The sequence below is a fragment of the Homo sapiens genome, chromosome 7, assembly GCF_000001405.40.
Source record: "Homo sapiens chromosome 7, GRCh38.p14 Primary Assembly".
NCBI classification, from domain to species: Eukaryota; Metazoa; Chordata; class Mammalia; order Primates; family Hominidae; genus Homo; species Homo sapiens.
In genome coordinates, this window is record NC_000007.14 from 135,322,917 (window position 1) to 135,542,697 (window position 219,781).

The 219,781-nt window shown below is 39.3% G+C and overlaps 1 protein-coding gene and 1 pseudogene across 16 annotated transcripts, besides 11 other annotated features; one reads left to right on the top strand and one right to left on the bottom strand.

Annotated features, from left to right (window-relative positions):
- Window positions 15,703–16,204: an enhancer, noted in NCBI's record as "H3K4me1 hESC enhancer chr7:135023371-135023872 (GRCh37/hg19 assembly coordinates)". NCBI's record gives its function as "activates a minimal SCP1, AML or CMV promoter by ChIP-STARR-seq in naive H9 embryonic stem cells {active_cell/tissue: H9 hESC(naive)}" and the evidence as "EXISTENCE:reporter gene assay evidence [ECO:0000049][PMID:30033119]".
- Window positions 16,205–16,704: an enhancer, noted in NCBI's record as "H3K4me1 hESC enhancer chr7:135023873-135024372 (GRCh37/hg19 assembly coordinates)". NCBI's record gives its function as "activates a minimal SCP1, AML or CMV promoter by ChIP-STARR-seq in naive H9 embryonic stem cells {active_cell/tissue: H9 hESC(naive)}" and the evidence as "EXISTENCE:reporter gene assay evidence [ECO:0000049][PMID:30033119]".
- Window positions 24,826–25,330: a silencer, noted in NCBI's record as "fragment chr7:135032494-135032998 (GRCh37/hg19 assembly coordinates)". NCBI's record gives its function as "represses an EF-1alpha promoter that drives an FKBP-Casp9 reporter gene in an ReSE screen in both phorbol 12-myristate 13-acetate-treated (for megakaryocytic differentiation) and untreated K562 erythroleukemia cells {active_cell/tissue: K562 | K562(+PMA)}" and the evidence as "EXISTENCE:reporter gene assay evidence [ECO:0000049][PMID:32094911]".
- CNOT4 (CCR4-NOT transcription complex subunit 4) lies at window positions 38,879–187,186 on the bottom strand. 16 transcript variants are annotated; one of them, NM_001393370.1, is made up of 13 exons: window positions 186,973–187,186; window positions 186,155–186,241; window positions 115,242–115,507; window positions 99,240–99,437; window positions 92,260–92,346; window positions 91,415–91,516; window positions 90,572–90,697; window positions 87,599–87,732; window positions 75,253–75,310; window positions 72,718–72,967; window positions 71,002–71,499; window positions 40,938–41,150; window positions 38,879–40,270 (listed from the first exon to the last, which is right to left on the bottom strand). In NM_001393370.1, the coding sequence occupies exons 3-13, from the start codon at window positions 115,413–115,415 to the stop codon at window positions 39,969–39,971; spliced, it is 2,142 nt and encodes a 713-aa protein (NP_001380299.1). In that variant the 5' UTR covers window positions 115,416–115,507; window positions 186,155–186,241; window positions 186,973–187,186; the 3' UTR covers window positions 38,879–39,968. The 16 variants fall into 16 exon arrangements, with proteins under 16 accessions (NP_001380299.1, NP_001380300.1, NP_001177778.1 ...); NM_001393371.1 differs by lacking the exon at window positions 186,155–186,241 and having other exon boundaries at window positions 87,608–87,732; window positions 99,306–99,437; NM_001190849.2 differs by lacking the exon at window positions 186,155–186,241 and having other exon boundaries at window positions 87,608–87,732.
- Window positions 57,400–57,980: an enhancer, noted in NCBI's record as "OCT4-NANOG hESC enhancer chr7:135065068-135065648 (GRCh37/hg19 assembly coordinates)". NCBI's record gives its function as "activates a minimal SCP1, AML or CMV promoter by ChIP-STARR-seq in naive H9 embryonic stem cells {active_cell/tissue: H9 hESC(naive)}" and the evidence as "EXISTENCE:reporter gene assay evidence [ECO:0000049][PMID:30033119]".
- On the top strand, window positions 121,524–122,824 carry SDHDP2 (succinate dehydrogenase complex subunit D pseudogene 2; annotated as a pseudogene).
- Window positions 186,256–187,161: an enhancer, noted in NCBI's record as "H3K27ac hESC enhancer chr7:135193920-135194825 (GRCh37/hg19 assembly coordinates)". NCBI's record gives its function as "activates a minimal SCP1, AML or CMV promoter by ChIP-STARR-seq in primed H9 embryonic stem cells {active_cell/tissue: H9 hESC(primed)}" and the evidence as "EXISTENCE:reporter gene assay evidence [ECO:0000049][PMID:30033119]".
- Window positions 186,932–187,131: an enhancer, noted in NCBI's record as "active region_26715". NCBI's record gives its function as "activates an Ori minimal core promoter by ATAC-STARR-seq in GM12878 lymphoblastoid cells {active_cell/tissue: GM12878}" and the evidence as "EXISTENCE:reporter gene assay evidence [ECO:0000049][PMID:35858748]".
- Window positions 187,132–187,371: a silencer, noted in NCBI's record as "silent region_18679". NCBI's record gives its function as "represses an Ori minimal core promoter by ATAC-STARR-seq in GM12878 lymphoblastoid cells {active_cell/tissue: GM12878}" and the evidence as "EXISTENCE:reporter gene assay evidence [ECO:0000049][PMID:35858748]".
- Window positions 187,132–188,066: a biological region, named in NCBI's record as "H3K27ac hESC enhancer GRCh37_chr7:135194826-135195730".
- Window positions 187,162–188,066: an enhancer, noted in NCBI's record as "H3K27ac hESC enhancer chr7:135194826-135195730 (GRCh37/hg19 assembly coordinates)". NCBI's record gives its function as "activates a minimal SCP1, AML or CMV promoter by ChIP-STARR-seq in naive H9 embryonic stem cells {active_cell/tissue: H9 hESC(naive)}" and the evidence as "EXISTENCE:reporter gene assay evidence [ECO:0000049][PMID:30033119]".
- Window positions 187,442–187,561: an enhancer, noted in NCBI's record as "active region_26716". NCBI's record gives its function as "activates an Ori minimal core promoter by ATAC-STARR-seq in GM12878 lymphoblastoid cells {active_cell/tissue: GM12878}" and the evidence as "EXISTENCE:reporter gene assay evidence [ECO:0000049][PMID:35858748]".
- Window positions 187,712–187,881: an enhancer, noted in NCBI's record as "active region_26717". NCBI's record gives its function as "activates an Ori minimal core promoter by ATAC-STARR-seq in GM12878 lymphoblastoid cells {active_cell/tissue: GM12878}" and the evidence as "EXISTENCE:reporter gene assay evidence [ECO:0000049][PMID:35858748]".

A 219,781-nucleotide genomic window follows, 5' to 3' on the forward strand; every position in this document is an offset into this window, starting at 1 on the left:
TGGTATCCCCAGTGCTGGGGTTGTTATTAATTTATCCTTAAAGGGGCTCTGAGTCTAGTCCCTTTAAGGCTTTCTAAAGTGGTTTGGCCATCAGCCCAAAATTGGAATCCAGATCCTACAGAAACGGGTCATTTCCAGGAATCCATGCAATTGCCTCCTCTTCTCCAGGGCTTTGATGGCTGCTATTGCCTGTTTTCAGTCAGTCATTTGGCTCCTCCTGTCTAGCCTTAACTTGAAGCCATGATAAATGACCTTTTGTTTGCAAATGTGAGCTGTCTGCTAGGATATCTTATATCCACAGGGGATACATTTTACCTACATTGAGCCAGGTGATTTAGGACTAGAATAGGTACTTCTCATAATCAGGGTCATCCACATATTGTAGCAAAACTCCTTCATCTAGTTGCAAGTCTCTAATCTCTTGCCAGTATTTCCCCCAAAACAGTGGGAGAGTTTTTGAACCGCTGAAGCAGTACTATTCAACAATACTGGAAAGTCACTTTGGTCTCCAGGTCTTAACATTTAAAAGTGAATAACTGGTGAGCTGCTTCCTCAATTGGAATACAGAAAAGATCATCTTTAAGGTCCAACACTGAAAACCATCTGTAGTTTCCAACTATAGCAGTTAGTAAAGTAGAAAGGTTACAAACAGTTGGGTGAATATCCTGGTCTATCTCATTAGTTGCTCTTAAGTTCTGGACAAATCAGTTTGCATCACAGTGTGGCCTTTTTACAGGCAGAATGGGGGTATTATATGGGAACCTGCAAGGATGAATTAGCCCATTCCTTAAAAATTTTTGCAAAATTGGTTGTGTTTCTTTTAAGGCCTTCTTTTTTAGTGGGTTTTGTTTTTCTGGGGCACCTTAGCCCCTTTATTTAATTCTAGATGCACTGGCTGTACATTTTTAGCTTTTCCCAGAGTTCTATCTGCCACAACTACTCATTTTTTTTTGTAGATTTGTGGAGGGAAAAGATTTTCTTCCTTTTTTTAGAGGGTAAGCAACATCTATAACGAAAGTGCTTGCTCTGGGGGAACCTGCAAGCATCACTGCTGTTCCTCAGGAAAGAAGGCTACTTGAGCATTTAATTTACATAGTAGGCCTCATCCAAGCAGAGGGATGGGGCATTCTGACATACATATAAATCATGTCTTAGTTCCAGATCCCCCAACTTATATTTCAAAGGTTGAAAAGAGGCTTTTTGCTGGATACTCTCTGCTATTCCTGTCACGGGTGCTGTTATTCTTGTGCTCTGTGCTTCTGGGGTGTTAAGAATTGAGTATGAAACCCCTGTATCAACCAGGAAATTAATAAGTTTGCTTTCCACTGTCAATAATATCCAGAGCCCTTCTGGGGAAGTGTTAATTGGTTTTGTAAGACCTAAGGGAGCCCATGGGCATCCCCATTAATTATCACAGCTCTGTCCCTGCATCTGTTTATGACCTGTCTCCTGGATGGATCCTGATTTTCTTTGGCCCCCTGTCTCTTTTAGTTTTGAACAGCTGGCCTTCCAATGGCCTTCCTCCATGCAGTAAGCACATTTTTTGTGGCTTAGGGGCTCGCCCTGGTTCCTAGGGCATCGAGGAACCCTGCCTGTGCCATATATGCAGTGCCAGGTTGTTGTTCCTTTTCTCCCTTGTGGTCTCTTTGGTTATACACCTGCAAAGCAATATACACCAATTGATCTGGGATCATTTCCAGCACCTTATCATATTTTTCTAATTTCTTCCTTATGTTGGAGGCACTTCTCTGAATAAAAGTCACATTTAGTAGCCTCGAGTTCTCAGACTTCTCAGGGTTTATGCCTGTATTTCTACAAAAAGCCTGGTAGATTTGTTCTATGAATTCAGAAGGATCCTCATTTGCCTTCTGGATGACTGTTTGGACTTTGTTGAGGCAATTTTGCTTGGGTATTCCCTTTCTGAGTCCAACTAGGACACACTTACATTAGTGTTCTAGGCAAGCTATATCATTTGTTTGGTTGGGGTCCCAATGAGGGTTTGTACCTGGAATGTCCATGGCAGGATTGAGAGTATTTTATGGGTTGGTTTTATGGAGGTGCTGCACCTCCTCATTTGCCTCTTTAATTGCTAATATCTTTTTATTTGCCAATAAAAACATATTCAGGAAGGTCTGTACATCTGCCCAGGTGGATTGAGGGGTGGCAAAAATGGATTTTAAAAGGTCTGCCATCCTCTTGGGGTCCTCCCAGTAGGGTGGATTGGAACTTTTCTTTTTTTTTTTTTTTTTTTTTTTTTTTTTTTTTTTTGAGACGGAGTCTCGCTCTGTCGCCCAGGCTGGAGTGCAGTGGCGGGATCTCGGCTCACTGCAAGCTCCGCCTCCCGGGTTCACGCCATTCTCCTGCCTCAGCCTCCCAAGTAGCTGGGACTACAGGCGCCCGCCACTACGCCCAGCTAATTTTTTTGTATTTTTAGTAGAGACGGGGTTTCACCGTTTTAGCCGGGGTGGTCTCGATCTCCTGACCTCGTGATCCGCCCGCCTCGGCCTCCCAAAGTGCTGGGATTACAGGCGTGAGCCACCGCGCCCGGCCGGATTGGAACTTTTCTAATTCAATAAGTCATATGTTAAAAATGAGCTATATGTCTAACAATGTCCTGCAGGTTGTCTATTTTTATCTAAACCTCCTACTGGTAATCTCCTAAGTGGGAGTTGCCCTGCCCCATTCCTACTTTTGCCCTGTCCAAACTGGGTGCCCTGCCAGATCTTTGAGGGGGAAACTATTCCAGCTCCCTCATCATACTCAGAAGGGGCTGTGGCCCCCTCTTTCAAATCTACTTCTTCATAATGTGGGGTGGAAGCAGTTGGCATGGCAGCTAAGAAAGCAGCTGCTGGCCCCATGGGAATGGGCTGTGTTATGGGTGCAGCTACCACAGCATCCCTGGAAGAAGTCTCTGGGTCTGCCTTGGCCAGGGGGAAGGGTGGCTGCTGGCTGAGCCACAGCTGCCTCAATGAGACCTATAGTGGTTGCCAGGTTCAAGGCCTATAAAAGGGCTAAATCTTTCTTGTCCTTTTTTCCTGAGTTTGACTATCTGGGAGTACCTTCTCTGCATCTCCCTGCATGGCTAGTATCCTATGGCCCCCTTCCTGTCCTGAGTCCTGATTCTGCAATAGCATAAAAGAGTGGGTGTGGGGTATTTTGTCCCATTTCCTTACTCTCTGACAAAGGTCCTCTAATTTTATCAAAGTCTAATACTGGGTACTTCCATTCAGGGACCAAAATCTATTATCACCCAGCAGGTACTGAGTCTAGACAGTATTATTACAGTAATAAATCATCTTTTTTCTAGTCATATGTTAATAACTATATTCCTTCCAATTAGCCAGAATATTCCCTAGGGGAATTTCAGAGTAAATAGAGACTTTGTTGCCCATCCTAACTCAGTATCTGCACATAGATCACTCAGCTTCACTAAAGCAGTGATGGTGGTCGTCTTTTAATTTCTTGATTTTATTCCACAAGCTGTCTCCTGCTATCAAGCCTCTAGTAGACAGATGAATTAAACCAATTTAACACAGCCAGTGTACATAAAGCCACACATGAACATTGTCTTACCATTATCGCCCAAAGTCTATAGTTAATATAGTGTTGGTTTTTTTCAAAAAAAGAACAAAAGAAAGAAGAAAAGAAGAAAGAAGAAAGAGAAAGAAAAAAGAAAAGAAAGACTCAATTTTAAGTCTTCAACATATAATTTTTAATCTTTATTATTAACTAATATACAACATAGATATGGTTTAAATAAGCAGAAACAACTAGTATAACTAAATACTTTTTAAAAACTATTTTCTTCTCTTCAACTGATAACAGCTTTGCTTTTCTCTTCTGGGATTAAACATACTACAAGCTTTTATTTGAGTTCAGCCTTGCAGAACACAGACATTACTCTATGGCTGCTTAACAGGAACAGTCATAATGGGCAATTTGCCATTTACAATCTTCCACCTCTGCTCTTGTATAACTAACTGTTTCTGCTAACCCTTCAGCTTGTCTCTGTCTCTCCATTTCCAAGGTCTTTTACTGGACAAGCAGGGCCCAGGTAAGAATATCCAGGTAGGGTCCCTGGAGCCAGGAACAAACACCTGGAGGGGATGGAGCTGGCACATGTGGAACTAAGGTGCAAAGTCAGCTTATGGTGTCAGGTCACACACACTTCCTTAGTATCATTTAGAAAAGGCAGGAACCAGGTGCAAAGGCTCTGGCCAGGGGCAGAAGGCACTAATTGAGAGCAAACAGGCTCAGAAGAGAGATTCAGAAATGGGAGGCAGCAACTTTCCTTGAGGGGCCAGGACACAGAGCCCAGGGCCCAGCCCAAACTTTTCCCATAAATGCAGCCAGATCAGGGCTTATACAGGTTCACTTGGTCGGAAGCATTTCCCAGTCCTGGGTGCATATTGCTTCAGCTCTCAGAGATTCCCACTTAATTGACTCCCCACCACCCCATACACACAGCAACAGCTTTTGATTTTCTTTTAAACCCAGATGATTTGACTGAGTATCTACGGTTGAAAATCACTACTCTGTTATCATCATGCTGATTCCAAACTGGAAAACAGTTTGCCAAAATGTAACTACTGCCCTAAGCTGCTCCTGCTCTGTAGCAGCAGGTCTTGCAGCCAGCTTTGGCATCTTCCTGATTCCAGCTCTTCCTGTATACTCTGCTTGGGTTTCCCCATGCTGGTTCACCAAGGCTCAGAGTGGAAGGTCGGGCTCCCATAAGTCGGACAGAGTAAAGTCCTGTGAAAGTCAGAATGGATTCTCAGAAAGAGATGTGTCTGGAGGGAGAAGTCCTGGACCAATAGACTACTTCACCCTGAAGGTGTCCAGTAGTGTGCCTCCTTGACTGTTCACCCTGGCCGGAGGACCAGTCTGCAGCCTTCCTGTGGCTGCTTGCTACCCACATGCCCAGAGGACAGTATTCTAAAGCCCTTCCTGGCAACCCATGCTTCATCCTGCTACTGCCTGGCCATCAGAGAAATTAGAAACCAGAGGGCACCTGAGAGGTGTAAACCAGCGGATAGAGTTAGGGTTCTTAGTTGCCAGTCATAGAAATTGACTCGACCAACTTAAGCAAGAAACAAATATGCATTTAAAGAACACTGGGTGCTCATCGAATGAGTTCAACAACCAGGCACTGGGAAGGATAGAAATGGTGGCTCCAGAGATCATAGCGGCAGAAATCTGTGGACTTTCTCTTATAGGGTATTACTTTCAGGTGAGATAGCTCCATCCACCCTCTCTTCCTTGTGCCATTACTCAACAGTCAAATTCCAAGGAGACAGGATCTGATTGGCCCAGGCTGGTAATGCGCCCACCCATTCAGGCAGCCAATGGGGGTGGAAGTGGGTTCCTATGAGTGGCAGCTCTCCAGGAAGCACATAGAAAGAGCAAGGGGCAGTTCTTCCAAAGGAAAGGAAAGAATGGCAGGAGGAAGACGCAAAAAGAGGTAGTCACTCCCTAGTTACCATGATGGGGATATCCTGGGTTGGAGGAGTCAGCACATTTCCCTTACTGTGCTATCACACAGTATGAACTATGAATGCACATTTTCTGTGTGGGTATTACCCTCTTTCCTCCCCACCTGTCCTAGAGGACACCACTCCAAGGGAAGCTGGCAGGAATCCTCACTTCAGCAAGTTTTAGAGCAATGAAGAGTAATTTCTTGCACCCCTGATTTCGCAGACTCAGAGTCCTACCCTTCAGTGTGGAGACTCAATCTGGTTGGCCAAGACCCCTCAGGCAGAGCATGTCTGTATCGGGGACTGGTCGCAAACCAAGACAGAGCCATGCCTTCGAGGCAGTGGGGAGCCCAGGCAGAATCGTGTACCTCTAGGTGGCCCGGGTTCAGAGTGCACTCCTTAAGCTGCATGGGAGAGGGTCCGACAGACCACTGTAAATGCCTTCAGCAGATTCAGGGCCATCACCAGGATGAAGAATGGGGGTGATGAAGATGACTAGAGGCAGTGGACCAGATTAATTCCTGATTCCCAGGAAAATATCTAGAAAGAGAAGGGCATGGAGGATGATTTTTTTTTTTTGAGATGGAGTCTTGCTCTGTCGCCCAGGCTGGAGTGAAGTGGCGTGATCTCGGCTCACTGCAAGCTTCGCCTCCCAGGTTCACGCCATTCTCCTGCCTCAGCCTCCCGAGTAGCTGGGACTACAGGGGCCCGCCACCATGCCCGGCTAATTTTTTGTAATTTTTAGTAGAGACGGGGTTTCACCATGTTAGCCAGGATGGTCTCGATCTCCTGACCTCGTGATCCGCCTGCCTCGGCCTCCCAAAGTGCCGGGATTACAGGTGTGAGCCACCGTGCCCGGCCAGAGGATGATTTTTAAGCCCTTTATGACAGACTGAGAATTTCTAAAAGAACTGACCTTCCTCCTGGAGAGAAAGAATTTTCCCTCCGGGGAAGTTCTGAAGCACCTGTCAGGGTCCGCCCTCTGGGGCAAGAGGCTTTCTACCAGAGCCAGCAGCCCTGGCTGGCACTTGGCAGGTGTCACCAGCCATCAGGTGGGGGCACCTCTAACTGAGCAGCCAAGACAAAGGGCCCCAGTACCCAGCAAGAGGTTGGGGGGCCCAGTGCAGAGACTGAGCTAGGGGAGAAACATGAACCCACAGCAAGGCTAGAGGAAGCAAGGGAGAGAATGGGGACAGGCCTCCAGCCAGGAGGAGGGAGGAGAGAATTCTGCCCAGTGTGCAGGCTCCACAGCTGTCCTGAGAGATCCTGGGAAAGTCTCACCCACAGAGCAGGCAGTCTGAGTGGAGCAGCCACTGACCAGGGATATTCAATTTGGGCAGAGCCTAGTTCCCCTCTTCTTTGTGGGGACACAGACTTGTTGGGAAGAAAACTGTGGAAGAACAATGCTTGAAGAATAATAATTTATTTTTTTTTCCTCAAGTATTTTCCTCTTTCATTGCTTCCCTTCATTGTGAGAGGACAGAAAGTAAAATACCTGTATATCTGTCACGTGCTTTTTTTTTTTTTTTTTTTTTTTTTGCTTCTTTGCATCCGAAGGTTTTACCCATGCAGGAGTTAATGCTGGATACCTCAGAGAAAAGAGCACTATTTATAGAGAAAGGCTTTCTCCCTGCAAGTAGTTGGTTGGAGGGTTGGTAGGTGAATCGTGAGACAAGGAACATAAAGACAGCTGGATGTTGGTATGTTCCCAAGAGGTAACTGTGCCCCATTCCTAGGTGAGAGTCCAGAGGGGACAGCAAGAACCCAGAGAGGGGACATCTGTGTGATGGGTCCAGAGAGTCATTGCCACAAACAGCACCCCCACAGGACACAGAAGCAGTCAAATGACTGATTCCTGGGTCCTCAAGCCTGACTCAGAGTTGGTCACGATGGCTGATGCAGCCTTCTCAGTGGGGACATATGTGAACTGAAGAATGTGGACCACACAGATGATAGACACCTCAGGGACACCTGAGGACTGGGACTCAGGGCCAGATGGGACCTTCTTTAACCCCTTGGCACAACAACTGGAGCTCAGCTGCAAACCCCAGAGACAGGGAGGACCCCAAGTGCTGGGATTACAAAGTGCTACCATGCCCAGCCAAGAGTTTTAAAAGGGAACTCGCAAAGCCCCAGCAGAATGGAGGTTCACAATAAAAGTTAATGTTTTTCACCTGTGGCCCATCTGCAGTTTTTTTTTTTTTTTTTTTTTTTTTTGTTTTTTTGTTTTTTTGTTTTTTTGTTTTTTTGTTTTTTTTTGACTCGATGTATACTTGTTATGGGCACCTTAAGGAGAAAGGAGGGCTGAGCCACCAGATCCCAGAACATTTCTGCAGGCTGTGACTGTGGTCATACAGGCCACAGATGAGACAGAATCAGAGTGTTTGTCCTTTCTGCATGCCACCTGCATAAAAATGCTCACACTGAGGATCAGCCCTCAAGGAGGAGGCCCAAGGTCATACCCTTCATTGTACCATCCCTGATGCTGTCCTTACAGTGGTGGTGTGCTGGCACCCAGCTCCATCACTAGACAGAGTTGACTGCAGCTAAGGGATGTGGGAGCCCAGGGCTGAGGAGCACCTGGCTCCTGCATGACTGATATGGTTTGGGTGTGTCCCCACCCAAATCTTATCTTGAATTTTAACTGCCACAATTCTCATCTGTGGTAGGAGGAACCCGTTGGAAGGTGATTGAATTATGTGGGTGGGTCTTTCCTGTGCTGTTCTTGTGATAGTGAATGAGTCTCACGAGATCTGATGGTTTTAAAAAGGGGAGTTTCCCTGCACAAGCTCTCTTCTCTTTGCCTGCTGCCATCCACGTAAGATGTGACTTGCTCCTCCTTGAATTCTGCCATGATTGTGAGGCCTCACCAGCCACATGGAACTGTAAGTCCATTAAACCTCTTTTTCTTTCCCAGTCTTGGGTTTGTCTTTATTAGCAGCGTGAAAATGAACTAATACAATATCCTTCCACTGTAACGTGCAGCACTGGCTCCTCTACGTGAATCAACTGCAGCTGGGAGGTGTGGGGCCCAGGGCCAGAGACTTCTAAGATCTGACGTGTGGAATTCCTACAATTGGCTTTATAAGAAGAGAATGGTGCTTTTGGCTTCAGGCCTTTTTTTTCCCCCTCAATTCTTCTTGATAGGAGTTTGACCTAAATATATCTTGCTCACAGTTCCATCTTCATCTTCTCTTTCATCACTTCTAAGGGAACTGAGTAGCACTGGCTTGGGCTATGAATTGAAGAGCAGGCCGCTGCTTCTCCTGGGAAGCACACAAGGTGGTTCTCATAGTGGTTTCTGCCCCACTCTGACCAAGACCCACCTGTCCTCAGTCCTCTGCTGAAGGCCAGCCTGGCAAGATGTTCAGAGGCTAACAGGTCCTATTGATGTCAACATCCCTTCCCACATTTTGCCTCCACCGTCTTGCAGAGAAATTTTCTGAGAAGTAGAAATCTAGACTATGAAAGGAGGAAGGAACTATGGAAGAAAGTAAAGCCCAGAGAAGGAGGGAAACTACTTGGTCAGTCTCCTTGTCTCAGTTAATCCAACATCCAACAAACCACCCAAGCCACAGCCTGAGCATCAGCCTTGTAAACTGGTCCACCATATGCAACTGTTCCCAAGTTCCACCAAATTCACTTTGTAGATATTTCTCATGTGTGTTCCATTCTCTCTGATGGTAGCAAATATATTAACCTCATCTAAGCCCCTTCATTACTTCTTATTCAATTCTATACTGGCTTCCTTATGTGTCACATCACAGCCTATTTTCTTCCACTAATTGATTTTATGCACAGAAGTCTGGGTAAACTCTTAAAACATAAATCTGGTCATGTCCTTCCCTTTTAAAACTCTTGGCTGGGCATGTAGCACTTTGTAATCCCAACACTTTGGAGGGCCAAGACGAGAGGATTGCTTGAGGCCAAGGGTTTGAGACCAGCCTGGGCAACATAGCGAGACCCCATCTCTACAAAAATAATTACAAAAACTAGCTGGGCATGGTGGCACACACTTGTATTAGCTACTCAGGAGGCTGAGGTGGGAGGACTGCTTGAGCCCATGAGTTGAAGGCTGCAGTGAGACATGATTGCACCACTGCACTCCAGCCTGGGTGACAAAACCAGTCCCTGTCTCTAAAAACATAATTGTAGTAGGCCAAGCACAGTGGCTCATGCCTGTAATCCTGCACTTTGGGAGGCCGAGGCAGGCAGATCACCTGAGGTCAAGAGTTTGAGACCAGCCTGGCCAGCGTGGTGAAAGCCTGTCTCTACTAAAAATACAAAAAATTAGCCAGGCATGGTGGCACGTGCCTGTAATCCCAGCTACCCAGGAGGCCGAGGCAGGAGAATCACTGGAACCCAGGAAGCGTAGGCTGCAGTGAGCCGAGATCATGCCACTGTGCTCCAGCCTGGGCAACAGAGTGAGACCCCATGTCAAAAAAAAAAAAAAAAAAGATTGTAGTAGTCTGTTTTCATGCTGCTGATAAAGACATACCCAAGACTGAGTAATTTATAAGGAATAAGAGGTTTAATGGACTCAGTTCCACATGGCTGGGGAGGCCTCACAATCATGGCGAAAGGTGAAAGGCACGTCTTACATGGCAGCAGGCAAGAGAGAAAATGAGAGCCATGTGAAAGGGGAAACCCCTTATAAAACCATCAGATCTCATGAGACTTCTTCACTACCACGAGAACAGTATGGGGGAAACCACCCCCATGATTCAATGATCTCCCACCAGGTCTGTCCCAAAACACATGGGAACTATGGCAACTACAATTCAAGATGAGAGTTGCATGGGGACACAGCCAAACCATATCAATAATAAATAAATAAAAACAAAGGAAAAATTAAAAACAAAAAAACTCTTCCTGGCTCCCCCATGCCCTGAGGATAAAGTAAATCTAATCCTTAGCACATCCTATGATGTCTTTCATGACCTGATTTGGCTCTGCCAAGCCTCACTGCTCACCACTCCCCTCCCACACAGCACCTCATACACAAGTAGGTACACAGCCAGTAACAACTGGATTGGCTCAGATTATCCAAGTTGACTCAGCATGTATCAGTCACTGAGTAGTGTCTCTGCTCTCTTGGGCCAGTTCTTTGTCCATAAAGAGGTAGGCCTCAGGGCCCTCCTTCCACTGTCCCAGGCTCTGACTATAAAACAACAGGGGATCTCTGAAAGCACAGGCTGTGCTCCGGTCCTCTGTGCCTGCGCTCAGGATGGACAATGTGAGGCTGGCCACTCAGTGGGTAGACCCCCAAAGCAGGAGCTGCTGCTCTCATTGCCCCAGAGGAAGTCACAGGATGGGCTTTTCTTTAAAACTCTAGAAATCTGATTTCCATTTCAGAGGGTGAAACAGTTGCTCAGAAAGGGGCACGGCTTTACCAAGGCCCTTCTTCATCTCCTTTGCTAATTTTAAAATGTACCTGAGATTTTGTTTTTGTTCGGTTATGGTGAGGCTGGCAGATCAGGACATGACAGCCACTGAAAAGATAGTTTATTACAGTTCGTAAGAGGAGGAGGCACACCATGCCATGCAGAGCCACACAGAGAGGCACCAAAGTCATCAGAAGGCAGAAGGACTGGGGAGAAAGTGTAGGCAAAAACCTTGATTGTGATTTTCATGGGGAAGTATGGGTGACCCATGCTAAACAGCTGAGCAGGCTTAGGATTGGCTGGTTTGAATAATTCTGGCAGGCTCTAAGGTACAGGGCTGTCTCTAGTTGTCTTCCACCTGGCCCTAGGGTGTTTATGGCATGAAGACAGTGGCTCAGCCTGATAAAGGAGGTGGTTGAGAGTATGGGCTCTGGATTGGTTAGTTTGCAAATGACAGGCAGTCTTGAAGGGAAGTTATTTGCTACCTCTAAAAACACTCTAAGAATTGCTCTAGAAAGGCAGGCTGTCTCCAGTCAGAGAACCCCAAATCCCAGATCATTAAACATACGAAAAATAAGAAAAGATAGATAATACAATGCTAGATGGGTAGACTTTGGGTTTCTCACCAGTACACTGCTCACCGCAGCAGTCACCCAGTGGCCTTACCTTTGCCACCATCCCCTTTGTTTTTGTTTCTGTTGTTGGGTTTTTCTTTTTTTTTTGTTTTGAGACAGTGTCTCACTCTGTCACCCAGGCTAGAGTGCAGTGGTGCAAACCTGGCTCACTGCAGCCTCAACCTCCTGGGCTCAGGTGATACTCCTGCATTGGCCTCCTGAGTAGCTGAGACCACAGGTGTGCCACCACCATGCCCAGCTAATTTTTAAATTTTTTTGTTGAGATGAGGCCTCTTTTTCTTACCCAGGCTGGTCTTGAATGCCTGGGCTCAAGTGATCCTTCCACCTCAGGCTCCCAAAATGCTGGGATTACAGGCATGAGCCACTGCACCTGGCCCATCCCCTTTGTAATGGCCTCAACAGTCCCTTTCTCCATAAAATGGTCCGTGGAAAAGGGCAAAGGAAGACTTCTGGGAGAGAGAATGGAGAGCGTTAAATAAAACCCTCCCATTCATTCTTCCTGAACAATCTCTGCCACTTGACAGGAAAAATAAACTGACCTTGGAGCTGAGAAGGAAGGGAGAGGGTGCCAAAGATCTCAGAGGGAAGTAGGTGCAAAGTAGCTTAGCGCTGAGGAAAGCTGCTGCAACTTGAACCACCTGCTTCTTGAGGTTCCTTTGGGGGCCAACAGGCAGCACAGCACTGGCCTGTTGCCAGGAGGAGAGTGTTGCTATTCAGAGTCCTGGAGGGTGAGCCCACACCACACCAACACATGGTGAGGTTCTCCCTGGAGGCAGGAGCCATGACAAAAGCTGCCCCTTCACTTTCTCAATCCGTCTTTGTCCCAGTAACCCCTGAGCCCTCCAAGGATGGCTTCTACAGAGCAGTGAGCACCTCTCTCTCATCCTCCCAGCTGGCTCCATCTTCTTCTCCCTGTGCTTCCTCCAGGAGCAGGTGCCACGGGGCAGCTTTGCAGCTGCTCGTTCTGTGTACATGCCCTGGCCTCATGGAAAGCCCCAAGGGCCAGGCACACTGAGCACGCACTGGCCTGTTCTGAGCCTGAGTGGACGGGCCCACAGGGAGGCAGGGGCACCAAGCCCCCCATACCCCTCCACCTTCTCAGGAGTGCTCATGCCACCGCCCCGCTCAGATGTTTGCAGGAGATGACATGGACATGATAGGAAGTCCTGGCTGCAGCAAACAGCTGCACGTTGTTCCATCAGAGAGCTTTCCCCAACCCTAATATTACCACTGGGGTCAAATGGGGCCACTGTGTGGTAAGTAGCATGTGAGAACTAAAACCCATAACTGGGCCCCAAGCCAGCATTCTCTAAGTTGATCCAGGTAATTCCTTCCCCATCCCTTGTTGGAGGAGGGGGAGGGGCGGTCTTTGATTCATCACCTTGCAGCTTGCCAGAGCCTCAGGTGACAGAAAACAAGGGCAGCAGTGACACCCAGTGGAGAAACGTACACCAGCTCCCTTCCACCTAGAGACGGGCACGGGCCTGCCCCCTGCTTCACCAGAATTCCCCACAGACCCCACCTTCCAGGGCTCGGCTTGGGTCTTGTCCATGGTGCTGACATCCTAGGATGGGAGAAATGGCGAGCCAGACTGGATGTCGATGGCAGGGCCTGACTTTGCACGTCTGCTGTCTCAGGGGCTTTAAGGCCACAGCTCACGCAGCCACCAACCACAGGTGACATCCCAAGCCTCTAATGGTGTTTCCCTGAGGCAAGCCTCAAGTCCTGGCCTTTATCAAATTGTCGATTTCTCTTCTCTCCTACAAAAAGAAGGCAAGGAGATAAAAGATAGTATTCCCAACCTACAAAGCCTTTGCAACTAATAACAGAAACCTAACAGAGAATATTAGCTGTGGGGTTTTGTTCGAACATGCCTAGGAAACGGGCATCCCTTCCTTCACTGCATTCTTTCTTCCTTCCAGCCACCCACCCATTCACCACTCAACACATTCTGGAGCACTTACTACCACTTGGTATGATTTGAGCATCGTGCTGGGTGATGGGTATATCACAGCAAGCAAAAGCAGACCCACAGGTCTCTGCCTTCATGAAACTAATTGTCTGGTAGAAGAGATAGGCATTAATCAAATAATACTACAGATCAATCCGTAATTCCAGATGTGATAAGTGCTATGAAGAACAGGCAAATGGTACTGTGAGACTATTATAAGAAGATTTTTTTACCTAGTCAAGGAAGCCAGAAAGAGCTTCCCTGAGAAAATAATGACTGTGCTTTGGTATAGGTAGATGAGTTGAGAGGGTTTGAGGCAGAGGAAGCAGCTTGTGCAAAGGCACAAAAACACTCAAGGAACTAAAAGAAGCCTGGAGTGCAGGGAGTGAGGAGGAGTGGGCTGCAAATTGAGGCTGGAGGAGTGGGCAGGGGCCAGACATGCAAGGCCTTGTTGGCCATGTTAAGAGTTTTGTCTTTTATCTAAAGAGCAATGGAAAGTCATGGATATGCTTTAAATAGGGAGGTGACATGAGCAGGTTTATGTTCCAAAAAGATTGCTCTGGCTGCTGTGTAGAGAACAGACTAGAAAGGGGAAGAATGAATGCAGAAAGGCCAGGGAGGAGGCTAGGGGTCTAGATGATAAAAGGTGGTGGCTCAGACCAAAGTGATGGTGAAGGTGAAGATGGGCAAAACTGAATGGGAAGAAATGTTTAGAAGGTAAAGTCAACAGAACTTGGTGATGAATTGGCCATGGGGTGGAATAAGGGAGAAGGAAGTATTAGAGATGGCATGGGGTTTTGGGGCTTTTTGATGTGATGGAAGGTGGGGATTTGTATTGGGTTAGAGAAAACTGGAAGAGGCCCAGGCTTGGAGTGGATGAACATACATGCAGTTGTTGAGTTCAAGGAGAATTGAGACATCCAAGTGAGAATGTCAAGGAGGCATATGTACATACAAAGGGTCTCCCAGGAGAGAGATGGAGATGTCAACACTGAGAGTCAACTCTGCATACATGGTCACTGACATCATAGGCGTGGATGAGAAGGCCCAGAGAAAGAGGACAGCATGAGGAGTGGACAGGAGGCCACTTGCCTGACAATAACATCTTAAGAATAGCCTCAAGGTACCTGCCTCAAGGGCACACAGGTCAGTCCAGGAACAGCAGCTGGAAGAAGGGGAGAACCACATTGTTAGGGTTCCCGGGCTAAGGTTCCAGTCACTGTGGTCCCACCTGATTCAAGAACTGTTGAGTGAGATCCTTGAGCAGAGAGAGGAAGCCGGGACCAGGCGGAAGGGCACTAAGCAGTGGGAAAGGGGCCCTTGGGGGCCAGGACCAGCCTTCCTTCCATGCCTCCCTTCGGCAGCACAGCCCCTGGCTGGGCTCCCTCCAGACAGGACCACTGGAACCACATAAGCCAGACCAATGCATCAAGACTGGCAGGGCCGATATGTGTCATGTTGGGCCTTGATCTGACCCTGGGGGGAATAGACACAGGAAAGGTGTGTAAACTAAAAATAAAATCCTAAGCCCCCCAACTGGCTGAACGGATCCCCTCTTGGCCAAGGGGTGCCCGGAGAATCTTGAAAAACTAAATTCCTGGCTATCATGGAACTGAGATCAGACACAACTATTACACCTGCCTCCTTTTTGCAGTTTAGACACAATGACTGAGCAGCATTAATGCTACAACAGAGGTCATAAGCCTGACGGAACAGACTGTTTGTGGCAATAAGATACCAAATTATCAACAGGACCTAGGACCATGCCAGAGAAGAGTTAAGTCATGCACCCCCCACACTTAAAGAATAAACTATGTCCAACTGCCACAAGGGTCTTCCTTTTCTCCAGCCACTAAACAAGCAGTGGCCTCAAGATAAGCAATATTGAAACAATTACAACACTTGCAGCTCACAGGCATGGACTAACCTCCTGTTCTACCAGCCATAACCACAGCTTTCATTGGACAAGAGGCTGATTGCAGTAACTCTCCTGAATAAGAAGGCCACTGACCATGGACTGGTTCTGGCCGGTTTACAGAGGCTGCACACTTGAGTGCCTTTGTGTCTCTGCTCAACTTTTGACGTGTAGGGCCTAACTGTAGTGCATTTAAATGTTAAGTCTCCACCCCAAGGTGAACATGGGTCGCATGTTACATGCATGTTTAATCCAGTGCGTCAGGACCACTTTCATGAGTATTCATAGTTCCTTCTGTAACCTGTTGAATACATATGTTTAGCCAACCCATTCCGCATAAAGCCCTGCCCCAGCTCCTCCTCCTCCTAAGGGCCTGTCTCTGGCCTTGGCTGGGGGCTACACTTCCCAGCCTGCGGGATAGGCACTTTGCGGGCTGTAACCCTTTACAAAAAATAAAGTCTCCTTTTCTAAGTGTACAGATCTTGTGATTTTTTTAAGTAAACGGGTGGGGGCTGGGCAACCTCTTCATTCCTCTCCCCACATCTGCCAGCTGGTGGTGAAGAAGGGGTCCCTTCACATGCTGAAGTTCACTCTCAGAGGCTCGGGGGCCCCGAAGCACAGGCTGTGCTGGTGGGAAGCCCACGCAGCCAACGTGGCTCTCAAAGTTTCCCTTCCAGGACCAGGCCTGCCCTCTCTGCCCCCCAGCTACCACCCAGGGAGGCAGCCCCAGCCAAGAGGAAGAGCCTGGCACCTAGAGGTACTTAGGACCCATGGAGAAGGATGTGCAGGGGTCCTGGAGCCACCTCTCTGCCCCCACAGTGCCATTTATTTCTTCACCCTCACTGGCCGATAGCCAGGCTTTCAGCCTGACTCCCAGGGACCCAGAAGCATGAGCAGGTGCGGTGGCAGTATGGGTCGTGCAGAAACTGAGCCCCCAGTTTTGAATGGTGGCTTCAGACCAGAAGCGCACTGAACTGAGAGTGCCGGATGTGGCCCAGACACTGGGTTCAGGACCAGTTTCTTCCAGCCACATTCTTGCCAGCACCCTCCAGGTCTCCATGAAGAGTCTCCCTTCCAGGTGCCAGGGCTCTAATGCACTCCCAGCCTCCCCTGCAGGGTGGGCTTTGCTCCCTGGAGCATCTCCCTGCCTCCCCACTCAGGCCCTGCCTGGGTTTCCTCAATGGCTCCCCTCTCCAGCCAACCTCATGGTGCAGGGGGAGGGTGAACACATCTGGGCCTTGAGCACGTGTCACCAGAAGCAGGTACCACCTACCCCTCTCTTCCTCCCATTTTATGCCCAGGAACTGGTTACCTGGACTTTGCTTGCCTTGAACACACTAAGACAATGCAGACCTCACTCCAATGGCCGGTCAAGGCCTTCAGTTAGATGGTCAGACAGCTTCCTGTTGATGGTGATTGGGAGCAGGAGGAGTGTGGCTGGAAAATGGCTCCGGCAGGGAGCAGGACTCTGCCCTTGTTGGCACTTGTCATCTATACATTGGCGGGAGCAGGAAGAAAGCAGTGGAGGGGCTTGTCACAAGATAAAGTGCCCATCCCCTCAGCCACAGAACACTAGGAGAAGAGACCCAAGCTCTCCTAGGAGTCAGAAGGAGCATCCGTGTCCATGTGAGCCAGGACAACCCCATCCAGCCCAGCCACAGCTCTAACCTGTTCACATCCAGGCTCCCTCTCATTTCCTCCCTTATTCTCTCCTTTTTTGCAGCAGTCTGGGGTAGCCTCCTCACGCCAATGGGCAGGCCAGGGTCACCCCCAAAAGTGCCTGCACCAGGGGCCCTATCAGTAGCTTCGACATGCATCCACCTGCTCCAGAAGCCAAGGATCTGCTTCTGCCGCATTAGCCTCCCCAGACAGCTGCCTGCCACCCACAGAGCTTCCTTGGCACAGCTGGAATCCCTGGAGCTGGGGCAAGATGCCCACATGCCTGGGCTCCTGCTATGGGCCTGTGAGTACAGCAGGGGTGACTTAGGGCACACTGCCCTCCGCAGGAGGCATCCCCTTCAAATTCTGTGGCAAGAGAGAGAAACTGTCACTCATGGCCATCTGTTCTGTCTTCTCCTTCCCGCAAGGCGCCCAATCCCTGCCTTTTCTTGTTTGAGCTGGAAAGTACAAGCCACCTGACTGGGATTCTGACCGCAAGCTCAGCCCCTGTAATGGCCTTCACTCCATTGTCAGAAAAGTCTTCCTAAGTCACGGTATCTGTTTCCTAATGGAGCTGGACTTAAGAGAACCTCATAAGAAGGCTGAGTTCACTGCAAGGGTTAATGAGGAAATCTTTAGAAAGGGGCCAGGCTGCCTGCCATGGAACAGGAGCAATCAGGACTCCTCTGAAGACCCCCACCCATGCTGTTTGCAGGCCTGAGGCACAGATCCAAATGAAGGCTTACGTACTACACACTGTGTGTCTATGGATTGAAAAGTTACAAGGCCAGCTAACTGTGAAATGAATATGCTCCATCGCCCAACCTTGATGAATATACCTTCAAAACCACCTGGTAGCTGACTTGCATTTGGAATGCAGACTCCTTGAATTCTGTGCTCAAATGGGGTGGCACAGGGAGAACAGACCTCAGCTTACAGCCCACCCCCTGCTCCATCCCACACAACAGTCCTTGGGTGTGTGCAAATGGACATCCCTGTCCTAACATCTGAGCTCTTCCATGTTCCCCCTCCCCAGCACCTTCCCTTGGTTACTCTTTTGTGAGGCCTAGGAGTGCACACCTGAGAAAGAGGCTTGCACAGGCTCTGCAAGTGGCAGAATCTTAGAATGAGAGTGTGGTCTATACAGAGGGGTCCAGGTTGGCATGTTCCTTTGGCCCCAGATTCTTTGCCCCATGTAGAGGGCATACCCAGAGGACGGCCAGAGTGGGCCCCTCTAGCAAGGCCTAAGGATGATCCTGGTAGGGCAGCACAGCCGCTCACTCTGCTACTAACAGGTGGCCAGCAGGCGGAACTACAAGCCTCGGAAACAGTGCCTCCCAAGTCCCCTCCCAAGTTGTCCTCTTGCCCCTATTGTGCAACTCTCCGCCACTCAGACTCCCAGCAATCAAATCAGATCATTTACAAAGGTGGAAGTAGAATATGGGAGAACTATATTGGATATCCAGTAACCCAGGGCTAGTAACAGTGAAGGCACTGTTACCACCCTTAGATCCAAGGGCAAAGGAGAGAAAAGGGACTGGTCCCTAGGAGGAGAAAGTCACATTGAGGAAAATAAGTTGAGAATGTGTGACCTTTGGCTGAGGGGTTCCAGTTTTCTCCCGGGTAGGGATCCAAGAGACTAAAGATTATGGCCTCACTCTCCTTCTTTCCTCTAATATTTGACTTGTGTTCCCCATTGGCCAAACTCAACCAAAGCCAGAGAGCACAGGAACCTGTTGGTGTAGCCCAGATAGGTTGGCCTCCAGGGCAGAGCATAGGATGGAGAAGGGTGGAAAATGGGTCCAGAGAAGCAATGGGAAAATATTGGAAGAGCCAGATGCTGTGGCTCATGCCTGTAATCCCAACAAATTGGGAGGCAGAAGTGGAAGGATTGCTTGAGCCCAGGAGTCTGAGGCTTCAGTGAGCTATGATTATGCCACTGCACTCCAGCCTGGAGTGAGACCCCATCTCTAATATATATGTATATTGTGCACAGCTACTAAATTATAATAACCCAGATAAAAGTAATCAGCAGCAAAGATAGAAAAAGGTTTGCATTTGTCAGCTCATGGATGCAAGAGGTACAGAGTGTTTGGCTACAGTGGGCATGTGCTGAAAAAAATTAAAAGTTTAAAAAAACTTTTAAGCTGGGCATTTGTGAACAGAGTTTTCTCTCATGACCAATCAAAACTGAAATCTTGATAACTTTGCATGTGTCCGATATCATGCTCTGAGTTGCTCAGGCAGAATTGCCAGGCAGCTCACACAGGTAATGGTAATGCTCCACCTGTGTTTCCCAACCCAAAAAGGTCTGGAGTCTTCCCAGAAAGGCCCAGCTCAGTGTAAGATGGAGGCTACAGCCCAGGGTCACTCCCTGGCCGTGGCTTGCCCACACCCTTCCACACTTCGCCAGTACTGACAAAGGCAGCCTAGAAACAGGGGTCAGAGAGGCAGAGTGTGTTGGGGGAAATGGAAGGTTTCATGCATACTGGGTGTGAAGGGACGGTGGACATTGAGTGGAAATAGCCAGCCAGCAGCTGGACATGCAGGACTCCAGCCCATAGGGAAAAAGTGGCTGGATGTGGGGGAGGACTACACCTCCTCCAACAGCAGCTGGCCCAGAGACCAGCATTCACATGCAGACCAGGGATCTACAACCCATGGAGGAGCAGGCCCATTTTCCCCCATTTCTTTTTCCTCTTCACTTTTCCCCTTTTCCCAACCACTTGCTCAACTCCCTGACCCCTGCCCTACATGTCCTTCCCTTTCTTCTACCGTCACTGCACTGAGAAGGCGATTGCACTTTCCTTACTTCATCTAAAACCTAACGATGGGCAGTATCCACCTACAAGGACCAGTTTCCAAATGAAACATCATGAAATTTAGATAGGCTACATTAAAAGAAAATCAAAAGGCATGATGCAAACTGGCTGTGATATTGGATACTTAAATGGAAATCCTACACAGTTTTCCATCAAAATGTCATCTGATCTGAGAGCATATGTACCGGCGAGAAGTGAAGTTTTCTGAATATCTGACATGAAACCTTCTCCGGGGAGCTGTTCTCTCAGCCTGACTTAGCTCAGCCTGACAAACAAACACCCGCTCAGTTCATCTTGAGCAGCGCTGATCTGAATGGGCCACATGCCAGGTTTCGCATCGTCCCTGGCAGATCTCTTAATTAACTTGCTGATACTGTCACTGTTTTGGAATGGAGCCCTACCTCTGCTATTTTAAGAGGCTTGTACTAGGAGCCCACTGTCATTCAGCCAGCCTGTCCTCATGCGTGACTTGAATGTGGGCACCATCGTGGCACAGGAAAGGGACGCTGTCTGTGTGAGGCAGCCAGGAGAATCTCATGTCACTTTTTTAGGTCTCTTCGGCCCCACATCTTTCTCCCACCTCCTCCCTGCCAGGGTTTCCAGATCAGCTCCTGCCTTCAACTAATCCATCAACCAACACCATGGCCCTAAGAAGCAAGCCTGGGAGAAGGGCTTCATTGATTGGGATAAGCCTTGAGGCCTTGGAGCCCTCCACCCCCACCCCAGGGAAGAGGACTGAGTAGCACCCTGCACAAGTGAGTTGTAGGTCAAGTCCCAGTATGGACCAGCTAGTTTTGCCACATTCCCAGTCATACACGACAGCTGTGGCCTTGGCCAATCATCTGGCAAATGGATGCCACAGTTGCAAGGTATTGAAGTAAGAATGAACAGGGAAGAATTTTCAAAATTACTTACTGCAAATCCCTCGTTTTATAGATGAGGAAACTGACCCACAAAGCAAAGCAACATAGGTATTCAGTGGTCACACAGGTGGTAGAGGTCCCACAGAAGTGGGGTCCAGGTTTCCTAACATCGAGTGTGTCACATGTCAACCGTGCGTATCCCAACCACTGGTAACGTTTAAGTCCTGACGGCTGGTCAAGAAAACCATCCTCACCTAAGAAGAGGAGGACATCATGGGCATTACTGAGGGGATTCTCTAAGGACATGAAGGGTGCTGCCCACTGAAGAATGAGCTATCTTTACAGGACCATTTGGAATTATAAGAGAATATTCGATTGAGTGGTTTCCTATCTCCTTTAGTTGAAGAGTCTCACATTTAGACCGGAGAAGAGGAATGGAGGGTGTAACAGAGATATGAGGTTTTGCTGAAGATAGTAACAACTAACAGTCAAACAAGTAAGAGTGTACTTTAATGGAAATTAAGAGTGAACACATAAAGAGATGAAGAATGAGAGTTAATAATAAAACTTTTAGTGTTATTTGCAAAGGAGATGAAGAATCGTGTATTTTTTAAAATGTTAGTCTCCACTGACTACCTCCGTTTCTTCACTTCCCATTCACTTTTTTAAAAACATGCAAGGATGTTTAATGCGGCATTATTCATAGTAGCAAAAACAACACAAAAATTATAAAACTGGAAGAAGTAAACGCCTACCAATTGGAAAATGGCTGAATAAACTCTGGTACGCCAACACCATTGAATAAAAGCCAAATAAAAAAACATAACCCAACAAATTGAATGAGGAAGCAGGTATGAGAATTTAGCTATCCTCCACCAAGCCAGACATCAAAGAAACTCACAAAAATGCAAAAACTAGTGCCACCTTCTACTCTGATTCTTGTTCCTGAAAATATAGGTATTCCTCATCAAATACATTAACTGTGCTAACATGTATGGGTTTATTATTGTCACCCTAAATGAATTGATACATAAATATCCCAACAACAGTTCTTGAATGAGGACCACCAGGAAACTACAAATTCAATTTGAAAAAAAAATTAGACAACCCAAGAGAAAAATTGGCCAAGAATCCAAGCAGACCTTATGAAAAGAAAATCCAAATGACTGCCAACTACATTAAAAGGTTCTCAATAATTTTATTACTAAATGTGTGTGTGTGTGCACGTGTGTGTGTGCGCACATGCATGTGTGTGTGTTAGTACTGCACTAATGTTAATTTCCTGGTTTGGGTCACTGTCCTGTAGTTCTGTAACATGTTAGCATTAGGAGAAGTTGAGTGAAGGATATATGGGAATTCTCGGTACTGTTTTGCAACTTTCCAAAATACTAAAACTAGTTCAACATAAAGAGTTAAGAATGTACAGTATTCAAATTTTAACATTAGAGTGTGGAAACTGATTTCTCAGCACTTTTAGATGTTATTTTTTTTCTCTGATCACCATACTACAGAGTTCCAATATGAAATTGATGCTAACCTTGCCAGTGAAGTGTGCTAGCGATAGTGATGTTGCCACCAAGTTATTAAGCTTGCCTTCCTCATTAACAGAAACTGACTAAAGGAAAGGATTTCTTCTTCTTCAGGAGGATTTGGTCAAAGGCGATGATATAATTACATTAAAGCAGCACCACAAACTAAAGCTTTGTTTGCTGCTTGAAAATTTGCTCTCTGAATAGTTTCAGAAGCAGATATAAGACTGTTGACCTGGTTATATTTTGTGTGAAGTATAATCTACATAAAGAAAGATGCACGCATGAAATTTGTTCACACACATATCGTGGATAATTTTAAAGTAAGCACTCTTGTAGTCATATAGGTCAAGAAGTATCAACATACATATTTCAGAATCCCTGTCCCATGGCTTCCCTGATCACAACCCCCACCTTTTCTAGAAGTAAGCAACTTTCTCACTTTTTAATAATCCTGCGCTCACTCTTCTCTTTCATGATATCACTTACGTAGTTTTCTTTTACCGGTTTTTAAGATTAAACGTTTACAGATATGGAATAGACCCTATGTGTTCTTTTGCATCTTGCTTCTTTCTTTTTCCCAACAGTGTGCTGTGAGACTAGTCCATCTTGTTGCATAGCTATCGTTCATTTCTTTTCATTGCTGTATCCCATTCCCTTTTTTAAAAAAATCAATTTTAATTTTTATTTAACAAATAATAATTGTATATATTTATGGAGTACAAATTTATACACTGTGAAATCATTAAATCAAGCTAATTAAATATCCATCACCTCACATACTTATCATTTCTTGGTGTGAGAATGTTTTGAATAGTCCTGCTGTAGCAATTTTGAAATATACATTATTATTAACAATAGTCACCATGCTGTGCAATAGACCACTAAAACATTCCTCCTGTCTAACTGAAACTTTGTCCCCTTTGATCAGCATCTCTCCTGTTCCCATTCACTCCACCTGGCCAGCCTCTGGTAACCACCACTCTACTCTCTACCCCTAAGAGCTCAACATTTTAAGATTCCACATAGAAGTGAGATCATCCATTCATTTTTTGATCCATTATAATCATACTTCTACCTTCCCTCTGGAAAAGGTGATCAGTGACCTCCAAATTTCCAAATCTATGAATTGCTTTCAGTCGTTGTCCCATGTGGCCTCCAGTGCGCTTGACATAGTTGACCATGACATTTCTCTCGAGAGTTTCCATGCAACCATTTTTTTTCCCGGTCCCTCCTTTCCCTCTGTTCCTTCTCAGTCTCACCAGTTCATGTTCTCCAAGATCCCACTTATGGCTCCTTTTTTCCTCCCTAAGTGATCTCAGTTCCATACTAGCCACATATTGACAACTCCTAAATTTTTATCTGTCCTCTTTCCTGAGCTCTAGTTGTGTGTATGTGTGTGTGCGCATGCTTGTGTATACATACATGTATATTTTTCACTGCATATTAGACCACACAAAGTCAAACTCATCGTTCTCTCTCTCTTAAACCAACATGCACGTAGTTGTCCAAGTCAAAGACCTCAGTCATCTCCATCACTTTCTCTTCCTTCACCTTCTCATACAGACATAAGTCCTGCCAATTATGTACCAGAAATATCTCTTAAAATTTAAGTTACTCTTCTTGGGGGAAAAAATTAAAAAAATTAAATTACTCTTTTCCTCTCTGTCCTCATGGTCATAATTCAGATTCAGGTACACTTTCTTACCAGGACTACTGCAGTAGCTTTGTTTTTTATTGTGGTAAAATAGATACAACATAAAATTTACTGTCTGGACCATTTTTGACTGTACAATTCAGTGACGTTGAGTATATTCACATTGTTGCCTGAATATCAGCGCTACCCATCTCCAGAACTTTTCTATCACCCCAAACTGGAACTCTGTACCCACGAAACAGTAACTCCCCTTCCTCCTCCCTCCCGCTCCTGGTAACCACTATTCTTCCTCTAGGAGTTTGACTACTCTAGGTACCTCATATTAGTGGAATCACACAATATTTGTCCTTTTGTGTCTGGCTTTTTCTCAATACCTTTTAAACTGGTTTCATTACTTCCAGTGTGTGTGTGTGTGTGTTTGTGTGTGTTAATATTGCACTAATCAAATACTCTCTCTCTCACACACACACACACGCACACACACTCTATTGTTAATTAGTGGGATTTTTTTCTCCTCCAGTCCTTTTTGCTGTCTTCTCTGTTCCTGTCCACTCCACCTCACCAGCCTTTGGTAACAACGACTCTACTCTCTATGCCTAGGAGCTCAACTTTTTTAGATGCCACATAGAAGTGAGAACATCCATTCATTTCTTGATCTGCTATAATCATACTTCTACCTTCCCCCTGGAAAAGGTGATCAGTGACCTCCAAATTTCCAACTCTATGAACTGTTTTCAGTCTTTGTCTCACTTGGCCTCCATGGCATTTGACGTAATTGACCATGACACTCCTCTCTTAGCTTCCCTGCAACCACGGTACAATCCAAGGTAACTTTCTAAGATACGAGAAGGCCTAGTCTGCCATGTCAAGCACAATATGAAGCCTACATTCCTTAGCATGACAGTCAAGACCTTTAAAAGTCTGGCTTAAACCTGCCTTTTCAGTACCTCTTGCTACTCCTCCAACAATACCCCAATCACACCACTACCTGGTAAGCACTTTCATGTCTTTCTGTCTTTGCACCTGTCACTTCCCTGGCTGGGAATGCCATATCCTCTCCATCCCCTCTGCCACCCCCACCCCAAATCTCTGGGCTTCACCTGCTAAACCCTGCTCATCCTTTATATTCCAGCTTCCATGTTCCTTGCCCTGTGAAGTTGGCCCCGATTCTTCACACTGAACCAATCCCTCCCTCTACATGTCACTACAACATTCTGCACACCTTGGCTTTATGTACTTTTCATTATGTCTTATACTTCACAATTGAAAGCTTTAAGAACTATTCATGTCAGTCTCCCCTTTGAGTCTGTGATTACCTAAGTAGTCAGGAACATGTCTCTTCATTCTTGGCACTCTGGCTGTTGTGTACTCAATAACTGTATGTTTAATAGGTAAAGCAATAAAATATTCATCCATCTATACTGGTTAAAATGCTGCCTTCCCTGGATGCATAAAGACATATTAGTTGTCCCTAAAAGCCTTCTTGAGCACAGGATTCCATTATATTAGGTTGGTGCAAAAGTATTCATGGTACTTGCCATTGAAAGTAAATGGCAAAAATTGCAATTACTTTTGCACCAACCTAATACATTTGGATACTCTGCCAGATACCACAAAGGAGCATCTTCTTCCGAAATGAAAAGCGGGGATAACAGTTGTATCACAACATCTGGTTAAGATTAGTAGCTCTTTAAGTGTCAAAGATAATCAGGGTAATTATTCAAAGTTGTCATCTTGATAGTCTGAGGCAATCAAACTCAAAGCATTGCCTTTCCCCAGGAGGGTTGTTCAGCATAATTCAAACCTGGAAGCCACTTGAACTGAAGGTCTTCTTGATGGGAAATTGTGGGTACTGCTCCCAGGAGGAGGGAAGTCCAGAGTGCAATGTGGCCTGGGGGAGGGTGGGGGATACCTAGATGCACCTCCATTGACACTAAAGAAATCCATGTGGCTAACAGCTTATGCCAAAATCCCCAGCCACCAGTGTAAAGTATGGCAGCAGTATTTCATGAGAAGAAAACATTTTGCAGCAAATTATTACAGCAATCATTCTTTGCATTTGTATTGCACTTCAGTTTTCAGAGCACTTTCATTTGCAATATTTCATTTAAGCCTGCAGCCACATGAGTATAAGGATCTTGCTGCATAGATGAAGAAACAGAGGCCAAAAGCGGTATTATGGTCTTCCCAAGCCCATAAGGTAAGTGGTAAAACTTTTTGCAGTTTCATATTAGGGGTTTCTCAGCTGACGCCTGAGAATCTTGAGGTTATTTAGAGGTCTTCATTGTAAATTGATTACAGCAGGACTTGACATGACTTTATATTCACTTCCAAGATTATCTGGTGCCATTACTGATAAGTGAATTTGGAAGGACTTTTGGATGTCACCTAGTCCAACCTCTCAATAAAAGCAAGGAATTCCCTTTATTGATCCTTGGCTGTGTTGGGTCTTCCTTACCTTGGGTTGCCCTTGCCCTTGAATTTCTCCCCATAACTCTTCATTGTCCTCAATAGGACATGCAAATAATGTATAATTCCTCTTCTCAGCAAAACTTTCAAATATTTGTGAGTGGTCTCCTCTCTTTTCTGGCCCAAATGTTCCAGATCCCTCGAGCCACTGGACAGGAACAATGCTAAGTATTGAATGTGGGTTATTTTATTTAAACCTCACCATACCTCTGAGATAATAGTACACACTTTATTATCCTGATTTGACATACAGGGAAAGGAGGTTGAGGTGTAGAGATTTGTGTAACTTATCCATTGTCACCCAGATGGCAAATGGGAACTCTGGCAATTAAATGCAGGCAGTCTGAGTTCGTAACTCTAAACCATTATACTATAAACCCTTTTCTATTCTTTCTCTACACTATCCCCCTACCTCCAGTTCAAGGAAAAAAAGAAAAAAGAAAAAAAAAAAAGCTTCATGTGCTAAATGGACAGAATGTGGGCTGGTATTTCTAAGAACCAAGTCTTTTTTTTTCTAATGTTTTGTAGAGGTGAGGTCTCACTATGTTGCCCAGGCTACTCTCAAAATCCTGGCCTCAAGCTGGGATTATAGGCGTGAGCCACTGCACTGGCTGCTAAGAACCAAGTCTTAATCCTCATCACCCACTCACTGTGACTGGCAGCAAGTCAAATCACATTATGCTACTTATTTTTCTTAGTGAGTATACTCATTCCATAGAGACACCTCAGTCATTGTCAGGGTATACTTATCACTTTTTAGACTAAATAGAACTCCTCATGACTAGCTACTAAAGCCATGAGGCCTGAGGCCCCTGATCAACTCACATACTTCATCTCATACCATTCTCCTCCTTATTCATTGTGCACCAGGCAACATGGGCTGCCTCCAGCTGGATATGCCCAGGTTCCCGTGGTGGGGTCTCTCCACATGCTCACACACACTGCTCTCCTGCTGGTGGAACTGGCAGGGCTGGTTCCTTGTTCTTCTTCTTTTGATTGGCATGTCACTTTCTCAGTGAGGCTTTCTCATCCATCCATCTGCCCACCCATCCATCTGATGTCTTTGCTGGGTAGACAGGAGTAAACAAGTCAAACGCAGCCAGGCGCAATTGCTCATGCCTATAATCTCAGCATTTTGGGAGGGCAAGGCAGGTGGATCCCTTGAGCCAGGAGTTCGAGACCAGCCTGAGCAACATGGTGAGACCCCATCTATACAAAAAATACAAAAATTAGCTGGGGGTGGTGGTGCACCAGGAGGCTGAGGTAGGAGAATCACCTGAGCCTGGGGAGGTTGAAGCTATAGTAAGCCATAGTCATGCCACTGCACTCCAGCCTGGGTGACAGAGACCCTACCTCAAAAACAAAAACAAAAACAAAGTCAAATATTCTGTTTGTTCTCCAAGTGCGTTTACATTCTGATGCCCTGATGAAAAGCAGTTTCTCCATTGCATACTTATTGCATGTTATACTTTCCTTTCAAAGCACAATTTTTAATTATATGAATGTTTTCATTTTATAATATATTAATACATTATTATGGTTTAAAAAGATCAAACAGTATCAGTCATGCAAGAAATTCTCCTTAATGTCTCCTGGCCAGCCCCAACCCCACATCACTCCTCTTCATAGGGGTAATTGCTATCATCATTTTGGCATGAACTCTTCCAAGTCTTGTCTATGCATTGCCATTTACATAGGCACATACAAATATGTAGTTTTAGTTCTTGTGTGTTTAATGTAGAAAATATCGCAGATATACTTTAGAAGTATATTTAGGCCGGGTGCAGTAGCTCACGCCTATAATCCTAGCACTTTGGGAGGCCAAGGGGGTTGGATTGCCTGAGCTCAGACCACCAGTCTGGGCAACATGGCGAAACCTCGTCTGTACTAAAAATACAAAAAAATTAGCCGGGTGTGGTGGCGCATGCCTGTAATCCCAGCTACTCAGGAGGCTGAGGCAGAATCACTTGAACCCAGGAGGCGGAGGTTGCAGTGAGCCGAGATTGCGCAACTGCACTCCAGCTTGGGTGACAGAGGGAGACTCTGTCTCAAAAACAAACAAACAAACAAAAAACCCGTAGATTTACATATAGTTTTTTCATCGTGTGACTGCACACAGAAATACATGTAATTATTCTTCTCATGGTGTTCTGTAGTATTGCCTACCAATGAACTGTTGAACATTCAGGCTATTTTGTACTTTTCTTCTTATAAACAATGCTATAATGAATGCTTTTATGTATTCCTCTCTGTGTATGAGTACAAGCAGGGAAATTATTGGGTTGAAGTGAACAGGCAATTTCATATTGTCAGTTCATTCCCCATAAAAGGATGTACCAATTTATAATCACAGCAAAAGTACATAAGATATCCATTTTCTTATACCCTTACCAATATTTTTTGTTTTTCTTAATCATAAGAACAAAACATTCTCAGCAATCATTGTCTATTAGTTGTCTTTGGCTTTTTGTATTTTTAAGAAAGACTGATTTGTAGGCATTCTTTATATATTTGGGATATTAATCCTCAGTCTTTTACATGGGTTACAAATATTTTCTCCCAGTCCATTGTTGATGTAATTTTGCTTATGGTGTTTTGTCTTACAGAAGTCTTAAATTCAGGATAAGTTTGTCAATATTTTTTCTTTGGGGTCTTGTATTTTGGATATTGCTTACACATACTTCAAATATATTCTTCTGCATTTTCATATGACTAGTATATTTACTGGATTGTTTAATGATCATCTTCACCACCTAAGTCTGAGCTCTAAGAAAGACAGAGTTATGACTGTTCTATTCCCAAATGCATACCTAACGCATATCACAGTCTAGTACCTCCATGCTCAATAAATGGTTACTGAGCAGATGGGGAAAAAAAGAATGATGTGGGTATTATTAACAAGAAAATACAGGTATCCCTGGAAGAAATTCAATATATGAATTAGGCTATTGTGAGTTTTATAAAATAATTCATTCTGTATACATTCTGTTAAATTTTACACTTACTTTTGAATTCTGGCTATTGGTAATTTATGCAGTAATCCCAAAATTATCATAAAATCTTAAATGTTGAAAGAAACTTTAGGGATCATAGAGGGGTCCAACTGTATGGCTGTGTGCTCTGACAATAGGTTGTGTACTTTCTGTGTGCCCAGCTGTGGGCACCAATCCATTTCCAGATTGAGAGAATGATTGAAGAGCGCTCCCTACTGCTGGCCTTCTATGGGCCATGGTGAGCACTTACCTTCATACTATGGGCCGTGGTGAGCACTCTGATAACTTCGCCCCCTCCCAAAGCCTCAACTCCATGATTTTCCACCATTTCTATCGGTCAGAAGCTCCTGGTAATCTCCATGCCTCCTTTGCTTCTCTCTAAGATTGATGAACAGTCCAGGCCACATCGAATTATTCTGATTGGATCTATACATGCTAACCTCAACTAGGCCCTTGCTGCTTGCTTACTACTCTTTTAACCCATTCTTTTACCTTCCTGTTACATTCCCCAAAGTGTTGCACATTTTCTATATTCTCAAGCTCCAAATTCCTATTCCATCTCCTGCTACCTCACTATGCTAAGCCAAGGGGTTCCCTTAATATTCCTTTCTTTATCTTAAAACCCTCTCTCTTATTTTCTTTGCTGTTATCTTGGAGGGAAGCAACTATGCATGTTCCTGATTCCATTCAACTCAGCTTTCTTGTTCAAATTTACTTTTTCAAATAATTTTGTCTCCTCTAAAAGGCTTATGACTTCCTTTGAGGAAAAAAACCTTCCTTTACTTGAAACTGTGTTATTGTCGTCCCTTTATCAAACTTCTTCAGAGTATACTATCTCCAGTTCTTTAACTCCTAGTCATTCTCCATTCTTCAACATACTGCAATTGGCTTCCAGTACCTCCGCTGGATTAAAACCAGTGCCTTAAAGTTCATGACTGATCTCCTGCCAATAAAACTTAATAGCACCCCACTACCCAAAGCTGCTTTCCTTCCGTCATTCATTCGAACCGAATGTCGGGAACTGTGCTAAGCCCTGTGTATAACAGATGAAAAGAAGTATCCCTTCTTCAAGGAGGTTGCAGTATAATGAAGGCGTATATAAGATACAAAGGCAGGGAGGGCCACCTAAATCTGCCTAGAGGTGTGAGAAAAAGCTGCAATAAGCAGATTGCCAGGGTGAGGATAGGAATAGTATATACACTCAAGGCTGAGAAAACAGATATGCATGGAACAGAGACACAGTCGCATGAAATAAAGAATATCCTCCTGTTAGGGGAGAGGGCACCCGGTCCCACACCAGCAAAACTTCAATTTCATTATGAAGGTATTGGGGGAGAGATGTTTTTGGAAAGTTTTGACAAAGAGGTGACATGACCCTGTGAGATGCTCTAAACCACAGGGGCTAGCTTGTCTGTTGACATCAGCCCCACCCCTGCTACTCTCTCCTGCATCACAGTTCCGATTCCTTCCAACAGGATCCCAGCTTAGACCCTACTAATGGGAGGTACTTAGGGCAATTTGAAAGATAGAAGAGAAAAAGCCATCATTCTACGGGTGTCATCTCTGGGCAGGCAGGTGGCCCCTGGCAAACGGGGAATTGGGTAGCCACTTCCCAGAGTCTTCCTGGGAATTACCGACTTGGTGCTGTAGGCAGCTGAGGGCTTTTTGGTGGAGGCTTTTTCTATGACTCCTGTACTTCTGGAGCTCCTGAAAGCCAGCAGAGGTCTTCCTGACCTTTCTTCTCCTAGCCCTTCCAGTGGTTGTGAAATCCCTGGCTTCCTGATGAAACCCTGACTGACATAGCACAAAATTTCCAGTAATTCTTGCCTAGAAACTGTTCTACACCGACACCATACACTCAGATCTCCTTCATTTTAGACCACTAGCATCTGTTTTTCCCAAGGCTCCCATCTCACCTCTCTCCCTATAAAGATGACTCCAACACTGTATTTCTTCTCTGTATCCCACACAAATTTCCCAGTATTTCTTGGACACCACCGGCTGGATGACCTGCTGGAACCTCAAGTCAACAAATTCATCTTTTTGCAATTGTTCCTTTTCATGAGTCCACATTTATTTTCAACATGATACAATTATTCCAATCATCTGGCTCAAAACATGTAATATTTCAATATGCAGTATTGAAATATGCAAATATTTCAGTAATTCTAGGCAAGAATTACTGAAATATTTATTGAGAGCCTACTATGTGCTAGCTAGGTTCTGAGAATGTAATGTTTAACAAGCTAGCTATGCTGTCTGCTCTCAAAAAGCTTACAGTCTAGTGGAGGATCTAAGAAATCTAAGATGGCTGTGAAATTGTTTTTCTTTCATCCTTTAACTATGGCTAGTAACTTGCAAAAATCTCTAGCCCTTCTGAAATCTCTCTTGAATTCTTTCTTCTTCTTTCCATTTTCAATCCCTTTATCAGCCCAAAACCTTCACCAGAACTATTCTTTTAGCTTACTAGACTTTATTGCATCATGCACATTTTAAAAATAATTTGATAAAACACTAATGCACATACCATTTTTGCATACAATTTCTAGGGTCACTGATAGTCCCTTTGTGGCCAAACCTTAGATTTCTTTGGGTCCTTTCATTCATTTGGGTTCATAGACCCAAAGAACCCTACCTCAGTGGCTCTCTCATCTTCATCATTCCCACTTAGAATTTAAAGCAAAATCCTATCCTACCTTTCTCCTACTTAGAACTTGTCATTTGAAACAAAAGCAGTGCCCAACTCACCTTTCCCGCCTTATTTCTCACAAGTCCCCTACAGGAACCCCAAGTTGCAAGCCCTAAACATGCCCCAGGCAGGCTCATGTTGATGTATTTGTTTGTTCAGGGTTCCCTCCAATCCAAGTCTCAAGTTTGTCCAAAGCTCTTTCTTTGAGCTACCTTGGCACTTTGCACTTCTCACACTCAGTTTCAGTTTTAGAGCTGACTATCCAAACCTTTTCAGTTTGAGAGCAGGGATCATTTTACTTTTGTACCCCCTGAAGCACCTGGCATAATGCTGAGCCTAAAGGTGTTTTTAAAAATTGTTAAAACTAAATTGAACCCAAATCTCTCTTCCGCGTCTTAGTCTAAGCTGCATGCTTCATCCTATTTCTTCTTCTACATAACTGTCTTTCAAACATTGGAAGACAAGTATCTCATCCCTGTTCCTTAGCTACATAAAATCCAGAAGATACTGGCTAACCTGGTAGTTCAACTGAATGTAAATACAACTCAATATGAGCACAAAATAATCAAGACGTCCCTAAGGGACTTCCCAACTAAACTTTGACTCATACCTTATGATCTGGGATGAACAAATACAGAAACTCTTCACACCGTTTCACTCACCACTACTTACCTAATATAAGGGAGGGACAAATAATACCACCCTCATCTTGGTAATTCCATAAACAAGAAAGCTAGAAAAGCACTTGCAACTTTGAAACAGAAAGGAAGGACAACCAAAGTCATGCAAATGTAGGTGAGGATGGGTAACAAGTAGTTCTAGCTCGGCTATAAAACCTGTGACCCAGGACAAACCCTCAACATCTCTGAGCTTGTTTGCCTACTTTTCCCACATGATGGGATCTGATAAGAGTACTGGAATTCATTGTACGAAACCAACAACATTAAAAAGTCCCTCTGGACTTGATGTCATATGCCAGGCATTTTATTAAGAGTACTTTAGCTTTGCAAATACTAAAGCTGAAAATAAGAAAGCCACAGATTATTGTTTCCCTTTAAATGCTCTTGAGTTCTTTATTAGAGTTTTTAAATCATTCAGACCACCAAAAATATCTATTTGGCCTATTCATTTCTATTGATCTTGTACACTTACTTCCTTCACCCATGAAAGGAAGCCATGGAAGGAGGTCCAATGACTACACCTACTAACACCTGCCTAATACCCTCAGTTTCCCACAGAGATGGACTAAACGCAGAATATATTCTTGAGAATGGCCAAGGTGTACCAAGAACATTTGGGCCAAGATGCATGTTCTTTCCCAAATCATCTGGGTTATCACCAATAAAAATAATTATTTTATCCTTAAAGGAATTTATTAAATAATTTACTCATTTTCCTTAAATCAATTTGTTCAGAAACAACTTTTAAAATGTATTTTCAGGCCAGGCATGATGGCTCATGCCTAGCACTTTGGGAGGCTAAGAAGGCGGATCACCTGAGGTCAGGAGTTCGAGACCAACCTGGTCAACATGGTGAAACCCTGTCTGTATCTACGAAAAATACAAAAATCAGCTGGGAGTGGTGGTGCAGGCCTGTAATCCCAGCTACTTGGGAGGCTGAGGCAGGAGAATTGCTTGAACCCAGGAGGCGGAGGTTGCAGTGAGCCAAAACTGTGCCACTGCAGTCCAGCCTGGGCAACAGAGTGAGACTCTGTCTCAAACAAAAAAAAAAAAAAAAAAAAAGAAGTATTTTCAAAGGCAGCTCTTCCTGCTGGAAAACTGCCTGTGACTGTCTGAACTAAATTAACAATTACTGAACAAGCACAAAAAATAGAGTACTGATTTTTGGGACAAGATAAATATTTGATTTCTTCAAATAGTTCATGCTAATGACCTGCAGTCATCTTTCACTTGGATAGATCACTTGGGCAGAAGTAAATACATCTGACAAAGGGCATATCTCAAAATTATGTGTAAGATATGTAAGTTTTCTAACTTTTAAGAGTTTACATACTATAATAATAAGGATCTAAAATTAAATGATGTTGGTCAATATTTAACATAAAACTCAAAAGCTATGTGCAGTATACCTTGCGTCTTCAAGTTTAAGCAAACCTTGTTGGAGAGTGCTAACTGAATTCAGCTCTGTATTATTATATTATAGCATAATCTCTGTAGATATACATTGTTGACAGTTACTATTATGCATCCTTAAAACACAATTCATACACAGCATACATAAGTAAGAGTAGGTTATTTTTTCCCTCTCTGCAATTTCTAGACTTGTTCTAATTCAGCTAAGCCTAGAAAATGACCCACATCCATCTGACTTGCAAATGACCCTAAAACTGCAGTAAAATTTGCCTTTAACATCCAGCCTAAAGTTTAACCATTAAAATCCCGTGTGATTACCCCTTGAAAAACAAACTACTGACTGTAAACCAAAAGAGCTTCATTGGAAAAGGGGATGTTAAAAAGATAAACCACTTCAAGGTAAATGAAACAAACAGGTACTATTCAAACCAAGGGATATACAACATGGTGGCTAGCACTCATTGGCCAATAGCAAAAGATAGTGCTTCCTCTACTTTACTCTACTTCACTGGCAGACAAACTATGCCTACTGGTTTATAAAATCAGAGCACAGATCTGGGCTAAGATGGTAGATGGAACTTACATACCTAATTTTACTTCTTCCTAAAGGTCCATTAAAATTCAAGTAAGAAAAAAAGAAAAACAGGAATAACAAGAGGAAATGACAGCAATAAAATCCAAGGACCTAGAAAGTAGATGGTTGGATGGACTCACCTAGCTCATTTGAGAAAGTCCAACCTTAAGCTAACAGTGGGGAAAACTGAGATCCAATCCAATTTACATCACAAAATCCTCAAGGGCGCAGAAACTGACAGGACCAGATACCACTAAAACCAGAGATAAAGTGTGTGCAGTGGGGCTAAAATAAAGATTACTAAGAAAGTTGTTTTAAGAAGTTAACTCTCTAGATTCATTCCCCAACTCCATGCTATTCTTCTCATAAATGGGCAGATATTTGGAGAGTTAATCTCTGGCGAGGTAAAGACTACGTCAGAGAGATTATATGTAGTATAATATTAAATACATACAGAGACCACCAACACAGCTCTGAAGCCCTGGCAGTCAGACCCTTACCAGCTAGGCCAGTCCTTATAAGACTCTTCTGTATGGAATCTGACCAGCCAAGGCCAACAGACAAGTGCTAAAGACAATAACAACAGAGGTTACCCAGTAGAATAGACCACCCAGATCTTCCAATAGGGGAATTCAAAGTTGGCAAGCCCTACTCATGTTTTCAAAACTCCCCATCAATTTTTCAGTCTCATTCATGAGCAGATAACCAAGGATTACCAAGCATCTAAGGAGTCTCTAATATAATCAGTTCTTGGCCTTTTGGCTAAGATCAAGTGTAGAAGTCTCTAACAAGGAAGACAGAAATTAAAGCAAACAGATAAAAGCAACTTGGAGAAACAGACAACACAAGGAGAAGAAAACTATAAAGTTGAGAAAAAAACTTCCTAGAAAGAAGAGCCAAAGACACAGATAGAAAATTGGAGAAAATATTTTAAAAAGCAGAAGTCCAGAAAGTCTAGTATTTAAATAATAGAATTTTTAGAAAGGGAGAACAGAGAAAGTAAGTGCAAGAAGTTCACTAATAATTCAAGAAAATTTCCGAGAACTGAAGAAAATGAGTCATAAGATTTTAAAAGCATACTGTATGTCCACTGTGTCCACCAAAATGAATTAAAATAGACCCCCACCTGGCTGGGAGCAGTGGCTCACGCCTGTAATCCCAGCACCTTGGGAGGCCGAGGCAGGCAGATCACCTGAGGTCAGGAGTTTGAGACCAGCCTGGTCAACATGGTGAAACCCTGTTTCTACTAAAAATACAAAACTTAGCCAGGCGTGGTGGTGGGCACCTGTAATCCCAGCTACCTGAGAGGCTGAGGCAGAAGGATTACTTGAACCTGAGAGACGGAGGTTGCAGTGAGCCAAGATCGCACCACTGCCCTCCAGCCTGGGCAACAGAGTGAGAATCCGTCTCAAAAAATAAATAAATAAATAATAATAAAAAAAATAATAAATAAATAAATAAATAAAATAAAATAGACCCACACCAAGGGAGATCACTATGGAATTCCAGAACACAGAAGACAAACTTGCTACAAGCTTCCAGAGAGGGAGAAAGATTACATATAGAGGATAACAGCATCTTTGGATTGTTCAACAACAAAACTGGAAGCAAGAAGTTAATAAGCCTTTAAATTTCTGCAGAAAAAAATATCTACAACCTAGAATCCTGTATTTACCAAACTATCAACTGAGAAGTAGAATTAAATATTATTTCAGACAAGCAAATTACTAAAATATTTATCTCCCATGTACCTTTCCTTAAGAAATACTGGAGGATGTCACTCCAGCAAAATGAGATTTAAAAAAATAAATAAATAAAAGACTAGGGTGTGGGATCTAGGAATATAGGAAGATCATCTAAGAAAGGAGAGAGAACAAAGTGAAATACTAGAAATGACTGCTGTGTACCAGATCTGAGTACTGTGATCCATGACAGCTGTCAGTACCAAGATTCCCACTGCTATTATACCAACAGGCCACCTAAGTCAGTTTGGTTCAGGCTCTTTTCTGTACTTTCTGATTTTGACCAAGCCTAATGAAGTTTCTGTTCTCCCCGCCAAGCCCTGGTGAATTAATCAGCTGACACTTGTTTTAAACGCCACCTCTCACCCCAAAGGGTTAAGACACTTAATTCACTAAGTGTCTGTGATCTACTCCAGAGGACTGGAGGGAAGCCATGGTGAGCTTTGACACAGGAAACAGACAGCAAACTGATCCTGTAGACCATATTTCTGCCAGACACCCGGGACTGTGCTTACCTGACAAGACCTACCCCAACTGGCAAGCCCTGTTTTCCAGGACTCACTCATAACCTTGGCCACTGTACTTCTAAGAGGCTTTCATAAATGATCGGAGACGCTAAAGCCAAACTATGCCCCAGAAGCTATTTAGTTTATCTTCTCCTAAAAGTCTTAATCTAATAGTGACAACATCACCCTTTCCTTCTACAGCTAGGCTTGGGTTTATTACTCAGCTTTTTAAAACTAAACAATCTATTCAGGGATAGATACATAGCTGGCAAAACTCTTGAAGATTAACACAGAAATTAAAATAATGGCTATTTGAAACGATAAGGAAAGAAAATGAAGTCTAACTGGAGAGGGGCAAATAGAGGTTTTAAGATACCAGAGGTTCTATTTTTTTTTTTTTTTTTTTGAGACGGAGTCTCACTCTTGTTGCCCAAGCTGGAGTGCAATGGTGTGACCTGGACTCACTGCAACCTCTGCCTCTTGAGTTCAAGAGATTCTCTTGCCTCAGCCTCCCGAATAGCTGGGATTATAGGCACGAGCCACCATGCCCAGCTAATTTTTGTTTTGTAGTTTTAGTAGAAATGGGGTTTCACCATGTTAGCCAGGCTGGTCTCGAACTCCTGACCTACAGTGATCTGCCCGCCTCGGCCTCCCAAAGTGCTGAGCTTACAGGCATGAGCCACCATGCCTGGCCTCTATTTTTAACCTTGGTGGTAGACACACAGGTCATTATTATTTTTATTCTTCATACTTTTTATAAAGTCATGCTTTTTATAAACTCTTCTGTATGACTGATTAAACACACACACAATTACAGCACAGCCTTATAAGGTAGGAGTTCCCTCCTTTTACAAAAAAAGCAACATTTTTATTGATATGCCCATCTCAGGACTTCCCCGCATCCCCGCAAAAAGCCTTGATTACAATTCACTGCCATCTGAATATTATTTGTGCATTGGTCCATCACTTTGCAGTACAATGTGAAGGTTCAGGAGACTGAAGTGAAGTTCAAGGGCAAAGAGAGCCTGTCATTTCTAGTCCTCTCCTCTTATCCAGGGAAATTTTGTTAGTTTTACAAAACAATTTACTATCCACTTGATCACCATCTATTTCTGGTGACATTTATTTGAGAATATCATGTTTAAGTTTCTAAAAATTGTGTTGAAATTTTAACAAATTAAAGTACAGCATAAAGGTAAGGACGAAAAAAACCCACCTGAAAGCACAGAACGTACGATCTAGATCTATTTAGTTGATCCTACATCACATCCCTTAATGGACATGGCTGAAAATATGCCAGTTCCAGCTTTGGGCTTCTGAATGCAGCCCAAGGCAAGACATACAAACCACACAGATCCTGGTGCTCTGTTGGGGAACAGGTAACTTTCATCCTCTACCCTCTTTTGGTCAGTGGTGCGATCGTTGCCCCATCAACAGGTACTTCCTAAAATGGTCAGTCATAAAAGATGTGTCTGTGGATCATCTACATCAGTGTTTCCCGATCTCTTTCCCATCATGGCACTCACAAAGAGATGCCACTTGTGTGACATAGTGACTGCTGCTCCTGCCAGGTCTCCCTAAAGAGAACCAACATCTCAACATGTCAATAACCTCTCCATTACTGGCACATAAGGCTTCTCAGTTGGGAAGGCTTGGCATGCATAATACAATAGCAGAAAGAGGAATCTTCTACTGAAAGGCACTGGAAGAGGGATTCTTGAGGACAAGATGGGCTGAACGTCAAGGATGCCATTGACTGTCAATAAAATGGTTGTTTCTCCTCCACTTTCTTCTTCTAAACCATCCTCCCTCCCCACTGTTGAAGATGTAAAATCAAATGGAAACATCTGATGGCTACTTGTCACAAAACCTTTCAAACTCACATCCAACAAAACAGAAAAACAAAAACAAGGACAACCCAAGTGTCACCATCAAGTTTTCTGTTTTATTTAAGATTTTAGTTTTAATTCTGAAGAAAGAGGTACATTTCCTTGTTTTTAGTTTTAGCGTCAGGTTATAACCAGGTTTCTGTTTTCTTTTCTCCTGTCTTTTCAATACTGCACAAACGTCCAGAAACTACAGGGTTAAGTAAAAGCTGCAGGCAAGGAGGTCAGAGATTTGCTCCCGATGGTGATCAGATGGCCCCAGAGCAGTGCTATCTCAGAGTGCCCTCGTCAGGTGAATTTATGGTAAAACAAAAAAGATTCCGACAGAGGAGAAGGACTGAAGAAATGACTTACATTTCAGCTCTTATATTATTAATAGGTATTAAATCTGTGAATACTTTTTTCTTTAAAACATTTCAATTTACTTTAAATCTAAAGCCAAAAAATTTTTCTCCTTTAAAAAAATTACTTCTCACCTCCTTATGAACTCTTTAGCAATCGGCCAGTTACTACTACAGATGAATTTGTCTTTCCATCAACTTCCAATACATTCTTTTGCTTAATGACACAATCAAGTCCTTGCCATCAACTTGCCAAAAGAATTAAAAATTAATTTAAATTAAAAGCATTTTCCCTGCAATAATGATAAGCTGAATACAAGATGGATGCTAGGACCACTGCTTTCCCCCATGCATTTAGCAATCTCACGTAAATGAACCTGGTTTTCAAACTTCTGCAGTTGATAATGCATTTACTTGAGCTTTCCTATAGATTAATCGTCATTTTCTGCTAAGCAGATTATGTCATTATTATGCGCAACAGACAAACAATAATTTTCTAAGTATTGAGACTGCCCTTTGATTTTTTTTTCTCTCCTTAAAAAGGCATTTTTAGAAACATTCAACAGTGTCACTCAAATGCTGGATCAACAAAAATTTTTACAATTAATAAAGAGATGGTAATGACCCTGTGATCGCATTGCATCTGGGGTTAGGGAGAAAAAAAATTGATCAGGTACTGGATTCTTCAGAACATAAGAGATGAGAAGGGAGCTGTGGGTGGTGGGCTGAGAGGGAGAAAACAGAGTGGGACAAATCCTGCATTTTCTAATGGTTGCTCCTCTTTGCCTAATGGCGGTCCAGTGTTGAACTCTGTAGTAAATCTGTGGGGGTTTTGCTGGGGGGTCTGAAGGCTGTCTGAAAGCCTGGGGGTGGGGAGTGGAAGCTGGAAGGGTTTGAAGGAGGAGGGTAGGGATTCCAACTGGCTCTGTGCAGCGGGATCTGTGTGCTGAAGGGGGCGCTGTGGTGGGTCTGTGATGGAGCAGCGCTGGGGCCGTCCATCTCTGTGAGGGCCTGAAGGGATTTTAGCCAGTGTGGAGGATTGTCATCTTGAAGAGAGTCTAAACTGTTTCCTGAAGACGCTGGAATACCTAAGGAGAGAAAAGAAAAAAGAGGGAAAATGGTGAGTTTGTGTGGAAAGAATAAGGTCGTCAAACAAATTTAGAAAGCAAAACCAAAAGGAAAGACAGAAGAGATTACAATTTTAAACTCCTTCCAAATAAGACCTTTTAAACCAATCCTCCCCCAACAACAAAGAACTTATTGGCACACAAACCCATGCCTCCTCTTGAACTAGACTTAGTCCCCCACTGTCACAGAGGCAGAGCTGCAAAACACCATTCCCCAGAACTGCCTGATGGCATTTCCCAATTGTGCTTTTCCTCCTCTGACAGGGATGCGTAACAAGACAGCCTTATAATAGAGAGCTTTATAACAAAAAGTGGAGTATGTTCCTTATAAGAAGAGTAAGTCAGATCCTTTTGTACTTTGAGGCCTACAAAATACACATGTTGCCAGATGTTAACACCTACTTAAACCAGAAGAAGCAACCTAGGCACCAAATGCCTTCTTATTAATACACAACTAGGCCGACAGGTTAAATGAGACTTGCATGACCCCTGAGAACGAAACAAGCCACTCCACACTTGCGGCTTTGTGAAAAGCAGCTTATGTTGAAGAGATCTCGGTTTTTATTTAATCTGTGCTAAAAACCAAACTGTTGGCAGTCAGTGTAGCTGAAGGGAGTGAGAAAGTTACCTGTGATGATGGCTGGGTCTGTCCAGCTGCCAGGGCTGTCCCAACTCAGGCTGTCGGTGGTGGCAGTGTTGGACGTTGGTGCACTGTGGTTGGCGTTGGAGGGGGAAGAAGAATTGGGCAGTCCACCAAAGTTGATGTTAATGTTGGGTAGAAGTGCCCTTAGCCCGTCCTGCCATTCCTTCATATTTAAACTCTCTACAGAACTGCTGTTGTCTGGGAGATTTACCAACAAAAAAATGAAAGATAAAAAAAAATAAAAAGCTACGTTAGAAACATATGTTGTTCTTTAGTGGTTAAGCGGGAGAAGAATTATTCTTTCTTTATTGAGCATTTAAAATGGGTTGTCCTAGCAAGATAAACTTGGTTAGGATTTTGCTCGTGAGCTCAGAGCCCCTGAAGTGAGGAAAAACTTGCTCAAGGATCAGGAGAGGGAGGTTCTTGTCTCTCTATAGCCTCTTCACCATTATGGGTTTGTAAATCAATAATCCAGTTTAAAGACTCAATGCTCCAGAGCACAATTTAGTTCCAGCTACATTATGAAGTTTCACTTAGTGAGGCATTTAGCCAGCTGAGCTGATTTACGCTATAAAAAAGCCAAGTCTGCAAAGTCCAATATAGGAGCTTATTTCTCAGCCCACAAATGGAAGAAAAGTCATTTTATGAAGAATAAACATAAGCAATAGAAAAAGAAAAATAATTAAGTCCTTCTTCATTATAAAACTGGCAATGTGCTTCAGAAGAGAAAAGCAGTAATGAACAGGCTTTTGAATTTGAAAAGAATGTATTTCCATTTAGTCACTAAGGCCGAGGAGGCAGGAGCTGATACCTTCTAGATGGAATAATTTCCAACACAGTCTGCCTGCTCTACTCCAACAGTTCTACCAATCATTCACAGCCTGAGTCCCGGAGTCCTACAGTTTTCTGGGTCTATTTATGAATAGTATCAAACATGAGAAGACACTAGCAACATAGAAAAGGCTTTTTATAAATTGTGACTAAACTAACTTGATCTACTACCATCCAGAATCCACATAGTATAACTAACTGGTCAGGGGGAAAAGGGTGAAGTATAACAACTACCTAATTGTTTAACAAATACTTAGATAGTTGTTTTATTTTTGAAAATAGCAATGTAAGTCAAATTACAAACTGGAGTTTTTGAAAAAAGCATAGAAAAATATTTCTGATTCTACAGAACTGATTGGCAATCAACGCTGAGAAGGAGGAGGAGGATGTTCTAACAGGCACGATCTATGCTGCTTAGCAAAATCAGAATTTTCTTTTTGAAATTTTGCTTTGCACCAACCACTGATCAATGCCAAATTATATCATGTTTCAACAAGTGAAGCATTTAACTCCATTGACCTTATTTATAAAAAGATAAAATACTACAACTAAACTGAACGAAGGTCATCTCTGAACTTATTAAGATGAAGAAAAAGCACTCTAGGCTACACAAAACAAGACAACAGAAGGGAAAATAAATTCTCCAACCCTACTTTCATTTCATAATTGATGTAATTTACTAAACCTCACATTTCTTATATTTGCATATTATTTTACATTTGTATGTGTTGTATGGTTTACAAGGCACTCTCATAGTCAATTATTTCATGTGATCTTCACAACAGCCCTGAGAGGCAGGCAGACAAGGATAATCTGCATTTACTAGATAAAGAAACAGACTCAGGAATAATTTCCCCAAGTTCACAAAACTTGTTATTGAGAACTTGAACCTGAACCCTGTCCAAAAAAAAGCAAGCAAGCTTACTCTCTCGATCTACTCTGTACAGACTATTAATTTTTTAAAGGGTCAAATATTAAAGGGAAAGCCCAGGGGAAGACCCATGATTGAAAGGAGGCAAAAGAGAAACAGAGAAGCATTATAGTGTGTCCACTGGCCATGATTAGCAGAGAGATATTGTGACTAAAGGAAGAAACTGGACTTTGCGGCCAGGAGAAAAAAATTCTGCTCAAGAATACAATCACTAGTTTCCCCCTGGCTCCCTAACTACATGAGACACAAACAAGATCATAAATATAAGTCCTAGAACACTCTCAATCACAGTAAGGTTTACGGCTATGGTACACTCTAACTTTTAAAGCAGTCCAACTGTCATGCTGAATAACTTAAAATAGCTTCCAATTAGGCAAAAGCCAAACAGGGAAAACTTCCTATAAGAAAAATAAAATCCCCCAGAAATAAAAAGATGATGTATAACTACATGGGAACATTTTCAGGAAGATAAATGATCTTACACCGAGTGGCTAATGTCCCTAAGAAGTCCATGCAAATGATCCTCCCTCTTCTACTGAATAGGGAGAGAGAGAATATCCCATAACTCAGAACAATCTGCTCCTAACTTTTGCTTTACCATTTAGTGAGCAATGAAATTGAGGAACATTTAATTTTGCATTAACAGAATAACACTTGCATTTACATAAATCTTATTTGAAAATTAGTAATAAAGTCAAAAGACAATAAAGGCAGAGGGGTTATATGACAATTCTCCGTACTTCCCACTCAGTTTTGCTGTGAACCTAAAACTACTCTAAAAAAAAGTTTGTTTTAAGGGACATTTGTTCCTGTAATTGTAGACTAATCAAATCAAGCAAGGGTATGTTAGCCAAAGAAATTCACATATGGCGCATGATGCAGAAACAGTGAGAAATTTAGATCCTCCCAGGTGCACTATGATTACAGGATACCTTGGGAAATAAATTAGCTAGTTTATAATGCAACAATCTTGACACCCCTCCTCCCCCCAAAAAATCATGTGCCTTGACATTTTGGGAGCCTGACAGCATGGATGTGGCTTACAGTAAAGCTGCAAGTGTTACAGGGAAGTAGAATGATGCTTTTAGCTCTTGGAATAGGATCATATTCCATCTAGCTTAGAAGAAAAGAAGTTTATTTCACTGTTTTTTCCACTATTGCTATGCCAAGTGCTGGCACAAAGAAAAGGTGAGAGAAAGGAAATCAGCTTAATCCTAATCCCATCAAAATAGCTCATCTCAGTCCGGCCATACCTGAAGTCACCTCCTTGATTCCCTATTCCCTCCCAATGACCCAAATTTGTCTTGGCTGCGAGGGCTTCTGGCAATTCCATTCTTTGAAACACATACAGCAGGGTTTATCAACCTCATCACCACTGACAGTTTGAACTACATAATTCTCTGTTGTGGAGTGCTGTCCTAAGCACTGTGGGAGGTTTAGCAGCATTGCCGGCCTCTACCCACTAGATGCTAGGGGTACCAACTCCCCAGTTTTGACAGCCAAAATTGTCTTTAGACGTTGAAAATGTCTTCTAGGGAAGCAAAATTGTATCCAGTTGAGAACCACTGACACAAAGGAAGTCGATTCCTTTGCTTCCAGGGCTCTTATATGATCTCGCTTGAATGCACATTTTCCTTTCAAATAGTACCAGGACTTTGCCCACTGACTCAACCTGATGCAAGTTCATTTTCTTTTCTTTATACAGGACTTCACACTGGAGTACAATTCAACGTGTATAAGTCAGCAGGTCTCATAGAGAAAACATTGTAGATAGGTTGTATAAGGCATCTCCACAACTGGCTGTCAATATAATTTAGGCATGTACATCCCAGGACACCTAATTCATAACTAAAAATAACACCTGCCTTACTCTCTCATAAGGATAAAAATAAGAGAAGGAAATGCAATTTGGAGCACATTACTTGCTAAATGCCTAATAACAAATGCTCCACTGGTGGTCAATACCGAACGGATAGTAAATTTTCCAAAAAGCTAAGGCAGGGTATTTCTTACTGCCAGGAACTAGCCCTGTGTACTAGTCTCCTTTTAGGAACTTAGGAATAACACTCATCATTCTCAGAGGTACTGTGTAGTCAATCTAATAATGAGTCTTCTTATCACTAAAACATTACAAAGACAAGACATCAGAAAGTACTTTAAACTTACCATAAGATGTGAAAAGAGCAAGCAAAGTATAATAAAAATCAAGTTACCAAACATTTTATATTAAAAACAATACTAATTTTATTTTTAAAGTAATTAGTAATAGTATAATACATCAGGGAATGAGTGTTTATTCTTAAGGAATCGATAATATATTTAGATGTTTTCTGATGTTAAAAAATTTTACTTTATGGAATATAAATATGTACAACAAAACACTATTTTCAGTTCTAAACAATTTGAGGGCAGGAAAGGGGGTCAAGTTGTTGGTAGTAGTTTTATTTTTCAGTGTAGAACTCAAAGGCACACAATTTAAAGTACTTTCAAGATGCGACGTGTCACACTTTCATATTCCACTGTGTAAGAAGTATCAGTATACTTCATTTACCTGCCTCAGAAAATCTCTTATTAAAGAAGAAATTATAGTTAAAATTCTGCTACCTTGCTGGTCAAGGTAGCAGAATCCATAGTAAGCGGATCATGATGCACTAAACAAGCTGACAAATCTAGTTTTCAGCAACAACAACAGTTTAAAAAATCAGTATAAAATGCATATATTAAGACCACCAAGCTAAAAATCAAAGCAACTCTTTACTGAATGCCTACAGTGTACATGAAACACAAAAGCACTTAAACCATGACCTCTGTTTTCAAGGGGCTAAAAGTCTAGACAGTGGGACAATGAAAATAAATGAAAAGTTCAACAACTACATCTGAAAAAGCAACAGAAGAAATGCCAAGGTGGTATATGATTAAAATATGCTACATAAGTTCAGTAAAAAGACAGGCCAGTTGGGACACGTACGGGAACGTGTTGGTGGGTGAAGAACAGTAGCATTCGTGGAGTTGCCATTTTAGTTACTACATAGTTCTCCCCCTCCTCCCACACCAAACCTGAAAATCTCACAACAGGTTGAAACTATCTTTAGTATTTCTGCATAACACTGTACTAGTCCAACTGTTTACTAGGAAGTACACAGAAAGGCATTTAAACAATGACTATATTATAGACTATATTTCAGAATGAATTCTGACATCAGACCTTTCACAGAACACTGCTTGGGCAAGCACACACAGTTAGCATTAATAGCACCTAGTGGGTATCTTTCTGTTCTCCAGGTTAACTGCAATATGTTAATTATTATGAAATGTAAAACTATAAATAGCAAAATGTGGGAAAACCTGCTCCTAACAGTAAGCTGTCACTGGCAACAAGCCAATGGGTTTTTCCAGCTGGCATAAAAGCTTCACCTGAAAGAATGGAGGAAGTTGAGGGCGCAGGGTACCAGGACAAGGCATCCTTCCTTCCCACCTTGATTTCATGTAGTTTATGTATTAGGGTACCATGTGAGATTTAATTTGAAAAATAAGATCTGCTGCTAAAAGGGTAAAGACATAGAAGACCTCTGCATAATGACAACATAGTGAGATAAAACACATGTAAAACAAGCCCCCAAACAAGACAATTCCAGTAGATTTGTTTCCACGAATATATTTTTGTGCCACCAAATCAGGATATTGTGCCGTCTTGGAATTCCTGCCTCTACTTTATTTTTGGTACCCCCTCCTCAAGGTCTTCTCATTAAATAATAAATACACCCTTACCGGGAAGCAGTCACTGAGAGACCCAGTCACAAAATACACCTAAAAGTGTTCATTCTGCACTTCAGTTTTTGAGCCATATTTAATGGTCATTACCAAAAGGCTCAATACAACCTGATTTTGTTTTTCTAAAAAGCTTTTGTCTTCCATCTTCACTCTTGTCCTTTATAGTTCAAAACCACAGGCTCCAGTGGTTAGGTTACTTAAACAAATCTTTCTTGGTGCAAGTGGCTACACATCAGAAACCTGGTTCCTACTATGATTAACTCTTTGCCATTTAGACTTTCAAACCTTTGTGCATTTTTAGAAGGACATAGGGAATAACCTGTCTTAGCTCCTGCCCCCACACCCCTCCCTCTTATAAGTGATCTCCTACCAGTTTTGGGATGGAGTGCATCTTCATTTGAACAAAGTCTTGGTTTGAACAAAGTCTAAACTTCCTCAAACCTCAACAATGAATCTCTAAGTGACTCAAATACAAATGATTTATGCTGAACTAAACTTCAAAGAGCAGACAAAATTTGTCATATTGAAATTTAAAAGAAAGCCTTCATAATATAAGTGTACTGTACATCAGGGCAGTCACAAAAATCATTCCAATTTATTAACTAAAATATGCAGAGAAAATGACTTCTTAGTAAATGAATTGTTACAGACATTATAAAATCAGTTTATGAAAAATGTTATTCTAGTTAAATAGTTTACACTCAAATTTCTACAACTATGTTTATTATAATGCAAGACACACCAATACTCCACTAGGTCACAGACAAAATCTTAAGGGTTTAATAGATCTGAAAGTAGAATTTGGATTAAGTGGAAAATCTTAAGAACCCAAATAAAAAAAGAGTTCTGAGCAGAAACAACCTGAACAAAGTAACAGTCAAAACAACAACAACAAAAAAGGCAATATTTGTTTATACTAGTAGAAATGACATAAACAGAAAAATCCAGACACGCTACATATGACTTGTGCTTTCTAAACTCTATTCCCTCCATTCTCCTTGTCTAGAATGCTTTCTTGTTGTCTTCAAGTAGTTTTTATTCAATCTTCCAAAAGTCGAAGTCTCTTCTCTTCCACCGGCCAGCACTTAGGGTCTGAACCATTCATCTGGCAGCACACCATGCCGTGCCATCGACTGCAGTTACTGTCCACCTTTCCATGTACTCATACTTCACCTCTCACAACTCCGCTGAAAAGCCTGATGGGGACATCCTGTACATTCTTCAGCATGTAGCTCAGTGTCTTAGAAATGTTACATGCATCAAGATATCTGCAGACTTGAGGGTCTGACTTGAGAAGAGCTGGAAAGTGACTTTCCCCAACAAAATCTGTTTAATTCCTATCTGTATAATGCTGTGAACAGATGGTTCTCTCCAAAAAGATGCAAAGCTTTCTGAATGCAGGAGGAGTAAGTTAAGTTTTGGGGTCCAAGAGGCTTCTCTGCATGTAAACTGAAGGAAATGAGCCACTAAGATGATATGTTTTTAATAGCATTTCAGATGCCAAAACACAAGCAAATATACTTTTAAAAAGTCCAACGCATCAAAACTGTTTAAAGAAGGAATGTTTTATTAAAAACAAATACTCCACTATTATGTGTGCAGGATATTAAACAAAAGTCTCTAAGATATATTCTACCCATTTTTCTACTTCAGCCACTATTCCTTCACTCACTATGCACTTTATGTACTCAATTACTTTAGTATCAACAATCCAATGAGGTTAAGTAGTAGGTTCATTTTACAAATGAGGAGGCTGAGTAGGCACTGTAGTTTAAAGAATTTGTCCCAGGTTATGGAGTTAAAGTGTTGCAGTCAGCAATTAAAATCAGTCTGACTCCAAAGCATTTGTTCTTGCCATCAAGCATACTACCAACCAGTCTGTGTCCTGGGCAGGACTCATGGGCTAACAGAAGGGAAGGGTAAATGTGTTTAAATAACTACAACATGGGATAATAAATGCTATTCTAGTATGAGCAAAGACCTGTGGGGCATAAAGAAGGAAGTGAATAATTCTTGCATTCTACATATAGGATAAACGGCAAATAAGAAAACATCAGAGGAAAAGCAGCTGATGTGGAAGAGGGAAAGGGCATCCCATAGAGAACACAGGGACACACAGGCCACAGGCAGCAAATAAAAAAATACAGTGGGAACATTTCAAAATATAAGTAGATGTGTTTGGCATAATGTATATTATTCTCTTCTAGAATGTTCCTATAAGGATCTATAAATCTGTTTTGAAGGAGAATCAGATTAATGAGAACCAGAAGAATCTAGATGGCTGCTTTATGAAGGATCTAAGGAATCAGAATCTAAGAAAAAATAAAAAATACTCATGTGCAAAGTTATATAAAAAAAGAGGAAAAAGTAAACAAATTTGAATATAAAAGATACATACACCCTTAGAAGCATCACAGACTGGATCAGATGAGACCCGAACCACAATATGTAAGCAACGCTAAATGAGGGCAAGGGACAAAAAAGATTCATATAAAAGATCTTTACAATGTCAAAGCAGCAGCCTGGAGGGAAGCATTTAAGTGAGCACAAAACTGAGCAGTGACCATGAACAAAGCCCTGTGAGGAGATCCAAAGATGGTCAAGGGAATGTAAAATAAGGAGACAATACACAGATCACCAGAATATTCACCCAATATGACTTCCCCAAAACAAATGACAAAATTGCAGAGACATGGAAGGTGTCAACCACCCTAACATCTCTGAAGTCTAAATCTGCTAGAAGAAAATAAACCTGATAAAACATTCCTTGCTGACGATCTCTCTTTTCCAAGGTGAAAATAAGGAAGAAAACTTTTATTCTGGACTTAATTCTGACCAACGAAGAACTGGTTGGCTACTGCAAAAATAACAGAAACCCTAGGAGGACGTGACATAATTTTAGGATTTACAAAAGCAGGGAATGGGAATAATTATACTTGAGTTCTTAGATGGCAGGCATCCTCGCTATTTTGCAAATACCACAGTGTATTGCAATCATTTGTTTACATGTTCACTTTTTACAACTAGACTTTGAGCTCCTCTAGGAAAAGGACCTCGATTTAATCATTTCTATGTAGTAGACAATGCCTGAACCTGAACTTCAGTAGGTACTGTATGTTTCCCAAACATATAACCCTGAACGTTTGCTACCATGTTTTTTTTTTTTTTTTTTGGAGACGGAGTCTCGCTGCGTCGCTCAGCCTGGAGGGCAATGGTGCGACCTCGGCTCACTGCAACCTCTGCCTCCCAAGTTCAAGCGATTCTCCTATCTCAGTTTCCCAAATAGCTGGGATTACAGGCACACACCATCACACCCGGCTAATTTTTGTATTTTTAGTAGAGACAGGGTTTTACCATGTTGGTCAGGCTGGTCTTGAATGCCTGACCTCGTGATCCACCAGCCTCAGCCTCCCAAAGTGCTGGGATTACAGGCGTGAGCCACCGCACCCAGCCTGCTTCCAGATTTTTTAAGAAAACAACTATCCAAAAAAAGATCGGGAAAAGGATGGGTGGGAGTGGTCCCATGGTTATAGAGAGCAGTGATTCACAGGCCACAGAAGATGCTAAAACATGACATTTTGACTATGCAATAATAAATAAATCTATAAAGAAAAGAAAATTAGAGGAAATCTAAAGAAGTTGGTTGTTACACAGGGAGAATCTGATGGGACTAGATTTGCAAAGAAAGCTTAGAAAAGATGGGTAGAGGTATATAACCTACTTGTATATAAAAGTATAATTCTTACGGATTAAAGTCAGAATCCATAATGATCTGAGGAAAGTGAAAAATGCTGAAAGCAAGACAAAGCTATGTTTTGAATAAGGGGAATATCAGGAAAAGCCACTGCTCAGCCTGATGCCATATTTGACAGGAGAAAAGGCAGGGCAATGTAGTTCCATGTTCATTTTGCTTCCTTCTATCTTTAGGTAAGAGCATGATCTTCTAACCAAAAGGACAGATTAAGTAATGTGAAGAAGGGAACTATTAAGTCAGGAGAGATGCAGACATCACAAAAGCATCTACTCAATTCAAATGAGTTTAAATCTTTAGACTGAAAATGAGTTTTATCCCAGGCTCTTAATCCTCACAGGTGAGAGCACAAAACCACTGTTAGAAAAATACCAAAAATGGAAGAAATGGCAGACTCTGGAAGCAACATGCTTAGAATTATTATTTTTTTATTTTTATTTTTTGAAACCAAGTCTTGCTCTGTCACCTAGGCTGGAGTGCAATGCTCGATCTCGGCTCACTGCAACCTCCACCTCCCAGGTTCAAGCAATTCTCCCGCCTCAGCCTCCTGAGTAGCTGGGATTACAGGCAAGTGCCACCAAGCCCAGCTAATTTTTTTTTTGTATTTTTAGTAGAGACGGGGTTTCACCTTGTTGACCAGGCTGGTCTCGAACTCCTGACCTCGGATGATCTGCCTGCCTTGCCTCCCAAAGCACTGGGATTACAGGCCTGAGCCACCATGCCCAGTCTAGAATTAGTTCTTGAGAAATTTCTAAAACAGATTTGGGGCTTGATGATTTCTTCAGAAATGAATATGATGGGTTTATCAACCACTGTTCTGTCTGCTTGTGTTTGGGGGTATTTTTCATGGGAAATAATGCGTAGCATTTTGACTAGAACTCAGCTTGATTCCACCTAAAATATACAGGAAGTTTAATTCTGAAATTGAACAAGTAGTCATAGAGGTTCCACTGACAATTGTTTTCCATTGGAAAAGTCCTTATATATCCCACGGCCTACTTCCTTTCCCCTTCTGCTGCCCATCTAAACTCAAAGACTTTGTAGTTAGCTCTGTTCCCATCCCACTGACTCCTCAGTCCTCCCCCAAAATGGAATAAAGTTATCAATGAGAGTCAAAATGAATTTTCATAAAGAACAAATTCTATCAAAGTAATGTATTCTTTGGATAGGCTTCCTAGGATGTCAGAAGTATAATATATATTGAATATATCTTGAATTCAGCAGTTTCTGGTAAAATTTGCTGATGATTCCCTTTTGGGATAACATGGTAAAGTATAGCATGGATAACAGCAGTGTTTAGATGAATCTACACAGAACTTGAGATACTGAGTCAGCCTAAAAGTCTCTGTAATACTCTTGGCTTATATTTGACTCCATGCTTTTTATTATACTTAACAAAAGCCACAAAGTTCATTTAAATATGCAAACGGAAAGCCAATTCTACAGATGACAGAATAGTGGAAACTACAACTATTCTTAAATTAAAACTCTTAACATTCTTTGACAAATGTTATTAATAGTGTTATTAATAACATGCATCTATCACTTTATAATCACATAGTTCTTTCATAAGACAAACTTCTAAGATGGGGATATACAAACAGGATACATTCTAACAATACCAAATCCAAACACATACAATTTAACAGATATACATTAGATTTTTAAAAATGCATTTGGAAAGGGTAGAATGGAAAAGATCTAACCATTAGCGTGTATGGGAAAAGGTCTAGTGGTTTTACTTAAATAGGCTTATGATACTTGGTCTGGCAACTGGGTAATGGAACGCCTAAAAAAGTAACATTAAGACCATATAAATAGATGTGCAATGTCTAAATTAGCAATTGTGTGACCTTAGGCAAATCACGAATGATAACCACTCTGCTTCTCATTTATAAAATGGAGATAACTACCCTACAAGATATTTTTATAAAAGAACTCTATAAACATAAGGGAAAATACAAATATTAGTAACAAGTTTTAATAAAAGACATCTATTATCTGATCATATGTGGATTATTATATTCAAGTGTGAGCTTCATATTTTAAGAAAGGCAACGTCAAGTCAAAATATGTGTAAAGAGAATTAAACTGAGAGAGAACTCAAAATCATGTTAAGTGTGGAATGGTTCAAAGAAGTGAGGATGTTTGATCTACATCCAGAAGTTAACAGACAAGTGGTCTTCATGTGTTTAACAAAATGCACCTAAGAAGTTCAATTGGTAAAAGATTTTGGCTTAACCAAGATAAAAAATTTCTAACAATTTTACCCTAAAGAACTCCCTACCTAGCAAAGTACGAAGCTCCTAAAACACCTCAGGAGTACACACAAAGCATTCTGAAAAAGTAGGTATTAGAGAGACTTTCTGGACTGTGTGTATGTGTTTCACGGAAGATTTACCAATATTTATATATAGATTTATGGGTATCAAAAATGAGGACTCGCCTGGTAAGAAAAATGTGTTAGTTTTTTTAAAAGGCGTGTGTTAGGGCTGGGCGCGGTGGCTCACGCCTGTAATCCCAGCACTTTGGGAGGCCGAGGCGGGAGGATCACGGGGTCAGGGGTTCAAGACCAGCCTGGCCAACATAGAGAAACCCCGTCTCTGCTAAAAAATACAAAAAATTAGCCAGGCATGGTGGTGGGCGCCTGTAATTCCAGCTAGTCAGGAGGCTGAGGCAGGAGAATTGCTTGAACCTGGGAGGCAGAGGTTGCAGTGAGCCGAGATCGTGCCATTGCACTCCAACCCAGGTGACAGTGCGAGACTCCGTCTCAAAAAAATATACAAAAGGGGTGTGTGTGTGTGTGTATGTGTGTACAGGGGGTGTTGGAAAAATAAGGAAAAGCCAAGAGCTGAGGTTTCCCAAGTTCAGAGGAAAAAAAAAAAAGAAAGAAGAAAAATTAATCACATAGTCAGTGGGTGACGTGTAGGGGGGAAAATCTTAACAATGAACACCACAATGCCAGAAAAGAACCAAAAAATGAATTATAACTCATATGCAAATGAATCTGACTAAATGCTTCCAAAAGTCCAGATTAACACAAAACACATCCATGCTTTGCAGGCCTCCGAATTGACACCACTCTCAACCATCAATTTTCCTTCCACAAACATTTATTGCATGTCTACTCTGTACCATTTTCTCTGGAGCTTGATGCTATGACATTCTCTAACAGCCTCCTAAAAACCATGCTGTTCTGCTTTTTTTTAATTTTAATTTTTATTTTTTTAAGGCTAGTCAAGTGAAGTTCTGCTTATTTCTTAGCAGATCACTCGGGACTGGCCATTCCAAATGAAGTCAGTAATAGCTTTTGATTGTTTAGTAGCAATAAAATATTTTTATTGGGGCAGAAGTCTCTCTTCAGGTTTACATTCAGATGAAAGTATTGTGCTTCCTATACAGCAAATCCCTTTATGGTTATATACCTATTGAAATTCCTAAGATTGCTGATGTTCATAATTTTCCAAATTAAAAGACTTCCAAGTTATCTAAAAGTTATTTAAAACATCAAACCCAGTTCTTTACTGCATTTGATTACACAGCACACTTTATTTCAATAGTAAAGATCAGTCAGTCTTATCTTTTTCTAAAAGATGGCTCCTATCAGCATCGAATTGTCTTAAGCATTTAAATCAACATAACAAAAATCCCAAATAAGAATAAAATTCCCACTTTTCTGAAACATCATTTTAATTGACAGATTCTTCATAATCTGGTTATGAGCTTCATTTTTAGAAAGTATTTTTTAGGCATTAAGAGTATTTACTTTCATTTCAGAAGAAAAATTATTTCAGAAAATGATATAACTTCATTATTTTATAAAACTAAATGAAATGGAGATGGATATAGTTATGGTGATAAACATTTCCAATACAACAGACCAAGCATACATCTTTAAGAGTTCTTTCTCATTAAGAGACATTTATTAAGGTTTTCAGATTGTTTTTAAAATAAATGTCTGTTTTTTAAAATAAGCATTGATACTCTGAAACTCAATGATTTTAGCTATGTAAAATGTGTGATTAAAAATTAAGGCTGGGGAAACTTAAACACACATTACTAAGTGGAAGAAGACAATCTGAAAAAGCTACATTAGTTTTAAAACTAATCTGTACTTTCTAAAAATGACCCTGAAACTCCTCTGTGTTCCACCTATTCACCACCCAGATCATCAATTGGCTTCATCCACTGTAACATATGTTCCACCCTGGTTGGGGGTGCTGATAATGGAGAACACTGTGCATGTGATGGGGCAGGGAATATAATGAGAAGTCTTTGTACCTTCCACTCAATTTTGCTGTGAACCTAAAATAGCTCTAAAAATTAAAGTCTATGTTTTAAAAAGACTATTTTGCTTTTTATTCCTCCTTACAGTATATTCACATACTAGGGGAAATACAAACTTTTTTTGTTTTCAATTTGCAAATGGTGTCTCAATCTAAAAAGAATTAAGTCTTAATAGGAACACATCTTTTCCAGACCTATACATACATATGATACTCCAGAGTTTCAAAAGACCCTGAATTCAAAAATTTATATGCTCATCACATTACTAAGGGGCCGTAGTTTAAAAATCATTTAAAATATATAGTTATTTAAGTGTTCATCCTTAGCAATAATTTATAGTTGAATTAGGGACAGATTGCCAGAGACAATCTTGACAGAACCAATTCTCAGTCAATATTGAATCTTATTTCAAAAGAAGGAAGGCAAAAAAGAAGACTAGATGAAAATATTTTCAAATACAAATCAGAAACAGCAATATTCTTACTTCAGATATGCTAGTGCTGTATACTGAACTAGAACTGTTTTACTGAAAAAAATTTATTTAAAAACACATTTGTAAAACTCTGAATTTTAGTCATATTGTTGAGAAGTGTTAAGTGACTTTTTATAGGAGCTAGAATTGCCTTAGAAGTTGGGGGAACTGAGTAATGCCCAAGTTTTACAATGTCAAAAATCTTTATTGATTCAAAATTTTACAGTGCATTAGTCGTTCCCCAATCTGCTCCAAAATCCAGACAATGATTTCTGTTTAAATGTGTTGTTTTGATTTAAAAGAGAGAGAAGGCTGGGCGCAGTGGGTCACGCCTGTAATCCCAGCACTTTGGGAGGCCAAGGCAGGTGGATCATCTGAGGTCAGGAGCTCGAGACCAGCCTGGCCAACAATGTGAAACCCTGTCTGTACTAAAAATACAAAAATTAGCCAGGCATGGTGGCATATGCCTGTAATCCCAGCTATTTGGGAGGCTGAGGCAGGAGACTCACTTGAACCTGGGAGGCAGAGGCTGCAGTGAGCCGACGTCGCACCACTGCCCTCCAGCCTGGGCGAGAGTGTCTCAAACAAAATAAAAATAGAGAGAAGGAAAAAAAAAAAAACAAGAATATACTCGTTTAGGATCAAAGGCAGTTTGGAATAAGCTGACAGGTGAGTAAGAGTAGTTATTGGGCAGATAGAGGGTCTGCTGTCTCTGGTAATTGAGTAAAAAGACTGAGAAAACACTCAGTAGACTGATGGAGAGAGACTTCTCTCCTTTGAAGAGGGAAAATTAGCCGGGCACGGTGGCTCACGCCTGTAATCCCAGCACTTTTGGTGGCCAAGGCACATGGATCACTTGAGATCAGGAGTTTCAGACCAGCCTGGGCAACAAAGCAAAACCCTGTCTCTAGAAGAATACAAAAATTAGCCACGCATGGTGGTGTGTGCATGTAGCCCCAGCTACTTGGAGGGTTGAGGTGGGAGGATCACTTGAGCCAGGGAGGTCGAGGTTGCAGTAAGCCGTGTTTGCGCCACTGCACTCCAATCTGGGCAACACAGTGAAACCCTGTCTCAAAAAAAAAAAAAAAAAGGAAGAAGAAGAAGAAAAGGGAAAATTCAAGCCTGTCAGGAATCCAGTAGGAAAATCATATAGGTAGTGTACATTAAGATTTAGTCATGACTTCCCTGTTAATTGTGGTAAATTACATGGAGAAAGAAACTTCTCCTTTGTCCAAAGAAAAAGAAACTGGTTAGAGGGGTGAACACAAGCTACCGGAAAGAGACTTATAATAGTCAATAGTTAAAACCTGAAAGCGTGTTATAAAACAAAGGTTGCAGGGCTTGTGTATTTGGAGATTATATAAAATCCTTATTTTAATAATATGCTTCGTTTCAATTAAATAGCCATCTACCATTTAAAATGCAGGTGAGGTCTTAGGAGTTTACATCTATCAACACTGGGCAGACTAGAAATCAAGATATGTTACACTTGTCTGGAACCAGGGGAAGACTATGGGTAGATTAATTAGTAAATGTTAACAGTTCAGAAGGAAAAAATTAGTAAATGTTAACAGTTTAGAAGGAAAAGGAAACATATCTGGTAGCAAATCTTACTCTAAATGGGGATTGGGGGGAGTAGGGTATGTGTGTGCCTATATGTGTATATATATATGTGTGTGTGTATATATATATCAGCCATCCATAATCATGAATTTTAATAGAAACTAACATTTTTAACAGAGAAAACCTAAGTGGAACTATGGCTGTAACCAAACATTCAGTTTAAGGCCAATGAAAAAACTTCCTACTTGGCTGATGAAGTCATAACCCAGGCAATCTTTTACCTTTAGCTGGATACTAAACATATAGATGTAATAAAGGAAAAAAATAAAAATATACAGTTGTCAGACTTCTTGCAAATGCCAACATATAACACGACAATGTTTTAGAACACCCCACTAAAGTTCTAGATCACTACTTTCTGTTCCATCAATACATTATTTCAGTATGCAAGTCTGATAACAGAGTGTAAATGCTAAGTGCAGTCCTTGGGCCAAGATCTCACTATATTAAGCAACAGTGCTAGGCTACAAAAGTTGATTGCAGATTTCTTGCATTTCTTCTTGGAGATAGTGATAGCATTATCATCTTTAAATCCTTGTGGAGCTCTCCCTGTTTCCTTATGCTGAAAACAACAACTTCCTTGATTGGGGAAAAAAAAAAAAACAAAAAAACCCAGCAGATATGCTATCATTCTATATGGTGTAACACAGAGTAGCTCTTCTTCAAAGATGAATCGGAGATCACATCTTTAGTGTGTATGTAATACATCTTGGTGCCATTACTATAAGTTTTTTTCCATTTTGTAATATTAGAGATGTCACCAGTCTAGTGGTTATGTGTGTTGTCCCCTAAATTCTCTTTGGTACTGCAGAAAAATCCTGGGTAAATTAAACTCCACCTCTGTTTTACTCTTTTAGTTCTGACACTGGTAATTTTGTAGTTAGCATAAGTTTATTTTAAGAGTACCTGCAAGGTTACAATTTTTTCCCCTGCTAAAGTTACTCCAAGATCACTGGGCCACATTTAACACAGGGCAGCTTTGAAAACCTACAGGATCTGTGACAACAGCTGCCAGCTGGTGGTCATTTTGAAAGCCTTCAAATTCATTGTTTGCAATGAATTCACAGTTGTAAGCCCTTGACTTGAGAGACCTACTGTAATTAAACTGTAAGACACAATAATGTTTAGAGGAGACAGATTCTGAATCTTAAAAGTTTTTTCCTCCACTGAGTTTCAAGCATGAAAGCACATTTACATGGTGAGGGCTAAAGAAACTTCAAATTGTTGTTAGAATGTGACTATAGACAAATCACAATCCTTCGGAGCCTTGTTTATTATCATCATTGTTATTATTCGGTCTTTAAAAGGATTGTTAAAGACTATGTTATATTTATTTATTCATAGCTCTGAAGTGTCATGATTCCAATACAAATCATTTTTAAGTTATCCTTTCCTTGGGTTTTCCCAAAGACTGTGTCATAGATGGGTATCTTAGCAGTGGGACTGGAATTTGATGAGGAAAAGCTATGAAATATTTGTTCAGAAAAAACATGACCAGGGTGAAGTGGGCACCAGTATTACAACCTTATTGCATTTAAATAGGGTCTTTGGTTCCTTCAAAAAAAAATTGGAGAAAGACAATAAAGATACAGCATTTATCCTGAAGATATGAATTGGAACACAGCAGGAATAAATACATGAATAGACATAGGTCAAGGTCACCAAAATGACATGAGACATCTTCCTCTACTACATTCATTAAGTGGAAGATTTAACTGAAAATTGCTTTATATAAAAACACACACACATTCAACCACACATGCATATAGAGGGCTAGGCTTATGGTTTACCTTTGCTAAACAAACTCTTACAGAAGGCTAATTAAATGTCATGAAGACAGTAAGACTATTACTAACATTTCAAAGCTATTTAGAGTTGCTTCAAACATTTTTACCACTCAGAAAAGCAAATCTCCTAAGTGTCTCTTGCCTAGAGCTCCTTGCACTGCCCCCCACTGCCTTTTTAAAAGGGTGTATACAAGTTGCTTGATTCACAAGCTTAAGTTGCAGTAGTACTGCTATGCAGAAATACGGAATATTTAAAGGTTTAACATTTGCCTTTCAGCCTACTGGGTAAAACACAGAGTCTAGAAGCAGCTATTACCACACAGCCCCAACAAGAAACAGACTAAAATTCTTACAGCAGAGTAGGTTACTTATTCTGCTATTTTACCATTGAGATAATTAAAGAATGGTACTGGGTCACTGCATCATACACTTTAAAATAATTAATTGAACGTTATGTGAATTTCACCCGCTATAAAAAAGAAAGAAAGGTAATGGATGCATTAAAGGCTTTATAAATTATATGAGGGGAAAAAGCATTTTGGGATGTTGCTTTGTAACAGCACAATAGTGGGTCTGAGCACCCAACAGGAGCTGGAATAACAAAATTGTTATAAGCACAGTATGTTCCAGGGTCAGCTTGGAGCTTCCAGGAACTCTTAGAATAAAGGTAAAGTGGGCTAAGACAGTGAAGTCAATAGTTGCCTTAGGAAGTGTGGTCAAGAGGAACCTGGAGAAAAGGAAATGGTTCTCAAGGTCAACAACTTCAAGCTGTTTTATGGAACATCTGGGTACTTCAGTCCATTTCTCAAGTAGCTTAGATTACTTAGGCTTGCTCTCAGTTCTAGGTACCTAAACTCGATTTCTCTATAACTCAAACCCAGAGAAGACTCTCTAAAAGACCAAAAAACAGAGTAGAATCTTCTTAATGCATCTCAAATTATCAAGAGTGATTCTTTGGAAATAGCCCCTGACTAAGAAGTGGAAGGCTAGTATGACCAGCAATGTTAGGTGGCTCGATTACAACTCACAGAAGCAAATCACAGGGTGATAAGGAGGTCCAAGGAGCAGTGGCTTCTCAATCCATCAACAAGGTTTCACAAACATAGTATTCTTGAGCAATGATTTGTACTTAGAAGCATTATCCTTTTTAAATGTCACAGTTGATATTTCAGCTGACATATACGGAGTGAGTTTAAAAATACTTTATTAGAAAACTAAGGTTGCTTCCAAACTAGGAATATTTATTATTAACTGACTAGGAGAAAAAAAAAAAACCACACAGTTGACTCCAGGTACCTGGGGTTTTCACATTTGTGGATTCAACCAACATCGAATAGAAAATTTTTTTAAAAAATTGTGTAATTTATTAAGCATGCAGTTTTCGTCAGTCTCTAAACAATATAACAACTATTTACATAGCACTTACATTGTAATAGGTATTAGAAGTAATCTAGAGATTATTTAAAATATACGGCCTCCCATATATGTGCAGGTCATATGCAAATACTACACTGTCTTATATCGAGGACTTGAGAATCCAAGAATTTTGCAATCTGTGGAACCAATCCCCTACAGATACCTAGGGATGACAGTATACGGTATCTTCACCCTGCTCTACTACCTCTTCAGCAATTTTTTCCTAGAGGTCACCTCCTAAGTATACAAAATATAAGAAACAAGGGTAAATTAGCCCAATAATTTGTAGATTTTATTTATTCATAGTACATTCTCTTTGGGGGAAATTATCAAAATATTTTTATAACCTGTTACAATAAAATTCTTACTTTATCTCTACTGTTCACCAGTACCTTAATTCTTATTTGATATATAAATAAAGCAGAATGACCTAATCCAACTATGTAAGAGCAGATGCTTTCCCTTCATAGGTGGAAGCCCATTTTTAAAAAAGCCTTCCAGTTTGCAAGTGAGCTTGGGAGAAGCTATATTACCTGTAATAAGGGCTCCTCAACTACCAAACTCATCATACACCATACCTAATCCCTCTGTCTAAATCTTTCACATCATCAGTAACATTTCTACCAATCCTTCACACTCACTGGGGCTGCTTACTTATAGCTGTCTCATCTCATCCCTGGCTTTTCCTGGTCCTCCCCAGCACTCTGCTTCCATGTCCTCCTACGATGCTTTGAGGAAGGAAGTTTTCCTTTGATCATTTTCAACTCACCGGAAACCTGACCCAGGATTCCCCAGGTGCCCATCTGCGGATGCATGGAATTGCTTCCATGCTTTCTACAATTCTCTCTCACATAGTTTGACTTCCTACACTCATGAAAAGACTGGAGGAGAGAGTATATAGACGGTTACAAAAGACAAGCTTCTTTCCAAACTCCAACCCTCTCCTTTCTCTGGTTCTCAATCATCATTTAGCATTGAGTGGTTATCACAGTGACCACAGTCTCCTAGTTATCATTCCCTTAGCAACACTAACATGTTCTTTGTCATCATCAAAATCTAAAATCATTCAACTCCCTTCCACATCACTCACACCATTTCTTCACAGGAAACTGCCTTAATAGACTCTTCTTGGCACAAGATTATACATTTCAATGTGGTCTTCTTGAATGTCTCTATGTCTTTGTCTTTTTCCCCTTTTAACCAAACACTCAATATTTGCTTTTTCCACTCCTATGCTTTGTGCTAAACCAGAGGAACATACAAAACCACATATATTTCAACTTTAGAGATCTTTAAGCTGACTCTTATCTTTACACAGCAACTAAGCAACTATTTACAATGCATTTCTGGGCTTATTCTCACAAAAGACTTTTTTTTTTAATCTCCTTTAAAAGGCTCCCAATTCCACTCTTTCACCCCCATTTTCAAACAATAATGCATTTTAATAATTACTGATATGAGCCATTTCATCAATTCTCATCTTTCTCTTTCCCCAGGTTCTTCTTGCTCTTACAAATCACAGAGGAAGATACAGCCCACCTCTCTCTCTCTCTTTTTTTTTTTTTTAGACGGAGTCTCGCTCTGTTGCCCAGGCTGGAGCACAGTGGCACCATCTCGGCTCACTGCAAGCTCCACCTCCTGGGTTCGCGCCATTCTCCTGCCTCAGCCTCCCGAGTAGCTGGGGCTACAGGTGCCCGCCACCACGCCCAGCTAATTTTTTTGTATTTTTAGTAGAGACGGGGTTTCACCGTGTTAGCCAGGATGGTCTCGATCTCCTGACCTTGTGATCTGCCTGCCTTGGCCTCCCAAAGTGTTGGGATTACAGGCGTGAGCCACCGCGCCTGGCCACCCACCTCTCTTAAGCTATACCACATGCTCGTCTCAGGAGCTTATCTCTTCCCACCACCCAACGACATCTATTATCCTACTGAATGAGCCTATCTTCTCTTCAGCACTGCCAGTCTCTTCCTCTCAATTGGCTCTGTAAGGTCTGCCTTTAAATATTTAGGTTCTTCTTCTCCCTTATATTAAAGCAATGCCTTCTAAGATCTACCACCCATCTAGTTAGCATCTTGTTTGTCTCTTCAACTTTGTTGTCAAATGTCTTAACACTAAGTAGTCAATGATTGCTGCATACATATTCTTGACATTTCCTCATTAATCCTAAAAAGATGGGCTTCCATTCTGTACTTTTCTATGAAAGTTACATTTTTAAAGATCACCACAGATCTAACCAAATCTGAAGGCCTTTTCTCAGCTCTTACGCTTTCCAATTTCTAATTCATAGTTCTTCTCCATTCCAACCACTACTGTGCTAGTCTAGGCCAACTTATTTGCACTGGCCAGCAATGGCATACTACTGGAATTACTTTCTAACCGGTCCTAATTGCAATCAAATCTATTACCCCATTACTGTTCTTAAAATGCTATGTTCAAACTACATTTTTGCTAAGAACCTATAGTTCTCTACCACTGACCACATTCACATCAAGACTAAACTCTTCTTCTGGTTTTCAAGGCTTTAAACACACTTATCCAAGCTTACCAGTCCCTGAATACCTCAGCTGGATCTCCTTACTGCCCTATCCCAACCCCTATAGGCCACTGTAAGATTTCAAAGCAACTGCAATTTGTTCCTTTCTCTTGTCTTTCTGAGGCAATGCCTCCGTGGGAGTACCTATGGACCTGTGCCAGAGCTCTGGCAGTCTTGACAGTGCTCGGAACACTGTACAAATAGGAGTCATGTCAGTGGAAATGTGCAGAGGTAAAATGCATTAAAGTTGTTTTCTTTAAAGGAACACCTACACAGAAGGCTGTACTTAATTCCCAGGATGCTAAGAGTAAGAGACATGAGCTCACACACACGTAGAATAATGAATGTTTGTCTTTCCTAGTAAGGTTTTTTCACCTCCCTCCAAATTATCATAAATTTTAAAATTTGAAATATAAGTATTCAATACCCTTTGTTGCCACTGTCGGAGCAGTTACTGAGAGATGATAAATAATAAAATGAGTCTGGACTGCTATGGTGGTTCCTGTGATTAAAATATTATCAAGACCTGACAGAAATAATGTGAAATATAATTGTCACTAGAATTATCCTTGATGATAGGGTCTGTATTTTATTCAACCTTGTATCTCTAAAGATCTAGTTCAAGTCACTATACAGAATAGGTACTCAAATATTTAATTAATGCTTTGTTGAAATAAGGGGAGAGTACACAAAAGTAACACATGGAAAACCAAAATTCAATAATAGAATGAAAAGGAAAGCATTATTAGTCAGAAAAAAATATTTTCTAATGCAATCTTAGAGAAAATAAAGAGGCACTTATAATTCATCATACAACTAAAATCATTCAGTACAGGACTCTATTCCCTAAAGTGGCACTAAAAACATTTCAAGGCAGCTGTTCTTTTTTTTTTTTTTTTTGATGGGAGAAGGGGATCACCAAATCCTTCACAAATCTAATAACTATGGATCTTCTCCCTAGAAAAAAATGGACATATGTACATGCACACAAACCCACAATTTTGTGTGTACTCTCAAAAATCTGGGCTCCAGGTTAAAAATTCCTATGTTAAGGGAAAAGCTAGTCACTTTATAAAGGTTAAGGGTGTAAAAGTATATTAAGTTTCCCTTGCACATGATGCATCATGCAGGAATTTAACAACAACAACAAAAAAAACCTGAAGCTTTTAAAGAATTTCTCATTCTTCTGTCATTTTGATTTCAATTTGCTTGCTATGTGAAGTAGTGGCTTCTTTTATGTGTTGTATAATTTCTTCTGTCCTTTAGTGTAAAATTAATTATGACTATGATTTTAAAGCTTCAGGTTTTTTAAAAAACCATGTTTAAATAAAATATTAGGTAAGCAAAAGGTGAAGCTTACAAGGAAGGTGTAGGAATTACAAAGTGAGGCAAAAGATCATGTTTAGCCATTCTATGCAAAAATTTAGAAGATAAAGTCTAATTGCCCAAAAAGCATTTCTTGATTTACGGTGTGCATGTAAGTGGGGGTGGGGAGGAGAAGCAGGCAGGGAGATCGTTTTGCCATTTTATTTAGGGCTCTGGCAAATCTGGGCAAACTACCTGATGATTTTTCCACGCTGGCTATGAATGAGAAAGGAAAGAAGCCTCATTTAACAGGTATATCTCTCAACACCAAGGAGCAAATGGCACTAACCACTTGCTATGGCTTTGTAAGAAGATCCAGGCAATGAAAGGCTAACACTGAATGCTGGAGAAGGCTTTGAGCTAGTAAGCATCATTACAAGGAGCCAGAGTTTGTTATAATAACAAGGCCCAGGAGCCTCAGCTCCACAGGAGACATAAGTGAAGTCTTGGCCTCTTACAGTAAAAATGAAAACCATAATTAAATTAAGCTATAGTAAAAGACTGATAATAAGTCTACAATATTAATAAGTCTACAGTATTTTATTGGCATTTTCCAAATTGGCAATGTTCTTGTAATGTCTTAAAGTCACTTCTAGATAGAAATTAGAGATTGATGTTTATGCTGAATTTTACAAAAATAACTTAAATGGCTAGACAATTCGCTGCTTCTACAGCCTCAGTTAACCAAATCTAAGGATATCTAAGAATAGATTTTTGTTTACCTCACTGTACCTTGGGATAAAGTCATTTAATTTGTCACATTATATCTAACAGAAAATAATCCAATTTTATATAGAGGTAACCTTGAAAACTCCAACTCCAACATGACATTAAGTACCATCTCCTAATAACATGTTCTATTATTATTATTTTCAATCTCTAGGCTTCTTTTTTGTATTCACATTATCCCCTTTCATACTTTTTTTTTTAACAAATTAAAGCATACCTTTTATCATAATGGTTAAAATCTCAAGAGGAGGTGTGACTTTCCCTTTCTTCCCAGATGCTTCATGTAGGCAGAATATGGTCATGTTTTCTGAATCAGCTTTTGTCCACTGCTCCAAACTAAGTACAGTTTCTTTTCCTTTATTATCAGTTTTAAAACTATTTCAAGAAATGTGTTTTCAGAAATATCACTTCACATTATGTCCTAATAAAGTACTCCACTATTCTCTTGATTAAAATTATCTGTTACAATTTAGGTGGCCTAATTTTAGAGGACATCCAATCTCTTCTCTTCTGCCTTAGTCTCATTCTGGTCAGGTACTTATAATATTATCTTATTATCACATTTTAATTATTAAACAATGAAATTTCCAAAACAATATCCCACAGAATTACTGTTTGTTCAGTAACAATGTTACACTACTATGGTTGCTTTTCACATACAATGTTTACTCCGTATTCAAGTTTCAGATAAGTCAACTATAAACTGAAGTTCTGTTTTTGAGGCATTTCCTGGTATACTAGGCAGTGCATTAGAAAAGAGATTATATTGCATTTAGGCTACAATAATTATCTTTTAACCATCTATGCATAATTAACAACCATTCAAAAAGAAAGTGCAAAAGTGCAAAAGAGAGAGAACAAAACAGTTTCTACACATGTAATGCATATTATAGGATATAAATCTAGACAACTAAAAACAATCGCCAACAATATCCTTCTGAGCATTAAATGACACCACCAATTTTGTTTTATATGTATTCTTTCTTCTCAAGTATTCAAAGAATGCAATAGACATTATCTTGTTAATTTGCAAATTTTTCAGGAGATTAGGATATTATTTTTTCACAAACCAGAAAACAAGATACTACCATTACCTTTGTATAATTTTTCAATAATAGAGCCAAAATAACAACAATTCTAGCTAATCTCACCTGGGATCTTAGTACTACAAGTTTATTTTTATGAGTTAGAAATAGTATCACTCATGAGAAACAATGCCAAAATTATTACACTAATAAATTATGTTAAAGGCCTAATGAAGAAATACTTCAACAACTATGAGGTAACACGCTAGCTGTAGGCATGAGGAACGTTTATATTGGCTCTTCTGGGTGTATACATTAAAAGCAAAATCATAAAGGAATCATGCAAAAATCCAGTTGCCCATGCAAGCACCCCAGAGTCTAATCCTCTCCTCTCAGTTCTGTTGTCAGGCCACAGTAGTGTGGAGACTTGTAGGCTGCTGTCCTTGTTGTAATGAATGGGAAGAGGTTGACAGTGGCATGGTCGAAACCTTCACCTCTTCTTCCCCTGTGGAAAAGTCAGTCATGGTCTAGTTATGGGTGACTAGATTTGTTAACAGTCCCTTTAAAAATGATTTCAATATTTGGAATACTGATACATATATAAAATACATGCTTAATGTTTGGAATCCAGGTGTGAAACAAGACATGAATTTTAAAATATAAACTTATCAAGTACTTGGAAAGTAGTTATATTCTAAATATATCCTGAGTAATATTGTTTCAGAGATAAGAACAAATACAATAGATTTAGATTATAAACATACTACCAAAAAAAAAAAAAAAAAAAAAGACCAGGAAAGCCATTCTTTTCCAAGCCAATTGGACCCTTATAGATACTCCTAGTAAATGGTAAATATTAATAGTATTTTGTGAAAAAATTAAACCTTGATTTACAGAAGTGAAAACTGATTTTTAAAAGAGAAAAATTACAAATCCATGTTTTGAAAGCATAAATTATGTACTAGAAAAAAATGAAAGCTATAAATATTAACTAGTAAATTAACATACAGCATCTGAAAATTCAAGTTTACCTTTGAAGTAATTGAAAAATAGTAAAATGTTAACAGTACAATGATCCAATTGACTGAAAATGAGATGACTACTTCTAGGTCAGAGAATTATAGATGAATGAGATCGGTTCTCCTGATTATAACTGAAAATTATTTGACTACAAGTGACTTGTTTCACACATGACTCAAAATTCAATCAAGTCACTGTTAAAACAGTTCATATAGAAACAAAGAAAATTTAAAGAAAAATGCCCTCTCAAAAGTAAAGTTTAAATTAACAAAAACATGAAAAAAAAATCCAATCCTAAACAGTTTCAAATATTTTTTGAGGTATATCTTGAAACAACAATGCTTACTGACTTATGTTTTCCAAATAATTTTTAACATCATGGAATAAAAACAACTTGGCAGAATATTTTTTTAAAACAAATCTGCAAAATTACATGTGGAAGGATAACTGACAAAGCAGAAAAAGAGTCTGTCAATCCATATAACAGGTGATTTTGTAGTTTTTCAGTAAATTGGCAAAGATTCTTATAAACCCCAAGAACATAGCAATGAGGCTCTGTAAAGCAAATTTTAGACTAGAGTTCTTAGCAAGAAAATGATATTAATAAGGACTAAGAAACAGACTGATTTCTATCAAGTCGATACACTTTATTCTATTTTGTAACAATAGGCCATATACCCCTGAGCTGGGCCAATTTGTCTCATGAGTTGATACTGTTGATAAAAAGGGACTTCCAAGTGTGTGAGAGCAAAAACAATTGCCACGGGAAGAAAGCCAAGTTAAAGCACATGCCAGTGATCTTCATTTATGAAGGAGGGCATCGTTGTAGTGCAAAAACATTTCCATTGTTGAATTTGAGATCTAAGTTCTTACCCTAATTCCACTACTAATTGAATATGTGACCTTTAACAAATTATTTAAGCTTTCTGGAACACAGCTTTGCTATTCCTAAAATGAAGGAATTGGACAAAACAAAGTCACGTTTTAGGACAAGGTAAATCACTTTGTAGAAAGAAGGCATATGGTTCCAATAATAATAAAAAAAAAGATCTGAATGAATTTACTGTAACTGCCCACGAATCAAAATTTCCCCCAAGAATATTTATGTCAAAAATATTTCTAAACTTAGTAAACCAAATGCTGCTAAAAAGGTTTCACCTAATTAAGGAAATAACTACTAATTTTAAACACAAAAACAGTTTTCAATTAGATCAAAAAAAAAGGAAGCTGCATTTCTGTCAAACCTCTGGCAACTGTTTTTCCCATGATAGGTTTCAGATATATCAATCTTTAATAATTCACTGAACAAACCAAAAATAAAAATTTAAGTACAAATGTATAGTAAGTAGACATTCTATCTGTATGACATGTAGGTGACTGCCATCTCTGATTTGCTCTTACAGGTCAGAGACCATATTTTGCTCTACATATTTAGAGAATAAATATATATGCCTTTCCAGAGTGTAGAATTAGTTTAAAATATTGTCTAAGTATATCTTAAAGTAGCAGGTCCCACTGAAACAGGTATGTACTCTCTCCATTACTGAAGCATTTAGTGACAGCTGCCCTGTGTAAGGTATCATGATAACTGCTAAAAGATACAAAGTTGAATCCTTGCCAATAGTTCAACTCAGGTGCAAGTGAGTTAGAACAGGTGCAAGTGAGTTACAACAGGTGCAAGTGAGTTACCTAGGTATTAAATTGCTTCAAATTAGACATAGTTAAGATGTATATATAGTTTTCCAGATTTTCACTTTCTGTCATTTCTAATAGTTACTGAAAATCCTAAATCTTCTGGCTACAATTACACAGCTATTCTGCTCTGAGGCTTAGCACATTCAGTTTTCTGGGGCATCTACCAAATATTTATAATCCATGAGAGGATTCTGGTGTGTGAGACTCTTGATAAAAATTTTTAAATTTTGGTACATTAAAACTAAAATTTCTCTAGTCATCAGAGCCTTAAAAATAACCTAATAATAAGCTTAACCATAAGTCACCATTTAAATACCAAGCAAGTCTGCATAGCCTGAAATTGAAAATCCAAAATAAACTCTCCCACCCCCTACCAAATAGTACAACGATTCAGAACCTAAAGTTGGTGACTACATTTTTAGCATCTCTGAAAAAAAAAGGTTTTAATGCTCTATGGTTGAGTATATGGTAAAAGTTTTAAAAATTAAAACAAAATCCCCAAAGATAGGACCATAATTTAATGTCACATTTTTTCCATAAAGCATCTACTTTAGACGAAGATTTTAAATGACTAACACAAGGACAACTAAACTCACTAATCAGCGATTTCTCATTACCAGTGCAGCATTCTGAGAATAACTATTGGTTTGAAATATATGGGTTAAAACTACTCTTCAGTGTTAAGGGATAATATGATGACTATGAAATTGGAAGAAAATCAAAGATCGTCATGTAATAAGTCAAATAAAAGCACAAAAAGAAGACAGCTAATAACTAGAATCCCATAAAGGCATCCTACTTCCTATCATACCAAGTCCATGCCATTTTGCCTCATTGTCAGAGTTTCTCATCTTCTCATCCATTATATCTATACAATTTAAGAAGCACCTCCTGTTATAGGAGGTAGCTGTATTACTTCTCAGTGTAATGACATACTAATTCCTGCCTCTATGCCTTTACTCAGGAGGTTTCCATCAACATAAAAGGCCTTTTCTCTTCCCCTGCTGCTAACCCAAATCTAAGATATGATAGTAGGGATCAATTCCTACTTATTCAATGAAGCCTCCCCAAGAATTACAGGGTACATTGATGTCTCTCAGATTCCAGTATCAGACATATAGTTACCACTTTCACACATTATTTTAGTCTCTTCAACTATACTTTAAGTATGTGGAAATTTTATCCATATCTTAAACTTCTTTAATATGTCCCACATGTCCTAATTCATTGATGGGCAAATAGAAACCCTCATATTCACTGTAATTGGTCTAATCTTTAAATGTTTTGATGATTTGGGAGAACTTAACTTTAACTTTTAATGAATGTTATAATCAATTATGAGATACACTACTAGTAATTAAAATGCCACATTTCTCAATGATTAAAGCAAAGTAAAATCAAAGAAAATTACATTCTAATATGCTATCTTGAATGGAAGGAAATAAAAGGAGTATTTGGAACTGAACACATTGTTTCACAAGTAAGTATCATGTAGAAGAAGAGGACTGAAAAATGTCACTCTGGTTACCTACTAACTACCATAATTAAATGAACAAATAAGAGTCCCAACACTGTGCAAATAACTACATTACGTGCTACCAGGCTTATGTAAATTAACTTCACTGTATCAACGGTAAATTTCACTATGTCAACAGCCACAAACTATATTCTCTTAACCTAGCTACTCGTCTAAAACATGAAATATTGTCGGTCCCAAAGGGAACAGGGATAAAGAACTTTGATAGACCTCTGTAAATTCATCTATCAGCCTTGCTAAAAACAAGAGCGTGAACTTCTGCCTTGCTGCTGATAAAAGTATCCTATTACAATAATACTGTGCCATGCCATATCTAACAAGGGATAACAATAAATTGTATGAATTATGTGAAGAACTATTCTAACAGAGTGAGAAACTATTGTATTCTACTTGAGAGAATCATGATTCTATTTCACTTGAGAGAATCAGGAGAGGAACAAACTTTTTTTAACATCATCTCTAAAGCCAAAGTTAAACGAGAACACTATTAACAAGAATAATTCCCTTGGATATAGAAGATACTTCATCTAAAAAATGTTATATAGAATCTTAAAACCCAAAAGTTCTGAAACCTTCAAGGGTAGCAGTACAAAACCAGAAGTATTTTGGCATCAAACTTACATTACCTTATATATACTTCATATTTTTCCCCAGAAATAAAAACATGGCAGATCAAATGGGAAAGTATCTTTCCTTGAACAATTTCTCTTTCACAAAAGGTGTATGTCTGAGACATATGATATGCTTGTAAAACATTCATAATCAGAGTTCTCAAGTATATTTATAGCTCAGTTTTGATGTGTGTGTATATGTGTATCAGTCAAAACAAGTAACTGCCAAAAGTAGGTAGAGAGTGGCTTTATCCCTCATGCTCTCATTAATTATCATTAAAAAAATTTTTTTTAACCATTTTACTTTAGAATATAAAATCATAATTTTCACCACGGTGTTGGACTTTATAGTACCATAACTTCAGAGACCATTTTCTTCTTTTTCATTTTGCATTTGTATACCATATGAAAGTTTGGTAATTATCCTATTAAGTAAAATGCTTCCAAACAATAACTAAGTATAATACTCCACCATCCTTATAAAGCTCAATATTACAAGGCATCCATCTAATGAAAAATATATTTTAGATTATGATAAAGACTAATCTTTCATAGACATTTCCAAGATATTAGTACTCTGTTATTCAACAGTTACTTCCCTATCCACCCAACAACCTGAAAATATGAGTTATTCAAAAATTCTCAAAGGTTTTAAATGAACCTACCTGCTACAGGGATCCCTCCCAGACCTGTGTTGTGCTGTGGCGGGAGATTCAAGTCCAAGAAATTACTATTTGAGGTGGGGTTTGCTGTGTGGTTCAAGTGCATGATGCTATTGCGTGGAAAGGCCATCCAAGGATAGCGGGCTGCCTGGCCTGGAAAACTGAATGAATTATAAACCGCTCGGTGCTGCTGAAATTGAGGGAACCTCTGGGGCAAGACTGAAAAGGTACTATTGAGAGAATTGGCATTTGTAGCTGCAGCAGGATGCAGGAATCCAGAGCCTGGACCTTTGGCGGTTGTAGTGTGTGAAGAGGAGTTCTGAAGAGATGTGGGCGAAAGGGAAGGTTGGTCTTGAACGGACAGTTCCTTCTCAATCAGGTCTGCTAAGGCTTTTCGAGTGACATCGAAGGGATCAAAACCCAAGTCATCCTCTGGTTGTTTAGAAGAACCAAAGCCAAAAGCTGCTTGCCAGTCTGTAGAGGATGATACTGGGATTGTTTCTGTTGGGAAGAAAAATAGTGATGAATATCAGATACATAGCTCATTTTCATACTTAATAAGTATCCATGCTACTGAAAGTTAAACATGTCATTTTACAAATTAAGTAAGTGCAAAATCTATGTGACTTCTTAGCACATTAAGATCATATAATTACAAAAGGCCTTATGTACTTCTAGCAGTTACTTAACTCTTAAGCTACTAGCTTCAAAAACTGAATGATATAGACTGATTTTGCTAATCAAAGGAAAAAAATGTACTTGACACTCCAATTATACTCTCAACCATTCATAATCAAAACCAACCTAAGTCACTTCCATCAAATAAATATAACAGATTTTAATTAGTAAAGTTGATTTTTAAATGTATTTATCAAAGTACAAATAATTTTGAATACATGCTTTCTATACTAAGAAAAATATAATTTAATTAAAAAGTATTTATATTAATCCTCATAGTTTTTTGGAATTTTCTGCTCCACAGGTGCTGTTGTCAATGTTACTTTTATGCCACCTTTCATAGTAATGAGAGAATTTAGAATGGATAAAAATGGAAATGGCTCAAAAATACCATTTAGTAGTAACATAACTGTTACTACTAAATAACTTGCATCTTTGTCAGCTGGGGGTGGAAAATCTTAAACACAAATCTAATTAAATAAAAATACAAATCTAATTAAAAATCTAAGTCCTTGCCAGGTGCAGTGCTTCATGCCTGTAATCCCAGCACTTTGGAAGGCTTGGGTGGGAGGATCACTTGAGGCCAGGAGTTCAAGACCTGGGCAGTATAGCAAGACCCTGTCTCTACAAAAAATTTAAAAATTAACCAGGAGGCTGAGGTGGGAGGATCACTTGAACCCAGGGTGTGAGGCTGCAGTGAGCTAAGATCACACTACTTGCACTCCAGCCTGGGCGAGAGACCAAGACCCCCACCTCCAAAAAGTAAAAATGAAAAAAAAAATTCCCAATGGAATAAGCTTTTTACTATTGGGAAAACAATATAACCCTTTACTTCTGGAGAAATCTTTTAACACAGTAATTTCTAGGTCACACAACAATGTATTTAACCACCTAATTCCATGTAGTTTAAATATTTGCATTTTTATTAAAAGAGAACAGAGAGGCAAAAGATAAAAATATATCCACTAATGAGTTTCATGTTAGTCTGTCAACAATACGTTAAGAGCATAATTACTAATACTTGGTACTATTGTTATATACCTGATGTGAAGAGGCTCTGTGGTTCTGGTGCTGTAGGCCAGTCACTGGATGTCTGTGGGGAGCTGGGGAAAGGAGGAAGCCCACTTGGGATAGGGTTGGGATGGCGAAAATTGTCTGAGAATAACGACTGTGACTCTGTTACTGCCCCTTCAAAAGGGGACCGTGCACTGTGATTGGATGAACTGATGGGGATGACTGGATTGGATTTTGACAAACCAGGTGGTGGTGAAGGCGTATCACTGTTAGATATCTGAATAAAAAAGGAAAACAAATAATAACTACATGTTTATACATTTTAATAAGCCACAATTAAAAAGTTTGCAACTAAATGTATTAGAATAGTGTTTCACAAACTGGTACTTGAAGATGTTTTAATGAAAGCATGAAGTTTCAGAAAATCAATTAAATCATTAACTTACATATATACTCTTTAAAAAAATATTAATCTGCTTGAAAAGATTAAACTAGTCTCCCTTTTTTTTTTTTTTTTTTTTTTTTTTTTGAGATGGAGTCTCACTCTGTTGCCCAGGCTGGAGTGCAGTGGCTTGATCTCGGCTCACTGCAACCTCGGCCTCCGGGGTTCAAGCAATTCTCCTGCCTCAGCCTCCCAAGTAGCTGGGACTACAGGCGCGTGCCACCACGCCCGGCTAATTTTTTGTATTTTTAGTAGAGACGGGGTTTCACCGCATTATCCAGGATGGTCTCGATCTCCTGACCTCGTGATCCACCCGCCTCGGCCTCCCAAAGTGCTGGAATTACAGGCATGAGCCACCGTGCCCGGCCATCTCCTCTCTTTTTACAACTTTACTTCTCTCACTTTACCAAGAAAATAATATTTCTCATTCTGGGATTTTACTACAGTATTTTGCTCAAGAGTGAAAACTTTCCAGAGGCCAAACACAAATTATTAGAAATACATGGATTGGTGATAAGAGAGAAACTGACTGTAATGGCTAGATTATTAAAGAAAGATCTAATTAAGTTGTTTCCAAACACATCATTAAAAATAATTTTGTATAATAAATCTTTGTATGATTCTTAGGTATTTAATTCAGAAGAAATTGAAAGACTTGAGTGGTACTGATATAATACTCCTCCTTCCATCTACCTATTTATATGAACAAAGTATCTTATCTCAACACTTACATCTTAGAAAAATAAAAAACACGACTAGATTGCTGCTGAAACTTGGCTCTTTTACCAATAGGTAACATTAATCTAGAGATACATACAAACCAATTTTAAAATGGCCCTATTCTTCATTAAGAGATGAATTTTCAATATAATTTTACTATTTATTTTACTATAATTTTACCATTTATTACTATTTGTTTCATGGTTTTTAAAATTAAAATCTACATTTATGTATAGTGTCACCTCAATACTACTAATAAAATTCAGAAGACAAAAATTGGCATTTGAAGTCTGTGACCGCAAAAACATTATTTCAATCCAAAAATTTATATGCCTATTTTTAAGAGAAGTATATGCTTTTCAAGCAAAAACTATATTGCATTAAGATAAAACTCTATAATAACAGAAAGAGAAAAATTAGTTCACAGAGAAAAAAATAATGTAAAACTTCTGATTGTTAAAGGAGAGCATGTGTATTTTTTTAAATGGATGACAGGATAATAAAACAGAATTATGATCAAAACATTATGATGGGATATCAAAACATTAAATTTTTCAGATACCAATATTTCTAATATGCTGGAAATTACATCCTTTGCAACTACTTTTAACCTGTAAAAAATGTTAATGGGCAACTAAAATACACAAGGGGATATACAGATTTCCACATTCTTTTACAAAATGTGTCATTAAAACGTTTAGAAAAGCATTATATTTTAGATCTCTAAGTTTTTCATAAATACTGTGGAGGACTGGCTATTCTTTACGGGAGATACTAAATTACATTTATTTTACCAATGTAAGAAGATGTATAGAAACTCAAGGAGTGAAAAACTAGCCAAAAAAAAAAAAAAGTTCCCTGAGCAATAAGACAAGATGACATAAAGCATGCTCTAACGGTCAGCACTCCACTCAGTTTCATAGTAAATTCAACTTTGAACAGTTTATCTGGCTTATCATTTCAAAGCTGATAGTCATTTGGGGAAAATAAGAAGGGAAACTGTTAGGGACAAATACACTTGACTGAAATAGAAAATTAAAGTAGAGAGCAAGGGGCAAGGGGAGTATGTGGTAGGAATACAATTCTTAAAAGCAAGGAACTCAGAAGGCATGCTAGCCTGGGACCATTTGGCACAGGGTCAAAAAGACCAATAACATTAGCAGACTCTAAAGATAATAGTATCTGGTCATAATGATAATTCTGAGTCATTAAAAAAGGGTTAAACTATGCTCTATATATTCTGGGGGGAAAAGGCTAATTATAATATGATTAATAAAGATGAGCATCAAAAGTGTTTTTAAATTGTGTCAGTAAAGTATTTTTAGAAAATTCACCTGCATGGAATACCTTGCTTTCGGAGTATGGCAAATAAATCAAGTGATACTGTATTCAAATCTTACCTGCTGGGAATTATCACCGTTCCCTATACTGAGAGAATCTGAAGGTTTGTCAATGGGGCTATAAAAAGAAAACAAATTGAATAAAATCAGAATATAGTCATTCTCCTACAATAAAAACAAACTCCTCAAAAGAAAAAAAAAACAGACACTTTACCATCTTAACAAATGTTTATTGAGGTACTGGGAAGTAAAACATTGATTAAATGTTGAGGACACAAAGAAGTACAGGTTGAGCATCCCAAATCAGAAAATCCAATATCTGAACTGCTTCAAAATTTGAAACTTATTGCACGCTGACATGACACTCAAAGAAAATTGGTCACTAGAGCATTTCAGAGTTCAGATTCTCAGATTTGGGGTGTTCGCCCAATAAGTATAATGCAAGTATCCCAAAATCCAAAAGAAAAAAAAATCTGAAATCCAAAACACTTCTGTTCCCAAGAGTTTTCAACTAGGGATACTCAACCTGTATAAAATCTCTACCCTTAAGGAACTTACATTGTAATTAGATTCTCCAAAAATAATGGGTAAAATAATAGCTTATAGGGGGAAAAAAGGCACTGCTTACAATTAATAGATCAAAAGTCTAACCTACCATTTATTTTTGTGCATGTGATAAACATATTCCCCATTTCAGTTTTTGAAATAATACTGACATTTTTCTGGGTGTTTGACAGAGGGCATAAAAGTTATTGAAATATTCTCCATAGGTTTTTAAGAGCAATATATTTCTTTTAATATTTCTATATACTAATCATAACCCTAGAGAAGGCATGAGAAATGAGACAAAAGAAACATTTTTGGGCAAACTACTGATTCAAACAAAAACATTAACATTTTATTTTCACATAGAGAAAATGTAGTACCATGGTAAAGTAAATCACTGACTTCAAATCCATTTTATCTTGACTGACTTAAAGACAAAATAAAATCTCTATAAGCACTGCAACAGTGTACTGATATCATTCCTATAACTAACTTTATTTAACTCAGCACATGAACAAAAATAGTCATGGGTTGCTTAATGATGGGATACATTTTGAGACATGCATTGATAGGTGATTTTGTCATTGTGGAAACATTAAAGTGTGCACTCACATAAACCTAGATGGCATGGTTTACTACACACTGAGGCTATATAGTGCCTAGTGCTCCTACGCTGCAAACCTGTACAGCATGTTACTGTTTTGAATACTGTAGGCAATGTAACATAAGGGTAAGCATTTGTGTATCTAAATATATCTAAAAATAGAAAAGGTACAGTAAAAAAGTTATTTCTAATTATATAGAACCACCATTGTATATGTGGTCCAGCCATTGTTGACCAAAACAAAACATTGATATGTGGTACATGACTATCGTTACTCAAATGTATTGTTCTGATACTGTGTTATAGGAAAAAAATTAAGATTCCAAATTTCTTAAAATTATTTTATTCCCTGAAAATATACACAAAGTCCCCTTTCAAACAGATAACTTACTGATACCATATTTAATTGCTCTAAAAAAAATATCTAACAAGGGTTAGTACCCAATCTGAATCCCAGGTGCATCTTCTGCAGACATTGCCAGATGTTCTTGATTATAAGCAAACAGATTTGAAATTTACTTGAAGAGCATTTTTACTTATTATTCATAAAATAGCAATAAATCAATGAATATTAAGTAATATGGGTAATGCAAACAGTTTAAAGATATAGACCTGAGCCCACTAAGTTTAGAAGTATTTGGGGGAAAGAAGATAAGTGCACAAATAAGGTAAGTACAAACAAACATCAGCCAGTGCTTGCTATCAAATGAATTGTTTAAACAAACAAACAAAAACAATGCCATAAATCTTAAGAAGAAAGCAAAGCTACTACAAGTGGGGCAATTAGGGAAAGTTTCCTAGGGGAGTTCAAATTTAAGTAGGTCCTTAAAAAGATTTACTCAGCAGGAGAAGAAAGGGGGAAAGGGGAAAGAACAGCATTAAAGGTAGGAATACCTCCTGTGTCAAGGGTCAAAATGTCGGAGACAGTGTTGGCAGAGCTAAGTATTTAGTTTAGCTAACAAATGGGATAGCTGGAATAATAATGGAAGGTAAGGACAGAAAGGTAAACACAGGTTAGGCTCCATAGGCCACAGAAATGACCTAAATAAGCAGTGTTTTAGAAAGATTAATTTGGTGGCGGAACATAATAGCGATAATCCGAGATAAACTTGCACTATACTTAATACTATGGTAATAAGGGCTTCAAGCTGAGAGAAAGAGGTGGTAACAGAAACAAAAGGCTAAAAGAAAGATATTACAAAGGACGATTTCTAGTGTCTGGATCTTGGTTCATCTTCCCAGTCACCACCCAATTTAGTGCTTCCATAAGAGCACTAAATAATAATTTTCAATATAAATGAGGTCTTGCTAATGGCCAGGGCAACATATGAAAATATTACATAAAAAACAAATCTTAAGGATGTTTCTGGATTACAACTAATTAGAATAACTTATATCACTTTGTCCACCATCCAACTGCAATTTCCTAAGCACTGATTCATAATACTTTATGCTTTACCTGGGAAGGTTTTATCAAAGATGTTTTAAAATTTGTAGATTGTGTTATCTATCCGATAATAGCTGCTGAAAAATCAGGATTATGGCAAGAGACCAGTAAATGTATGTTCTACTCAGTTTTACTATATTCTTCTCAATTTATTTTAACAATAACAAATTAAAGGAATAATAAATGAAAAGCTTAAAGAATAAAGATATAACTAGAAATTATTTTACTTCCTATGTGGACTATAACAAGTCAATTATAGTTACACCTGATATTATATTAATAATTGGAACTATCAGTGGAAAAGAATAAAAGATAGGAGAATCCCTGAAAATACATGGGTAACCCCAATAGAAAGAAAAACTATATTTACAAATTCCAATAAATGTGAACTCCTTGTTTCTCTAATGGCTGGAGAGAAAAGAGTTATCTTGAGACTACGACCAACAGGTCAGAGTCCTCACAACTCCACTGGCATCAGATGTAGAACTTCCTTCCTCATGAAGGATAAGCACTGAGTCTGCTTAAGGTCTGGTAATATTAATAAATTTCTTTTACTTTCAGCATCCACCCACCCATTATATGCCAAGAGGGTAACTGCTAAGAAAATAAAAACTTTAATAAATACCAGATTTACTCATGAAGAGAGTATTCCATGACATGGACTATTCCCTGGTCAAAAATTGCCAGGTCCCAATGTTATCAGATATAAGAATTTGGATGCACTAAGATAAATTGCACAGGGCTTTTTTTATTTAAAAACAAACAAAAAACCTACAGGTTTTCTTAAATCAACCTCTTTCTACTGCACTAAACAAAATTACTTGCATTTTGAAGCTAAAGTTTTGTTGTTCATTCCATTTTCAATGGGAGAGATTTTTTTTAAAAAAACCATTTGTACAGCAAAAAGCAGTGGGGCAGAAGTTGCCTAGTGAGGGAAAAAGCTAGAAAGGTGTTTGAAAAATTGGAGATACCAATTCTATCCTCAAGGATAGAAACAAAGAAAAGCAGATAATATAAACTGAACTAAAACAAAGAATGAGAGAGGCAAAAACAGAGGTTGACAACCATCTCTGAAAAGGCTAGGAGTTGAGAAGACTGACTACACCTGTACTTCACTCATACAATGAAACTGTCATGATCTGAGAGAAAGAGAAATCAAGATGCTGAAGTCCATAAATACCATGCAGTTCATTGAAAAGTACTGGATTCAAGTGGGACTAAGAAATACTAATAGGTAATCTGGTCTCCTAACACAATCAAGATATTCCCAGAAGGCAATGCTGTATGTATAAATCCCTGTACATAAAAATTCAAAAACATGTATTTTCATACAAACGATCTAATTTTTTCCTTTTTTTTAAAGTTTCAGTCCTAAATTGTTTTAAAAATCCATGGTAAGACTATATCTTTTTTTTTTTTTTTGAGACAGAGTCTTGCTCTGTTGCCCAGGCTGGAGTGCAGTAGCACTATCTTGGCTCACTGCAACCTCCACATCCCAGATGCAAGTGATTCTTGTGCCTCAGCCTCCCGAATAGCTGAGATTACGGATGTATGCCACCATGCCTGGCTAATTTTTGTATTTTTAGTAGAGGTGGGGTTTCGCCATGTTGGCCAGGATGGTCTTAACCTCCTGGCCTCAAGTGATCTGCCAGGCTTGGCCTCCCAAAATGCTGGGATTCAGGCGTGAGCCACGGCACCTGGCTGAGATTACATATTTCTTAGGAGGAAATATTTGTAAATTAACCCAAAAGGGCAACAGAGCTTTTTAAAATACATATATGCACAAAATATATACATATTTATTTATTTAAAGTAAAAAGTATATATCCAGACTCCATCATGAAAATTCTATTCAATTAGTCTAAATTGAGGCATCTGGTATTTGATGATCACTGAAACAAAGAGAAGAGGAACACAATGAAAAGGCATCAAGACTCCTCAAAGTCTCTCAAATTATTAGATTTCACAAGTAGAAGAAATCACTAAAATCAAATTTAATTACTTTGTTTTACAGATAAAGAAATCAAATTCAAAACTGTCTGCAAACAGGTAGTCACTGACACAGCTGGGTCTCAGTTTGGATTTGTAGATGTTCAGCCAAGTTTTGATTTCTTCTAACTTGCTCCAAAGGCAATGCTTGAATTTTACTTTCTTTTACTACTTCCTTAATGGCGATGCCAACCAAATCACTAAATATAGTCTCATGATTACTTTAAAAAAATTTGCAACATAAACCAATTACATAGTAGAAGAATCAAAGAAAAAACATTTTCAAGGATGGGGGTGGACTAAAAAAAAGTTAGAAGGTTTAGTTTTTCTGCTTACCAAATTCAAAAGAAAAATAGTCAAAGTGACTTACTGATTTTTACTTACATTTTAAACAAAATATAAAATTTACTTACATTTTAAACATAAAATTTACATAAGGATAAAAGTCAACATAACAGACATTTCCAAATTTCACTGTCATGTTACCATATATACAAATACATATTCATTTTGCTTCTAAATTAAATACTCCCACATATATTCATTTCAAAGAATCTATCTTAATTTTGCCATTTACCAGAGTCCCTAAGTAATTCTGAGATATTTTTAAACACTTGCTAACACAAAGGATATATTTAAGTTATCAACAGGTAAAACTTGCCTTTACAGAATATACTTTGACACAGGCTTCAAATATACATTAACATGTAAAGTATTACTTTGCTACTAAAACATGGCCACATCTAAGTGGCATAATTAGCTATTAACAGAACAAGAAGCTGGGTGTAGCACTACGTGCCTATAGTCCTAGTTGCTCAGGAGGCTGAGGCAGGAAGATCACTTGAGCTCGGGAATTAGAGGACAGCCTGGGCAACACAGCAAGATCCTCTCTCTTTAGAATAAATTAAAAAATAAAAAAATAAAATAAAAAGGTAAGAAAAATGTGCCTTATTAAACCTAGAACGATTGTAGTTGTGTAAATATGATTTTAATTAGAATTTTCTCATAACCCCATGACCTACTTAACATGAATGAAAATAAATGTTTTGATAACTATTAATAAGTACAAAGAATTAGTTTTTAATAATAAAGTCAAAATATGGACATCTACTAGCCTAAACATATCACAAAATGTGGTAACCTTCAAAAACAGCAAGTCTCCACTTATTCATAAATTCTGTATTTCAGTAATACACTTAATGTTTTTAAAAGATTTATATTTAAGTTAAACCTAAACACACTTCTTATTTGCTTTCATTCTAGTAAACAAGGGCACACACAACCCTATCTTTAACTGCCCCTTAACCCCACACTCATCCCACCCCACCCTCTGGAACAAATACTTTAGACAAGTGGTTCTAACTTCTTTTTTGACCATATTCTACTTAGGTGGGCCAAGATATCCCAGTTCACTTACTAGTTTTTCACTGCATATGCACATGTGCACTAACTCTGTATGTAGCCAAATACGACATAGGAAGAAAACTTTTCAAGAGAAATAAGGAAGATTCTGAGATATAAACTCAGAAAAACCTAGTAATCTGCTGATTTTAATGTAAATATAAAATCTTAGCAAACTTTAACTCACTCACTTAACTTACTAGTCCATTTCTCATGGCACCTGACCATAGTTTGAGAATCACTGCTTTATTCCACTCCTGAATTCACCTCTAATCTATCTAGAAGTATCAGCAGACCAGTGCCCTCTACACCAATATTTAATTGATAACTATTTTTAGGTCAGTTCTCTCTCTCAAAAGAATGTGCACAGATGCAAAATGTTACATAAAATTTCAGTGTTCACAAATATCCTGAGGCCTATTCATAATCTAACAATCTCTGCTTGAGACCTTTTTCTACAAATCTATGAACTATGTCTTTTCTAAATCTCAAGAGTTTTACCAAATAATTATGAGAATGGAATTCATGCAGTGACCATTCCCATTCTGCTGAACTAATAAGGTACTCTGACTATACCTTCAGTCTATCAGAGATTATACTTGATTTTCAGTAAGGATATAGCTGTATTTTTATTTTAAAAGATGTATACTCCTTCTCAAATGTAATAAAAATCGATAAATTCCTATAAAAGTTTCCCTTTCACCATTTCTCTAGCTAATCCATTACTGCCACCAATCTGTGGCTCAGGGAAAGTTTGCTAAAAATAACATCAATTCCTTGGAATTTACAATCCATCCACTACATCTGTCTTCAGATAACAAGCCTCAAGCACCAGATATTTTCAAGATCAAACTACATATAGTTATGGCACAGTTTCATTTAAGCAAATTTGATTTATGTTTTAAAAAGTTTTTCCTAAGAGCTGCTCTTAAGAATTTTACCTCTTCTAGACTGAAGAGTGGGAGAATGAGGGATGAGCTTGGGCTTTAAAGTCACAGAGACTTTGGTCAGAATCTTATCTACTGCTTATTTGTGTGGGATACTGGTAAACTGTTTAAACTCTCTGAGACTTAAGTTTTTTTACCCGTAGTAAGAAAACAATATATACCACACAGGCCTACTGAGGATATTAAATGAACACAGAAGACTCAAAACTTTTATTCCACCCTCGCTCCACCTAAATCTAAAGCCGAACATCTCCATTTCCTCAATGATGGCTTGTTTCAGCCACAATATCAAGTCATAACCATTTACACCGAGTGATCTGCATACCCCACAATTCTTGTAACTAGGCCTGCTCACTGTCTTGGGCACAGCAGCCTACCTAGTTACTATTCCTTTCACAGTTGGTACTTAAATAGCATCTCAATCTAAATGAAGATATTTCAAAGCCCCAAACTTAAAAATAATAAAATAGCCAGTCCTTAAGCATCATTACTGCAAGGCTTCATCACTTCCCACTCTCATTACTTGTATTCATCATTTCAAAGCAACTTATTCATAGCACATATATAGTTCAAAACTCATTAAGACTGATATACTCTCGAATTCATAATAATGAAGGGGAGCAGATGACAAATTCCTTTTTTAGAATTTTCTGCTCACTAGGTGAAATAAGAGTAAAATATATTATAGAAAAATTCACTTACTAACATATATGTGCATCGGGGACCATGTCAGGGTTCAGTGAGGATTAATAGCTATGGTAATCTTAAGATTTGTACTCTGGCTTAATTGAAAATAAGAGAAAATCACATTTTAAGCTTAGAGCCTCAATCTATAAGGTTCCAGGCTTTGCTTTCTTGCAATTCTTTCTGTAAAACTGCTACCCACTATCTAGGAATGCCAAGAAATGTGAAAATGAAACCCTTCTTTGAGTTTCTTTTTTTCCTAGAAAGTTTAAGTCTTAACTTACCTTGAAGATGAAGAAACCTATCTCTTGGGTATGACCTTGGAAAGAGTTACACTGCTCATCACTCTAATTTGGCAAGTCTTTCCTGTGAGAAATCTTATCTACAAATTCATCCCTACTACCTACTGCCTCTGTATGCCTACCCTGGGTGATGGCAATGTGGAAGTGGAAACCAAAGCAGACCTTTCGCTATGACTGACAGTCAGCCAAAGGCTTACTCTCTGTAACTTGGGCCATTAATTGTCACTTAATAAATTTAGGTAACCGCATTAAAACAGAAAACATCCCCACCCCCCACCCTCCCCCCCAAAAAAAGTTTCTATATCATGTACTTATGCAAAGCATGTACACCTATGTCAAAATTTGCTCTGGCCAGGCACAGTGGCTCATACCTATAATCCCAGCTCTTTGGGAGGCCAAGGCAGGCGAATCGCTTGAGCCCAGGAGTTTGAGACCAGCCTGGGCAACATGGTGAAACGCCATCTCTACAAAAAAAAAGAAAAATTAACTGGGTGTGTTGATGTGCACCTGTAGTTTCAGCTATTCAGAAGGCTGAGGTGGGATGATCGTTTGAGCCTGGGAGGTCAAGGCTGCAGTGAGCTACGATTACACCACTGTGCTCCAGCCCAGGTGACAGCAAGACTCTCAAAAATTTTTTTTTATTCTGGTCCCAGCTGAGGTTCTGTAGCACTGGCTTTGGGCAAAATTAGTAAATGAGTTTACTTGTTTTATATTTCCTCTTTTCCTCCTGTTTCCCCCTTTACAACTTGTGGCTCCTAGACATTCTCCTGCTACCAAAACAGTTATGAATGTGCTCTATGGACTACCTGACTATACTTTATAATAAAGGCAAAGTCAATAAAATGTTAGCAAATCTATTAATAACTGATTACAAAAATAAGTAAATAATATAGTTTGAATGTATGTCCCCACCAAATCTCCTGTTGAATTATAATCCCCAGTGTTGAAGGTGGGGCCTGGTGGGAGGCATTTGAATCATGGGGGTGGACGTCTCATGAATGGCTTGGGCCATCCCCTTGGTGATGAGTAAGCTCTTGCTCTGAGTTCACAGGAGATCTGGTCATTTAAAAGTGTGTGGTACCTTCCCCCTCCAACCCCCTCCCTCTTGCTATCGCTGTATATGATGTGCCTGCCTCCCGCTTTGCCCAGAAGCCAAGTGATGTCAGCACCATGCTTGTACAGCCTGCAGAACTGTGAGCCAAATGAATCTCTCTTCTTTATAAATTATCCAGTCTCAAGTATTTCTTTATAGCAATGCAAGAACAGACTAAACACAGTAAAAGCTAACTACTTGTTATAAATGCCAAAGATACTTTTGGTAAATTCCAATATTCATTTCCAATCTAAAGGAAAAAAGTCTCAATAAATGAGGAATAACAAGGTATTTCATATTGTGATTAAAAATACTTATCTCAAGTAAATGATCAAAATCATCCTTAAAGAGTAAATAAAACACTAGAGACATCCCCATGAAAGTAAGTATGAGGTAAAAACACCTGCTAGTGCTACCAGTCTAACACTGTTTTTGCACTGTTTAGCCTAAGCATTTTTCAAATAGAAAGAGGTGGTAGGAGATCCAATACAATAAAACAGGAAAAAGAAAATCTTTCCCGAAAGGCACAAGAGAGATATGCTATGCTAATGGTTGGGAGGAGTCAATGTTTGTTTTTGTTTTTTGTAGAGGCAGGGGTCTTGCTTTGTTGCCCAGGCTGCTCTCGAACTCCTGGCCTGAAGTGATCCGCCTGTCTCAGCCTCATGAAGTTCTGGGATTACAGGCATGTGCCACCAGGCCCGGCCTCAGTGTCACAGAATATAAATTCTTCCAATACTGATTTACAAATTCAATGTATTTTGAAACACAAATAATTGATCAACTGATTGGGGAAGTTCAGATCTCTGTAACTCATATAAAACTTTTAAACACACAAATAAAACATGGGAAACATAAACTCACAGTGCATAAAAAGTTCACTCTGTTAATCAAATACAAGTTAAAATGAGACAGCTTTTTTTGTTTATCAAATTGGCAAGTATGCAGAAGGCAAAAAAAAATACCCAATTCAAGGAAATAGGTACTCTCATATTCTGACTCAGCAGTTCTACTTGTAGGAACAATCAAAGCTATAACCATTTATATGTTACAACCATATAACATTTATATGTAAAGATGTTCATATCACAGTGTTATCAATAATATCAACAAAGTCAACATAACATACAATAGCAGAAGGTTGGCTTAATAAATTTAAAATATGAACATATAGTGAAATACTACATAGCCATAAAAAATTATGTTTTAGTGACATGGGGAAATTATTCATAATAATATGTATTAGGTTTTCAAATGTAACAAACCAAGGTACTCTGTGTATAATGGTTTATAGGCATTCGCAAGAAGAAAAAAGACTAAGAAAATACACAATGCAAGGAATTAGTGTATAAGAAAATACACTAACACTTTACAAATTTACATTTTACAATAATTTGTATTTATTCATGCATTCATCTTCCAACCTACTTACTGGGGTTCAGGGTTGCAGGTGGCCAGAGCTCATCCTAGCAAATCAGAGGGCAAGGCAGGAACCAACCTTGGCAGGGTCCCCTCACACACATAAACACTCACACTCACTCACAATGGGACAATTTGGACATGTCAATTCACTTAACGTGCACAGCTTTGGGATGTGGGAGGAAACCAGAGTGCCCAGAGGAAATCCACGCAGACATGGGGAGAACAGGCAAAGTCCACAGAGGCAGTGGCCCCAACTGGGAATCGATTTTTTTCTCATCAACATTGTAACAAAACAATACTGAATGAAATGATGTTATTGGAGGGCATGCTGTACACAAATCACTTTCAATGAAAAGCTCTGGGTATTAAGATCATATGCAATGTTTATTTTATTCTGTATGCTTTCATAAATTTTTCACATTTCCTTCAATAAAAACATATAGTTTTATATTCAGAAGACAACAAATGTTATCTCAAAGAGATCATCTAAATTTTAAATTTTTGCTCTGAAATCACCAAGGGCTATAAACCCAGAATTTGACTTAAATTAGAATGACAACATTTTTAATGCAAACAATGATGTGCATAAATGTTAAAAGCATCTAAAATAAACCACTGTTTACTACAATAACTTCATTCTTATACCAAGCACTACAGAGGTGGCAACGAATAAGATAAGTAATAGCATATGGTTTGCCATAAAATAACCATACAGGGCTAGAAAAGGGTGGGTACAAAAGATTAAAGGAAAAGATCAAAGCTTGTCAAACCAGAAAGATCTGTTTTGACTTAGCTTTTATTCTTAGCTTTGATATAAACAAATTTTACATAGTTTACTATACAGTAACTTTATGTTTCGCTTTGTGGCCTATTTTATATTTATTTATATTTACATACACATATATATGTGTCTAATTTAGTTTTTAATAATTTAAATAATCTTTACTCTTAAAATGAATAAACACAGACTTCAAAATTTAAAGAATGTGTTTTTGAAGAAATGGACTCAAACAATAATCCATGTAGTTATTATTAGCTATGTTTGAAAATAGTTCTTACATCATTTTAGCACCAAACAGACACTGGGCTATAATATTTAACACCTAGACATTAGGACAACATTCAAACAAATTTAACTTTGGAATTTTAAAAAAAGATCATCAACATAAATTAATTACAACATTTACTTTTAAAATTCATTTGATAAAAGTTAAACTTATCAAATAAAAAAGAACAAAAAACCTAACACATCAAATTTAAAGAAAGTTCAGGATAGAATAAAATTCCCAAATTATATTTATTAATATGATTTTCTGACAGGCCATAACAAAATATAATCTAAGATAAGAAGATCAACATATCAGAATGAGACTCTCTACTGAAGACCATAAATTTATTTAAGCATTGACACAATATAGTTTACCCAAAACCATAATGAGATGGAAGATAGGAGATGACTGGTCTCCTAAGATAAGTAAGATTCTGAATATGGGATACTCCCTGTTCATTTACAGGATTTAAATGACTTTAGTGATTCCTGGAACTAGATATCCTTGAATATCTGTGTCCCCAACACACAAGGCTTCCTTCAGATAACACCCACTTTCCCTTTTATAGTATTTTCCCCCTAATTATATCAAGGGGGACCTCAATTAGGTAATCAGAGCCTTTTAAAACCTAAAATCCCTTAATTTTCTCTTTAATAAGGAAAGTATTCCCTGGGCTCAGAGTAGTCTGCAAATCACCACAAAAGGTGAACCCATCAAAAAGCTAGTCTGAAGTGTTACCAGGGAAAAGTAGGCAGCAAGCATTCAAACCCAGAAATTGTGACTCAACATTTCCCATACAGCTAAACAATTCTGCATAAATGACAGACCTTGTCAACAAGGATTTTGCCTGAAAAAGATCTAAAATGAAAAGAGAAGATCAACTGATAAGAAGGTAAGATGTCTGACTATCAATATCAATACTTACGTATCGTACCTCTGCAGTGGTGTCACTTTGTTCTTATTTTTATCAACTGAACCCGTAGATAGCTGAAGAAAATTGGGATTTAATTTATATAATTCTTGAAGTAGCTTCTGTTCATATTCTTGGTGTTTACCCGCCTAACGAAAGAAGAAATTAAAACTGCAGTGGGATTCACAAAATGGCTGGTATAAAATACTGAATAATCTTCTGAATTATTAAATATATTTTAAATAAAATAAATAATATTTTTAAAAAATAAAATATTAAATAAATTTTAAATAAATTTTTAAATAAAACAAGTAAGAGAAACCTGTGAGGATATCACAAAACTTCTAGATCAATGAAAGTCATTCCAACAAAATTATATGATATATATCTGATAAATTAAATTAAGGCATTTCATCAACCCATTTATTGTACAGAAAAGCATATTAAGGGAAGAACATTTTTGCTAGCTCAAAAAGTGTAAGGTCCACTTTAAACCTACTTCCAAGTCTTTCATGTAAGAATTAAGTCTTGTAACACTGAGTTTTCTGAAAATCAGCCAAAATTCATCAGTCTCCTTTTTAATTTGGAGATTAGCACTTGAAGTAATACATAGATGAACAGTTTTACTATATTCTTCATTATCTTGACACTAAGTAAAACTTCCATGAATTAGTTTTTGCTTTCTCTTTTCTTCTATGGTTATCAAAAGTAAAATAAAAATTAATGTATTTTAAACTCTAGACCCAGGGTCAGCAATTTACAGCCAGTTGCCTGTTTTTATAAATAAAGTTTTACTGGAACATGGTCATGCCCATTCATTTACATATTGTATTTGGCTGCCATTCTGCTACAAAGGCAGGATGTAGTAGTGCAACAGAGGCAGAGTAAAGTAGTTGTGACAGAAGACTACATACATAGCTCAGAAACCCTAAAATATTTACTAACTGGCCTTTACAGAAAAAGTTTGCCAACCTCTGCTCTATACACAAAAGAATGCTATGCTTACTCTAGCTGGGTAGGTGTACATCAAAAGGCAATGTCACAAATATTATGGGAAAAATTAGGCAAAGATTGCCTGTGGAAGCTAATTAGACACAAAAATAAATGATAATGAACTTACTTTGAGTAACATTTTACTATTTGCATGTATATCTAGACTGGAAGAATAGTTTTACTTACCTTCAGGGATGTTAATTTTTTTAAATTATGGTCTAAATAGATGTTATACAACAAAACCAAAACGGAACAAATCAAAACAATAACAAGTGAGGGCAATTGCACTTAACTGAGCATAATTGTGTCATATATACTGCACAATGCATCGTTCCCTGTTCTGAGAGGCCACTTGCTTGTTTCTATTGGACCTATAAATATTTCCTATGGCACTAAATTTTGAGTTACGCAGTAACAAGGAAAGATTTTCTGATTTTTGCCATAAAATTTATTCAAATTTCTTTCCTACATCAAGAAAGTGTTTTAACAACAACAACAAAAAATCCCCTTTTAAAGTAATTTTAAACTCAGCTAAAGAAGAGCAAGATAAATTCAGGACAACATTATGAAATTAGTTTTAAATTATTTTTAAAAATACATTAGATGTGAAATTTACATTTTTAAAACATGAAAAGTCTTGAAAATTATTTCTGGAATCAATACTTCAGGAGATACGGCTTTCACTAATATCTGTGGAAAGCCACAAAGAGCTCAACTTGATATTAAAATGACTCTACAGGGGCAGTTCATAAAGACAGGTTAAATCCCATTACAAACAAGTTCCAAAGGACAGCCCATACATTTTATTTTATTGTTTAATATTACTTTAAATGAGATCAACTGGGTGGGACTTGTAAATTCTGATAGACAGAAATTGATAGGAAATATGAATAAAGTATACCCTCTACTAATTAAAATTTAGTTTGAAATTTTGAAATGGTTCTACCTTAGATTTCATTCAAGAAGGTTTCATCCAAAAAACAAACAAAAAAAGCATTAAGAAATCAGTTAAGTCATCTGTCCTTATTAAATATCAGATAGACCTTATTTTAACATTGTTTTTGAATCATAAAGACCATACTATCAAGAAAACTCTGATGTATTTATTATAATGGGATTTAATCTGTACTAGCTCCAAGTCAAAAAAGGTAATACTCCATTTAACAATCTTTTCTTAAAGGAGCCCCTACCAGACTTTCTCTAGTTTGACCTGGAGAATGAAAGGTAGCAATGAATGCCCCCCACCTTCTAAATGAGAAGTATTCCTGAAAAGTCCACAGCAACAATCTGAAGTCCTCATCTACAATAGGGAAGTGCAGCATTGTGCTTTGGTATAATCCTCATTTAATATGTCGTATGGTCAACATTTTTACTTGTTAAGGCATGTTTATACTACAAATTGAAAGGAGACAGGAGAAGAGGAAATGTAAAAAAGAACATAGGATATTAAGCCTTCAATTCACCCTTTACAGGATACTGACTCAGTGGACACTTGCATGGGGAGAATAATTTTGTAAAAATAATATTAGTTTATCAGCATCATTTGACAGAGTATTATTTTCTAGCAAGCTCTGTAAAGAGTATAGATTGGTTTAACAAATAATTACAATATCCCACTTAGCTTTCATTTTGTTGACATTCCCCTTAAAATAGCATTTCCCAAAGTGTTTTCCTGGTCAACTAAGTTCTGGTTGTAAATTCCCTTCGTGGATCTGTATTAGCATATTAAGGACTCTGAAAAGTCTTAAAGCAAAGAAACCTGTTCATCTTCATTAATCTAGCATTTCAAACTTAGTTGACCACAGACACATTTTTATTGTAACAATATCCTGCAGAACTGACCTTCCATTAAACACTTCATTTGGCAAATGCTACTTTAAAGTAATATCAGTTTTTACAAAATCAAATCCTTAGTTTTTGCTTTTGCAATGTTAACTAATAAAAAAAAAAGTACTCCCTTTTCTGCAAAGTTGATAATTCACATGACTTTACTACCTGCATTTCCTCTTTTGTGAAGCTGGCCGCCTCATCCCCCAATTCATGAAGATACATGCAGTCAGGTTTTGGACACTGCATATTCTTTAAGAAGTAACTGCAGTATTTTGTTGTACCTAGAGATGCCTGCAGGAGGAAGAGGGGTAAAGGAAAAGAAGACTCAATGTGAACTGACAACACAATGAGAATCTCCATGTTTAGTGTTTTCAAGTCACCTAAAATGAGGCACAAACATGACAAAACAAAAAGTATGGCTGCAAATACTAGAGAACTAAACTCTTATTAGCAGGATTTATTATAGATGAGGCTCATTTGGAAGAACTAAAGGAAACATCTGTCTATGGTTTCCAAAACTTGGACACCCAAATCTTCCCTAGATATAAGGAGAGGAGATAGACAAAAAAATCTGTTCCATGTTATGAGTGGTTAGACACATAAGAAGGCAAATTCCTTTTTCTAATTATGCCATCCTCCTTCCACTAACAGTAAAGCTTTGCTTAGTGGGACTCTTCACTGAAACTGGAATCAATGTCCATATATTTAAGGACTACCTATTTCTGAAGAAAATAATGGTACTATTTTCACAAAATAAGATATATGTAAAAATGCGATATTTTAAAAGATTATCCCCGATAATGAATGTGTTTATTCCTATCTGGTAAAAGAGGACCCTACAGAAACCAGCAGTAAACAAATTAGCTATAATAGATGGTATGGACCCTAAGACAGACTCTTCAAATTAACTGTCAAATTTAATATATAAATGCTCAGTTCTCCTCTACTTACTATATTTTATCTCGTCTTCCTTAAAAAAAAAAAAAAGAATCAAGAGGACTATATTACCTTAAGTGTTCTGCCATCTACTACCACATTGTTGACACACTGTATGGCTCTGAGAGCGTCTTCTGACCGGATATAGGTTACATAAGCACTGGCACTTGGACCCTAAAGTGAAAACATCCCATTCCACTGTTATTAGTTAAAAATTAAACAATACTAAAAAAATTCTACTGCAACCTAGGGAATTCTAAAGACCCTGACTACTACTATTACTAATGACAATAATTAGTAGTAGTAGTGGCAGTTTTGATTAAACACTAAACTAGCTCATTTGAAAGTAATAATACTCAATGAATTTTATCTGATTTTAAGAATACTGTAATATATGTGAATAAAATATTACTTTGGCTTGGGATTTATTTTTTTAGACAGTCATTTGACAGGCTCGTCAAGGTTATAAAAAAATTAAAATTTAGATTAAAAAATAAGACTTAAAGACTATGTCAAATTACATTCTCAAAAATAAATGCAATCTGGAAAACTATTCTATCTGATAACAGCAGCATAACAAAGACACTATTAAGTTTTCAATATCTGAAAATATTACAGATTAGAAATCACTATCGAATCCTCATCTATTTATCACATTGCCTGATAACAGACTCACCTCCCCCTCCCTTTCACTCCATCACTAAATGTTTGTTTTACTATTTCCCTCTTAATTGTTAAGTCCTAGAAGGGTCAAATAAGCAGCAAAAAATCCCCCACCCCACCAACAGAGGTCACTACATTGCTTAAGTCCTTGTCCCTCAAGCTTTCTAATCAGAGAGAGCAAAGTTTCCTTTGGAACAGCCCAGGTCAAGCCCAGACCATAGGGAGGAAAAGCAAAAATCCCTAAAATTAGTTACCTGTGAGCCTGCATATGATGTGCTATTATTGATGACAACTTTATGTATTTTACCAAACTTCCCAAAATATTCTGGTCGTTTTAAAACCTATAAAAGAAGAAGAAATAAGGTATAAACTGTCCCCATTTTAAACAACTTTATCCTTATAATGGAGACATTCATCATCCCTCTTCAGCAAAAGGAAAAAGATAATTTTTAAAGTTTTCTAATAAATGTCACTACCTCCTAATTGCAGTTTGTGTAGCTAACCTATAGGAAATCAAAAGAGTTTAAAAGCTATTTTTTTTCTTGACCCACTGAATAGAAACTGAGACTCACTAAATTTGGTATTATCTACTATGTTCTAATAACTGCTCCAATAGTCTATGGGATCTTACCTGTACAGTATTCTTAAACACAAAACAGATCAAAGATCTTAACTACATTGCCATTAAGAGATGATCCTTACACGAAAGCAATTCTTCAAAAACAATGACCAAAATTATGTATTAAAGGTAAAGACAGAATTGAAAGAACAGACATAAAGACAGTCTTTACTCATAAATCTATTGCATATAACACTGTTTATAAATCACAAATTTCAAGTAACAGAGTGCCCACTCAACCCTCTATGCTTTATGATTTATCATTGTGCATACAGTTTCCTATGTCAATCAGTTTTACCATTTCTCATCTGTCTCATGAGGCTTTTTCCCCTACTTTTCCTGGTACGTAACATTTCGGAAACAAATTTACACGTTTCTTTCTTTATTACCTGGTTACTTCTTGGTGGTACCTACGTACCTCATCTCCTTTACTTTGTGAACACTATATGCATTCTTTCAGCTTCTCTTACAAACTTAACCTTGGCTAATTTGACCGGTATGTAACTTGATAAAAAGACATCTCACATAATTTGCAACTACCTCAAAATTCTGTTTTCCTAGAATGTATCTTTAGACCTACTGTTCCTACAATCTCTCCAAATAGCAAGCTCTCTGCAAATGAAAGCTTTCTGCATGTAACTATTCAAGTGTGTGTAAAGTATTTCTTCCCATTCATATTTGATAATATTCTTACAGACTTATAATTTAGCTATTATGTTCTGCATTTGATAGAATCAAAGCTTCATGAATAAATCTACGGCGGGTGTATCATTAATTCTTAGTCTTCTACCTAATTAATAGAAAGTAATTAATCTTATATTTTATTTTAGGTGCTTGTAAGTATAAGGTAACTGTTATGTTTGCTGTAGCCAATTCTAATGGATTAGAAGGTGAGGTAATTACACTGAGTTTCAATCTCTTTTCCACCCAAAACCCCTGAGGGATATGATAGTAACAGTGGCTAACACAATGACCCTTAAGTCATCCGTAGCAAAGTCTCAGGGTTGATAAAGAGAGAAGAGCAGAGTTTGAAAAAGCTTTCTGGCTAGTGGAGTTTGGAACTGCATTCAATATTCCAGCTGGATGCATACCAACTCAGCAACCAGCGTCATAGCTAAGATACCTGCTCCAAAGGGTTCAGTCAGGCCGGTCACAGGTTGTCCTGCATCAGCATCATAGGTTTAAGGCAGTAGTTCTCAATGAGGGAAGCACTCAAGGGGCAGTCTGGAAATTTGTGGAAACTTTTATTGGGAGAGACTGTTAAAGTGACTGGGAGAGTCTACTGGTGTTCAGTGGATGGGGACCAGAGATGTCTTTCAAGGCTCAGGCTAGCCCCGTACAACAAAGAATTGTCCCGCACAATTTCTGAATGCCCTGCAAGACATGCCTGAAGCTGTTTATTGAGCCAGAAACAAATTTCATATTATACGTAATTACAAAGTATTTTCCCAGCTTTGTTTAAAATTTTACTAAGAGTTATCTGAGAAAAATCACATTATTGATGTTTCATGGTACCTGAGTTGCCAATTCATACACCAGTAACAATCTGCATTTGTAGTTGTCACAGTCCATGATTTTACAAATAGGTGCAAGTATCTTACTTCTTTATTACATAGGATAAAATAGTACTTTAGAGCCTCAATATGTAAAGAAATTCTTCAATGATCTAGTTAAAATGCAGATTCAGATCCAGCAGATCTGAGGCAGGGCTGAAGAGTTTGCCTAATAAGCTCTCCAGTGATATTAATGTTATGGGCCCAGAGGCCACACCTTGAATAGCAAGGTTCTAGAGTAGGAATGTACAAGCATTTATATGTACAAATAGTCTTTTTATAATTACTTTCCTTTTATTCCTTGTTTATATATACTTTTTCAAATTATGTGTGTAGACAAATTATATTATCAAGAAGTCATTTCATGAAAGTCAAGGGGTGTTACATTCGTTTTTAAAAAGTGGACACTGAGTCGGATAAGGTTGAAGGCCACTGGTTTATGGAAATGTTTTCTGGCCAACGTTTGGGTGTAACACCTTTATAACAACATGAGATTGGTATGTAATTATGATGACATGTTCACACTGCAGCCAGAATGGTACTGTCAAAGCACAAATCTAACCGTGTCACTCTGTTCTTAAGAACATTCAAAAGTTTTCCACTGCCTTTAGGATAAAGTGCAAACTCCTTAGCGTGGTTAGAAAGCCCTTCATGATCCATTACCACTTACCTTGGCACCTTCTTTCTCACCACTGCAATCTAATCTTCCAGCCAAACAAATCACTTGCAGATTGAGGTCTTTCTCATCCAGAAGCATTTGTATAGTTGCTGTGCCAGAAGCACTTTACCCCAAAGACAGCAGAGGGGTACGTACCTCCCTCCCAAGGTGGAATGCTATCCCTTGTGCCTTTACAGCACACAACACTTCTCATATTGTTACTTTCGTAAAAAGGAAGGTACTACTTATTTATCTACTACTACTTGTTTATCAGTATATGCTCAGTGTCTTAAATAATGCCTGGCATATTGCAGGTACTCAATAAATGCTTACTGAAAAACTGAACTATCTTAGCATTAAACAAAAAGAATTACACGGATTTGTAACAATAGTGGGCCTCAAAGTATTAGCAAATGGCAAGCGGTTGATAAGAAATAGGCTGCCCAGGCAAGGGAAAAACAATGAATTTAAACTTTCCATATTAACTTGAACACTCTAGATTCTGCCTAAACAACTAGCAAAATAGTATTCTAGTGAACTAACAAAGGTTATGGAGAGTAGACAGAGCACCCTGTACATCAGCACATTATCTATATACTCAATATCACGATGTCCTTCACAGTGGGCCAATTTTCCTACTAACATAGAAAATAAGAGGCCATGTGACAGAATTATAAATGTTCAAGGGCATGTCTAGTACCAAAATATCTTGCTATATATTCCTTGGGAAAACAGTCAAGTATTCATAGATACTACAGAGAAAAAACAAAAACTTGGTAATCAGATGGATGAATGAGTGAATAAATGAATGGATGGATGAACAACATGCCAATAATCAACACAGAATACACTGGAATAGGAACTGTAAGACCACGGACAAGTCACTCAACTTCCTTTTGCCTCAGTTTCTTATTTGTAAAATGAAATGTTGTGTCTTTAAAGTCATAGCTCATCAAACAAGCTACTTTCCTGGGTTATCACATATACCCAGGGCACTCTTCTTTATGTGCTACCTAGATAACACCTATTAATTCTTCAAGCTGACCCTAATTATCCTTTCCTCAGAGAAGCTTTTTGTCAATCTCCACACTAGCTAAGTGTTCTAATATATGTTCCCAAAAAGCTGTGTAATTTCCTTTTATAAATACTCAGCACACATTTAAGCACTTAAAATTCTGTCTTCCCTACCAGTCTGTGAGCTTGTGTCTGGCTTGCTAACTACTTCCCCCCTACCCGCCCCCTGGCATCAAAATATCTAGCAAATAGTAGGTATTCAAGAATTAATTTGCAGAATAAATGAATTAGGTCCTCACAAATCTAAAATTTTAGGACTTAGAAGGTGATCATCATTACCTCTATCGTTGGCTCTAATTACCTTGTCTTCTAAGATCTTTTTTTTTCTATCAACCAACAAATGAATACATTTGACAATCAATCTTGGTATGAAGCTTTTTGGTATGCAAAAATTATTTTCAAAATAAGCTTTAATTGTTCCTAAACTCTCCTATTCTGTTAATCAGAATTAGGTCAAATATCAAATTGTTCATCATCCAAAGATAAGTAAATTACAAGGATCCTTCTTTGACTTGAAAGTGACGCTAACAATTTGAACCTTCTTTTGAGTTTTCGAGTGAAGCCAACTTCACTAGAAGTTTTCCAAATACTAAAAAGGTTATAAAGACAAATTAAGAGAATTTTAAAAGATATTATTTAGAAGTGGTACTATTTAATAAAAAACAAAACACTTGTCTCTGGTCTTTCTGGACTTTCAAGAGAAATAAAGGAAAGCACCCATTTATTTTATTTAAGAAAATCCAATGTCCTCTCACCAAGAAAGAATTATTTCAAACATATAAAACTAGTAGAGTATATTTTTAAGTATACTTAGACTCATGATAAAGTACTCTCTTTCAGTAGTCACTACTTAGATTCATTTCCTTCAATATAATAGTTAAGATTAATCTTACTAGAGTTACTTGAAACGGAAATAAGAAATCTCTGTAAGTAAATAAAAAACACGATGGCTCACACCTGTACTCCCAGCACTTTGGGGGGCCGAGGCAGGTGGATCACTTGAGGTCAGGAGTTTGAGACCAGCCTAGTCAACATGGTGAAACCCCATCTCCACTAAAAATCCAAAAAAAAAAAAAAATTAGCTGGGCATGGTGGTGCACACCTGTAATCCCAGTTCCTCAGGTGGTGGAGACAGGAGAATCACTTGAACCCAGGGGGTGGAGGCTGCAGTGAGCTGAGATTGTGCACTGCACTCCAGCCTGGGCAAAAAACAAACAACAACAAAAACCCTCTTATAAATCACATACCCAAAGAGGTAGGAAACTTAGAATCCAAATATCATATTCAGTCTATGCCTTAATTTCATCCAAATTTTGGATGCTATTTCATATGCCTCCAGTACTACAGTTGATCAGATCCAAGATGTATTAATAAAAACAGGTACATCCATATCCAAGAGCTCTCAAATCAAGATAAAAGTTCCATTCATTTACTGGAACTGCACGTCAGAAACGTGAAAGTAGATTCTAGGTTGGGCGCAGTGGCTCATACCTGCAATCCCAGCACTTTGGGAGGCCAAGGCAGGCAGATTGCTTGAGCTCAGGAGTTCAAGACCAGCCTGGGCAATGTGGCAAAACCCCATCTCTGCAAAAAATACAAAAACTAGCCAGGTGTGGTGATATGCACCTGTAGACCCAGTTACCTGGGGGGCTGAGGCACAAGAATCACTTGAGCCCAGGAGGCTGAGGCTGCAGTGAACCATGATCATACCACTACACTCCAGTCTGGGTGACAAAGTGAGACCATGTCTCCAAAAAAAAAAAAAAAAAAAAAAGTAGATTCTAATCAGTAAGATTAGTAGGTGTAAATACTGGCATAAGTGCCCGTTGGTTAGAGGAGTATATAGAAGTGCCCTGTGGTTAGAAAAAAGGTAGCTCACACCTTTTTAACTCTATTTAATAGAGTTAAAAGATGGAGATAAAAGGATTAGTGCAAAGTTGAGATGTTGTTCAAGGAAACGATCAAAGGTGAGGCAGGATTCTCTCTGTCTGGGGAATAACCACTAGCTTAAAAAAAAAAGAGGGAGAACTGGCTACAGAAGGTGAGTCATACACCTAAAATGAGCTCTTTGCTGAACATTTCTTACTAAAGAAGTCTTTTTCTATATCAACTCTAGACCACTCCTTTGGATTTGGAAAGAACTTGATGTCCTGAGTATCATGTAACTAACGACTGCCAGCATCCCTGGACCTAGGTCATAGTAACTCTTGAGTTGCCTCCATGTTTATCATCCATGACAGATCCTTCTTACTAATGTCCCTGACTTTCGCGGGGTCAAAATCATTTCGTATTGATTTTGAAGCCCTGTATAGTTGCAACACATATAAACACATCATCAATAAAGATTAACTATTTTTTAAATTAATTTTTACAAAAACAGACATTAGACTCCTTAAAGATCCTCCTTCTGGGGCCTTTAACACGCTCAGCCAATTCCCAAGGTTCCTATCTCCTTAAGCATGTTCACTACAATCTTTCCTCTGATTGGTACCATGCCAAGTATTACTTTAAATTCTTCTCAAGGATCTTTTGGAAGATCCCCCAAAACCAGCTCTCTCCTACCAAGTAAACACTCTGCCTGTCGATCAGCTTATATTTGCCTTCTCAACAATCTAGTCAGTATCTCATGGTATATCAGAAACTAAAAATTACCAGATGCATATCCAAGGGCCTCAAGGAAAGTATGAGTTCGACATTACTCTAACAAGGCTTTTGGTGGAAGAAGAGAAAAAAGAGGTACTAAGAAACAAGGTTAAGCTCTCTCCTCCCCCGAATGAATGACAAAGAAATTGGGTCCTTTATTTCACATTACCAAATTCTCCCTCTTCCTCCAAACTGGCTTAAAATGAATAAGAATGATGAGACAGTATAGTAATAGTTCTGAAAAATCAAGAATTACTACTTGGGCAGAATTTTTAAAATCTAGGTTACTAAAATCTCTAGTGAGTTCAAACAACTGCACCTCCACTGTTGGTTCTTATACAGACACAGAAAAGAGAAAAGAAACAGAGTATTCATATCACATGTTAGCCTTAACAGCAAAATAGAATCATTATCCAATTTTCACAGATTGTCAGCACGTTAGAAATCTAGTTCAACTCCTTAGTTTTAGAACTGAAGAAATTGAAGCCAAGAAAGATTAAGACACTTGCCTAAGATCACGACTGGTCATTGGTTTCTTAGCAATTATTCAAAAGTAATTTCTTATTTTCTCCTTCAAGATATAATGTGTTCAGAGGAATCACACAATTGAGCAGGGTCAAATATTATTTCCAAGTAAGACAAGGAAACAAAAAATATCAAGATGACAAAGAAAACAAGAGGACTTACCTCTGGGTCTGCTAGGCGCTGAGATAAACCTACAACAAAGACGAGGTTTTTTTGTACGACACGTACACTAGCCAAATGTTTGCGATTTTCTGATATTTTCTGTTTTCTCTCATTTTGTTTCTGTTTTTTCTCATTCTTTATCCTTTGCAGCTCTTCCTGGGAGAGTGGTTTATAAACTGCTGGGTCTTCTGGATATGGCTTTAAGCATGAAACAAACATAGACGTTAGCATTAAATTAATTAAAAAAACTGCGTAAGTAATTATCTGATTCTTGGTGGTGGGTATGTGGTTATCTGTTACATTCTCCCTTTATTAGAATGTTTTAACTGCTTAAAAAATTTTTTTATTTAATAAAAGACAAATGTTAAATAAAATAGTTCTAATAAAAAATTTTTTGGAGCTTAGCACAGACCACTTTTAGTGCTAAAACATCTACGGTTTAAAGGCAAAACAACAACAAACCAATCTTGATATTCCCTGCAGTGTCCAACAGAGTTTATGGGAAGATTAAGCCTCTAAGGTGCTATGTAAGAGGCAAGGAGTGTAAGTTCTTGCATCTAAATGTGGGTTTTACACATTATAATTAACAAATATTTAATGAAAACCTACTATGTGCTAGGAGATTAATGAAGTTACACATTTGTTCTTAAAGCAATTATTACTGTGCCTGGAACATAGTAATCTCTCAGTATAATACTAGCAATCACACTGTTGTGTGATCTTTTCTTTCTTAGCATTTTGATACCATTTTCATTCCTACTACTAATGCCAGGGCTACCAAATGAGGGCTCTGGAGACAGAATGCTGGCACTGCATCCTAGCTCAGCCATTACTATCTAAGTGACTTTGGTAAAGTCATATGACCTTTCTACCTCAGTCGTCTCATCTGTAAAATGGAAACTACAGTACTTTATTTATTCACCTATAAAGTGATTAACACTGTGTCCTACATATAAGTATTCAAAAGTCAATTATTACTACTAAAAACAAATAGTTAATGATAAATGGAAGATGCGGCACATTATTTTTTCTTTTCTTCCCTCCCCCAAGACCCGTGCACACACAACACCAACATAGGGGCACATTAAATGCCATAATATTTTAAACTGGATAGGAAGAGATTCCAGGGATGGAAACTCAACTGGTAGGGAAATTGGCACCTATCAGAATACAAGAGTGGGGAACAACAGAAATAATGCCAAACCAAAAAAAAAAAAAGGTGGAAACAAGGAAGGGTGGAAGAAATAGCTACAGGCCTGAAATTTTGCTATGACTTTAAAGTAAAGTTAACCTCCATCTCTTCATATATAAGCGTTAAAAAAAAAAAAAACCTCTCAAATTTGTGAACATACCCAGAGTAACGCTGACGGCAATTAAGAAAGTGAGATTTCACCTTATATTTCACAACTTTTACTAGTATATACCCTGAGGTCTCCAAGAACCCTATTCTTTCCCTTTTATTCCCACTTTCAATTTTAACTTACTGCTTTTTAAGGAAACTTAATACTCTTCATAGTTTACCTTGTTATCAATGAATTAGAGCTGGTGACCCAAAAAAGATTCAGGCTTAATCCTTAACAGTTTGGTAGGATGTAAACACCCATACCACTTGATTCCCACATTAAGAATCTGGATCTTTGAGTTAGTGGATCCTATTTGGCATACTCCAACTTATTTGTGAGTGGAAGGCATACAAAGCAGCTTGCTTAGTAATTTACCTGATTTTGGTATGATTTTAGGACTTTCTCCAGGATCAAATATAAATTTAGTATGATTTCAGAAGCTCAATAAATATTTGCCAAGCAAACATCAAAAGCTACTCTCCAGAATTGAAAACTCAGCATTTCTGTGTTTTAAAAGCCACCAAAACAAACAAACAAACAAAACACACACACACACACACACACACACACACACACACACACACACACACACATTTTTTATTAAAACATAAATTATTTCTTGCATTTTAATTTAAGGAACCAAACAGTTAAAGATCTATTAAGGTAAGTTCAGTTCCTCAATCAATTACGTAGTCATCCACATTTAAGTTTTTTCTTAATGCCTTCCTCTCAAAACTTCCTTCTCCACTTACTTTTCTGTACCTACATTAATTATCTCCTTCAAATCTTAATCTATCTGCCTGGATGATTTTAATCCCTTGAAGCTATTTGGAGCTCTAAAGGCACAAATGTAAAAAGATATAAAAGTGAACTATATATTAACTAATTAAAACACTTTTCTATAAGATAACTTAAATTTTTCATTTGCACCTAGAAAAGCTGTTTTCTACCCCAGAATTCCTGGGGTAGTTCCTTCTGAAGTGTTTACAATTAAGTTCATTTGAGGCCAGGCGCGGTGGCTCACGCCTGTAATTCCAGCACTTTGGGAGGCTGAGGTGGGTAGATCACTCGAGGTCAGGAGTTCAAGACCAGCCTGGCCAACATGGTAAAACCATGTCTCTACCAAAAATATTTTTAAAAACTAGCCGGGTGTGGTAGCATGAGCCTGTAATCCCAGCTACTTGGGAGGCTGAGGCAGGAGAACTGCTTGAACCTGGGAGGCAGAGGTTGCAGTGAGCTGAGATTGTGCCACTGCACTCCAGCCTGGGCGACAGAGCCAGACTCCTTCTCAAAAACAAACAAACAAACAAACAAACAAAAAAAAACAAACAAGTTCATTTGAAAGCTGTTGCTCTTCACTGACATCTAAAACACCGATGCTCCACTGCCTGAATGGATCAAACACATGGATTGCTCCTAGTTTTGTTTCAAAGTATAGTTGACGCACTGCCTTTTACCAGTCCATAACAAGGAAAGTACAAAAACTGAGATAAGCGTTCAGAAACTCTCAGAGCAACTGACACTACCCCAACATTCAGGTCCATCACCAGTGGACTCTGCAGAATAAGATATTTTTCAATGTAGTCGAACATATGACACAAGCAAAATATTAGCCATGCATAATAGCACTCTATATCAGTCCTCAACAGACAGGGGAAAAGAAAGAAAAGAAAAAATCTGGTTCTTCATCACAGAAGGCGTAAGAAGCAATGATGTAACTTTTCTGGGACTTAGATTTTTCTGAGAACTGGCAGAATGTGACAAACACCCTCAAGCTGTTTCCTTTGTTAGTATTCTATGAGGTTGTATAAAATACTGATTACACATGAGGCAAAGTCATGTAATATTTGAAAATACATGAACACAAAAAAATTGAGGGAGAGTGACAAGTAAGAAAAATCAGGTTGCAATATCAACTCTTATCAAGTATATTACTGATGCACCATCATGTTAAGCATATAACACTGAGTTATATTGTTCTCTTAGTCTTTTTGCTATGTTATTCCAAGTTTTGTTCCTATGGAAATATATTTCCATCAGGCTTCAAAGTCAACGTTGTTGGAACATAACTGCTACATAATACAAAAGATACAAACACAGAAGAACATGAGACAGAGTATTCTACTACAATTTACCCTCCAAATATATCTTATTCCAGTACCTTAAAAGAAGTTATAAATACTAGTTGTTTAATCTTAACACCTGAAAAATATAAAATATGCTAACCACAAATAGCAAATGCATAATCAAAAGGTTTATTAACTTCAACTTGTCCAAAAGTTTTATTAAAACATTGGAAAAGCATGTATTCCAAAAAAGTTCCTCCTCCATTACAATTCCTTCACTACACACACCACCATATATACCTACTGCACAAACCCAAGGTCAGAATATCAATAAACTAATACAATAAAATAAGGATGAGAGGTAGACTATAAAGATGGGAGGGCTGGGTGCGGTGGCTCACACCTGTAATTCCAGCACTTAGGGAGGGTGAGGTAGGAGGATTGCAAGACAGCCTGAGCAACACAGTGAGACCCCCATCTCTACAAAAAATAAAAAAAAATTATCCAGGCATGGTGGTGTGCACCTACAGTCACAGCTACTTGGGAGGCTGAGGCAGGAGGGATGCTTGAGCACAGGAGTTCGAGGCTGCAATGAACTACAATGGCATCACTGTGCTCCAGCTTGGGTGACAAGGCAAGACCCTATTTCAAAAAAGCGGGGGGAAATGAAGAAACCAAACACGAATAACTGCAGACAGTGAGACTCACAAAGCTAATATTACTAGCACTAAAAATGGATATAAAGAAAAATACAAAGGCTGGGCACGGTGGCTCACGCCTGTAATCCCAGCACTTTGGGAGGCCAAGGCGGGCGGACCACAAGGTCAGGAAATCGAGACCATCCTGGCTAACACGGTGAAACCCCATCTCTACTAAAAATAAAAAAAAATTAGCCGGGTGTGGTGGTGGGCACCTGTAGTCCCAGCTACTCAGAAGGCTGGAGCAGGAGAATGGCGTGAACCCAGGAGGCAGAACTTGCAGTGAGCCGAGATCGTGCCACTGCACTCCAGCCTGGGTGACAGAGCAAGACTCCGTCTCAAAAAAAAAAAAAAAAGAAAGAAAGAAAGAAAAATACAGGCTGGGTGCAGTGGCTCATGCCTGTAATCCCAGTACTTTGGGAGGCCGAGACGTGTGGATCACCTGAGGTCAGGAGTTTGAGACCAGCCTGGCCAACATGGTGAAACCCTGTTTCTACTAAAAATACAAAAATGAGCCAGGCGTGATGGCAGGTGCCTGTAATCCCAGCTACTCAGGAGGCTGAGGCAGGAGAATCGCTTGAACCCGGGAGATGGAGGTTGCAGTGAGTGGAGATCACGCCACTGTACTCCAGCCTGGGGAACAAGAATGAAACTCCATCTCAAAAAAAAAAAAAAAGGAAAAATATATCTGATCAACTTTTTGACTAAAACACATGTTAAATTTCTAGGAATATAGCATCAAATGAAAAGTTACAAGCAGAAAATTTCTCTTTAAACATACTATTGTGCATTACATATCAAACTAATGCAAAATAGGTTGCCTATGGAGAAGTATTTAGATATAACACTATTTTTAATAGTTATAAACTGCCAAATTACTAGTTAACATGGTTTGCAGTTTCTAGTGTAATTACTTAATTTCTTCCATATGTGTAGTTATGTTTCCACTTTTATTCCAAATGCTATTTACATGTGTCTTCTCTTTACTTTTTATTAAACTTGCTAAGACTTTAATTATTTTATTGGTCTTTTCAGAGAACCAGCTCTAATCTTTATTGAAAAACTTTTTTTTTTCCTATTTCACAAAATTCTGCTTACTCACTCCCTTCCACTGTCCCAGGGCTTATTCTTTTTCTGATTTCTTTTTCTGATCCCTTCCACTGTCATAGTACTCATTCTTTTTCTAATTTTTGTTGTTTTCTAATAAATGTATTCACAGCTTTAGCTTTTCTGCTGCATACCACTTGGGCCTCATGCCAGATATTCAGAAATCATGTTCCAAGTATTGATTCAGAATAATTTGTAATTTTCTTTTTGATCTCTTTAAACCAAGAGTTATGGAAGACCATAATTTATGTATTACAGGTAAATGAACTTTTAAAAAATCCTTTTGCTGTTAACATCTAATTTGATTATACTATTTTTTTAGGGTTCTAGTTTCCAGTAATGGAGAGCTAATTAACCCTTTTACTAAAAACCATGAAAAATACAACATAAAAATTTTTTTTTTCTTCTTACTAACATCCTAAAAATCTATACTGGAAAAATCCCAAGCCAGTTTTTGGTTGAAAGTAAAAATTCAGAGCCTAAACAGAAAATCTGATTAACAATAAATGGGGTAGGGAGAGAAAGAGCTAAGGAGAAAGAACATTCAAAGCCCAACACCAGCTCATGGTAGTCTTTGGCAAGATAGGTTCCATGATAAGCTGAGATACAGCCCACCTCCAAACGGTGGGCTCAGGATAAGAACAAATTACAAACCAGAGGATAGTCTCAGGGTAAGAACAAACTACAGAAAGGTCAGACTAAGGTAAGAAAAAAGAAAAAGTAGGTAGGGGAAAACCATCCTGGAGAAATTGTTGAAATCAACCCTAGGGAAGAGTTGCAGCATGGAGATATATTGCTTGGCTAGACCAAAAACCTTTAAGCACATGGCAGCCCTAATGCCAATGCTTACAGGACCCAGCAGAAGCCAAATTGAAGCCTCTCTAGAGAGGAGCAAATCCACACTAGTCCTTGGGGAACCTTACAAATAATTTTCTCAATGACAATAACAAGGAAGCAGCCACATTAACCAAACACAAAGAAATACAACAACATGAGCAACAATAAGCAGAAATATAGCCCACAGACTTCAGCCACTGGAATTACTGGACAAAGATGTTTTTAAAAAATAATGCTTATCTGTTTAAAAAATATATAACCTTGAAAATACCTACAGGGTATAATAATCTATTTTAAAATAACAGCAAGAGAAAAAAAAGAGCAAACATTACTTCTAGGTATGGAAAACACAAAACCAATAGTTAAAAACTCAACAGACATATTTAGTGGCAGATTGGATACAAAACAAACTATTCGCACATGAGGACAGGTCAGAATAAATCATTTACTAAGGTATGAAGGAGAAAGAACATACAGAAAAGAGATTAAGAGACATAGAAGACAGTGAAAAAAAATCTGAAAAATATTTAATCAGAGTCACAGAGGAGAAGAAAGAGAAAAAAGGTTGTATCTGAAGAGATAATAGCTTAATTTTTATCTTGAACTAAGGAAATTCACCAGCCCACAGATTTAAAAAGTCTCCCAAGGAGGATAAATTTTTAAAATACACAAGGGAGATTTACTTTTTGGAATTGGCTAATTTTTCCATTGTGGCCTGTTTTTTGACCACTGCTCTTGTATTTAACATTGTGACAAATTTATCTGTACAAAGTTATACACACACACATACACACACACATCTTGCTAATTCTGTTATTCAAATTCCCCATTTTCTTTTCATTGTCTACTTCATCTATTTCTAAAATACAGAAGGGGAAGTCTCTCCATTATAAATACGGATGTCAGTTTCTCCTGGTGTTTATAATGGCTCAATATACTTCAAAGTTGTACTGTTAAGTAAAGATTCATGACTTTGTGGAACTTTTGCCCTTTTAAAATGTGTTTGATCTTGAATTTCATTATGACTAATATCAGTACTATTATATCTTCTTTCCTATGATTTCCATTTGCCCACTGTATCATTTTTCCCTCCTTTCATTGATATTTTTCTTGAATATGCTTCTAGTCAATTGGTTCTACAAGTTTTGTTAGGAAAAAGAGCAGTCCCCCATTTTCCCTCCTCCTCTACAACCAGTTGCCTCTTCCTAGAAATAATCATGTTGACTCTTTTAGATGATTCTTTGTCATTTACTACCATATCTCTAAATAATACATCCATATTGCTACTTCTTGATTTCTCAGTTTTAGATATCATCACATTATGCAACTTGAAGATTTAGCCCTGTCAGTTCCCCTCATCAAACATCCCGAGTCCACTTTCTAATTTCTACCATAACTTTGGTTAGGGCAATATTCAGGATTACATTATTATAAAATGCAAATGTTATTTACACTCTTCCACTTCCAGCCATGAAAGTAACAGACAAGCCCTATCATCATAAACAACTGCAGAACTAGACAAAATACAGGAAATAACTATTTTCAGACACTGAAGAAACAGGCAATGAACAGCAGGACTGTGATCTCTGAGAAAAAAGAAATAAGACCGATGAATACCATAACTACCCCAGCTTTCTGCTCTTCCAGTACTTACCAGATCCTGGTACTGGGTTCAAGAGTCATAATGAATGGAGGGGACAGACAGTGATAAAAATTAGAAGAGGCTGAGACAACTGAAATTTATGGGGGCAAAATACCACAAAGATGGAGTTAGTCCAAAAAGAATCCCAGAGGTCTACATACAGGAATATTGTGATAGCTAGTTTTCATAGGTGTCTTTCCAACGAAGATACCTAGTAGAGTCCATGCCAATCATGAATTTAGAAAAGAAATAAAAAAAGAATACCAATGACACGCAAACTCTTTCAGAAGGCAGAAGATGAGGAAACATTTCCCAACTCATTTTATGTGGACAGTATTCCTTTGATACCAAAACTGAAAACAATATAAAACTACAAAGAAATACCCTTTATGACACAGACAAAAAAATCTTCTGAAAATATTAGCAAACTGAATATAAAAAGGGTAATACATTATAATCAAGTGGGGTTTATCTTTGAGAAGAAAAGGTGATTTAAAAATTAACATAGGCCAGACGTAGTGGTTCGTGCCTATAATCCCAGCACTTTAGGAGGCTGAGGCAGGAGGAACACCTGAGGGCAGTAGTTCAAGACCAACCTGGGCAACATAGCGAGCCCAGTCTCTGCAAAGACAAAAAATTTTTTTTAATTATTCAGGTGTGGTGGTGCACACCTGTAGTCCCAGCTACTTGGTAGGCTGAAGCAGGAGAATTGCTTGAGCCCAGGAGGTTGAAGCTGCAGTGAGCTACAATGAGGCCACTGTACTCCACCCTGGGCGAGAGACCAAGACCCTATCGCTTTAAAAAAAACCAAAAAACATAAATTACTGTTTCAACAGAATAAAAGGAGAAAAAAGTATAACCATCTCAATAGTATCAAAAAAGGTATTTGGCAAAATTCAACACCATTCATGATAAAATCTCTCAGCAAATTAGGAATAAAGGAAAACTTCCTTGACCTGATAAAGACCAGACCAAAAAATGCACACACAGCAACATACTTAATGATGTAATACTTAATGCCTTCCTGCTAAGATTGGGAACAAAGATATCTTTCTTATCACTTCTTTTTAATATTAAACACTAGAGGAGTTACCCAGTAGAATTAAGGCAAGAAAAAGAATTTAAAAACACAGAGCCAGGTGCAGTGACTCATGCCTATAATCCCAGCATTTTGGAGGGGACTGAGGTGGAAGGATGCTTGAGGCCAGGAGTTCAAGACCAGCCTGGGCAACACAGCGAGACCTTTACAAAAAAATTTTTTAAACAATTAGTTGGGCATGGTGGCACATGCCTATAGTCCCACCTATTGGGAAGGCTGAGACAGAAGTACTGCTTGAGCCCAGGAGTTCTAGACTGCAGTGAGCCATATTTGTGCCACTGCACTTCATAGCCTGGGCGAAAGAGCAAGACCTTGTCTCTAAAAAAATTTTAAAAAGCAGAGATTGGAAAGGAAAGAGTAAAACTGTCTTTTTGCATAGAACACATAATCACCTATGTAGAAAATTCTAAGGAACCTATTTAATTAACAAGGCTTCTTGATATAGATGGTCAACATTCAAAAGTGGTACATTAGCAATAAACAACTGGAAAGTGAAATTTCAGAAACAATATCGGGCTGGGTGCGGTGGCTCACGCTTGTAATCCTGACACTTTGGGAGGCCAAGGCGGGTGGATCACGAGGTCAGGAGATTGAGACCATCCTGGCTAACATGGTGAAACCCTGTCTCTACTAAAAATACAAAAAATTAGCCAGGTGTGGTGGCACACGCCTGTAGTCCCAGCTACTCCAGAGGCTGAGGCAGGAGAATCACTTGAACCCGGCAGGTGGAGGATGCAGTGAGCCGAGATCACACCACTGCACTCCAGCCTGGGTGACATGAGTGAAACTCCATCTCAAAAAAAAAAAGAAACATATCATGGGCCATAGCTCAAAAACATAAAATATGGATAATATAACAAACATGCTGTACTATTATGTATACTGAAAACTATAAAACATTGCTAAAGAAATTTTAAAACATGTAAAGATATACCTTATTCATGAACTAAAGGAGTCAACATTTTTAAGATGTCATTTTTCCTCAAAATGATCTAACTGTAGAGTTAAGGTAATCTCCATCAAAATCCCAGTAGGCTTTTTGTTGAAACTCACAAACTGATTCAAAAATTTATGTGCAAATGCTAAATACTTAGAATACCCAAAATAAATTCTAAAAAGAATAACAAAGTTGAAAACCTTGTCACGCCAGGTTTCAAAACTTACAATAATAAAGACAGTATGGTATGAGCATATGGATAGATATAATCATCAATGGACAGAATACAGATGCTAGTATTGGATTTATACATTTATGGGCAATTGACTTTCAGGAAAGATTTCAAAACCAATCAAGAGTGAAAGGACAGTCTTTTCTGCAAACGATGCTGCAACAAGAATATCAGCATAGGAAAAAAAAATATATCATGACCCCTACCTCACATGTGAGCCACTGCAGCATAATATGATTGCTTTTTCATTTCTCTACAACTTTTTGTTTCCCCTAGAGTTAATCTGTTTTGTCTGATTATATTTTTAGGTGTTCATTACTAATTCAACCATCAAATCTCTTCAAACTGGCAAAATGGTCTCACAAGACATTTCTCTTTTAGAACACCAAGTATTCTTTTAATTTTATCTTTTTCTACAAATCCCTCTTGCAGTTCTCTGATGTGTTGCATTTTGGACTGGTTGCCCTCTTTACCTTGGGCACAGCTGTCATCCTTTCCCCAGGGGCTTCTCTCCTGTGTTGGATCTCCTGTTTCCTTTATCCCATGATTCTCTGTTCTTTATTCCTTCATGTTGGTGGGGCACATCCTCCAATAGATTCCTGGGAGAGAATGCATGGAAGGTAAAAAAATTTTGAGGCCTCTCAGGTCTGAAAATGTCTTTTAGTGTACCGTCACACTTAACAGTTGAGCAGATACGGAATCCGAAGATGAAAATTAATTTCCTTCAGAAGTATCTTCTAGCTTGAAGTCTTGCTATTGAGAAATCTGAAACGATTCGGATTCCTTGTCTTTTACATGCGATCTGCTATTTTCCTCTGTGGAAGCTTGTAGAACTTCTTTGTCTTTGGTATTCTGGTATTTCCAAATAAAAAAGTTTGTGCTGGACACTTGATAGGCCCTTTCAATCTGAAAATGTGTTCTTTGGTTCTGGGAAATATTCTTCGATCATATTCTTGGATGATTACTTCCCCTCTGTATCACTGTGATCTCGTCCTAGAGTACTGATCTCTTCCTAGAGCACTTAATTGTTTGGTATTTGACGTCCTTGATTGATCCTCAGATGAACTTAATCTCTTCTCCCAAATATTTCATCTCTTTTGCTTTTTGTTTCACTAAAAGATCTTCTCAACTTCATCTTCCAATGCTTTCCTTCAGTTATTTTTGCTATTATATTTTAATTTTCAATGACAATGGTTACTGTTCACTGAATATTCTTCTTTATATCATCCTGTTCTTTTTTTTTTTTTTTTTTTTTCTTGAGGTAGTATCTTGCTCTATCACCCAGGCTGGAGTGCAGTGGCATGAACATGGCTCACTGTAGCTTCAACCTCCTGGGTTCAAGCGATCCTCCCACCTTAGCCTCCCGAGTAGCTGGGACTACAAGCATGTGCCACCACACTCAGCTAATTTTTCTTATTGTTATTAGAGATGAGGCCTCGCCATGTTACCCAGGCTGGTCTCAAACTCCTAACCTCAAACAATCCTCCCACCTCAGCCTCCCAAAATGTTGGGATTACAAGCATGAGCCACCATGTCCAAACCACCATCCTGTTTTTGTTTCATAGATACATTATCTTCTATTATTTCTGAAATAAAAATAATAATACTTCTGTTGAAGTTCTCATTTCCTTGTATAGTCTCTGGTTTCCATGGGAATCAATACAGAATGCCACATCAGTGCACCACCTATGTTCCCATATCTGCTGTTTCCACTAGTAGCTTTCTCAGAAATGCTGCACTAAAAGGACACATGAAAGCAGTCTAAGAAAAAACCAAGTAGCCTGTGCCTGTGTTTAGCAGCTAGGACCAAACGGGAACACTAAACTCTCTTGGTTTTTAAAATCTGGCTGTCTCTGCTTTTCAAAGATATTAAAGCTAAGAGAAACTTTCTGCAAAACAGGCACGTTTCATATTGTAGACTGAGAACAGGAGCTTGATTCAACTAGCTCCCTACTTGCATCTCCCAAGTTTCTTCAGATCATCTCAATATGCCACCTCACAGCATGGCCTCTGTAGACCCTGTGCCTGCAGGGTTGGGTTACATGTAAATGGCAGCTTCATGACCCTCTCTAGGCCTCTAGCAACATTGTGGTTTTCCTCTGTGTTAACACAACCACTGTAGATGGCCTCCAGAGACCAAAGACTTGCTTGACTCCGACCGACACAGGCAACTTCACAAATATTTATCTTGCGCTGCGCTGAGCAGATTCTCTGGCAAGACTAGGCCAGGATTCAGACTCCAAGACTCTCTGCTGCCTGCACTACAAAGTCTGGTGACCAGGAGACCAAGAAGAGGTTCTAGGAGATGTGATTAAGTCAACAAGAAACCAAAAAATTATTCCTGGCCTAATAACAATAACCACCTCAGCTAAAGATGTAACTTGGAGACCCTAAAGGGAGGTTGTCTTAGACCTCTGTAATCTGGATTTCTTTTTTCTGTAACTGTTGGAAAGTTTTGGTGCTTATCCTTAGACAATCTTTCATCTTTTCAATTCATGATCTTATCCAGTCTCGTGATGTTATAAATAACACACTATATGCTAACTGACACCAAAATCTGTATCTCCATACCAGAACCTCACCTGAAATCCAGACATGAACATTCATTCACCTGTCTACTCAATATCTCCACTTAGATTTCTAATAGGAATCTCATACTTAACATGTCTAAAACTGAGTTTCTGATCTTCTCAAATGTCTATTCCTGGTGCAGTCTTCCCCATTTCAGTTAATGGCCATTCTTTACTTTCAGGTGTTCAGTCAAAACCCTGCAGTCATCCTCAACTCTCTGTTTGTATGGTGGTTCATGAATAATAAAGTTCATGAATCTTTGCATGTGTGAAAATGTTTTATTATGCCTTTACATATTAATAAAATTGAGAGCTCTCCTTTCAAAGTTACGTTCCCTCAAAATTTGGGAAAATAAATTTCTCAGTTTATTTTCTGTAATTGTAAAATGAAAATACCGGTATTAATTTTAGTCTTGTTCTGTTGTATTCTAAATATTTATCTCTCACAAGCTTTTAGAGTTTTCTCTATTCTAGATGTTCTAAAATTTCACAATTATATAAACAAACATTGATCTTTTTCAGTCACCTTGCTTCACACTCACAGGGCCCTTCTAATCTAAGAGGAATTTTCTTCTATTAGTTCTTTGATTATTTCTTCCTATTCATTTTTAGTTCACTCCTCTGAGACTGCTCTCAGCAGAGATTAGAACCTGTGGATCTATGCTGCTTTTCCTTCATGCTTTCTATTTTTTCTCTTGTTGCATTATATTCTTCAATAAAAACCCACTCAGCACAAGCTTCCAATTTATCAATTTGCTCTTATAATGTGTCCATTTTGCTTTTCAGGCCATCTATAAGATTTTTCAAGACCTCTCTAATTTGTTCTTTTTATAAGGAAATATAATCTTTCTACATGAATATGACATTCCCTCTTTCCTTTCCGAAAGGTACCAATGATAGTTTTAAATGTCTTTCTGTTTTGTTTCCTGTGTTAGGATCTTCTATTTACTGAATTTTGTGCTTCTCTTTCATGATGTTGGTTTTCCTGAAATCTGTGTTAATTCTTGTTTTTGCACACCTTTACATGTGAGAATCCTGGTAATCTGCCTATAAATGCTATTTCTGTTTACTGCAAGATTCTCCTTTGTGACTGTAGCAAAGACATATTGCTGGACAGGTAATCTGCTAGGTATAGAAGCTCCTAGTTCCTCCAGAATGTTTCCATTAACCTTAAGGCTCTGATTCAAACTTATAATCACTGTTTTAATTAGAGGGCATCTGTCTCTGCTACATGGCACAAAAAAGGGGGTAGGCCTATAAGGCTGCTCTGACACCATACTTGACCCAACTACACTGATATTTTTCCTAGGATCCTGAAGCACTCCCATTCCTTTTTTTTTTTTAAGCAGTTTTCTCTTGAGCTGATCTAATGCTTCCTCCTTGAAATTGATTCCAATGTCCTTCTTGTCTTTCAGAGATTCCTCACACTTTCTGGTATTCCCAGGACACCCTTTTATTCATATCAAGCTTGCTAAAGTTATACTGTTTTTACCTTTAAAATCTTCTATTTTTTTTTCTTTTTTTACTTTCTAAGGACTTGAAGTAATTTTAGGTAATCTCTTAAGATTGAAATGACTTTCTTTGTAATTTCCCCAAATAACTTATTTTTCTGTAATGACAATTTAATAACTGGTCCTTTTAAGGTGACTTCATAACATCCCAAAGGGAAAAAAAAAAGAAAAGAAAAAGATAAACATCATGAAGCCAATCAAATTTACAATCCTTAGAGTCTTGGGCAATCCTGAAAGTCATTACTTCTGATGAAATAGTTCAATATGATTGTCTTCTTATGGAATGACTGGGGAACCAATTTCTAAAATATAACTAAATGTTCAAATCCATAAACAAAAATTTATATAGATTTTTCCCAAAGCTAATGTTAGGGTTTTCATTTACCTTTCCATTCACATTTCTTAAACTATATTAACTACATGAAATATTATATATATACAAATTATATATACACATTATATATGTTACATATACAATATATGTGTAACTATATAAATGTATAAACTATATTAACATTGAAATAGACCTAACTTTTTATTCATATAATATATATACATATCCACTGGATTAATTTTAAAAATCTAATGATAAATAAACAATGCATTGCCTTCTGAGATTTATTATAAATTCTCAGGTAAGAAAACTAAGAGACAGATTATTTTTTAAATTTTAGATATCTAAAACACATTTCAGCTTTCTCAAAATTTGATAGTAATGAACACAAGAGGTCTTTAAAATGGGTAATTAGAAAATAAAGTTTAAATTATACAAACATTAAAGAAAAGGCAAATTCCATAATAAAGTGGCAGATATTTGCATTAATCCCTAAGGTCACAAATAAAGTCCTTCAAAATACAAATGTGGCAGTCCTACCTATCCTAGTAGTTAATTCACTATACTGTAATTGTGTCGCTGGTGCTTATCAAAACAATAAAACCCATAGAATATTAAAAATAATAGATTTTTAGAGTTAGGAGGGGCTTTTCTTTTCTTTTCTTTTCTTTTTTTTGAGACGGAGTCTCGCTCTGTTGCCCAGGCTGGAGTGCTGTGGCACGATCTCGGCTCACTGCAAGCTCCGCCTTCCGGGTTCACGCCATTCTCCTGCCTCAGCCTCCCAAGTAGCTGGGACTATAGGTGCTCGCCACCACGCCTGCCTAATTTTTTGTATTTTTAGTAGAGACAGGGTTTCACTGTGTTAGCCAGGATGGTCTCGATCTCCTGACCTTGTGATCCGCCTGCCTCAGCCTCCCAAAGTGCTGGGATTACAGGCGTGAGCCACCGCGCCCGGCCAGGAGGGGCTTTTCAATAATACAATAGTTCAGAACAGACTATAGACTCAAAAGACATTTGAATTCCAAACCTCCTACCTACTACTCACAAGTTGATGACTCTGGACAAGTTATCTAAGCTCCTGTTTCCTTGAGTGTAAAATGGGAATATCAATACCAGCCTAAAATTGCTGTAAGGGCTCAAGAAATGAGCATTTATTATCTTCTGAACGAGGATTTCTCTGTCATTTTAACTCTTTTTAGTAAACATCTTCTCTCCTATTTTGTACTAGAAAATTAAGGTGAATTTCCTCCCACATGTAATATAAAATGTTTTTCTAATTTCATGCAACCCTATCCAAATCCATTACCTCTCTATTCTTAATTTCCTTAAGCAGTAAGCATCCCTGACCATGTCTTTCTCCTCGGATAAAACAACAACAAACTAAAGGCCAATCAGAGAGGTTACATGACTTTACAAAGATCATACAGCTAGTAAACAAAGCCAAGACGTGGCCCTGACTCCCAGTGCAGTGTTCTTTCCACCTTATATCTTAAAATAATACACATAATAAAATAATATAATCAGGTGAGGTTTGCACAGTCTTTTAAATTCACTTGCTCATATACATGGCAGCAAAAAACTATACAATTAAAACAAATCACTGTGAAGTTATTTTGAAGTATTTACCTTTCTACATGCAGGACAAAGCCCATTTTCATCAGTGCGAATTCGATGCCAACAAAATCGGCAAATCTGGTAGCCACAGGTGCAAGGGAAAAAGTTGATATCATCTATCTCCAAGGGCTCCATGCAAAGAGGGCACTCCACAGGGTCTTCCTTCGCATCAGGACTGCGAGACATCTTCACGTTTATTAAACAGCAGCAAAAGTTTATAATAATTTAAGGGAGAAGGAAGTTCAGCACTGAAAGCTAAAATGTAGGACTTTGACGACCTGCATGAGAAGAAACAAAATACATTGTTTACTACTGGAAAAATGGCACAGTCAACAATTAAGAGTCACACTGTCAAAAAATTTGAAAAATACTGACTGAGCAACTACTGTTATCAACCTGAAATGGCTTTCAGAATGGATTTCTGAAAATTTTGAATACCAAAACAAAAGGCCTGGCATCATTAATATTTTGGATTCAACATAAATAAAAAAGAACTTCCCTTTTTTCTCGATAAAACATTTAGTACTAGCCTATAGCACTCATCATAACACATTTTAGGGGAATAAATAAGGTAAAACAGCACTCTTAACTGTCTCATCTTTGACCTAAAACCTAGTAATATTGCCACATAACTAGAAGACTATTACACTATTCTAAAGTTTGTCACAATTTATAAAACAAATCGAATGAAAACAAGATACTTCAATCATCTATAGTTACATGTTAACATCAAACTCTTGACACAGAGAAACATAGGCTAAAACTCAGAAAAACTCGGATGCCATAGAACCATAGACCTTAACAATACAACTAATTATGTAATAACATGCTAATGAAAACTTCTGAGAAACACGTATTAAACAAAAGTATTCCTATGGTAATACTACAAAAAGCCTATAATAAACAGGAAGAAAGAAGGGAAGAAATAGACCTTCATATCACAAACACTTTTTGAAAAGTTAAATAATATAACTTTTTAGATTATAGGGAGTTTTAAATTTTTAGGTAATATCTTAGGCTAAAGCCACTGTTAGATTAAAAGGTTAGCTTGAAATCACTACTTTAAGTTAAAATCTGATAGCCTGCAAACTAATCTATAATTCTATAGTAATCCCCACCAAAATCACGGTGGTAATTTTTTACATAATTGGACAAACTGATCCTAAAGGTTACATACAAGAATAAATGCATGAGAATCATTTTGAAGCTTCTGGGGAAAAAAGTGGGAATTTGCCCTGTCACATACTAAATTATACTATAAAGCTACAGTAATTTAAATAATTTCCTATTAGTATAAAATTAGACAAAAGAGCAAAGAAACTAAAGAATCTAGATATAGCTGGGTACAGCAGCTCATGACTGTAATCCCAGCACTTTGAGAGGCCAAGGCAGGAGGACTGCTTGAGGGCAGGAGTTCAGCTCCAGCCAGGAGTTCAAGACCAGCACAACATAGCAAAGCCCTCATGTCTATAACAAATTTTAAAATTAGCTGGGCATGGTGGCGCACACTGTAGTCCCAGCTACTTGGGAGGCTTGAAGCAGGAGCATCGCTTGAGCCCAGGAGTTCAAGGCTGCAGTGAGCTATAACTGTGCCACCACACTCCAGCATGGGTGACAGAGACCCTGTCTCAAAATCAGAAAAATCTAGAAACAGACTCATGAATTTATGAGGTTTTAATATTTGCTAAAATGTATAACTAAAGATGGGAAGGCTGGACCATTTTATAAACAGTGATGGGACACTGGGCTATCCATTTGAATAAAAAATAGTATATAATCTAATACTGCAATTTTAAAAAATCCCAAATGATCTAGTGATCAATAAATTATTGAAGTGTTAAAGAAAAAAAAAACAGATTTTTTTAAAAATCTTGGGATATAGAAGGTCTTCATAAGCAAAACAAAAATTCAGAAGCCATAAAAGGAGACAATCAACTTAGCAACATGGAAAGAAGAAAACATAAATAAAATTAAAAGTAAGCATCAGAGTAAAAGATACATTTGCTACATATAATGAAAAGCTAATGTCCAGAATATATAAAGAAATCCTACAAAGCAGTAAGACACAGACAAGTTAAAAAAAAAAAAAAAAGAGACAAGAAAATGATAAGCAGTTCACAGAAGAATTACAAGTGATTAAAATACATGAAAAAATGATCAATCTTTAGTTAACAGCCAGGTAACTTTTTTTTTTTTTTTACCCCATCAGCCTGTCAAAGAAGTTAGTTTTCACCCAAAGTAGAGAAGTAGAGAGGATCAATGATCTAGCGCCTCTTTCAAAAGAGGAAATGGGAACACATTATTTTGCCTTAAGTTACACACTTATTAGTATAGCCTGGATTCCTTCTAGGAAGTTTTAGCCCTAGATAAGCTGTGCTCTTAACAACTCCCTTATACCACCTCCTAACTAAGAACCTATTCTACATAAATAGTGACACCAACATAGCCAAGTGTTTGGCTATGTTCTACAGCAATATAAGAGTAGAAAACTGCAGGCCGGGTGCAGTGGCTCACGCCTATAATCCCAGCACTTGGAGAGGCCGAGGCAGGTGAATCACGAGGTCAAGAGAGCAAGACATCCTGGCCAACATGGTGAAATCCCGTCTCTACTAAAAATACAAAAATTAGCTGGGCGTGGTGGCACATGCCTGTATTCCCAGCTACTTGGGAGGCTGAAGCAAGAGAACTGCTTGAACCCAGGAGGCGGAGGTGGCAGCGAGCCGAGATCATTGCACTCCAGCCTGGTGACAGAGAGAGACTCCGTCTCAAAAAAAAAAAAAAGAGTAGAAAACTGCAAACAGTATACTGTCCATCTGTCCATTAATAGGACAATCATTAAGTAAATATGATATAACATAAGGTATGTTGATCAGAATGTCTATTCTAGTTATACTTTTTAAAGAACAGCAAGTATGAACATACAATTACTTTCATTAAAACATATAAACCCTGTATGCATATATATTTGTTTCGCTAAGAAAATAAACACATGGACGTTTAGACACCAAAATGTTGTTATTTCACAAAAGACAAAACGGAGGTAGGAGACTACTAATTTTTTAAAGAAAAATCCATATTATCTAAATGCTGCAAAAAAAAATGTATTTTTTCACAATTCAAATGGCCCTTTAAAAAAAGAGGAAAATTGTTTTCATTTCCTTTAGAAAAATTAAATTACTTCTCACTTTTGCTAATAATTAGAAGAAAAATACAACGAAATAGTGTCTTCTTGTGAATCTATAATTATTTCAAAATAAAATTAAAAAAAAAAAAAAGAAATGCCCAGATTTGCCACTATCAGTTTTCAGCATATATACAGTTAGGAGTTTAAAGCTGACTTCTAATAGGTCCCCCAACTTTAAACATCCCAAAACTGTACCTGTAGAAAACACAGACTCAAATATCGGTTCCAATAACAGAAAAGTAAACTGAAATAATCAAATGGTGCTATCTACACTTCTAATACCTTTGATTCTAAGATATCATTTCTTTAACTACAGGTTATTAGAGTTTTAGTGAAATAATTTATGGAATGTTGGGAAGGAAGCAATACATTGGGGCTTATGAATAGAAAAGCTTTCTAGAAGGTAAATTACCATAAATAAAAAATGATATACTGATGTTTTGCTTTTTGATTGTTTCTGTTTTTTAATTTTAAAAAAGTTTACAAGAGTATGTATCTTTCAGTTTAGGGGGAGGTTTAGAGGAACAAAAAAGGGACAAAGGAGAAAGAAATCCTTTAGATAGTTAATACAAAAGTAAGTACATTTGTGCACCTCTAGCACCATGGAGAGAAGCCACAGAAGCCAGCTGCCAAAAGTAATCTCATAAATGGTAAAAGGTAGGAGGAGGGTAGTCTGATGTGGTAGAACACTGCAATACAAGGTCAAAGAGTTGACTGACTCACCTCTTTCACAAAGTAACTATATGATCTTGGATAAGAAATCCAAAAGAATTTGATGTACTCATCTGAACAATGAAGAAACACAAACTTTTAGGGAATTTCAAGTACAGAGCAATTTCCTAAATGTATTATAGTACCCCTCTGAACTAAGCTTTTAAAATAAGCTTTGAAATCGACTCTCCAAAATACCCTTGCCCAAATTTTCATTTAGAGAATAATTTTACTTAATAAGCCAGACAACTAATATTAAAATTAAAACTAAACAGGGCGGCGCGGTGGCTCATGCCTGTAAATCCCAGCACTTTGGGAGGCCAAGGCGGGCGGATCACCTGAGGTCAGGAGTTCGAGACCAGCCTGGCCAACATGGTGAAACCCCGTCTCTACTAAAAATACAAAAAAATTAGCCGAGCGTGTTGGTGCATGCCTGTAATCCCAGCTATTTGGGAGGCTGAAAAAGGAGAATTGCTTGAACACAGGAGGCGGAGGTTGCAGTGAGCCGAGATTGTGCCACTGCACTGCAGCCTGGGCAACAAGAGCAAAAACTTCGTTTCAAAAATAAATAAGTAAAATAAAATAAAACAATGCATTCAAATAATAAGATTTAAAATGTTACAAGACATAGAAATATCTTTTTAAATGAAAAGGGCAAGAAAAGCCAATGATTTCCTGAGTGGGGTGCAGGAGTCCTTAGAATTAATTTGGCAGGGAAAAAAAATATTCATTTTTAGCCATAAACAGTGGCTTACACCTGTAATCCCAGCACCTTGGGTGGCCAAGGCAGCAGGACTACTTGAGGCCAGGAGTTCAAGACCAGCCTGGGCAACACAAGGAGACCTTGTCTCTATGAAAAATTTTTAAAATTAGCCAAGTATGGTGTTGTGTGCCTGTGGTTCCAGCTACTTGGGAGACTGAGGCAGGAGGATTGCTTGACCAAAGGAGGTCGCGGCTGTAGTGAGCCATGTTCACGCCACTGTACTCTAGCCTGGGTGATAGAGTGAAACCCTGTCTCAACAACAATTCTGCAGGCACGCTGGCTCACACCTGTAACCCCAGCACTTTTGGAGGCCAAGGCAGATGGATCTCTTGAGGCCAAAAGTTCAAGACCTGCCTGGGCACCATGGCGAAACCCTATCTCTACCAAAAAAAAAAAAAAAAAATTAGCTGGGTTGGTGGCACATGCCTGTAGTCCCAGCTACTTGGGAGGCTGGGGTGGGAAGATTGCTGGAGTCCAGGAAGCAGAGGTTTCAGTGAGCCTAGATCACACCACTGCACTCCAGCCTGGGCAACAGGGCAAGATCCTGTCACAAAAAAAAAAAAAAGCCTTTTCATATACATGATCCAATCCTCACAGTGACTTGGTAAGAACACACTATATCCTTTATAAAATATGAAACTGAAGCTAGAGTGTTAAAGATACAATTCAAAAACAGGACCCAACTTCAAAACTCACGCCCTTTCCAACATGGTAAGACAGAAGTCACGATTACTGATGTTGGAGCTATGTATACTTGGAAGTGGAGTGCAAATGCCCAAAGAATAAAACGACATTACTTTTTAAAAAGTTAAACTCTATGGCAAATTTTTACCTTATTACTTGAGTTCTTGTTCTCTACATCAACTGTAACTAGTAACTGTGACATGTGTAATAATGCTCCTGCATCACCAAAAATCTCACATACCATGTAGTAAGTACACAAAATAAAAATCATACAGTCAAAATTATGTTTGAAAGTGTCTTATCACTTATAAAGTGTTGCTGTATACATGGTTTTGTGTTTAGGGTCCTGTTCAAAACATATGTGTAAGAATACATGAGAGGCTGGACACAATGGCTCACACTCACAGTCCTAGCACTTTGGGAGGCTGAGGCAGGCAAATCGTTTGAGCCCAGGGGTTCGAGACCAGCCTGGGCAACATGATGAAACCCCATCTCTACAAAAATGAGCCGGGTGTGGTAGTGCACACCTGTAGTCTTAGCTACTCAGGAGGCCGAGGTAGGAGGATCACCTGAGCCAGGAGGGAGAGGCTGCAGTGAGCCGTGATGTGGCACTGCTGCACTCCAGCCTGGGGGAGACAGTGAAACCCTGTTTCAAAAAATAATAATAATAATAATAATAATAATAATACACGAGAATGTAAGGTAGTACAGACACTACAGAAAATAGTTTGGTGGTTATTAAACTTAGAATTAGTGTATGACCCAGCAATTTCACTCCTAGGTGTATATTCAAAGAACTGAAAGGACTTGAACAGATACTTGTGCACCAGTGTTCCTAACAGTATTTTTGACAATAGCCAAAAAATGGAAAGTAATCCAAGTGTCCATCAATGGAGGCATACACAAAATGTGGTATATCCATACCATGGAATATTAGAATATATTCAGTCATCCTCAGGAACGAGATGGCGGTTCTCTGGAGGCTGAGTGCCCTTTGCAGTGCCCAAGGAGGTCGAGCTCTGTTGCTGTGAACGCCAGTGGTCAGACCTGCTTATATCTCAGCATTTCTTCAGGACCGACCTATCCCAGAATGATGTGGAGTACAGCACATACACTTGTCACCGAGCCACCATTCTGGTTCCAAGGCTGCATCTCTCCACTGGACTAGCAAGAAGGTTTTCAGTGTTTTGCTCCTGGGTCTGCTTCCGGCTGCTTGTTTGAATCCTTGCTCTGCGATGGGCTATTCCCTGGCTGCGACCCTCACTCTTCATGGTCACTGGGGCCTTGGACAAGTTGTTACTGACTATGTTCATGGGGATGCCTCGCAGAAAGCTGCCAAGGCAGGGCTTTTGGCACTTTCAGCTTTAACCTTTGCTGGGCTTTGCTATTTCAACTATCACGATGTGGGCATCTGCAAAGCTGTTGCCATGCTGTGGAAGCTCTGACCTTTTTGACTTCATACTTTGAAGAACTGATGTAAGCCTCTTTGCCTCTGCTTGTCATGCCATTAAGCTCACAATAAGGAAGAAATAACAGATAAGTCTGTTGGTGGACAGCCTTCTTCTCTTAATCACAAGGTTATTTTCAGAATTTAATCTTTGAGGAAAAGGTTTGAGAGGAACTATATCTAAGAAATTGTGAGACTGAGTTCTGTATTCTGGTGAGTTAATGGGGTTGCCTCCCAGCTTCTTATAAGACTCACAGTATAGCTAAACATGATATATGAGCTTTTGCCTTTTAATTTATCAATCTCTTAAAGAGAATCCAGCTTTATTACTATTAGTATATGATCAAACTTCCATATTTGCCCTGGGAATAATGGACAAAGGGAAATACTCTTAATTCATGAATAAAAACTTTGTAGAAAATTAGACAGTGATTAATTTTCGAAAACTTCCCTCTCTAGTCAGTAGATACCACCTACTGATGGTTACATATACCAGGGAAATTTTAAAATTAGGAAGTGCTGATATCTCACATTATAAATTTCTAAATCCTAGGGAGAAATGCTTGGAGTGCTTCTGAATATAGAGAAGTTCCATTTAAGGGCAAGTTTCCCCTTGTAGACGTATCAAAATATTACCAATTGTAAACTTAGATTTATTTCTCAAATGTGTTCTACTTGTTCTAAAACAATCTGTCCACAAATATAAAACTATAAGTAATAAATTGTTATTTTCGCACAATGGGAATCTCTAATGTGAAAATGTATTCTATGAAAATAATTTTTTTAAATAAAATGTTGTATAATAATAAAAAAAGACTATATTCAGTCACAAAAGGAATCAAATTCTGATACATGCTACAACATGAATGAACCCTGAAAACACTATGCTTTAAGTGAAATAAGCCAGTAACAAGAGGACAAATATTTTATGTTTTCACTTTTGGTTTCTTGTTTTTGAGACACAGTCTCACTCTCTCACCCAGGCTACAGTGCAGTGAGTGGTGGGATCATAGCTCACTGCAGCCTCAAAATGCTGGGCTTTATAAAGCAAATCCTCCCACCTCAGCCACCTGAGTAGCTGGAACCACAGGTGTGCACCACCACACCCAGCTAATTTTTTAAATATCTATATAGATGGGGTCTCCCTGTGTTGCAAAGGCTGGTCTTGAACTCCGGGCTCAAGTGATCCTCCCACCTCAGGCTCCCAAAGTGCTGGGATTACAGGCATGAGCCACCATGACCAGCCTGATCTCACTTTTATGAGGTATCTAGAATAGACAAATTCAAAGATACAGAAAGTGGAATAAAGGTTACTAGGGGGCTGGGGGAGAAGAATGGGGAGTTATTACTTAATTTAACAGAGTTTCTGTTTGAGATGCTGAAAAAATTTCTGGAAACAGACAGTGGTGATAGTTAAATAACAATGTGAATGTACTTAATGCCACTGAACTGTACATTTGAAAATGGTTAAAATGGTAAATATGTTACATATATTTTGCCACAATAAAAAAGTCAAAAAAAGAAAAATATGCTGTATACACTTAACTATAGTACATAACAGTACTTTTATAAAATTTTGAAATGATTACTATATTTAATTAACCCTTTAATTTTTTGCCAATCTAATAGATGAATTTTTAATAACTTAAATATGTAGCTAGTGCAAGTCCACTGAATACAGTTACACAGAAATAATACTCCTAAGTATATACTATACAACCAAAGTTATATATACACTGTAATTATACATAATTGAAAGCTATTTATAGATATGAAATACACACACAGACACACACACACACAGACACACACACACATGCACACTTTGGTATTGTATAGCATCTTAAAAGTTTCCATAAATTCTGGAGGTGGTTCTAGCTAGAAATCAAAAAGTGAAAAAGATTAAAAAAAGAAAAAGAAAAAAAAAGTTTCCATAAAAACCATACATGCAATATATACATAAAATTATAAACTATATATTTTTATAATTAGTCTGTTCCCACTAGAATGGAAACTTCAGGACTTCACAATTAGTCTGTTCCCACTAGAATGGAAACTTCAGGAGGGCAGAAATGACCCGGTGCATCACATTTATGACGGTATACCATGCAGCTACAACATGGCTTCCAGTAAATACTAAGCATTCACACATTTGATGAATACGTAAAAGAAAGAATAAATTGTTATATGTCTGTTATAAATGACAACCTTCAAAAATAAGAAACAGCACTTTAAGTTGTCCATTGTTTCTGTATTAGACACATTTCACAAAGCATGTTATTTACATAAACTACACGAAGACAAAAAACAGACTAAAGAGTAGCTATGAACAGTGTGCTAAGTGAAAAAGTTTAAATATCAGCACTAATACTTAATTTCCCCTTTTAAATTAGGTGCCAAAGTACCAATGTATATCTACCATGAATATTCATATACTATAGAACTCAGGACTGTATTACCTTTAGGAAGCTGAAAAGCTTACTTATGTTTTAGAAATCTATCTACCTGACAACTTCTAAAAGCCTCTCTCATTAAAGGTTAAACTGCTGTTATACAAAAAAATCAACTATGTAGGGCTGCTTTCTACCTCTCTATCACTTTGCTATTTATGTAGTAAAATATTTGTATTTTACTTTTCTAAGATGTAAATCAAAAGCAGCATACAAAGCATCTCATATAATTTAACATGTCCCCAGAGATAGCTGGGAATCTCTTCCCAATGGAACTGACTTCATTTGCAAGAGTGTGACGTTCAAGCCTAAAAGCAATATCAAACCCAAGGTTGAGTGAAAGGCATTTTGGAAGAGATTCAAAATACAGGCTAAACTGTAGGCCAGCTAGTTTGCAGGTGAGAACCAGGGAATAAGACAGCTGGGATGCGCCCCTCTGGGTCTGAACAAATTGTACATGCAGTGACCTCGAGAGTCGTATGGATCTGGCTAAGAAGCAATTTATGTCCTAGAGTATTGTTAAAGACAATAGAGTAGTCAGCCAGAAATCAGTGGAGATAAAAAGCTGGGTGTGGTCAGAAAAAGAAACAGAAGAAAGCTCTGCCAAACACTGTCAGCCCAACACTGCCAGGTGCCATGTGGTCATACACAAGTCTGTGCCCCTAAGGAGCAACACCAGAGGCTTAAACACTGCAAGGGGGGAAACAGAAATCACTGAAACAGGGCAACAGAAGTCACTAAACAAATAAGCAAATAATTGTAACAAGCCCTGGAAACGAGCAGGGGGTTGAAAGATCAGTACCCAGAGTTGTTGCAATGTTATACAAGATGTTCAGTTTCCAACATAAAATTACGAGCCATGTAAAGAAATAGGAAAGTGCTGAGTGTGGTGGCTCACGCCTGTAATCCCAGCACTTTGGGAGGCCGAGATGAGTGGATCACAAGGTCAGGAGTTCGAGACCAGCCTGGCCAACATGGTGAAACTCCATCTCCACTAAAAATACAAAAAATTAGCCAGGCGTGGTGGCGGGCACCTGTAATCCCAGCTACTAGGGAGGCTGAGGCAGGAGAACTCCTTGAACCCAGGAGACAGAGGTTGCGGTGAGCAGAGAATCAGCCTGGGTGACAGAGCAACTCTGTCAAAAAAAGAAAAAAAAAGGGAGGGAGGGAGGGAGGGAAGGAAGGAAGGAAGGAAGGACCCATATACCAGAGAAAAATAAAGGCAAAGGACACTACCTGCAAGAGCAACCAGATGATGGATTTAACCAACTTCAAAATGCCATTATAAATATGTCCAAAGAACTAAAGGATACCATAATTGCAGAAGGAAGGTATAATGACAGTATCTCAGCAAATGGACAATATCGATAAAGAGACATTATTAAAAAGAACCAAATGGAAATTCTGGAGTTGAACACTGACTAGAAAAAATCACTAGAGGAGCTCAAAAGTACATTTGAACTGGCAGAAAAAAGAACTGGCAAACTTGAAGACAGATTGATAGAGATGATGCAATCCAAAGAATAGAGAGGAAAAAAAAGAGTGAAAAAAATACAAAGCCTCAGAGAAATATGAAACATCAATAAGCACATGAACATACACATAATGGGAGTAGTAAACAGACAGGAGAGAGAGGGAAAGGGAAAGAAAAACTATCTTAAGTAATGATGACTGTATAAAAATGAAGAACTACAGGTAACACAGATGAATCTCCCAAACATAATTTGAGCAAAAACAGCAAGACAAAGTATACGATGCTGGTCATATAAATTTCAACAAAGGAAACTATATTTTAGGGATGCACATAAAGGTGATAAAAGTCATGATAGTGACTACCTCTAAGGAAAGGGAGACGACTTCAAATGGCAAGGGGTGTATGGGGCAGGGGGATTCTGAGGTACGTGAAATATTCTGCTTTTGACCTCGGAAGAGTCTACAAAGACATCTACTTTATAACGAAACTGTACCTGTTTTATATGTTTCTGAATGTATATTTCCTTTTTCAAAGTTTTAAAAGAAAGAGACACTAGCTGCAAATTTCCAAGAATTGGTTAAAAGTAATCCCTAGACCCAGAAAGTACAACATACCCAAATGTGATCAATAAGCCCACATCCAGATACAAAGTAGTAAAATTGCACAACACTAAAGACAACAAGAACCATAAAGGAAGCCATAAAGAAAGAATCCTTCACCCAATGGAATAATTAGAGTAACAGCAAGTAACAGCAAGGAAGCCAGAAGGCAGTAATGTATCTTCAAGATATGAAGAGAAAATTACTGTCAACCTACAACTGAGCACCTAGGAAATAACAACCCTGAAAAAATGAGAGTAAAATTATAAAAAGACATTTCAAAGACAACTGAAAAGACTTTGACATGGACTAGGTGTTAGATGATGTTAAGGAATTACTGCTAATTTAGTTAGGAATGAGAATATTGTGGGTTTTTTTTTTTTTAACCTCTTCTCTAGGAGATACATTCTAAAGTATTGACAGACTTCATGATTGGATATTCCAGCAGGAAGGAAGGCACAGAGAGGTAAAGAGACCCCTCTTTAAACATGAAATTATAAAGTATCAATAACAGGAAACTGAGGAATGGAAATACTGGATTTCATCATAGCATTTGTTCTACTTTCATGTATGCTTAAAAAATTTTCATGACAAACAGCTAAAAATAGTCAGGCACAGTGGCCAACACGTGTAATCCCAGCTACTTGGGAAACTGAGGCAGGAGAATCGCTTAAGCCCAGGAGTTCAAGGCCAGCCTGGGCAACATAGTAAGACCCTGACTCAAAAAGAGAAATGAGGCTAAATTAAAAATTAAATAAACAAAAACTGGCAATTTACCACTAAAAGACCTCCACTAATGAAACTTCTGAAGACGTTTTTTAAGAAGGAGGAAAATAATCCAGGAGGACAGTCAGAAATTTTTTTTTCTGTTTGTTTGTTTGTGTCAGGGACTCCTCTGTCACCCAGGCTGGAGTGCAGTGGCGTGATCTCGGCTCACTGCAACCTTCGCCTCCTGGGTTCAAGCGATTCTCCTTCCTCAGCCTCCTGAGTAGCTGATATTCTGGTTAAAAGTAATCCTTAGACCCAGATTACCAGGCAGGTGCACACCACCACGCCTGGCTAATTTTTGTATTTTTGGTACAGACGGGGTTTCACCATGTTGAATAGGCTGTTCTCAAACTCCTGGCCTCAAGTGATCCACCTGCCTCAGCCTCCTAAAGTGCTGTGATTACAGGCGTGAGCCGCTGTGCCCAGCTACAGTCAGAAATTGAAGGCATGGTAAGGAAAGATGTGGTAAAAATGTGCGTAAACTGAATCACACATTTCTCTATAAAATAACAACAATGTCTGTCTAATTTGTTAGATTTAAAAAGGATAAAATGTCTATTGGGAGGGGAGTGATATAAGATAAACTGCTCTAAGGTCCAACTTAAAGAGTAACATGAATGGTCGGGAGGTCAAGGCATTAAGAATCACTTGAACCCAGGAGGCAGAGGTTGCAGTGAGCCGAGATCACGCCACTGCACTCCAGCCTAGGTGACAAAGTGAGACTGACTCAAAAAAGAAAAATAAGACCCTCCAGAAAAAGAGGGTAAAAAAAGAGTAACATGAATGGTAAAATTTCAAGGGTAATCACATAATCCTCTATGATCTACTAACCCCACCTCTGCATAACAGCCTTAGAGAAACAGTTGCACATCTGCATGAGTAGAAGCAATTGCAGGAATGTTTTGCAATAGCAAAAAATTGGGACTCCCAATGTCTATCAATAGGAAAGGCTAAGTTACTGTGTATCAGTAAAATTAAATAAAGCAGTTTTAAAGAACTAAATCTGTACATACTAACATACTGAATGAAAAGAAAACTAATTGCAGGTACTGTATAACAGTTGTGTTTTGTTTTGTCTTGTTTTTGTTCGAGAGATTCTCATTCTGTACCCCAGGCTGGAATGCATGGCATGATCTTGGCTCATTGCAGCATCCACCTCCCGAGTTCAAGCAATTCTCATCCCTCAGATTTCCTAGTAGCTGGGATTACAGGCATGCACCACCACACCTGGCTAATTTTTGTATTTTTAGTAGAAATGGGGTTTCATACATTGGACAGGGTGGTCTCGAACTCCTGGACTCAAGTGATCTGCCCGCCTCGACCTCCCAAAGTGCTGGAATTACAGGTATGAGCTACCACACCCAGCCAACTGTTTTTACACTAAAAAAGAAATCATACATGTTCTCTACATATGTATAGTATAAGCAAACCCTTAGGGGGAAAAATGACATATAAACTGCTAATAGTGACTACCTTTAGGAAAATAAAGAAGGGAATGGGAGCAATCAGAAAGCTGAACCTTATCTATGTGTTTTTGCAAAGAGACTATTTATGTATTTCTTCTATAATAGCAATTAATTTTTAAAAGGCAACTTTTTAAAGAGTATTAAACTTTGAATCCTTTGAGTGCAAAGACTGTGCCTATGTTATTCAACACTGTACCATAGACATGTGCAAGTATTATATGCTCCCAAAACTGTATATGGAGGATGGCAGAGAGACAAATAAAACAGTGATTCAGGTTGTGTGTAGTGGCTCGCAGCTGTAATCCCAGCACTTTGTGAGGCTGAGGAGGGAGGCTCACCTGATGCTAGGAGTTCAAGACCAGCCTGGGCAACATAGCGAGACCCTATCAGTACAAAAAATAGCTGGGCATGGAGGAGCACACCTGTAGTGCCAGCTACTGCGGAGGCTGAGGCAGAAGGATCGCTTGAGCCCAGGAGTTCAAGGCTGCAGTGAGCTATGATCACGTCACTACACCATAGCCTGGGTGACAGAGTAAGAACCTGTCTCTAAAAGAGGAATAGTAATAAAAGAGTGTATCAAAGGACATGTAAGAAAATAGGGACAGGCATGGTGGCTCACGCCTGTCCCAGAACTTTGGGAGGCCAAGGCAGGTGGATCACCTGAGGTCAGGAGTTCGAGACCAGCCTGGCCAACATGGCGAAACCCTGTTTCTACTAAAAATACAAAAATTAGCCAAGCGTGGTGGCACACACTTGTAATCCCAGCTACTTGAGAGGCTGAGGCAGGAGAACCACATGAACCTGGGAGGCGGAGGTTGCAGTGAGCTGAGGTCGTATCACTGCATTCCAGCCTGGGCAACAAGAGTGAAACTCCATCTCAAGAAAAGAAAAAGAAAAGAAAATAGCAGTGTCTGTCACTGAGTAGAGGGCTAGAGGTAGTTCGTTTTCTTCCTTTTATTTTTCAATCTTTAGAAATGAACGTTTACTTGTATAATGAGAAAAACTATATTAAATTAGTTGAAAATTTAAGTATGACGGACAAATAAAAAGGGACAATAGAGTGATGAGATGAAAAAACTTCTGAATGTATAATTAGAGATTAGCATCAGTATGTTTCCTATCAATTTAATGCTCAGGAGGAGGCCAGGAGTTTATAAAATTAAAGGCTAAGCCCGATGAAAGTGTTATTAATAGGTAAAATCAAATCTGCACAAAATCGAAGCTGAGACTAATTAGTGTGCTAAATAATTCTCTACCACACTTGTGAAGGTTGTCAAGAAAAGGAATTGCCTATATCAATTTATTTTCAACTGAAAAATACAGTTTTATTTGGGGGAAAAAGTATCTGATAGGGTATAACACCTTTGAAGTTTGTAAGGACTTATCTAGAAACCTAATTAAAACAAAAGGATCCAGGTATTATAAGCTTAAAACCCTTCTAGTCCGTCTGGACTCCTATAAATTAGTCTTTTTAGAGATACTTCTGTACATCAATTTACAGTATACCACTAGTAATGGATAAAACAGAAAAAATTAATCCAAGGAGAAACACTAAACTGAAAATGAAGTGCAAGACCCAGTCTTAGCCAGTGAATTTTTTTTTAAGCTCATGTTTATTAGCCTGGTTAAATGCAACCACTTCTTTAGCCAAACTGTCAGCTAGTCACTTACATTCTACCACCTCCTAAATTCTAACCCCAGATGGCATGCTACTAATCTTATGCTCCTTGCCCACCAAGAGATCTCTGCCAGTGTATCTGTCTCAAACTTCATTCAGGAATATCCTGCCACCACTTCTGCAGTTTTACTTCATGGAAAGCATTGATTCATATGGAAGTCCAACCTTTCAGTGTTTTGGGCTAGGTAGGGCATAAGGGGACATGGAGGAAGCGTACAGTAAGACAGAATTCATAAAGGAGGGCAGATAACAGGTATCTGGGTAAATAATGATTTTTAAATGAAAGAAAATGATTTTTGAAAATTTAAACAAAAATAAAACAATCAAGCTTATGTATGAGTATTTTCCTGGAATTGTTTTATATATATATGTTATATTATATATATATAAAATATAACATATATATGGATACAAAAATATTTTTATATATAAATATATATAATAAATATATATATTTTATATATATATATATATATATTATATATATAGCTGGTACAGCAGCTCATGCCTATAATCCCAGCACTTTGGGAGGCCAAGGCAGGTGGATCGCTTGAGCTCAGGAGTTCAAGACCAGCCTGGGCAATATGGCGAAACCCTATCTCTATAAAAAATATATATACATATATATATATATATATATTTGATTTCTAGATATGCTACCATGCAGCCATCTGGAATAAAACTAAATAATAAATACTTTTAAGGGGTCTAAAATACAGAAATATAGCTATTAATTCTTCTTTAAAAGGAAGAAAAAATTTAGTGTTTTAACATTTGTTCCTCTCTAATCTCCATGTGTGCCTCACTTCTATTATGACTCAGTAAAGCCTAGAATGGTAACCGTTTTACACCATAAAACTAAAATAGTAAAGTCAAGAGTCCTCTGGTCCACACACAACTAGTTCATTCCTGTTTCCAATAGAAAATGTTAACCAAATTAGTATTACTACAGAAAGTCTCACAGAGAATGTATATGTCAGAATGTTTTCAAGAATAAAACAAGGCCGGGCACAGCAACTCATTCCTGTAATCTCAGCACTCTGGGAGGCCAAGGCAGGTGGATCGCTTGAGCTCAAGAGTTAAAGACCAGCCTGGGCAATATGGCGAAACCCTATCTCTATAAAAATAAAAAATTAATTAAAAAATTAAAAAAAAATAGCCAGGTGCGGTGGTACGCACCTGTGGTCCCAGCTACACAGGAGGGTGAGGCAGAAGAATCACTTGAGCCTGGGAAGTGGAAGTTGCAGTGAGCCAAGAGTAAAAGCCTGTCTCAAAAAAATAAAATAAAAAAAGTAAATAAGTAAAAACAAAAAGGAGCTTGAGACCAGCCTGGGCAACGTGGTGAAACTCCATCTCTACAAAAAGTACAATAATGAGCTGGGTATGGTGGCGTGTGCCTGTAGTCCCAGGGGGCTGAGGCACAAGAATCACTTGAGCCTGGGAAGAGGAGGTTGTAGTGAGCCGAGATCATGCCACTTCACTCCAGCCTGTGTGACAGAGTGACAGCGTCTCAAAATAAAATAAAATAGAACAAAACAAAACATTCTGTAAACGTAAAGGACCAAATATACACAACACTAGGTCAATTACAATTGTGGAAAACAAATTGGTCAGCCACAGTGGCTCACACTAGTAATCCCAGCACTTTGGGAGGCTGAGGCAAGAGGATCACTTGAAGCTAGGAAACCAGCCTGGACTACAAAGCGAGGCCCTGTGTGAAAAAAGGACAGGACAGGACAGGAAGAGAAAGAAAGAATAGCCAGGCACAGTGGTGTGTGTCTGTAGTCCCAGCTACTTGGGAGGCTGAGGTGGAAGGATCACTTGAGCCAAGGATTTCCAGGCTGCAGTGACCTAGGATCATACCAGTGCACTCCAGCCTCGGGAAGAGAGCAAAATCCTGTTCTCCTAAAAAAAAAAAAACTATGTGGCGAAAAAAAAAGCTTTAAATTCATATAGCAATGCCAACCAATTCAACCAACTCAAAGGCTGTGCTTTGAATATAGAAAATAATGGTCAATACATATATGGGTGCTAGTTTTACTAATCTTGAAATTGCACATAAATATATTCTATACACATTTAAAAAACAATTTCAAAATAAAAGTCTACCAACCATGGACAAAGGAATTTATTTTGCAACAAAAGTGGTCTATTTAAATAAATACATACTTCAGGTGTCTTCAGGAAGTTTAAGCCCACAGGTTTAAAAAAAAAAAAGACTAAGGCCAGGCACTGTGGCTCATGCCTGTAATCCCAGCACTTTTGGAGGCTGAGGCGGGCAGATTACTTGAGGCCAGGAGCTCAAGACCAGCCTGGCCAACATGCTGAAACCCTATCTCTACTAAAAATAAAAAATTAGCTGGGCATGGTGGTGCATGCCTGTAGTCCCAATTATTTGAGAGGCTGAGGCACGAGGTGAACCTGTGAGGTGGAAGTTGCAGTGAGCCAAGATTGCACCACTGCACTCCAGCCTGGGCAACAGAGCAAGACTGTCTCAAAAAAACAAACAAACAAAAAAGACTAAAACATATAAGCGTGTTAATATCTGAGAACAGAATATTTTGTTTACTTAATTGTGGGATGGAAACTCACTTACACCACTGCCATCTTAGAAAGTAAAACCCCCATTTAAAAATGTAACATTGACGAAAACAGAAGAGAATCTAGACATTAGGAAACATTTTTGTTGAAGGGCTAAACAGTAAATATCTTATGCTTTACTGGCCATTCAAACATTACAATTACTCTACTGCTTAAATGCAAAGGCAGTCACAGGCTATACACAAATGAGTAAGTGTGGCTGTATTCCAATAAAACTATCTACGGACATTGAAAACTGAATTTCAGTTAATTTTCTCATATTACAACAAACTGATTTTTTTGAATTATTTTTTCTACCATTCTCTCATGCCTCACAAAAACAAGCAGCAGGAAGGATTTCTGCAGTGGGATGCAGTTTACCAACCTCTGCTCTGATCTAAATCAACGAGGAAACCTCACAACTGATCATAAGTCTAAATCCTAGACCTCTTTCAAATCTTTTTATCTTATACTTCTTCCTGAAGAAATCTTTTGACTACATATTAGGCAAATGGTTTCTCTCTATTCTAAGGATGTACTTTTACAAGCTGTGGTATATAATATGAAATATAATCATCCGTCGGTATCATTGGAGGACTTGTTCCAGGACCTCCCCACCTTCTATGGATACAAAAATCAGAGGAAGCTCAAGTCCCTTATATAAAATGGTTTACTATTTGCATATTACATATGCAATCCTCCCATTTATTTTAAATCATGTCTAGATTACTTATAACTCGGTAAATGCTATATAAACAGTTACTGTGACATAATTTTTTTATTTATATTTTTTGTTGTCTCCACCCCATCCCCGAAAATTTTCCATCCATGGGTAGTTGAATCCACAGATACAGAAGGCCAACTGTATATAAAGGGTTCAGTACTATCTGCGGTTTCAGGCAATCACTGGGGGTCTTGGAACGCATCACCCATGGATAAGGGAGGACTACTGTGTAAGGTGGGAAAAGAAGTAAAACTAGTCTTTATTTGCAGATGATAAGATTTTGTACATAGAAACCCCAAAATAACAGAAAACTACTATAACTACTAATTCAGCAAGATCACTGGCTATAAAACCAATATATAAAAATCCACTGTATTTCAAAATACTAGCAACATGCAATGGAAACAAAGTAAAATTGTAATAACACTTAAACAGCATCAAATAAAACATCAAATATCAAGGAATAAATTTAATGAGATGTGCAACACATTTACATTAAACCACAAAATACTAGAGAGAGAAAAGAAAGAAGACTGGATGTTGGCAACAACAGGGAGCATACAGTTGTAAAAGGTCAGTATTATCTAACTGTACTTCAATAATACACAGTGAAAGGAAAGGAAGGGAAGGGAAGGAGACAAAGGGAAAGAGAAATGGAAGGAAGAAATGTTATTTGAGGTTTAATTTTATGATTTGGCTAAGTCAAAATCTGTATCTGAAAGTAACACCAATGCATGCTTTTGTGGAAAGAAGCATTCTCTATGATACACAGTATCTCGCATTGTAAGGGATATACCTTAAAATAGTACTATTTTCTTTGGACAACTAACTATCATTATTACATGCTCAGCCTATTTAAACTTTAAGAATAATAAATTAATAGGATTTTGAGATAAGTTCTATTTTAATTTTTCCAAAAATTTGTAAGTTTCAATGGCGTTTCCACGCTTCTAATACTATTTTACATAAAATATCTGTTCTCTTTGTGACTTAAAACTCTATTCAGACTTAATTTTTCCATACCCAAAGGGAAATTACTTAACTTCATTGTAATACAATTAGCAATGACATAAAAGCAACAATTAGAAAAAATATCTAAGTCACCAAGGACTCTATAGCATATAAAACTTTCTGTACCTATACAGATATCAAGAGCATATGTATGTGCATGTGTGTGTTTTGTAAAGGATCTTACTGCATACAGTTCTGGAATTTGGTCTCCCCCACTCTTAATGCAATCAACATTTCTCCTTTGTGTAAATCATAGGTTACGACTCTCAATGAATATTATATTCTACTACACAGATGTCCTATAATTTATTTAACCAGTCTCCTGTTACTGAACATTTGTTTCAAAGTTTTTGCTACTGTAAACAACATTGTAACAAACACTCCATGTGTGTTGATTTTCCTCATTTATGTTATTTCACCTACACAGGCATACCCAGAAGATATTGTAGATTCAGTTCCAGGCACCTGCAATTACCACTATAAAGCAAGTCACACAAATTTTTTGGTTTTGTGGTGCATATTAAAGGTATGTTTACACTATACTGTAGTATATCACATATGCAATAGCATTATATCTAGAAAACAATGTATACACCTTAATTTAAAAATACTTTACTGCTAAAAAATGATAAGATCATCTGAGCCTTCAGACAGTCACAGTCTTTTTGCTGGTGGAGGGTCTTGCCTTGATGTTGATGGCTGCTGATTGATCAGGGTGGTCGTTGCCAAAAGATGGAGTAGCTGTAGCAATTTCTTAAAATAAGACAACAATAAAGTTTGCCACAGCCATTGACTCTCTCTTTCACGAAAGATTTCTCTGTAGCATGTGATACTGTTTGATAGCATTTTACCCACGTAGAACCTCTTTCAAAATTGGAGGCAATCCTCTCGAACCCTGTCACTGCTTTGTCAAATAAGTTTATTAAATATTCTAAATCCTTTGTTGTCATTTCAACAATATTCACAGCATCTTCAGGAGAAGGTCCCATCTCTAAAAACCACTTTCTTTGCTCATTCTTATGAGGCATCTCCTTATCTGTTCAAATTGTATCATGAGATTGCAGCAATTCAGTCACATCTTCAGGCTGTACTTCTAATTCTAGTCATCTTGCTATTTCTACCATATCTGCAGTTACTTCCCACGATGAAGTCTTAAACCTCTCAAAGTCATCCATGAGAGATGAAATCAACTTCTTCCAAACCCCTGCTAATGTTGGTATTTTGACCTCCTCCCATCAATCAGGGATGTTATTAATGGCTTCTAGAATGATGAATCCTTTCCAGAAGGTTTTCAATTTATTTTGCCCAGATCCATTGGAGGAATCACTATCTACAGCAACTATAGCCTTATGAACATTGTATTTCTTAAATAAGATTACGTGAAACTCAAAATTACTCCTGGATCCACGGACTGCAGAATAGATGTTGTGTTAGCAGGCATGAAAACAACATTAATCTCCTTGTACATCTCCATCAAAGCTCTCAGGTCACCAGGGCAATGCACAGGGACAGTTTGAAAGGAATCTTTTTTTCTGAGCGGTAGGTCTCAACAGCGGGCTTAACGTTCCCTAAACCATGCTGTAAACAGATAGGCTGTCAGCCAGGCTTCCTACCATTCTCTCATGCCTCACAAAAACAAGCAGCAGGAAGGATTTCTGCAGTGGGACGCAGTTTACCAACCTCTGCTCTGATCTAAACCAACAAGGAAACCTCACAATTGATCGTTAAGTCTAAATCCTAGACCTCTTTCAAATCTTTTTCTCTTATACTTCTCCCTGAAGAAATCTTTTGACTATTAGGCAAATGGTTTCTCTATTCTAAGGATGTACTTTTACAAGCTGTGGTATATAACATGAAATATAATCATCTGTCAGTATCCTTGGAGGACTTGCTCCAGGACCTCCTCGCCTATGGATACAAAAATCAGAAGATCATAAAGTCCCTCATATAAAATGGTTGTTCCATTTACAGAGCATAGGCAGGGTAGATTTAGCATAATTCCTAAGGGCCCTGTGGTTTTCAGAATAGTCCATGAGCACTGACTGCAACTTGAAGTCTCCAGCGGCATTAACCCCTAATAAGAGTCAGCCTATCCTTTGAAGCTTTGAAGCCTTGAAGCCAGGCACTGACTTCTCCTTTCTAGTAATCAAAGTCCTAGAAGGCTGTTTCACCTACATTGAAAATCTGTTTAGTGTAGCCATCTTCATCCATGATCTTAGCTAGATCTTCTGGACAACTGACTACAGTTTCTACATCAGCACTTGGTGTTTCACCTAGCACTTTTATGTTATGGAAATGGCTTCCTTCCTTAAACATCATGAGCCAATCTCAGCTAGTTGCAAAGTTTTCTTCTGTAGCTTTCTCACTTCTCTCAGCTTTCATACAATGGAAGAGAGAGCCTTGCTCTGGATGTGAGTTAGAGCTTTGCTCTGGATTAGGTTGTGGTTTAAGGAAATTATGTGACTGGTTTCATCTTCTAGGCAGACGACTCAAACTTTCTCCATGTCCACAATAAGGCTGTCTCGCTTTCTTATCATTCATGTGTTCACTGGAGTAGCACTTTCAATTTCCCTCAAGTTTTCCTTTGCATTCAGAACTTGGCTAATTTTTTGGTGCAAAAGCCCTACTTTTTGGCCTATCTCATGAGGCTTTTGACATGCCTTCTTCACTGAACTTAATCATTTCTAGCTTTTGGTTTAAAGTGAGAGACATGTGATTCTTTCTTTCATTTGAACACTTAGAAAATGACCTAATTTCAATATTGTGTTTCAGGGAGTAACGAGGACCCAGAGGGAGACAGACAGAGCAATAGCCAGTCACCAGAGCAGTCAGAACACATACAACATGTATTAATTAAGTTCATCATTTTACGTAGGTGCAGTTCCCGGCATCTCAAAACAGCTATAATAGTAACATCAAAGATCACTGACCAGAGATCACCGTAACAGACATAATAATCATTAAAAAGTGTGAAATATTGTGAGAATTACCCAAATGTGACACCGAAACATGAAGCAAGTATATGCTGTTGAAAAATGCCACTGATAGACTTGCTTGACTCAGGGTTGCCACAAACCTTCAATTTGAAAAAAAAGCAGTATCTATGAAGCACTTATTAAAGCAGTACACAATAAGGCAACTTACGCCTGTAATTCTGAATTGCCTGAAACGGTTCTATGTGACCATGTAGAGCTTTCTTCAGGATTCAACAAATTTTTTTCTGCAAGGGCCAGATTGTAGGTATTTCAGGCTACATAGGCACATACAATCTCTGTTCTATATTCTTTGTTTTGTTTTTACAAACCTGTAAAAATGTAAAAAGCATTTTTAGCTCATGGACTTTACAAAAAACAGTCCATGAATAGGATGGGGCCTGCAGGGCATAGTTTGCCAACACCTGGTTTAGATCACATTCTACAAAGATCTGTGAAAGCAGAAAATTACCCCACAATTTTAGGTGGTGTGTGCCAGTCACATTTTTTTTTGAAAGTCTAGTGTAATGATTCTTAGCTACATTTAAGAAATAAATTTCATATATCCTCTTTTAATTCTCACCCCCACACAGACTAATCAAAATTTATAATTTAAATTTTTATGAAGTCTAGTGTGCAAAAAAGAAATAAGCAATTTTAAAGATTCTTATTAGAATAAATGGTTTTGCTAATGTTCATAACTTATCAACTACTTTTATCAAATATTCAGAAGATACTCCCTGAAAGGCTGCTCCTAACAAACCCTGTACACCCAGCTGTGGCTACATAATGCCTCACAGCTACAGGAATAAATATCATCATCGAATTGTCCTTATCTCAGTTCACAGCCTGTCCCTGCTTTACCTATTAAATCTTTGGAAATAACAAGCAGAGGCCGGGCGCAGTGGCTCACGCCTGTAATCCAAACACTTTGGGAGGCCGAGGCAGGTGGATTATCTGAGGTCAGGAGTTCAAGACCAGCCTGGCCAACATGGCAAAACCCCGTCTCTACTAAAAATGCAAAAATTAGCCAGGCGTGGTGGTGCACCCCTATAATTATGGCTATTCAGGAGGCTAAGGTGGGAGAATTGCTTGAACCTGGGAGGTGGAGGCTGCAGTAAGCCGAGATCGCACCACTACACCCCAGCCTGGGCGACAGAGCGAGATCCCGTCCCAAAAAAATAAAATAAAATAGAAAAAGGAAATAAGCAGAGCAAATATAATAAAATAATATTAAAAATTAACTGTCTTTTTTTTACCAAGATGAAATTTCAGTAAAATATCTTTAACCACTTCAGCAAACTCTTCTCTTTAAAAAAGGATAAGAACTGCGACAGTCCAGAGATTTATTAAAAGAAAGAATATCCGTCTTAAGAGTATATTCACTTTATATTTCCTATTCCCTTATAAAAAAAAATCACTTGAAGCAAACAATGTTTGAACAGAAGGAAAAAAGGTGAAAAAAAAGGAAAATTTTTAAAAGAGAAAACAAAGAAGGTAGATTTGACAGGTGTAGGTTGGAAGACTAACAGAGAATTCTACAACTTTTATAATATTACCAACTTCAGCAGAGTGTGGAGTGCTTCTAAAAAAAAAAAAATCTATGTTTTTAGTTCTTTTGGTTTCCAGTAACTGTGCTGGAACATTAGAACCAGCTTGGGAAGTTACAAAATATAATTAACCTACCAGTTCTGTCCCCATCTCCCTCGATCCAATCTCCTTATTCTGGTCTACTCTAAAAGGTCCACTTTACAGTCATCCCATCTGCACTCTAAGAGAAAAGGGGATAGGAGGGATCCAGGAGAAAAAAAGGGATGAAAGGAATGAAATAATAAAAGACTGGAGGAGAGTTATCAACCGCATGTCACAAAGACCCTTACTCTCACAGGAAACTCGATTCCTTCCTAATACTTCCTTATACTTTTGTCCATTACAGCTTCTGAAGATTTTCTTACTAATGAAGACCTCTTAACATGCAAATATTAAGCACATTCTGTATTTCAATTAGATTCAAATTAGAAAGCATTAGAAAATAAGGTGTGTATAGCAGATCTAGGTTACAGTCTTGGATTCTTAAAATAACGAGTTTTGAGAAGTTGGTCAAGTCATAGGTTTCTATAGACCTGAGCTTCGGTCAGTAAAATGAAGAGGTTGTATTAGATAAACCTCTAAGATCCCTCCCCATTCTAAAACTCTAAAAATGTAAAATGATTACAGTAAACCTCTTGCAGTTAAGCAACGGATTTTAAAGGGATTAAATAATGTGATAACCTTCAATCTTCTGCATATGGCTAGCCAGTTATCCCAGCACCATTTATTGGTTAGGCAATCTTTTCCCCACTGCTTGTTTTTGTCAGCTTTGTCAAAGAACAGACAGCCGTAGATGTGCAGCCTTATTTCTGGGCCCTCTATTCTGTTCCATTGGTCTATGTCCCTGTTTTTGTACCAGTGTCATGCTGTTTTGGTTACTGCAGCCTTGTAGTATAGTTTGAAGTCAGGTAAAACAATGCTGGACCGCTACCTTATACCATGCACAAAAACTAACTGAAGATGGATTAAAGACTTAAATGTAAAACCCAAAACTATAAAAACCCTGGAAGACCGGGCACGGTGGCTCATGCCTGTAATCCCAGCACTTTGGGAGGCCGAGGCGAGTAGATCACCTGAGGTCAGGAGTTCGAGACCAGTCTGGCCAACATGCTGAAACCCTGTCTCTATTAAAAATACAAAAACTAGCTGGGTGTTGTGGCAGGCGCCTGTAATCTCGGCTATTCGGGGGGCTGAGGCAGGAGAATCGCTTGAACCCAGGCTGTGGAGGTTGCAGTGAGCCGAGATCGCGCCATGCACTCCAGCCTGGGGGACGACAGTGAGACTTCATCCCCCCACCCAAAAAAAAAAAAAAAAACCAACCAACCAACCACCGTGGAAGACAACCTAGACAAATACCATCCTGGATGTAGGAACCGGCAAAGATTTCATGACAAAGACACCAAAAGCAACTGCAACAAAAGCAAAAATTGACAAGTGGGATCTAATTAAACTTAAGAGCTTCTGCACAGCAAAAGAAACTATCAACAGAATAAACAGACAACCTACAGAATGGGAGAAAATATTTGGAAACTATGCATCTGACAAAGGTCTAATATCCAGCATTTATAAGGAACAAACAAATTTACAAGAGAAAAACAAACAATCTCATTAAAAAGAGGGCAAAGGACAAGAACAGACACTTCTCAAAGAAGACATATATGCCACCAAGAAGCATATGAAAAAAAACCCTCAATATCATTGATCATTAGAGAAATGCAAATCAAAACCACAATGAGGTATCATCTCACACCAATCAGGATGGCTATTATTAAAAAGTCAAAAAAAAAAAAAAAACAGATGGTGGCAAGGTTACGAAGAAAAGGGAACACTTATATTGCTGGTGGTAATGTAAATTAGTTCAACCACTGTGGAAAGCAGTATGGCAATTCCTCAGAGCCAAAAGCAGAACTACCATTCAAACCAGCAATCCCATTACTGAGTATATACCTAGAGGAATATAAATCATTCTACCATAAAGTCACATGCACACGAATGTTCACTGCAGTGCTATTCACAACAGCAAACACGTGGAATCAACCTAAATGCCCATCAATGACAGATTAAAGAAAATGTGGTACATATACACCATGGAATACTATGTAGCCATAAAAAAAGAACAAGATCATGTCTTTTGCAGGAATATGGATGGAGCTGGAGGCTATTATTCTTAGCAAACTAATGCAGGAACAGACAGCCAAATACTGCATGTTCTCACTTATAAATGTGAGCTAAATGATAAAAAACTTATGAATACAAAAAAGGAAACAACAGACATGGCTCTACTTGAGGGGGAAGTGGGGAGGGTGGAAGGAGGGAGAGGAGCAGAAAAGATAACTGTTGGGTACTGGGCTTAATATCTGGGTGATGTGACATGTGTTTACCTATGTAACAAACCTTATCATGTGCCCCCAAACCTAAAAGTTTTTAAAAAAACTGTGATAACCTACAATAGGAATAAAATACAATGCTAATCAACATTCTATAATACTATTAAATTTTAAAATAAAATTTAAAAATAAAAAATAAAATAATTTTATAATTCTAAAATTTAAGTCTGTCACCATTCTCAAGAAAACTGTTATTTAATAAAGCCCAATGTTTTGATATTTACTGTTAATAAATGGCTTTTAGTGTTTAGTAATGACCAGAAAAATCTAAAGATATTGCACAAATGAGTTTTTCCTAAGGTACAAGAAACACAGATTAAAGCTACTAATTTGAATTGGAAGAGAATCTGAATTAGAGTACTTTTTTGTATACATACTATTATTTTATACATCAGATTGCTGTTGATACACTAAATTATCACAGATAATTTGGAAGACAGCTGGGCTATTAAAGTAGATTTTTAATAAATCTGGTGTATTTCCTAAGCTGCTGCTCTCTGGTTTTAATAAATTAATTTTAAATAAAAGGACAGAGTTCACTGTTTAATTCATTTACATGTTTATATTTATATAAATGTACAAAAATCCAAGCACACACCCATTTTAATGGAATATTTTTTTCTATTACTGTTAGATTGGATCTCCCCTTGGAATCTTCACCCACACCAGACATGTGTATATACACGCTGACTGCTACTCCCACAACACACGCCCACATTTTTGTATTTATGGCAGAGATCAGTAATTTATAATTATTCAATACAAGTCCCCTCTTATCCAAGGGGAATACATTCCAAGATCTCCAATGGATGCCTGAAGTATGTAATACTTGATGATAAACTATGCTACTGGTTTATGTATTTACTACACTACACTTTTTATCATTATTTTAGAGTTTACTCCTTTCTACTTATGAAAAAAAGTTAACCGGAAAAGCAGCCTCAGGCGGGTCCTTAAGAAAATATTCCAGAAGAAGGCACTGTTATCAGAGATGACAGTTCCATGTCCAGTGGGACAAGATATGGAGGTGGAAGACAATGGTGATGATCCTGACCCTGTTTAGGTGTGGGCGAATGTAAGCATGTGTGTGTGTTTAACAAAAAAAAAAAATTTTTTTTTTTAATTAAAATAAGGCCAGGTGTGGTGGCTCATGCCTGTAATCCCAGCACTTTGGGAGGCCGAGGCAGGTGGATCACTTGAGGTCAGGAGTTCGAGACCAGCCTGACCAACACGGTGAAACCCCAGCTCTACTAAAACTACAAAAATTAGCCGGGCGTGGTGGCCAAGTGCCTGTAATCCCAGCTACTCTGGAGGCTGAGGCAGGAGAATCGCTTGAACCTGGGAGGCAGAGGTTGCAGTGAGTTGAGACTGTACCACTGCACTCCAGCCTGGGCAACAAAGCGAGACTCCATCTCAAATAATAATAAATAAAAATTAAAAATTAAAATAGACATAGCTTACAGAGTAACACTATGAAGAAAAATTTGTAAATATGTACAATGTGTGTTTTAAGCTGTGTTATTATAAAAGTTAAAATTTTTTTTAAATTAAGAAGTTTATAATATAGACCATGTATGGTGGCTCATGCCTGTAATCCCAGCACTTTGGCAGTCTGAGGTGGGCGGATCATGTGAGATCAGGAGTTTGAGAACAACCTGTCCAACAACATGTCTCTACTAAAAATACAAAAATTAGCCAGGCGTGGTGGCATGCACCTGTAATCCCAGCTACTCAGGAGGCTGAGGTATGAGAATCGCCTGAACCCAAAAGGCAGAGGTTGCAGTGAGCCAAGATCACACCACTGCACTCCATCCAGCCTGGGCAATACAGCAAGACTGTCTCAAAAAAAAAAAAAAAAAGTTTATAATATAAAAATGTTAAAGCAGCAAGCTAAGGTTAATTATTGAAGAAAATTTTTAATATAAATTTAGTGTAGCCTAACTATACAGTGTTTACAATGTCTACAGTAGTGTACAGTAATGTCCTAGGCCTTCGTATTCCCTCAACACTTACTCACCAACTCATCCAGAGCAACTTCCAGTCCTACAAGCTCCATTCATGGTGAATGCCCTAAACAGGTGTACCATTTCTTAATCTTTTATACCATATTTTTACTATACCTTTTTCATGTTTAGATATGTATAATACACAAATACCATTGTGTTACAAATGCTTTCAGTATTCACTACAGCAACATACCATACAGGTTTGTAGCCTAGGAGCATAGACTATACCAAATAGCCTAGGTGTACAGTAGGCTGCACCATCTAGGTTTGTGTAAGTACACTCCATGACATTCACACAACAACAAAATAATCTAATGATGCATTTTTCAAAACTAGCCATATTGTTAAGCGATGCATAACTGTACATTTCCATTTCTAGGACAGAGCATTTCAGTTTTTAGTAATGTTTACTTTTATCTTTCACCATCTGTGTATTTTCCAGGAAACTCAAGTTTAACTCTTTTTAAAACGAAAGATCCTATTAGGCATATACTATGTATCAGACATAATACTAGGCATTTATGATGATCATGATGATGATGATGTTGCTCAAGGAAGAAATATTAATGATTAATAAATTTACTAAGCACTCTGTCACCTTCACTCTGTTTACACAGGCAAATTTCAGGTTCTTCAAGATTTCAAAATTTATCAACTACGGTCTAAACATAGCTATGCAAACTACTGTGCAAATCTGTCTATTCCATGCTGCCACTACTTTCCCCACCATCGCTGTGAGTCAGCCTTCTTTAGTCAACACTTTATGATGTAAAGACATAAAATTTCTGGGGCCTGGCACAGTGGATCATGCCTGTAATCCCGGCACTTTGGGAGGCTGAGATGAAAAAATAGCTTGAGGTCAGGAGTTCAAAACCAGCCTGGACAATATAGCAAGACCCCATATCCACAAAAATAAAAAATAAATTAGCTGAGCATGGTGACGTGCATGTGTAGTTCCAGCTAGTTAAGAGATTGGAGCAAAAGGCTCTCGAGCCCAGGGGTTTGAGGATGCAATGAGCTATGATCATGCTACTGCACTCCAGCCTGGATGACAGAGCAAGACCCTGTCTCCAAAAATTTTTTTAATTAAAAAAAGATAAAAAACTTCTGGAAAATATGAATATCTGAGGAAACACAGTGTGCGAATGGTAAAAATAAAGGAAAGAACAGAGAGAAAACAAGGAAGTTGGTGCTTTAATTAAGCACACTTTTTAATTTAAGCACACTTCTTCATTTCTTTCACAAATTTTAAAGTCATTTATTGGTTTACAAAAATAAAACATCATTACAGATCGGCCAGGCGTGGTGGCTCACGCCTGTAATCCCAGCACTTTGGGAGCTCGAGACGGGCGGCTCACGAGGTCAGAAGATTGAGACCATCCTGGCTAACACGGTGAAACCCCATCTCTACTAAAAATACAAAAAAATTAGCCAGGCTTGGTGGCAGGCGCCTGTAGTCCCAGCTACTTGGGGGGCTGAGGCAGGAGAATGGCGTGAACCCGGGAGGCAGAGCTTGCAGTGAGCAAAGATGGCACCACTGCACTCCAGCCTGGGCGACAGAGCGAGACTCTGTCTCAAAAAAATAAAATGAAATAAAAATAAATAAATAAATAAATAAAATATTATTACAGATCACTTGATGTGTGCCTAAGGTCATATTTTGAATAGTTAATTTGTAGATTCCAGAAGCAAAGGAACAATACATTTCCCCACTCTCAGATAAGCCATGAAGAACTCTACCAAAAATTTCACACATCTCAGCTGGGCGTGGTGGCTCACACCTGTAGTCCGAACACTTTGGGAGGCCAAGGCAGGTGGGTGACCTGAGGTCAGGAGTTCAAGACCAGCCTGGCCAACATGGCAAAACCCTGTCTCTACTAAAAATACAAAAGTTAGCCAGGTGTGGTGGTGGGCACCTGTAGTCCCAGCTACTCAGGAGCCTGAGACATGAGAATCGCTTGAACTCAGGAGGCAGAGGTTGCAGTGAACCAAGATCATGCCACTGCACTCCACTCTAGCCTGGGTGACGAGCAAGACTCTGTCTCAAAAAAAAAAAAAAAAAAATTTACACATCTATTCCTTCCCTGGACTTTTGCTTAGAGTACCTATTGGTATGTTTTCCACTTTCCCTTTACAGCAAATTAGCATGTAGTTCACTATATGTCAGAATCAATTCAAACCCTTATGCCTTACTCTTAATATTATACTTATTATCTTCCTTTTTTAATATTTACCTTCCATCCAAGGAAGGCTACAAAGAAATAGAAGAGGATATGGGACCAAGGCCTGAGTAACTCCAACCTTTAGAGACTGTAATGGAGAAAGAAGCAGCATGTGAAGACCACAGAAGGTTCTCAAGAAGGGTAGGAAAGAAATCAGGGGTGTAATGGCAGTGAAGATTGAGAAAACTGAACAAGTTTGACAAATAATCTGTCAGGAGGATAGATAATTATTGATGATGATAAACGGAAGAGCAGGAGGTTTCAAGTATGATTCCCAGTATAACTCTGAGGGATGCCCAAGAACATTTGTTTATTCAACAAATTATTTATTGAGTATCTAGTATATACATCAGGTACTTTTCTAAGCATAAGGATCTCTTTAGTGAACATATCTAGAGTTCAGAAGAGAGGTAAGAGCTGATGAAATACAAATTTTGGAATCAGACATATTTAGTATTTAAATATTTGAGAATGAACAATGCTTCCTGGACCTTCTCATTTATGTGAAACAAAAATTCTCTTTTTGTTTAAGCTAGTTTGGTCAAGTTTTATGTTCTTTGCAACAGAGTTCTAACTGACATATCCTCTTCACTGGATCTTCCTCCTTCAGCTTCACCTTTAACTCAATCTACAAAAAGCAGTCAGGTGTAAAAATGTAATTTGATGGTTTTATTCTCCTACATCACTTCCATGGCTTTTTTTATACTTGGGATAAAACCCTCCTTAATATGAACTATAAGGTCATTTATGGTATAGCCTTGACTTACCTCTCACCTCCATTCCCCTCTATCACTATGGTCCAGGGGAAAATAGTTTTAAACATATATTTCCTATATGGCCTAGCAATTCCAATTCTATATATTAACCCAAGAAAAATGAAAACATACATCCACAAAAGGGCTTATACATAAATGTTCATGAGCAGTTTTTTGTTGTTGGTGGTGATGTGTGGGTTTTTTTGTTTGTTTGTTTGTTTTTGAGATGGAGTCTTGATCTGTTGCCCAGGCTGGAGTGCAGTGGCGCAATCTCAGCCCATTGCAACCTCCACCTCCTAGGTTTAAGCAATTCTCCTGCCTGAGCCTCCCGAGTAGCTGGGACTAGAGGCATGCACCACTATGCCTGGCTAATTTTTTGTATTTTTAGTAGAGCTGGGGTATCGTCACATTGGTTAGGCTGGTCTCGAACTCCTGGCCTCAAGTGATCCACCCTCCTCAGCCTCCCAAAGTGCTGGGATTACAGGAGTGAGACACCGTGCCGAGCCTGGTGTGTTTTTTTGGGGGGGGAGGCCAGGGTCTCACTTTGTCACCCAGGCACAGCAACTGCAGTGGTGCAATTATGGCTCACTGCAACCTTGACCTCCCAGGCTCAAGCAATCCTCCCACCTCAGCCTCCTGAGTAGCTAGGACCCACGGGCACATAACCCCATGCCCCACTAGTTTCTTAATTTTTTTGTAGAGATGAAGCGTCACTGTATTGCACAGGCTGGTCTCAAACTCCTGGGCCCAAGCTATGCTCCTCCTCAGCCTCCCAAAGTGCTGGATTTACAGATGTAAGCTACCATGCTTGGCCTGTTCATAAGCAGTTTTATTCATAATAGCCAAAACAGAAAGAACCTCAATGTCCACCTGGCCAGGCACAGTGAGCTGGTTGCAGTGAGCTGAGATTGTGCCACTGCACTCCAGAGTGGGCAACAGAGCTAGACTCTGTCTTAAAAAAAAAAAAAACCTCAATGTCCATCAACATGTAAATGAATAAATGAACTGTGGTATACTCATTCAACAGAATACTAAATACTACTCGTCAATAAAAAAGAAGTGCTAATAGGTGAAACATGAACAAACCTGGAAAGCATTATGCTCAGTAAAAGAAGCCAGTCACAAAATTATGCCATTTATATAAAACTCCATAACAGCCACAACTAAGCTCTGGTGACAGAATCAGAACAAAGGTTGAATCTGGGAGACAGGTATTGAGTAGGAAGGAGTATGAGAGAAGCTTCTGGAGTGATGGAAATGTTCTATATCTTGATAAAGATGTGGGTTACACAGGTGCATGCATTTGTCAAAACTCATCTAACACTTATTTAAGATTATGTATTTCATTGTATATAATTGACCTCAAACTTAAAACAGATTTTTAAGCCATGAACAAAATCTCGACTTAATTCCATGTCTGCAGAACCCTTACAGTTAAGCCTACTATATGTAATTTCATTCCACTATTCGGCTGGTGGTGAAGACTTGGAGGGAAGCACCCAACAGTGGGTTGAGGGAGAAAAGGTAGTCTTTTAGAACATACCTTGCAACTCTAAACTCTGGTATACTCAGAACAGTTATGCTAAATTACATAGTAAACCTTCAGTGAGAAGACTGGGAGACAGTATGGAAACAGAGATAAGAGATTCTGATTAAAAAAAAAAAGTCTCTAAGCATGCCAATTCATTCAGAGACCACTCAAACAAACGAAAACAGTTGATACTTTTAAGAAACTTAAGACACTTTATTATAAACTTATAAAATCTGAGGGTCCTCAAAAAAACCATTAAACTGTAGAATATTTTGCAATTATTATGAGTTGTGACACATGCCTAAAAGTAGCATCTTCCTAACTAAAATGGTAATAAGTATGCATAAAAGAATCAAGTTAAAGACTAAGTTTAAAGAAATCTGATAAAATTATGTTTTGGGAAGCAAGATTATCAAGACATAAAATTATAGGCAGAATAGCAGCCTTGAAAGTAAATTATCTATTTTATGTATATATGTATGTATTTAATTATTGTCTTTTATCAGCTGGTCGGAGATAATAAAAAGTAAACTATTGACCCATACACTCTTCCGTTCTCTGAACTCTACAGCTCCTGTATATACAATGACTTGTATTATTCCATAAGTGTCTTACGTTATACACGTAAATCTTGGCACTCCGCTAGCCAATATATTGGCACCTTGAGCAGTGTTCCTATGCCTAGCGGAGAGTTGGAAGGCATGCTGACTAGCTGAAGGAGACCTTACTATATAAAATATATTGGCCAGGCGCGGTGGCTCACACCTGTAATCCCAGCATTTTGGGAGGCCAAGGCAGGCGGATCACTTGAGCTCAGGAGTTCCAGACCTGCCTGGGCAACATGGTGAAACCCTGTCTCTACTAAAAATACAAAAATTAGCCAGGTGTGGTGGCAAGTGCCTGTAGCCCCAGCTACTTGGGGGGCTGAGGCAGGAGTAGCGCTTGAGCCTGGGAGGTGGAGGTTGCAGTGAGCTGAGATCACACCACTGTACTCCAGCGTGGGCCACAGAGTAAGACCCTATCTCAAAAATACATATATAAATATACAGGCTGGGCGTGGTGGCTCACACCTGTAATCCCAGCACTTTGGGAGGCCGAGGTGGGCAGATCATGAGGTCAGGAGATCGAGACCATCCTGGATAACACAGTGACACCCCGTCTCTACTAAAAATACAAAAAATTAGCCAGGCGTGGTGGCGGGCACCTGTAGTCCCAGCTACTCAGAAGGCTGAGGCAGGAGAATGGCGTGAACCTGGGACGCGGAGCTTGCAGCGAGCAGAGATCATGCCACTGCACTCCAGCCCGGGCGACAGAGCGAGACACCGACTCAAAAAAAAAAAAAAAAAAAAAAAAAAAAAAAAAAAAAAATATATATATATATATATATATATATATATATATATATATATATAAAGTGATCCTCACCATAAGTACGTCATAGCATCTCACAGAATTTAACCCTTTCGAATTGTCCCTAAGAGATAATGATTGGCTCCAAAGGAAATTAAAGAGACAGAACAAAGAAGTTTAAATATGCAACACACGAATTACACAAAATTCTAAACAAAGGTTAAAAGTAAAAAATAAATCTTTTAAAAGATGCAAATAAAGGCTGGTTGCAGTAGCTCATACCTACAATCCTAGCACTTTGGGAGGTTGAAGTGGGTGGATCACTTGAGCCCTGTAGTTAAAGGCCAGCCTGGGAAACACAGGGAGACCCTGTCTCTATAAAAAAACCAAAAGATTAGTCAGGCATGGTGGCATATGCCTACAGTCCCAGCTACATGGGAGGGTGAGGTGGGAGGATTGCCTGAATCCGGGAGGCCGAGGGTGCAGTGCGTTATGATCATGCCACTACACTCCAGCCTGGGTGACAGAGCAAGACTCTGTCTCAAAAAAAAAAAATACAATTTATAGTCTTACTGACATTAAGAAAAGATTGATTCACGTACCTTAGAATGTAGTTTTAATGTTTTAATAAAACTGTTGGCTTGGAGGTTTGAATAAGAGTCCTGAAAGTGTCATAAATGGGAAAGTATATAAAAATATTAATTCAAACTCCTATATAAGTATTCCTTATTTTCTAATAAATGAACTAATAACATGCCTTATTTTAAATCATTTCCAAGCATCTCTTAAGTTATTTACAATTTAAAAACCATATTCAAAAGCAATAAGGAAAAAGTGGAGCTACCCTAATAATTTTTGGCTAAATAAAACAAAAAAAATAAGAAAAACTAATAAACATGACAGTTTTCCATTTATTTCTCTGAAAAATTTATTAAAGCATTACTAATTTGGCAAAAGATTTAAAAATAGGCCTGGCGTGGTGGCTCACACCTGTAACCCCAACATTTTGGAAGGCGAGGCAGGTGGATCCCTTGAGCCCACGAGTTTGAGACCTGCCTGGGCAACATGGCATAATCCTGTGTCTACAAAAAATATAAAAATCAGCCAGGCATGACGGTGCACGCCTGTAGTCCCAGCTACTTGGGAGGCTAAGGTGAGAAGATGGCTTGAGGCCAGGAGAAGGAGGCCGCAGTGAGCCGAGATCATGCCACTGCACTCCAGCCTGGGTAATTGAGCAAGAGAGTCTTAAGAGGGAGAAAGAAAGCGAGGGAGAGTGAGAGTGCACATGTGACAAAGAGACATTTACACATGGTGACTGTCAAATTGCAGGATAAAAGTAGATTCTAGAAGGACATAAGACAAAGGAACAAACTCCCCCATCCAAGAGTAGAATAGTACTGTTTATGGCTTTCTTTCCAGGGATGCTCTATTTCATCATGCTAATAAGTTATCTTAATTTTTTAACTGGTTTTTGTCTTTTTGTGGTTTTTTTTTTTTTTTGAGACAGAGTCTCACTGTGTTGCCCAGGCTGGAGTGCAATGGTGCAATCTCAGCTCACTGCAACCTCTGCCACCCTGGTTCAAGTGATTCTCCTGCCTCAGCCTCCCGAGTAGCTGAGATTACAGGTACCTGCCACTGGGCCCGGCTAATTTTTGTAGTTTTAGTAGAGACAGGGTTTCACCATCTTGGCCAGGCTGGTCTTGAACTCTTGACCTCATGATGCACCTGCCTCAGCCTCCCAAAGTGCTGGGATTACAGGCATGAGCCACTGTGCCCAAATTTTTTTTTTTTTTTTTTTTTTTTTTGAGACAGAATCTCGCTCTGTCGCCCAGGCTGGAGTGCAGAGGCGTGATCTCAGCTCACTGCAACCTTCATCTCCTGGGTTCGAGCAATTCTCCTGCCTCAGCCTCCCAAGTAGCTAGAACTACAGGTGGGTGCCACTACATCCAGCTTATTTTTAGTAGAGATGGGGTTTCATCACGTTGGCCAAGCAGGTCTTGAACCTCTGACCTCAAGTGATCCGCCCACAGTGGCCTCCCAAAGTGCTAGGATTACAGACATGAGCCACGGCGCCTGGACTAAACAGGTTTAGATTCAAAACACTAGTGCAGTGCATAGTAGTCTACACAGCCAAATGCTCTGGTTAGGAGTTTAAGTTTTGCATGTCTCTAATCTGCTTCTGACTTCTTGTTCCTATTAAATTTCTATACAAAATAACTGAAAATGTAAATGAAAGAAAATTCACAAGACCATTTTACTCTTAGTTCATTAGGTAAAACATTTTAAAATACTGATACCTAATTTTAAAGGAAGTATATTAAAATTGAAATGCTTATACACTGCTGATGACATTACAAATTGCCTCAATCTTTTTGAAAATTAATGCAAAAACCATAATGATGGTAATATCCTCTGATCTAGTAAGTTCATGTCTAGAAATTTTACTTAAGCAAAAAATTTAAAGAAATGTGCGCTGTTTCAACCTTGCCTAGCACTTCAGAGTCAGTATTACAGTCAATTTAAATGAGCTAGAGCCTGGTTTAAGGCAGTGTAAAGATCTATATTTGAGACATCCAAATTGCCATCCTGTACTCCAAAGGTGTTATCTGTATGACAGAACAATAAATGAAATCTACAAAATAAAACTTTATCAAAGCTAAGGATAAGTCACAAACAAGCCAAATTCTACATTTTAGAATCTCATCACTGGAACACAAAGGCTCCAGAACAAGAGGCCAACATTATGACCAGACTTTCAGGGTGAAGAAACATATAAAACACAAAAGAAACGAAGATATTCTGAGACTCAAGGACAGAGTCAATCAACAAAATTAAGCATATCATGACTAAAATTATACCTGGTAAACTACAGTGCTGTCTAAAAATTGATGATTACAGAATTTTAGTGTGCAATATTTGACGTAGGAAAGCTCTCAGTGTGCAGTGAAATGGTTAAAAAAATTTTTAATTAAAAAAACTGAATTTGGTAGAAGTACAAAAGAAAACTAACAAACACAAAGCTACAATTTACAAAATTAAGAACAAAAATCAGTTCAATAAAGTAAATGTTCATTCTAAAATGTAAAAGGAAAATAATCCCAGTAAAAATAATTTGAGTAAAATAAAAATGGGTCGGGCAAGGTGGCTCTCACCTGTAATCCCAGCACTTTGGGAGGCCAAGGCAGGAGGACTGCTTGAGCCCAGTAATTTGAGACCAGCCAGGCCAACATGGCAAGACCCTGCCATTACACACACACAAAAAAATCAGCCACGCATGGTGGTGCACACCCGTAGTCCCAGCTTCTCAGGAGTCTGAAGTGGGAGGACAGCTTGAGCCCAGGAAGTCAGGGCTGCAGTGAGCTATGTTCACGCCACTGCACTCCAGCCTGGGTGACAGAGTAAGACCCTGTCTCAATAACAACAATGGAAAAATAAAAATGAGGGAAAAAAGTCTAAAAAAGTTTAAAGTTGCTATGTAGAAAATTGACCAGTAAAATAGTGTAATTTTTCATATAAAATACTCTGATGAAAATTCATTAATTTTGGTAAAACTGACTAAACTGGACTGACAACATCCTTGGAGGATCAGTCTACTGGGTCAAAAAATGTAGTAAAAAGATACATCACTACAATATCTATGACATCAAAAAAACCTGAGAAAAATCTAAGTGTCCAATGGGAGAAGATTTTCCTAACCAGTAGGGGCTGTTATCTTCAACGAAACTGGGAGAGAGACAGATATATAACCATGAGAAAGGAAGAGGACACCTACCCAACCCACAAGATCAGCCGTCAGCCCAGACAACTGATATGGTAATACACACAATCACACTGCCTTCCTATCATTATAATGAAATTATTAACTGACTGCTAAAAATGAGGCTTGGAAGTTCATTTTACGTCCCTGTCTTATTTTAGGAAGTATGTTATGGAGTATACGAAAACTATAAAACACTAATTTTATGGTAAGTTATTTAAATAAACTAATATTTAAAAAGTAAAAGCATAATACAAAATAAAAAGATTAAAAGGAGCTGGGCATAGTGGTATGCACTTGTAGTCCTAGCTACGGGGTAGGCTAAAGCCAGAGGATCACTTGGCCCAGGAGATTGAGGCTGCAGTAAGCTATGATTGTGCCACTGCACTCCAGCCTGAGCAACAGAGCAAGATTCTGTCTCTTAAAAAAAGAAAAGGCTGGGTACAGTGGCTCATGCCTGTAATACCAGCACTTTGGGAGGCCAAGGCGGGCAGATCACTTGAGCTCTGGAGTTCCAGACCAGCCTGGGCAATACAGCGAAATCCCATCTCTACAAAAAATACAAAATAATTAGCTGAGCATAATGGTACATGTCTGTAGTCCCAGCTACTCAGGAGGCTGAGGTGGGAGGACAGCTTGAGCCAGGGAGACAGAAGTTGCAAAAACAAACAAATAAACAAAAAGACTGAAAGGAAACACATTAAAGCAAACTTTTACCAATAGTTATCTTGGTTGACTTTTCTTCTATTTTGTCATTTTTCACATATTCTATAATGAATATATATGCTATAAATATTTAATTTTAGGCCAGATGTTGTGGCTCACGCCTGCTTTCCTGGCACTTTGGGACGCTGAGGTGGGCAGATCACTCGAGGTCAGGAGTTCGAGGCCAGCCTGGCCAACAATGGCAAAACCCCGTCTCCGTTAAAAATACAAAAATTAGCCAGGCATGGTGGCACATGCCCATAGTGCCAGCTACTCAGGAGGCTGAGGCAGGAGAATCACCTCAACCTGGGAGGCAGAGGTTGCAGTGAGCTGGGATTGCGCCACTGCACTCCAGCCTGGGTGACCGAGTGAGACTCTTGTCTCAAAAAAAAAAAAAATTAATTTTACTTTTACTCACTGGATGATCAGAATTAAAATCAATAAAAGGACACCCATTAACTTTTGTTTCCATCTTTTAAAGTCCTAATAAAAACCACTGTAAACAATTCCTGTGTATTCTTATAGACACACCCAATATATACATAAACATACACTCACGAATATATCTTGTAGTACCCTCTTTTAATTGAAAAGGAAAAGAATGAGTACATTGTTCTGAACCCTTTTTCACTTTACGTGACACTGCATATTCTTCCATCTTAATAGATGCATCTCTACTTCATTCTTCTTCATGGCTGCAATACATTTCATCATACAGATGGACAAATAATTTAATAAACACACAACTGACCCTCCTGTTTCCAATCTGGTAACACACGCACTTGAACATATAATCCTGTATATTAGTATAACAAAAACAAACTCATTCTATAAAACTTGATTCACTGAACAATAAATTCATGGAAATTACCAAATTTACATATTTATTTCAAAGAGCTGAACCACTCAGACACATAATCCTTATATTTTATGCCAATATATATTTTATGTTGATATATGAATACACTATATGTACTTCTGTGTGTAAATATGTTTATATTTAATATAATAGATATGTGCTTATTAACATGCACAAATATGTATTTATTAAAATCAAATGTGGTGTTATCTGTTTATAAATATTAATTTGTGAAAACATATTTATATGTATTACTATACTAATTAACATATTTGCTAATTATTCTAGTCATTATAATTCTTAATTTGTCTTTCATGATGATATTTCACACTCTTATTTGAATGAAATATTTTATTGTTCCAGTTGTTAGGTAATTTTATTATTATTCCCCAATGTCTCAACTAAGGTATCACTCTTAATTTTTATAGCAATTAAGAACCAAAATATTGGCATTTCTTACTGATGCAGTTGCCTATTTTTCAACACACATTTATGATAGATGTATGTTACAGTTATAGTGAAATAATAATTACTGGTTGTGAAATGTTTTTCTGGATATTGAATATATTCATAAAAATCAACCAGGCCATGACCCTTAGCTTACAAGTTGAACAGTCCTTTAAATGATATTATAAGAATAGGGCTGGGCACGGTGGCTCAGATCACTTGTGTTCAGGAGTTCAAGACCGGCCTGGGCAACTGGGGAGACCCTGTCTTTACAAAAAATACAAATATTAGCCAGGCATGGTGGCACGTGCCTGTGGTCCCTGCTACTCTGGAGGCTAAGGTGGGAGGATCTCTTGAGCCCCAGGAGGTGGAGGTTGCAGTGAGCAGAGATCGCACCACTGCACTTCAGCCTGGGTGACAGAATGAAACTCTGTCTGAATCAATCAATTAATCAATAAAGTCAACCAAATCTCATCAAAAATCTTCAAAATCTATTATGATCATCCCATCCAATATAAATAGCTGTAAACTTTAGTCAAAAACACCAAAAAATAAGGTTGGTAGAGGCACTTTGAAGTTGACAAAATAATCCTAAAAATACTAAGATGCTGGGGGAAATACATAAAACAACTTTTAAAAGGATTGAAAAGAAATCAGAATAAACTGAAAAATTTTTCCATGAAGTGATGTAATTTTGACCATATCTATTTAAAAAAATTTTCCTGAATACACCAACACAATTGGTAAATTTGATGAGTCAGTCTACAGATTAATTGACATAGAGCCAGTATATTTGTAGAACAAATTCTTAGAAATGAAATTGCTAGATGAAGCATGGTATGTGCATTTTTTTAGCTTTGACAAACATTGCCAAATTGTCATTTTAAAAGTTGCACCAATCTTACAGTCTCACCAAAGCCTATTAGAACCAAATTTTTTTTTTTTTTTTTTTTTTTTTTTTTGAGATGGAGTCTCGCTCTGTCACCAGGCTGGAGTGCAGTAGTGTGATCTCGGCTCACTGCAACCTCCACTTCCCAGGTTCAAGCAGTTCTTCAGCATCAGCCTCCCGAGTAGCTGGGACTACAGGAGCACACCACCATGCCCAGCTAATTTTTGTATTTCTTTAGTAGAGACAGGGTTTCGTTATGTTGGCTAGGATGGTCTCGATCTCTTGACCTTGTGATCCGCCCGCCTCGGCCTCCCAAAGTGCTGGGATTACAGGCATGAGCCACCGCGCCCATCCAGAACCAAGTATTTTAATCCTCACCAATCTAAAACATAAATACTGGAGTTATTATTTATAATTTGTATTTTTTTAAAGAATTTGACTCAAAAAAAAGAAAGAAAAATGCCCAGGCAAGGTGGCTCACACCTGTAATCCCAGTGCTTTGGGAGGCGGAGGCAGGAGGATGGCTTGAGTTCAGGAGTTTGAGATCAGCCTGGCAACATGGAGAAACCTGGTCTCTATAAAAAACACAAAAATTAGTCGGGCGTGGTACCTGTGGTCCCAGCTACTCGAGAGGCTGAGGCAGGAGGATTGCTTGAGCCTGGGAAGTGGAGGCTGCAGTAAGCCAAGATCGCACCACTGCACTCCAGGCTGGGTGACAGAGTGAGAACTTACATCAAAAAAACAAAACAAAACAAAAAGAATTTGAGAGTTTATGTATTTTATAATGAGAAAAATTCCTTTAAAACTAATTAAATTCTGAAGAAACAAGTATAAGAAACATTAAAAGTACAAACTGGCTTTAAACTACTAACAATCTAAAAAAAGTTCACATAATAAGATAACTTGCAAAAAATGCTGCTTATTTTAGGATTTTGAAATTATGAGTTTTTCTAAATTCCTTTTTCAAGATTTTCTCCAGTGTTATTATTATGCTGATTTTCTGTTAACAATAATTTCTAGTAGTCTGGGAGTAAAGAATAACCACCACGGCTTTTTATGCCACCTAGGGTTTTGATTTCTTGTCACTGGTCCACTAAGTTTTCAGTTGCCCAGTGCCAAAACTTGATCATAATCATTGATATAGCACTCTCCTCCATTCTCTAAATCCTAGTCATTAAATCTCACTTATTTATTTAAGAATTCTCTTTTTATATACCCTTTGGTCTCCACTTCAAGTGGATTACTAATATAGGAAATAAAGGAATCTGAACTGACTCCTTACCATAATTTCTCTCATCTACAATTCAACTTACATACAGTCCTATTTGATTAACTTCCCTTCAAACCAGTGCCTACCAAACTTGATCACACAGTCTTGTCAAAAATGCAGATTCTGGAAATGTTGTATTTTTTTCTTTAAGAGATGAGGTCTTGCTCTGTTGCCCAGCCTGGAGTGCAGTGGCATGACATAGCTCATTGCAGTTTCAAATTCCTATTAGAACCATTGCAGAGGCATTCATCTGTGTCCCATGAAATGTCTTTTAGGAATACAAATGTTCCTTCCATTTTGTTCCTGGCTATAAGCTTAATATACAATTCCTAAATCATATATATCCACTTAATTCATGTAATTCCACATATTTAGAGACAACTAATTTTCAATATAAGTGCCAAGAGCATACACTGAAGAAAGGACAGGCTAATTTGTGCTGGGAAAACTGGATATCTATATGCAAAAAAAAAAAAAAAAATGAAACTGGATCTCTCTCTCTCTCACCATATTAAAAAAATAGTCAAGATGGATTAAAGACTTAAACGTAAGACCAAAAATATAAAACTGGAAAAAAAAAAAACACATCAAGACATTGGTCTAAGCAAAGATTTTTATGGCTAAGACCTCAAAAGCTCAGACAACAAAAATAAAAATAGACAAATGGGACTATATTAAACTGAAAAGCTTTTGTACAGCAAAGGGAATATCTACATAATGAAGAGATAACCTGTTGAATGAGAGAAAATATTTGCAAACTATTAATGTGACAAGAGACTAATATCCAGAATATACAAGAAACTCAAACCATTAAAAAAAACACAGATAATCCCATTAAAAAGTGGGCAAAGGACATGAATAGACATTTCTTAAAAGACATAAAAATGGCCAACAAGTATATGAAAAAAATGTTCAACATCACTAATCATCAGGGAAATACAATTCTAAACCACAATGAGATATTATCTTACCCCAGTTAGAACGGATATTTCTTAAAACACACGGACACACACACAATAACAGATGCTGGCAAGCATGCAGAGAAAAAGAGAACTCTTAAACACTGTTGGTGGGAATGTAAATCCATACAACTACTATGAAAAACAGTATGGAGAATTCTCAAAAAACTAAAAGTATCATTATCATATGATCTGGCAATCCCACCACTGTATTTATACAAAAGAAAAGAATCAGTGTATCAAAGGGATACCTGCACTCATGTGTTTATTGCAGCACTATTCACAACAGCCAAGACAAAGAACCAACTTAAGTGTCCATCAGCAGATGAAATAAAGAAAATGTAGTATATATACACAATGGATTTGGCATTCAAAGAATGAAATCATGTCATTTGCAGCAACATAGATGAGCTGGAGGTTATTATATTAAGTGAAATAAGCCAGGCACAGCAAGACAAATACTGCATGTTCTCACTCATATGTAGAAACTAAAAGAGTTAATCTTATAGAAGTAGCAAATAGAATTATAGATACTAGAGGCTGCAGAGGGTGGGTGGGTGAGAGGGGATAAAGAGAAGTTGGTTAATGAGTACAAAATATACAGTCAAATAGAAGAAATAACTTCTAATGTTCAATAGCAGAGTACTGGTGACTATAGTCAGCAACAAAGTACTGTGTATTTCAAAGTAGCTAGAAGAAAGAATTTTAAATGTTCCCAACACAAATAATAAATATTAAAGGTGATAGATACCTCAAATGCCCTGACTTGATCATTACACATTCTATGCATATAATACTCACATGTACTCCATAAATATATGATATTATGCATCAATCTAAAAAATTAAAGAAACTGAATTCATAGTTTAAAAGCTCCCAATAAAGAAATCCTAGGAGTGTGGTGGCTCATGCCTGTAATCCCAGCACTTTGGGAGGCCAAGGCAGGAGGGTTGCTTGAGCCCAGTAGTCCAAAAACAGCCTGGGCAACATGCAGAGACCCTGTAAACAAAAAAAAATTAAAAATCGGTCAGGTGTGGTGGTACACAACTGTAATCCCAGCCACTCAGGAGGCTAAAGTGAAAGGATCGCTTGGACCTGGGAGGTGGAGCAATGAGCTGTGATCATACCACTGCACTCTAACCTGGCTGACAGAGCGAGACCCTGTATCAAAAAAAGAAAGAAAGAAATCCGGTGGTCCAGAGAGCCAGGTATCAAAACCAGACAAAGATATCACAAAAAAAGGAAAAAAAAGAGAGAGAGAAGAAAGAAAGAAAGAAAAACTTCAGACCAATACCTCTCATAAAAGTAGATGAAAGGCCGAGCACAGTGGCTAACGCCTGTAATCCCAGCACTTTGGGAGGCCAAGGCAGGCAGATGACCTGAGGTCAGGAGTTCAAGACCAGCCTGGCCAACGTGGTGAAACCCTGTCTCTAATTTTGTAAAAATACAAAAATTAGACAGGCATGGTAGTGGGTGCCTGTAATCCCAGCTACTCAGGAGGCTGAAGCAGGAGAATCTCCTGAGCCTGGGAAGTGGAGGTTGCAGTGAGCTGAGACCATGCCAATGCACTTCAGCCTGGGCAACTAGAGCGAGACTCCATATCAAAAAAAAAAAAAAAAAAAAAAAGTAGATGAAAAATCCTGAACAAAATATTAGCAAATAAAATCTAGTCTGTGAACAGTGGCTCATGCCTGTTTTCTCAGTACTTTGGGAGGCCAAGGCAGGAGGACTGCTTGAGCCCTGGCATTTGAGACCAACCTGGGTAACATAGTGGAACCCCATCTCTACAAAAAAATTTAAAAAAAAAAAAAAAATCAGCTGCCACATGCCTGTACTCCCAGCTACTCTGGAGGCTGAGGTGGGAAGATTGCTTGATCCCAGGAGGTCAAGGCTACAGTGAGCCATAATCATGCCACTGCCTTCCAGCCTGAGTGACAGTTTAAGACTTTGTCTCAAAAAAAAAAATAAAAATAAAGCAATATATTAAAAAATTACAAACCACAACCAAATGGGATTTATTCCAGGTATGCAAGGCTGGTTCAACATTTGAAAAATAATGTAATCTGCCATATCAAAAGGCTAAAGAAGAAAAATCACATGATCATATCATTGACAGAAGCATTTGACAAAATTCATGATATTAAAAAAAACTCCAAGCAGGCCAGGTGCGGTGGTTCATGCCTGTAATCCCAGCACTTTGGGAGAGCAGGGAGGGCAGATTGCTTCAGCCGAGAAGTTGAGACCAGCCTGCAAAACATGAGGAAACCCCGTCTCTACAAAAAATACAAAAATTAGCCGGACAAGGTGTCACATGCCTGTAGTCCCAACCACTCGGGGGGCTGAGGTAGGAGGATCACTTAAGGTTGAGGCTGCAGTATGCCGAAACTGCACCATTGCACTCCAGCCTGGATGACAGAGTGAGACCCCGTCTCAAAAACAAAACAAAACCAAACTCTAAGCAAACTGGGAATAGAGAAGAACTTCCTCAACTTGGCAAAGAACATCTACAAAAAAACCTATAGCTAGGCCAGGCGTGGTGGCCCACGCCTGTAAGCCTAGCACCAATTTGGGAGGCCAAGGTAGGCGGATCACTTGAGATCAGGAGTCCGAAACCAGCCTGGCCAACATGGTAGAACCCCGTCTCTACTAAAAATACAAAAAATTAGCCAGACGTGGTGGCAGGCGCCTATAGTACCAGTTACTCAAGAGGCTGAGGCAGAAGAATCACTTGACCCTGGGAGGCGAAGGTAGCAGTGGGCCGAGATCTTGCCACTGCACTCTAGCCTGGGTGACAGAGTGGGACCTCATCTCAAAATAAATAAATTAATTTAATTTAAAAAAGAAAAATAGTATATTTTCCCCTAACTTCAAGTATAAAACAAGATTGGCTGTTCTCACCAATCTTATCCAACATAATTATGGAAATTCCAGCCAGCACAAGAAAATAAAAGGCAAACAGACTAGAACAGAAGAAAAAATCTGTCCCCATTTGTAGATGACATGACTATCTAGAAAATCCCAAGAAATCTACCCAAAAATCCCCCCAAAATAATTAAGTTTAGCAAGGTTATAAGATGCAAGGTCAACATACAAAAATCAGTCTTATTTTGTGCCTGTAATCCCAGCACTTTGAGAGCTGAGTCGGGCAGATCACTTGAGACCAGGAGTTTGCGACCAGCCTGGCCAACATGGTGAAACCCCATTTATACTAAAAATACAAAAATTAGCTGGGTGTGGTGGTGTTACCTGTAATTCCAACTACTTGGGAGGCTGAGACACAAGCATCACTTGAACCCAGGAAGCGGAGGTTGCAGTGAGTCGAGATTGTGCCACTGCACTCTAGCCTAGGCAAGAGAGTGAGACTCTGTCTCAAAAAAAAAAAAAAAATCAAAAATCAAAAATCAATCATATTTCCATATATTAATAAACATGAAAGCTGAAATTTAAAATACAATGCTATTCACAATTGCTCCAAAGAAAATGAAATAGTTAGGTATAAATCTAACAAAATACATGCAGGATCTATATGCTGAAAATTACAAAATGCTAACGTAAAATCAAAGATCTAAATAACTGAAGAGACTTACTATGTTCATTGACGGGAAAATATAACATAGTAAAGATATCAATACTCCCCAAATTGATGTATAGTATAATGCAATTCCTAGCAAAATCTTAGGAAGGATTTTGTTTGTTTGTTTGTTTTTTGAGATGGAGTCTCGCTCTGTCACCAGGCTGGAGTGCAGTGGCACGATCTTGGCTCACTGCAACCTCTGCCTCCCGGATTCAAGCGATTCTCCTGCCTCAGTCTTCCGAGTAGCTGGGATTACAGGTGCGTGCCGCCACACCCAGCTAATTTTTGTATTTTTATAGAGACGGGCTTTCACCATGTTGGCCAGGATAGTCTTGATCTCTTGACCTCATGATCCACCTGCCTCGGCCTCCCAAAGTGCTGGGATTACAGGCTTGAGCCACCACAGCTGGCGGTTTTTTGTTTCTGTAGATATAGATAAACATATTCTAAAATTTATATGGAAAGGAAAAGTCCTAGGAGACCTAAAGCAGTTTTGTGAAAACAAAAAACAAGTAGAATTATGCCTCCCGATATTAAGGATAACTATACCGCTACAGCAATTAAAACTGTGGTACTGATGAAGAAAGAGACATATAGACTAATAGAACAGAACAGAAAACCCAGAAATGTGTCCACACAAATATGCCCAAATGATTTTTCGCAATGATGCACAAGCAATTCAATAAAAGAAGGACAGCCTTTCCAATAAATGGTGCGAGAGCAATGCGACTTCCATGGATGGAGAAGGGAAGGGGGAAGGGAAGCGGGACAAGAAGGGGGAAGAGTTATCAACCTAAACCACTTACTTTATACAAAAACTAGATCCAAATGTTATCACACACTTAAATGTAAAACGTAAAAGTATAAAACTTTTAGGAAAAAACTTAGAGAAAATCTTCAGGCATTGGCACTAGGTAAAGAGTTGTTACACTTGACACCAAAAGCACGATCCACAAAAGGAAGAACTGCTATACTGAACCTCATCAAAATTAAAAACTTTCACTCTGTGAATAACCCTACAAAGAGGATGAAAAGACAAGTTAAAACCAGGGAGAAAATACTAGCAAACCACATATCTGACAAAGAACTAGTATCCAGACTGTATAAAGCACTCACCAAAATCTCACAAATCACCGCTAAAGAACTTAACTAAATACCACCTGTACCCCAATAACTTAATAGAAAAATAAAAATAAAATGAAAGAGAAGAAAATGAGATATCTAGAAAAGTCTCAAGAGATTAAAAAAAATCTAACAGTAAAGATAACCAATTTGAAAATGGACAAAAGACACAAACAGACAATTCACTGAAAAGGAATTACGAAAGGCCAATAAGCATATGAAAAAATGTTGAACATCTTTAGCCATTAGGGAATGCAAGAAAACACCACAATAAAATATCACTACGGATCTCTTGGAATGACTACAATGAAAAAACTGGTAACACCCTATCTGGCTAGAACACAAAGAAACTGGACCACTCATTTAATGCTTATGAGAATGCAAAATTGTACTCACATACTGGAAAATACTTTACCAGTTTCTTTGAAAACTAAATGCATACTTACCAGATGACCCAGCAATTTTGCTCTTGGGCGTTTATCTGAGAGAAATAAAAACTTATGTTATATGAAAACATGTACACAAATGTTCATAACAGCTTTTAGTTGAGCCAGAAACTGAAAAGAACCAAAATGTCCTTCAGTGGGTAAATAGCTAAACTGTGGTATACCCACACCACTGAATACTACTCAGCAATAAAAAGGAACAAAGAGTTAATATACACAACACAGATGAACTCAGAAATTGTTCTTTTGGGGCACATAAGAATAGTCTCCTGAGGCTGTGTCACAGGACAAAAACAAAACAAAACACTTTTTTTTAAAGAAATGTTTATGAATCAATCCAAATCTAGGTCTAGAGAGCCAACAGAAATCAGTCCTATCCTCAAAGCATAAAAAAAATAAAAAAGGTAAAGAGTACTAAGATCCAGAAAATTAACAAGCAGTAAAATTTTTGTTTCAGTCTGTCAAGATTATCCTTCCATTAAGCATCCAAAAATGTGAACTTTTATGACTTTGCTATTTTCTTACATCCCCAAATTCCTATTATCTGTATTATCTCTACTTTTTCTACCCTAGATATCTTTTGCTCTCATTGTCCTTGTTTATAAAACCTATGTTTTCTCAATTACAACCATTTAAAAAAAAGTTTTAGCTTGTTGGCCCAATCTTTTTTTTTTTTAATACTCTTCCTGTAAATGTGCTTTTATATGATTTTCTTTTCTTTTCTTATTTTTGGAGACAGGGTCTCCCTCTCACCCAGGCTAGAGTGCAGTGATGCCATCACAGCTTACTGCAGCCTTGATCTCCCAGACTCAAGCAATCCTCCCACCTCAGCCTCCCAAGTAGTGGTGGTGGTATACACCACCACACCCAGATAATTTTTTTTTGTAAATTTTTTGTAGAGATGCAGTATCCGTATGTTTCCCAGGCTTGTCTGGAACTCCTAGGCTCAAGTGATCCTCCCACCTTGGCCCCAAAATGTGCTGGGACTACAGATGTGAGTCACCACACCAGGTCTAATTTTCCGTACCTAAGCAGGTATTATGGACTCTTTCGAGTCGGTAAGAACAATAAAAGTAATAGTTCTTCAGTAAATAAATTATTTCCAAATGCCTAACAAAGCCACTTTTGTTAGTACATTGATAGTAGCAATATGAATTGCTATTATCTCATGCATTGCTTTTTAAAAAAAAATCAGAATTGATATTAGATTGTGGAATACTTTCAAAATATACTTTTCGAGCACAGAGGCCAGGCACGGTGGCTTACGCCTGTGGTCCCAGCACTTTGGGAGGCCAAGGCAGGCGGATCACGAGGTCAGGAGATCGAGACCACCCTGGCTAACACGGTGAAACCTCGTCTCTACTAAAAATACAAAAACAAAATTAGCCGGGCATGGTGGCGGGCACCTGTAGTCCCAGCTACTCGGGAGGCTGAGGCAGGAGAATGGCGTGAGAACCACTGGGAGGCGGAGCTTGCACTGAGCTGAGATAGCGCCACTGCACTCCAGCCTGGGCGACAGAGTGAGACTCCGAGACTCCGTCTCAAAGAAGAAAAAAAAGAAAAAAAAAGCATTCTTTAAACTCTACATAAATCTTGTTTTCAAGGATTTTTTTCAAAAAAAAAATTAATATAAATAAAACCATAAACTTAAGTCTTTTTTTGAGCTCTGTTACCCAGGCTGGAGTGCAGTGAGTGGCATGATGTCAACTCACTGCAACCTTCACCTCCCAGGTTCAAGCGATTCTCTTGCCTCAGCCTCCTGAGTGGTACGACTGGTACTGAATGGTACGATTCTCAGCCTCCTGAGGCAAGACAATCGTACCACTACAGGCACATGCCATCACACCCAGCTAAATTCTATATTTTTAGTAGAGAAGGGGTTTCACCGTGTTGGCCAGGCTGGTCTTGAACTCCTGACCTCAAGTGATCCGCCCGCCTCGGCCTCCCAAAGTGCTAGGATTACAGGCGTGAGCCACTGTGCCCAGCCTAAACTGAAATCTTTGAAGAAAAAAAGCTAATAGTGGCTGTTAGAGTCTAAGTTTATAAAAATGTACAAAATGTGTGCCAGTAGAATGAGTCAGTGCAGGTGTTTTGTTTATTTGCTGGGTTTTATGTTAAAGCAGACAAAAATCTCTTTCCTCGTATGTAACTTTTTCAATGCACTTTTTTACCTGATAAAATTTGCCTTTATTTTAAATTTTAAAATTATGTTATCATGGAGGAATTATAGAATGTATCATTATTAATAGTCCTAATATTAAGAAGGAAAGCAAATAAAAGATCAACTCTGATACTCATAATTTCAAATTCCCTTTTCAAAATTCTCCCAAGCAATGTAGAGAAAGAATAAGTTATGCTTGTGTAGTACTACCATGGGTAAGGTATGGCAAAAGTCAAAGAGTTTTTAAAAAAAGGAAAAAGAAAACTCAAGACTTGACAAAGTTAGGACTAAGAAGGATAAAAACATAAAAGTTGTTCCTTCAGAAAAAAACAAATTATTTTATAATACATAATACCAAAATCATATTTTAGTGAATATATAACAGATCATTAACAGAGTTAAAAACAACTTCAGAAGTTTTAGGGCCAAAGAGAAATATAAGTTTAAGACAGCACTATCCAAGAGAAATATAACGTAAATCACATATATAATTTTACATTTTCCACTAGCCATATTTAGAAAAAATAGGAAGAAACAAGTAAAATTAATTTTATTTAACCCAACAAATCAGCTCAACATATAATCTATATTTTAAAATTACTAATAAGAAATTTTACACATTTTATAAAATTTTGTTACTAAGGATTCTAACTCCAGTGTGTATTTTGCACTTAGCACAATCTTGATTCAGACTAGTCACATTTCTTTTTTTTTTTTTTTTTTTTTTTTGAGACAGTCTCGCTCTGTCCCCCAGGCTGGAGTGCAAGGGCGTGATCTCAGCTCACTGCAACCTCCGCTTCCCCAGCTCAAGCAATTCTCCTGCCTCAGCCTCCCGAGTAGCTGGGACTACAGGCGTCCACAACCACACCCAGCTAATTTTTGTATTTTCAGTAGAGATAGGGTTTCTCCATGTTGGCCAGGCTAGTCTTGAACTCCTGACCTCGTGTGATCTGCCCGCCTTAACCTCCAAAAGTGCTGGGATTACAGGCATGAGCCACTGCGCCTGGCCGACTAGCCACATTTCCTGTGCTCAGTAGTCCCATATGGCTAGTGGGTACCATACTGGACAATAAAGGTCTAAGAAACAGCTTGAGAAAACAGGAATATATCTACCTTCAGACCAAGAGATTAAATATTATAATCTAAAAGAATGCAAAATCAATAGTTAACATATATACAATGCCACAACAGTGATATGATTGTTGATCCCACTACATGAGCCTCTCTGAAAGAGAATCAAAGGAAAACTGATTAAAGAACATTTGCCTCTAGAGAAAAGAATGTAAACAGATAAAAGAAATGAACTGTGAAGTTCTTTTTATGCCAACCAATCTCCAAGGTTCTTTATATACAGTGTAGTATATAACTCCTCTAGAAATCATTAGCATTGTTAGTTTATGACAAGTACCTTCAAAGTACTCAATAAAAATATCGTTCATTTTCTTCACAATTTCACATACGATTTCTTCGTTACATATTAGTATCAATTTCCCTTTTGCTATCATGTCCACTATCATTCTGTTGAAACATTATTAACAAACATAAAACCAACTCACACAGAAAGCATAAGAATGGATTTCAGGATTTCTGAAGGGTTTCGAGTAGAAAATACTAATTCAAATAGAGCGAAAAGTCCTAAGAAATATAATATTTCCATCTGGGAGTATGAGAAACAGAAGGGGCAAATGTAGACACAGGACACTAATCTTGGCAGAGGTTGGAGGAAAACAAGGGTGCTGCTAAAGGAGGTAATAATGAAGTAACAACAGACCTCTTCAAAAACGATGATCCAGTATTCCATTCAAAGAAACTTTCAGGAATAGCAACCAACTCAGGCCCTCCCTTTCTAATTTCCTCAGGAACAAATATGTCTTTTCGTGCATATGGTGGAAAAGACAAGTGTTAGTGAGGAGAAAAGAGGGAGGCTATGAACCATCTCTGACCACTCCTTCCCCACCCACACTAACAAGCATACTCAAAGCCTGCCTTAAATGTGCCTTCAAGGCTGACATGATTTAGTAAAATATCATTGGCTAGAACAATCTCTAATCTTATCAACTCATGAAACTTCTTAAATGTAGTACAAAATCTCTTGCCATATGACTTAAATTTTCAAAGGATCTTTTTGACTGCTGTGTTAATAACAGACTACAGAGGGCAAGGGTAGAAGCAGGAAAACCTGTTAAAAGGCTGCTGCCATTACCCAGCAAGAGATGATGGTGGCTGTGGAGACAGTGAAAACTGGTTGAATTCTGGATATGTTTTAAAGTTACAGCCAACAACTTCCTGAAGGAATGAATGTTGGATAAGAAGATAAGACAGCAAGAGTCAAGAATGACTCCAAGGTTTCTGGCCTGAGCAACTGGAAAGCTGCCAAGAACTGAGATGAGGAAGGCTATGTGGACAGAGTAGGTATGAGAGAGCAGGTTTGGGAGGGAAAAGCAAGAATTCCATTTTGGACATGTTGAGTGTGAGATGTTTAAGAGCCATTCAACATAGGCAACTGGATATAAAAATAAGGAGTTACGGAGAGAGATCTGGGCTGAAAAAATTCATTTGAGAGAAAAATATTCAAAGCCACCAAACTAACAGAGATTGCTAAGGGAATGAGCATAGATAGAGAAGATAACCAAGGAGTGAGCCTTGGGATATTCCAATGTTTAGAGGTAGGCAAAAAGGAAAATCTACTAAGGAAGACTAAGGAGGAGCAGCCAATGAATTTTGAGGAAAACCAAGTAAATGTAGTAGCCTAAAAGGCAAGTTAAACAAGTATATCAAAGACAAGGAGAAAATAACTTTGTCAAACGTAGATCATCACCCAAGATAATGACAGAACTGACTACTAGATTTAATAATGTCATTTGTTGGAAGACATTAACAAAAGCAATCTTAGCACAGTGGTAGGGGCAAAGCCTGATTAGAACAGGCTTAAGAGAGAACATGAGAAAGAAATTAGGACAAGTGCATTTAGACAATGCTTTAAGGGGTTCTACAGAAAGAGAGCAAGAAAGAGCAATTGAGGGAAGATATTTTTATGATGAAAAAAGTAACAGTATGCTTGTATATTGATAGGAATTATCCAGAAGAGACAAATTGATGATATACAGAGAGAAGGGAGAATGGCTAGGGCAATGTCCAGAGTAAATCTATAGGAGTTACATACTACACTGTATATAAAGAACCTTGGAGAGTGGTTGGCATAAAAAGAACTTCACAGTTCATTAATGCATTAATCAGAGGACCTGGGACTATATAGAAACATAGAGAGTAAATCTATAGTAACACAAAGACAGCAGCAAGGTCTATTGAGTACAGATGTAGTCAATACATACATGTGGTGGCAGGAGTCTGTAAGTGTTCTTCTGACTGCTTGCATCTCACAATGAAGTAGAAATCAGGTCCATCAACTGAGAGTGAGTATGAGGAAGAGTGTTGGAAGTTTGAAGAGAAAAGCAAGGGTACAAACTAAGTCATCTATGAGAGGGGAGACTGAATGGACTAAGAAAATAGAGTACAATTGCCAGACAATATTCAGGGCAAGAAACCTGAGGTTTCTTACCATGAATTTAAAGTGAGGGCAGTTATCATATTTGTATTTTTCTTCAGTCACTTTCAGCCGCACAGATGTAGATATGAAGTACTCAAAGAGTTGATTTACCTAAGATTGAGGTTTTTGCCAACTAATTATGAAAAGGGCAGAAAGGAGCAAGTGAGTTGAAGGCATATGCAATATGACTGGCGATTGAATTATACAAGGTAAGGAAGGAAGAAAGGAAATCAACGGGGCAAGGTACAGTGAAAAGGCAATAGAATCAGTGGACTGACAGTTTTAATGACGGTGAGGAACTGTTGAGTTGAGGTACCAGGTAGAATGGGCTGAAAAGACAGCAGTCAGAAAGAGCTTAGAAAAAATGAAGAGGTTTCAAGTTATTGGTAATAACAAGGTATATGACATGATCATGAGGCCAGGTGTGGTGGCTCACACTTGTAATCCCAGCTCTTTGGGAGGCCAAGAAAGGAGGACTACTTGGGGCCAGGAGTTTCAGACCAGACTTGGCAACACAGCAAGACCCCATCTTTACAAAATATCTTTTTTAATGCATAAAAAAGATAGGACCATGAAGTGCCTTAAATGGGCTAGAGAGTAAGATCATTAAAGAAGACATTTAGAAATTAAGAGGTCACAGTATTAGAGGGACCATAGTGATATATATTGAAATTATCAAGAATTAAAAGAGACTTAGTGTTAGAAGAATGACAATGAGCCAGGAGCTAAACCAGTCAAGAAAAGAGAAGGTGTAACCCAGGTGGCAGTAGATGCCAGCAAACATGAGGATTTACAGACAATATAACCTGTTAATAGACAAGTTTTAAGGAGAACAAGAGAATGGTGGACAACTGCCCCATCTCCAGGCTCTTGGTTCCAGTCAGTGGAACCAGGCTCCCTCTTGACTCCTGTTCAAATGGAGTAGGTCAGAGCAGGAAAATGGTTGGTTGGTTGGTTGGTTTGTTTGCTTGTTTGTTTTTAGAGACAGGGTCTCACTACGTAGGCTAGGCTAGCCTTGAACTGAGCTCAGGGATCCTCCTGCCTCTACCTCTCAAGTAGCTGGGACTGCAGGTGTATACTACCATGCCTGGCCAGGAAATGTAGTTTCAAGTCTCAGTGCATAGGACTCCCCACTGATCCTTGATGACATTATCAGAAAAAAATGAAATATTTAATTGCCAATGTATAAGACAGCCAGGGGAAGCAGCATCCTCAGCAAAGTACGAAGTAGACAAAATGTTCAGAGAAAGACAAACAAGGATACAGGAAATTTTGCTGATGATAGACTGTGAATTCCACTGGGTTGCACAATGGCAAGATTTCAAGAGTTGAAGAGGATTGAAAAAAATAGTAAATACACCAAACCTTGTGGGGACATGAGTATCACCTAGGAGACTGATAGTAACTGACATAGAAAGGGAAAAGGGATAAAGAACATAATGAGATTAGTCCTGGTGGACTAATACAAGTAGCAGTGTCAAAGCTATGAAAATTGGAGGAAGGAATGTGGTATTTGAAGCTCCCTATCAATGGAAGACAACAGTTTGGGGAATCATGCTTTTGGTCTCAGTACAAAGGGCCTCCCCTTAAACCTTAATAATGGCTTGCAAAGAAACTGTAATGCACTTGTAAGGTGTTATAGAATTTTTTGAAACTAATAAGGAGGTTAGAATAGTGCTTAGCATCTAATAAGCGCTCACGGATAGGCTTTCATTAGCTAATCAAATGTAAAATATAAGTATTGTATCAAAAAAAAGAGATTCATTTATAGATTCCTTTCCTCAGCTATTAAACAAATGGGTTTCCCAAGTGATTTCAAGAAAACCTGTACCAAAAAAAAAAAAAAAAACTCAGAAAACTCATTTGAGAAAAAGGAGGAAGTCTTTGAGAAGGTAAAGTCCTATATAGTGTCCATCAATCTGATAACTGGCTTCTCTAAAAAAGTACCACCAGCGGTGGGGCGCAGTGGCTCACACCTGTAATCCCAGCACTTTGGGAGGCCAAGGCGGGCAGATCACCTGAGGTCAGGAGTTCAAGACCAGCCTGGCCAACATGGTGAAACCCCGTCTCTACTAAAAATACAAAAATTAGCCGGGCATGGTAGTGCGCGCCTGTAATCCCAGCTACTCGGGAGGCTGAGACAGGTGAATAGCTTGAACCCAGGAGGTGGAGGTTTCAGGGAGCCGAGATCGCGCCATTGCACTACAACCTGGGCAACAAGAATGAAATTCCGTCTCAAAAAAAAAAAAAAAAAAAAAAAGGACCACCAGCACTTTGAACACTTTTCTCCATCCATCCTACTTCTATGGTAGATTAACTTATTAATCCAACAAGCAAATATTGAGCACCTATTATGTGCCAAGTACTATTCCCAGAACCTGGAATACATCAGGGATCAAAACAAATATCCCTACCCTGGAAAGAGATCAACAACAAACAGTATATATATTAATTATATGATATGTCAGAACATAAGTGTTATAGAAAAAAGTAAAACAGTGCAAATATTAGAGGAAAGGGGCCTGAAATCCAAGTGTAAATAAATAGAGTAAGTAGACATCCAAAGTTTTCTCCAATAACATCCACGGAAAAGGCCCTAAGACCTTTCCATTTAGTTTTTGCCACTAGTTTGCATTATTAAATTCTTTTCTTCTTCTATTTTTTCTTCAAGCCACCAATTTTACTCTATTTTACTTCAGCAGTAGATAATAGCTAACATTTATGAAACATTTACCACATAGCATTGTTCTAAGTGTTTTTAAAAGATTAAATAATTACATCCTCACAATAGATCTATGAAATAGGTGTTCCTTTTGCCTCAATTTTACAAGGCAGAAAACTGAGGCACAAAAATATTAAGCAAAGTTTCCCAAGATCACATGGTTAGCAAGTAGCAGAGCCCTGGAGAAACATATACAATACATATTCCCTATTATGAAATTTAAGAGCAGCCTGGGCAACAAACATGGCAAAACTCCATCTCCACCAAAATACGAAAAGTTGGCTCACGCCTGTAATCCCAGCACTTTGGGAGGCCAAGGCGGGTAGATTACCTGAGGTCAGGAGTTTGAGACCAGCCTAGCCAACATGGTGAAACCCTGTCTCTACTAAAAATACAAAAATTAGCCGGGTATGGTGGCACATACCTGTAGTCCCAGCTACTCAGGAGGCTGAGGCAGGAGAATCGCTTGAACCCGGGAGGCGGAGGCTGCAGTGAGCCGAGACTGCGCCATTGCACTCCAGCCTGGGAGACAGAGCGAGACTCTGCCTCAAAAAAAAAAAAAAAAAAAAAAATAGCTGAATGTGATGGCATGCACCTACAGTGCCAGCTACTTGGGAGGCTGAGGTGGGAGGATTACCTGAGGCTGGGAGGCTATAAGGAGCCAAGATCTCGCCACTGCACTCCAGCCTAGGTAACAGAGTGAGACCCTGTGTCAAAAAAAAAAAAAAAAAAAAAAAAGAAAGAAAGAAAGAAAGAAAGAAAGAAAGAAAGAAAGAAAGAAAGAAAGAAAGAAAGAAAGAAAGAAAGAAATTTAAGAACATTCAGGGCTGGGTGGGAGCAATAGCTCATATCTGTAAATCCCAGTGCTTTTGGGAGGCCAAGGTGGGAGGATTGCTTGAGCCCAGGAGTTCAAGGCTGCAATAAGCTATGATTGTGCCACTGCACTCCAGCCTGGAAAACAAAGGAAGATCCTGTCTCTAAAATAAAGAAAAAGAATAATATTCAGCACAAACTGTCTCAAGTTTTCTCACCTCTAATAAACAGACTCTCTTACAGTATACATACAAAAACTGTGAATGCTCCTATTATATTGTTTTCTGGCCATTTTTACAGTTATTTTCTTGACTAAATAGTTTTTGTTTTTTTGTTTTTTGAGACAAGAGGTCTCACTCCGTCACCCAGGCTGGAGTGCAGTGGCGCAATCTCCACTCACTGCAACCTCCACCTCCCGGGTTCAAGTGATTCTTATGCCTCAGCCTCCCAAGTAGCTGGAATTACAGGCATGCACCACCATGCCCAACTAATTTCAGTATTTTTATTAGAGACGGGGTTTCGCCATGTTGGCCAGGCTGGTCTCAAACTCCTGACCTCACGTCATCTGCTCGCCTTGGCCTCCCACAGTGCTGGGATTACAGGCGTGAGCCACTGTGCCAGGCCAACTGAATAGTCTTTATCAGTCTCTGCTTAACATCTTCCTTAACCTCCCTGCAATCTGATTTATATTACCATTCTTAGTGTACTCAGTGGTCAGTGACCCTCACACCACCAAGCCAAAGGATTCTTTCTCTATTCTCATTCTCCTCGAACTTCGTATTGGACTATGTCCACCTCTGTGCCCTTCTTCCTGAAACCTCCTTGGCTACCTAGAAGCAACACTATCCTGAATCTTCCTATTCCTCTCTCTCTCTCTCTCTCTCTCTGACCTTTCCCTTAGAAAATCTCTTCCTTTGGATTCTGAGCCAAACTTTTCCATCTTCCTTTTACCTCTCCTACTGTTCTTATTAAAGTATCTTTTTCACTTCTACCCCTGAAACGTAGGAACCCCAAAAGTTTAAGTTGAGTCCACTGTTCTCTCATTTTCTTTTTATTTTTTGAGACAGAGTCTCTGTCACCCAGACTGGAGTGAAGTGGCACAATCACAGCTCACTGCAGCCTCGATCTATCAAGCTCAAGCGATCCTCCCCACTTAAACTCCCAAGTAGCTGGGACTACATGAGTGCACCACCAAGCCTGGATAATTATTTTTTTTTTTTAAGAAATGGAGTCTCACTATAATTGCCCAAGATGGTCTTGAACTCCTGGGCTCAAGCTATCCTCCAGCCTCGGACTCCCAAAGTGTTGGATTACAGGCGTGAGCCACTGCACCCAGCTCTTTTTTATATTCTCATAGGGTCAGGCATGGTGGCTCACGCCTATAATCCCAGCACTTTGGGAAGCCGAGGCAGGCGGATTGCTTGAGGCCAGGAGCTCAAGACCAGCCCGGCCAACACAGTGAAACCCCATCTTTACCAAAAAATACAATAATTAGCCAGGCATGGTGGCACGTGCCTGTAGTCCCAGCTACTCAAGAGGCTAAGGTAGGAGAATTGCTTGAACCCAGGAGGCGGAGGTTGTGGTGAGCCAAGATTGCGCCACTGCACTATAGCCTGGGTGAGAGAGTGAGACACTGTCTCAAAATAAAAATAAAAGACTCTGATAGTCTCTTTTAAGGTTCATTCATCCAATTAAGTATTTATTGAGCATCTACCATCAACCAGGTTCTGTTTGGGTTGCTTAAAATAGATTAGTGAACAGAACAGACCAAAAAAAAATCCTCTGTCCTTATAGTGAAATAATTCTATGCTACCAAGCACACTCAAAACTATCTTCCCCTAAATACTATTTTAAACACATCACTATCATGACTTAAAAACAACAATAACAACCTTGCAATGATTCCCCTCTTATCAGCATCTAATTTTCTATGCCTTAGTTCAAAACACTTGATAATCATTTTCTATTGTATCCATACAGGTTCATTTTCCATTACTCTCTGATTCAAGGGAATTCCAGGCAGGCCAATCTTCTGATTACCCCTCAAACACATTCCTTATATTTCTATGTGGTCAAGTGATTACTGAAAATATATGTTTAGTACTTAGACATTGTTTTACAAGTGTACTGAATTAATAGAGAAATTCAAAGATGAATGTTTTTTATTCCTTCAAATGCATAAAAACAGCAAACACTTAGACAAAGCGACGATGTGCCAAACACTATTCCAAGCACTTTATATACATTAACCCATTTATTCCACACAACAATCCTGGTATCTCCATTTTACAAATGAGGAAGCTGAGTCCCAAAGACGGTAAAGTAACAACCTAGGTCTCACAGATAGTAAGTAAGTGGCAGAGCCAACATTCATATGTAGGAAGCCTGGTTCCATACTACCCAGCATACTCCCAGCAGAAGTAATAAAAACAAATAGAGTTCAAAACTGAAACTGAAAACTACATTCGACTATAAAAAGTTATGTATAATTAATCCTTTACTCCAAATAATGAAGAACAATATTTCCTCTAATATGTCAAGTTTAAATTATAGAATTTAATAGTATATAATAAAAACCACAATCTACAAACATGAATACACCATCTATCATTCAGAGTTCCCCAAAGCTGAAAATACTTGCTAGGCATGACAAAGAATATATGGTGACACAGGTCTAACTTGTGTTCTTTTGTTAGCATGCATATATTAAAGTATTTTGCTGTCATCCTTGCTTTCATCAGAATCAAAATAGATTTGAATACAATCTTTAAGGTTTTTATGTTTGTTTGTTTGTTTTTGAGACGGACTCTTGCTCTGTCACCCAGGCTGGAGTGCAATGGCATGGTCTTGGCTCACTGCAACCTCCGCCTCCTAGGTTCAAGTGATTCTCCTGCCTCAGCCTCCTGAGTAGCTGGGATTACAGGCACATGCCACCATGCCCGGCTAATTTTTCTATTTTTAGTAGAGACAGGGTTTCACCATGTTGGCCAGGCTGGTCTCGAACTCCTGACTTCGTGATCCACCTGCCTCGGCCTCCCAAAGTGCTGGGATTAAAAGACTGCCAGCTTTACTTTTTGGAAGCAAAATTCACATGTAGGACTAGGTCCTGTATGACAGAAAAAAATTTAGGAGAAGCAAAAAAAATCCCCAAAGCATTTAACTCATATAGGTACTCTTCAACCTATCACCAACTTTACGGCTAAAGGATCTTTTAAAGGGTTTCTAAGGACTCATAGAGAATTCAATTATTTTATAACTGATTACATAAAATTAAAATCCAAAGGCAGAGGTTTTTTTCATAAAACAATCCTGACATATTAAAAGATAGGGAGTGCCTAACTACAACATTATCATTTTCTTCTCTTTCCAGTTTCCCCTGCTCTTCAGGCAGAGAAAAGACATAAATTTGTCAGGTTTTGAGACGGAGAGATTAAAACAAACAAACCAGGACAGGGATGCTAGTTTGATTTGGAAAAGGCTAGACTGTATGTAGCCTCTCCAACTAGTAATGACAGCCTAACTAGAAAAGAAAAGGTATGTAGATAAAGGCAGCCAAAAAAACAATGCCATCAATGCCATAGGCAAAAATCCACAGCAGCTACTATTCCCCACTTTATTTTCTGCCTCTCCTCCCTTTTCCTGGGTAAGGAAAGCACCCAAAGCACCCCCAAGGCCACTCACAGAAAACCAATTTCTTCCCAAGCACTGTATGAATTAAAAAAAAAACATAAACTATTAATAATTTGAGATTAATTCAATTTAATCTCAAATTTTCGAACAGTTTGGAAAAGATTTTTCAAACAGGGAGTCGTTTTCTCCTCTCCTCACCCACAGCAACCCACTATGACACTCATAAAGTCATCCCATACTCCAAGGGATTAAATACAAATTTCCTGGGGAAAACACTGGATTTGGCAGCTATCACTGAAGATATTCCCAAATACTAAGGTTCTCCTGTATACCCTATATTTGATATTTTCTTCCCTCCCACATACACTGGTGACAGCAAGAAAGATGGATAATCCTTCTCAAGATTCTCTACACAATGGATATCTCAACTCAAATCTCAAATCCAAAATTAAAACATGAAAACCCCTGTTAAAACAAACCCCCCAAGGAGAAGGCAATGGCTTTCTATTCTAGTGTTCATTTTCAACAGCACACACGATCAGCTAAATGAGGAAGTTTTAAAATGTCAAAAATATTTCTGTCATATTACTAGAATGAAAGAGGTCTAAGGATAGAGGCGATGCCAACGAAAAACAGATTATTTCCCAATAATGTACTATGTTGCATCATCTTAATCACTATTTCCCAAGTCACTAAAAGGTTCATGGCATTATGATAGGTCCTATATTTTATAATAACAATAAAGAAAATGGTAAAATTAAGTTTAATTTTAAAATTATAAGCACAGTTGAGATGTTTTCAGACTCAACTGTGGGAAACTTTGAGATCCACATGCTACATACAGTAGAGGAATACCTGAGACATTGAAGGAAGCATGAAGATAATAAGTGGCAATACAGTATTATTCATCTACCTCATTTACAAAGCGAGAAACAAGAAACCTACTTTTTTCCCCCAGCTTTAAAATAAAATGTAAAATTTTCCTTCACAAAACAAAGTATGCTATCCAGAAATACACAACAGATCCAGAAAGTTGGCTTAATGCAGGGTCTACAAACCAAAACAAAGAATTTTAAAAAAACTTCAAAGTTCACAGAACTTAAAAAAAAAATTCCAACCAAAACATATACGGCTGATGTTTAACCAGACCTGTTTTTTAATATTACCTGTGCAAAACAAAGATATCGAAGTAAATGAAAGGATAAGTTTTCATTTCACAATCTCCCTGTATACTTCCTCAGCCTGCGGACCTACCTTTATTCATCCTTAAAGGGAGTTGGTAGCTAGAAATATTTAATGCCCTACTTCATCAGAATTTTCTTTAGCTCTGATCAGGCCATTATTAAAGTCATCCAGTAATATTTACTGGTTATAGCTATTCAAATGTGAGTAGTCTCCTAATAACCGTTCTGAACTAATATACACATAGGAAGCAGGTAAGGCCTAAATTTCTCTTTTACAAATGAAGTATGTTCATTTCTCTTACTGTAATAAAGATAATATTTCTTTATTTTCCAAGCTCCTATTCTCCAGTGAATATCTTTAAAATCATTCAGAAACACTGGTAGCTATTTTCTACTAAACCTTTTTTTTTTTTTTTTTGGAGACAGAGTTTCATTCTGTAGCCCAGGCTGGAGTGCAGTGGTGCCATCTTGGCTCACTGCAACCTCCGCCTCCCGGGTTCAAGCAATTATCCTAGCCTCAGCCTCCCAAGTAGCTGGGATTACAGGGGCACACCACCATACCTAGCTAATTTTTGTATTTTTAGTAGAGACGGGGTTTCACTATGTTGGCCAGGCTGGTCTCAAACTCCTGACCTCAAGCAATCCTCCCACCTCAGCCTCCCAAAGTGCTGGGATTACAGGTGTGAGCCACCACACCAGGCCTACTAAAACTTTTTGAGGCTGTTATTGGAGTAATCATCTATCACTTTCTTCGCAAAAGCTGGGCTTGGATAACAAATTGCAGTTTACTATCAAAGACAAATAGACCACATTTCCTCAGTTCTCTACTCTTCAAAACCTTGGTGTCACTTTAGGGCATGAGGGACTAAAGAGAAGATGGAATCAATTATCTGACAAATCCTGTAGAATTTCCATCCTAACGTCTCTCAGAATAGCTCCTTACCTCAGTGGCTTGGTCTCTAATTTTTCAAACAAACCTCAAGTGTCATCCCCAAAATATGCTGCACACTATTGAACGAGTAATCTTTCTGAAAAACACTCTCATGTTTTCTCCTGCTCCCTATCAACCTCTACTGGCTTCTTATTGCTTAGCAGATTAAATTCAACCTGACACCAATACACCTTTCATAATCTAGCTCTACCCTACTAATACAAATTTATCTGCCACCATTCCCAGTAATTAACACTTTATTCCATTGAGATCAGACTCCTTACATCCCTCTCACATCATGCTAGCCCCTATCAAGTGTTTGCTCATTCTTTACTGTGGTCTAAATGTCTCCTCCACAACGCATATTGAAATTTAATTGCCAGTGTGGTAGTATTAAGAGTTGAGGCCATTAAAAGAGGTGATTAGGCTATGAGGGCTCTACCCTCATCAATGATAATGCCATAGTAATGGAAGTAGGTTCCTGATAAAAAGCAAGTTCTGCCCTCTCTGTTCTTGTTCTCTCACCCTCTCTTGCTCTTCTACCTTACACCATGGGATGACATAGCATGACGGCCCTGCCAGATGCCAGTGCCATGTTCTGGTTCTTCCCAGTCTCCAAAACCATGAGCCAAATACATTTCTGTCGATTATAATTATCCAGTCTGTGGTATTCTGTTATAGCAGCATAAAATGAACTAAGACATGCTTCCATTCCCTATATAGAACGTACATAATGTTCTCCTTCTGGATATGCTAGCCTATACAAACAGTACACAATCTTTATTCAAGACTCATCTTCTTCAGGAAGCCTCACTCCTAGGACTTTAGTCTGAAGATATCCCTGTACAAACAGACTGGACTCATACTACATGTAGCACACATTATTTGTACACTGCTTTGGACAGTGCTAATTATATCATTATGAAAGTATTCTTGACAAGATAAACTCTACAAAGAAGTTCTGCCAAATTTTCCAAGAAGTGGTTCCATAAGCAAAGTCTGTTTGAAAAATTGATTAAGGCTGGGTGCAGTGGCTCAGGCCTGTAATCCCAACACTTTGGGAGGCCGAAGCGGGCAGATCACCTGAGGTCAGGAGTTCAAGACCAGCCTGGCCAACATGGTGAAACCCTGTCTCTACTAAAAATACAAAAACTTAGCCAGGTGTGGTGGCGGGCGCCTGTAATCCCAGCTACTGAGGAGGCTGAGGCAGGAGAGTTGCTTGAACCCGGGAGGTGGAGGTTGCAGTGAGCCAAGATCATACCACTGCACTCCAGCCTGAGCAACAAGAGCAAAACTCCATCTCAAAAAAAAAAAAAAAAAAGAAAAAAAGAAAAGTTGATTAAATAATCCTGATTTTGGCAGGGCACAGTGGCTCACGTCTGTGATCCCAGCACTTTGGGAGGCTGAGGCAGGTGGATCACCTGAGGTCAGGAGTTTGAGACCAGCCTGGCCAACATGGTGAAACCCTGTCTCTACCACAAATATAAAAATTAGCTGGGCATGGTGGCACACGCCTGTAGTTCTAGCTACTTGGGAGACTGAGGCAGGAGAACCGCTTGAACCCAGAAAGCAGAAGTTGCAGTGAGCCGGGATGGCACCACTGCCACTTTAGCCTGGGTGACAGAGTCGGACACCATCTCAAAATAAATAAATAAAGACATTTTATTATATCACAGCATAGTGGCTCACACCTGCAATCCCAGCACTTTGGGAGGCTGAGATAAGAGGATCACTTAAGCCCAGAAGTTTGAGACTACCCTGGGCAACAGGGTGAGCCCCCATTTCCACAAAAAATAAGAAAATTAGCTGGGCATGGTCCTGTGCCTGTAGTCAGAGCAACCTGAGAGGCTGAGGTGGGAGAATTGCTTGAACCCAGGAGTTCAAGGCTACAATGAGCTAGGATCATGCCACTGCACTCCAGCCTGGGCAACAGAGACCATCTCAAAAAAAAAAAGAAAAAAAGTTCTAGTACGAATGAAACAATGTAATGACTAAGATTTGATACTATTTGAAGCTGAGTAACAGGTACATGGTGGTTCATACCTACTTTTGTACTTGTTTAAAAATACCAAAAGTTCCTTTTTAAAAAAGTACTAATAACGTCTTTATATCATTTTAAATGGCAAAACCAAAATATAACATTTTCTTTACCCAAGGAAGACATAGGTCCCTACTGACAGTAAGAAAAATGTGTGCAGAAAGATTTAATGCAGAATCCTAATTCTCATCTAAGAATTAATAAAAGTTAGAGGAAAAAATATAATCAAATAGAAAGGATTTCCATGAAAAGAAAAATTAATCCTAACTACTAAAAGCAACACTGTTTATATTATACAACTTCAATTAGAGCATTCACAAGACGGTCCACCCAAATAACTGATGAAACTTTAAAACTTCAGAAAAAAATCTTAAGCAAAATATGGGAGGCAGAAAATAAAGGGGAAAAAAGGAAAAAAGTTGCTACAACCAATGTTCAATAACACAAATCAGCCAATGTTATTTTAGAAAATTCACAATCTGAAAACACCTGATGCTCTAAGGGAATGGATTAAAAGGTTCTTAAATAATCAGAAAATTAGCACTTCCACTCTATTCCAAACTCTGAAAAACATGCTCAGAAAATTTCAGATATTTGGATTAATGACCATGTATCTGTTTGTTGCTATTAAGAAATGCTCCACCCCTTTGAAATTTCAGTCTAATTGCTTTTCAAAATTCAATCACTATTTTGCCTACATCATTCACTAATTGCTTCCAAAAGCAGTAATATAAGATCTACTAATTTTTTTTTTTTTTTTTGGAGACAAAGTCTCACTCTGTCACCCAGGCTAGAGTGCAATGGCGCAATCTCAGATCACTGCAACCTCTGACTCCCAAGTTCAAATGATTCTCCTGCCTCAGCCTCCCGAGTAGCTGGAATTACAGGCACGTGCCACCACATCCGGCTAATTTTTTTTTTTTTTTTTTTTTTTTTTTATTTTTATTTTTTTTGAGACGGAGTCTCGCTCTGTCGCCCAGGCTGGAGTGCAGTGGCGGGATCTCGGCTCACTGCAAGCTCCGCCTCCCGGGTTCACGCCATTCTCCTGCCTCAGCCTCCCAAGTAGCTGGGACTACAGGCGCCCGCCACTACGCCCGGCTAATTTTTTGTATTTTTAGTAGAGACGGGGTTTCACCGTTTTAGCCGGGATGGTCTCGATCTCCTGATCTCGTGATCCGCCCGCCTCGGCCTCCCAAAGTGCTGGGATTACAGGCGTGAGCCACCGCGCCCGGCCCATCCGGCTAATTTTTGTATTTTTAGTAGAGATGGGGTTTCACCATGTTGGCCAGGCTGGTCTCGAACTCCTGACCTCGTGATCTGCCCACCTCGGCCTCCCAAAGTGCTGGGATTACAGGCGTGAGCCACCGTGCCCGGTCACATCTACTATTTTTAAGGGAAAGCATTTTATTCTTCTAATTACACTGCTTTTTTGCCTTGACCTTTTTTCCAAACTGGTTTTAGGCATATCCACAAGCCAATTTTGATTATTTTGATTTCAAATTCTACTCCATAATTGCTTTAAAACTCAAGAGGTGAGATTTTAGTAGCCATACTTTAAAAAAGTTGTTTTTGAACAGTTATCTGACATACACACCTATACAAATAGCAAGACTTATCCTAATAGCAATACATCATCTGCCCATCACCCAAAGCAATTAAAGCTTAAAACAGGACAACTCTCCTGTATAAACAGAGTTTAATAATAAAGAAGCCGTACTTGAGGCCGGGCACAGTGGCTCACACCTGTAATCCCAGCACTTTGGGAGGCTAAGGCGGGCAGATCACGAGGTCAGCAGTTCGAGAACAGCTGGTCAACATGGTGAAACCCCATCTCTACTAAAAATACAAAAATTAGCTGAGTGTGGTGGCGGACATCTGTAATCCCAGCTACTCGGGAGGCTGAGGCAGGAGGATTGCTTGAACCTGGGAAGCAGAGGCTTCAGTGAGCCGAGATCGTGCAGCTACACTCCAGCCTGGGTGACAGAGCGAGACTCCGTCTTGGGGAGTAGCGGGGAGAAAAAAAGCCATACTCACAAATAAACCTGTTAAGATGAAAAATAAACTCATACTCAAACTGTGTTATACCATCCTTAAAGTTAGGTTTTCCTACCAAGTAAAAGTAATCATCTTCTTTTTAGTAGCTTATAATTTCTCTTTTCTGATAAAAAGAAAAATATGCTGCTAAAATCTAAGTACTAAAATCTAAGGAGACAAAATAGTGGTGAAATTTTTTATAAACTTTGTAATTAAATAATAAAGAATCGTATCATAAAAAAGAAATGTGTCACAGAACCAGTTAGATTCTATTATAGTAGAAAAAGTTGACATTTACCACATAATCTTTTCTAATAAAGAAGTCCACATAACAAGATTAAAAACAATTGTGAAGTTCTTTTAGAAAACCAATAAATGCATGATTAAAAAGTCCCACATATCTTCTTTCCTTGCATCACAAAAATAACTGGGTAAATTATGCTAGCTTTTAAATTTGAGTACTCTCAACTTTTGAGGAAAATATGTATATACTACAATCTTTAAAATATTGAGGATATTGTCATCTTTTATTCAGGAATGGATATTTGCAGATTTTTCCTAATATCTTTGAGGTAACATAAAATATTATAAAATCTCAGAATGTGTTAAACAAGTTTTATCCAATACATGCTATTCCAGTGGGATAAAAACCATTTACAAGTTCCATTTAGATTAAGAAATCCTTTGAGAAAATTATGTAGTACATTCTAGTTATACTGTTTCTAGAACAGCAAAAATCTCTATAACCTATTTCCCTACTGTTTTCTTCAGAACCAAATGAGCTGAATGTAACTTCCTTCACAAAGAGTCAAGACAGTATTATAGTTACTGTAAGAGAGCTAACTAACTGAATTTTCACCAGAGGCTGAAGTTTTCACAAATTAAAACCATTTTACTTAAATGATCTATAAAAATAATAACACTAAGTTTAAACATATTTAATTGAGTACTATTTGCAGTCACATTAGAAAATTTAATTTTAGGCCTGGCATGGTGGCTCACGTCTGTAATCCCAACCCTTTGGGAGGCCAAGGTGGGCGGATCACGAGGTCAGGAGTTCAAGACCAGCCTGACCAACATGGTGAAACCCCGTCTCCACTAAAAATACAAAACTTAGCCGGGCATGGTGGCACACGCCTGTAATCCCAGCTACTCAAGAGACTGAGGCAGGAGAATCGCTTGAACCTGGGAGGCAGAGGTTGCAGTGAGCCAAGATCGCACCACTGCACTCCAGCCTGAGTGACAGAGCGAGACTGTCTCAAAAAAAAAAAGAAAAGAAAAGAAAAAGAAAGAAAAGAAAATTTAATATTTTTCTCATACAAAACAACAAAAAGATAAATTTATTAAACTGAAGAATATGGATTCCTTTTAAAGCCAAGATTAGGGAGGTGAAAAAAGGGAAGATTTCTAAATCCAAACTGCTTAAACTGATAAGATATTTTTTCATTCCTTTAAAGCACACAAAATCATTTTTAAAATAAGACTCCCCTAAAGCTAGGAGTTCATCCACTGGCAACACCCTTTCTTTAACAAATGAGTTGCAAGTTATCGCTAGTACTCCCATTTAGACTCAAGTTGAAGGGCATTACAAAAACAATTTTATTTTTCTGCACTTTGTCATTTGATTATAACTGTCTCATCCTAATTTTATAATAGGCCAACTTTAAGCGATTCATGTTCAAAACCTTCTTACAGAAATAATCTATTGATCTCAAGAATTCAACTACTCAACCTGGCAGAAAGTATTCCAAATTATCAAAAGAAACCATGAAAATATGAAGCTTCAGTGTTCATAACGTTAGATCAAAAAACTAAAACCAAGCAAAACTATTTAGAAATCTCAGCTCCCTATTTCCTATCAAAATGTTAAAGAACTTTAGATATCTTCTTTAAACGTACTAAAGATACAAAAGTAAATTCCTTTTGACTTCAGAGGGCTGAAATGAAGAATTCAGTAACTGCGGGCAAAAATTATGGAGGGGAAAGAATTACTTGAGAAAATATTTCGTGAGACAAATACCTTTTTTTAAAAAAAAAGATGTATTAAAATCACTTACTCCCTTCTACCAGACAAACAATCCTCTCCTAGAACTCACTGCTTACAATTCAGCCAAGTATGACTGCCAAGAGTTTCTAAACCTGTGTTAGGATTTTTAAAAGTGGAAAGCTTCTCCACCAGTGTATTACAACAAAAAGTATATTTTTTAGAGTTAAAGATCAACTATTAAATACACTCCTACTGATAAACTAAATGTAAGTGATTAAAAAAAACCCAAAACTCAACTTGTAACTTAGCACAAAGTTTGCTATATAAATTGCTTGCAGTTCTAAGAGTAGGTATTTATTTGGTCCCCCAAATTGGGGCTTAAGTGGCTGAAAGAAAAAAGTTTTATAAACAGCTTTTCTAACCTTAGTTTACATTTGGTAAAACAGACCATTTATCACAATCAAGTGAACATAATGCCAAATGTTAAGATTCCAAATTTTACAGGTAAAATTTGTAAAAATTACAATAACCCAGTAATGGACTGCCACATGAGACTGTCACTGATTTTAAACATTTTTACATATATCTTAAGAATACAATGTCATGTAAGTCATGTTTAAACTTGGGATGTATGTATTTGAACTATGTAATCTTGGTTGCTTTTCTGGTAATTCTTTATCTCACAGTGGTCTGATTATAGCCAGGGCTGCTTCTTCCCATTTTACCATTAGTCAGTACATCTTAATTTTGCTTTCACCAAAACATGGACATCATAAGCCACCTCTTGCTTCCAGTTTTCTGCTTTTTACTGTAGATAACAATGACAGTGAGTTCCACCAAATGCATGTATGTGCACAGCTTTGTCATTCTTTTCCCAGCCCCCTTCTTTTCTATGAGAAAAATACGAGGAACTTAGGTTTATATAAAAATGTCGATTTTTCTTTTGCATACATAACTAATGGATTTTCAAGACAAGACAATTTATTCTGATAACTATCATCCTAGAAATGTCAAGAGAACTTCCCAAATCCAAAAATAAGAAGAAAATCTGATATTAACTGGAGAGGAAATTTCCACTCAAATCATAAATAAAATGTCATCAATTAAGCTGAACATCAATAAAACTCAGTCAAAAATCAAGCCTCAATACAGAACCCACACATAACCCACATGTAATCAAAATATCACTTATATTTGCTAGCGGAGTTCACAGATGAATTCTGTATGTGCGCCAGATTTATCTTATTTTGTAATGCTGGGGTTAATATTTATTGGTATAAATCAGGGCCCACACTAAGTGTCCTGGGGAGAGGCAATCCAAAGAACGCTTAGTAGCATGATAAAACCGGTCCAAAACGAAAAAAAAGAAAAAAAGCCAAGTCCTAACACAACAGAGCGAATAAGCGACAAATAGATCACAGAAAGCAAAACGAAAACGGTCCTCTCCGGAGTAGCCTGAATAAAAGATCTTCACTCATAACGTTTAATAGTATCCTACCTCACTTCATTCACTTCCCAACTTCCTTTTACTTTTCAAGGGCCACCACGGGGCTTCCCTTTTTCTGGAAGTGTATATTGAAAGGATCTGTACAGGAAAGAGGGAAGGAACGGACAATTCTCAAGAAGGCTGAGAAACAGGTGGGTTAGCAGGAGGAGCATAATCTAGATACTTAAGGGGCAGCTTTAAGATGACAGATGTGGTGGAAGGAAAGACTGCAAATCGGAAGCAGCTCTAGTGTGGCAGATACACTGTGGGCTGATTGCAAGCACCAGAGGGGGGCAAAGGCTAACTCCAGAGTGGTAGCAGTGGAGCAAAAAAACAAGCAGCAGGACGAGTGGGCAATGAGCAGTGGGATTAATGAGCAGCAGCAGCCAACACGGATCAGAGTGGAAGTGATGGCTTTGGTCTTGGGAGACGGGGGCCAGAGGGAAAGGACGTCAGACAGGGAACAGGGGATTGGGGAAACAAGGAGGGCTGAGACCTAAGAATCCTGCCCCGGTGAAAATGCAGGGGGAAAAGCTGGAGACCAAAAGCCGCCTCGGCTCCCCAATTAAAGAAATTCTCGAAGGAGAGTCGCTGCTTGCCGCCGCGCTGCCTTCTGACCCGCTCCCTTTTCCTTATGGTAACTGCTGTGGCGTAAAGGGGAGAGGGAGGAAGAGGAGGAGGAGGAAGAAGACCAAGGAGGAGGAGGGTGAAGATGAGGCGGGGGGTGGGGAGAAAGGGGGGTGCGGCCTGTACAGTCCCAGCGAAGCCTCCGCTCTCTCGTAGCCGGTCAGCCCCGGGTTTCCCCTAAGCCCAGCCCCGCATAGACTCACCCGCCTGCCTTGCCTCGCTTTTCCCTCAGCCGACTCCACGGGCTGCCGCGTCCTCACAAGAAACCACCGAACGAGCGTCGGGGAAAAAACTCTTCAGAACCGGGCCTGATTGCTTCAGCGAGTCCGACCTTTACGGCTGAGAGAGAGACTCTCAGCTTTCGGTGGGTTCCACAGCCAGACGGGCCACCATCTTACATTAGGGTAAGACTCCTCCGGCCTCCCGTGCGCAGGCGCACGCTGATCCGGCCAGGAGGGGCGGGGGAGGGGCGGGAGGAGCGGCGGGCGGCTGAGTGGGAGGTTGCGGTGGCCGCTCCCGCAGCACCCTGGGAGTTGAAGTCCTCGGAGGGTAACCTCCCAGGGGCACGCCGGGAGTTGAAGTCCTCTCTCAGAGGGCGGAGGGGATCGCCCACCTCACGTGGCTGCTGGACTGATGCCTTTCTTCGTGTTTTGCTTCCTTCTCTGCACGCGTGTGCTGCTTCAATGTCATTTGGTCGGCGGTTTTCACTAGTGATTCCGTGTCCTCGGTGTTTGCGGAAATGTGCTACCCCAAGACTGGGGCGAGGCTAAACAGTTTTTCGGGGAGCCCGGAATGTTTATTCTCTGCCCCGCCCACCAGGGATATCTAAAGGGGGCGGGGTGGAGGTGGAGGCAGGTTGTGGGTACGAAGAGCGCGGGATTTGATCCAGGGTGAGAATTTGATACAGACTTGGCGTCTGTTTGCGAACAAGGAGGAAACAGGCGCCTGTTTAATTCATTTCCCTGTCCTTGCGCATTTGGGGCCACCACCCTTGATCCCTTCTTCACTGTAAAATCACCAGTGAAGACATACACTAAATTGTTCTGTGCAGATTACCCAAGAGAACGGAACACCCGTGCACTTACAATAACGTGCTTCTGTTGGTGTGAATTTGAGAATTTGCGGACCTCGGTGCAAATTAGTGTTAGTTCGGTGTCCAGCCAGCACAGCTGTGTGCAAGTTTACAAACTACACACATCGGCACATCCCCAAGAACAATAAATGCAGCCACAATCCCTACGAGCACTGAGGAATCATCAGTCACAAAAGTCAGTCAATGTACTGGTCGCCCCGTTTGCATCCCAGAACTCTGGTGGAAGTGGCGCTCGAAGCAGTAACTTTTGCTTATTGCATGTATTCTTCACCCACTCATACAGCAAATACTCAATGAGCTCCTCCTAGCTGCCGGGTACTCTTCTATATATTGAGAATACAATGGTGAGCAAAATAGAAAAAATTCCCTGTCCCTATTCTAGTGATGTGTTGGGATGAGGAAGAGGAGAGAAGAGGCATTATTTTAAAAATACGTGATTAAAATGCATAGTATGTCATAACCGATTTTAAAAACTTAAAGCAGGGAAGGGGAGTAGGGAAAGAGGTTGCAGTTTTAAATTTACGAACTTAATTTCATAATAAGCCCTCAATTCATTGTTTTTTCTTTTTTTTTTTTTTTGAGACGGAGTCTAGCTCTGTCACCCAGGCTGGAGTGCAGTGGCGCGATCTCGGCTCACTGCGACCTCCGCCTGCCGGATTCAAGTGATTCTCCTGCCTCAGCCTCCCGAGTAGCTGGGATTACAGGCACGTGCCACCACGCCAGGCTAATTTTTATATTTTTAGTAGAGACAGGGTTTCACCATGTTGGTCAGCCTGGTCTCGAACTCCTGACCTCAGGTAATCTGCCTGCCTCGGCCTCCCAAAGTACTGGGATTACAGACGTGAGCCAGGGCACCCGGCCTCATTCTTTTGGTACATTGGTTTTCTGTGTTTCAGTTTCCTCACTATAAACCTAGAGACAACAGTTACTTGGGTAAAAATTAAAATATGTAGTGAAGTCACATTTTACCCAAAGTTTGAAATTATAGAATCATGAAATGATTACCTAGCAAGGAAACTTGGGAAATTATTTGGATTTCCCTTTAGGTAATTAAATGCCTAAACATTCAATATGGTTGACATTTTTATTTAAAAATGTGTTTATTGTTCTTGTATATATTACTGATTCTATAGTAGTATATAAACAAAGTAATGAAAAGAACAAAATAAAAAGAAGCCTTCCCATTATGAAAGATTAGAATCATCACAGTAAAAACTGGAAGGGATCTTAAGCATCACCTAATCCAGTGGCAACCTTATCTTACCCAACATTCCTTTTTTTAATAAATGTTTTTATAATATGCTCTTTGTTAGCCTAAAATGAAATTCATAGGTATATAAACTACCTATATACATGATTTCATCTGAAATCAAAATGATGTGCTATTTATAATATAAATGATATGAAGAAAATATTTTATAATAAAATTGTATTTCAATATATAAATGCTCAGCATGACCATTCTAGAAATACAGTCAAGTCATGGTTTGCTAGCACTTATAAATAAAATATCCAACACTAGGGGGCAATGCCACCCCTGTATTGAGACTGACAGTAAGGAGGTGACAGTTCCTAGGTCACCAATTGTAAGAGTCACTACCATCTCAGGCCAGTACTCCTTTTACTATACTACATTGCCAGTTTTCATATGTTTATGTATGCATATGTGTATATATATACTATCATATAGACTTATGTATGTAACACTTCATTCTCATATAATTTTAAAAGTTAACATTAAATTTGGCCAGGTGTGGTGACTCATGCCTGTAATCCTAGGACTTTGGGAGGCTGGGGCGGGAGAACTGTTTGAGGCTAGAAGTTCAAGGCTAGCCTGGGCAACCTAGGGAGACTCTGTCTCTACAAAGATAAAATTTGAAAAACAGCTGGGTATGGTGGTGCCTGCCTGTGGTTCCAGCTACTTGGGAGGCTCAGGTGGGAGGATCACTTGGGCTTGGAAGTTGAGGCCGCAGTAAGCCATGATCATGTCATTGTCCTCCAGCCTGGGCAACAGAGTGAGACTCTGTCTCAAAACAAAACAAAACAAAACAAAAAACATTCAGTTGTATTACTTTGCTTACCTAATGATTCCTAAGTGTGGAACCTATCTATTCACTTAACAAATCTATTTTGCCTTTAGGCATTGTGCTCAATGCTGGTGGTATAGCAAAACAATGGTCAGCAAAACATGGTCCCTGTCCTCATAGAGCATAATGCCTAGTAGAAAAAGCAGAGATTAAATAATCATATAAATAAATAACTACAAGCATATAAACAGAATTTCATATATATGATTACAATTGGTCATGAGTACTAAGAAGATGTATAAAGGATGTTATGAGAAAGTTTAAGAGGGGAGCCTAATTTAGATTGGTGGGGAGAGGAGGGTAGTCTTTACCAGGTTGAGAGTGGAGAATATGCAGAGACAGGAGGTGGTTAAAAAAAACACTCACCACAGGCTGGGCACGATAGCTCACACCTGTAATCCCAGCACTCTGGGAGGCCAAGGCGGGTGGATCACCTGAGGTCAGGGGTTCAAGACCAACCTGGCCAACATGGTGAAACCCCGTCTCTACTAAAAATACCAAAAAAATTAGCCAAGTGTGGTGGCAGGTGCCTGTAATCCCAGCTACTCAGGAAGCTGAGGCAGGAGAATTGCTTGAACCCAGGAGGTGGAGGTTGCAGTGAGCCAAGATCACGCCACTGCACTCCAGCCTGGACAACAAGACCGAAACTCTGTCTCAAAAAACAAACAAACCTCACCATGGCCAGGCATGGTGACTCATGCCTGTAATCCCAGCACTTTGGGAGGCAGAGGCAAGCTGACTTGAGCCGAGGAGTTCGAGACCAGCCTAGGCAACCTGCCAAACCTGCCAAAACCAGCCTAGGCAACCTGCCAAAACCCACCAAAAATACAAAAAATAAGCCGGGCGTGGTGGCACACATCTATTGTCCCAACTACTCAGGGGGGCTGAGGTGGGAGGATCGCTTGAGCCTGGGAGGTTGGGGCTGCAGTGAGCCAAGATTGTGCCACTGCACTCCAGCCTGGGTGACAGAGTGAGACCTCATCTCAAAACAAAAACAAAAACAAAACAAAAAAAGCCTCACCAGAAGGTGTATATGGACTATGGTGAGTAAGGGGAAGGGTGGCATGAGGTGAATTTAGAGAAAGGCAAGGGCCAGGCCGGGCATAGTGGCTCATGCCTGTAATCCCAACACTTTGGGAGGCCAAGGTGGGTGGATTGTTTGAGGTCAGGAGTTCAAGACCAGCCTGGCCAACATGGTGAAAGCTGGTATCTACTAAAAATACAAAAATTGCTGGGCACAGTGGCTCACGCCTGTAATCCCAGCATTTTGGGAGGCCAAGGTGGGCGGATCACGAGGTCAGGAGATCGAGACCATCCTGGCTAATACGGTGAAACCCCATCTCTACTAAAAAAAAAAACATAAAAAATTAGCCAGACATGGTGGTGGGCGCCTGTAGTCCCAGCTACTAGGGAGGCTGAGGCAGGAGAATGGCATGAACCCAGGAGGCGGAGCTTGCAGTGAGCTGAGATTGTGCCATTGCACTCTAGCCTGGGCAACAGAGCAAGACTCTGTCTCAAATAAAAAAAAAAAATTAGCCAGACATGGTGGTGCACGCCTGTAGTCCCCGCTGCTTGGAAGGCTGAGGCACAAGAATCGCTTAAGCCCAGAAGGTGGAGGTTGCAGTAGTCGAGAACACGCCCCTGCACTCCAGCCTGGGCAACAGAGTGAGACTCTGTCTCAAAAATAAATAAATAAATAAATATAAAGAAAGGCAAGGGCCAGATTATCCAGGCCCTTGTAGATAGGAAACACAGCTCTTATATCACAGGAAAAGGAAAGCCTATGGAGGAAAGAGTCATGATCTGACTGACTTCTTGAAAAGACAATGCCACCCAATGTCCATCAATGGGAAAGTTATAAATTTAATTTCAGTGCTTCCATTTTCTGGAATATTACGTGGCTATATGAAAAAAAGAAAGGGAAAGAATGACATATTGACCTGGAGGAATGCCCATGATATGTTTATCAGGTAAAGAATAAATAAATACATTATAACGTAATATATTGTGTAATGTAATACATTTTTTAGAAATGAAAAGAACCAGTGCAAAATAATACAAATAGATTTCTATATAATCACAGAAAAAAGAATAGAAGGATTCATTACACATCAAACATTTAGTGTGTGTTGGTTACCTGGGAGGATTGTAATTAGATAGGCATAGAGGGAAAGCATAATATTTGCTTTATAAATTAACCAGGCTTAGTGGCCCATGGCTGTAGTCCCAGCTACTTGGGAGGCTGAGGTGGGAGGATCCTTTGAGCCTAGGAGGTCGACCCAGCAATTCTGCAGTGAGCTGTGATCGTGGGCAACAGAGACCCTGTCTCAAAACAAAATGGAAAAAGCAAAAACAAAAGCTTTTCTTCAACCTGAGGAAGTTGATTTTTAAAAAAGAAAAAAAACATTTTCTTTATAAATTGCTTCATTGGTTTTTTTGCATATGAATTCGTTTTATACATTTTTAAAAAATAGATCACTCAGCTTTGTGGAGAATGGATTGGAGAAAGGCAAAAATGAAAATGGAACAACTAATGAAGAGAATATTTCAGTCATCCAGATGGTAGTTCTGAATGTGGTGGTAGCAGTAAAGATAGGGGGAAAAAAAGGTGATGAATTCAAGATATATTTTTTTGGAGTTGAAATAATAGGACTTGGTGATGTACTGCACATGAAGTTCTCATCAATGACTCTCAGATTTTCGGGCTTCAATGGCCTTGTAGATAGTGGCTCCTTTAGTAAAAGGAGAATGGCGAATATTGAAATAGCATCTGTAGAAAGCAGAGCAACTTTATCAGAAAAACAGCAGGATTTCAGGGAAATAATGGCTTCTCATTTGAGACTCGTGAATTTAAAAATCATAGTGATTATGTCTTCCCCAACTTAGTGATTTTTCTTAATAATGTTTATTTGCTTGGTTTCTGCCAAAGAAACTACGTACAGTTGGGTTTATCTAGGCTGGAGGAGGACAATAAAAACAAGAGAGGGTTAAGGGGCAACCAGAATTATAGATTGTTTCCCATTTTTTAAGCCTTTTAAAATTATTAATATATAGATTTTAATTTTAATTTTTTTTGAGACAGCGTCTCACTGTGTCACACAGGCTGGAATGCAATATAGTACAATCTCAGCTCACTGCAACCTCTACCTCCTGGGCTCAAGCAATCCTCCCGCCTCAGCCTCCTGAGTAGGTGGGACTACAGGTGCACACCACCACATCTGGCTAATTTTTGTATTTTTTGGTAGAGACAGGGTTTCCCCATGATGCCCAGGCTGTTCTCAAACCCCTGGCCCAAGTGATGCACCCACTTCTGCCTCTCAAAGTGGTGTAATTACAGTCATGAGCCACTGCATCTGACCTAGATTTTTTGTCTTGGAGGTGGGAGTCTCACTATACTATCCAGGCTGTTCTCAAACTCCTTGCCTTAAGTGATCCTTCTGCCTCAGCCTCCAGAGTCGCTAGAACTGCAGGCATGAACCACCACACCCAGCTAGATATTTTAAATAAATAACATCATTTTCAAGTTACATTCTTGGGATATATTCTCAAATATAGACTTGCTAGGCCAAGCTTGTCCAACCTGCAGCCCACAGGCCACATGGGGTCCAGGATAGCTTTGAATGTGGCCCCACACAAATTCATAAACTTTCTTAAAACATTATGAGATTTTTTTTTGTGATATTTTTGTTTCAGCTATCCTTTGTGTTAGTATATGTTATGTGTGTCCCAAGACAATTATTCTTCTTCTAATGTGGCCCAGGGAAGCCAAAAGATTGGACACCCCTGTACTAGGCCAAAGGAAATGATCAGTTTCATGACCCTTGTTATGGCTAGATTGCTTTAATATTAATGCATTCTAAAGCCACTTTATTCGTGGGACTTTTTTTTTTTTTTCCAAAAACCCATTAATTTTGTGGGTTTTTTTCTGTTATTTAGTTAGTTTTAATCACTTACTTAGTATTTGAGTGTTAAATATTGGGTATATGGTGGTAAACAAAACACTAAACTCAGAGATCTTAGGGTTGAAAAGGAGAGACAGACCACAAGTAAAATAATAAGCAAATTACTTATACTGTCAAAGTATTAGGAAGGACAAAGAACAGAATGATAAGAGAAATATCAGGAAGGGATTTACTTTAGATTGGAAAGCCTCTCTGAAGAGATGACTTAATCTGAGATTAAAAGGATTTGAAGAGATTATCCATTTAATGAATGGCCTATGCCAAGACCCGAAGCAGGAAGAAGTTGAGCATATTCCAGGAATGGAAAGTTAGCCTGTGAAGTTGGGTCAGAGAACACAAAGGCAGAGTGGTAGGAGATGAGGTTAAGGAAGGAAGTAAAATCCAGATTATGCAGGGCTTTACATGAAGTTTGGATAAGAGACAATTGAATGATTTGAAGCTGGAGAGTGACACGACTCAATTTATCTTTTCAAAAGACCACTGGGGCTGTCATGTGGCAAGTAGATCAGAGATAGGCGGTGAATGGAGAAGTGGAGAGACCAGTGAGGACACTACTGCAGAAGTGCAGCCTGGAGATAATGCATGGCTTGGACCAGGGCAGGGCTGGGACTAGGTTAGGGGAGTAAGGCAGCGTTTGCCTTGGGCACAACATTTTAAAAATTTTTATTTATTTTATTTTTTATTATTATTATTTAGAGACAGGGTCTTGCCTAGGCTGGAGTGCGGTAGCATGATCATAGCACGCTGTAACTAAGATCTTGAACTCCTGGGCTCAAGGAATCCTCCCACCACAGCCTCCCAACTGCAGGCATGCAGCACCACCATGCCCGACTAAGTTTTTTATGTTTTATAGAGATGAGGTCTCACTATGTTGCCCAGGCTGGTCTCAGACTCCTGGCCTCAAGCAGTCCTCCCTCCTCAGCCTCCCAAAGTTCTGGGATTTCAGGCATGAGCTACCGTGCCTGGCCCTAGGGTATAAAATTTAAGCAAACATTTAAAAACTCAGTAATTAAGGTCAATAATGTTTAGATAAAACATTTTAAAAAGTCAAAGTTAATGCAAAAAATCCATGATGAACAAAATATTAAAATATAAGATAAAGACAAAATCCAAGGCTGGGCATGATGGATCACGCCTAGAATCCCAGCACTTTGGGAGGCCGAGGCAGGTGGATCAGTTGAGCTCAGGAGTTCGAGACCAGCCTGGGCAACATGATGAAACCCCATCTCTACAAAAATTATAAAAAATTAGCCAGGCATGGGCATGGTGGCGGACACCTGTAGTCCCAGCTACTTGGGAGGCTGAGGCAGGAGAATGGCGTGAACCCTGGCAGTGAGCTGAGACCACGCCACTGCACTCCAGCCTGGGTGACAGAGCGAGACTCCATCTCAAAAAAAAAAAAAAAAATTAGCCAGGCATAACACTTAATAGAATTGTTTGATTTATTTATGAATGTATGTATTTATTTATTTAGAGACAGGGTCTCGCTGTGTCACCCAGGTTGGAGTGCAGTGGTGCGATCTCGGCTCACTGCAGCCTCTGCTCTGCCTCCTACGTTCAAGCGATTCTTGTGCCTCAGCCTCCTGAGTAGCTGGAATTACAGGCGCATGCCACCACACCCAGCTAATTTTAGTATTTTTAGTAAAGAAGGGGTTTCACCATGTTGGCCAGGCTGCTCTCGAACTCCTGACCTCAAGTGATCCGCCCACCTCGGCCTGTCTAAGTGCTGGAATTACAGATGTGAGCCAACACATCCAGCCACTTCATAGCAGAATTTTAAAAGCATTTGCTTTAAAACATGACAAGGATACTCACTACTATCATGATTACTATTTAACATCATACTAGAGGGGCTAGCCAATGCAAAAAGACATAAAAAAGAAATAAGACATATATAAACTAGAAAGAAAGAAAAAACTCACTATATTCAGTTATAATGATTGTCAGTATGGAAAATATATGAATAAATAACAAAAACTAAAAGCAATTCAGTTCATAATATAAACATACAAAAACCAGCAGTATTCCTATATATCAGCCACAAGAATACAAAACCATATGAAAAATGCACATGACTAAATAGTAAGACTTGTTAAAACTTGGTAAGGAGTGTTTACAGAGTCATTGGGATTTGTGGCTTCCAGTAATAAAGAGCATGCAAGGTGATTCTGACCAAACTTCTCTCTTATTATGCGAAGGGGGCAGAAGAACACACACCACAAATGCTGCATAGTGTAAATGTAAAATAAGATTTAGTGGGGAAAAAATACTGGCAGAGATGCAGCAAAGCATTATTCCCTATTATCCCACAGAGACACAACTTCCATAAATAGGCTAGGTATACTCCCCTCCCAAAAAAGGGGCGATTCCAGGTGATAGACTGCACTCCTGTGATGTTTTACCTACTTACTGAGAATGGGAAATAGGGAGTAGGCAATTATATAACAATGAGAACTTCCTGGTTGGGAATAACCTTGTTAGAAAGGAGCAGCTCCTGGAGTTCAGATTCTGATAATATTCCTTTTCTCAGACCTGCTGAAGCAGGTTCTTGCTAGGCTACTTGTCTGATTAGCTATTGCCACAAAAGTGCTGTGTAATAACTACCCCCAAGATATAATGGCTTAAAGCATAGTCAGTTATTTTCTCCAACTGCAGGTCAGCTGAGGGTCAATGGATCTAAGCTAGGTTCATCTCAGCAACTCTGCTTCAAGCTGTAAGTCCAGCTGGGATTGGCTCCTCTCTGTGGGTTAGGCTCAGGATTGCTTTCATCTCTGTTCATTCTGGGGCCCAAGGTCAAGAGGCAGCAGCTTCCTGAGGAAAGCTCTTCTCATGGCAATGGCAGAGGTGCAGAAAGGCAAGCCCAAATATGCAAACTTTTTTTTTTTTTTTTTTTCCTGAGATGGAGTTTCGCTCTGCCGCACAGGCTGGAGTGCAGTGGCATGATCTCGGCTCACTGCAACCTCTGCCTCCCGGGTTCAAGCGATTCTCCTGCCTCGGCCTCTGAAGTAGCTGGGACTACAGGCACTTGCCACTATGTCTGGCTAATTTTTGTATTTTTAGTAGAGATGGGGTTTCACCATACTGGCCGGGCTGGTCTCAAACTCCTGAGCTCAAGCCATCCACCTGCCTTGGTCTCCCAAAAGTGCTGGAATTACAGGCATGAGCCACCGCGCCCAGCCTTGCAAACATATTTTAAGCCTCTCTTTACACCACATTTGGTAACATTTCAGTAGTCAAGGCATGTTACCTGGCCAAGTTCAACATTATAATAATTGGGAAATAGAGTCCTCTCCTGGAGGGTGAGAGAAATGAGTGAATATTTACTGAACACTAATTAATGTACCACAGTAATGAAAAAGAAACGAATGAATTTCCAGTACCATCCAGATTTGTCTTCACTTTCTGGCTCTTGAAGGTCATTAAAGATAAGTCCTTTATCCTTTCATTAAAGATAACTAACAAGAGATTTGATAAATACCAGAAGCATTTGCTAAAAAGCATAAAAGACATAAAAATAGCCAGGCGCGGTGGCTCAGGCCTGTAATCCCAGCACTTTGGGAGGCCGAGGCGGGCGGATCACGAGGTCAGGAGATCGAGACCATCCTGGCTAACACGGTGAAACCCCCATCTCTACTAAAAGTACAAAAATTTAGCCTGGCATGGTGGCGGGCGCCTATAGTCCCAGCTAATCGGGAGGCTGAGGCCGGAGAATGGCATGAACCCAGGAGGTGGAGCTTGCAGTGAGCTGAGATCGGGCCACTGCACTCCAGCCTGGATGCCAGTGCAAGATACCATCTCAAAAAAAGAAAGAAAGAAAGAAAAAAAAAAGACATAAAAATATAGTCAACCTTGAAATGAGAAAAAGTTGGAGCTTAAGTAAGTGAATTGAAGCTATTTCCATTCAAGGGGCATTTGGTCATCCAAAAAAGGCATCTGAGAGACAAGGCTGCCTTCTGCCAATTGCCGAAGGTAAAGAATCCTCTGGCAGCCAAAGATAAAGATCTCCCTCCTTGTTAAATATTATCTTTAAATATACTACTGCTTTTACCCAGGGGCCATTTGCTAGTCTAAGGGGAGCAGCTGAAAATGAGTAGCTTCATGGAACCTGAGGCTAGAGGAACAGGAGTTGGAGGTCAACACATGCTGAAGGTGGGGGCTCTCTGCCCTTGACTGGGACCCTGAAATGCCCTACTTAAGAAAGTAAGGGGGCTGGGCGCAGTGACTCATGCCTGTAATCCCAGCACTTTGGGAGGCCAAGGCAGGTGGATCACTGGAGCTCAGGAGTTCCAGACCAGCCTGGGCAACATAGAGAGGCCCTGTCTCAAAAAAAAAAAAAAAAGATTTTAGCTGAGCACCCTGGCACACCTATAGTCCCAGCTGCTCAGGAGGCTGAGGCAGGAGGATCATTGATTGTCCAGAAGTTCAAAGCTGCAGTGAGCTATGATCATGCCTGGGTGACAGAGTGAGACCCTGTCTCTAAAAAAAGAAAAAAGAAAGTAAGGGTAGGTCCTCAGGCAATGCAGGAAATTCAAAAACAAAAAAATAAAAAGGAAGGATAGAAACTCAACTTTGGAGAGTAATCTTGGTAACTGGCATTGCAGCATTGCCTTGGACTACTAGCACCATCGGGTTCTTGGTAGAAGGAAACAAAAATGCCCTGGAGGAAGCCTATATTATCCTAGCTTTTAAAGTATACCTGAAAGAAATTTTTAAAATAAAATGTCAGCTGGGCACAGTGGCTCATGCCTTTAATCCCAGCACTTTGGGAGGCCAAGGCAAGAAAACCACTTGAGCCCAGGAGTTCAAGATCAGTCTAGGCAACATCGTGAAACCCTGTCTCTTTAAGAAAAATACAAAAATTGGGCTGGGTACGGTGGCTCAAGCCTGTAATTCCAGCACTTTGGGAGGCCAAGGCGGATGGATCACGATGTCAGGAGTTCAAAACCAGCCTGGCCAAGATGGTGAAACCCCGTCTCTACTAAAAAAAAAACTACAAAAATTAGCCAGGCGCGGTGGCTAACCCCAGCTACTCGGGAGGCTGAGGCAGAATAATCGCTTGAACCCGGGCGGCAGAGGTTGCAGGGAGCCGAGATTGCGCCACTGCACTCCAGCCTGGGTGAGAGAGAGAGACTCTGTCTCAAAAAAAAAAAAGAAAGAAAAATACAAAAATTAGCCAGGCATAGTGGCGTGCACCTGTAGTCCCAGTTACCTGGAAGGCTAAGGTGGGAGGATCACCTGAGCCCAGGAGGTTGAGGCTACAGTGAACTGTGATTGTTCCACTGTACCCCACCCTGTCTCAAAAAAAAAAAAAAAAAAAAGTCCAAGAAGCAATAAATTATGGAATATACCTGAAGTCAAGACAGTGCAAATCAGGCCTAACAAAACAAACAAAAACACAACAGAAAGCAAAATCCACAGAGACACTAAATATTAGAATTACTAGAGAAAAGTTGTAAAACAATTACATTTTCTCTTTTAGTGTAAACAAAAGATTAACTTTAAAAATCTCTGCAAGGAACTAGAAACTATTAAAAGTGACATTACAGAGTTAAAAAGGATCCAACTAGAAGTTTAAAACTGATAAAGGTAATCACCAAAATTAAGAACTGAGGCTGGGCGTGGTGGCTGAAGTCTGTAATCTCAGCACTTTGGGAGGCCAAGTAGGTGGATCACTTGAGGTCAGGAGTTTGAGACTCGCCTGGCCAACATGGTAAAACTCCAGCTCTACTAAAAATACAAAAATTAGCTCGGCGTCGTGGCAGGCACCTGTAATCCCAGCTACTCAGGAGGCTGAGGCAGTAAAATCACTTGAATCAGGAGGCAGAAGTTGTAGTCAGCCGAGATTGCACCACTGCACTCCAGCCTGGGTGATTGAGCAAAATTCCATCTAAAAAAATATAAAAAAAGGAACTCAGTGTATGGCTTTAACAGATGATTATGCAGAGCTGAAAAGAAAATTAGTGAACTAGATGGTAGAAGATTTATTCGTAGTAAAACTCATAGAGATAAAATGAAGTAAAATACAAAATAGAGAAGAGATATATATGATACAAAGAAATGGTCTAGTATAATTAGTATCCCTGAAGAGAAGAGAGAGAAAATGGAGTTAAGGCAGTATTTGGAGATAATGGCTGTGAATTTCCCAGAACTGATGAGGGACCTCAATTCATTGATTCAAGATGCCCAGTGATTCCCAAAAAGGTAAAAGAAAGGAAAGAAAGCTATGTGTGTTCATTCTGGGGCCCAGACTGAAGGGGCAGCAGTGCTTACTATAGTCGGCATATATTGAGTCTAACTTAATCCAATCTGATGGTGACTGTCTTTTATTTTGTTATTTTCTAATTTTTAAAAAGTTTGTATAGGGACAAGGTCCTGCTATGTTTTCCAGGCTGGTCTCAAACTCCTGAGCTCAAGTGATCCTCCTGCCTTAGCTTCCTAATATACTAGGATTACAGGTTCGAGCCACCACACTCAGCCTGATCACTATCTTTTAATTGAGCTGTTTGAACCATTTACACTTAATATAATTATTAATATGGTTGGATTTAAATCTACCATATTGCTAGTTGTTTTCTATTTGTCTCATGCTTTTTTGGTCCTTTTTTCCTACTTTCTTTTGTATTGGGTATATTTTATTCTATTTTATCTCCACTATTGGCTTATTAGTTATAGCTCTTTTAAAATTATTTTAGGTCAGGCATGGTGGCTCACACCTGTAATCCTAGCACCTTTGGAGGCCAAGGTGGGAGGATCACTTGAGCCCAGGAATTTGAGATCAGCCTGGGCAACATGGCGAGACCCTAGCTCTAAAAAAAATAAAAACCATAGCCAAGCTTGGTGGCACACACTTGCAGTCCCAGCCACTCAAGAGACTAAGAGACTGAGGCAGGAGGATCACTTGAGCCCAGAAGGTAGAATCTGTAGTGAGCCATGTTCTCACCACTGCACTCCAGCCTAGGTGACAGAGCAAGACCCTATCTCAAAAAAAAAAAAAAATTTTAGTGGGTGCCCTAGAGTTTACATCTTTAATACATTTTTAATACATCACAGCCTACCTTCAAATAATATTGTACCTTTTCACATATAATAATCTTACAACAACGTATTTTAAATTCCTTCTTTCCCATCTTCATACTATTTTTGTCATATATTTTACTTTTACACAAGTTATAAAGCTCCAATATATTGTTACTATTTTGCTTTAGACATCAATTATCTCTTTTTTTTTAGACAGTCTCACACTATTGCCCGGGCTGGAGTGCAATGGCACAATCTCGGCTCACTGCAATCTCTGCCTCCCGGGTTCAAGCAATTCTCCTGCCTCAGCCTCCCGAGTAGCTGGGATTACAGGCACCCGCCACCGTGCCTGGCTGATTTTTTGTATTTTTTAGCAGAGACGGGGTTTCACTATGTTGGCCAGGCTGGTCTCCAACTCCTGACCTTGTGATCCACCCACCTCGGCCTCCCAAAGTGCTGGGATTATAGGCGTGAGCCGCCATACCTGGCCTGATTATCTCTTTAAAATAAGAAAAAACATGTATTTTACAGTTACCTTTGTGTTATCTTCGTACGTTTAGCTCTTATTTGTTTATATGGATATATAAATGTTAGGTATCATACTTCAGCTCAAATAACTTCCATATTTCTTGTAATTTGCCAGGTGCAGATTACAAATTAGCCAGGTGTGGTGGCTCATACCTGTAATCCCTACTCAAGAGACTGAGGCAGGAGAGAATTGCTTGAGGCCAGGAGTTTGAGTTATGATTGCACCACTGCACTCCAGCCAGGGAGACAGAATGAGACTCTATCTCTTAAAAAGCTCAAATGTGGCTGGGCGTGGTGGCTCACGCCTGTAATCCCAGCACTTTGGGAGGCCGAGGCGGGTGGATCACGAGGTCAGGAGATTGAGACCATCCTGGCTAACGTGGTGAAACCCGTCTCTACTAAAAATACAAAAAAATTAGTGGGGCGTGGTGGCGGGCACCTGTAGTCCCAGCTACTCGGGAGACTGAGGCAGGAGAATGGTGTGAACCTGGGAGGCGGAGCTTGCAGTGAGCCGAGATCATGCCACTGCACTCCAGCCTGGGGCGACAGAGTGGGACTCTGTCTCAAAAAAAAAAAAAAAAAAAAAGCTCAAATGTAAATTTAAAAAAAAATTTCTTGTAATGCAGGTCTTCTGTCAATTCTCTCAGCTTTTGTTAGCTTGAAAAAGGCTTTACTTTGACATAATTTTTGAAAGATGTTTTCCCTGTGTATGAATTCAGAGTTAACAGTTTGAATATCATGTTAGCCATGGAGGTGCACCACTCGTATGTCCCTCAAAGAGAACCTGCTGCAGAGAGCACAGTTGACAGATAATCCCAGATGCTTCATCTTTGAATCTACCACACCATTCAGCTACATAAAGCACTGGAAAAACCACTGAAGGCACAGCTTAAGCACCAGCTTAGAGACAGTACACCATAAGAGTAGGATGCCATCCTTCCAGATGCAGTATAAATATTAAATCAGAGTCGATGTGGCATAGTGTCCTCACTAAAAATATGTGGGTCCAGGAAATGAGGGTGAAAGCAGGAGCGGCCCCATTTCCCTCACTCCCAATGACCTACTGGGGATTTTGTGCTTCTGTGATGCTGGGCTCTAGAGGGTTATAGGTCCTAGTACCCAAAAAGGCCACTTGCTTGCCAGAGGAAATAGCAAGGGTACCATTGAACTATAAGCTACTGCTGCCACCTGTGCACTTTGAACCCCTTATGACCAGGGACCAACAGATAAGAAGAGTTACCATATCAGTGCAGCCACAGTGGTTCACGCCTGTAATCCCAGAACTTTGGGAGGCCGAGGCGGGCAGATCACTTGAGGTCAGGAGTTCAAGACCAGATCAGCCTGGCAAAAATGGTGAAACCCCATCTCTCTATAATACAAAAATTAGCCAGACATGGTGGTGGACATCTGTAATCCCAGCTACTTAGGAGGCTGAGGCAGGAGAATCGTTTGAACCCGGGAGGCGGACATTGCAGTGAGCCCAGATGGCACCACTGCACTCCAGCCTAGGCTACAAGAACAAAACTCCATCTCAAAAAAAAAAAAAAAAAAAGGCCAGGCACGGTGGCTCATGCCTATAATCCCAGCACTTTGGGAGACTGAGGCGGGCAGATCACGAGGTCAGTAGTTTGAGACCAGCCTGACCAATACGGTGAAACCCCGCCTCTATTAAAAAATACGAAAAAAAGAAAATTATCTGGGTGTGGTGGTGCGCACCTGTAGTCCCAGCTACTCAGGGAGCTGAGGCAGGAGAATCGCTGGAACCTGGGAGGTGGAGGTTGCAGTGAGCCAAGATCACACCACTGCACTCCAGCCTGGGTGACAGAGCAAGACTCAGTCTCAAAAAAAAAAAAAAAAGAAGAGTTACCATCTCAGCAGGGATAATTGACCTGATCATCAGGGGGATGTGGGCTACTTTTACACAAGGGGCATGGGAGTATACATGTGGAACACTTGGGCATCATCTTGATGCTTCCTTGCCCAATTTTAATTGAGAGTGGGCACATGCAGCAGTCCTGGCCTGAAGAGGTGATAGTTATAAAGCACTCAAATGCCTCTGTAATTAAGGTTTTAATTACACCTTCTGGAGAGCCTCTAAGACCAGCCAAGGTGAGGGCTGTGGATAAGAGGAGTTTAGAATGGATAGTGAAGGAAAGAGAGAAAACCTGTTGCAGCTCCGTGACCATATGCATCCCCTAATAGGGACTGTATTTCTTTCCACTAACCCCCATCTTCTAAGTTTACCTTCAGGAAGAGAGGCCCACAGGAAATTGGGAGGAGTTGTTCCCTAAACACATATGGGAAAGTGGATCTGTGCAGTGTAAGAGGTGGACAGTGACAGTCATGAAGTTTTGCTACACGGATGTCCCTTCAAGAAAACTTGCTGGCCAGGTGTGGCCAGCAAGGCATGAGGCCAGCTCATGTCTGTAATCTCAGCACTTTGAGAGGCCAAGGTGGGAGGATCGCTTGAGCCCAGGAATTGAAGACCAGCCTGGACAACATAGCAAGACCCTGTCTCTAAAAATAAAATTTAAAAATTAGCCAAGTATAGTAGTGCCAGCTACGCAGGAGGCTGAGGTGGGAGGATCCCTTGAGCCCAGAAGATCAAGGCTGTAGTGAGCTGTGATTGCACCACTGTGCTCCAGCCTGAGTGACCTAGCAAGACCCCATCCCAACAAAAAAAAAAAGGAAAAAGAAAACTTGCCTTGGGGACCACAGTTAACTCACACATCTTTGGGTCCACAGCAGTTTCTAGTCATAACCGTTCGGGTGTGACTTTGGGAGGAGTGGCTCAGGTGGAATGAAGAAAATGACCATTCAGGTGAGGAGGTCAAGGAACTGAGAAGTCATGTGACAGGAGTTGGCTTGGATAGCAAAATCACAGTATGGGCAAGTGGATGAGGGAGAAAGACCACGAATGCAGATGGCATTAAAGAGTAGGGAGAGGTCCCATGCTCAGTGGCTCAGACCTGTAATCCTAACACTTTGGGAGGCCAAGGTGGGAGGATTGCTTGAGGATTGCAGGAGTTCAAGACCAGCCTGGGCAATAAAGCAAGACCCAGCCTCTATAAAAATTTTTAAAAATCACTTGGGTGTGGTGGCGTGTGCTTGTAGTCCCAGCAGCTACGAGGGAGGCTAAGATAGGAGGATCGCTTGAGCCTAGGAGTTTAAGGCTGCTGTGATTGGTGATTGTGCCACTCACAGTACTCCAGAAATGAACAAAAAGAGTAGAAGGAGAGGGTAATATAGCCAAATGTCATGAATTCTGAAGAAACCAGTTTACAAGAGGAAAAACAATATTTTTTATTATTTTACTTTAAAAATTTTATTTTTTTTTGAAACAAGATCTCACTCTGTCACCCAGGCTGGAGTGCAGTGGCACAATCATGGCTCACTGCAGCCTCAACTTCCCAGGCTCAAGCAATCCTCCTACCTCAGCCTCCTTAGCAGCTGGGACTACAGGCATGCACCACCATGCCCAGCTACTTTTTAATTTTGTGTGCGTGTGTGTGTGTGTGTGTATGTGTGTTTAGCAGATACGGGGTTTCACCATGTTGGCCAGGCTGCTCTTGAACATCTGAGCTCAGGTGATCCACCCACCTCGGTATCCCAAAGTGCTGGGATTACAGGCATGAGCCACTGCGCCCAGCCCATTTTTTAATTTTTTTGTGGAGATGGCGTCTCACCATGTTGCCCAAGCTGGTCTGTAACTCCTGAACTCAAGTGTTCCTCCTGCCTCAGCCTCCCAAGGTGCTGGGATTACAGGTGTGAACTTGTGCCTGGTGGAAGAATCAATAAAAGCCTGAAAGCAAAAATAAGATCAAGAAGAACACCATGCTATCTCTGTTTCCTAAAGTATGTGGGGTATAAGAAAATAAGCACCTTCGGCCAGGCTCAGTGGCTCATGCCTGTAATCCCAGGACTTTGGGAGGCCGAGGCGGGTGGATCACCTCAGGTCAGGAATTTGAGACCAGCCTGGCCAACATGGTGAAACCCCGTTTCTACTAAAAATACAAAAACTAGCCAGGCATGGTGGCGGGCACCTGTAATCTCAGCTACTCAGGAGGCTGAGGCAAGAGAAGTGCTTGAACTTGGGAGGTGGAAGTTGCAGTGAGCCGAGATTGCACCATTGCACTCCAGCCTGGGTGATAAGAGCAAAACTCCATCTCAAAAAAAAAAAAAAGAAAGAAAGAAAGAAAAGAAAAGAAGCACCTTCTGTTTATGGTGATGTGGTGTTCTTGGAATACGTGTATATATTAGTTAAGGGCAGTAAATAAAGAGAATGATCTGGAAAGATGTTGAGAGTATTTGTTGATCACAGAGTAGAAATACTAAAGGACTCTGTGGAAGAGTTTGGGAGGAAGGAGAAGGGGTGAGAACTGAATCGGATGGCAGAAAGAACTAAGCACTGTAAGAGTCAAAAGGAAACAATGGATAATAGATTTTTTAGCTGTGTGGGTATAGTCTTGCAACTCAAAGTGTATCCCATGAACCAGCATCATTGGCACCACCTGGGAGCTTGTTAGACATGCAGAATCTCAGGCCCTATTGAAAAAGTTTTTATCTTGTTGCTTTTATTGCATGGGAATTTAAAAGAATTTATTATATATGGGTGACTGGCAATGGCTCATTCCTGTAATCCTAGCACTTTGGGAGGCCGAGGTGAGAGGATCACTTGAGGCCAGGAGTTCAAGACCAGCCTGGCAACATAGCACAACACCATCTCTACAAAATAATTAAATAAATAAATAATTAGCCAGGCATGGTGGAACATGCCTGTATGTCCTAGCTCAGGAGGCTGAGGTGGGAGGATCACTTGAGACCAAGAGTTTGGGGCTGCAGTGAGCTATGATCATGCCACTTCACTCCAGCCTGAGTAACAGTGAGACCCTATCTCAAGAAAAAAAAACGTATTATTTATGTTTGAAACTGCGAACTTGATCCAAAAGGACCCCAGGGAGAATCCATTTGTATTTTACTCCTGGGATTTGGACAAGTCCGAGCACCTCTGAGAGACTGAGGAGTAGCCAAAAGAAGTCTACCTGTAGAAGATCCCAAGAAATCTCCTGAGAGATGAATCTCTAGGCAAGGACCTGACATATGAGATTGTAACAAAGCCTTAGTCATTGAAGAGGCAGGGGATGACACTGAGTCAGTTTATTACTTAGATTTGTGTCCCCATTCAGCCCCCTCCATAAACCCATGTGAACTATGAGTCAACATTGAAAGGCCAATTTTCCTAAAATCTATGTATCACCATTGGTATACAAGGTTTGTCTTTAATACTCATTGATAAAGCATGACATCCAAAGCACAATGACCCAGAATTCAGAAGAAATTTGGCACCTTGAAAAGTTCATCATATCCACCATGATGATGCCCAGAGAGGGAGAAGGTGGCAACCGGGACCAAGTGACAGTGTGGTGAGCACCAGAAGTTGCGATGGGTGACTTTACGCAGCTTGGCAGGCAGCAGAATTCTGAACAACTCCTGCTGCTGGAGTCCAGGAAATAGACTATATAACATAGAATGTGGGCTTCAGAGTTAGATATGGATTCAAACCCCAAATGCCATTCCATCCTGCCTACATGGAGGTCCCTGATAGAAGGCATGTGCCCGCTGATAATGGGTATCCAATCTCTCACAGTTCATTCATTCAACAAATACTTATTGAAGTCCCACAATATATCAGGCACCATGGAGGATATGGTAGCGGGCAAAGAAAATGAGCTCCTTTTGCTAATGAGTGAAGTGCAAGAGCTTGACTCACACTGTGCTATTGTCACAAAGAATTACTCCTCTGCCTTCTACCATTGGTATTCTACCATTTCCAAGATATAGACCCTTTGTCACCCCTCCACCAAGCTCCCTTTGGACAGTTGGATTTGAACTCAGTAGCGTTGTCTGAATACCTTCATTAGTTTCCTCTTGGCTCTCTGCCCTTCCCCTTTCCTGCACCCAACCAGCTCCCATTTGCTGGAGAGAAGAGCATTCAGATATGTCTCTTCTGACAGCTCTGATAACCTCATCAGAAGGAAAGAAAGTTACATAATCTGCAGAGAAGAGTGCAGCCCTTATTTACCTTATTTACCTTTGCCTTGCTTTTTGCTTCTCTGGCCTTCCATGAAGAGAGCAAGTCTACAGCCTAGGGTTAACCCATTTAGGACCCTAGTTCTGGGGATCTCTGCCTCTGTGCTTAATTCTCTCAGAGGCTGGGTCCGTTTGAAGTTGCTTGCTTACCTTCCTGTTCACTGTACCAGCCAGCGTTCTTGAATGCAAAGAACAACCATAACCCCTGGCTAACGTAAGTAGAAAATAAATTTATTAGAAGGATATTGGATGACTCAGAATTTGGCTGGGAAATGGAGAACCAGGCTTGGAAAACAGGCAGGAACCATAGGGCTGGCAGCTGGAGAGGTCTGGATAGCAGGACAAATGTCCCTGGCATCACATCCATCACCACTGTTCTGCATAGCTTGAACAGTGGCACTGTTATATCTGTTGCATGCTACTCCAAATAAAGCCTGGCTTGCTGTTCCTCCTTACATCACTCACTGTGAGTCCTAGCAAGACCGTTCTAGTTGCAGAGCTTATGTCATACCTCTACTTTACCTGTTCACAAAAGCAGGCAAAATTTAGTACCTTTTTTTTTTTTTTTTGAGACAGAGTCTCACTCTGTCACTGAGGCTGGCAGTGGCACGACCTTGGCTCACTGCAACCTCTGCCTCCCAGGTTAAAGCGATTCTCCTGCCTCAGCCTCCCAAATAGCTGGGATTACAGGCGTCTGCCACCACGCCCAGTTAATTTTTGTATTTTTAGTAGAGGTAGGGTTTCACCATGTTGGTCAGTTTGGTCTTCTTCTTAAGTGCTGGGATTACAGGCATGAGCCACCTCGCCCAGCCATTTTTTTTTTTTTTTTTTTTTTTGTGGCAAGGTCTTACTCTCTCAGGCTGGAGTGCAGTGGAGAGCGATCTTGGCTCACTGCAACCTCCACCTCCCAGGTTCAAACAATTCTCCTTCCTCAGCCTCCTGAGTACCTGGGATTACAGGCGTGAACTACCATGCCTGGCTAATCTTTTCGTATTTTTAGTAGAGACTGGGTTTCACCATGTTGGCCAGGCTGGTCTTGAACTCCTGAGCTCAAGTGATCTGCCCACCTCGGCCTCCCAAAGTCCTGGGATTATAGGTGTGAGCCAATGTGCCTGGCCAGTAGCATAATGCTTGATTACCCTCTTTATTGCTCCCAGCTTCCCCTGGCTGATACTCCTCCGAATCTTATGGCTGAGGGATCGAAGAATCAGGGTTGACCATGGACTGAGGTGCAAAATCATATTTGCAAATGGGCTTCCATGGGTTTCATGCTGACCCTTTTTAGGTCCATCATGATATAGCCATCTTTCAGAATAGTGTCATTTCTTTTTTTATCCCTACTTATCCTTAGTTCCTTCTCGCTGGCTTTCTCCACCTTTCTCTTTGCCATGTTTCTCCGCAACACTATTTGAACCTGTGTTTTCATGACTAAGACCCTTCTCCCAGCCTTAATCATTTCAAACTTGCAGTCCTCTACTGTGCTATATCTTTTTCACCTTTAGGACATTTTTACACTCGAAAAATCTGTGTACCTGTACTAAAGTTATTTCTCTTCAGCCATCTTATTCTGCTATTGAAACACTTCACTTAACTCTTCAACAATCCTACTCCTAAAGAGAATAATTCATTCCCAAAAATTCACTTTTCTTTTGCATGTTACAAACTTCTCATTTCCATTATGTTTCATTCTTTCCTCTAAATTACTACATTTAAAAATTTTTAATTTTAATTTTTTTGAAACAGTCTCACTCTGCCGCCCAGGCTGGAGTGCAGTGGCATGATCTCAGCTCACTGCAACCTCCACCTCTTGGGTTCAAGCGATTCTCCTGCTTCAGCCTCCCAAGTAGCTGGGACTACAAGTGCTTGCTACCACACCCAGCTAATTTTTGTATTTTTAATAGAGATGGGATTTTGCCATGTTGGCCAGGCTGGTCTTGAACTCCTGGCCTCAAGTGATCTGCTTGCCTCGGCCTGCCGAAGTGCTGGGATTACAGATGTGAACCAGCGTGCCTGGCCTCTTTTTTTTTTTTGAGACAGGGTCTCGCTCTGTTGCCCAGGCTGGACCACAGTGGATCATAACTCACTGCACTCTCGACCTCCCAAGATCAAGCAGTCTTACCGTCTCAGCCTCGTCAGTAGCTGGGACCACAGGCATGCACCATAATGCTTGGCTCATTTAGAATTTTTGCAGCAACAGGGTTTCACCATGATGCCCAGGCTTGTCTTGAACTCCTGGGCTCAAGCGATCCTCCTGCCTTGGCCTCCCAAAGTGCTGCGATTACAGGTGTAAGCCACTGTGCCCAGCCTACATTTTTTTAAAATTTGGAAATAAGTACTCCAAACAAGGTTTCAAAGACCTTCTTTTTCAGTGTTTATCTAATGTTATTTTTCCCCTGACATATCTGTGGTCAGTATGTTTAGGTTTTTTTTTTTTAGTATGATATACAATAGCAAAATATAAAGTCTAAATGTCCATTGATAGAATACTGGCTAAAGAAATTATGGTATATGCATATAATGGAATTCCATATAGTCATTAGAAGAATGACACAGATTTATATGTATTTGTATGGAGCCATGTCCAACACATCCTGGTAGGTGAAAAGGCAGGGGGATAGATATATGTATGGTCTATTACTATTTGTGAAGAAATTTGTATATACAACAAGTATCTCCACAAGAATACACAGGAAACTTGGCTGAGCACAGTGGCTCACACTTATAATCCTAGCTCTTTGGGAGGCTAAGGTGGGTGGATCACTTGAGGTCAGCAGTTCAAGACCAGCCTGGCCAACATGGTGAAACCCTGTCTCTACTAAAAATACAAAAAATTAGCTGGGTGTAGTGGCTTGTGCCTGTAATCCCAGCTACTCAGGAGTCTGAGGCATGAGCATTGCTTGAACTTGGGAAGCAGAAGCTGCAGTGAGCAGAGATTGTGCCACTTCACTCCAGCCTAAGTGACAGAGCGAGACTCTGTCTCCAAAAAAATAAAATAAAATAAAAGACACAGGAAACTAGCAATAGTGATGCCTCTGGAGATGGAATCTTGGATAGGGGGAAGTGGTGTGAGGGAGACATTCTTTTCATTACATGCTCAATATGGTACCAAAATAAATTATTTCTACTGGGGGAAAATCCAGAGACATAGACAAAAACTGTGATAATTTATGATTCTCTGAAAGACCTTGAAAAATCACTCTATTTAAGGATGATTTGGTTCATAGTTTAAATATTTTTTCATTTCGGCTCTCAGTTTGACTGCCACAAAAACTTTGGGAAAAACAGGATTTGGGGTTTCACTTTAATCTATTTGGAGAGGCTGATCTGCATTTAGGGGTTGGCTATCTAACTGTATCTTCCCTTCTGTGTTACTCACTCATTCAACAAGTATTTATTGAGCCTCTGGAGAGGCACCAGGGTCAGTGCTACACATTGAAGTGGCCCACATGCTGCAATCAGGTTTCAGATCCTCTGATGAGAATAAAGGAGAAGAAAATATAAAGCTGGTAACGCTAACTCTTGCTCTATCATTGAGAGCACAGTTCTGTGTGATTTTTCTCATTCTAAATCCTTGAAATACCAGTAAAGAGACTTTAAAAAAAAAGAATTTAAAAAAAGAAAAAACAACCTTGTATATTCAAGCAAATCTGTTTCCAAACTATGCAATTTTTTTCATGGCATGAGATTTTGTAGAACAAATCAAGTAAGCAAAAGACTATAGAAAATGTCACAGCATGGCTGGGCGCGGTGGCTCACGCCTGTAATACCAGAACTTTGGGAGGCCGAGGTGGGCGGATCACTTGAGCTCAGGAGTTTGAGACCAGCCCGACCAATATGGTGAAACCCTGTCTCTATTAAAAATACAAAAATTAGGCTGGGCGCGGTGGCTCATGCCTGTAATCCCAGCACTTTGGGAGGCCAAGGCGGGTGGATCACGAGGTCAGGAGATCGAGACCAGCCTGGCCAACATGGTGAAACCCCATCTCTACTAAAAACACAAAAAATTAGCCTGCGTGGTGGCACGTGCCTGTAGTCCCAGCTACTCAGGAGGCTGAGGGGGGAGAATTGCTTAAACCTGGAAGGTGGAGGTTGCAGTGAGCCAAGATCGCACCACTGCACTCCAGCCTGGGCAACAGAGCAAGACTCTGTCTCAAAAAATATAAAAACAAAAATAAAAAATAAAAATACAAAAATTAGCTGAGCGTGATGGCTACTCAGGAGGTTGAGGTGGGAGACTCACTTGAACCAGAGGGGCGGAGGTTGCAGTGAGCAGAGATCAAACCACTGCACTCCAGCCTGGGCTTCAGAGTGAGACTCTGTCTCAAAAGAAGATGGGAGGGGAGGGGAGGGGAGGGCGTCATAGCAGAAGTTTCTGTTTAAATATTTTAAATATATATATTTAATTTTATTTGAATACTTTTCACAGTTTACTTGGGATCATAGAAATTTCAGCAAAATAATGCTACAAGATTGGAAATAAAATAATTCTCTTAGCCTTTTTTTCCCCCATTTGGCACTCTACCGACATCAAGCAATGCTATGAGAATCCAGTTCTTCTGTTATTTTCCGAAGATTTAGACAACTATTTCCACCTTGAGACATCTGTAGAGACTAAATAAAAAGCAGAGTAACTGAGACAGAAATATGTGGTATTTCATCCAGCCAAGTTGCAATTGTAATGTTCATCATCTTTCCACTGAGGAAGGCTGGTGAAAAATAACAAACCCAAGCCAAAAAGGAAGCCATCAAGAGGCCACTAGAAAAACAAATGGACCATGAAAGCCTAAGGAACAGTAATCTCATAATGATGATACAGATTATGGTGCATAAAGATAGATATGTCATTCGTTTCTTTGTTTATTCATTCATTCAGCTTAATAGTTAAGAGCACAGACAGTGGAGCCAGACTGCCTTGTTTTAATCCTAATTTTGCTATTTATTACTAGTGTGTGACCTTGTTCAAATTACTCAGCCTCTCTGGGCCTCAGTTTCCTTATCTGCGAAATAGTACATACCTCATTGGGTTGTTTAAAATTTGTCCTTCGAACAGTGCCTGTCACATAGTAGACATCACAGAAGTGTTTGTGAGATTAACACTCACAAGTGTTAGTAAGTTTGACAAGTTATATGGTTTGACAAGTGATATGGTTTGGCTGTGCCCCCAGCCAAATCTCAACTTGAATTGTATCTCCCAGAATTCCCACGTGTTGTGGGAGAGACCCAGGGGGAGGTAATTGAACTATGGGGGCTGGTCTTACCTGTACTATTCTTGTGATAGTGATTAAGTCTCACAAGATCTGATGGGTTTATCAGGGGTTTCTGCTTTTGCTTCTTCCTCATTCTCTCTTGCCGCCACCATGTAAGAAGTGCTTTTTGGCTGGGCGCGGTGGCTCACACCTGTAATCCCAGCACTTTGGGAGGCTGAGGCGGGCGGATCACGAGGTCAGCAGATCGAGACCATCCTGGCTAACACGGTGAAACCCCGTCTCTACTAAAAATACAAAAAATTAGCCGGGTGTGGTGGTGGGTGCCTGTAGTCCCAGCTACTCGGGAGGCTGAGGCAGGAGAATGGCGTGAACCCAGGAGGCAGAGCTTGCAGTGAGCAGAGATCGCTGCCACTGCGCTCTAGCCTGGGCAACAAAGCAAAACTCTGTCTCAAAAAAAAAAAAAAAAAAAAAAAAAAGAAGTGCTTTTCTCCTTCCCATGATTGTGAGACCTTCCCCAGCCACGTGGAGCTGTAAATCCATTTAACCACTTTCTTTTGTAAATTGCCCAGTGTCTGGTAAGTCTTTATCAGCAGCGTGAAAATTGACTAATACAAGTATGCATTGAGCAACTAGTATGTTCCAGGCATTGAGCCAGGTGCTTGAGATACAGTGGTGAATGAAATAGTCACAGCATCTGCCTCTAGAACTTTCGGACTATGGAGAAAGACAATCAAACAAGTGATTACATAATACGTGAGGAGTGTTTCGACAGCGGGTGTGTAAGGTGTTATGCGATCATGGTGTGGAAGAACCTCCCTAACCCAAGTCAAAAGGAAATCTGGCTGTTCTAGAAAGGAGCTTTGCAGGGACCAAAAGAGGCAGTATAATATAGTGGTTAAGCGGCCCTGGGAAGTCCAGCTCTCTGGTTTTGTATTAGCTTGGTGCAAAAGTAATTGCGGTGTTTTTGTTTGTTTGTTTGCTTTTGTTTTTTTGATGGAGTCTTGCTCTGTCACCCAGGCTGGAGAGTAGTGGCACAATCTCGGCTCATTGCAACCTCTGCCTCCCGGGTTCAAGCAATTCTCCTGCCTCAGCCTCCCAGGTAGCTGGGACTACAGGGGCATGCCACCATGCCTGGCTAATTTTTGTATTTTTTAGTAGAGATAGGGTTTTGCCAGATTGGCCAGGCTGTTCTTGAACTCCTGACCTCGTGATCTGCCCGCCTTAGCCTCCCAAAGTGCTGGGATTACAGGCGTGAGCCATTGCGCCTGACCAATTGCAGTTTTTATAACAGCAAAAACCACAATTACTTTTGCTTCAGCCTATTATCATGGCTCCATCACTTACTGGTTGTGACCTTGAGCAACTTGCCTAACCTCTCTGTGCCTCACATTTCTTTATTGATACAATGGGAGTCATAACTCTGTATGTGTCTTAGGATGTGGTGAGGACTAAATGAGTTTGTACACTGAGAACTCTTAGAACAGTACCTGGAATATGGTAAGCAACATCTACATGTTTTAATAATAAGAATTACTTGAATATTAAGTATTATTACATAATAAGTATTATTGCATGATGAAAATAGGATACTATATTAACATAATAATATGATAATATTGTTACAGTTGATCTTGCCTAGGTCTCATTTTTAGCTTTACCTCTTCTTTTACGATACTGGTAAAAATTTTAGAGCATTATGTTTGTCCTGCATCTTTTGCTTAAATTAATGTTATAACAAAAAATTTCTTTTCCTACCCCTTCCCTTTTAAGTCTAGTTTAGTACAGGTTTAACGGGGGACCTCTTGGGAAATATCAAAGCATATTCTAGAAATTGGAGTCACTGCATACACAGATAATAACAGCATTGTTGATAATGTATTTTGGTTTTCCTCTTCTAGAAATAACACCAAAATTGCAGTCAAACAGCTTAGGTTTCATACCTAGCTTTGCCACTTGCTAAGTTGTCTTGGGCAAGTTACTTGATTTGTCTGATCTTCAGTGTTCTCATCTGTAAAATGGGAAAATAATAATTCCTAATTTACTGGGTTGTTATGAATACAAATGAAATAATACAGGGAGGAAGGAGGACTTTGTAATCTGCAAAGATCCATTCAATTAAAAATGGAGCCACATGCATTTGCCTCCTAAGATCTCATCCAGTTTCCTATATAACTGGCCACTTCCATGGGCCATTCATGTTGCTCAACAAATCCTTAGCCATTTGCCCCAAAGCTTTGGCTACTTACCTAAATTCCAGATCAATCTAGGAAGCCTATCTAGGGCTTAAATTGCTGGGAGGGATAGGTTTTTGAGAATGGGAAAGAAACTGAAACTGTTTTTTTCTCTTTGTTACTCCCTTCCCTTTCTCTTCTTTGTCCTTTGAACTTCCTGAAAAACCCTTGATTCACCCATTCAACAAAAGGGGAAGAGGTAAAATGAGTTTTCCTCCCTGTCTCTTATCTGGATTTCTGTGGTGCTTTATATACAGAGAGTCACAGTGTATTGTGGTCATGTGTTGATATATTTGTCACTACTACTGAATCTCTTTTTTTTCCCCTATTTGTTTTTCATGGTGGGTTCTCAATAAATGCTTGTTGGATTGAACAGACTATAATGTAATTGAAGCTATTCAGAGCTCAGAATGTATTTCACACACTCAGATCAAGTGATTATTTCATACACTCAGATCAAGTGATTTATTCGAGACTCTCAGAGAGCTTGGTTAAAAATAAAGATCTGGATTCAGGCAATTTTGTTCAGAGAATTTTGGGGGAGTTAAATAGCTCTGGCTGCAGGCTAGGGTCTTCGTTATGGGAAAAAAGTGCAACATAGGAGGAATTGCAAAATACCTCCAGGAAAACGTCTGGGTATTTTTGAACCTTTGGCAGAGATGCATGTCTGTCTGGAATTCACTTCTTTCCCTTCCCCTCCTGTCTCTAATCCTACGGCTTAACCCAGTAGCACATAATAAATAAGCACAATTTATAGAAATACTTTTCTGAATCCTGATCCCTTGAAATTATGACCTGGTGATTCCTTCCCCCACCAATAGTTCTGAAGTCAACAGGGCATGTAAATATGGCAACTACATGTCCTGGCTTTTTCACCCCAGTTTTGATTTAAAATATTGTCTCTCAGTATCAGATTTCATCCCATTTTTGGTTCATATTCATGGAGATCCCATAATAAAACATCTGTTAGATAACTACTGTCACATTATTTTTAAGACATTATGCTTTATTTAATTATGTTTTAATATGTGGCATGGGGAAAGTATTTGTATTTGAACAAATTCAAAACCTCACCAGCAATAAAAGTGCAAGATTCTGCTTTTTATTCTTATTTTTTCTTTCTTTTTTCCCATCCTAGCTCCTGGCTGATGAATATCTTTTCCTTCCTTCTTTCCTTCCTTCTTTCCTTCCTTCCTTCCTCCCTCCCTCCCTCCCTCCCTCCATTCCTCCCATACTTTCTTCTTTCTTTCCTCCATCTATTTAACCATATGAAGAGGATACCATTAAAAAAAAAATAACTTCCAAATAACATCCATTTAAAAATGTTAGTATTTAGTGTTGGTGAAGTTTGGAAAATCAGTACACTCTCTAGCAGGAATGTAAATTAAAATCATCTTTAAAACAACTTTACAATATCTAATGAGAGTATTAAAAAGTTAACATGGCCTGGTGCAGTGGCTCACGCCTTTAATCCCAGCACTTTGAGAGACCAAGGTGGGCAGATCACCTGAGGCCAGGAATTCGAGACCAGACTGGCCAACATGGCAAAACCCCATCTCTACAAAGAATGCCAAAATTAGCCAGGCGTGGTGGTGCGTACCTGTGATCCCAGCTACCCGGGAGGCTGAGGCAGGAGAATTGCTTGAGCCTGGGAGGCAAAGGTTGCAGCCAGCCAAGATCTGGTGCTTCTGGGTAAGGCTGCTGGCTGCCCTCTGTAACAGCCTCCTGGCTTTCAGGTTTCAGAACAATAGGCCATCTCCCTAGGCTCTGTCTCTTCTTATGCTCCAAAACCTGTTGGGGATCTTCTTCCCTTGCAGCAGTTTTGTCAGCTTTTGGTTTCTGGTTCTCTGCCTAGCCTTTAGGTGATGAATGTTTGCATGAACTGCCTCTGATTCTTAACCTGGCCTTTCTTTCACCCTCTTGAGCAACATGGCCCTTCCCACTCTGGGTGCAACAAAAGCAGAGAATGGGCTGCCTGTACAGCGAATAGGCCAGTGCCCCACAGTTTAACTGAGCTGCTCAGATCCATAGTTTAGGTTCAGCAAACTGGGGTTAGAAGCAGAATACTGGTATAAAAACAGACACATACATAGGCCAATGGAAGAGAATGAAATAAATATAAATCCGTGCATTTACAGCTGGCTCAATTTTCAACAAAGTCACCAAGAACATACAATGGGGAAAAGCCAAATATCTTCAATAAATGATGCTGGGAAAATCAGATAACGATATGCAGAAGAATGACACTAGGTCACCATATATAAAAATCAAATTAAAATAGATTAAAGACTTAAATCTAAGACCAGAAACTATGAAACTGCAGACAAAAACATTGGGGAAATGTTCCAGGACATTGGTCTAGGCAAATATTTTCTGTGTAAGACCTCAAAAGTACAGATGACCAAAGCAAAAATAGATAAATGGAATTACATCAAGCTGAAAAGCTTTTGGGCAGCAAATAAAAAATTGACAAAGTGAAGAGACAACCCACAGAATGGGAGAAAATATTTGCAAAATATTCATCTGACAAAAAATTAATAACCAGAACATATAAGGAGCTCAAACAACTCAAGTGCAAAAAAACCCCCAGTAATCCAATTTTAAAATGGGCTAAAGATCTGAGTAGACATTTCTCGAAAGAAGACATACAAATGGCCAACAGGTATATATGAAAAAATGTTCAACATCACAAATCATCAGAGAAATGCAAACCAAAACCATAATGAGATATCATTTTGCACCAGTTAAAATGGCTTTTATCAAAAAGAGTGGAAAAGGCCAGGCACAATGGCTCACGCCTGTAATCCCAGCACTTTGGGAGGCCAAGGCAGGTGGATCACCTGAGGTCACATGTTTGAGACCAGCCTGGTCAACATGATGAAACCCTGTCTCTACTAAAAATACAAAAAAAAAAAAAAAAAAAAAAAAAAAAAAAATTAGCTGGCTGTGGTGGCAGATGCCTATAATCCCAGCTACTCGGGAGGCTGAGACAGGAGAAACGCTTGAACCCGGGAGGCAGAGTTTGCTGTGAGCTGAGATTGCACCATTGCATTCCAACCTGGGTGACACAGCGAGACTCCATCTCCAAAAAAAAAGAGTAGAAAGGCCAGGCATGGTGTCTTACGGTTGTAATCCCAGCACGTTGGGCGGCCAAGGCAGGTGCATCACTTGAGCTCGGGAGTTCAAGACCAGCCTGGGCAACATGGTGAAACCCCGTCTCTAATAAAAATATGATAATTAGCTGGATGTGGTGGCATGTGCTTGTAATCCCAGCTACTCAGAAGGCTGAGGTGGGAGAATCTCTTGGGGAAGCAGAGGTTGCAGTGAGATTGTATCACTGCACTCTGGCCTGGACAACACAGTGAGACCCTGTCTTAAAAAAAAAGACTGGAGAAATGTCAAGGGCTTGGGAGTAAAAAACAGGACTGGAAATAACAGATGCCAGTGAGGATGTGAAGAAAGAAGAACTCTAGTACGCCGCTGGTAGGAATGTAAATTAGTACAACCACTATGGAAAACTGTATAAAGGTTCCTGAAAAAACTAAAATTAAAACCATGTGATCCAGCAAATCCACACTGAGTGTATATCCAAAAGAAAGGAAATCAATATATTGAAGCTATCTCTGCATTCCCGTATTTATTGCAGAACTATCCACAATAGCCAAAATATGGAATCAACCTAAGTGGCAGTCAATGGATGAATGGATAAAGAATATGTAGTATATATACATAGTAGAATACTATTCAGCCAGAAAAATGAATAAAAATCCTGTCATTTGCAGCAACGTGGATGGAACTGGTGGTCATAATGTTAACTAAAATAAACCAGGCACAGCAAGACAAACACGGCATGTTCTTACTCACATGAAAACTAAAAAAGTGGCTGCGCACAGTGGCTCACACCTGCAATCCCAGCACTTTGGGAGGCCGAGGCGGGTGGATTACCTGAGGTCAGGAGCTCGAGACCAGCCTGGCCAACATGGTGAAACCCGGTCTCTACAAAAAAATGCAAAAATTAGCCGGGCGTGGTGGCACATGCCTGTAATCCCAGCTACTTGGGAGGCTGAGGCAGGAGAATTGCTTGAGCCAGGGAGACGGAGGTTGCAGTCAGCTGAGATTGTGCCACTGCACTCCAGCCTGGCCAACAGAGAAAGACTCTGTCTCCAAAAAAAAAAAAAGTGCATCTCTGGCTGGGCGCGGTGGCTCATGCCTGTAATCCCAGCATTTTGGGAGGCCAAGGTGGGTGGATCACCTGAGGTCAGGAGTTCAAGACCAGCCTAGTCAATATGGTGAAACTCCGTCTCTACTAAAAAGACAATGATTAGCTGGGCATGGCGGTGAACGCCTGTAATCCCAGCTACTCGGGAGGCTGAGGCAGGAGAATCGCTTGCATGCAGGAGGTAAATGTTGCAGTGAGCTGAGATCACGCCACTGAACTCCAGCCTGGGCAACAGAGCGAGACTCCATCTCAAAAATAAAATAAAAAAATAAAATAAAATAAAATAAATAAAATTAGTGGATCTCACGAAGATAGAGAGGATTGGTAGTTACCAGAGACTGGGAAAGGTAGAGAGTAGAGGGGGCTGAAGAGAAGTTGATTAATGGGTACAAATATACAGCTTGAAAAATTTTTTTCTTTTTACATTTTTTTCTTCTTTTTCTTTTTCTTTAATCTATCTTAAGACCCACTATATACAGTTTGATAGAAGAAAGAAGACCTAGTGTTTGATAGTTCAGTAGGGTGTGTATTAATTTACAGTAATCTGTTGTATATTTCAAAAGAGCGAAAAGAATAAT

What these genes read in the sequence shown, in the direction of transcription:
- CNOT4 (NM_001190850.2), bottom strand. Translation starts at nt 115,415, where the DNA reads ATGTCTCGCAGTCCTGATGCGAAGGAAGACCCTGTGGAGTGCCCTCTT. An exon ending in CATCATATGCAGGCTCACAG is followed by an intron (nt 91,517 to 92,259) that starts GTAACTAATTTT and finishes TTTTCACTTTAG; the next exon opens with GGTCCAAGTGCCAGTGCTTA. An exon ending in ACGGTGATAATTCCCAGCAG is followed by an intron (nt 72,968 to 75,252) that starts GTAAGATTTGAA and finishes TTTTTTATTCAG; the next exon opens with ATATCTAACAGTGATACGCC.